Consider the following 206,386-nt stretch of genomic DNA (forward strand, 5'->3'; position numbering starts at 1 on the left):
TCTGTTATTCCGTGTCCTCAGTAATAAAGCACAGAGAATAAAGTCCCCTAAAGAGCAAATGAGATGCCCGCCAGAGGCTTGGAACGGCTGGCATGACAGCCTCTCTGTGAGATATCTTCCTTTAGACCTGAGGGAACTGAGACCCCAGTCTCACAGCTCCAAGAGGACAAGCCCAGGCTCTTTGCTGTCAGACAAAAAGCTTTCCCTGGCTTTACTTCCCGACTTTGTCACAGACCACAGCACATCCTGAGATCTCATGGGTTCAACTGTCACAGGGCTTGGTGGGACTTGCAAAGAGCAGCGACATGCCTGGTAGGAAAAGCTGTGATTCTGATGCAGGTAGTTGTCCTTGGTGGATACCAGGGAAAGAGGCAGCAGCAGTGGGATAGAGACAGTGTCGTGGCTGTTCACCTGGGAGGTCATAGGAGGCACGTCCCTGTCCCTTCAATAGAACTACTGTGGACATTGGGAGGGTTCTGCAGAGTCTGAGACCCTCAAGCCAAAGAAGATGGGGAGAGTTCATGAAGCATGTGGCTACTGTTACTGACTCCATTTATTATCACCCCCAGGCAGGAGAAACACATGGATTCCATCCCAAAGTTCTTTTCCCCTTCTATGTGGAATGAATATGATTCTTTCCCAGTTCCCCATCCTTCAAAAAAGACAGTTAAAACAAGGGATTCCCCCGTTCTGTCTTTATCATTAAAATTGTATTCTAACTTTAAGTCAGATTTTTAACCTAAGCCTGTTTCTTTTCCATGTAGGACTTCTTCTACAATTTCCAGGACTTTTTGTTCTTTAAAGTCAAACACAAATTTTAAAATACCTTTGAGGCAATCAATGAGTAGCAGACTCTTAAGGTTTTTCTTCTTTTCTTTTTTAATCAATTACCCAATATTGTATGGTTGATTCATTTATACTCAATTTGACAAGATTTATTTTAGCAACTTGTCTTTGCTGTGTCTTCCTAAAACATTCTGTTAGATTTCCCTATTTTATTTCACAACTCGTTGGTTTACTTAATATTAAATTCTGTCATGACTGGTGGTACAACAGGAACTACAGGTTTGGGAACAGGTTGAATAAATGTAACTCATTTGGGGAGAGCAGAAGGGGATAGGTGTAGAGGTCCCAGGCCAGAGCCCTCATCTTGGGTCAGCCTCGGAAACTCAATGTGCTTTATACTCAGAAATCTGTTATTTTCTAGACAGAGATTGGCAGGCAGAACTGAATAGTGCCAATTAATTTTCAAACAAGTTGTCCATGCAGATCCCAGTTAGGCCAGCAGGTGGCAGACATGGCTCACAAGCTGCCATCCCCTATAAGGGATTTGGCAGGAGGCTGAGCCTTTTCTGGGATTAGTGGATGAGACCAGACAGTCCTTCATCTTGCAAAACCCACATGAGCTTTCATCTCCTCTACAACTTTGACAGCTTACGATATTTTCCTTTGCAGCTTAAAGCAATTCCTGGATCATGGTGAGAGAACTCAATACCATCACAAAAACACACTGGTGTTCCCAAGCCTCAGTTTTCCCTCTGAATAGGACGAAAGGGGACAATTCCCATCTTACTGAGTTGTGGGGGATAAGTTGCCCCAATCTTTTCTCTTTTTCCTAAATAGAAGGGGAAGGCGGTAATTTACCTTTGGGGGAATCATTAGTCCCCTGGAATGTGGCTGGCCACAGTACTGCTCCCAAACTTAGAAAGTCTCCACGGACCCTTCCAGAGTGCCCAGCAATGCTCTAACCTTGCCCGCGGATGTGCTTTGGCAGGTGTCCTGGTTGTTGAGGCTTCTAGTAAGTTGCAGGGATAGTCAGCTGGCCTACCTCACCACCAGGGGAGTGACCCAGCTCTGGACTCATCCTATAAGCTTGCACTTCACGGTGGTCAACCAATGATGCTTCCTGGGAGCATCGTGATCCTGGCATTTGTCACATGGCTCATTCTAACTGGCCAGGCTAGGCCTGACTCCAGGTAGATGGGTGTTTGGGTGTGAATGAGTTCTCCAGTGGTCAGAAACTGGGGCACTTTGGTGACTACCACTCTCCCCCCAAACCACAGCAGTTTACTGCTTGGGAGTAGAGAGGCCACATGTGAGGCCACTGCGTGAGGAGGAGCAGGTCATGGCAGCACGGACTCTGCTCCTCTTGAGGCTTGTCCCTAGGCTGGGCTGGCTGCGTTCAGATGGGAGAGGGGGCTCTCTTGAGGGATGAAGTCTTGAGATCTCAGAATAAACTAGAGGAGGGTTTGTGGGCATGAAAGGCACAGGGTCGGCACTCGCTTGCAGGGACTCTGGAAGGAAGATGCCACCTGGGCCCCAGCTGAGGTGGGGCAAATACATGCTATGGGGCCCTATACAAAAATCAGCCACCTGGGGTACCACTCCTGTTCTCCAGCTCATAGGCTCTAGCCCTGGAACAAAACTGGAGACCTGCAAAGAAAGTCAGGTGGTAGTGGTGGTGGTGGGGGGGGGCTCAGGGACCTCCCCAGGCAGAAACCAGCTGCAGAGCCCAAGGCAGGGATGGAGGAAAGGGGGCTGGTCTTGAGCACTGGATGCAACTAAAACCCAGATTTGCATAAATCCAGTTCCCCTAACAACAATGTGGAGCCTTCAGGGGGCTCCCAACCCTGCTAGAAAGAGAACTTGGTCAACCCCTGTGGCACAGACATAAAGAAGGGATCAGGTAAGGCATCATGCTTTCAGAGCAAATTTAATAAAGAAGGTCAAGTGTTCCTGGTGGCTGCTGGCTCCTGAGTGTCATCTGTTTGGGTAGCCATGGGGGAATCTTCCTGGGTGAAAGGCTAAATGCTGCTCTTGTGGCAGGCACTGTCCCCTCTGACACCCATGAGGACCCGCACAATAAAAGCAGCATCCAGATCCCACCTGGGGTGTATGGGGTCCCAACAGTCCCCATCGGGGTGTTAGGGTCTTTCTCTCCAGCTGGTTCCAGAGCACCTGGCCCTGCCAACAGCCTGGTCTGAGCGAGAGGGTTCTGGCTCCTCATGTGGCCTGTGCCAGCTCTGCTGAGGGTAGAGTGGAGCAGGTGCCAAGTGAGCTCTTCTGTTCTCTCACTTTGGGGATCTGGCACCTTTGACTCCAACAGTCAAGCTTCCCAGGGTAGAAAAAAACTCCTCCATCTCCTTCTGCAGCAGCTGGTTCCTCCTCTCTGCATCCTCCCGTGCCCGCTCGGAGTTCCTCAGCTTAATTTCCAGCATGGTGTACTTCTTCTTCTCCTGGTCCAGCTCTTCTTCTAACCGTGACAGCTGTTTCCTCAGGTCAGCACTGTTGGCTTCCATGCTTAAAAAGAATCAAGAAAAGATTTCTCAGACTCTGGCTTGCTGGGTTTTACCCAACAGCACCATCTAGAAAGGGGCAGCCCTGGCCAAATCGGGCAAGGTCCTTGGGGGGGGGGGCATCACAAGACCTGGCACTCTGCCAGAGAGCCAACCGGGTCGGTATGAGTATTCATGCCTTCTCAGCACTGAGGGCTGGAGGCCACCATGAGTCCCCACTAAAATAAAAGGACTCTGGCCCATGTAGCCCCATCACTTGTCCCACCGAGGGCTGCCTGCCCTGGCTGAGAGTAGCTCTGGACCCTGTAAGAAGGGAGGGGAGAGCCCCAACTGACCCTTGGTCTTTGTTCCTATGTCCCTCTCCTTCCTGCTGCTCCGACACCACCTAGCACTCCAGCCGTTGACACTTACAGGAAGTTCCTACATGCACTTCGTGTCCCAGCTCAAGTGTCCCCCTGGGTGCTGCTTCCTTAGCGACCCTCCCCGTAGGTCCTGTGGCAGTGCTCCTGGGTGCGCCACAGATCCTCCCAGGTGGTCTACACCACATTCTGCAAAAGTTGGTACCTCCATCTTTTTGGCCAGCTCCTGGTGTCCACCCTGAGATACTCCTGGGACTTGCACACTGGGGCCTGGGGGATATAAGCCCCATAGTGGTGGATGAGCTAAGAGTGCACTGAGCCCCCACATGGTCCTCTGAAATACAGCGGGTGAGCCCGTCCCAAGACACTACAGTCACCAGACAGGGAGGACAGTGCATGCCCAGCACAGCATCTGGAAGATGGCAGATGTGGAAGAAACATCAGTTCCACACCCTCCAAGACAGGGCCCAGGCCTCCATCTGAATCACTGAGCTGAAGTTTGGAAAAAGGAAACCACCCTTCACGGGAGCAAGGACATGCGGTCAGAAAGCAGATCTCACTTGCTTCTCCTGGGTCCCAGCCCCTTCTTTGCTGGCATCTCCACATTCCCTGCTGCCCCAGGGCCAGGGGCCTCCCTTCCTCCTCTCTGCCTGAATGACCCTGTCCAGTCTCTTGATCCTAAGCCCCCTGTCCAGCCTATTTATTGAGCACATCCAACTTTCTGGGCCCAAAACTGAGCTTGTAACCCTACTTTCCACACCACTCCCAGCTCAGCACCCCTCCAGGGAGCACCTTCCTCCAGCTGCTCCACCCAAGCTGTCATGTACTCCTGGAGTTGGTTCTTTTTCTCACTCCCACATTCTATCAACCAGCAAAACTCACTGGCTCTACTTTCAAAATATGCTGGCAATCTGGCTGCTTCTCCCCACCTCAACTGCTGGCCCCTTTGGCCTGTGCCAGCCTCCTGGCCTTTTAAATGGTTTCTGTTCTTCCCTGGGTCCCTGATGACCACTCCTCTGCAGGGTGGTGGCTAGGTAGACATGGGAGAGGGAACAAAGTGCCTTAGACCCTCCATTGCTCCTCATTCATTCTCACTTCTGCTGAACAAGACCAGAGCTTCACCCAGGCTCAAAGGCCCTCACACTATCCCCTCTGCCCAAGGCTGAGGACCTGCCCCAGCCTTCTCCCAGGGTCCCTCTTCCCTCCAAGCTAATTTATTGTGTGCATTCTACCACACCAGACATGGATGGAAATGGATCATGCATGATTTTTCTGCCCTTATCCCCCCTGCAAAAGAATGAGGGCAGGGGTTTTGGTCCGTTTGGGTCACAGCTGTGTTCCCAGGGTCTAGACCAGAATCTGGTACTTCACAGACAACAGTCTCTTCAGGGAATGCTTGAAGGAAGACCTGCATCGGGACGTGCGGAGGGGCTCCAGGTTCCGAGAGAGGTAGGGTGTAAAGCGGATCTCAGATGTGCCCTTCCCACCACACCAGCCGGATGACCTCACAGCCACTCCATGAGGGGGTGCACTCCCCAAAGGCCTGCTGGATGGGCAAGGTGCTGACTGCCCCCTCCTTCCTGTGCTCTCAGACCCTCCTCACTGTAGACCCTCCCTCTGACCAGGACAACATTCCGGGCCACCCTGCCAATGAGGATACCACAAGGTTCTCTGCTGAGGTCCCTCTTCCTCTGGGAACATCATCTTCCTCCAGCCACAGAGCTGCAGAGAACATGGCAGTGGAGGCTCCTGAGCCCCGGGGACCTGCAGCACTGGTCTGAGCTAGCCCACCCAAGTGAGGCACTTCATCCTCAGGACAAATGGGTGGGCCAACATCAGCCAACGCCAGGTGGAGCTAGGACTTGACCCCGGGCAGCCTGAGCCACAGCCCACCACCCAACAACATCGGACTCGCCCCCAGGAACCAAGTCACACTGTGCAGTGACAGGGAAAGGGTCAAGGTGGCTCCATAAGCAAGCAGGCAGGGAGAGGCTGGTTCTGACCTCTGGGCCATGTGGGAAGGTCATCCTTCGCAGTCCCCAGCTCCCACTGTATCACCTTGGAACCAGGGCTTACCTGTGTGGTTTTCCTGTTTTACACCCTGGGTTTTTCTCCTCTGCTCAGCTCCATCCTATTGGTCCTTCAAGTCCTGGCTCAGGCACCACTTCCATGACCTCCCCCGCTCCAATGTCCTTTCCCGTCCCTTCCTGCTATGAACATGGTGTCTGTAGACACCTGGCCCGATGCAGCAGAGCAAAAGGGCCAGTCGCTGTCCTCCCAGGTCCCTGATCCCTCCCAGATCCCAGACTAATGGAAAATGGAGTCCTGAAATGTCACTGAAGGCCGGCAGGGGTGTGAGACCCAGGCTTAAAGGAGGCCTGGGCTGAGCAGCAAGGGCCTGAGATGCTGATGGAAGCCCTGTGGGCTGGCTGTGAGTGAGAACGGCATGGACCTTAGTGGAGTACTCAGCTTTGAGAGGATGCATCTCGGACCCACCTGTGAGTGAACTTGGAAACCACCCGGAGCGGGTGGCACAACAGCTCTGTGACCACGTTGGATGGGAGGGAGGGCTTGGCTCAGTACAGCAATTGAACTCCAGCCCCTAAAGCTCTCCCTCCCCACCAGGCTGGCCACAGTGCAGTGCCAGTGGTTGGCCAGGGCTGACATGCTCACCTACATGTCCGGGGGCACGGATGGAGCACTCACTACATGCCAGACCAGTGAGCTCTGGAGTTTACAGAGATAGAGAATTCAGCCCAGCCCACCCAGGGGTCCCAGGGGCATCCTCCTGGAGAGGCAGGAAGAGCTCCCAGCTCTCAGCCCCGCCTCTCAGCACCCTCTTCCAGAGTGGGCAGCCACAGAGGCTGTGGCCTGGTGCAGCTGGGGCCCTTTACCTTTTCAGACTTGTCTCATACTCAGTCCTCTGCCGGCTCAGCTCTGCTCTGAGCTCAGCCACCAGGCCCTGGAGAGCCTGGCAGTGGCGGGAGTGGTCCTGGGTCGGGCTGTCTGGGTCCTGGGGTTCACCGCTGCTGCCGCCACCCACACCCGCCTCATCCAGACTGTGGCCCAGGTCTAGGGACCTGTGGTCCTCACTGCTGCTGGGGAGCGGCGAGGGCTCAAGGGCCCATTCGGTGTGCAGGGAGCTGCAGGTGGATGAGTCACTAGCCCGGCAGGCCGTGCAGCTGCTGAGGGAGGCTTCCCGGGAGGACAACGTGCTGGTCACGCTGACAGTGCTGGGAAAGAGGCTGGGTGGGGGCACATTGTCATAGGTGGAGAGTCTTTGTGTGGAACCTGAGTTCTTGAGCCGGTCTCCCGATGAGGCCCGGCGGTGACCTCGAAGAGAAGACAACCCGTTCATGAGCCAGTTCCCGCCAGAGGAGATGATGGGCACTTCTAGAGACGAGCTGCCCGCCTTGGGGCTCCCCGACCGGGACCCTGGCTGCCGGAAGGAAGACTTCCAGTTGGGCAGAGTCTGTACCCTCTTCCCAGGGCTGGTGGCTGCAGGGCCACCTTGGCTGCCTAGGCTTGGAGGGGAGGTTCTAGAAAGCATGGCTGCAGCTGGCCCGTCCAAAGATGAGGTCCTGTGTGTGGGCAGACTGGAGCCACCAGGCTCCCCTGGGCTGTCGCTGGGGATCTCCTCAGAGCCCCACCCCACTCTGCACTGTGGGACCCTACAAGGGGAGGCAGGTCCTTCTGGGGCAGGCGTGGTGAAGAGCTGGCTGTGTTTGCGGATGAGGACAGTCATCAGGTGCTGGACTAGGGAAGTACCTGCCAGGGAAAGAGAAGAAAAAGGCTTTGCTGTGACCGTCCCCAGCCAAGCAGGGTACCTGTCCCCTAAGAAGCCTTCACCTGAGGCTGGTGTAAAGGACCATCCCATGCCCTCTGGATCCAGACATGGGCAGAAGAATTGTGCCTAAGAATCTCCTTCCCTGGATGCAGAGCTTGAGCAGGGAGGAAACAGGGACGATTCCCATCAGGGCTGTGGTACGAACAGGAGCAGGCTGAAACTGAAAACCTGAACCTGGCACAGCAGAGCCCTGTTGGCTGTCCTGTGTCTCTTTCCTATGCTGCTGATGCTGGCTGTGCCTGACTGTCCACCCTCTGGGGGCAGAGGACCCTGGCACAGGAATGGAGCTGTCTTACATGCGTGTGGGCATGCACACAGTATCTTCCACACAATCCCATGGGCACACAACAATCTGACCAAGTGCCCTGTGACACAATTCTGGGGACACAGTTCCTATGGTGGTGAGGCTGGTGTCAAAAGTAGGCTTTTGGGAAGGACCATGACAGCTATCCAGCAGCCTAGCTCACTCTTATTACCCACAACCCAACAGAGACCACCCTGGGGAAGTCTGCCAGGAGATAAGGAAGGTCAAAGGCTTAGATGGACCCTTTGACTGAGGTAACTAAAAATCCAGGAAAGAACTACATCAGGAATTCTTTGGTCAGAACACAGAGACTACTCCACAAAGTTACAACTATCTTATATTTGATAAAGGGGCTAAAAGCATGCAATGGAGGAAGGATAGCATCTTCAACAAATGGTGCTGGGAAAACTGGAAATCCATTTGCATCAAAATGAAAGTGAATCCCTTTCTCTCGTCATGCACAAAAGTTAACTCAAAGTGGATAAAGGAGCTTGATATCAAATCAGAAACTCTGCGTCTGATAGAAGAAAAAGTTGGCTCCGATCTACATATTGTGGGGTCGGGCTCCAAATTCCTTAATAGGACACCCATAGCACAAGAGTTAATAACAAGAATCAACAAATGGGACTTACTCAAACTAAAAAGTGTTTTCTCAGCAAGAGAAACGATAAGAGAGGTAAATAGGGAGCCTACATCCTGGGAACAAAGTTTTACCCCTCACACTTCAGATAGAGCCCTAATATCCAGAGTATACAAAGAACTCAAAAAATTAGACAATAAGATAACAAATAACCCAATCAACAAATGGGCCAAGGACCTGAACAGACACTTCTCAGAGGAGGACATACAATCCATCAACAAGTACATGAAAAAATGCTCACCATCTCTAGCAGTCAGAGAAATGCAAATCAAAACCACCCTAAGATACCATCTCACTCCAGTAAAATTGGCAGCCATTACGAAGTCAAACAACAAGTGCTGGCGAGGATGTGGGGAAAAGGGTACACTTGTACATTGCTGGTGGGACTGCAAATTGGTGCGGCCAATTTGGAAAGCAGTATGGAGATTCCTGCGAAAGCTGGGAATGGAACCACCATTTGACCCAGCTATTCCCCTTCTTGGACTATTCCCTAAAGACCTTAAAAGAGTGTACTATAGGGATACTGCTACAATGATGTTCATAGCAGCACAATTCACCATAGCTAGACTGTGGAACCAACCTAGATGCCCTTCAATAGATGAATGGATAAAAAAAATGTGGCATTTATACACAATGGAGTACTATGCAGCACTAAAAATGACAAAATCATGGAATTTGCAGGGAAATGGATGACACTAGAGCAGATTATGCTAAGTGAAGCCAGCCAATCCCTAAAAAACAAATGCCAAATGTCATCTTTGATATAAGGAGAGCAATTAAGAACAGAATAGGGAGGAAGAGCTTGAGAAGAAGATCACCATTAAACAGGGACAAGAGGGGGAAGGGAGAGAGAGAGAGAAGGGAAATTGCATGGTATAGGAAGGAGACCCTCATTGTTATACAAAATTACATATAAGAGGAAGTGAGGGGAAAGGGAAAAAAAACAAGAGAAAAATGAATTACAGTAGATGGGGTAGAGAGAGAAGAGGGAAGGGGAGGGGAGGGGAGGGGGGACAGTAGAGGATAGGAAAGGCAGCAGAATACAACAGACACTAGAATGGCAATATGTAAATCAATGGAAGTGTAACTGATGTGATTCTGCAATCTGTATACGGGGTAAAAATGGGAGTTCATAATCTGCTTGAATCAAATGTATGAAATATGATATGTCAAGAGCTTTGTACTGTTGTGAACAACCAACAATTAAAAAAAAATTAAAAAAAAAAAAGAAAACTAGATGAAGCAGGAATTCAGTAAGGTAGGTGGGTAGGTATTCACCCTTGGGCATTTGTGCAGCCAGGCAGGTGGGAGCGTGGGATTTCCCTGGAGCAGGAGAATCAGGCCAACACAGAGGCCTGAGCAAAGGGCCAAAGAAGAGGCCACACCCTAGGCAGAGGGAGAACCAAGGAGCTTCACTCACCCCCATACTACTACATCTCCCCCAGTCATGCTCAGCAAGGAACTTGGCCTTCTGCTCACCCAGGGCCAGGATGGTGTGGCCCCCACTGGTGTTTGTCACTGTGTGAGTCCTGGCCAGCCTCTGCTATCAGCTAGAACCTCAGGAGAAACCTGTCTGCTGGTGAGGGAGCAGCAGGACTCAGGACTCCAGCACTAACTCTGTCAGTCTTCCTAGGGGCCAGTGAGCACGGGCGTTCATTTCCAGGCCACCCTAGACCTGTGCCCTTTAAATGTGGCTGGCTGACCTCACCGGTTAGCCTCAGTTTCCTCATCTAGAAAATCAGGGGGATCACCATAGCACAGGCTGCTTAGAGGACTGAAAGCAAGTGATGGAGTGCGAAGGAGAGGAAAACGAGGCACACTGAAACCAGACCCACGCTGCCCTTTCCTTCTCTCTACCTCCCCCCGTTTTTTCTCTCTGGACCAGGTCTTACTATGTTGCCTGGGCTGGCCTCCAACCCCTGGGCTCACATGACCTTACAACCTTAGTCTCTCTATGTTGCTTTTCTTTAAAAAAAAAAAAAAATCATATTATTTGTTATCATGGAAGAAAAATTCCCCAGGGGTTTTCAAAGCTCTGACACCCAGGAATCTAGGACAATGACTTCATCATCAAAGTAAAAAAAAAAAAAAAATGTCTGTATTCAAGGGTCACTGACCCCTCCCTCTCCACCACAGTAACTGGGGGCCATTCCCATGACATCCAGTGAAAACTGCTAACAGTCACAGGGTGAAGTTCCTTTTACAGCCAGACCCCAAGGGGGTGGGGTCTAAAGAGGCTCCAGCTAAGTCCCCAGAGATAGAGGCACAGCCATCTCAGGTACCTTCCCCTTGGCCTGGCTCTGTGCTGGTTCTAAAGACCAACCCTGGACAAAGATGAGCACAGACCCACAAGCAACTGGCACCCCAAGAAGCTTCCCTTTTACCTTCCATGATGGTCACTGGATCCTCTATCTGTGGCCGTAGCATGTTAGGTCCAAAAACAGTTGCCAGGTTCTGGACACTCATCTTGTTGATATCTGAATGGGACTGAACTTCATCCAGAAACCTGCAAAGCAAGGAAGAAGCAATTGGTGGAGAAGTGAAATCTGAAGTCCACCCTGCACTGAGATTCTTGGCCCTTTATGCTCTGCTCACCAGCCACACCCACTCCACGTCCAGGCACACCCCCACACCCAGCCAGGCCTCCCGCGGACTTCCATGGTTGCTGGACACAGCTAGCTGCACCTCTAGACCTGGGGCTGGGTGAGAGCTACCCATGCATGCCCCCTGCCAGGGCCTAGGATGACACATGAAGGGTGGTGATCAAACCATCTCACTCCAGTAAGATGGGCAGCCATTACGAAGTCAAACAACAACAAGTGCTGGCGAGGATGTGGGGAAAAGGGTACACTTGTTCATTGTTGGTGGGACTGCAAATTGGTGCAGCCAATTTGTTTTTTAATAGTTTAATTTTATTTTTTATTGGTTGTTCACAACATTACAAAGCTCTTGACATATCATATTTCATACATTACATTGAAGTGGGTTATGAACCCCCAATTTTACCCCAAATGCAGATTGCAGAATCACGTCGGTTACACATCCACAATTTTACATAATGCCCTATTAGTAATTGTTGTATTCTGCTACCTTTCCTATCCCCTACTATCCCCCCTCCCCTCCCCTCCCATCTTCTCTCTCTACCCCATCTACTGTAATTCATTTCTCTCCTTGTTTATTTTCCCATTCCCCTCACAACCTCTTATATGTAATTTTGTATAGCAATGAGGGTCTCCCTTCATTTCCATGCAATTTCCCTTTTCTCTCCCTTTCCCTCCCATCTCATGTCTCTGTTTAATGTTAATCTTTTCTTCCTGCTCTTCCTCCCTGCTCTGTTCATAGTTGCTCTCATTATATCAAAGAAGACATTTGGCATTTGTTTTTTAGGGATTGGCTAGCTACACTAAGCATAATCTGCTCTAGTGCCATCCATTTCCCTGCAAATTCTATGATTTTGTCATTTTTTATTGCTGCATAGTACTCCATTGTGTATAGATGCCACATTTTTTTATCCATTCATCTATTGAAGGGCAAATGGGTTGGTTCCACAGTCTAGCTATTGTGAATTGTGCTGCTATGAGCATCGATGTGGCAGTATCCCTGTAGCATGCTCTTTTAAGGTTTTCAGGGAATAGTCCGAGAAGGGCAATAGCAGAGTCAAATGGTGGTTCCACTCCCAGCTTTCCCAGGAATCTCCATACTGCTTTCCAAATTCGCCGCACCAATTTGCAGTCCCACCAACAGTGTACAAGTGTACCCTTTTCTCCACATCCTCGCCAGCACTTGTTGTTGTTTGACTTCATAATGGCTGCCAATCTTACTGGAGTGAGATGGTATCTTAGGGTGGTTTTGATTTGCATTTCTCTGACTGCTAGAGATGGTGAGCATTTTTTCATGTACTTGTTGATGGATTGTATGTCCTCCTCTGAGAAGTGTCTGTTCAGGTCCTTGGCCCATTTGTTGATTGGGTTATTTGTTATCTTATTGTCTAATTTTTTGAGTTCTTTGTATACTCTGGATATTAGGGCTCTATCTGAAGTGTGAGGAGTAAAACTTTGTTCCCAGGATGTAGGCTCCCTATTTACCTCTCTTATCGTTTCTCTTGCTGAGAAAAAAACTTTTTAGTTTAAGTAAGTCCCATTTGTTGATTCTTGTTATTAACTCTTGTGCTATGGGTGTCCTATTAAGGAATTTGGAGCCCGACCCCACAATATGTAGATCGGAGCCAACTTTTTCTTCTATCAGACGCAGAGTCTCTAATTTGATATCAAGCTCCTTGATCCATTTTGAGTTAACTTTTGTGCATGGCAAGAGAAAGGGATTCAGTTTCATTTTGTTGCATATGGATTTCCAGTTTTCCTAACACCATTTGTTGAAGATGCTATCCTTCCTCCATTGCATGCTTTTAGCCCCTTTATCAAATATAAGAGTTGTAGCTTTGTGGATTAGTCTCTGTGTCCTCTATTCTATACCATTTGTCCACCCGCCTGTTTTGGTACCAGTGCCATGCTGTTTTTGTTACTATTGCTCTGTAGTATAGTTTGAACTCTGGTATCGCTATACCTCCAGATTCACACTTCCTGCTTAGAGTTGCTTTTGCTATTCTGGGTCTTTTATTTTTCCATATGAATTTCATGATTGCTTTATCTATTTCTACAAGAAATGCCGTTGGGATTTTGATTGGCATTGCATTAAACCTATAGAGAACTTTTGGTAATATCGCCATTTTGATAATGTTAGTTCTGCCTATCCATGAACAGGGTATATTTTTCCATCTTCTAAGATCTTCTTCTACTTCTCTCTTTCGGGTTCTCTAGTTTTCATTGTATAAATCTTTCACCTCTTTTGTTAGGTTAATTCCCAAGTATTTTATTTTTTTTTTGAGGATATTGTGAATGGAGTGTTTTTCCTCATTTCCGTTTCAGAAGTTTTGTCGCTGATATACAGAAATGCCTTTGATTTATGCATGTTGATTTTATATCCTGCCACTTTACTGAATTCATTTATTAGTTCTAGTAGTTTCTTTGTAGACCCTTTTGGGTCTTCTAGGTATAGAATCATGTCATCTGCAAATAGTGATAATTTAAGTTCTTCTTTTCCTATTTTTATGCCTTTAATTTCTTTCATCTGTCTAATTGCTCTGGCCAGTGTTTCGAGAACTATATTGAATAGAAGTGGTGATAGAGGGCATCCCTGTCTTGTTCCAGATTTTAGAGGGAATGCCTTTAACTTTTGTCCATTCAGAATGATGCTAGCCTGAGGCTTAGCATAGATAGCTTTTACAATGTCAAGGTAAGTTCCTGTTATCCCTAGTTTTTCTAATGTTTTGAACATAAAGGGATGCTGTACTTTGTCGAATGCTTTCTCTGCGTCTATCAAGATGATCATATGGTTCTTATCTTTAAGTCTATTGATGTGGTGAATAACATTTATTGATTTCCATATATTGAACCATCCTTGCATCCCAGGGATGAATCCTACTTGATCATGGTGCACAATTTTTTTGATGTGTTTTTGTATTCGATTCGCCAGAATTTTATTGAGGAATTTTGCATCTAGGTTCATTAGAGATATTGGTCTGTAGTTTTCTTTCTTTGAGGTGTCTTTGTCTGGTTTTGGAATCAGGGTGATGTTGGCCTCATAGAATGAATTTGGAAGAGCTCCCTCTTTTTCTATTTCCTGAAATAACTTGAAAAGTACTGGTATTAATTCTTCTTTAAAGGTTTTGTAAAACTCCGCTGTATACCCATCCGGTCCTGGGCTTTTCTTGGTTGGTAGTCTTTTGATGGCTTCTTCTATTTCATCCATTGATATTGGTCTGTTCAAATTGTGTGTATCCTCCTGACTCAGTCTGGACAAATCATAGGACTTAAGAAATTTATCGATGTCTTCACTGTCTTCTATTTTATTGGAATATAGGTTTTCAAAATAATTTCTAATTGTCTTCTGTATTTCTGTAGCATCTGTTGTGATATTGCCTTTTTCATCCCGTATGTTAGTAATTTGAGTTCTCTCTCTTCTTCTCTTCGTTAGCATGGCTAAAGGTCTGTCGATCTTATTTATTTTTTCGAAGAATCAACTTTTAGTTTTGTTAATTTTTTCAATAGTTTCTTTTGTTTCAATTTCATTGATTTCCACTCTGATTTTAATTATTTCTTGCCTTCTGCTACATTTGCTGTTGTTTTGCTCTTCCTTTTCTAGGGCTTTGAGATGAAGTGTGAGCTCATTTATTTGTTGGTTTTTTCTTTTTTTGAGGAATGACCACCAGGCGATGAATTTTCCTCTTAAAACTGCTTTCATTGTGTCCCATAGATTCCGATATGTTGTGTCTGTATTTTCATTTATCTCTAAGAATTTTTTGATTTCCTCCTTTATGTCTTCTGTAACCCATTGATCATTCAGTAACATATTGTTCATTTTCCATGTGATGTAGGATTTTTTCTTCCTTCTTTTATCATTGATTTCCAGTTTCATTCCATTATGATCAGATAAAATGCATGGTATTATCTCCACCCCTTTATATTTACTGAGGGTTGCCCTATGGCATAATATATGGTCTATTTTTGAGAAGGATCCATGTGCTGCAGAGAAAAAAGTGTATCCATTTGATGATGGTTGATATATTCTATATATGTCAGTTAAGTCTAGGTTATTGATTGTGATATTGAGTTCTATAGTTTCTTTATTCAACTTTTGTTTGGAGGATCTGTCCAATGGTGAGAGAGGTGTGTTGAAGTCACCCATAATTATTGTGTTGTGGTCTATTTGATTCTTGAACTTGAGGAGAATTTGTTTTATGAATGTCGCAGCACCATTATTTGGTGCATAATTATTGATAATTGTTATGTCTTGTTGGTGAATGGTTCCTTTTAACAGTATATAATGTCCTTCCTTATCCCTTTTGATTAACTTAGTCTTGAAGTCGATTTTATTCGATATGAGGATGGCCACCCCTGCTTGCTTACGAGGACCGTGTGCGTGGTATATTTTTTCCCATCCTTTCACCTTCAGCCTGTGTATGTCTTTTCCAGTCAGATGTGTCTCCTGGAGGCAGCATATTGTTGGATTTGTTTTTTTAATCCATGATACCAGCCTATGTCGCCTTATTGGAGAGTTTAAACCATTAACATTCAGAGTTACTATTGATATATGGTTTGTACTTCCATCCATGTTTGATTATTTATCCTTTTTAAAAAAAACTTAGTTTGTTTCTCCATGATTATCTTTCCCCTCGCCCTCTGTCTTTACCGAGGCACTTCCCACTGATGGTTTTGGTTATTGTTTTTCATTTCTTCCTCGTGTAGTGTTTTGCTCAAAATGCTTTGCAATGCTGGTTTTCTGGCTGCAAATTCTTTTAACTTGTGTTTATCATGAAAGATTTTTAGTTCGTTGTAGTACCTGAAGCTTAATTTTGCTGGATACAGAATTCTTGGTTGGCATCCATTGTCTTTCAGTATTTGAAATACATTGTTCCATGACCTTCTTGCTTTCAGTGTCTGTGATGAAAAATCCGTTGTTAACCTTATTGGTTTACCCCTGAATGTAATCTGTCTCCTTTCTCTTGTAGCTTTTAATATTTTCTCTTTGTTCTGTATATTGGATATCTTCATAACAATGTGTCTTGGCGTTGGTCTACTGTGATTTTGTGTGCTCGGTGTCCTGTATGCATCTTCAATTTGTATATCTGTTTCCTTTTTTATTTCTGGAAAGTTTTCTGTAATTATTTCATTCAGCAGGTTACTCATTCCCTTGGTTTGAATCTCTGTACCTTCTTCTATCCCTATGACTCGTAAGTTTGGTTTTTTTATGTTATCCCATAACTCTTGGATGTTTTTCTCGTGATTTTTTACCAGCCTTTCTGAGTTGGCTAGACTGTTTTCAAGATGATATTTTTTTTCTTCATTATCTGATGTTCTGGCTTCTACTTGCTCCACTCTGTTAGTGATACTCTCAATTGAGTTTTTAATTTGGTTTATCGTTTCCTTCATTTCTAGAATTATTGTTTGATTATTTTTTGTAATCTCTATCTCCTGATAAAGATGCTGAACTTCTTCTTTTATCTGTTTATGTAATTCATTCTCAATGTATTCTTTCGCTGCTTGAATTTGCTGTCTTGTATCCTCTTTAAGGTTCCATTCCATCTGTCTAAGGTGTTCCTTGAGTTCTTTATATGACCATTTTTCTGATGACTCTAGGTCCTCCTGAATATTTAGGCTGTCCTGCATTGTTTGTACTCCTTTTCTTCCTTGCTTTTTGAAGCTGCTCATGTTTCTTCTTGTTCTGTTTGACTGCTGAGTTACTGTTTACTCCTATAAATTTATTTGATGCTGTAGCCGCAGGTTTCAATGAAGTTATCTCCTCCGCCGCAGTCTGATGACGTCAGTTCTCTGCCATGGTGGTGTCTCTTGCAAATGGCGACAGTTCGTTTCCCTTTGCCGGGCGACCAATGCAACGGGTGGGTCCTTACTGTCTCTCCCAAGCCCCGTTTCAAACCTGTGGCCACTACCTATGAAGGCTCGGTTGGCATTTACCTCCGTAGGATCAGAAGGGCTGACCAGTTGTTTCAGCCAGATGGATTAGTGCTGAGTCACAGCTGTTTGTCTGCGGGAAGCAGGCGAATGGGAGCTTGAATTCAGCCGATCCGGGCTCAGTGTGTGTTCTGAGAGGCCCAGACTGTTCGCCCCAGATCCACGTCAGCTCAGCATTGCCTAGTGATCCCTGGCCACAGCTCTTCAAGGTGCTCCAAGACCAAAGCAAAGGATGCAACTCTGCTTTCCCTTAAATAAATGTCTCTTTCTAGGTAAAGAGAGAATGGATTAGAGCTGGTGCAGCCAATTTGGAAAGCAGTATGGAGATTTCTTGGAAAGCTAGGAATGGAACCACCATTTGACCCAGCTATTCCCCTTCTCGGTCTATTCCCTAAAGACCTAATAAGAGCATGCTACAGGGACACTGCTACATCGATGTTCATAGCAGCACAATTCACGATAGCAAGATTGTGGAACCAACCTAGATGCCCTTCAATAGATGAATGGATAAAAAAAATGTGGCATTTATACACAATGGAGTATTACTCTGCATTAAAAAATGACAAAATCATAGAATTTGGAGGGAAATGGATGGCATTAGAGCAGATTATGCTAAGTGAAGCTAGCCAATCCCTAAAAAACAAATGCCAAATGTCTTCTTTGATATAAAGGGAGTAACTAAGGACAGAGTAGGGACGAAGAGCATGAGAAGAAGATTAACATTAAACAGGGATGAGAGGTGCGAGGGAAAGGGAGAGAGAAGGGAAATTGCATGGAAATGGAAGGTGATCCTCACAGTTATACAAAATTACATACAAGAGGAAGTGAGGGGTAAGGAAAGAATAATACAAGTGGAAGAAAAGATTTACAGTAGAAGGGGGAGAGAGAGTAGAGGGGAGGGGAGGGGAGGGGAGGGGGGATAGTAGAGGATAGGAAAGGCAGCAGAATACGACAGACACTAGAATGGCAATGTGTAAATCAATGGAAGTGTAAATGATGTGATTCAGCAATCTGTATACGGTGTAAAAATGGGAGTTCATAACCCACTTGAATCAAACTGTGAAATATGAAATATCAAGAACTATGTAATGTTTTGAACGACCAACAATAAAAAAAGAAAAAATAAATAAAAATTAAAAATAAAAAGTCAGTCTTGGACTTCATTGCACAGGTACTTGGAGTGAGTAGGTAAGGAGTGGGAACATCCATATGTGCTTTAAATGGCTTCCTGGCCAGCAGAGTAGGAGAAAGAGAATGGTAAGGGATGATGGGGGGGGGGGGGGGAGGAGGCACCAGGGGCTGCAATGGATCATGTTAAATGCCATGCATGTATGAGTATGTCTAAACAAACCAGCTATCATGTATAATTTTAATGCATAAAAAAAGCACCAACAAAGGCTTGCCAGGTGATCTTGATGTGCATTACAATTTCCTTACCAGCTTTGTCCACATTTGCTGTTGCAAACCACTCATGTTTCTCTTTTTAAAAATATAATAGTAGATGACTTTTTAAGAATTGTTATATATGTTTTAAATAACATGATATTTTAGTTATATATTCATGTACATTGATTGACAATATAGTTAAAATGCTTTTTGCTCTTACCTTATTTTTTCTTTTATTTAATGTCTTAGATAAACCCTTAAAATAAAACTTTGAATTAAAAAATAAAAAAAAAAAAAGGGTGGTGATCAAGGGGCACATGCTTGAGAGATGGGATGGTGAGAAGTGCCCAGGGCAGAGGGTATGTCTTCCAGAATGATCCACTTGGGACTGATTAAGCTGCCTACTTTCAAGAACTGTCAGCTCTCTGAGCTCGGGTTCTGGGTTCTTTTGTGCTCCTTGCCATACCAACACTTGCCAAAGCTGTGCTGAATGGGTGAGTGACCCAGGCCTCCTCTGCAAAGGACAGCGTGTCTATGGGGGAGCAAGGGATAAACACAGGGCCAGAAGGGGTGGCCTCCCACCCCAATGCCACTTACTTGCAGATATATCTGAGCAGGTTGTAATTGGCCTGGGGAAGGTTGCTCACTTGTTTAGCCAATTCCAGAGTCCCCTTGGGAAAGAAGAAGAAGAACACAGAATTTCAAACACTAGCAGTGAGGTACTTCTCTGACTGGGGGGGAAGGGCTGGACAAGGGTCAGAGAGGTGGGGGGCCCAGCCTCAGATGACCACCTCCATGCCCCTCCATGGAGGGGTGGAGCCAGGCTGTGACTTCTTGGGAAGGCCGATTTCCTTTCTGGGAGCTGGTGTGAGGGGTGAGCCTCTTGCCAGGTCACAGAGGAATGTCTCAGCTCACTTATCAAGACACAAATATTTGACAGATAACAGCCCTCATCTCCAACACAGCCACAGGGAAGGCAAACAGTACTTCCCCTGCCCCAGCTGCCCAGGGTTGCACCTGCAGGGCTGTGAGGGAGGAGGGACCCTCTGTCCTGAGAACTATCTCAAATTCTTTCCAAATGAGACAGGTTATAAATAGGTAAAAGGTCTCTTTTTTACTGAGCCCCAGGGCAGGTCTGGGTGGCCTGAGGCAGGCATGGGAGAAGGCCATAGCATAGAAACACCCACTGCAAGTAGCCAGAGCTGGGCACCCTAGATCAGCATCCCTTTTTAGGAGGGAACCTGTCTCTCCCAGACACTTATGTCGACACATGGGGAGGGCCCTACAAAGACAGCAGGATGTTCCAGCTACCCACTCACACAAACAGCAGTCTTCAGCCCAGGAGCCATGTGCCATTGAAAGCCATGTGTCAAGAATTGGTGTCCTGACCCACCACCCACCAGTCCACCTCCCAGGATGGGTCCCCAGGAGGCACTAACCTCCCCCTCGTCCTTGGTGAGCAGCTGGGCGCAGCTGAGGAAGTCCTCGTACCTGGCGAAGGGGATCACAGGCTCAGGGAGCTCCCGTAGGTAGAGCTTCAGCAGGGAGGCCACCGTGTGCACATCTGTGGTGCTGGGGATGGAAGAGGAAACAGGGGTGAGGCCAGGACCCCAGGGAGCTGCAGGAGTGACACTCATGCCCCACTCCCCAAGAACAGCCTCTGGTCTTAGACGGTCCACGTGTGTGCATGTAGCGGGGCTCCATCCCAGCCAGCTGCCACTGGCCGAGGAAAGGTCCAGGTGCGGACAGGTGTCCAGTGGGGTGAGGACTGAGGCTGTGTGGCTGGAGCTCCAGCCGGGAAACACTCATTATGCCCAGACACCTACTCAGAACTGAGTCACCTGTCTGTGCAGGCTAGCTGGAAGGCTGCCTCCCCTGCACAGGCTGCATCCTGTTTGGGTTCCATGGCATAGCACCTAGATTTCAGCTGGCCTCTACTCCATGCTTGCATTTCAAGCAGTATCTGGGACCCATGGGGCTTATCCAATTTTCTGGCCTAGATTGAAGTCCTAGACCTGCTTGGCCCTCATGAGAGGCTCTCAGGAAAGATGGCTTGAGGCAGGGAGACTGTGGCTGTGCCATAAAGGCAACACCTGGCACTGGCCAAGTCCCATGTGGCCTCACTGAGATAGGCACTGGTGTCCCTTTCAGCTCTGACATTTGGGATTCTAGGGTTTCATATGCCCACATCCCCCAAATCCATACACATGAGGCCCTCTCTCTGCCTCAGGCCTGGCGACTCCTGGTCTGGTCAGGGTCAAACAGCCTCCAAATCCTGCCTGACCTCCCTCTCCAGCCAAGCAAGCTGCTACCCACCCTCTACTGCCTTCTCCAGAGCCACCTTTGCTACTGATGCCCCAGCGTGATTACAGCCCTAGTAGGTGCTGGGTCAAACACAGTGGCCCCTTTCTCTCTGGGCCCTTATGAGTTCAGTGGCAGCAGCTGACTGAGCGGGAGCCTGGGGAGGATGGGGGAGGGCAGGGAGGACCATCGGCGTGTCCTGCAGAGAGCCATGTGTCTAGAGAGAAAAATGGAGGTGAGTCAACCATCGCTCTTCCCCGACTTCCACAGGTGCTAGTGGGTCATTGGAGGCAGTGCAGCCCTTGTACTCTGCCAGCCTTGCCTAAGGCCCCCTCCCCTGGTCCCAGTGCCCTGCAGGCCCTGCTGTGCCCAGGCCCTGGCCGTTCCCCACACCCTGACTTTCGCAGGTCCTCCCTGGTCTTCCTCAGTCCCCCTTTCCTGGCACTGCAGAGGTCCTTCCTTCAATGGCAGCCCCGAGGCTTTTTTCACACTTGCTCCTGAATTCCCCTCCCACACCCACTGTGAATTCAGTCCCCTGCTGATGCCAGCACCCAAGGACATTCCACAGCCCATGGCACAGCGGGCACCCACCAGCCTGTCGGCATACACACAAGCCGCTGGTGGAGGGAGCTGGGTGCAGGGCGGAGCAGACACAGTCACACAGCAGACCTGACCTGGGTCATATCAGCTGCCGAGGTGCAGTGAGGCAGATCAGCCTGGGCCAGGTTCTTTATCTGCAGGTTCTTGGTCATTCCCTTCCTTCCCATGCCAACACCAGCATCCATCAGAACATGGCTGAAGCCTCTTGACTGTTCCCCACATGCCACATTCCCCTGGAATCCATTCACATGCACACACACACATACGCACACACACACACACACCCCAACATGGTGGGACTCACATTTCCCACCCTATAACTTCTGATGGCTTCTGATGGCACTGCCCCACCTCTTCAACCTGGCCCTGTCCTGCAAAGGAAAACAATCCATTCTGCAGCCTGGGCAGGGTTCCTATCTGAGAACTCTCCCACCCCTAAAGCCCATGACCTGTGGGCTTGCCTGTCCCGGTAACTCCGTCATATACCCTATTGGTTCCCTACTGGTTCTCAGGATCAGGGCACGGGTTCCTGAACATATTCGCTTGTTCTGTTTGCCAGACCCCTTAGGAAGTCAGCTGCAGGTGGGCACAGACCTCATGTGTCTGGTTCACTGACCCCTTCCAAGGTGCTTCTCCCACCAGGGAGAGATGCTGAACCATCAGAAAGGGATGCTGCAAGGTTGCACAGGTTCTGGTACAGAGGAGCCCCTCCTCAGCGCCCAGCCACAAAGTGGACAGCAGCAGGACAGCTGCCACAGGCGAAGGCCCAGGAGAGGTGCTGTGGGAGGGACAGGCATGGGGCAGCTTGGGTCACCATGGCTTCCATCCTGGTGAAGGTACTGATGGGGGAGGGGCCCAGGACCAGGAGCTCAGTGGCTATTCTTCTGCAGATGAGCAGGAAGATGAGGAGGGGTTTTCCTGGTGGGGGGACCAGGGCAGAAGCCAACACCCCAGCTGGCAGGCAGGCTATGCAGAGAGCACAGGGAGCTGTAGCCTGGGGAGGGAGCGCTGCCTTGTACCCTCCGTAGGCCTGTGGGCAAGGGGAGGAGCTGGGACCCTCCTGGGCAGGCAGACACAGCTACAAGGCCAGGGCTGCTCAGGGGATACTAGAAAGAAGAGAATGGTTTCAGGTACCCCAGGAAGAATTTCTAAAGGGGGAGGGAATTTATAAATGGCAGCCAGGGTTGTATGGGGGGACACTGCTAAAACAGAAGGGCAGCTGGGAAGCCTCAGAAATCCAGCTGGGACGATGGGCCTCCGGTTACAATCCCAGGAGGAGGAGTAGAAGTGGTCAGAAAGGGAGAAGACAGACAGGGGAGGTCCATTCGGCATACAGGGATGGTCTGCCCGGCCCTGCTAAGAGGCTGGGGTCCTGGGTCTGCAAGACAGGGCTGTGGAGACGGTAGTCTCTGTGGGCATCTGGTAGTCTCTCCAGCAGGGCTTCAAAAGACAGGCCAGGAAGGGAGAAAAGCCCAGCCCAGCCCACCTGGAACCACACCACAGGACAGCACTGTGCCAAGATGGAGGCATGCAGGGTGGGTGACGTGTGGAAGGCCTGTGGCCACGCCAGTAAGCCCATCCCAGTGACGTTTGAGTAGGGGAGTGGGGAGGTCTGATTCGCATTCACAGAGAATCTTTTGGTAAAATCAGGCACTAGCACAGTGCATCTGATCCTCGGGGAGCTTCTAAAATCTGATTCCCAGGCCCCTAACTATGCAGCATTTACTTGAAGCAATCTCCAACCCTGATATCAGCCTGCATAGGACAAAGAGGCCTGGCTGGTGGAGGTCCAAGATGGACCACAAGCTCATTAAGAGTCAGCATTAGTCCAGACCTCTAATCCCAGGAGCTTGGGAGGCTGAAGCAGGAAGGTCATGAGTTCAAGGTCGGACTCAGCAACTTAGTGAGTCCCTAAGCAACTCAGTGACATTCTGTCTCTCTATAAAATATAAAAAGGGCTAGAGATGGGGGCTGGGGTTGTGGCTCTGCAGTAGAGTGCTCGCCTTGCATGTGTGAGGCACTGGGTTTGATCCTTAGCATCACACAAAAATACATAAATAAACAGATAAAGGTATCGTGTCCATCTACAACTAAAATATATATACATACATATGTATATATAAATATGTGAATATATTTATATAAATCTGTTTTAAAATACTCTATAAATATATAAATATATATTTATGTATATATATGAGTACATATATATATGTGTGTGTGTGTGTGTGTACATTTATATAGGCTAGAGATGTAGCTCAGTGGCTAAGTGCCTCTGGATTAAGTGCTCCAGTACCAAAAAAAAAAAAAAAAAAAATAGCCAGCATTGGGATAGAACTTCACAAGGCTCTAGGGGAGGGGACCACTGGCCTTCCCTGGATAGACCACAGACCATCTGTAGGGAACAGTGGTCGGTCCTGGACTCTACATCTAAAGAAAGGAACTGACAGACTTCTGCAGGTGGTGATGGGCCCGGGCAGAAGCTGGAGGGCTGAGGGTGTTCTACCCAGAGAGAAGAAGACCTGGGAAGGTCAGGGCTACCCATGAGTATCCCCAGACCTTTCCTGAAGCAGAGGGGCCAAGTCTTAGGCACAGACCTAAGACGGGGCGGAAGCTCCAGGGAGACCTGGGTTGGCCTGAGGTAAGAACTTTGTTGTGAGAAGGGAGCCCCCAACATCCCTGGGGTAGGCAAGCCACACCTCTCTCATTCTCAGTTTCTGGGCTACAGATGTAGTTGTCTCCACCTAGGAAGTGCACCTAGGATGTGGGTAAGCCCCAGAGATGGGTCGGGATGGGCACAGACGGAGCCGGGTAGTGGAGACTGGCTCCCTTGCCTGAGACTTGAGTGAGCCTGGGGTGGAGCGGCTGTATCACTTGCCACTGACGGAGCCTGGGGTGAATCACCCAGAAGAGGCACAGCCGGCAGCAAGCCTGGAGTCCTGCATGAATCTGTGCCTACACTAGTCTAGCCTGGCAGCCAGCGGAGGCCCTGCTTTGCTTCTGCCTGGGTTTATGACCTGGAAAAGCAGCCCGATGGATATGAGCTGCCCTTGTTTGTGGGGCCCTTGTTTGCATCCATCCCAAAGAGGAGACTCAAGGCTGCTGGAGGAATTCTGTGGCCTATGCTTGCCCCCTGGAGGGCTGGCTGAGCGTACAAATGCCAACAACGGCAACGAGCGCATTGACCGCCCTGTTGCCAGGCTTCCTGGCTCACCCCTGCACAATGGAGCTGATGCCCGAGGAGCAGCCCCTGCAGGACGGCTGGACAAGTGCCTCCAGCTGCACCTCCCGGACCCCCAGTGCTCACCTGTCAAACAGAGGCTTTTCTCCACAGTCGAAGGAATCCTGCAGGTCCCTCACCAGGTTGGCCTGGCCTGGCATGCGGAAGAGCCCTTCCTCAGTGAGCCCACGTTCCCGGATGAAGTCCACACACTGCTCCACCAGTAGTGGGGCCAGGCGGGGGCCATACTTCCGCTCATGGTGGACCGTGTCCTCCAGTCGCTGCCCAAAGATCCCTAGACACAGAGAAGTACTGGTCACACCCGCTGCCCACCACTAAGCAGAGGCAGAGGGGGTGCTCTGGACAGTGGAGGACAGGTGTGGTGCTTTTAGGGCCAGAGGAGGATCCTCCTGACTAAACAAATTAGACACTGGGAGGACACACAAGGAGACTGGGCCCGAGGTTGCTGGGACAAAGAGCAGGACGCAGCAGTGGGAATGTGGCCTAGTCCACGCAGTTCATCCATGCCAGGAGCAAATGGCCCTGAGGAGCTTGTGCGATCCATTTTATTGATTGGTTTTGCAGTCAATCCCAATGGGAAGCCATCCAGTACCCCTCAACAGAACAAGATGAGGGCTCACGGGGGATTCTCACCAGGGCATGGTGAATGAGGACAGCTCAGTGGACCAGACAGAGGGCACACTATGTGAAAACCAGAATCATGACTCAACATCACTAATCATTAGGGAAATGCACATCAAAGCCGCAAGCCACCACCCCACCCACAGCAGGATGGCTCTGGTTAAAGAACAGAAAATAAAAAGTGTTGGTAAAGATGTGAGAAACTGGAGCCTTTGTGCACTGTTGGTGGGAGTGTGAAATGGTGCAGCCACTCTGAAAAGCAGTGTGGTGTTCCTCAAAAAATCTAAAATAGCCAAGGCACCGCCGTGGTGCAGGCCTGTAATCCCAGCTAATTAGGAGGCTGAGGCAGGAGGACCACAAGTTTGAGGCCAGCATGGGCCACTTAAGGAGATCCTGTTTCAAAATTTAAAAAAAAAAATGTGGGCTGGGGATGTGGCTCAAGCGGTAGCACGCTCGCCTGGCATGCGTGCGGCCCGGGTTCGATCCTCAGCACCACATACCAACAAAGATGTTGTGTACGCCGAGAACTAAAAAATAAATATTAAAAATTCTCTCTCTCTCTCTCTCCCTCCCTCTCTCTCCTCTCTCACTCTCTCTTTAAAAAAAAAAAAAATGTTTTTTAAAGGTCTGGGGATACAGCTCAGTGGTAGGGTGCCCTGGGTTCAAACCCCAGCACCCACACACAAACAAAACTATAAACAGAATTACTGTGCCATATATGCCAGCAATTCTTCTGGGTATATACTAGGAAGAACTGAAAGCAGGATCTGAGACTTGCACACCCATGTGAAGAGCAGCACACTTCAGCAAACTGAAATGTGGAAGGAACTCAGGGTTCCCTCAAAGAATGAATGGGTTTTTTAAAAAGGACATATACATACCATGGATCATGGCTTAAAAAGGAAGGAAATTCTGATACGTGCTACAACACAGATGAACCTTGAGAATATTATGCAAAGTAAGCCAGTCACAGGACAGACACCATATGACTCCCCTTAGTAGGGTGCTAGAGTAGTCACACTCACAGAGACTGAGGTGGAAGGGGATGCCAGAGGCCGGGGGTGGGGTATGAGGAGTCAGTGTCTGGTGAGTAGGGTGCTTCAATTGGCAGGATGAAAGGCCTGGAGATGGATGGTGGTGATGGCCGCACGACCCGATGCATGTACCTAATGCCACTACCACCTACTTTTAAAAGGGTTAAGAAGATGCTGAGTTATATGTTAGCTTTAAAGTTCAGCACAATAAAAACAAAAGAAGCCAGCCCAGAGTACACACTGCATGATTTGATTCATAAGAAGTTTAAAACCTGATTGGTGCCGTCAGGCAGCACATGGCTCTGGGCGGGTCAATGGCCAGAGCATTCTGAGGACATTTGGGTTGCGATAATGCTATTTCTGGACCTGGCACTGCTAACCCAGTTGTGTTCACTTTGAGAAAAGTTGTTGTGCTGCACACTACCATGACTTGTATACTTTTCTGTATGCTATAGTTCAACAATATTTGTTTAAAAACACACACACACACACGAAAGAAGATCCAAATACAGGATAAGACAACAAATGAAGGACAGAAGAAGAGTGAGAGAGGAAGAAGGCAGAGGAACTTCTAACAGAAAACCCTCCACAAGTAAACACACAGTGGGGATAAGAGGTTCCTGGTAGCCCAGGCAAAGAGTGGAAGGAGCTGAGATTTGGAAAGGTCTCTACCCTGCCACTGAGCAGCAGGAGAAACAGACTTCTCTCGCTCGGCCCTAAGCGCTATGAAGTCTTTGCAGTTCTTGATATTATTCACATCCACAATGCAGAAACTTTCCCTGTGGGGCAGTTTGGGGGATGTGCCAGGGGCATGATGCCAAAGCACCATTCTGTCCAGGCATATGGCTTCTCAGGAGTTGGGTGGTGAGCCAGCTAGCTGAGGGGTTCAACTGGTCCTCTGACAGCCTACTTCCCTCCACTCTGCAGGGCTGTTATGAAATAAGATACATAGTCCCTGGGTTGGGGATACAGCTTAGTGGTAGAGTGCTTGCCTACAGGCACAAGGCCCTGCATCCCACCCCCAGCACCACACACACACACACACATACACACACACACAGAAAAGATACCTCCATCCCTAATACAGTGTCTGGAACAGAGTAGGACTCAACTGTTGATCCTCAACCTTCTCAATCCAAAGACAAAGCACAAAGAACTGAGGGGAAAAGACTCCTCCTTTCTAGAAAAATGTCCACGTGGGCTGCACCTGGTGGATGCCATCAATGCTTAGAGGGAAGTGTGTGTGTGTGTGTGTGTGTGTGTGTGAACATTTGTGCTTGTGTTCATATATCTGAGCATGTGTGCGCACAGTGTGCATGCGGGCTTGTGTGTGCAAGTGAGTGCACACATGGGAGGAATGTGTGAGTGAGGGGGTGCTTTGAAGTCGCTAGCACACAGTGCTGTGGCGCCAGGAGCTGTTCTGAGCACTGTACACGTGTCAACATCTAAGCTACTGAGCTTGGTGACTTTGGGATTATCACTGTCATCAACATCACCTTGACCAATAGCAAACTGAGAGGCAGAGGGATTTAAGAATGTACCCAAGTTCATTTTGCATATGGCAGGTCAAAGTTTGATCGCAGGGAGTCTGGCTGCAGGTGCGGAGAATGTCACCCACACTGCGTATCTACACCCACCATCCTCCCCGCAGCCCAGTGTTCCTGCCCTCTTTCCTCCTGTGTTTCCTCAGAGCAGATCCCAAGGACATGGGTCATCTGGGCCCCTGGCAGAAGTAGCAGAGGTGGCAATGCTGGCAAGAAGGCAAAGCTGCCACTTCCTGGGACTTGGTGGGTAAGTCCAGCTGCCCCACCCATCTGCCAGTGTGGGGACCAGGACCAGTCCACAGCCTTGGCATAGGGGTGGTCAGTGATGGCTGCCTGGGAAAAGCCAGTTCCAAGAGATCCAGGGCCCACCTTTAATAGCATCCTGGCCTGTCCATCAGCCCTAGAGTGGCCTGGGCTAGCCCTGAGGCCCAGAGCCCCTCCCCCCACTCACCCCACCCAGGGCCCGGTCCTCAGATACACTTGTTTATTTCCTATGATGCTGAAGCATTTTAAAATTATATATTTACAAGAGACTTCACATTCACATTTGAATTCCTAGCTTCTCTCTCAATTTTTTTTTTTTTTTTTTTTTTTATCTTTGGAGCTGGGGATGGAATGCAGGGCCTCACATATCCTAGGCAATTGATCTACCCATGAGCTGCACCCCAACCCCTGCAGTTTCTCTCAAAAAATCCACACATTGGGTGGCACCAGGTGTGTGTTACTAGCAGGCAACACAGGCAGAGCTCAGTGGCACCTTTCGATGGACACACACTTGCCATTTCACTGTTCCTTCGTGCTTCCTACTCAGCCTATGCCACACTCTTATTCTGCACAGCTTCATTGCACCTCTGCTACCCTGAGCCCCCGTGCACAGACTTCCCCTAAGGACCCTGGGGTCAGGATAAGTGGGACAAGGGTGCTGACCCACAGAAGGTAGAAATTTCTGTCATGACCAGAGACATCTGGTAGGTCTCAAATGAACAGGCAGAGAACAGACAGAGGAAATGCCCACAAACAGAGGGCAAGAGGGGTGGGGCTAGCCTGGCAATGCACCTGGGCACCTGCCTCCTGCCTCCCTCCCCACTCACACCCACGTGCCCTTCAGTTCAGTTCTGCCCACTACCTGAGCGTCTTCAATGTCTGTTGTCACAATGCCAGGCACACGCAGCATGACCCCCATTAGCACACCTGGTAGGAGGACATTTCTTTCTACCTGGTCCCCCACCCAGGGTTACTTCCCTCTCCCCACTGCACAAGTTGAGGAGAGCTGGACACAGAAGGGGGACCATCCCCATCCTAACTCCTGGGCTCAGATGACACCAGTGACTGAAGGCCACAGTTGAGCAAGATACACACGGAGGAAAAGAATTCCCAAATTCTCTCTATAGACTCATAAAGCTTGGGTAATTCCATCTAGCCTTTTGGCTTCAGTTAGGCCTTCCTGCTCTTTGTCCTGCTGCAGGATACCTGTCATCCATCTGTCCATCCACTTTTCTAACACTCCTGCACTGGTTCTTGGTCCTGTTCTTGGTGCAATTATCCCTACTTATCTCTGCAAAACCAAGACCCCCCATGGAAGACTGAAACTGTAGACAATGGAAACTCTATGCAGACTGACTATGATAAAGTTTAATTTATAAATTGGGCACATGAAGACGTTAACAATAACTAATAAAATAGAACAATTATGACAACATACGAGAATACAAGTGAAGAGAATGTGGTCTCCTTCCCCTGGCTGGCACATGGGTGCGCGCAGGCTGGCTCTCAGATTATCTATTCTCTCTCTCTCTATCTATCTATGTATTGCACAAGGGCGTGCGAGGGTGCTCTATCTATTCTTTCTCTATCTATATCTACATCTATCTATCTATCTATCTATATATACATAAAATCTTATTGTACTTTAACCTTTTCACTTGAAGGAAGTGAATATCCAAATTATCAGCATCACTACCCTGGCACTTTGGGGCCATTATTAAATAAGGGTCACTTGAATACCAAGACAGTTGATCTGATAACCAAAATGGTTACTAACTAACAGGTAAGTCGGGTATACAGTGTGGATACTCTGGACAAAGGGATGATTCAGGACAGAGAGGAATGATATTGAGATTTCATCATGATACTCTGAACGGTGCATAATGTAAAAAACATGAATTTGTTTATTTCTGGAATTTTCCACTTAATATTTTCAGACTGTAGTTGACTCCAGGTAACTGAGCCTGTGGAAAGTGAAACTGTGGACAAGGAGGGACTATTGTACTAAAGGGATTCGGACCTATCCCAAGGGCTGAAAACAAACCCCACCATGGCCTCCTCTGCTGAAAACACTTTGCTGTCTGCTCCTGTGCTTAGGATAAAGTCTAACTGGGCAGGCAGGAAGGCCCTGCCCCTGCTGGCCTCCACCAACCTCTGGGGTGCAGAACACGGGCCAGCCTAAGTGTTCATACAGCACCCAGTCCTCATACCTCCCCTACCACCCTTGAAAGGCAGCCATCTGAGGAGCCTAGGAGGGAGAGCTCATTTCACCTCAGCCTTCCAAGACACTTCCTTCCCAGCTGCCCCCCTGCTGGACGCATCTTGCACTCAGGCTTCTGGCCAGCACTCCCACCCCCACAGCCCTGCCCACTTCTCCCCTTGCCATGGTCTCTTTGGCTAAGCCTGGCAGGACACAGCCCTGTGACGCTGAACTCCCTCAGCCCTCCTGGCACATTTTGGAAGTGGAGCCTTGCCAAGAACCCATTCCAGTAGGTTTGTAGGCTCCCTGGAAACCCAGCCAGCATGCAGGTTCCTCGAGATCCCAGCCCACACTGTTCACAGACTGCTGGCTCTGCTACTGGGGAGGAAGCTGGCAGAGGCTGCTTCTCCTCCTGATGAACCTGCTGCAGGCTCAGAGCCCGGCAGGCCTCCTCCTCTGACAGCTGCTCCTGGCAGAGCCTAGCCACATGTCCCTCAAGTACTCCTCTCTTCCAGAATCTGAAGTAGGAACAGGAAGCCACAGACCTGGCTGTTTGCTGGCTCACGTCTCCATCCTGGGCAGCCTGGGATGGAGCCATCAACCAATCTCTCTGAGCTCTGGTCTCTGCCACTTTATGGGGTCCAGCAGCCACAGGTGAGCGTACCAAACCGGCAGACAGAAACATGATGGCATCCTCCCTTCCCTCAAAGGCCCACCCCAGGAGGCAGGCACTGGCCAGAGTCCCGCCCCCAGGCCCCAGCAGGAAAGGGAGGCTGCTGGGATTCCCTACTGGAGCTGATCCTAGCTGAGTCAGCACGTTGGCGTGGCTATTCTGCCTGCTTTTGGCTCTTTCTAGCAGAAGAGAAGGCTACAGTCAGGGACAAGGAACAGAGGCAATTTCAGAATTCTCTTCAGAGATTCACAAACTTAAGAAATTCAGTTTCTCTCATGGTTCCAGTGCTTCCTGCTGTTTGGTTCCTTGACACCTGCCTTACTCTTCGCATCCACCCCACCCCCACCCCCAGTCCATCCAGGCAGGGCCGGATGGTTCAATTGACTATCCCTGGTCACTCCCACTGGCCCTGCTCTCCAGAACAGCCTCTGACCTGCCAGCCCTGGGGGTTGTAAACATGAATTCCACCTAGGCCTTGAGGCTGAAAACCCTTCCCTGCGTACCCGAAACCCATCCAAGCCTGGAGAAACAGCTGAAGGCTAACTGATTTTGCCAGTGGGGTGGGGGGAAGCGGGGAAGTGGGCTGTACTGAGCTGATCCGGGTAAGCCCCGGGGCAAAAGGATTCTCTTCTGGGGTGATGGCCTTCCTGAGGCCCAGAAAGGCAGATGGGTGTGCCATACACTTGGAGTCATAGCCTGGAACTCACCTCCTGCTGGGTCCCCTTGGAAGTGGGGGATGGGAAGGGATCTTTTGCAAGCCCCTCCCAGCCTCGGCTTCCCCATCTCTGCACGCAGGTCGCCCACCCTAGAAAGGAGGCTTGAGGGGGAATCCCGAGCTCTGCCTCCACCCTCGGACACGCACTTCCCCCGACCTCCGAGAACGGTCCACGGCCACCAGGCAGTACTCCCACAGCTCCCCGCCGAACCCCACAAGACGCATGCGCGATGCAATCCGGCCCCCTAGACGCCGCTGCCCCCAGGAATCCCGCACCCGGCCCGGCCCCTACCTGGGGCCGCTGGCGCGCAACAGGCGGGCAGACGGCAAGGCGGCCGCGGGCAGGCGCGGCACCGGGAGAAGGCCCGCGCGGCCGGCATCAGGCCCATGGCGCGCCCGGGCGCGGCGGCGCGGCGGCGGCTGGAATGCCCGGCACGCGCGCAGGTAGCGTCTTGCCCGCTCGCCCCGGCCAGCGCCGCCCCGGGCTTCGACCCTGCGGCGAGGGAGGGCGCCCGGTCTGCGAGTGCCTGGTCTGCCACGCCTGGAGTCGGCCGGGCAAGATCTGCAGTTTCTAAACGCTGACCCCTTCTTCCTTGCGCACCGAGTTATTAAGCATCCCGGGAACGCAGTGACTCCCAGTGATCGGTCACTTCCTCTTTGCTCAGGACCTGCTTTGGGAGCACCCACTCAGGCTTCAGCCTGGGAGGCAGGTGGTACAGGTGGAGCAATCGAGGTCCAGAAAGGTTAGGCAACTGGTCTCAGTCACACAGCCAGGAGGGTGATGCCGGCTTCAGTGGGCGGGAGCCCTGGGCACCCGGCTCCTGTCCAGAGGTCAGCACTGTGCCAGAGACAGTGGTTTCGACTTAACCTACTTTTCTTCCTGAGTACCTCTGAGATGTATCAACATCCGCATTTTACAGAAGCAGCAGCTGAGGCTCAGAGAGGCTTGGAGATTTGCCTGAGGTCACACAGCTGATAGGTGACAGATCTTCATTCATACCTCAGTTGTCTTTCTGCAAAGCCTATGTTCCTCTCAAGATAGGATTCTTAGAAGAACCCACAATTTCCAGCTTCCTATTTCCAAAGTGTGAGGACCTGGGAGAGTTTGGAGAGGGTAAAGACCAACGTGGGCACACAGCCTCAGACCTAAACCAGGAGGGAAAGTGGACAGAGAAGCAAGGTTGCGGCTGTGTGACAACAGCCAGAAGAGATGGAGGTACCAGGGGCTGTGGGCAGAATTCTCAAGGGAGGAACTCAGGGGAGCCCTGAGCCTGGAATAGGCTGGGGGCCCATCTTCAAGCTGGGTCATGCTTCTTGCTCATACTTGGTCTAGGATGTCACTGCAGGCAAAATGTAAGGAGTGCTCCAAACCCCAGTCACCAAGGTAAATGTTTTTCTAGTTGTAGATGGACAATATCTTTCCTTATTTATTTATTTTTCAGTAGTGCTGAGGATAGAACCCAGTGCCTCACATGTGCCAGGCAAGTGCTCTACCACTGAGCCATAGCCCCAGCCCCAAAATAAATATTTGTAGGAACAAGAATTAATGCAGCTGGGTGCAGGTGGCACATGCCTCTAACCCTAGCAACTCAGAAGGCTGAGGCAGAAGAATGGCAAGTTCCAGGCAAAAGTTCCTCAGCAAACCTGATGAGACTGTCTCAAAATAAAGTAAAAAGGGCTAAGGGCAGGAGAGAAAGCTCAGCTGTACAGCACCACAACCTAAAAAAGAAAGAAAGGAAGAGAAGAGAGAAAAAAAGAAAGAAGATGCAAAAAAAAAAAATCCGTGAACAAATGATCAAAATGCTAAATGAAGGCAGAATCAGCCCCTTCACATGAACCTTGAAATTGGCTCCCTCACCTGACCCTTATCCCACCCATATAGCCTTTTGTTACAAATTTGGATATTTTGTTTATCATGATGTGGTCAGATGAGTAAAGGGCCCCCCAAGGTGTCTATGTCCTAATTCCTGAAAGTGGCTATGTTATCTTACACAGGAAGAGATTGGCAGATGGGATGAGGTTAACGATGGAGAGGTCATACTGCATCGTCTAGGTGCACTGTAGGGCCTTTCTGAAAAGGAAGAAGGAAATTGAACTACAGAATCAGAGAAGGTGACCACAGAAGCAGAGACCTGAGCTGTGAGGTCACAGGAGCAGTAAGGCTACAGACAAGCAGCACTGAAAGTTACAGAAGGTACAAAGGGCAAGGGACAGATTGTCCCCTGCAGCCCTCAGAACCCAGGCCTACCCTTACCCGGATTTTAGCCTCAGAGGCCTCTGTTCTGACTTCTTTCTTCCACCAAATTTATAAGAAAATAACTTTATGTTGTTTTAAGCTGCTAAATTGGTGGCAAAGAGCAGCAACAAGAACCTAATACAATGTGTTTTTTTTTTTTTTGCATTACTTTTCATTTATAAAAAAATCACAATAAAATATTTATCATGATTATAGGGTTTGTTGAAGCCCCCTTAAATTCTGTGCCCAAAGACAAGGAGGCTCCTAGTCCCAGTCCTGATGCTAAGTGTGGGGGTGGAGGCTAAAGTCCTCCTAAGCCATGGAGGTGGGGGTGGGGTGATGCTCAATTTTCTGTCTTCAGGTCAACAGGAAGGTGGGAAAGGTAGTTCATAGTGCCAGAGGACCTAAGTCAACGAATGTCCTGTCCTGAAAACCCTGGGGGTTCCTCCAGCCCAGGGACCCACTGGATCTAAACAGCCCTGTCCACACTGAAAAGAACTGTCCCAGGGCTCTGTAGAGGTACCTACCTATTCCGGGGACAGGTGGGACCCTCTCATGTGTGTTGAGAGGCTCTAGTGCTAATTTGCTTTCTCCTCTCTGAGCCTCAGTTTCCCCTGCAGCCCAGCCCAGGCTCCCCAGTGGATAGAAGTCTGCAGCTGCCGCCCATCCAGAAGGCGTTCATGGGCACGGCCTGAGGAGCCCCAGGTGAAGCCCTGGCCCTGCCACACCTGGCGCACATGGGGGTTGGTTCTAGGCTGTGGTAGCTGTTGAGGCGGATGCTCAGAGGGTGTCCTGGAATTGATCCCTTAGAGCATGGCTGGGGAGCTCAGGGCCTGAGGGTCTGTCCCCTCGCATGAACAACCTGATGACAAGTGACAACTTCAGCTTGGATGGTCCTCATCTCGGAAGCCTGGTTTGGGGCCCAGGACATCAGGAAAAGTCTCTGCCCTCAGTCTTAATTCCTCCTCCCCCTGCACGGTGGAGGCTGCTGCGCTCTGAGGTCTGCCTGGAAACAGCGTCTCAGGACAGGCTCCAACCAGAGGAGGTTGCGCCTGCTCCCTGCCCTCCAGTGTGCCGCCATGCAGTCACTGAACCCCTCTGTGTGTGAGCCTCTCTGCCCTCTCCAGTGTACATCAAACCCCAGACAAGAGCACCCAGCTCTGGGGCCACGGCTTCCTCCCTCTTCTGGATGTTTCTCTCCTCAGGGATCCAAGCTCACAGGCTCCTGGGGTCCTTGCAGGGGAGAAGCCTTGAGGAACACAGGGAAGGATCTCAGGGGTGCTGTGAACCCATCCCTACACCCAGAAGAGAATAAATCAGCTCTAAGCCTAGACAAGGTCCAAGACCTGTGAGGGCATCTCTTCACCTGGCATGTGAAACCCAAGGGCCTATTAGAACGGACAGTGTACCAGAACCAGGCTCAAGTACTGCTTCTGCTGGTTTAGTGAGGTGATGTCCAGTCTCCGGCCTGCTGGCCTGGCTGGTTGACATTCACAGAAACTGGACACCAGACTATCTTCTTGAGCCTCCAGCAGAGCTAGAATATGGAACAAACAGCACTGGGTGGAAGTGGTCCACTAGGAACTCCACCGTAGCCAACCTGGCCTGGGGCCATTGACCTTTCACTCTGAATTTGATTGTACCTCCAGGGTTTCCACTTGGAGATGTCATTCCAAAAATGATGACCACTATAACAGGGTTGCTTTGTGTCCCTCCAGACTGACCAAGGCTGGAATTTTCCCCATGTCAACTGTCCTGCCATATGGCCTCAGGGAGCTGCATTTGTCCCCTTTCCCGCCTCTGTTGATGTCTGAGGAATCTGAGAGCAACAAAGTTGGCTCCTGGAAGTCAGAGGAAAGTGCCCAGGGGCTCTGTGTGGAAGGACTCTGCACAGCCTGGCTTGGGCAGCGTCCCTCTCAGGATCTCCCAAGGCCTGCTCTCTGGGCTCTCCTCCTCCTCCCCAGCACAGAGCAGCCACTTTGAGCAGGGACACCCTTCCTCATCAAGACCCCTTACCCCAGGATGGCCCTTTACCCCTGGACTGCCCCATTTACCCAGCTCTGTGCTGCCATCTGCAAAGGTTGTGACAGCGGCTCCTGGGCTTTGGTAGGCAAGGCCAGGAGGCCTATCAGTGGGACAGTTGCCACGTCACTAGTTATCAGACGCTCACCCTGGCCCCACAAATTCCTGCGTCCAGCTGCCCACTAAGCGTCTCCATTGGTTCAATGACTCACAGACACCTCAAACTCCAACGTGTCCAAACAAAGCCAGGGTCTTGCTCTCCAACCCTCTCCACGCTGAGTTTCCTTCTTGCTGTCTCCGGGCACTGTCCGTCAGACACCGTGAGTCAGTGTTCGCCTGCCCCCATCTCACACCCACATCCAGGGGATCTTATCAGTCCTACTCTCAAAAAGAGATTTGAAATCTGATCACTTTCACCGCTCACAACCACAGTGAGAACACGCACCTCTTTTGCCTGGATTACTGCAAATATGCGTCCGGCTTCCTCTAGTACCTCTCTGGTCAGCATATCAGATCCTAACATTCCAAAGCTCTCCAATACCCCTCTCCTCATTTTCCTCAAGGGTAGAAACCAAAGTCCTGACAGGGGCCCAGGAGGCCTCTGCCATTTAGTTCCCATCCGGTCCCTCCCTCCCTCCCTCCAGCCTAGCCACCTCTGTGATGGTTCCAGACCACATCAAATATTCTGCTTCTGCCAGGGCTCTGGCCTCTGTCTGGCAGGCTTCCACCAGACGTCCTCCCGAGTCACTCTCTCACTTCTCGCAACACTTTTCGTGAACAATGAGACACCACCTCTTCCCACGAGGATGGCTACTATCAAAAAAAAGAAAACTGGAAGAAACTGGAAGCCTCCTGCACAGCTGGTGGGGACATAAAACGATGCAGCCACTGTGGACAGTGGTAGGGCGGTCCCTCAAAAAACTATCCAGAGCAAAATGAACCCTAATATCATGTGTAATTAAAAAATAAGTAATAAACATTCATTTTAAAAATTCAACAGAAGTAGCAACCCCACTTCTAGGTATAAGAATTAAAAGCAGGGACTAGAAGACATATCTGTACACTCATGTTCATGGCAGCATCATGCCTAGTAGTCAAATGGTAGAAGCAACCCAGGAGACCAACAGACACATGCATAAACAAACTAGTAGATAACATTTAATGGAATGTTATTCAGCCTTAAAAAGGAAGGAAATTCTGACATATGCTACAACATGGATGAACCTTAAGGGCATCAGACTAAAAGAAATAAGCCAGTCATAAAAGGACAAATACTACATGATTCCACTTAAATGTGTAGTCACAGTCACAAGAGACAGAAAGCATAATGACAGTTGTCAAGAGTTGGTAGGAGGAAAGAAGCACCTGGGAGTTACTGTTTTTTTGTTTTTGGTAATTGAGCCCAGGGGTGCTAAACCACTGAGCCACATGCCCAGCCCACATGCCCAGCACCCTCCCCCCTTACATATTTAGAGACAAGTTCCCGCTAAGTTGCTAAGGCTGGCTTCAAACTTGCAATCCACCTGCCTCATCCTCCTAAACTGCTGGGATTACAGGCATGCACCCCACACCCAGCAGGAGTTTTTGTTTAACAGGTACAGAGTTTCAGTTTGGGATGATGAACTGTTCCGGGTTTGGATGGTAGTGATGGCTGCACAGCACTGTAAATGCACTTAACGGCATTGAACTGTACATTTAAACGTTGTTAAAATGGTATGTTTTATGTTGTGAATAATTTACCCCAATAAAAAAATAAAATAGAAGATGCACAACAAGCTAAAAATTTTAAAAGGCCTGAACATCCCTCTCTCATTAGGGCCCATCCTTGCCATTGTTTATTTAGATTTTCCCACAGCATTCACTATCTCCTAACAACAGAGCAGTCCTCAAAATGTGGTTCCCAGACCAGCATCCTCAGCGACACCAGAGAACGTTAGCAACACAGACTCTAGGGTTGCACCCAGGTGAGTCAGCCAGTCAGGGAGTGGGACCAGCAGTTGATTTTTATAAGCCTTTCTCTGGACGATTCTGATGCTAGTTAACCTTGGAGAACCACTGCTCCAACTTGCCATGGGATCTCCTTTCCTTGTTATTATCTCTCTGGGGGAAGAACTGGAACCTTGGTTTTCTTCCCTGCCGTGTGGCCTGCCTCTGTGTGGCAGATGTTCACCAAGTATTTGAGTGAATGACGACTCTTTAGTCCTGAGAGAGGGCTGAGCACTGGGCACCACTTTTTCTCTTAACACTCGTGACATTCCTATAAAGATTAGATTCCCATTTTGTAAGCAAGGACACTGTGCAATCTGGATGCATTTTGTGTTCTTGTCTAATTGCTAGAATTCCCAGTACAATACTGACTGGATCTAGTGAAGGCAAGAGTCCTTGCCTTGTTTCTGATCTTAGAAGAAAAGCAATTCGTCTTCCTCTATGAAGTATGCGCTATCTGTGGGGATTTTGTAGATGCCCTTTATCAGGTTAAACTCCCTTTTATTCTGAGTGTGCTTGCTTTTATCAAATGCTTTTTCTTTAAAAAAATTTTTTTGTAGTTGTAGATGGACAGCATACCTTTATTTTATTTGTTTATTTTTATGTGGTGCTAGGGATTGAACCCCATGCCTCACATGTGCTAGGCAAGCGCTCTGTCTCTGAGCTATAACCCCAGCCCTCAAATGCTTTTTCTGAATCTACTGAGATGTTCATGTGATTTTTCTTTTTTTTTTGGTACCAGAGATTGAACCAGGTTTTTCCTTTTATGTTGAGGCACAGTCTCCCTAAGTTGCTCAGGGGCTCACTAAGTTGCTGGGGCTGTCTTTGAACTTGTGGTCCTCTTGCCTCAGCCTCCCAAGCCACTGGGGTGTTCATGTGATTTTTGACCTTTATTCTACTGATGTATTACGCTAATTGATTTTCAGATTCTTTAAGTCACTCTTCCATTCCTGGGATAAATATCACTTGGTCATGGTGTATAATTGTTTTACAGATTACTGGATTCGGTGTGTATAAGGTCCTTGCTTAGCATCTGGATGGCCATCTTAAGTGACAACCGCCATTTTAAGGAAAAAGTTTTGCTTTCCCACCCAAGGTCCTTTCTGAGAAAGGTTCACCACTCCCTCAAACCAACCCAACCCTTAACAGCCCACATCAGGATCCACCGGCTCTGATTCCTGAGCCTCTTCCATAAAAGTCCCAGAACTCAAGCCTGTTTTGCCTCTCTCTCCTATAGAGAGATGGCCTTTATTTGTCACCTCTGACAAATAAACTCGTGTGTATCTCTGCCAGTCTCCGTCTTTCATTTCTCACTTTCCCACCTCTCGTTCCTCACTTTCCCTTCAGTGTGTTAGTGTTTGGTGGAGGACTTTCCCTCTGAATCCTGAAGACAGATTGGCCCTCCAGCAATGATTCTCTGTTCTGCTGCACTATCCACCTTTGGCAATGCTGTCTTGTATTCCAGATTATAACATACACAAAACCACTCTGTACTGGACTTCCCCTCCAGGTACTGTTCCATTCCTCTTTCCCTTTATAGTAAATGGCTTGAAAGAGTTGGTCATGCTCACACTCCCATTCCCTGTACTGCCAGCACTCCAACAAAGCCACCTGGTGTGATCAAGTCACCAATGAGCAGGCTCAGCCTGGGCCCTCCTCTAGGTGATCTATCAGCAGTACTCATCCAGCCTCAGGGCTTCAGATTCTATCTGTGTGCCAGCAGGCCCCCAAGTTCTCCCTCCCACCTAGTCCTCTCTCCTGATCCCTACACTTAAATGTAACTGCTTATTTGACTTTCAAACTTAACCATCTACTAAGTAGCCCAAACGAAGCCCCAATCTTCCTTCCAAACAACTGTCCTTCCTGTAATCCTGTTCATGGCCAATCCATCTTTCCAGTTGCTTAGATCAAAAGGCTTTAGAATTACCAATGATTTCTCTCATTCAATCTCTACAGACCATACTAGCCTGGCAAAGCTACCAGTTCTACCTTCAAAATAAACCACAATAAACTAGGAATTCATTTATAGTTATCCTGTGGTATCAAGAATTTGTTCCAGGAGCCCCCACAGAGAGCAAAGTCCACAGAAGCTCAAATCCCTTATATAAAAATGGCATAGTGTTTGCATAGAACCACACAATCTTCCCACACACTTTAGATCATTTCTAGATTACTTGTAATGCCTAATAAAATGCAAAAGCTAAATAAATAGTTGTTATACTATATATTTTAGGAAGTAATGACAATAAAAAAGACTGTGTGTGTTCAAGACAGACACATTTTTTCTCTCTCTCTCTCTCTCTCAAATGTTTGCAATCCCCGGTTGAACCTGCAGATCCAGATTCAGCTGTACTTCCTATCACCACCACAGTCCAGGGCACGCTGCCTTCACCTCTCACCTGCATCGTTGGGTATGGAATTCCTAACTGGTCTCCAGGTTCTTCTCTGGCCCTCCCTTCACTTATTCTCAACACAGCAGCCAAAGGGATCTTGTCAGGCTCTGACACTTCTCTGTCCAAAATGCTGGGGTGCAATCACTGTGCCATGAGGACAAGTCCCTTTCCCTCCCTGGCCACCCTCCTCTTCTCACCCCTTCATCCATTCTGCTCCAGTGACCTGGTCCCCTTGCTGCTCTTCAGTACGGACCCCTCTGCCGTGCTGTTATCTCCTTTACTCGGACGGAGGTCATTAAACTCCAACCGCCACCCTCCACTACACTCAGCCCATCTGGTCTACAGACAGATTTGCTTAGTTTTCTTATCACCCATCTCCTCAACTAGAATCTGAGTGCCCAAGAGGACCCGTCTTGCTGCTCACAATATTGCCCCAACACTTAGAACATGTTTTTTTTTTGTTGTTGGTTGTTCAAAACATTACATAGTTCTTGACATATCATATTTCACATTTTGATTCAAGTGGGTTATGAACTCCCATTTTTACCCTGCATACAGATTGCAGAATCACATCAGTTACACTTCCATTGATTTACATATTGCCATACTAGTGTCTGTTGTATTCTGCTGCCTTTCCTATCCTCTACTATCCCCCCTCCCCTCCCCTCCCCTCCCCTCTTCTATCTCTACCCCATCTACTGTAATTCATTTCTCCCCCTTGTATTATTTTTCCCTTTCACCTCACTTCCTCTTGTATGTAATTTTGTATAACCCTAAGGGTCTCCTTCCATTTCCATGCAATTTCCCTTCCCTCTCGCTTTCCCTCCCACCTCTATCCCTATTTAATGTTAATCTTCTTCTCATGCTCTTCATCCCTACTCTGACTTAGAACATGTTTGAGAAAATAAAAGACTGGCTAAATGAGTGAGTGGATGAATGAATGAATGAATGAATGCACCTGAGACCTTCCAAGTAGGCCACCCCAGGGTGAGCCATCAGCAATGACAGCTGCCTGCCTTGTGGGGACGGCCAGGCTTTCCAATCTGTAGCTCACATGCTGCCTACTGGAGTCCCTCAGTGGTGGCTGCGGCGCCCCAGAGCAAACATGTCTGAAAGGGCTTGCTGATTCCCTTATGAAACAGAAGAGAAGGACTGACCCTCTAAGCCTCCTTTCCAGGAGACCCAGGTTAACAACGGCTCTGCCAGGAAACCTTCCCAGGCTGACTGAGCCCACCTGCGAGCATCATGCTTGCCCAGACATGTCTGGCATTTGCGGGCTCCTGGCACTTCTTTGTTTCCTCTGTATTTCTGGTAGAAGGGAGATAAAGTGCTTTTGATGACAGTCCCTGTTTAATGCCACAAATCAGTCCTTCAGCACAAAGCCTGGAGACAAATGGCGGGCCCCAAGGCAGTGGTGAGGCTGGGTTCTACCTGGGATTCTGCCAATGGTCCCCATCCCGAGCAAGTAGAGAGATGGATGTGTGGGTGGGGAACCAGGCCCACTGAGCTGAACCACCAAGCACAGGTAGAACTGTGTGAGGGTGTCCCTCTGATTGCTGCTCGTGGACATGCTGCTGGGGATAACAAGCATGGTCTTTGAGGTCAGAACTGCCACCTGCCCGCTCCCTTACTGGCCATGTCATCTTTAACAAATTACTTAGACTCTTTGTTATTTCTTCTCTATTTTTCTTTTTATCTTTTAACATAGTGAAATATATGCACATCCAGAAAAGTACTTAAAGTATAAATATACAGATTAATATCATTATTGCAAAATGAACACCTGCATAACTCTACCAAAGTCAAGCAATGAATATCCCAGAAACCGTATTCCCCTCCCCCACTCTTAACCTCCTCCCTCCTCCCTACCATCCTGGGTTTTAAGGCTTTAAGGCATTTATTTCTTTGCTTTGTATTTTTGTGATGAATTTTTGCTATAAATTTGATATAACTGGAATAATAAAGCATATTATTTTTCGGTTTATCTGGCTTCCTGAGTTCCACATCATTTTAAAGGATCATGCATGTTGTTAGGTGGAGCAATTCTTTCACATTGTGGAATTTCCCAAGTAGTTATTTATTTCCCATTGGAGTTATTTATTCATAGTACTGTTGCTGGGCATTTGGGTTAGTGTCAGGCTATTAAAGTATGATTGCCATGAACATCTTATGTGTTCTGAGCACATCAGCTATTCCTGAAGCTGTACATACATTTCTATATAGGACATGCCTCCTAGTGGAACTTCTGGGACCCCCGCAGGCAACAGCATCAACTTTACCAGGTATGCCAAACAATTTCCCCAGTAATATATGCAAGACTCTGTACCCCCTCTAACTTCATCACCACTTGGAACTTTCTTTTTCATTTAGTCATTCTGGTGGTGAGCAGATGAACCATGTTGTAGTTTAATTTGCATTTCTCTGATAATCAATGTGGTTGCACACCACTGACCATGACCATGGTCATGACTGCTTTTTTTACAAAGTGCCCATTCAAGCCTCTTTCCATGTTGCTACTGGCTTGTCTGTCTTTGCCTTATTGATTTATAAGAGACTGGGAAGTGAGTCATTTGATGGGTCTATGTGTTGTAAACACCTTCTCTCAGACTATATCTCTTTTTAGTCTCCTAATCTACCTTTTAAAGAATAAACGCTCTTGTTTTATGTAGAATAATTTATCAATCTTTTCCAAACATATTAGTGTTTTGGGTAATTTATTTTTTTTTAACAATCTTTCTCCACCCAAGGTCTTGATGATGTCTTGCCTCCTGGTACTCTAAGGTGCCACCTATCATCAATCAAAGTCACACGGGATTCTGCTTCTAGGCTCTACCTGTTCCACAGGCTCACTTTCAACAACATTGCACCAAAGGAAGCCGTTGGGAGGTTGTGGCAGTGTCTGGGTGGCTTCTGCCTTCCAGATATTAAACTGGAATTATAGGTCAAATTTGCTGCAACCATCAGGGTCAAGGAGGCCACAGCTGACAGTGTGATACTATTTATGAAGTCCAGGAGAATAACTTAGCTTTCAACACCACACTAAGCCTTCTATGTGGGGGGTTTATGATTTAATGAAGGTGGTCAGGCAGGGCGTAACCAGGGATGAGAGAGGAGGGCTGGGGTGACGGGCAAAGGACGGCTTAGCTTATGGGGCTTGCCAGATTTGGAGATGGGCTCTCAGCCCCCAGGGTGAGAGTCTGTTTCCGCCTGGAGTATGCACCTATGAACACTGCAGGGAGAGGGGGGATGCTCCCAGCTTGTGTGTCAGGACCCAACCCAGTCCTGAGACTCCACACATCCAGCAGGGAGTTAGTGTCCTCTTCCACCGGATCCCAGGGGATGGAGGCCCTATCCTGAAAGCTCTTTCCTGACTTTGCACGAATACCAACCTACACAGGCAACAGCCAGATAGCTTTCCTTCTCTTGTACAATATCCAGACCATAGGCATAACTCCATCTCCATCTTCAGAACTTATTTGCAGATGGCCACTATGCACCAACCACCTCCTCCACTCCACCCCAGCATGTCCCCCTTACTTCTTGTCTCATGACTACCTTGACCTACTGTGGTCACTCTCATCTATCTGGTCCAGGGCCCAGACACCTCCCTCACCTCAGGCCCTCCCACTCTCCCTGTCTTCAGCCCCTGAGACACTTGGGCCTGCCCAGCTGACTCCCACCTGGGCCTTGGCATTTGCCATCCTTCTCCTGGTTCTCTCCTCCCTTCCCATGCTTCTTGTTCTCCCAGTCACTTTAGTAAGCCTTCCGGGCCACCCTAGCAACATTCCCTCTGCCCTCTCACTGAGCTTTTTTACTTTGCTTCCTTGCACCTCTTGTTCCTGGACATCACCAGACACATGCATTTGTTTACATCTGTCTTTCAAGGAGAATGGAGGGTGGGGAGGGAGGAGGTATGATCTGCTTTATTTACCACTGAATTCCTAGTGCCTGGAATAGAAGTTAGTACCTTTAGGCACCCAAGAAATGCTTCTGAACAAAGGAAGAAGCAAGTTAGTGGCAATAGGTGCTTTCAGAGCAGGGATAGGGAGTGGGTTTGGGGGAGGGCAGGGTCCCTGTATGGCTTCAGTAAGGCCCAGCGGAGCAGAAGGAAGCAGGACCAATGCATGGGGTATGACCCTGAGCAAGCACGCAGCCCACCTCTGGCCTGTGCACAGACCACTTCATACCCACCCAGCATTCAGGAGGAAACAGAGAGGTCAGTACACAAGGCACGGGACTCTGGTTGGAGGATAGCCTGTCTTTTGAAAAGTGGACCTGCTTTGCACACAGGTGAGAGGTGTGACTCAAAGGCCAGCAGTAGAGGGGCCAGGGTGCAGTCAGATGTGCAGCCAGCAAGTCCCAAGTGAGAGGGAACTTGGGGCTGGGTGGGAGAGGGCAAGATTACCTGCAGGCAAGGGTTCTAGAGGGTGGGCATGCGAGCTACGGGCAGTACCTCCGCCAAGCGGGGCCAAGATGACCCGGCGGATGGCCTGCACCCAATCCTCCATGTCACGCTGGGAGCTGGCCATGAGCAGGAGCGCCTCAGGGTTGGCTGGCACCTTCTCCCGCTCCCCGGCACCACCTGCAAGACAGGGAGACAAGGCTTATGCAGGGTCCGCATGTGGGACGACAGGGTGCCCACCCACTGCATACTCTCCAGTCCTGACACCAACCTACACAGCCCTCCTTCATTTCCTGAGGAGAGCTTTCCAGAGCCTTCTGACTCCAGCCCTGCTTTTGGTTCATTTTCCAACCTATCTCCTTCACACTTCACCCATCTTTCCTTCTGGTTTTCTCTTTTCTCATTTTGTTTTTCTTATCAAAATAGAAATCATAAAAAGCATCTCAGATTGAGGTACAGTGGTACATGTCTGAATCCCCATTACTCAGGAGACTGAGCCAGGAGGATTGAAAAAAAAAAAAGTTAAATCCCCAATATAGGAGGGAAAAAACAACAATGTACACAGGGCACTGTTAGGGGGAAAAATGCAGATTTTCAACCAGTGTCGGAGAAATTCAGTCCCCACAGTAGCCTCATTATGTGTTTTGTGAACATCACCTTTCCTTGCTTTAAATCCACATCACCGCATGGTTTTAACTTCAGCTCTGACCTGACAGCCTCCCCTCCCCATCCTGAAGACAAGACCAGATTCCCTGGTTCTGCCTGTGTTACAGAGGATGGTTATTAAACCAGAAGGGAGCACAGAATTCTCTGTGTCCATCACAGCTTGACACTGGACCCATATCTAAAGGCAAGAGGGCAGGAAACCTGGACCTCTTACAAACTGATCCTCTTGCCCCAGTGGCTCTCCTGGTTCTCAAATTTTCATGTGTAAATTACTTAATCTTTGAGATTATTCTGAACTTTATGGGCAATTTAAGGAACTCTGGGGGAGGGGGGTATGAATTGAACCCAGGGCCTCATACACGCCAGGTAAAAATCCTCTACCACTAATCATACCCCAGCCCAATCTAAAAATTTTTAAGAACAAGTCTGCCTTTATACACCCCACTCTTCATATCCCATAATATGTAATTCAGAATTACCTTCTTAAAGCCCCAATGCGTCAGACGCTAACCAGGACCATCTGCTAGTGAGTGTTAAGTCCCTGACACCCATATTCCCAAGGGAGTATAAAGGCAGTTGGGGAGCATCCTGAGACCCAGGCTGCTCCTCACTGGAGTTTGTGGCCCAGGGTTGGAACCCAGATGGGGAGAAGTGCTTCCTGAGCATAGAACATGTGCGTGTGTGCATGTGCCAACAGCAGAAGTTTTTCATTTTACAAGGTTCAATTTATCTTTTTTTTTTTTTTTTTTTTGATTGGGTGTGCTTGAATTGTATTGTGTTGTATCTGAGAAAAGTTTTGCTTAACCCAAGGACATAAAAATTTTCTCCTAGTTTTTCGTTTAGAAGTTTCATAGTTTTAAGATTTCCATTTAGGCCTAAGAGTTAATTTTTCTACGTGCTATAAATTCATTCTGCTGTATGCAGATGTTTCTGCACATGTTGGAAAGCCTATCTTCTGCTTGCTTGCCAGGTACCTACGTAGGCGACCCTGCTGCCTGCAAATAAAGACAGGTTGAATTTTACAAAGGACTTCTTCCTTCCCAGTTTGGGCACTTTGTATTTCATTCTAATTTCACAGATTAAAGCCTCAAATATAATATTGAACAGAAGTGGTGAAAGCAAGAACCTTCTGATTCCTGATCTTTAGGCATTCAGATTTTCATCATTAAGTATATCCATGATAGGTTTTTTTCAAGGATATATTTTATTAGGTTAAGGAAATTCCTTCTATCTAATTTGCAGAGAATTTTTATCAGAGATAGATGTTGGTTTTGTCAAATGTCTCTTTTGCATCTATTGATGCAGTCAATCATTTAGTACAATCATTTCAATGGGTTTGCAAATGTTAAACCAACCCTGAATACCTGAGATAAATCCCACCACCCTGTTCACATATAGTTGGGTTTAATCTTTTTGAGACTTTTCTTTTCTTTCATGAGGGAAATGGGCCTGTGATTATCTTCTCCTGTAAGGTCTTTGTCTGATTTTGGCATTGGGGTGATCCTGGCCTCACAGAATAACCTATTAAGGCTTTCCCACTTTTCAATTGTTTTTAGAGAGTTTGTATAGAACTTCCATTATTTCTTCTTAAAGTATTTTGTAGAATTTACCAGTGCAGCCATTGGAGGTCTGGAGCTTTCAAAGTGGGGAGGTTTTTTGTTTTGTTTTTTGTTTTTGATCTAGTTAGTGATACATGACAGTAAAATGCATTTTGACACATCACACATAAATGGAGTCTAATTTCTCATTCTTCTGGTTGTACATGATGTAGAATCACACGGGCTGTGTAATCACACATACACAGTGTAATAATGTCAGATTCATTCTACTATACTTCCTACTCCCACACCTCTCCCCTCCCTTCACTCCCCTCTACCTAGTCCAAAATAACTCTATTCTTTCCTAGCCCCCACCTCTTATTGTGAATTAGCATCTGCATATTAGAGAAAACATTCAGCCTTTGGTTTTTTGGGAGTGGCTTATTTCGCTTAGCATGATGTTCTCCAGCTCCATCCATTTACTGGCAAATGCCATAATTTTATTCTTCTTTAAGACTGAGTCATATTCCATTGTGTGTGTGCAGGGGGGTTCACAATAAATTTCTATTTTTTTAATATGTACAAAGTTCTTTATAATATTCCTTTATTACCCTCTTAACATTTGAAGAATCTCTAGTTACAAGACCTCTCACTGATACTGAGGATTGATCATTTATGTCTTCTCTCCTTTTCCCCTGATTAGTCTTACTGACTTTTATCAATCTTAAAAGCTAGCTTTTTTTTTTAAATTTTGTCTATTGTTTTTCTGAGCCTCTAAATGTTGTTGAAGGTTGGATGGTAGATATCTTAGGTTTATAGGCCAGATAGACTTTGTCACAACTTCACTCTGGGGGGAAAAGAAAAAAAACAGCTACAAGCCATATGTAAATACAAGGGCTTTGCTGCATTTGGGTGAAACTTAACTTACAAACACAGGCAGCACCTGCAGTTTGCCAGTCTGTATTCTATTTCACTGATTTCCACTCTGATCTGTAGTATTTTCCTCTGCTTGCCTTGGGTATAACTTGTCCTTTTTCTAAATCTTTATGCATTTCCTGTTACAATTGTCTCCCCTAATTACTGCGTGGTGGGCATCCTCTAAGTATGCTGTGCTTTCATTTTAATTCAGCTCAAATACCTTCTAACTTCCCTTTGGATTTCTTATTTGTTCAAGGGTTATTTGGAAGTGCATTAGTTTCCAAATTTGGGGGGAATTTTCCAGAAATCTCTGTTTCTGTTTTTCTAATTTGATTCCTTATGGTGTTTGGCTTGAATCCTTTTATATCTATTAAAACCCGGTTTTGGCCCAGAATATGGCCTATGTTTGTAGCTGCTCTGTGTGCACTGAGAAGAATTATTCTGCGGGGGCTGGAGAGAGTGATCTATAAATGTCACTTTGGTCTGGTTGGAGAGTTTTGTTCAAGTCTTCAATATTCTTACAATTTTTCTACTTGTTCTATCAATTATGAAAACAGGGTAATTGAAAGCTCCATTTTCTATTTGTCTATTTTTCCTTTTGCCTTTGTCAGTTTTTCTTTATATAGTTTGAAGCTCTGCTATTAGGGGCATAAATATTTAAGACTGTCATGTCCTCTTGGCAAATCCCCTTTACCGTTATGAAATGACCTTCTTATCCCTAGTAACAATCTTTGTCTCATATAAAGTCACTCCAGCTTTCTTTTGATTAACGTCAGTATGATATCTTTTCCCATCTTTTTACTTTTAACTTATTTATGTCTTTATATTGTAAGTGCATTTCTTGTCAGGCTTATGGTTGGCTTTTGCTTTCCTGTCCAATCTGACAAGCTCTATTTATAATGTGATTGTTGCTATGCTGAGGTTTAAGTCTGTCTTCTGTTTTCCATTGGTCCTTCTCTTCTTTACTTTTTTTTTCCTTTTTTTATGATTTCATTATATCTCCTTTGTTGGCTTATCAGTAAAAAAAAAAAATAACTCTTTGTCCTGTTCAGAAGTGAAATTAATACTACCATATCTAAGGGTGTACTCTATGTGTAATACTGGACAATGTACTTAACATATACTGTCACACACAATCCTCATAAACACTTTAGCTTAGGAGTATTACTGAGAAGTTGAACATTTAGCTCACAAGCAAATAAGTGGAGGGGACAGGATGCAAACCCAGGTGTGTTCACCCATAAACTTGTTCTCTATCATCAACGTAAATTTGTGGCAATGAAGAGAAGTGCAAAGAAAATGAAATAAGTTATTAAAACAAACTTGGGGGGGACTGGGGATGTCATTCAGTGCTACAGTGTTTGTCTAGCATGCAAAATTTTCCACTGCATTCCACCCCTAGCACCATGAAAATAAACAAAATAAAACAAGCTTGGGGATTTTCTACAGCATTTGGTTATTTACACCTCCTTTTCTCTGTTACTTAGGAAGGGCTCATGTTAGCTTTAAAGAAAAAGGTTGTAACAGCAAGTATTTCAGAAAGAAAGATGAGGGTCTCTAGTTGCTGTTCCTGGACTTTCCTTTCACCAGTCCACGTGGTCACTAAGTCGCCACCCCACCCACCCCACTACACACAGCTCAGGCCTCAGTACCCTCTTAGACAGTGCTTAGAGCCCACCCTGGGTCGACCTCAGCTCCGCCACATGGAGCGCAGGGACTCAACCTCCCTAAGCATCAGAGTCACGCTGCTGTAGGGAGAAGAAATGGGCTATTTCCTTAGCTTAGCACCTGGGAGCTAGCAAGCACTCCTAAACATTCATTTTTATTATCATCTCAATTTAGTACCATTTGGAGCAGGATCTCTCAGCCTTAACACTACTGACATTTGGGGCTAGCTGGTTCTTTGTGGGGGCTGGGGATTGTTTTGTGCACTGGAGGATGTTTAGCAGCATCCCTAACCTCTACCCATTAGATGCCAGTAGCAGCCTCTCCTCCTTCCCAGGTGTGACAATCACAATTCCCTCCACATAGTGCCAAATGTCTCCTAGAGGGCAAAAATGCCCCACTCAAGAACCATTGACATGGAGCAATCAGATCTACGCTGCCTGTGAGTCTAAATGACCGTCATAATCCTATAGTAGTACGATATTCCACAGGCACACCATGTCATGTCCAAAAATGATCCCTACCTCTTCTGACCAACTAGTTCCTTCTTGTGCTCCCATCTCAGTACCAGGCAACGAGGTGCTGGAGGCAGAGAGCTGGACCCTGGTCTCCTCCCTCCTCATGCACCCTGATTCACCTTGTCCTCTGGTGGGCTCATCCAATCTCAGGCTTTAAAGGCTGTCCCTGAGCTGAAGACATCCAGATTCACTGCTCCCCTGCCCTCCAGACCAGTGTGGAGCCCATCTCCAGACCTGCCAGCACCCTCCTTCCTGGATGAGGTAACTCCATCTTCTAGTTACCCGAGTTGAGACCAGTTATGTCCTCAGCTCCCCTGTCTCTCACATTGCATCCATTTCCATCAGCAAATTCTATCAAAATCAAGTCACTTTTCATCATTCTGCCAGTTTCCAGCCACCATGATGCCTCATCTGGAGGACTGGCACAGACTTGGGGTCCTTCCCTTGCCTCTCATGGTCTTTTTTAATTTTTATTTATTTTTTTTGCTACCAGGGATTGAACCCAGGGGCACCTAACCACTGAGTCACATCCCCAGCCTTCTTTTTATTTTACTTAGAGATAGGGTCTTGCTGAATTACTTAGGGCCTTGCTAAGTTGCTGAAGCTTAGCTTTGAACTCATGATCCTCCTGCCTTGGCCTCCTGAGCCACTGGGATTACAGGCGTGTGCCACTGCACCTGACACCGTCTATTCCCCCCCCCCCAATTAGTGATACATAACAGTAGAATGCATTTTGACACAACATATATAAATGGAGTATAATTTCTCATTCTTCTGGTTGTAGAATGTAGAATGATGTAGAATCACACGGTTGTGTAGTCACATATACACATAGGATAATAATGTCAGATGCATTCTATTGTCCTTCCTACTCCCCCCACAGTCTATTCTTGATAGGGCAGTTACAGTGCCCCCATTAAGACTCAAAACAGCTCCCACACCCCTGCCCAATATTCCCCAGGAGCCCCCATCTCAGCCAAATCCTTGCAATAATCTTCAAGCCTGCTCATCCCCTTGTCCAAGACTCAGCCTCCGGCTGCTTCTCTCTTGGTTTCTTGCCATTCCTGAAACATGCCCAGCTCACCCTTGCTTCATGGGTCTTTCCACTGGGTCTCAGCCTTGCTGTTCTCCCAGACCCTAGAACAGTTTTCTCCCTCATCTCCTTCAGTTCTTTCCTAAAATATCCCCTTCTTGGGGACTCCTTCCTGACCATCCTATTAAACTTCACCACATGTCACCCATCACACCCACACTCCTTTCCAGCTTTCGTTTTTTCCACTGCATTTACTATAATTTATTAAACTATGTACGTTTACCATAAGACGCTTACTTACACTGTTCGTGGCCTACCCTTACTTGTCTGTTCTACATGCAGCTCCAGCACAGTAGCAGAGCCTGGCATGGAAAGGCAAGACTGACAACAGCAGCAGCAAAAGAACCCAGGTGACTGTCACATAGGAAGCTGTCGGGAGCCATGTATGGGCGGCGTGTGTGAGCTGTGCGCATCTTAGCCCTACGAGGGGACAGGTCTGCCACTGCACGCTGATTGGGCTGCCTGGTTTAAGTGCACCTCTCCTCTGGCTCTGCCTGTGATCCCATACAGCACCTGAGGTGGGTGTGACTGGCCAAGATGTCACTGTGCTGACTACAAGACTTGACCAAGCAAGACTCCACCTTTGAAACCTTATCCCCTGTCTTATTTGGTGAAAAACATTCTATTGAAACTCCTTTGTTGGTTGCTCTATAAAAATAAGAGATTCTGGTGCTCGCTCTCTTTACCAGCTGACCCTTAAGGTCGCAGAGCCATCCTACCCTCCATATGGAAATTAATGCTGTGTCTTGTGCTTTTTTACCAGTTTCTTAGTTTAATGTTGCAGCCAGCTCTCTTGAACCCCGGTCACCTCATCAGTGAGAGTCCCCGGTGAGAGGAAGCTCTCAGTGCCAAGCAGGATGCTAGCAAACTGATGAGTGTTAGAAGTTTGAACACTCACAGCGTCTTAAAGGATGCAGTGTTATTAGCTCCATTTCAAAGGAAAGGAAACTGAAGCCTAGTGACATTTAGAAACATGTCCAGGCTATAATTTGAACTGTTGATGTATATTACAGTGAACTAGGAACCCCAGACAGTCTGGCTCCCTCAGTCCACACCATGCTCTCCACTTCTACTTCTGGTTTATTCCAAGCACCCAATCCAGGTGGGAACTCTTTTTCCCAGCTGGGCTTGCTCCCCTCTGAGCTCCTAAACTTAAGAACTCCCTTTTATACAGAGTTCTGCTTTCTATCCAAGCAAGGTATTTTGCAAAGGAGCAAGCGGCTTCAAGATAGAGCAGATCTGCACAGTGGTCCCAGGACAGGAACTTTTTCATATGAAAATTTCTTAATAAGAAAAAGAAAGTAAATAATATGTGTGAAAGCATTCCGTAAACCACTGGAATATGGGACATGTGTTCCATGATGTTCAGATGAAGTAATCAGTCTATACCTGACTTACTGTCCTCTACCAGGGTTTACGGAAAATGTTAAAAAACAAAACAAGAACACTTAAAAGTGGCAGTAGCAACAATGTATGATTTGTTCCAGTGCCTGCTGTCATTCTACTTTCTGCCCAAGAGGGCAGGGAACCCCACAGCAGGATTCCCAGGGGTGAAGGCCAAGTCTCAGGGATACACAATGTATAGACCACTGTGGTCAAATGGAAATATAACATGAACTACATGAGCAATTTAAAATGTTTTAGTAGTTATGTGGAAAAACTAAGAAGAAACAGATATAATTATTTGTTTGTTTGTTTATTAGTACTGGGGATTGAACCCAGGACCTCCCACAGGCTAAGCATGTCCTCTCCCCGTTACACCTCCAGGCCCAGGTATAACTATTTTTAATAGTAAATTCCATTTATCCCAATATTTTCATAATACTATAATTAGCATAAGCATGCAATTAAAATTATTGAGTTTTAAAAATATATCTACACTAAGTCTTCAAAATTGGGTGTATATTTATCATTATAGCACCTCTCCATTTGGACTAGACAAATTTCATGTATAGCCCCACGTGAGACTGGAGGCTACATTCCTGGACAGTTTTTGAGCAGTGTAGACTCGGGTGGTACAGAAAGGTATGCTAGCCTTTGGGGCCATTATTCTTCCTACCATATTCCCAGAGAAGTGTTGGGACTGGGGGAGAGGTACCCTCAAGCATCCTGGGACCTGTGTGTATGACCAGCTCTGGATAAGAACCAGTTGGAGGTGCCCACAGAGAATTCCCAGGGTCGGCTTCCCCAGTCCATCCCTGAGAATGCGCGCCAGGCTGAACCCACCTGCAGGGCTTCCCTCCTTTGATTTCTCTTTATGGCTTGGAGCCAGCAGACACCTCTTGCCTTCAAGGGTTTCTCACTCTCCCCACCCCCCATCCTGGTATTCCCACAGCATGTCTGTGAATCTGATTGCCCACTTACCATGGGGCAGACGCCTAATCTTCTTCAGATGCTTGGCAGGGCTGAAGGGCATGATGCAAGAAGATGCGGGGCGTGGTGAGAGGAGAGAGGCCGGTGTGGCTGGGTCAGGAGGGCAGCCAGACCCACGGGCAGGGGCAGGAGAGGCTCCGATGGGCGAGCTGCAGTCTCCAGTGCATTCTCCTGTGTGTGTGTGGGGTCAGGGCCTTTTGACTCTCCTGGGGACTTCTGCATTGCTCAGTGCCCAAAGGTGGGGAATGTCCAGGGCGGAGTGAGAAAGATCTGCCAGAATCCCCATGGGGCCCTCCTGTGGGTGCATGAACTGCTGGAGGGAAGCAGGAAGAAGGCACCATGGAAATCACATAGCAGGTCACTCTTCAGCCACCGGTGCACTCCCTACCCTGTACTTCCTCCCCTAGAAAGTGGTAAGTGTCCTGGGCTGAGTGGAGAATGTAAAATCAGGCTTCCGTCCATCCCATTTCCCCAGCACAAGGAAGGGCTGAACCATTAGGGCTGCTATCCCTCATAAGGTTGGCAGAGATTAAAGAATATCTCTGGAAGAAGCCAGATAAATGCAAGTGCTGACTGGAATGAGGTCTTGAGCTAGTTACGTAACCTTTCTGTTTCCATTTCCTCACCAATAAAATGAGACCGATCCAGGATCTAGCTCATGGGGTTATGGTGAAGACTGGATGAAGTCCGGGGCTGGGCATGGCACTTGCTCATGGTACATAGGTGTACTCACACCCTCTAAGGGAGGCACTGTCTGCCTGGTATTGCAGACAGGACAGCTAAGGCTCCAGGGAGGTCACCCACTGGGAAGTGGCACATCCAGGATTTGAACTTAACTGTTTTGGATTCATCCCAAGAAATCAGCTGCCACCCTTATGGTGTTTGCCCCACTTCAGGACAAAGGGAAGAGGAGCCAGCTCCCTTGCCCAGGCTGGCCTCCAGCATCATTCTCTCCGCCTGGACAGGGCGTCAGGAGCATGTACCATGGAACAGCTCTGAAGATACTTCCTGAAGGGCTGGGGCAGGAACAGGCACTAAGCTTTGGTCAGCAAGGACACAGCAGGAAGCCAGGCTTGTCTGATACACTCATGTGCCCTCAGAAATCCCAGCTCCCTTGTTCTCCCTCTCAGGCAGACCCTCTTACAGCTAGAATCTGTTCCCTCTCAGGTGCTCCAAAGCGACTCCTCCCCACCTTCTGGCTTCAACTCGAATGTCACTCAGAGAAACCTCCCCGAGAACCTTTGTCCAAGAACTGCCCCCTCCTGCCCAATTACTTTAAGGCTGTGCTTGCCCTCTACAGAAATCATCCTGATTGAAAAACAGCTTGTTTGTTTATATCTGTGGTTGTAGCACATCTCTGTTATAGGGATGTCCTTTTCCTGAAAGCAGACCTTCCCGCTATTCTCCTAGTATCCTCAGGGACTAGTGGAATCCTGAAAAAGAGTAGGGGCTCCATGAATGGCAGCCGTCGTGTAGGGGCACCTGGAGGGCTCTGTGGTAGGACAGGCAATTTTTGTTATTAAAATAGCCAACTTTTATTGAGTACTTACTACCACAAGCTGGGCACCATTCTAAGAATTTGCAGGTTTTAGCTCTCGCTCCTCACAGCAACCCTACATTGTGATACAATTACAACACTCTTGTCCCAGATGAGAAAAAAGACACTAAAGAAGAGGTTGAAGTCCAAGGTCCCATGACTAGTCACTGGCCCTGGTCAGTAAGGGGAAATTCCTTGCTGACTGGTCTCCTAAAGCATTGGCCACTCACACCCACTTTAGGGGGCTTGAGGATCTAACCCCCCAACCCCCAGGCAGTTGGTGGTCCTGGCTCCGTCCTATGGTGAGTGGACTCTAAGGTGGCCCCCAGTGAAAGCTTCCTTCTGGTATTTGCATCCTTGTATAATCACCTCTTTTCGAATGTGGGCTGAACCTAGCAACTTGCTTTTAGTGAATGGAAAATAGCAGAAAATGACAATGTTACTTTGTGGTGAGGTTATAAATAGTCTGTGACTTCTGTCTGGTATGTCCTCTTACTCTCTCGCTCACTGGCTCTGTGGAAGCCACTGCCATGCGGTGGGCTGTCCTGTATGGAGAACCATGTGGCAAGGAACTTGGAGCAGCTAGCAAGGGACCGCAGCACTCAGTTCAACGGCCCTCAAGGAACTGTCTCTTAACAATGGCCACGGGGTGGAGCCTCAAGCTCAGCGGGGCCTTTGGATGAGACCACAGCCACAGCTAACACCTGCATCAGCTTGTGAGAACCATGCCCAGATTCCTGACCATGGGCACTCGAGATGGTGAATGTTTGTGTTTTAAGACGGATTCCCTTGAAGCTAAGAAGGTATCCATCAAGAGAGCCTTCTTCATCAAGAGGAGTGTCCCACATGGGGTGAGGGGTACTTGGTGGTCATCTTGGGATCACATTGGGCCAGCAAGCAGAGCCTACAAGCCAAGGAGGGCAGACAAGGCAGAGGGGAAGCTAAAACCCTTGCTGGTAGTTCACTAACCCAGGATCTGCCACCTCTGGGTCCTAGGGTTATGAGAATATCTCCTTCGTTTTCATCCAATGAGTGGGGGTTTGTGTCCTGCAGTGGACAGCAGGTTGATACAGAGACCCTGAGAGCCACAAGGCAGCCCTTTGCTGTTGCTAGAGCTTTTCCATAGTTTCCAGGGAGAGACAGTCTTGGTGGCTTGTTGGTCAAACTGGTAGACCTGCTTCTGGGTCTTCAGAGGAATCTTGAAAGGCACTTGACAAAATATAACATCCATTGGGATAAAAACTCTACATTAAATGAAACAGGTAGATCCTTCTTCTACAAAGATATGCCAAAATCAACAATGTGTTTCAGTGGAGAGACACTGGCCACGTTCCCAGGGAGGCCAAGGGACAAACCACACAGGTCCACTAATGGCCCCTGCTACTTAACATTTTCCCAGAAGTATTCCCAAGTGTAAACTGGACAAGAAAAAAAAATGTAAGATACACAATCAGGATAGGAGGATGTGGTGGTACTATTATTATTTTTCAGATTATCTGTTTACATGTGTGGAAAAGCTCAGTCAATTAACTAAGAAACCAATACAAGCAATAAAAGAATCCAGTGTTAGGCAGTTGCAAAATCAATACACGGAAATCACAAGCTTTTTGTAAATCAGAGGCAACAGAAATGCATGCCTTGTATGTAATTTGTAAAGTGAGAGAGATGTCAATTCCTAAGCTAGTCCATAAATTTAACATAATAAAATACTGGTAGCATTTCTTTTTTAACCATGTAAGTTGAACTATCTTAAAGTTCACAGGCAAATTGGATTTTTTGGAAAAAAGGATACAATTATGATGTTGAACCAGTTCTACCAATTATGGATTCAGAGAACAGAGCTACACTGATTAAAACAACCTGGTTTTGATGATATGACCCAAGAGAGACTCGAATATATATGGAAGTCTGGGATATGATTCAGGAGTTATTTCAAAAGCAATGAGTACAACATGAGATACTTAATAAATGGGAAGGGGATGGCTGAACCAGAAGAAAATCAAGTTGAATCCTTACGTCAAACCTTACCCAAATAAATAAATAGATAATACGAATTCACAACAGATCAAAGATCTAAAAACCTGGAACCCTGCAGCTGGTTTACAGCTCCCCAGAGGTGGGAGGTGCTGGTAGCTGGAGGTGAGGACTTGGGTAGAGGGGTGAGGAAAGCAGGCAGATTTCTACCCTGTGGGTGTAGGTAGATTATGGTACAATCTCTTTGGGGGATGATTTTATAACTATCAAATTTTAAGATGACTCAGCAATCTAATCCTAGGAGTTTATGGTTTAGATAAACTTTCACATGTGCCTAAGGAGATAGCAAGAATAGACTGGGAACGACTTAACCACCCATAGCTATAGTTTGGGTCTAGAATGTCCCCTAATGGCCTCTGTGTTAAAGGACTGGTCCTCAGCTTGGTGCTACCTCTTAAAGGTGGTAGAACCTTTAACAGGTGGAGTTCAACGGAAGGTCTTAGTTCACTTAGGACATGCCTTGAAGAGGACTCTGGGAAATCCAGCCCCTTCCTATCTCTCCTTGCTTCCATGTGGTAAGCAGATTCCTCTGCACACACTCCTGGCCATAATGTGCTACCAACCTGCCATAGGCTCAAAAGCAACCGGGCCAACCAACCGTAGAATGAAACCTCTAAAACTAAGAAAAATTATGAAGTTTCTCTAAAGCTAAGAAAAAGAAACCTTTCCTCTTTTTGAGTTGATTATCTCAAGTATTTTGTTACAGTAATACAAAGTTGACTAACATATCTGTCCAGGACTAACACAGTCCCTAAGTATCTGCTAGGGATTGATTCCAAAACCACCTCAGATACAAAATCCTCAGATGCTCAGATCTCTTACATAAAATGATATATACAGTATTTGCATAGAACCTATGCACATCCTCCCATGTACTTTAAATAATTTCTAAATTACTTGTAATACCTAAAACAATGTAAATGTTATTTAAATAGTTGTTACACTGTATTGTTTAGGGAATAGTGACAAGAAAAATATCTGCCCGTGTTCTAACAGGCATAATTTATTTTTCTGAATATTTTTAGTCTGCAGCTGGTTGAATCCACAGATGCAGAATCCAATGAAGCGCCGACTGTGCCAGTTAAAGAAATTTTATATGAACCTCCTCTAAATAGAAAGCAGGGAAATTGTATGAAGTGGTATGGAATGATATATTATTATGTGGAAGAAGTAAACTATTGTGAAGGACAGGCTGCCATTTGCATGAGAGTAACCTATATACACAGGTGCCTAGGTATGCATGCTTGATGCCTGTAATAACAAGCAGGACATGGGACCTGGGCTTACCCCAGGAGGAGGGGGTTAGGGCAGAAGCAGATGAAAAGAGACTGACTTCTCACTTAGAGACTCTCTCAAGGGTCCCTACATGGCTTTATGAGGACACATGACTTTCTATAATAAAGATTGTGTTTCTCTTCATCATTTAGAGAGGCAGATGCTGATGTGTCTGGCCCTGGAGAAGTCAGTCCTGCCAGGCCTGGTGGTGCACACCTGGAATTCCAAAAACTCAGGAGGCTGAGGTAGGAGGATCACAAGGTTGAGGCCAGCCTGGGCAACTTGGCAAAATCCTGTCTCAAATTTAAAAAAAAAATAAAAAGGACTGGGGATATAGCTCCATGGTAAAATGCCCCTGGGTGCAATCCCTAGTACCACCAAAAAAGGGAAGAAAAGTTCAGGTCTGCCCTTTGAGAACTTTTATTAAAAAAAAACAAAAAAACTCCAAAGTCCTCCACATGGTTTTCACTCCAAGTTCCCCTTCAGCCAGCCCATCATCGTAGTTGGGTTTCATTTCTTCAAATTGGTGTCTCCCTGGGAATCTTCTTTTTTGGTCCTGGGGATGTTTGGGTTTTCAGGGAATTCATGTGACCGTGCCCCAGGCAGTACCCCCTGGGAGAATTGGGACTGGGCTCCCTCTCCCAGGGTAAATTGCAGAAGTGATGAGGAGTGTGGGGCAGGCTGGGGAATGCCTGGACGGGCCAAAGGCTTTCTTCTCAAGTGCAAGTCAGATCTTCCTCTTCCCTGGTGAGAACCCCATGCCATGACGTCTCCTGTCTTCAGGACATACGCCTGGGATAGCACCTTTGCAGCCCAGTCAGCAACTCCCCCACCTCAAGGGACCCCCCAAGCACGGGCCTTCTGGTCCCCAGTTTACACCATGGACCTCCTCCCTGTCTTTGCACATGCATATGACTTCCACCTGACTACCTGGACTCCTACTCGATCTTCAAAATCCAGCTCCAATATCCCCTTCTCCTTTAACGTCCTCAAAATCCTCCTCTCGTCCACTTCCTGTTTTCTTTACCTCGTTCTCTTTTCCACAGTTACCAACGGAAGGTCGACCATGTGACAGACATTGTGCCATGTGCTGGGAACACAATTTGGATGTACCTTTCAGAAAGATCAACAAGGTCCCGTAGCTGCTGCTGTCCGTGACAACCAGGCCACCACATCACCACCCTGCTACTGCCATGTGCTCTGCTAAGCAACTCGATGAAGCACACACTCTGACCATCCCTCTGTGCTCATGAGAAGCCCAGGTTGCTGGTGGATGTTGAAGGTGCAATTTGCATCTAAATAACTTCCTTGCTCTGTGCCCAGCTGCTGTGGGCCCTCTTGGGTCCCCCCTTCCAGACTTCTTGGGCTCTAAGAGCACCCCTGCATCTCTCCTAACACTTCTCAGAGAGCTGCGCTCCAGGTGGGGGTTCCATCACATTTGTTAAATGAACACCAACTCTGCACCTAATAAAGAGTGGCCGTGAACCCCAGGGAACCCAGGCCTTTCTCCACTTCGGGTTGCTAATGAAGAAGCTTTATGCCCGCTAACATGGCACATCTTAATGGGTTTCCCCAAATCAGAGCCTGAGACAAAGTTGGTGTATGGGAAGCTACTCAGCAGGACTGCAAGAAGGAGGGCACAACAGACACACGGGATCAAGCCCAGTGCCCCTAGCTTGTCCTCAGGCCCGGATGCTGGAGACTCCTTTCTGCCTGAACTGTGCATCAGAAAGGTCATCTTTCAGACAAAGGGGGAGTTAGTATACACTGGTGCCAGTCGTCCACTGGCCAAGGGTTGTTCTGGGAGCTTTACAGTCCCTCTCTGGAGAGCTGGTAGGAGATGACAGACAAATGCCATATCAGACCAGCGGCACGGGCTGGTGCAGGGAGGTTGATTCTTTCAATGAGGCCACAGATATTTCTTGAAACCCTACTGTGTGGTCAGCACTGAGCCTGGCTTACAGGCGTGGGCTGTAGGAAGCACATGGGTAACCAAAACAGGCAAGGTTCCTCTCCTAGAGCTCCTCCTAGGGGGAAAGGGACAGAGGACAGTGAGCAAAGCAAATGAGCTCATTTAGGGCCACTGCTGTGATAGGGTGGAGATGCTCCTTAAGCAGCAGGTCAGGAAAGGCCAGGCTAGGAGGGGTCTCTGAACTGAGCACTAAGGGACAAGACGAGTGGGCTTCATGGCACAGAGGGACAAGACAGGTAGCCAGGGCAGGTAGCCAGGGCAGGACGGGATGATTGCAAACCCCTGAGCCAGGAAGAGTCCTGAGGCCCTTCATGTGGATCAGTGACAGAGGAGGGTGTGAGGGGTAGACAGGAGCTTCCAGCAGGTGTCCAAGGGACAGAGGGCTCAGTACCTATCTTAGACTCAACAGAATTTCCTTATAAACTGAAGGTAGGAAGGACCCAGGTGGTCATTGACAGGAAGTCTAAGAACAATAATCAACCTTGGGGTCTCCAAGTTCTGGGCACACATGAGGCCAAGGTAGGCAGAAGGTCCCCAGCCCCTACTCTTGTCTATAGGAACTATAACTTTTGGACTGGGGTGGGGGGGGGTACCTACTCAGCAATTATAAGCATCAAACTTAAAAAAATGATGGTGATGTTCTTCCACCCACCCCTTTAATTGATCTCCAACCCTGGAAATTGACAAGATTGAAAAACACAGATCTGACCCTAACCCTAACTCCTAACCCCTGACCCTAACTCCTAACCCCTATTCCCTGACCTTAACCTTAACTTCTGACCCTAACCCTAGCCTCTAACCTGTAACCCTAACCTAACCCCATGCTCTGACTTTTCCTGGCTATGGCTCTTTTAGCCCAGTGCCCCCAGCCTGTCCTCAGGCCCAGATGCTGGGCATGAGGCAGGGGCTACCCATAACCCCCCAGGAACACAGGCTAGATTCTCATGGTCAGGGACACCTGGAGGCAGTGTCCAGCCTCCAGCCAGCATCTGTTTCTCCAGGTACTTAAAAGGAGTTTTGGTTTGTCTCCAAGTGGCAGATACAGCCTCTCAGGACAGTGTTTGAAAACAGTCTTAAAGGACATTCTCTGACACTACAATCACACTATCCCTGGTCCTGCCAGGCACTACCCCAGGAAATGGGGACACAAAAGTGACACGGATACCAGCTGGGTTCTTAGTGATCCAGGGGCAGGCAGGTTGGCTGCAGACCAAGAAGCTGCCCACCAAGACAAATTAACAGCCACAATGCCGCCTGCTCCTACCCCAGAGTGCAGGAGATGTGGATGGGGAGGCCCCAAGCTCCACCTTTGCCTCTCTTCCCTGTACTATGAAGATGACAGGAAACTCTTATCCCAAACCCAGAGATTCAGTCCCCACTCCAATTCTGTATCACAAAACCTTCAGGAACTGCTTTTGGTGGTGGTGGTGGGGGGGGGGGGGCGGGGGATCCTGGCTGGCCATTCCCACTTCCTTCCCAAAAAACCAGAAGTGGGCAGCGGGAGTATACCGGGGTTTCTGCCTCTCTGAGAATTGAGTTTGGTTCCCTTCCCCAGCCCAAGGGAGAGAGAGTGTGGGCCGGGAGTGCTGCACAGAGGAGGAGGTTGGCCACCATGGTCAAAGCCTGCAAGAAGTTGCTGGCTGAAAAGCAACTGAGTGCAGAGTGATGTGCCGCACAGCAGAGAAGAGCCCGTGCGACTCCATGGACAGTCCACACTCTTCCTGTCACCCTAGTTCTGTACCCTCTCCAGGTGGGCACATAGACATTTATTGAACTACATTGGGCACAGGAGAAATCCTCTTAATTTGATATGACCACCACGCATCTCTCTGTTGAAACACATGCAAAGTGAAAAGTCCCTTCTACCTCAGGTCCTGGTGTACCAGATCCTTTGCCACAAAGCAGCAACTGGGAGCAGCCTCTCTCATGTTCTTACAGGTCAGTCATCCATATGTGTGGAGGTGCTGGGGACGCTGGGATGACCTCTGAAGTTGGAAAATTCACAGCCTTGAGTGGGGATAAACACGAGCTAAAGAAATCACCCAGAGGCTGGGGATGTGGCTCAAGCGGGAACGTGCTTGCCTGGCATGTGCGGGGCGCCGAGTTCGATTCTCAGCACCACATAAAAATAAAATAAAGATGTTGTGTCCACCGAAAACTAAAAAATAAATATATTTTTTAAAAAAAGAAATCACCCAACTTCCCCTTACTTTGCACTGCCAGGGACAAAGGCCCAACTTAGCCAAGCGTGGTCATCATGCAAGGTCCTCTCCTCACAGCAACTCCAAGTCGGCCTAAGGATCCCTGGTACTCATGGGGAAACAGGCACAGAAAGGCCTTGCCTGAAGTCTGGAGCTGGTGAGTGGCACAGACCTGCTTATCTGGAGGGTGCCTACTTCCCAGGGCCAGTCTGACCCCCACTGCAAGGCTCAAGTGTTGGGGTGGCCACTTGGTGATGCTCTGAGAATCCTAAAACCACCCCTGGGCCGTCTGCCTTTTACCTGGCCTTCAACCGGGCAGAGTGGCACTGCCAGGCAGAGGCCTCTTGTCAAGGACACTTATTTCTGCTATACTTCTATGCAAGCACCCCATTGCTGGGCAGAGAGTAGCCCCATGTCCTGGATAACCAGCTGCTACTGGGGACATGTCAGGGGACTGCCAAGGACAAACAGCCAAACTTTCAAACACACTCAGAACTCACACAAGTCCTAGCTGGCACCGCTGCTGGATGAAGGCTGCTGGGCCCTGACTGCCATTCCTTTCTTGTCATGGAGGGCCCTACCAGCTAGCCCAGACATGCAGCCAGTCCCATTATAGGCTCTTGTCCGCAGGGCACCAGCTAAGCCACCTTTTTTTGAGGGGGAGGGGGGTGTTTGTTCTTCTTTGGAACTCATGGACAGGTACCAATGCAAGGGTGAGACCAGAAATGGGAAGTTATCCAACTCTTTGCACAGATGGGCCAGCACCTGGGGATCTAGCCACACAGTATCCTGCTGGGGCACAGAAGGCCCATCCAAGCAGCTGGTCAGGAAGGGCCTCGAGGGCAAACTCTTTGGACATTGCGGTCCGGTGCATGGCTCATTAGCATCTAAAAGTTCTGAGAGGTCTAACCACAGAGAAAAGACTTAACTCTGCCCAGCTCAGCTCATCCCAAGTACCACAAGCCATTCTGCTAATGGTGACACCTATTAACATCCCAAGAGGAAGCAAGTGCTCATGGGAAAGCTCTACTGTACAGCTGAGGCAGGCGTGAGGGGGACCTGGCAATTTGTCTAATGATGAACTGAGTGTCTGCAATCAGAGGGAGTCAGATCAGGTTAAGCCTCTGACAGACTCAGAGGCTGTCTTCTGTTCTGGGTCCCTGACGACCTGTTACTATAACTGAGCAAGCCCCACGTGGGGCCTGATGTCAGGATTGAGGATGAGGATGAAGGAGAGGCAGGCCAGGTGGGGACGGCCAGGAGAAGAGCCTAACTGTCACTCAGAGAGCTGCAGGTCATCCTGCAGGCACTCAGCTGCCAGTCGGGCTCAGGGCATGCTCCAGGTCAGCATGGGGGCCAAAGTCCAGGCTGAAACCCATGGGCCCTTGGTCACTTGGGAGCACCCAGGGCAGAGAGGGCACCAGCACCCCTTGTCTGTGAGGCAGAGGGGTGCCCTCCGGCAGAGGCCAGAATGGGATGCAGGCACAGCGGAGCTTTGTTCCACCCCTGCCGTCGATGGCTGTGCGGACGCTCTGTGAAAGGCACTGTTGTGGTATTTTAAGAAGAGTCTACAAATAGCGCTCACTCAGAATGGGCCTCAGAGCCAGGCTTATGAATGCTGCATCGCGAGGGCGGCCAGCCTGGGAGCTCCAGCCAGGACAATAGGGCCTCACAGGGGATGCAGGGCAGGATGTTGGGTGACCCTGGCCTTTTCCGGGGCTCTGTGGCCTCATTTCCCCTGAACTTGTCGGGCCCTCCCTGCACAGTCTCATTCTCCACCAGTGGCTTCCCAGGAGCTTATAGGGAGGAGCAGCTACCCAGTCTCTCTGAATACAGGGATGGGGCCTGTGACATCCTTTCAGTGCCTGCCACACCGGATTTCCAGGCTCTGAAGATGTCCTGTAGGTCACGGGGGGGGGGGGGGGGGGGGACACACAGGAAGGAAGGATGTCCTTAGATTTCTGTCAGAAATCACTTCACTAGGTAGCCAGAGAAATTTCAAAGCCCCATTGTTCTGGCCATCAAGGACTATTAACTGGAATCTTTCCAGAAGAGTCCATCCTGGAAGACAGTTGATGAAAGAAAAAAGAACATGGATTTGGGAGTCAGTCAGAGCTAGGTGCAAAGGTAGCTTCTCCAGGGGTATCTGGAGGGCAGGGGGTTATCTGCCTCTCCGGGCCTCTGGTCTGGTCTCTTTACAGTCACGTGGGGAGGGTTGAGCAAGGAGAGGCATGGATTTTGCTGAGTGCAGCACAGTAAGCACCAGCAATTGCTGGCTCTTTCCTCTCAAACAAGAGACCGTTTATTTAAGACACGAGAGCACAGCACACACGAAACGTGTCCAAGTGATGGCTGACAAACACAGCAGACATAAAGGGAACCCCTCTTGACCCCCTGAATCCACAGACATCAAGGCTGTGGAGTCCCCATGCAAATGAGTAAGGCACAGAGAGCCCCTGATGCATCCCAGTGGTGGAGGATGACCAGGCCTGCTTGTCAATCACAGGCCGAACTGAGTCCAGGTTAAGGGGTACCTGCTTCTACATGGCCCGGGTGTGTCATGGAATTGTTAACATTCCCTCCCACTGTTATCCTGGGGGTCCACATGGGGAGCTGACCATGAGCAGCAGAAGTATAGCAGAACCCCCATTCCTCAACCAGCCCTCAGTCTAAGCAACAGTCTGAGCAGACTTGGGGAGACAGAAGAGGAGCTTCTCCAGGCACAGGCTGCACCCCAGGCCCCAGGAGGAACTCAGATGGAGGGCAGCCCTATGTGTGATGAATTCTCAGAGAGGAACCTGGTGGAACTAAGCCACAAAGGAGAAGTAGCTGGTCTGGGCCTGACCTTTGACTCCTTCCAAACTGGATGTGACTCAGGGAGGCCCAATCCTTTCGTTTCAAGTTTCATTAGTAAAAGACCTATGCTGCTTTTCTTTCTTTTTACATTTTTTTTTTTCTGCTAGGGATTGAACTCAGGGGCACTTAACCACTGAGCAACATCCCCAGCCCTTTTTTGTATTTGATTTAGAGACAGGGTCTTATTGAGTTGCTTAGTGCCTCACTAAGTTGCTGAAGCTGGCTTTGAACTTGTGATCTCCTGCCTCAGTGTCCCAAGCTGCTGGGATTACAGGAGTGCACCACCGTGCCCCGCCATACACTGCTTTTCTTGTCACACTTCAGTGTTCTCTACTGCTATCTGTCAAGGGGAATGCCTGCTTTTAAGTAGCACTGACATGGAATAATCACAAGGGTAGACAGCCTGGGCAGGCATTCTAGTGCTGAGTGGCCGTGAGTGGGAAACTATAGCCCTCTGTTTCCTGGCCTCCAAAGCAAGACTAATAATAGAATGTATTTGAGGGTTTCTGTGAGGATTGAATGAATGCCCATATATAAAGTACTCAAGTCTGGGCTTGGCCCATAGTGTTATATGTATTATAAATGCTATCATGTCAAAAAAGCAACAATGACCTCATCAGTTTTTAGAGTCTCGCCCTAAGCTCAAGCTAAACAATAATCATTTCATTACTAAGCATTTTCTGTGTGTCAACACCTTGGTGTACAAATGCCACTTTAACAGAACTTGGTGAGATCGTTGGTATCCCAGTTTCAGACAAAGATATCCCCCTTTGGCTCAAAGAAGTAACCTGTCCCCAAGGATGGATAAATAGTAGTAGCAGAACCAGAATTCAGAACCAGGTCCAACTCCAAGCTCCATGATTTCAACAACATTCACACAACTTCCCTGAGAACAAGCCACGGGGGAACCTGCAACTCACCACTTAGCATCCAGGTAAAGTTTAGGTAAAAGGGATAGACCTCTCTAGAGAAGACTTCAGTGCAGGTTCATATGCTGGAGATACAGCTCGGTGACACAGTGCTTACCTAGCATGCACAGAGCCCTAGGTTCAGTCCCAAGCATTGGAAAAAAAATCACACACCTTGGAAAGAATTAGCTTCTTAAAAAATCCCATCCATAGAGTATAGTCACAATTTGACTTGTGCTGCCACTCAAAAACAAACACAAAAACAAAACAAAAAAACCTTACAGAGCCTTTTCACTATTTGATCTGACTCCTAACTCCTAGCTTACTCTTTGGGAAATCCCTATGGCATTTGTCCGAAAGAATCAGCAGCACTTCTTTAATACAGAACTATGATACCACCTGGGGCAAACAAGAGCCAGCTAAAACTTAAAAGGAAGATCTGGGGAAGGAAACATACACGGGGAACTTTGAAAAGTTCATATACCTGGAACATATACCTGGAAGGCCATGTGCATATCCATGTGCAGGAAAGACCTGAGAGGACCCCAGTGACTTATCTCTGGTACAAGCAGGAAATGAAGACTAAGGCAGAGTTATAACCTACCTAAACACTGAAGGTGTGCCCAAACACACACACACACACACACACACACACACACACACACACACACACACATGCATGCACATACACTCAGCAAAGAGTAGGAAACTTACTGTTTCAAGTCATTTAAAAATATCTATGGCTAGGTGCAGTAGCATATGCCAGTAATCCCAGAACCTCAGGAGATTGAGGCAGAAAAATTGAGGCCACCTTGGCAACTTAGCAAGACCCTATCTGAAAATAAAAACAAAAGGCCTAGGGATATAGCTCAGTGGTAAAGCACCCCTGGGTCTAGCCCAGTACTGCAAAACAAAAGAAGGGAGGGAGAAATGGAAGAAGGAAAAAAGGAAGGAAGGACAGATACACTAGCAATCCCAGCTACTGAGGAGGCTGGGGCAGGAGGATTGCAAGTTTGAGGCCAGCCTGGGCAATATACCAGGACCTCATCTCAAAAAAATAAAATAAAATAAAATAATCTAGGGAAAATCATTAGCTGACCACTAAACTAAGGAGAGATTTCAGACAATAGATTGTACAGACTTACACAATGAAAGTCACTAAATACCTACAACCACTACCACCTGGGGAAGGAAGGTAAAGCTGATTTGCAGAGTTGTCATTCTATTTTCTATAATGTTCAGTTTTCAATAAAAGACAGGGATTAACAGGAAGGCAGGGCCCATACACAGAAAAGAAAATTAGTAAATAGAAACTGTCCTTGGCTTAGCTGTTAGACAAAGAATTCAAATCAGCTATTGTAAATATACTCAAAGAACTAAAGGAAACCATGTGTAAAGAATTAAAGGTAAGCATGACAATGATATCTCACCAATTAGAGAATATCAATAAAGAGACAGAAATTATAAAGAGAACCAAATAGAAATGCTGGAGTTTAAAAGCGCAACTGAAATTAATAATTCACTTAGGGGCCCAATTAGATTTTAGCTGGGAGAAGGAAAAAAAAATCAGTAAACTTGAACATAGGAAATTGAATATCCAGCCTGAAGAAAAGAAAAAGAAACATGGAAATGAGGAACAGAACCTCAAAAATTGATGGCACACCATCAAGTCTACCAATATGCACATGATGTAAGTCCCAGAAGGGAAGAGGAAAGAAAAAGGATATTCAAAGAAACAATGGAGCTGGGCTCAGTGGTGCATGCTTCTCAGGAGGCCGAGGCAGAAGGATTGCAAATTAGAGGCCGGCCTGGGCGACTCAATGAGACCCTGTTTCAAAATGTAAAAAGGGCTGCAGATGAAGTTCAGTGGAAGAAAGTCACTAGGTTCAACCTCCAGTACCACAAAAATAAAAAATAAATGATGATTGAAAACTTCCTAAATTTATTGTAAAATATTATTCAACGAAGAAGCTCAATGGACTCCAAGAATGATTAAATTCAAAGACATAGCATAGTCAGGCTGTCCAAAGAATCTTGAAAAAAGCCAAAGAAAATGATCTGTCACATACAAGGGATTCTCAATAAAACTGACAGATTCCTTACTGGAAACCATGGAAGCCAAAAGGCAGTAGGATGATATTTCAAAATACAGAGTAGGCAGAGCAGAGGTAGGGGGGTGTTGGTGAGAAGGGAGAAAAGAAAGCAACCAAAAATTCTTGTGTGTGTCCTATGGCTTCTGGGATTGAACCAGGGCCTCACACATGCTAGGCACTTTACCACGGAACCACAGTCCCAGCCCGTTTTATTTTGAGACAGATTCTCACTAAATTGCCCAGGTTGGCTTGAGTTTGTGACCCACCTGCTTCAGCCTCCTGAGTAACTGGCATACAGGAATGCAACACCAAACCTAGCTAAATCAAGAATTCTATATCCAGCAAAACTATCTCTCAAAGATGAAAGGAAATGAAGACCTTCCCAGGTTGACAAAGACGAAGGGCATTCAAGTTTTTTATCCTAGTAGATCTATACGACAAATCCTAAAGGGAGTCAGTCCCTCAGGTGAAATCAAACATTAGATGGTCACTCAGATCCACATGAAGAAATGAAAAGCATTTGTATAGTCAGATATAAAAGACAGAATAAATTTATTTTTGTAGCTCTTGCCTTCTATTTATGCAGACAACTACATAAAGCAATACTTATAAAACTGTGGTAATGCATGCAAATGTAATTATTATGACAAATAATTACATTTATAATTATTTATATAATGGCACAAAGGAGGGGGAGGGAATAGCTATATTGGAACAAAATTGCTATATACTACTGTGTTAAGGTAGTATTCATATGTATATTAATTTTTTTGTGCCAGGGACTGAAACCGGGAGTGCCCTACGATCAAGCTATACCCACAGCCCTTTTAATTTTTTATTTGGGGGCAGAGTCTCACTAAGTTGCTGAAGCTGGCCTCAAACTTGGGATCTCCTGCCTCAGCCTCCTGAATCACTGGGATTACAGGTGTATATTAATCTATTACTAATCTATATATTATGTATTATTTTAAATTAAAGGAAGGAGTAATCCCCAGAACAATCACAAAGAAAATATAACTAAACACTATATAGAAACAGTAACAATTAAAGTGGCACATTAAAAAATTTATATTTAATTAAAAAAAAAGGCAGTAATAGAGGAATGGAACAAAAAGAACAGAAGACATAGGAAACAAATAGCAAAACATCTTAAGGTAATGTAATTACCTTATCAGTAATTACATTAAATACAAATGGATCAAATACTCCAAACAAAAGGCAAAGATTGAGAATTCATTTTGAAAATGAGCAAACAATACAGTGTCTACAAAAGAAACATTTAAATTAAAAACCACAAGTAAGCAGAAATGAAATGATGGGAAAAGATGTACTATGTAAACATTATCCAAAAAAAAAAAAAACCCAGAAAAAAACAGACTGTAAGAAAAAAATGTTTCTAGTGACAAAGAGGAACATTTTATAAGGACAAAAATGTTGATGCAGCAACAAGATATAATAATTACAAGTATATATGCCCCTAAGAACAGAGCCCTATAACTCATGAACTAAAAATGAACAGAATTGAAGAAAAATTCAACTATAATTGTTAGAGACATTAATATTCCTCTTTCAATAACACAACTAGGCAGAAAGTCAACAAGGAAACAGAAGACTGAGCAATAAGAGGAACCAATTAGATCTAACATACATATACAGCATGTTCCACCCAATAATAGTGGAATACACATACTTCTCAAGTAAACGTGGAATATATTCCAGAATAGACAATTCACTAAATCATAAGCCTTAAAAAAATTGAAGGACCAACTAAAACAAAGTATGAAAGTATGTTAGTGACAACTGAGGAATGAAATTAAAAATCTATTTTTTATGGAAGCTAAAGAACTCACTCTTAAATCCCCAAAGAATAAATCACAACAGACATTTAAGAAACATGTCTTAAATGATGAGTGAAGAGGAAAACACATCAAAACTTATGGGATGCAGTGAAGGATGATTAGAAGAGACAGCTGTAAATGTCTACAGTATAATATAAATATCATATAAAAGAAGAAACATCTCAACTCAAATAGCCTAGTCTTATACTTTACAAATGGTAGACAAGGAACAAATCAAATCAAATCAAACAAATGAAATGAAAGAGGAAACAAAGAGAGACAAGACCAGGAAAACAGTCAGGAAAATCATCATCAACAACAAAAAGTTGGCTCTTTAAAAAGATCACCAAATTAGACAAACTTTAGCTTGACAGACCAAGAAAAAGAAGACGACTCAAATTACTAACACCAGGAATGGGAACATTATTACCAACCTTACAGAATAAAAAGGGTTAAAAAGAAATAATATGAACAACTGATCATCAACAAATTAGACGATTTAGATGAGATGGACATATTCCTAGAAAGACACAAACTACCAAAACCAACTCAAAAGAAATATAAAATCTAAATAAACCCTCAACAAGTACACAGATTAAATCAATCAATAACACATTTCCCAAAAGAAAAGTTGGCAGATTCTACCAAGCATTTAATAACAAATACCAATTGCTCACAAACTCTTCTAAAATATGAAAAAGGAGGTAATAGTTCCCAATTCCTTCTACGTAGCCAGTTTTCCTCTGATAGCAAACACAAAGCTACCCCAAGAAATCAACATACCAATACCTCTTATAAATACACACATAAAAATCTGCCCCCTGCAAAGAAAGGAAGATTTGGCAAAATATAATGCAAATCAGCTGATAAACAGATAGACAAAATGTAGCATAGTCATACTATAGAATATTATTTTGCCTTTTTAAAAATGAATGAAGTAGCTATACATACATGAACCTTGAAAATATCAGGCTAAATGAAAGAAGTCAGTCACAAAGGGCATATGTCATACTTTCATATGAAAAGTAGTCAGTGGTTGCCTGGGGCTGCAGAGCTAGGGAGATGGGTAAGGGGGAGTTGTCTCAAGAAGGAGAAGTGACTTTTAAGGGGCATGCATTTCTTTTGTGGTAATGAAAATGTTTAAAGTTAGAGTGTGGTGATGCATGCCTGATTCTGTGAATATACTAAAACCCACTGAGTTCTATGCTCTGAATAGATGGATTCTATGGCATGTGAAATATATCTCAATGGCACTATTTCAAAGAGCCCAGTGATAGGTATTTGGGGGAAGAGCCCAGTAAAAATTATAAATTCAGGTAGGATGTACATTAGCCACATAGCTACACAGCCAGGTGGAGTTAGGGGAGATAGGGAGAGCTGCTTCAGGAGTTCAGTTCATCTGAATATACCCTATAATGGTCCTATGATTTCCGAAAGAGGGTCCCCTGGAGGTGCAAGGACTCACAGACTAACGAGATGAGAACGCACGCCTCCAGACCTATTCTGTCCCCCTTCCTTCTTAGTTAAGGGTTCTGAAGCTTTCTGGAAGGTTTTTCAGCTCTAGTAGGCAAGGTAAGGGATGCCAGGCCTTCCAAGGACTGGTTCTTTTGGGGATCATAAGAGCCCACCCTCTCCCCTACGCTAAAAGCCAGCCGTATTGGCCTTGGCGATGTGCAGATTAAACAAACCTGCTGCAAACATGGTCAAAAGAGAGCTGCTGACCCATCCTTGCTGTAACCACCCTCTCCCACCACTTGGATCACTGCTGGGCTCATTGCCAAGCAGGTGGGAGAAAGAACTGGGCCTGCTGACACGCTACTGCTAGGAGCACAGAGCAGTTCTGTGTTTCCTCAAAGAACCATCTGCAGTTCAACCTGCTTGAGACCTTATGGATCAATTAGTCTTGCCTGTTTCTCTTTCCAAATGAAGAAACTGCAGGGCACAGTGGCACACACCTATAATTCCAGCAACTCAGGAGGCTGAGACAGAAAGATTGCAAGTTCAAGGCCAGTCTCAGAAATTTATCAGGGCCCTAAGCAACTAAGCAAGAACCTGTCTCAAAATAAAAAATAAAAAGGGCTGGGGATGTGGCTCAGTGGTTAAGGGCCTTTGGGTTCAATCCCCAGTACCAAAACACACACACACACCAAAAGGAGGAGGAGGAGGAGGAGGAGGAGGAGGAGGAGGAGGAGGAGGAGGAGGAGGAGGAGGAGGAGGAGAAACTGAGGTTCTGAGTGGTAATACAGCTAGTAAAGGGCAGAAATAGGACTCTCATGGGCTTTCTAATATCCTTGAGATGGGTGTGCCTGCTCCTACTTACAGTGGAAATGCACAGACTCAGAGAGGTGAGAAGGGTAACCTGTCTAGGAAATGGAACCAAACCTTCTGTCTGAGGCTGATTCCTGTTTTGAAAAGCCCTCAGGGCTTCTGCCCAGGATGCTTAAATAGGGAAAAAGCAATTAAAAAAAAAAAAAAAAAAACGGTTACTTCTTAGAAATAGAGCGGGATGAGTGCAAACCCCGAGTCATAGACAGGAGGCCTTCCTTAGTCTCCATGCCCTGAACACGCACCCTAGAACCATGAGGCTCTAACACTCCCAAGTCTTGTCCTCAGCCTCACCTCATTCCACGTCAGCTCTCTGCTGAGTTCGAAATCATCAGACACAAGGCGGCCACACCCCCTGGCTTCTGCCAGCCTCCGCAGCAGCCCTGCCTTAAGAGAGCTTCTGGCTCACTAGGCCAGGGGACCGATGTCATAGAACAATGACCTGTGTGCAGTTACGCACTGTGGTAAGTATCTCTAAGGAAAATTACACAATGGCAACTAAGCAAATAACAGGGGGTCAAGGAAGCTTCTGCTGTGACCTGAATGTTGTCCTCCCCAGCAGTTCACATGCTGAAACTTATCCCCATGGGATAGTATGAGGTGGGAGTTTCTGGGGAGCCGTTAAATCATGAGGACTGTACCCTCAGGAATGAGGATAATGTCCTTATAAATGAAGCCAAAGGGATGGTGTTTGTCTCTTCCAACACACAAGGACATATAGAAACTGCCATCCCTGAGGATAGGCCCTCATTGGACACCAAAATCTGCCAGCATCTTCATCTTGGACTTCCCAGCTGCCAACACTGGGGAAAACAGATGTCTGTTGTTTATCAATGATCCAGTTCAAGATATTTTGCTACCCCAAGCAGACAAAGATTGGCCTCCCCAGAAATACTGAGGCCCAGGCCCAGACAAATGTTGGGGTGCCCAAGTCGCCAAGATGACGTGGGCAGAGAAAACCTGTGGGCACTTAGAGGAATAAAAACAGGCCTGGTAGGAGTAGAGGCTGGGAGTCCTGAGAAGCTGGAGACCAGCCTGGGCCACCTGTGAACGGTGTTGAGAGTTGACTGTCAATGTCACTGGAGTCAGTGAACATTTCTCAGCAGGGAGCAGTGAACTCCAGAAGGCAACCTGAATGGGTCACTCTAGCTGCTGCTGCAGAACCAACCCTGAGGGTCCACAGGGGAAGACCTGTCAGGAGGCCACTGCAGCAGTCAGTCAGGGGCAGGATGGTGGTGTCCAAGACCAGCATGCTGACGTGTGTGGGGGTAGATGGGAGGTTTGGGAAGTAGAACTGGCAAGACTTAGGATGCCATTGAAAGAGAAGGAGGAAATGGATGCTCTCATCCAGAGGACAGCCGGGAGGGTCACGGAGTAGATCAAAGAGGCTGGGCTGGGGAAGGGCCTGGATGTTGATGTTTCTACTAGCCAAAGGGCTGAGCTGTGGAGGCCAGCTGAGGAGCATCACCGAGTACAGGTCTCTGGGGGCAGAAGCAGAAGAACCGCTGGGGAAAGAGCAGACAGTACACTTAGCCTGCCGGCTACAGCTACCTGCACGGCCTCAGCCCTGGCACACCTCTGCATTCCTGGAAAGCCCTTCCTGATGGTCTCTGCTGGACTGTGCCTCATCTTATTAGACTCTGCTTGTGAACAATCTGGTCAGGGCATTCTCTGACCCTCAGGCTGGGTGGGATCCTTGTCCCCCAATCCACCCAGAACACTCCAGTTTGCTCTCACTCTGAACTTCTTCCCAGTCCAGATGCCACATCTGCTACCTGGGTCGTTACTTGGCTAGGTTCTGAGCACATTGGGAATAGACCCTGTACCATTCCCAGCTTTTTATCCCCAGCACCTGGTGCAAGGCCTGGTGTGGAGTGGGTGCCCAAAGAATGGCTGCTAAGTGGACGGGCAGAAGATGGACAGCAGCTGCTTAGTGGCAATCTTAGAAGACTGCATAAAAAATGGAATCCTCTCAAGAGAGGGGCTCAGAGGTAGTAGAGGGGTTTATTTAATAGACCAGTCCTATCACCCCCATCCAGTGATGGCCACGCCTCCCTCAGCTTTCTGTCTACCCATCCTGCTCTGGCTCTGCGTCTGGCTGTCAGATGCTCCAACAAGCCCATGCCTGCCAGAGCCTACACTTTGTCCATCAGCAAAGGCACCAGAGGAGCTTATCCCCAGAGCTCACTCTGTTTCAGCAGCCTGAGCTGGACTAAGTGGGCTGGTCTCTTCCAAACAAGCTGCCACTGGGATCAACAGGCTGGACCCTGCCATCAGGTAGGCCCCGTGGCCACCCATGTCTCTGCTCACCCTCTGCTCTCTCTCCAGTGTTCACAAAGCACCAATCAGGTGTCGGTGTGGTGTCAGATCCCAAAGGTCACGAGATGATCACCACCCACAGGAGGCGGCCAACACATACAGCACTGCTGAGAATGAAATGAACTGTCCTGTGGGCCAGGGGCTTGGAGATGGCAGCAGGCGCAGGCCCCCGCTGCCTGGGGCTGGGTCCTTCTCAGCCTAGCTGAAGGTATGGTGAAGGGGATGGTGTGGAGAGGGAAAGAGAGGTCCAGGCTGTGTGGTGGGACGGGCTGGGAGGGAACGAGGGAGACATAATACCCGTCAGACCAAGAAGATGGCCTTTCCTATAGGTAGTGTGGGGCCAAGGCAGGCTGAAGGAAGGGCATAAGGTGACTAGAGCCATGGGTGGACACTGGCTTTCAGGAATGGACTAGAACAGGCAAGAAAGAACCTAGGCCCTCAGGAGTGGAGATGACCAGATGAGGGCATACCCAGTGGCGTGGTGCCCTTGGGGGAAGGATCACAGGAGCCGTCAGCCTTCAGTCATGGAAAGTGAAGAAGGTAGAGGTGAGAACCAGAAAACCTGAAGAAGGGGCAGGTGGGGGCTGATGAGGGGTTCCAGATCTGCAGGCTGGATAGGGACACTACAGAAGAGGACTAAGGGGCTGCTGCTCAAAGGAAGTCACATTTGTCAGGGTCCTGATGGAGACAGAGCTCAGAAGGGAAAAGAATCCCACAGCCCAGAGAAGTGGGGCAGGGAAGAAGATCTTACCAAGGAGAGGTAGGAGAAGCACTGGTCAGGGGCACAGGAGGGGACTGGGGGGCTCTTAGGTGCTCAGAGCACCAGGACTGTTTGTGTGGTCCAGCAAGGCAGAGGGTGTCAGGGGTGAGTGGGGAAGATACAGGGCAGCAGGGCCAGGCAGACTGCTTCTGGAGTGCTCCTGATAGAGGGAAGGGACAATGGGCAAGGTGTGTGAAGCGCAGGAGTCGGGGGACAGACTGGTGTCGTTGTAGTTTTTAATTTTCCAAATAACAACTCAGGCAGGTTTCTGAGCTGACAGGAGAAGCCATAGGGAGCAGAAGGGAATCTAAGGGTATCCAGGAAAGAAGGGGACATGACAGTGGACAAGACCCTGGAGGACAGAGGAAGGCTTCTGACACTAAGACAAACAGGGAGGGTGAGGGGCCCAAAGTGCCAAAGTCACCTGGGGATGAGTCAGCAGCATGGTAGAATGTGCACAGAGACCCACCAGTCTGCTCTCTTGCTTGCCCCAAGTCTTGACCAAAACCTGACTTCTAGTGCCACCTTCTTCTCTCAAGCTTCAACCTTCGGCAACGATGCAAAGTTGAAGAAAATGAAATGTGCCACTGAATGAACCCACTACAGAGCCCTAAATATAGAAGCATCTGGGAACATCCCCAAAGATGATAAAATCAGACTGATGCCTCAGAGTTCAGAGAAAATGTATCAGCCCCCTGCTTTTAGGGGCATGTAATCCTCTGCAAATTAGATCTTGCTCATTGACCTTCCAGCTTCTCTAGGAGCACCAGGAACCCCAGCCTGCTCCACTTGTAACAATCCATCTTGCGTAGCATAGTTGGTGTGATTAATATTGCAGCATATCACTGTGCCCTGAAAAAGGCCTACAGCAGTTCCTCCCCAGGCCCACTGTGCTGGGCTGCACTTGCAAGTGGCTCCTGGATAAACTCCCAGGCTCGATTGTAGCTGTTGTACTGGGGATGGAACCCCAGGGCTTTCTACCACCAAGCTATATTCCCAGCCCTTTTTACTTTTTATCTTGAGATAGGGCTTCACTAAGTTGCTCACGCTAATCTTGAACTTGGTATCCTCCTGCCTCAGCATCCCTAGTAGCTGGGATTGTCGATGTGCCACCACACCCAGCAGGTCCATTGATAGGTTTTAAGGTGTTTTTGCTGCTCTCCTCATGTGATTACAGATTATTTAAGTTCTTCTACTTTACCAAGTACACTTTTACAAAGAAATAGTATGCTAGAATATTCAGTTGTAAAAGTTTCCATTCAGAAACATCCAGGTATAAAATCAGTAAGAACAGTAGTTGCCTTATCTGTGACTAATGGGCTCTTTTTGACCTTTCCTAAAACACACACACACACACACACACACACACTCACTTTAGTCTGGAGAGTCAAAATTCTCCTTATTAAGGTGGCTTGTAATAGCTAAACATACAATGCACATATATACTGATACACAGATCTCAGGAAGGGACATACTGTGTTACTGCTATGACAACAGAGCTTAATGTTTAAAGCAGCAATTCTTTAATTCTTTTATTTTCCTTTTGTGTGCGTGTGTGTGTGTGTGTATGTGTATGTAGTACTGGGAATTGACAAAAGGGTTACTTCATTACTGAGTTACATCCCCAGGTTTTGTTTTGTTTTGTTTTTGAAACAGGGTATTGTTGACAAAATGCCCAGACTAGACTCAAACTTGAAATCCTCCTGCCTCAGCCTCCCAAATCACTGGGATTACAGGCATGCACCACCACAATGGGCTTAAATCATCAATTCTAAAAGTGCATCTAAAGATATGTGTGCCATGAGACTCTGTAAAAAGCAGTTTCTTTGGGCAAAATTCTGGAAACTGGACCTACAATCTATCTGATGCACAGTTGCACCAAGAGAGGCCTGAAGTAAAAAACCTTCCAAACTTTGACAACTCATGATGCCTTTCACTTGAGCAAATAACCCCATCCCCATTTATTGCAGAACTCATTTTGAACAATGAGCCAAACTGTTCCTGCTTAATCAGACTGCCCACATTTATTCACAACACTTGAACATTTGGAGATTTTCACATTAAAAACCCAAACATCAGCCTTGCTTGTACCATGGATGTCCAGCCTTATAGGTTTTCTCCTGCTTGCCAGGGAGTGGCTGACTGTCCACTCTAGAAACCACTGGGCTTCTGTCTCACCCCAAACTTGGCAAGCTTTGCTCTTTTCCATGGGCTGCAGAACCATGTAGGCACTTCAAACTGAGTCCCAACTCCTAGGCTGCTGTGGCTAGCTTTCCTCTTGGGGTGAGTGGGAGGCCAGCTGGGGAACACTCCTAGACCAGGCCTGTTCCTCACCTGGATGGTATAGCCAACCATGGGTCCTGGAGCTTCATAGCCCCAGCAGACAAACTTAGCAGGAGGACATGCCTTTGGTTCCCTTCTGGAGCTTATAGGTACATGCCCTCCCTAACCAAGGCTTTGCAAATCCAACCTTGCTCCTGGGACACAGGCTCGCCCAGGCTTTGCTCCTCCAGTGAAATCCTTGCTGCTCTGGGCTCTAACTTGTCCTCTGAAGGCATCTTTAGCAAGCCCCTGACCCCCCCCTCCCCAGTATTACTGTGGCCCTGGATGCTCTCACAATGAAGACCATACAATGGATTTCAGCTCCACCCTCCAAGCTCGAAGCCCCACAAGAAATTATTACTGTTATTATTATTATTATTTATTATTCTTTTAATCAAATGCTAAGAAAACTGTTGCAGTGGGGTAGTAAGAACCATGCGACTATTCACACTTCCCATTTGGTTTTGGCTGCATGACCACAGATGAACTGTCCTATGTTTTCCCTTGGCCTTAAAAAGTCCTGTCTAAAGTGGGTACTGAGCCGGATATGGTGGTGCAACCTCTAAACCCAACAGCTTGGGAGGCTGAGACAGGAGGATTGCAAATTCAAAGCCAGACTCAGCAAAAGCGAGGCACTCAACTACTCAGTGACACCCTATCTCTAAATAAAATGAAAAATAGGGCTGGAGGTGTAGCTCAGTGGTCAAGTGCCCCTAATTCAAATCCTAGTACAACAACAACAAAAAGAAATTAAAGTGGTTCTATTTTGTTTTTTATAATCATTATACATGTTGTAAGCCACCTCAAACCCTTGGTGGTTTGAACACTTGTGACAACATTATCACCTGTACAACAGCCCTTCAACTGCTTGATACATTCACGTCCCATGCACACATTGGTAATTGAACCCAGGGATGTGCACATACTAAACAAGTCACTATGCCCTTTTGTACCCTATTATTTTATTTTTTTTTAATTTTTAGACAGGGTCTGGCTAAATTGTCCAGGCTGGCCTTGAACTTGCAATCCTCCTGCCTCTGTCTCCCAAGTAGCTGAAATTACAGGTGTGCCACTGTGCCCAGTTCATATCTTTTGTTTATCTGGATCCAGAATACACTATCAAAGGAACAGGATCTGGTGCTTCCTTTAGGATTTACAGGCAAGGATTCCTAGTGGGTCATAGAAGTAAGCTTGGGGAACTCCTGAAACACAGGCTATCCAGCAGGTCAGAGCAACCAATCGGAAATCTGCATGTTTAACTGGGGTGGGGGTGGGGGGCTGGTGAGTGTTAAGGTAAAGCGAGTTTGAGGAGTTACGAAGGGACGCACCACTAAGTTCCCCGTGATCCACAGGGCTCGTTCCAGGAAAGCAAGGGTTAAGTCGGACGCGCTTCTGACTGAGGTCCGGCCTCCCTCAGGCAGCCGCCAACTTCCTAAGGGTGTTTTAGGCTTTGGGTCCTCTCCAAGCCTGCTGCATTCCACAAGCAGTTCTGCTAGCAGGTTCCGCCGCGACTTTTGGAAAACTCTTGAGTCAGGGCCCCTCAGTCCAAGTTTTTTGACAGAGGCGGACGAGGAGAATGAATGGTCCCTCTCCAGGCGGTTAAGCCGCAGAGGCGGTGCCGTTGCTGCCTCCGGGCGCTGGCCGGGCTCTTTCTGCAGCGGATCTGCAGGCGAGCGCTGGAGGCTCCTCCGCCCCAGCCCCAGCCCCAGCCCCAACCCCAAACCTACCGTGGACTTGGCTGACTAGCAGCCCACGCCCTCCTCTCTCCCCTGCCCCTAGGGGGCAGGCGCTTTCCTCCCCTCCTGCCAGGGTCCGACTCTAGTCCCCAGCCAGGAATCGTCCCTGGATGCGCCGCCGCGTCGGGAGTTACGAGGAGACCCCCTCTCCAAAGTTAGGAGTTCCAGAGAGCCACAGGCACACCTGAGCCCTTAACAATGCTGAGGCAGGTGCGGGCTGCCCAGGAGAAGCAATGGACAAGTCCCCGAAGCGGGCCTGGCAACCCCCAGCGGCTGCTGGAGGGAGCCGGGAGCGGCGCTCCAAGACCCGGCGCACGTGCGCGCTGGTTACCTTTGGGCGATCGCAGGTGTCCCCTCCAGTCCTTGCAGCAGCAAAGTCCCATGGCAGCCTCCTGTGGCCCCACCGCTTGGCTCCGCTTCCAGCCGCTCGCCGGCCCCCCCCAGGGCGGCGCGGCCAAGGTCCCGCCCGCGGCAGTGCCCAGTGGGGCGCCCGGGTGCGCGCGGGGCAGTCGCTCCGTAGCTCCTGGCCCTCACGCTTCGTCGCGGCCCCGCGCCGCGGGCATCTCAGCCTCGGGGCAGACCCTGCTAATCAATAGGAGAACGCGCAGATCGCGCCGCCAGCCCGCTTTTATCTTCGCGCGCCGGGGCGGCCCCGAGCCGGCTCCCTGCCCTCGCGGGCGCCCTCCCCACGGCCCGTTACTCTCCCGGGACGCCGAGCCGCGCGCTCACCCAGTGCCGCCAGGGGCCGCTGCAGGAGACCTGGCTCCCAGCTCCCGGGAGCCGACCGATGGCTGGAGGCCACACTGGCCTGACCTATCTGCATAGACCTGCTGGGGGCCACAGTGGCCTGAACTGCCCTTGCTGTTAAAGGGCAGCGCCTCGCCCTCCTCCAGCATCCTCTGAGCAGTCTGTTCTTGGGTGACTTGGGGACGGTGTTCCAGGGTTACCTGGTTTTCATTTTTCCACATCACCTGAACTGTGTGCAAGTAGCAGGAAGAGTGTTTGCACAGGCTACCTAAGAGGTTTGCTGGGCTACCTCTGGACCTAGTGATTGAGTAAACCAATTCCCTTTTGAGACTTTTTCTCACCTAAAAAGTCACTGAGCACAAATTAAAGGTTTTATGGTGTTGATTAAACTCTCTGGGTTCATTTCCCCCATCTATAAGATGGAGAGCACAGTAGAAATTGTTTTATTTGGGTCATTGTGAGGATTAAAAGTTGGTATATATAAAAGAACTTATAGCACAACTGGCATGTTGCTAAATGCTTTGAAACTATGAACTATAGTCATCATCAAATGACAGTGAGGATTTGGGTAAAGGGTGTTTTTATCACGAGGGTGTGTTTGGTGTAATCACTTTGGATGCTGCTTTTTAAAACTAAAAATGCTGAAACCCTGGGACGCTGCAACTCCATTTCTCAGTATGCATCCCACAGAAATGCTTACCCACATGCCCAGGAAAACCCACATAGGACTATTCATTGCAGCTTCACTTGTAATTGTAAAAAAAAAAAACCAAAAAAAAAACAAAAAACTGGAGCCACCAAAATGTTCATCAGTAAAGGAATGATCAAATACACGGACATTTTCATAAAGTAAAGTGTTATATGAAAGGAATAGGCTAAGACTAAACATTTGAGATTTATGGATTTGTAACATTCATGTAAAATACACACAGAGTATTACTGTAGTGTTCATTCTATACCTGACTCTGTTGTAGGCACTTAGGCCTAAAGAAATATGTGGAGAGAAATCAGGAAACCAGGAGTAGTTCCTTCTGGGGAGAAGGTGGGAGACAAGAATGGAATAAAGTGGGTGCCAAAAGACTTTGGCTTTCTTATAATGGTCTCTTTTCATAAAAGAAAGGCATATCCATGCATTATTGTATAAATGGTCCAAAAAGAGGAATTATATTTCCTCATACCTTTATTCTAAATTTTCCCCCCAGTGCTGGGTATTGAACCCAGGACCTTGTACATACTAGGTGATTACTCTGTCACTGAGTCACATCCCCAGCAACATCTTGCATTCCCTGGCAAGGTCCTTAACGTGAGTTTCTTTCTCACCCCTCCAGTCCCTAAGATCTGTTCCTGACCTGGAAGCAAGACTGAGGTGTTGGGGTTGACTGAGACTTTCTCCACTTCTCCCCACCCCCATCCAGAGAGACCAGTCTGGAAGGCAGAGGCTCCCAGGCTGAGAACAGAAGAGTTAAATGAGAAAGGGGTGGAGGGACTCTAATGACTTTAGAGCCAGGCAGAGGTTTTTCCAAGAGTTAAGTCTTCATTCAAAAAGAGATTAACAACAGTGGGGCAGATTTCTGCCTCTCTCTTCTTTAACTCTCCCAGAAAGACGAGGGTGGGTCTTTGGGGAGAGACAGAGTTGTCCCACAGCAGATCCGGAAAGAAAGATGTTTTCACTTCGTGACATGTAGGCGGTGGTTACAAAGTGAGAGTAACCGAGAAAAAACTGGGAGACCTGACTTCTGGTTGCTGCCAAGTCATTTGAAACAGTTTTAGCACCAGGCAAGATCCTTAGTCACAGCGGGCTTAATGAGGCCCCAGGAATTCCAGGCTGGAGCTCCCTGCATTCAGGGAGCGCATCTGCAGGGAGCGAGCCCCCGGGTGATTGTCCAACGGCCAAGTCCTACATTTGGAAAGCAAGATTTAAAAGAAAACATCACAGCAGCCATTGTGGGCCGCCTGTTTATCTTTCTAAGAGGAAGTAGCAAAGCAGGATTGTTCAAATGAGCCTATTATAGAGGGTCAACGTCCTCATTGAACCGTTCAAATATATTTTGGGATACGCGACTTTTCAAAGTGGCTTTAAATATCAACTCCCAGGGCAATTCAACAGACAAATAGGAAAGCAAGAGTTTCTAGTATTTTTTTGCCTTTGGTTTCACAAACTGTAATTCTTATTACACATTGTCATTTTTAAATATAGTTTCTAGCTATGTCTCTTTCTCAGAGGGAAAGGAAAATAATATTCACTATGTGCTTCCCACCATGTGTCAGACAATTCTCAAATGTTATTATCTCAATTAACCACAGAACAGCCCCATGAGGCAGATGCCATTAGATTCAATTTACAGAGGAAGAACCCAAAGTTCATTGACATGGGAAGTGGAAGAGCCAAGAGAGATAGTCAGACAGATGGTGGATATATGGATGCGTGGATAGGTAGATGGATGAATGGATGAATGGATAGATAGGTAAATAGCTATATGGATGGTAGATGGATGAATAGTTGGATAGATGATTAGAGACATTTCTTAAGTTTGGCCCAAAGTCTTGAGATGTACAGTCTTGAGCTGTGCACATACTGGAAAAGTACATAAACATGGAATTTGCTTGAAAAATCAAATTTCCTGAACATAGCTCCACCTCCCCCCCAAATTGATCATGACCCCAGACTATCTTGAACTGAGTTAAAATATTAGGATAATTCAAGGTTGCAAGGCTCCAACTGAGCCCAAGCTGCCCCACTCCAAAAGGGGAAGTGGGAGCCCCTAGGGTATGCAACCTCTTCCACATCACAGAGCACAGGGCAGCTAAGCTAGAACAGGGGTGGTGGGTACCCAGTGAGCACAGTGGGCTTCGGAAGAAGAGAACTAGATGGCAGTTTTGGAGGACAATGTTCTATGAGGCAAGATCTGCCCCTATCTGCCCAGAGCTCCACCTTCTGCTGCTTTATTCTATTTCTTTGGGAGACCTAAAGATGGACAGTGAGCATGTGGGGCTGTTTCTAGGGAGCTTGCTTCTGCTAGGCCCCTGGAGCCTGTGAATCTTGAACCCCTGGTTCCAGATATGTCCCAGACCCTTCAGGGATTTTCTTGGACTCTCAAGACTTGATGTTAATAGCCCCTCTCCAGGAACCTGGACTGCTTGCTTCTCCCAAGAACACCAGATGCAACTTCATGGGACCATCTAAAGGTGTGAGCTCAGCCCTGGCCATCATGGTGTAAGGGTAGAAACAGGAACCATCTTAACTACAGGTGTAGCTTGTGGGTCGGGGTGGGGGCTCTGGTGATTCTCCCTCCCTCCCTTCCTTCCTTCCTTCCTTCCTTCCTTCCTTCCTTTATCCATGCACAAATAGTGACTTGACACAACTGAACACCTGACAAAAACAACCCAGGGGCTGAGCTCCGGAGTGCTGAGGGTATCCTGGGAGCCATGGGTCGGCAACAGAGACGCAATCTGAAGGGGAGTCCAGCACCTTAGAGGATGGTGTAGGAATGGTCCTCCAATGGGCAGCAGTTATCCCATGAAGGAGCATGGTCTTTATCCAGAGGGTAGGTAGGCCACCACAGGCCACCACAGGTCTCTCAGAATGTTTTGTGTACTTTTACCACAGTGTGCAGAAGCCAAGCGGTTTGCATTGAGCTTTCTGGCTGGATATTTAGTTAAACATGTTAACTAGAACCCTTCTCCCCACATCATCCCTTATCAACAGAAAGCAGTCATTATTCAACTTCACAAACTCATTGTTCTGGTTTCTTTGTCTTTCTCTTTTTAACTAAGTATGATTCTAGGGAAGATAACCCTCTTTTTCTGTTTGAAGTAAGGCCCATAAAGCTTTGTGCTAGAAAAAGTTGTGGATCCCTTAAGAACTAATATGCCCTTTTGTTTCTTTTAATGCTTTTTTTTTAGTTGTAGATAGACACAATACCTTTATTTTATTTATTTATTTGTGGTGCTAAGGATCGAACCCAGGGCCCTACACATACTAGGTGAGTGCTCTACCACTGAGCCACAACCCCAGCCACCCTTTTAATGATTTAATTCTCTTTTATCTTTTTGCTTTGGTTTCCAGGAAGCTCAGGGAAAAGTTAAAGTTTGTCTTTGGTAAGTGTAAAGCTCCTAACAGTCTTCACATTTATGTTTGGGTTCCTGATTTTGCCTTTCAACTTTGATTTGCCTTTTCTTGGATTCTTGATTTTTTTTAACACTTACTATTATATTCTAAGAATTCTTATAAGAAGACATTTCAAATCCTTTGAGGAAAAATAGGGGTAAAAGTATACTGTATTTTTGTCTTTTTTGACTTTTAAAAATTTATTTTTAATTGATACATAAAAATTATACATATTAATGGATGCCATATAATGTCTCAATCCATAATATACATTGTACAATGTTTAAATATATCTTCAAAACTATATCATTTCTTCATGGGAAAAATAAATTTACACTGTACAGTAAATCAGTGTTATCTATAGTCACCCCACTGTGCAATAGCTTCTTTCTTTTTTTATAATGCAAACTCGGGGCCTCCTGCATGCTAGGCAAGTGCTATACCACTTAGCTTCATTCCCAGACCTTTTCTTAGATTTTACTTTGGAGACACCCTAGATTGCCCAAGCTGGACTTGAACTTGCAATCCTCCTGCCTCAGTTTCCCACGTAGCTGGAGTTATAGGTGTGTGCCACCATGCCAGGCTCAGAACATCTTTGGGGATGGAACCAAGGGTCTTGCTCATCCTAGGCAAGTACTCGGACATCAAACCCACACCAGAACTTCTTTGCTCCTTTCAGAAGTTAGTAAATTTCTCTCAAGGGGCATATACTAAACATATGTAAGATTTTCAGGGCATACAGTTTCCGTAGCAACATGAGTCTGCCCACACAGTGTGAAATCAGCCATAGCCAATGCATAAATAAATGGGTGTGGCTGTGTTCCAATAAAACTTTATGTACAAAAAACAGGTGGCCGGCCAGATTTGGTCTCCAAATTATAGTTTACAATCTTGTAAAAGAATTTTAGAGCATTGGGGAAATTGTTTCCTCTTAAGTTAAGACGTGCATGGCTTCAAAAAACAAGTGAGTTCCCAACTCCAAGATGATGGGAATTCTGTCCAAGATGTCTAGTCTCCATTTCTGGGTGACAGATCCGGGAAAAGCAGCTGTGAAAGCTGTCTGGGTGGTTTGGCTTTTGAGAGGGGCAGGCATGCCAGGATGGGGTAGGCCCCTGACAGGGCAGGCTGTGAGGTCTGCCCAGGAGAGTTCATTCCCTCACACCTTTGCAATGCCTACTCCTGGGGAGGAAGCACGGGGCAGGGACCGGAGGTGACAGGCCAGCCAGGTTCTCCAGCTCTGGCCGAAGGGCCTACAGCGGGGCAGTGGATGCTGTTCCAGGAAGGAATGTGTCTGCAGCTCCAAATTCCCACAGAGAAAGACAAGGGGAATAGTTGGAGAGAAATTCCTGGGCTACATTTTTCTTGCTGTTCATGTGGCCTAAAGCCATTGAACTTGGTCAGACTGCCCAGAGAGGGATTTTACAAAGCCCATTGTCCTTTTCTGAAGTCTCACCCCCACCCCCACCCCTGCCCCCACCTGCTCTTGCTGCCTTTCTTTCTTTCCTCCCCCACTCCCAGGAAAAATGCATCTTGGGAAAGAGCCGGAGCATGGCCATGGCAGAGAGGGCTTTTGCTGCCTGCTATGGACAGATTCAGCAGCGGCTCCAGATGCAGGCAGGGCATGCCCTGGTGGCTCCAGCAGCATCAGGCCTTTCCACACACTAGAGGGGTGGTCTTAATGTCTGTGAGGGAGTCACCTACTGGCATGCATGCTTAGTAATAAAAGAACACATATTGAGCACTAACTGTATGCCAAGTACTATTCTGAGCATGACATATACATGAACTCATTAATCCCCACAAGAGCCCTATTATAATCCCCATTTCACAGATTAGGAAACTAAAGCATGAAATGGTTAAGTGGCTTACCCATAATCCTACAGCTAGTAAGTGGAAGAGACAGGATTTAAGATGAAGTGTCTGGCTCCAGGGTGACTGTCATCTCTCGTTTTTAGTACATGTTCAGCATTCTGCTTACACACATCTCTGATAGTGTGTTTCAGCAGTTATGACAAAAATTCTTTCTGCAGAACATTTGCGATAGATAGGGCCTGTGCACCTGACAAGACTCCCAGTAACCCCCCACCACAGGAGATGAGACCCCTTACCATGAACTAGGCCCACCTGGTATCTGGTCCATGTGGCTGGTCCCAGTACTGTTATCTGGGGGATAACTCGTGCTCCTAACTGTTGCTGTAGCATCCAGTGTTGCCACAGGAGGGCCCTCAGTTCCTCAGTAAGTCTCTGCAATGTTCCAGCCCCGAGTTTGGTGTTCTACCTACACTACATGTCATCGACACCATAACTCTAAGACTAGTGTTAATCACCTCACTTCACAGATAAGAAAACTGGCACATTAATGAAGTAATTGATGTGTGCTCCTTTAATAAACAACTCCAAATTTCAGTGATTTAATCCTCTAAAGATTATTTCTTGCTCAGGTCACCATGGCTTACAGGTCAGCATGAAGCCAGGAGGGAGAAGGATGCTCTGTGGGGTTGCTAAGGGACCGGGTTCCTTCTAGGGCTTCCTCCTCTAGATCCTCTGTGTTTGCTGTCAGGTGGGGGAACCTCAAGGGGATTTAGGGACTGGTGCTGATGGTGACCAATGGCAGCCTCTATGGTCACTGGTCACTCCTACCCACACTGCATCAACCTGACACCTTAGTCACAGGAGTCAGTCTTACTGCAGGGGAGTAAGGAAATGGAAGCCACCTGCATAAGGAAAAAGAAAGGGGACTTGTGTGTTCAGAGGGTGGGGTACTAAAAATGGCAGTCAGGCCATTTGGTGCCTAAACGTGTGCTTCGAAGCCGTACTGCCTGAAACTGATGCTAAAACTTTCAGAATTGAATTCCAGCTTTCAACATCTTGAAACATCACTTCTTCACTTGAACAGTGAATGGGGCGGAAGGTACTGAGGGCTGTGAGCATGGCTTGTGACTCTGCGAAAGAGTTTGGCACGTAGGGAGTGCCCAGTGCCCCTTTTTCGGTAGCCAGGCAGGCCTAGTGGGTAGAAGGGAGAGGACTGGGAGACTCAGCTCTGAGGAGAGAGGTGGGGAGCAGCATAGTTTGCCAAAGGGTCAGAGCACTGCGCTCGCTGCTGCCACCTAGCTGTGGAAGAACAGAGGCACAGAACAGCCTTCCCAGGTCTGGTCCCAAGGAGCATGTGTCTAGGCCAATTCCATCTCTGCCTGATGCCCAGCAAGCTGCCGAGCAGAAGCTGTCCTGGACTGTGTGTCCAAAGCACAGAGGGTAAGTAGAGCCCCCTGTTCCCTGGGATTTTGCTGTGGAAGCCCCCGCTCCTCCAGGGTATTTCCTGCCTTTTGAGAACATGGGAGCGTTCTGCTCCGTCTAGAAGGGTCTGTGTTAGATACGGCTGTCCGGATGGCATCAAGCAAGTCCCTCTCAAGCTGGCCTTGGTGCTGGTGAGATGCTAGTGGTATGGAGATGGGCTGTCCTCATGGGGAGGGATGGGGCTGTCGAATCTCTCCAGTCCTGACCTCCATGCTGGGGGAGGGTCTACAAAACCCCTGGTGCTCCCTCCTTTACTATTTCCAGGGGTGAGTTGGCCTCAGATGGTTTGGCACTGGATAGCTCCTGAAGACCACTGACCACTTGGCCCCTGGTACTCAGTACCTGATGGGCTCGCAACTCCCAAGAACTATTTCCGTGGCCTCCGCATCCTTTCCACAGCCTCTGCCCATCCAACATACTTCCTGAACACCAAACCCAAGAAACAGTTTCTAGACTGTGGACTCCAACCTAAGGGGAGTTGTGAAACCAATTCTGTGGTTTTTTGATCAGAATTCTTTAAAATTAGGCAGGGGCTGGTGTATATACTGGGCCTGGAAGGAGAGTAAAGTTTATTTCTTGTCCAAAAAGCATGAAAACACTGTGTTGGTATATGTCGTTCCTTCCAGAAAACTTGGGGGCTCTTTCCACAAATCAATCCAAATCTCTCCTCCTTCCCCCGCTGTCCCAGATGATCACACCTCTTCTTTGGCCTAAAGAAGGGCACAATCCTTGCCAAAGCACTCAAAACTAAAAAAAAATTAAAATTAAACTCACCACCTGTAACCAAAAAAAAAATTCTTGTTATACACTAATCCCAGGACACTGTCTGTTTACCAGTCTTGCATTTGCATATCCAAGAGGGCCACTTAAGTGACCCTTCACAAGACAAAGAAGATCAGCTTCTCTCAGTTAAAAAAAAAAAAAAAAAGAATCCTCTGGTCTCCACATTCCTTCAATGCAAACCCTTGCACAGCAGGCTAATTCTTACAGCACTCTGACACTTCTGCAGGACTGCTCTTTGCCTCTCCAACATTCTTCCTTCCACAGTTTTTTTGTGAAGTACCACTTCACGCCAGACATGGGAAACTAGAGAGCCCTGTCCTGGAGCCCCCCCCTTCTCAGTCTGGGCTGTGTACATGCGATGAAGACCCTGGTTCCCACCTCCCTCTCCAGCCTCACTCCCCCTTACCTCCCCCACCTGCCCTCACCCCACGGTTTCCAGCTCTTCAGCTTGGCCCCAAGCCCATCAGGAAAAGCTGGTTCTTCAGGATGCTGGAATTCTCCATCCTTCCTATAATTGGGTAAAGGGGGCACTATGGTTTGAAAGTCTCCCCTACAAAGTTCAGGAGTTGGAAACTTATTCCACAAATTCATGACAAGGTTTTTTGGAGATGAGGGAGGTAGTTACAATTAGATGGGGTCATGAAGGCAAGGCCCCGGGGATGGCATTAGTGGCTTTATAAGAAGAGAAACAGAAACCTGAGCTAGCATGCTTGCTCTGTTTTACCATGTGATATCCTGTGCTATGTTAAGGTGCCACAGGAAGGTCCCTACCAGAGGCTGAGCAGATGTAGTCCCATGCTTTTGGATTCCCAGCCTCCAGAATTATGTGTTAAATAAACTTCTCTTTATAAATTATCCAGTCCATGGCATTTAGTTATAGCAACAGAAAATAGACTAAGACAGGGAGGTTCTCAAGTTTATTGGGCAGCTGCTATGTGTCAGGCACCACACCAAGGATCCTGCCAAGGACCTTCAAATGTCATTATTGTCATCATCTGAAGAGGCTCAGGGAGGTGAAATGGTGAAATGGCCTTCTGAGGTGGTGCACACAATCAGAAAGCAGCAGGTATTCCTGGGCTTCTTGGACTTCTGCATTTCTGTTCTTTCCAACCTGCCACAGGCCCTTAGGAGCAGCACCAGGAAGTCCCAGGGCTGTGCTTCAGGCTGAGCAAATGACACAGCATAGTAGGAGGTGCTGGGAAGAGGGCAGGTGGAGGAAGATGGAGTACCCACTAGGGCTTCTGGGTTTCAGGCCTTGAAAATGTGGATGGGATTCCCAGGTCTACACCTGTGGGCCCTGCTCCTGGCAGGGTTTTTCCCAGCTCCACAAGGGTACCTGGGACTGCTGTAGCAAATTCCCACAAACTAGGCATCTAAAATCAACAGAAACTTACACTCTCAGAGTTCTAGAGGCCAGAAGCCTGGAATCAAGGTGTCAGCAGAGCCATGCTCCCGTTGAAGGCTCTAGGGAAGAATCCTTCCTTCATTCTTCCTAGCTTCTGGTGTTTTCTGACATTCCCTGGCTTGTACACATGTCTCCAATCTCTGCCTCCACCTTCAAATAGGCTTCTTCCCTCTGTGTGTCTCAGTGGGCCCTTTCCTCCTCTTATGAGGACACCAAGCATTGGATTTAGGACCTGCCCTAATCCAGTGACTTCCCCTTAGCTAACTGTCCTGGCAACTGGCAAACACTCTACTTCCAAATAAGGCCCCATTCTTGGGTTCCAATGGATGTGAATTTGGGGGAAACACCATTTAACCCAGAACAACCACCTCCCTCCATTTCCAGCAGTGGCCCCCCAAACTCTGTTGTCTTGTTCTCGAGTCAACAAGAAAGCATCAAGGAGGGCTGCAGAATATTCTGATCTGGTGTTTTCTGGATTGTAGCCTCAATTTCTGACATTCCAGTATTCCAGGAAAATGTGCTTCTATTTATTTTTATTTATTTATTTTTTGTTTTGTTTCAGTGCTGAGGATTGAACCCAGAGCCTCATGCATGCTAGGCAAACACTCTATACTTACCACTGAGTTACCACTCTTACCCTAGCCCTTTCTAAATTTAATTTTGTGATGGGGTCTTACTAAGCTGCGTTGCCCAGGCTGGCCTGGAACTTGTGATCCTCCTGCCTCATCCTCCCAACAAGCTGGCATTACAGGTGGATGCCACTGTGCCCCATGATAATGTGCTTTGAAAAATGCTGAATTATCAGTATTATTTTTGGAGGGGGGGTACCAGGGACTAAACTCAGGGGGCACTCAATCACTGTGCCACATCCCCAGTCCTATTTTGTATTTTATTTAGAGACAGGGTGTCACTGAGTTGCTTAGTGCCTCGCTTCTGCTGAGGCTGGCTTTGAACTCACAATCCTTCTACCTCAGCCTCCTGAGCCATGAAGATTACAGTTGTGCCCAGTGAATTATTAGTATTTTTTGATAAATTCTTTAAATATCAGAATCATTTATATCCAGGGCTACCCTACAGTGGAAGTTTGGATCTAGTAAAGGAAAGCTTATTTAGAAAGTGTTTTTCTGTCCTCCGCAGTCTTGAAGGAGAGTGCTATGGTTTTGAGGTGGTTTGAACAGGTCCACCAAGGGTTCATGTGCTGGAAGGTTGGTCCTCAGTGTGCCAACATTGAAAAGTGGTAGGACCTTTAAGGGGTGGGGCTTAGTACTAGGTCACGGGTCATGGGTCTCAGAAGGAATCAATGTAGTTCTCTTGGGACTCAACTCGTGGAAGTTGTTATAAAAGAGTAAGCCTGGGAGCCCGTTGTGGTGGTGAATGCCCATGATCCCTGTGGGAGGCTGAAGTGAGAGGATCACAAGTTACGGGCCAGCCTCAACAACTTTGTGACATCCTGTCTCAAAATAAAAAATAAACAGGACTAGAAATGTGGCTCAGTGGTAAGCTGAATTACTAGTATTATTTGGGGTCAATCCCCAGTACTAATAAGTGAATAAATAAATGAAAGGACAAATGGTAAGCTTGGACCCTGAATCTCTTTGGTGTCTTGTCTTACCATGTAATTTCTCCCTCTCACATGTTCCTACAATGACATCATCCACTCTGTCATGTGATGCAGCCAAGGGGGCCCTCACCAGAATCCAAGCAGATAGGGCCATCCAATCTTGGACTTAAACCCCCCCCAAACTATGAGCTAAATAAAGCTCTTTTCTTCATGAAGGATCTACCTTTCAGGTATTTTGTTATAGTAACAGAAAATAGACAATGCGCAAGGAAGAGAACAAAGGGGCTTCTCTCATAACATAAATCCTTATTCTGGTTCAAAGATTCTTCAGAGCTGTGACATTTGAACAACAGCTCAGAAATTGCTTGGGCAATTCTTTGGGTTCTCCACTTCTCTATAAAAACACTGGAAATGATTAATACAAATCAAAGCACTTTGAAATGAAATAAGTAAGAAATTGTAGCTCAGGATCAATAAAAATTGGAGAGAACAAAGGGGCTTCTCTCATAACATAAATCCTTATTCTGGTTCAAAGATTCTTCAGAGCTGTGACATTTGAACAACAGCTCAGAAATTGCTTGGGCAATTCTTTGGGTTCTCCACTTCTCTATAAAAACACTGGAAATGATTAATACAAATCAAAACACTTTGAAATGAAATAAGTAAGAAATTGTAGCTCACGATCAATAAAAATTGGAGACCCTGTCAACAACAAGAAAATAGTTTAAAAAATAGTTTCCACAGTAGCAAAAAAGAAATGGGATTATTTGATTATTTCATTTCATCTGCTATTATTTTTTATTGGGAGAGTAATATTTTTAATGTTTTTATTTCATGGGTCTATGTTTCAACTTCCCTGAATTTAAAAATTTTATGTATTCAGAATGGTTTTTAATGGAAAATATTGATATCTCACATTGATATTTTGGAAGTGTATGGAAATAAATACTGGCTTTCTTACATGTTATCTTGCTCTGACACTGCAATATTAATGCCTAACCAATTAACTATCTACAAGTGACTATAAAGTAGTAATTAGTAATTTATAAATATTTAGCAATAATTAATGATGTGCCAGGTACTCTGCTTATTGCTCTATGCAGAGCTACTTTTGTTGCAGTCAATTTACAGATGAGGAGTCTAAAGTTCAGGAGTTATGTGACTTACTCTGGATCCCAGACCTGGGCAGAGGCGGATTGACTGAGCATCTTGCCCTAACCATGACCTTACACGATAAATAATTGGAGATGTCAAATGATTCAGCCAGTATTCAACAACCATCACTTTCTAGCTATTTTTTTTAATTTATTTTCCCACATTTTTATTGGTGCATTATAGTTGTGCATACATGGGGATTGTTGTTACATATTCACACATGTACACAATATAATTTGGCCAATATTACCCCCCAGCACTTCCCCAACTCTCTCCCCTACTCCCAGACCTTTGGTCCCTTTCCTCTACTGATCTCCCTTTGACTTTCATGAAATCTACACCCACCTTTATTTTCCTTTTTTCCTTTCTAGCTTCTGCATATGAGAGAACACATATGCCCCTTGACCTTCTGAGTTTGACTTATTTTGCTTAACACGATGATCTCCAGATTTATCCATTTCCCTGCAAATGACAAATTTCATTTTTTTGTGGCTGAATTAAATTTCATTGTGTATATAAACCACATTTTCTTTATCCATTCAACCATTGATGGACACGTAGGCTGATTAAACAACTTGGCTTTTGTGAAATGTGCCACAATAAACATGAGTATGTATATATCTCTACAGTGTGATGACTTAAATTCTTCAGGATAAATATGCAGGAGCGTTATAGCTGGGTCATATGGTGGTTCCATGTCTAACCTTCATACTGTGTAAAATACAGTGTAAAAGTGTTTTACACTTTTACATACAATGTAAAAGTGTTCTTTTTCTGCCACATCCTTTCTAGCTTTTATTATTATCTGTATTCTTGATGACTGCCATTCTAACTATTGTAAAATAAAAACTCAATGTAGTTTTGATTTGCATATCCCTAATGGCTAATGGCGTCGAACATCTTTTCTTTTGTTTTAATTTTTTTATTAGTTGCTCAAAACATTACAATGATCTTGACATATCATACATTTGATTCAAATGGGGTACGTAAACTTAATCTTATTTTTCCATGTGTACAGATTGCAGGATCCCATTGGTTATATAGCCACGTTTATACATAGGGCCATACTAGTGTCTATTGTATTGTGCTGCCCTTCCTATCCACCCCCTCCTTCCCTCTTTCTACCCAATCTACTGTGACACGTTTTTCTCTTTTTTCTTCCCCCTCACACCATCTCATATGTAATTTTGCATAACAATGCAAAAACAACATGGCATTTGCAGGGAAATGGATGGCATTAGATGGCATTAGAGCAGATTATGCTAAGTGATGCTAGCCAATCCCTAAAAAACAAATGCAGAATGTCTTCTTTGATATAAGGGGGGCAACTCAAAACAGAGTAGGGAGGAAGAGCATGAGAAGAAGATTACCACTAAATAGGGTCGAGAGGTACGTGGGAATGGGAGAGAGAAGGGGAATTGCACGGAAGATGGTAGGAGACCCTCTAGCTATATTTACTTCTGAGTTTTTAACTGATCATACTGGGGTGCACAGATTCAAACCCCCACAGAGATCAGACAGGCAAAAGGAACTGTCAAAGCATGTTGGCAGGGAGAAGGCAATAGGGAACAGTGGGGATTCTGGCCAATTGGAGAATTCTCTTATTCTATCTAAAGGGGGCAGCTGTTAATTAACTCTTTTTTAAAATTTACTTTGTAATTGTAGTTAGACACATTATCTTTATTTTATTTATTTTTATGTGGTGCTGAGGATCGAACCCAGGGCCTCACACGTGCTAGGTGAGTGCTCTACTGCTGAGCCACAACACTAGCTCCTTAATTAACTATTGATAGTTGTTTATATGGAGAAAATAGATCCAAGCTTACCCTACAGAAATTTTTATTTTTATGAGTAAAATCCTTTGTTTTTAAAAATATTTCATGAGCCAAACAAAATATGTCTGTAGGCCAAAATCAGCCCTTAGACAATGAGTCCTGGTTTGCAGCTCAGTTTGCAGCCTGAGAACTAGACTCAGTTTCTTGTCATTGTTTACCTTTCTCTACTATTACCCGTGGCACTCTTCAGGCTTTTGAATTATTTCTTCTTCATTGGTCTCATTTATCAGGCACCTTTTAAAAGTCAGGCAGTAGGTTCCAAGTGTACTAATGCAATTCCCTCCTTCCGGAGCCCACAGACCAGGATCATTTTGCTGCAAACACTGCTTTTCCATCTTTTATATGCACACAAATCACCTGGGACATACTGCCATACAGATTCTGTTTCCGCTGGTCCTACAGTCTTTCTGACCAGCCCTCAGGTGGGGCTGCTGCAGTTCACTCATGGACTAGATTTAAGTAGGAAGAACCTGGACTGAAAAATGTCCTTGTGTCTCAGAATTCCTGAGCTGAAGATTCCTGGTTGGGGACTTCTGTATTTGAGCTTGGTTCCCCAAGGTGGCCTGGGTCACTCAACCCCCACCTGCTAATCCCCTGCCACATTCCTCCCCACATCCTAATTTATCCAGGGATTTAGTCTAGCTGGAATCACTCGTAAAGAATTTTATCTATATCTTTGTTCTGTGTTGGCATCAAACATTCCTCCTCCTGCACATCACCCCTTCCTGTCCAGCACACTACCACTATCTGGGGAGAGACTTTCCTGCACTTCTCTGTGCCTCAGTGTCCACACTACAGAGCACAAGTGTAATGTCTACGCATTACAGTGTCGGGAAATTATTGTAGGCACACTAGCACAGGGTAGGCACTCCCTTCCTTTTCCCTTTCTAAAGAAAAACCCAACCAATCATTCAAAGAATCTCATGTCCTGCAGAAAATATGCCTTTAGGGAACTCATCTTCATTACTGCCCCGATAACATGACCAACGGCACCTGAAGGAATTCACAGGTGGCCTCTCATTCACTTAGTCAACAGACATGTACCCAGACCTGGTGTGTGTCTGGTTGTGCAGGGCCAGCCACATAGAAGGTAGGTAAACTTGTCAACAGCCACCATTGGCTGGTGAGGGACTCACTCAGGTGTTTGCAAAGTCAAGATATTTAGGTAAATTGTCACATAGCATGTTTGCAGATTTTCAAATAATGGGTCAATGTGTTTTCAGGTAAGTCCCTCTAAGAAACAATGGACCCAGCTATCAATTAACAGAATGTACCAAAATGTCCAAAATGTCACAAGATTCAGAAGTATATCTATTATACTTTTAAAGAGATAAGCAACTGGATCCATTGCTTTAAATTTAGAGGCATTTTATCTGAAAAGGCATCTGGAGATTGAAGAAAAGCACATTGAGCATATTAGGTGCAATGGTTTACTAACCTACTCTGCAAAATAAAGTTTATCTTTTCTCAATTTTGCAGATATTCTGCTGTAATAATTGCTAAACTTTATCGACTTCTTCATACAGGCTGGATATTATCCTAAAATATGGGGGCATAGTGTTACAAAAGCACTAGAGAATAAGTACTTAAAACATTAATTTTGAAATAGTTGTAATTTCACGAGAAATTGCAAAGAAATTTACAGTGAGGTTCTGTGTACCATTTAGTTGAACTCCCAGAAGGGTAACATGTTTGGTGACTAAAGCACAATATTGAAGCCAGGACTCTGATCTTGATTCCATCTTCAGAGTCAATGCAATGTCACCAATTCTATATGGATTTGTGCATACGTGTAGCTGCACACAACTTTAGCACATGTGCAGCCTCATGCAACCATCACGCTGTCAAGATACTTAAACCCCTGCAAGGCTCCCTTGCAGGCCCAACCTCTTCATACCCATTCTAACCTAAAATTTAGACACTGTCATTATTCTCATTGTGCATGTGAGAAAATGGGCACAGAGAAATTAGCAACGAACTCAAGGCCTCAGAGCTAGTAACTCCTGGGTCTGGCTTTCAAACCCTTTTATCAGTGATGGATTTATTGGAGACTTACTAGAGGAAGTGGGGATGGAATCTGGAAAGGCTTCCTTGAGCCACCAATCATTAAACTTGGCCTTGAAGGGAAAAACAGAACACTTAGTGGGGAGGGCTGACTATAGAACCCACTGGAGAAGAGCAGAGGGCTGGGAAAGCTGTGCTCCTGCAGGACCAAATCCAGGGGACCACAGCTGCTAGCCTGGGTTTCAGGGAACTCACAGCAATCTTGCCATCTTCTCTCCTTGAGCTTCTCTCCTGGAGGTCCCCGTACATTGCCCAGCAACCTGGCAGTCATCCTGGATTCCACCTCTAACCTCAGGTCCCCCATGGCATCTGGCAAATGATCACTCTGTGCCTCAGTTTCCACACACAGAATCCAGGTGTAATGGGTACTCATTACAGCGTCAGGAAATTATTGTAGACACAATACGGAGTCCTGTCAATATTCAGCATCTGCTGCTCATTAGAGAAGTCCCCTCCAAATGGCTCCCTGCCCCCATTGCCCTACACCCAATCTGGCCTTCTTATTGTCAAGAAGTGTAATCACACAGACATTTCTCTGAAGAAGAAATAGGAATGGCCAACAAATACATGAACAAATGTTTAACATCTCTAAGCAATCAGGGAAACGCAAATCAAAACTACCCTGAGAGTTTAGCTCCAGTTAGAAGGGCAATCATTGAGAATACAATAATGATAAATGCTAGTGAGGATGTGAGGAAAAAGGTACACGTACACATTGTTGGTGGGATTGCAAATTAGTGCACCCACTCTGGAAAGCAGGATGGAGATTCCTTAAAAGATTAGGAATGGAACCGCCACATAATCCAGCTATTCTACTCCTTGGTATTTATCCAAAAGAACTAAAACCAGCATATCATAGTGATACACACACATCAATGGTTACAGCAGCATAAATCACAATAACCAAGGTATGGAACCAGTCCAGGTGCCTGTCAACAGGCGAATGTGTAAAGAAAATGTGGTATCTATACACAATGGACTTTCACTCAGTCATGAAGAAGAATGAAAGCATGTCATTTGCTGGAACATCATGCTAAGTGAAATAAGCCAGACTCAGAAAATCAAGGGTTGAATGTTTCTCTCATCTGTGGAAGCTAGAGCAAAATAAAGAATAAAAGCAGTGTGGGAGACCATGAAAAGAGAAAGGAGATCAGTAAAGTAGAGGCAGGAGATTGAGAGGGAGGGAGGAAGGATGGGAAAAGGAAGGAACTTGGGAATGAAATTCACTAAATTTTTCTATGTACATATATAAATACATCACAGTGAATTTCACTTTTTTGTACGTTTACAAAGCATATTTTTAAAGTATTTATTTAGTTGTAGATGAACACACAGTATCTTTATTTATTTTTAGGTGGTACTGAGGATTGAACCCAGTGCCTTGCGTAAAATGAGGCAAGCACTTTACCACTGAGCTACAGTCTGAGCCCATAAAGCATAAATTTTATAAACAATGAATAAATAGAAGAAAGAACAGTAGATTAGAGGAAGGGGAACTTTGGGGCAGAGGGGAAGAGAAAGTACTGGGGATTGAAGTGGAGCAAATTATATTCCATGATGATGTCAAAGTGAACCCTGCTGTTATGCATAACTCTAATGCACTAATAAAAAAAATTAAAAAAAGAAGTGTGATTACACCTTTCTCTCATTTAGAAAGGTGGCTCCTCATTGCCTAAGCCTGACAACCATGCCCTTGGTGATCTGAGCCCTGCTGACCCTTCCCCCTAATCCTGCCATTCCTCTCTGATGCTTCATGTACAGACCCCTCCCTAGGGCTCAGGGTTAGCCAGGGTAGCTCTTCAGAGCTCTTTTTCAGGCCGGGCAAAAGGCTGAAGTTGCAGGTATGCAAGCCTGGAGTCCAGATCCACGTACCTATCCCACTGCAGGGGAAGACATGTCCTAGAGTTCCCAAATACCATGGCAGTGCCCACCACCTCCAGCAGACCAGGCTGTGAGGTTAGGAATAAGGCAGACGGTCACACAGTGTTGTACTTTCAGGAAGCCAGGTTGGCTCAGGCAGTAGCCTTTGGTGGAAATTAAAAGTGTTTTCTTTCTTCTTTTATTTTTCCAATGATTTAATCTTATTTTTAAAGTAATAATAATAATATTAATTATTATTATTATTATTATTTGAGACAGGGTTTCACTAAGTTGCTTAGGGCCTCACTAAGTTACTGAGGCTGGCCTCAAATTTGCAATCCTCCTGCATCAGCCTCCTGAGTTACTGGAATTATAAGTGTGCACTAGCATGCTTGGCTAAAATTATTATTTTAAGCTATGTTTTTAATAGGCCCAGTAATTGTACATACTTATGGGATGCAGAGTGACCTTTTAATTCTTGTATGTAATGTAAAATGGCTAGATCCAAGTAATTGACATGCCCATCCCTTTGAACATATATTACTTCTTCATGTTGGGAATATTCAAAACCTCTCCTAGTTATTTTGAAATACACAATTAATTGTTGTCAACCATGGTTACCCTACTGTACTAAAGAATGTCAGAAGTTACTCCTCTTATCCAATTTCGCCCTTGTGGCCATTCTCTCTCCACCCGTACCCTACACCCCTCCAAGCCTCTGGCAAACAATATTCCATTCTCTACTTCTTGGAGATCAACTTTTGAGCTTCCACATGTAAGTGAGAACATGCAATACTCGTCTTACTGTGCCTGGCTATTTCACTTAACATCCTGCTCTCTTGTTCCATCCATGTTGTCACAAATGACCAGATTCCATTCTTTCCCTGATTGGCCTTGGTCAGGAGAAATAGCTACAGTTGAATCACCTGGTAGGGACCATGACCTTGACACTTGCAAATATGAGATTCATGTTTCTTTTCCATCAGAGTTAAACCTGTAATGCAACACAGGCATGTTTACTGTAGCTAAGTTTCACGTGTATAATGAAACCATCTTAATTTAGGAGACCAGGTACTCAGAATAGAGCCACTTTAAAAAATTCCCTAACAGATATCCAGGTACAACTACAGCTCTTTTCCATGCCCTCCCAATTTTAAATTAGCTAATTGTGTAGATTGTATCCCTGAACTCTTCCTTAATAGGGCGAGGAACAATGCTTCTTTAGGGTTAAATGTTGGCAGACTGCCTGCCCAGGTGTGCTTGCTGCTGGATTCCTTTGGGGGCACACCCTTCTGTGCCGCAGTCTGGCTGGGCACAAATCATGAGCCACTCAAGCAGGAACAGACTTTATTTCCGAACTCTCCCGAACGCCACCCACGCGGCCCTTCCAGGCACACCACACACCAACCGGAACTCCCTCTACCGGACCTTCACCAACCAATGCTAACTCCCCAGGAATCCCTGGGAGAAATCCAAAGTAGCCGGCAGCTGAGGCAGCAAGAGCCGCCCTATTGCCAGACAGCAAAGGTCTATATACAACTGAATACACAGCTTAACTTCACCATCATCATCTCAATGGCTCGCTGGTGTCACCTCTCAACCACTCCCTTCTGGCAAAATGCCATGCGTCAACCCGACTGGGCTGTGGCCCTCAACGCTTCAGCAGAAGTACAATTTTGCCTTGCTGATCCACTTCCAAGCCCAGGACTCTGGGGAGCCATCTCTGCAGCACATGCTGGAGCTTTGCTCTCAGTAGGAAATACAGAGAATTGAAAGTCACTGGTCCAGATCCTCTCAATTAGTGAATGACAAGGCTTTAATGTGAATCTAGGTCTGTCTGACTCCAAAACCTAGGCTGATTCCTGGAGCTGTTTCTTCTTCCCCCCGTTCCCACCTCTCATTCTGAGGGCTCTGATTGAGTACCACCTGGTCTATGCCAGGGAGCATCCTGTTTGCGTTCCTCCCAGTTGGCCCTGAGCTACTCCATATGGCATCACTAGACACACAGGGCTGCTAAGCACCTGAATGTGGCTAGAAGCGTTATTTCAATTTAACTTCATTTATATTTATATTCAAAAACTGACTTCAATTCAGTTATTGAAAGAGCTTTAAGTATATGCAGAGTAACTTGGAAGTGAGCCTACTTTTTCAACCTCATATGAAATCTCAACACAGAGCAGATGCTTCCAATGAAAATTTGGTGCCTGAATTGAAAAATGCTCTAAGTGCAAAATACTCTTTGGATTTAGAATAAAAACACAAAAAAGTAAAATATTTCATTGGGGTCTGGGGGTGGAACTCAGTGATAGAGCACATGTTAAGCAGGCATGAGTCCCTGGGTTTAATATTTAATTACACATTCACATGATAATATTTGGGATCTAGTGCATTAAATAAATATGTTGTTGAAATTAACACCACTTGTTTTCTTTTATTTTCTTTCTGTTAGGGTGGCTATTTACTAGAAAATCTAGTATGACAAGTGTGGCTTGTATTCTATTTCTATTGATATATATATGATTGCATAACCAAGGTGATTCTGCAACCTGTACACTCAGAAAAATGAAAAAGTATACCCCATCTTATTCAAATATATGATATGTCAAGATTCTTGTACTGTCATGTGTAACTAATTAAAACAAATTAAAAAAATAAAATAAAATAGATAATAAAAAAAAGAACACCTGCACATGAACGTGATTGGGTCCAAGGAATCAGGCTTAGGTTCCTCCTGGAGGGCACCTCTTTCCAGGGACACCAGTGGGAGTTTTTCACATCGGGTCTTGTGTTTAGCTGGGAGAAGTGAGCTTAAGACAAGAGGAGTCCAGATTGCAAGGCTGGGAAGTTAAGCAGACACTCTTGAATCTGCTGATTCTCCTATTCTCAGTGGTGGGAGTCGCTAGAGAACTTCTCAGCTAATTTCATTTCTGGTCATTACCCATGGTCTGGCAGGCCAGCTCAGCAAGGGGCAGCCTAGGGTAAGGCTGAGACGCAGGCTGACTGGTACCAGGTGCTGAGATAGGCCCATATCAACATCCCTCCCATTCAGGCAGCAGCTAATGCAATCAGAGATGCTCTGGACACGTCAGGCGCATGTTATCAGTCTGCTTCTATAAAGTAATCTGTGCATGCTGACTCCCTTTCAAGGTCAGGCTTTAGTGATAGCAGGCAGCAGCCTTCTTATCTGTTTTAATACAGGTTGGATAAGGACAGGCAGCTGCAAGCTCAATGCTGGATGCCAGAGGGTGAGACTGAGAACTCGGCGGGCGGGATTCAACCTTCCAGCACAGAACACTGACCCCAATGTCACTTCTGGATCCTGGACCCCTGAGCAGTCCTGCTGCCTGGCCTTTCCACACGCAGCTCTCCAGTTTCCTGTAATTTCCCTTGTGGCCCTCTAGCCTTCTGGCCAATTTCCCCTTGTCTGGAATTAGTCATAGTTGGCTTCTGCTTCCTGCCCTTGGGGACCCTTAGGAGATATGTCCAGTGATGGAAAAGATGTGACAGCGTAGTCAATTGCTTTTGAGAAAGACTTAGGGCTTCCATCCGAATCCTGCAGTCAACCCATCTGCCTCCCTTTGGCAGCACTGTACTAATTACAGAAGAGGATATTTAGAAATAAGTTGAGATGCTTTATTGATTACTTAATCCAGATTACTTAATCCATGATCATCTCATGGGGACTGTCCTGTCCCAAGGTCTTAGCAACTCTTTTCATCCAGAGTACTAATAGCAGGCCTCTCCACCTCTTGGCCCCCCCTTCCCCTTGCAGGTTTAGAGGAAGGCCTAAACTTGGCCCTGGGCCAGATGCCAGTATTGCCAAGAAACCCAAGAGCCTGGGAGGCCCACAGGATCAAGTCTGCAAACCTCAGACAGCTTTTGAAGGACAGGGAGGGGCAGGGTTTGCCAGGCAACTGCCCTAGTAGAGAAGAATCCCAGGGGGGCAGAACATGCAGAGCCCTTGAGCCCCAGCCCCTTTGTGGGGCCTGGCTCCTTCAAGCGTGACCTGGGAGCCAGCACTGAAGAGGGGCAGGGCTCCAGGATTAGAGCTGTTCAAGTTACAGCTCCGCCATCAACTGGCTGTGGGATCCTAGAAAGTTAGTTGGTCTGTCAGAGTCACAGGAGCCTCACCTGGTAAAAGGGTTAGTAAAGGTTCGTCCTAGAAGTACAGTAAGTATCAATGTGGTGGTGCTCAGTCTTCATCTTTAGAAAGAACTCGATAAGTTCTGTGGCACCTCTGCATATCTTGATCTACAACCTCAGGAACTCAGCAACTATCACATTTATTATGAAATCGTGTGAATTCCACCCCTGAGCCCCACTCTCCCAGGTCCCTATTGGGAAAGTGTGAGGGCTCCCTTTTATTGTGACCAGGCTTAGGTGAGTCCTATAAAAGGATTAGGGGCCATTCTTAGTCCTGGTAGTCATCTGGTACCTTTGTTTGCAGGCACTTGAGACTCTCATTTCTCTGCCTTGTTTGGGTATCTGCCTGGGTCAGGACTTTGGTGCTTGGGGCCAGCTTCCTGGTATTTGTCACCTTCCCAAGTCATTGCCAGAGGCAGGGGTGACTGCTGGGGGGGGGGATGCCTCTCTCCCTTTCCTCTGCACATCATAATTATCTGGGAGAAGGGGAGAGGGAGGCAAATGGATCTGGCTGGAATGAAGGAGAAAGGTGGAGAGATCAAAGCACAAAGCAACATCTCCACACTTTATCCTGCTCTCTTCCACCCCCATGTTAATAATTATGTTCTTAAAATACTGGTTATAGCTTTCTCTGGTCCCCCCTACAGACCTCCTCTCACTCACTCCCTCTCTGAGTTTCTCCTCATTTCCCGTCTGAAGATTTTAAGTTCCCTGGTTTCTATGCCAGGGCCACCTCTCTACCTCTGCCCCACCTCCAGCTCAGCAACCAGTATTTCAAAAACCCTCTGGGTGATTCTGAGGCTTGTGAAGATTTGGGAACTGTAGCCCTATTTCAGTGTCCCCCCCATAGAAGATCACTTTCCATTCTGGCAATGAGTTTAGCCCCCCTCTTGCTTCCAAAACTTACTTTAAATTCAATTAACCATTTACTGAGCTCCTTGGATGCATGCAGTGCCTGTCTTCACCACACTCACACACTGGTGCTTCTGCCTAACTTGCTCATTGAGCACTATGGCGGGACTACTGACTGCTCATTAAACCAAACTTGTTGGCCTCCTGGGCACAGCTGTACTACATTTCCCAGCATCCCTTGGGCTTAAGTAAGGCCAGGTGACTTAGTTCTGTACAGTGGGCTTGAAGGAGATGATTAGCAAGCTTTGGATGTCTGGACCAGTATACCTCCCTGGCATGCTGGCTGCTTAGCTTGGAGATAACCAAGATGCTCTTGTAAGCCACAGTTTTCAAAAGGCAAAGACACAAGATAGGAAGATGCTTGGAGACCAGCTGCCTGCCAAACAGGAACATTCATTATGACTATATGTAAAAGACAAATACATATACTGGTCAAGATCCTGTGATTTGAGGGCTGTCAAGAGAAGTTACCCTACCTAATATGAAGAAGCTAAACTCATTGGAGAATACATATGAAACGATTTTCTTTTTCCAATATTCTCCCTGACATTTTTCCACCTTTGAGTAGCAGCTCACTTGGAACTTTTACCCAAAGTCCAGAGTGTGTCTGTCACTCTTAGTTTATTCAAACAGTTTCATTCAGATTTTTGACACTTGATTCTGTTCACTCAGGTCCATTCAAATCTTTCAGGAATATGAGTGGTGGTGGAGGGTGAGAGGGATTGCTTCTCCAGTCTTTCCCTGGACTAGGAAGGAGGCAGATGGGAAAGACAAACACCTCTTTGCTGACCTGGGCAAGGGTGCAGCCTCTTCCCTGGTTGATGACGTGGGGAGAGGGGTGGGTGGACTAGGCGGCCTACCTGCACGAGGTTCCCACCCAAAGCACTTCTCTAGGCACTGATAGTCTTCACTGTGTTCCAGCCCAAATCCCAACTGACTCCCTGGTGGTATCATCGTCCTCTTTACCCCACACCTGGAGAATTCTTGCAAGTTTGTAGCTCCATCTTATCCTCTCTTCTCCAGGCCAATGGTTCCACTCAGGAACCAAATGCTGAGGGACACCCATGTGCCTGGCCTCCCCTCTGCTTGGGCAATCTGCCAATTTGCTATCGTAGTCCAACTTGATTTTCACAAATCCTGTGCATAACTAACTATATAGGCAAGACACAAAAAGCCAGTCATCCCTTATGTCAGGCTCCTTTAAACTTTATAAGTGATACCCCTGAATGTTCTCATGGTTTCAGGGAGTGGACCCTTACCTCTGCCCAAAGCAATTGTTTCCATCTTTCTGCACTCTTTGTGTATTGACAAAGTGGAGGGTAGAGCCGTGGACCACAGCCATCCGGACAAGAGAGGCAGCCTCACTGGAACTAAAGCCATTTGTAACACTGTTCTTCAGTGCCTTGCTCCATGATTTGAAATCAGGCGCAGACAGGCTGAAAAGTTGGAGATGGGAAGGAGGGCCTGCACTGTGCTGGTAGTGGAATTGGCAGATCCCTCCACTAGATGGCACTAACAGTATAATTTTTCCTTTGTCTCTTTAAAAACCTATTTAAGGGCTGGGGTTGTAGGTCAGTGGTAGAGTTCTTTCCTAGCATGCATGAAGCACTGGGTTCAATCCTCAGCACCGTATAAAAATCAAGATATTGTATCCACCTAAAACTAAAAACTAAATATTAAAAAAAACCTATTTAAAATTTTTTTTAAGAGAGAGAATTTTTTAATATTTATTTTTTAGTTCTCGGTGGACACAACATCTTTGTTTGTATGTGGTGCAGAGGATCGAACCCGGGCCACACGCATGCCAGGCGAGCTCGCTACCGATTAAGCCACATCCCCAGCCTAAATTATTATTATACATATTAATGGGGTTTGTTGGTACATAGTCATACACACACACACACACACACACACACAACATAATTTGGTCAATTTCATTCCAAAATATTGCCTCATGTTTTAAATGATATCTTGGAAAACCATCACTTTATACAGTTGAAAAGTGCAAACAGAACTATGACTTGAAATGTATGTAGTTGGTTTGATGCATATACTTGGAGTTCTTCCATGTTTCCAAGAATTATCAAGATCTTTCTTCTCTTAAAGGGATGGGGCATGCTTGGTGAGGAGTGAGGGACTTTCATGTGCCCCTGCCTGGCCTCTAGTTTCCAGTCTGCCACTGATCCCCCAGCCCTGGACCTGGGCCTGGACTCTGAGCTTTGGCTCTCAGGTTTCTTTCTGTTCCTTTTAGTTCTCCATGCCCAGTGCCCACCACTCAGTCACCTTCAGAATTATCAGAGAGTCCCATGGGTCCCCTAGCTACACGGACTACCCCTTGCCCACGCATCCCATGGTTAATCTCTGTGCACATTTCCTGTACTCAATGCAGGGAGACCCAGGGACAGGACCCCCTCAGCAACACTTCCTGCCCCTACGCCAAAGTAATTCTCTTAGCAACTAAGCTGTTTATCTCGCTGTGAGCTGAGAAGAAAATGTCTCCTGATTTCTTCAGGGCAGAGACTGCCCTGTCCACCTCAGGCCCCCTCCAGGTTGTCGGGGACACTCTCAGTCAGGGATAACTGAGTTGGATCAGTGAGTGGGCTTCTTGAGATTCTTGAGATTGTGGTTGAAGATGGGGTTACTCCATCATCATCATCATCATCATCATCATCAATTTTCAGTACCAACAGAGCCTACAGCTGGAGCCACTGCGACTGTGGCAAAAGAAAGCTCACCATCCTAAGGTCAGGTTGACCAGGGAAGGTCCAGTCCCCCTTATCTGCAAGCTAGCTGTTTGATTTTAGGAGGTTCACTTAACATCCCTGGGTTGCCATACCCTCATCACCATGAAGGGAGGGGAGCTTCCCCAGCTGCAGTCAGAACCAGGCATTAGCCATGGGTGCAGCCTCATTGGTCCCCATTGGACCAGGCTGACAGGAAGCTCCAGAATCCAGAGCCCCTAAAGGTGGGGAGGAGAGTCACTCTAGGGTCCTGGGAAGCACTGCTATTGTGTTTGCTCTAGCTGGATGGGCAGCACTCCACACAGGCAAACTTCCCTCCCTGCCCACCCCTGTCCTGCTGTCCCTAAGCAGCCACAACAAACACCTACATCCACCCTAAGGCCTTCAGGAGTGGCTATGTGTCCAAAGACAGGAGAGTAGAAATAGGCAACTCTGGGCACCTGTGTGAATCTGGTGTTTGTCAAGCTACCATTGTTGTGCTCAGAAAAAAGGGGCTCGGGGCATTCCTTCCTGTAACCAGGTCCCCAGACTGCCCAGCTCAGATAGGGAAGATGACAGATCCTGTAGGAGGCCTCAGGGGGTCAGCTGCCTATGTTGGACTCAAACTCCAGTGTGTAGCTTAAGAAGCCAAATGGCCTGAGTTCAAGGTTGCTACGGCGTCAATGTCCCCACCAAAACTCATGTTGAAACTTAATCCCCATTATGGGGGTTTAGAGATGATTGGGTCCCGAAGGCTCTGCTTTCATAAATGGATGGAGCCATCTTTGGTTGACTGGGTTATCTGAGAGTGGTCTGCTATAAATGCAGGTTTGGCTCTGTTCTCTTGTGTGCACCCCTTTCACTATGTGATGCCCTATGTTGCAGAGAGTCCCCATAGCAAGAAGGACCTCACCATATGTGGCCCTTTGATCTTGAACTTCTCAGTCTCTTAAACTATGAGCTGAATAAACATTTAGTCTTTGTTAATCACCCAGCCTGTAGAATTCAGTTATAGCAACAGAAAACTAAGTCAAAGCCCCAACTCTACTACAATCCAGTTGCATGTCATTGAGAAAGTGGCTTATTCTTTCTAATCCCCACTGTCTGTTTTTATAAAAGTTATCAAAACACCCCTTACCTTAGAGGGGTGTTTTGAATATTGTGGTAGGCAGGAATAATGGCCCACAAAGATATTCATGTCCTGATCCCTGGAAACTTGTGAATAAGTTACCTTATATGAGCTTGGGTTGCTTACGCCTGCTCCTGATGGGCTGCAGCTTGCTGTCCTGAGCCTAGGCTGATCCATCCCCTCAGTAGACAGACAATAGCCAGATCATTCCATCAGAGTGGTTGGGGGGTGCTGTGCTGCTCTGTGACTGTAAACTTGCTGGCTCAGAGAGCCCCAGGAAGGCCACTGCTTACCTGCTACTTCCCAGTCCTCTGCCCAGACTCCTTCACACTCACTCTTCCCATCATGCTAATGGCCTCTTTCCTCAAGCATCTGCAACTGTTGCTGAAGGCCATCTCTGTTTGCAGGTAGTTTGGTCCATGCATGGGGCAGGAGAAGGGTGCAATCTATAGGATGCAGCTCTCAATGGTTGGCTGGTATGTCCCTAGTCTCCCATTCCTTGGGCAAGACACTTCTGAGGCCTGCCTTGCACCATCTCAGGAGTCACTGGACTGAGTGAGGTGCCTAAGTAGCAATCTGCTCCTTAACATACCCCAACTGGCTCCCTCCCTTCCCTGTCCCTTTCCCCATGCTTTCTGGGGCTACCTTCAGAATAAACTGCTCAGATCTTTGTCTTAGGCTCTGTTTCTGATGGAGGCCAAGCTAAATAAAACCCTGCGCAACTGCAAAACCAGAGAGCCTCATCTGCCAGATACTTTTACTTAATTCAGTAACAACCACATTGTAAAACTTGGAGCTTCAAAGAATGGTTTTATAACTCCTAATGGAATAACAGTTCTTTGACCTAAATTATTTACCTTCCTTCCCATACATCCTAGTTCTGTTTTGGGATTCATGATAAGTCTCATTTCAACCTTCTAAATCTATGCTAGCATTTGACTCTGGATTTCCTTACCCTTGGACCTTCACCCTAGGATGACTAGTTTCTTTCTCTGCATTTATCATCAATTTAAAAATACACATATTCCTCTCACCCAAAAGCTAATTATCCAGACACCTTAGTGGATTGTCTAATTCCTTCCCAATGTGCACTGTTCTTTAGACCCACATCTCTGAGTTGTGCTTGGAGAGAGTGCTGAAACTCCTTCAAAGAGCCACAACATGGGGATCTGCGCTTCCCAAGCAGGGGACACGGTGACACCCCCATCAGGGCCAGCCCAGTGCCGCCAGCACAGGGTGCTCAATCCTACCTGGGCTGATCTCAAAGAGGTGTTTTCCCGGGTCCTCAGGGCCAGGAAGAAGTTCAGTCACCTGGGTCCCTTGTAGAGAAATAAATCCCTAAAATGGAGACAAACACAAACACAGGAAGCATGAAATGGCTGGAAATTGTCATCTTGATCCCTGGAGAGAGGAGGATAGAAGTCAAGTCCTTTAGGGTCTAGCAGGGAAATGGGGTGTCAAAGAGAAGCAAGTGCCTCCTCTCCATAACAGGGCGCCAGGCACAGAGGGGGCCCCTGCACAGGGCTCTCAGGTGGAGTAGGGTGGGCACTATTGCCTGCACCCACAGGTGAAGGAGCTCTGCCTACAGGACGGCCTGACAGAAGGCAAGGAAAGGCAAGTGTGAGCTCTCACCATTGCCCCCGCCAGGGGCCCATCTGTAGTCTGTCTAGGCCTGCAGTGGTGTAGGCGTAAGAACATCAGGGAGAGGAAGGCCACCATCTGAGGCTTGGCTCTGAGGTGACAGCATCATAGATCCGGGTGTATCCAGTTCCTCCATGTCCTGGCAGGGTGAAATTTCATTTCTTATCTTGGTTTTATTTATTCACTTAAATTAACTTTAATGATTTATTTTTTGATTCTGGGGATAGAAACTCGAGCCTTGTGTAGGCTAGGCAATGCTCTACCACTGAGCCACATCCACAACCCAACGTCTCATTTCTTTAATTGTAAAATGGGAGTTAGCTACCATGCACAAAGTCCCCAACCTAGATAGTGCCATCTGCCTGGCACACATGAATATAGTTGTCCCTCTGTATCCAGGACTCCCCATGGATCCCTACAACCACAGATGCTCAAGTCCCTTATATAAGATGGTGTAGAATTTGCATATCACATATGCACATCCTCTGATAGACTTTAAATCATCTTGATCACTTAACATACACAATACAATGTAAATGCTATGTAAATAGTTGTTAGACTATATTGTTTAGATAATGATGACAAGGGGAAAAAAAATGTCTGTACATGTTTAGTTCAGACACAATTAGATCCTGAATTTCTCAATCTGTGCTTGGTTCAGTATGTGGAAATGCAATCTGAGATTATGGAGGGCCAACTGTGTATGTTCGAGGAGGCGGGTTCCACCTGGCTTTCTAATGCTGAAATCTGATAGCCAAATTGAAAGATGCCAGGGGTGTAGGGACAGGTTTGAGTTCCTGCCCTGTACTGCTGTGCTGTATGTCCTTAGGTAAACCACCTCATTCCTCTGATGCTAACTTCCTATGTTCTGCACCATGGGACAGTAACTCTCACTTCTCAGGAATGTTCATATGCCAGATTCATGTCCCGTGAGTCCTACCCAGGAGATGAGGGATTCTCAAGACCACCCCTTCCTTTCCCCACCACCCGGCTAGGCAGGGCCTCCTTCACCCTCCTGGTGAGGGCTTTCATCTCTGCTGAGGACTTCCTTCATTTCATTCACATTCACTTTTACTCAACTGTGTAGGGCTGGGCTATGCAGTTTTGGGGTCTCTTCATAGGAAATTCATTTCAAACTCAATCCCTGCAGCCAGCTCCTGAGTTCAAATTCTGGCTCAGCTACCTATAAATTTCTTAGCTTCTCTGTGTCTCAGTTTTCTTACTTACGAAACAAACAGGAGTAAAAACAGTTCTTGTGGGGCTGTGGTGTGCGTTAAATGAATACTCAGAACACTTTAGAGCAGAGCCTGGCACGCAGTGACAATCGTGTGTTTGCTAAATATATCTCTGCTCTTATTGTGTTTGGGCTCCATACCAGGTGGGGGAGCAGCATCCCTGTATATGTACGTGTCCAGGTGAGGGGCACAGTTGTCTGATTTGAGCCAGTCACCCCCAGGCCCCACCCCATGTGTGCTGACAGAGAGCTCCTTTCCTGGGCAAGTACTAATTCATTTAATATGCACAACAGCCACACAAAGTACTATTACAACTCCTGTCTCACAGTTAAGGAAACTGGGACACAGACTGGTTAACCAATTTACCTATAGCTAGGCCAGGCCTTTTCTAGGCAAATCTCGGCTGTAACAGGGTGACTGGAGCCCTCATGAGTCTGCTGGCATCTTGCGCTGCAAGCCCAAGTAGAAATGCCTTTTCTTATTTAAGCAACATAAAGTCAGAATGATGTCTCTACCCACAGATGCTCGCTTTAGAGAAATTACAGTAATAAACCAGAGAACCAGCTGGTAATGATTGTAACTGAATTAACAGTTCCTTTCTTGCTAGGAACCTGGAGCTACTGGGAATAAATTAGGACTGCAGCCTCAGGATACGGGAACATGCTCATTAGAGGGCGTGGGTGAGATCCATCACTGCCTAATGGGATGCGTCTTGGGTATTTGCTGTTTCAGTAACTGAGTCTCTGTAATTCTGGGCATGTTTCTTCTTTCCCATGCCTCAATATCTGTCATCTGTAAAATGGGAGAAACAATATTGACATTGACATTACTTGCTACTCCAGCTAAATGTAAAAAGCAGAAATAACTTCTGTTTATGGAGCTATTTCTGTGTTTCTGGTTCCTGGCCTTAACTATTGAATTTAATCAAGATGCCCCACCCGGGGGGAACTACTATTGCCATCTTCCAGTAGATGAAGATGGGAGACGAAAAGCAATTGCTCCTGTGCTCCACAGCTGGCAAGAGAGAGCTGGGGTGTGATCTGGTGACGGGGTGGGGAGGCTGATACTGGAACCCTATTTCCCCCACTGTGCTTCCCTCATTTCCGACAGCAGGCTGAATTTTCTTGCAAGAAGCCAGGCTGTGACTCTGGGATCTGCCGTTCACCTTGCTCACAGGTGACTCTAAATGTGTCTCCACCATTGCAAGGGTCTCTTGGGACAGGCCTTCAGCTGCACTGATCCCCCACCTTCCACACGTTGAGAGCCAGGCTTTGATTCCAGGGGTTTAGCACTGAGGTGGGGCCAGAGGGCAGGGTAGCAGAGGGAGTGATAAGTGATAAGTCTAAGTGATTTGACGTGTTAAGACTGGGATAACAGGACAATAAGGAGTCAATATAAAGCATCCAACTGAAATACTCAGCCTTGCTTGAGCTTACTTCCCAAATCACCCTAGGGCTTGTTCAATCTGAAATAACTAGCTGGTGTTGCAGTGGTGTTTAGCAACAAAGAAAAAAGCACCATGATTTGTAGTGTTTGCCAACCTCTGGGATATTCACATCCCTCCCCCTCCATGTGTTTTCATGATGTCTTTGAAGGTGGAGCTGGGAAAAGATGTGCTACAGTGTTTGCATTAGAGGTGAGTAAGCTGAGAGCACTGGACATAGTAAACGTAGTCAAACAATTAGGAAGCAAAGTATTCTAGGTACTTCAACCTTTATTTTTAGTATAATTTGTCTAATTGTAGGTTTGTGCACGATTTAATTGCTAATTGTGGAAGTGTTTGACCAGTTAGCGCCTGACCCCACCCTGGGGTTTCTGACTCTATAGGTCTGGAGAAAATAGGAGAATTTGCATTTTTAACCAGTTTTCTGGTTCTGCTACCTCCAGGGAATACACTTTGGAGAACCACTGTTCTAGGGGCCCTGAGAGAAGGCAGTGAAAGGTTGGTGCCTCTTTTATGAACTTATTCCACACCTCAGTTTCCCTCACCTGTAAGATTGGGATAATAATAGTATCCCCCTCCTTAGGTAGTTGGGAGGATGAAATGATTTGTTATCTGCCACAGTGTCCTGGAGAGCAAGGTCTTGGCTAAAATTCTGTGCCTTGACACAGGGGTCACAAGGGTCAGTAACTGCTACCATCCTCTCATACAATGCCCTTCCCCACAGGGATCTTGGCATTTCTTTAAGAAGTCCAAAGTAAGTGTTAGCAATATGTAAGGGCCAGCTGGCCTTCTTACTACAGTGCCAGGTCAGGACTTAAATATCTGCACTCTGAGAAGGGACCAAGCATATGGTTTGTGCTAGATCTGCACAATTTGCTGATGGGACCCTGGATACAGAATGCAAGTGTGTAAACTCCAAGCACCTGATAGGTTCCCATGGAGTCTGGGCCCTTCCCCCTCCCCTTTTGTCTGAGCTGATGCACATTTGCTCTGTTTGGGAATTTGCTCAGCCTGCATATCTAAATTCATCCCTAGAGACTGTAGCTGACTTAATTCATCTTTAGTCCTATACTGATGCAGTCCATTGGTATAAATGACTAATGGACAAAGAACATGCCATTCTGTCTGTATCTAGCAGAGCTCCACTCCCAGGCCGGCTGCTGTCTCCACCATAGATCCCTCCATGACTTTCGTGAATGTACCAATCTGAACTCCCCAAGGAGACTTGTGGGCTTCAGATAGAGCCCCTGACCACAAACTTCACTGGAAGTTTCTTCCAGAAACTTCTCTCAAAGAACTAACCTCTGGCAAATGGATAGGACATGCCCAGCAGAGGGCTTTTGGGAGAGAGTATATTTCATATATAGCAGCAAATTAGAAGCTTCACTCAAAATTCATATTAAACGCAAACTCCAGAAATACTGCAGACCAGAGGAAAGCAGCCTAGAGATTGGCTTCATTCTATCTCATTTGTCTAAACCTCATAATGGGGAACCCAAGGAGTGGCCCAACCTTTAGGGGCTGGTGAAGATGTTCAGAATTGGGGAAGACTACCTGTCAGGTTCTATACGTGTTGTCTGTTGCTACATAACGCATTACTGCAGAATGTAGAGCAGTAAACATTTATTCTTTAATAGGATTTATGTAGTTCAGGAAGGTTAAAATTGATAGGTCAGCAAATGAGATAAAATGAAATACAAAACGTTCAATTCCAAAGAAGGAAAAGCTGGACACAGTGTGCATGCTTGTAATCCCAGCAACTCTGGAGGATGAGGCAGGAGGATTGCAGGTTTGAGAACAGCCTCACCACTTAGTGAGACCCTGTCTCAAAATAAAAAAAAATAAAAAGGGCTGGGGAAGTAGCTCAGTGGTAAAGTGCCCCCTGGGTTAAATCCCCAGTAACCCCCACCCCAGAATAAGTAGAAAATACATTCTTTTCAAATGCACTTGGAATTTTTACTAAGATGTCTATAAAACTCCCAATAAATGTAAAAGAATTCAAATACAACATATATTCTTTGACCACGATGGAATTAAATTAGAACTCAATAATGGAAATATTTCTGGAAAATCACCAAATATTTGGAAACTAATTAATGTACCTCTAAATAGTCCATGGATCAAAGAAGAAATAACAAAGAAACAAAGTACTTTGAAATGATAAAAATGAAAACACATATAAAACATATGTAAGATACCTCTAAAGGAGTAATTATGGCACCAAATGCTTACAGTAGAAAAAAGGCCTCAAATCAAGATCCAGCATCCTTATAGAAATTCAGCAAAGAAAATTAAACCCAAAGTAAGTAAAGAAAAGAAAAATAAAAACCAGAGTGGTTATAAGTAAAAAAATAGAAAAATAATACAGAAAAATGAATGAAAACAATTAATCCAAAACTGGTTCTTTGAGATCAATAAAATTGAAAAGCCTCAAGTCAAATCAGGGAAAAAAAGAGATATCAGAACTGAGAGGTGATGTCACTACAGAGTCTTCAGCTGTTGAAATAATAATAAGATAACAATAAGAACAACATTACAGGGCTGGGGCCAGAGCTCAGTGAGACAGTGTGTGCTTAGCATGCCCAAGCCCTTGGGTCAATCCCCAGGAACACACACACACACACACACACACACACACACACACACATAGAACCATTACACTAATAAATATGTCAACTTAGAAGAAGTAGAAAAACTCCTTGAAAGAAATAAATTATCAAGTTCATTTAAGAATTACCTAAAGAGCCCTATTTCTAGTAAAGAAATTTGTCCCTAAAAACCTTCCTACAAAGCTACTAGAAAGAATTCTAGGCTTAGGTGGCTTAACCAAATATCTAAGAATAACAACAGTACTATACAAACTCTGAGAAAACTGAAGAAAAAGACATTTTCAATTTTATTATGACAGCACTAACTTGATATAAAATCAGCTGAAGACATTACAAGAAAAGGATACTATAGACCAATGTTCCCATGAACATAGATGCAAAAGTTCTCAACAGAGGTTAGTAAATCTAATTCAATAATATATAAAAAGGAAACTACCCAGGAACCAACTGGGACTTATCCCAGGAATTCAAGTTTGATTTAACATTCAAAATCAATCAATGTAATTCATCATATTGATAAACTGAAAAATAGAAAGGCTACAATCATCTCATAAATACAAAAAAGCATTTGACAAAATTCAACATCCATTCCTGACAAAAGTTCTCAAAAAACGAGGGATCTTTATAAACAAGATAAAAGTCATCTTTAAAAAAACTATAATCTGGTATATTTGACTGTGAAAGACTAAAAGCTTTCCCCTAAGACCAGGATCAAGATGACAGTGTTCTCATCATGAGTATTAAAGTACTGGCACACTAACTGGTATAGAAAAAAAATCAGATTCCTATAATTCCAATAATTTGGAGGCTATGGCTGGAGAACTACAAGATTGAGGCCAGCCCAGGCAAATTAGTGAGACTCTATCTTAATAAAATATAAAAATTTCTGATGATCTAGCTCAACAGTACGGTGCCCCTGGGTTTAATACCCAGTTATAGGCATAGAGGTGTAGATAAAACAAGAAAAAGAAACAAAAGTGACCCAGATTGGAAAAGAAAAAATAAACTATATCTTCAGAGAACATAATTGTCTATGTATAAATCTAATGAAAGCTACTAGAACTAATAGATGAGTTGATCAAGGCTGCAAGGTACAAGAAAATGCAGAAAATTAAATCATATTTCTATATATTAGCAATAAACAACTGGAAATTAAAAATTAAAATCATTAATTGCATTAAAATATAAAATATTTAAGGATAAATATGACAAAAGATGTTAAAGATCTGTGCACTAAAATATAAATAATGAAGAAATGATAGAAAATTTAAACAATGTATACTATTTATACATATATAATATATATTTATATAATTTATATATAAATTTATACAAATTTATACTATTGGTCAGAAGACTTACTATTGTTAAGCTGTTAATACTTTACAAATTGATCTATACATTCAGTACAATTTCAATCCAAATACCAGAGGCATTTTTGTAGAAACTGACAGGCTAGTTCTAAAATTCACATAGAAATGTAAAGGACCTAGAATAGCTAGACAACTTTGAAACAGAATAACAAAGTTGGAGATGTAACACTACTTGATTTTAAGGCATTATAAAGCTACAGTAAATAAAACAAGACACTGCCATCAAGATAAACAAATAGATAAACAGAAGAGAATAGAGGATTCAGAAATACACCCATGCATATATGAACAACTGCTTTTTGACAAATGTGTTAAAGCAATTCCATGAAGAAAGAACAGTGTTTTCAACAGTGGTGGAACAAGTACATATTCATGCTCAAATAAATGAAGTCTGATCCATACCTCACATCATACAAAAATATACTAAAAATAATGGTACTCCTGAACATACAATCTAAGACTATGAAAATTCTGGTAGAAAACTTTTATGATTTTGAATTGCACAAAGCTTTCTTGGGAACATCAAAGGCACAACCCAAAAGAGAACTAATTAATGCATTCGATTTATTTAAATTAAATCTGATCTTTCATGGAAAGTGTTAAGAGAATTAAAAGACAAGTTTTATACTGGAAAAATATTTGAAATATATATATATATATATATATATATATATATATATATATACACACACACACACATACACATACATACACACATATATGTTTTATATATATAATATATATTATATATATATATATATATATATTATAAAGGACTTATACCCAAAATTCAAATTTGTACTCTCAAAACTCATTAATAAGGAAATAATTCAATTGAAAAATAGGTTACATATTTGAACAGTTATTTATTATAGAAGATAGATGAATAGAAATAAGCTCATGAAAACGTCTTTAACATCATTAGTCAATAAGTAAATGCAAATTAAAACCACAATGTGATAGCATCACATGTCTATTAAAATTGATAAAATCAAAAAGACCGAGCATATCAGTCATGCCTAGCAGTACTGGGGGGTGGGGAGAACAACTTTTGTTGGTTGTGGAGGACCTAGAATTCTCATACACTGCTGATAGGAATGAAAAATGGCATAGTCACTTTGGAAGACAGTTCATCAGTTTCTTAAAAAGTTAAACATAAACCTACTGTATGATCCATCCATTCCTCTCTTAGATATTTACCCAAGAGACATAGCTTTCCTAAGTCCATACAGAAATTTGTAAATGAATGTTCATAGCACTTTATTTTTAATATCCCCAAACTGGATACAACCCAAATGCCACTAACACATAAATGGATCAACAAACTATGATATATTCATGCAATGGAATGACTATAGTTAGCAATTAGAATAAATGAAACAAAAGTTGTTCTCCCCCCTCCCAGTACTGGAGATTAAACCCAGGGGTGCTTTACCATTAAGATACATCACCATCCCTTTTTATTTTTTATTTTGGGGCAGGGTGTCACTAAGTTGCCCAGGCTGCCCTCAAACCTGTGGTCCTCAGTTCAGCCTCCCGAGTAGATGGGATCACAGATATGCCTCACTACTGCACCAGGATGCATCAGCTATTAATGGATGCTCTAAAATAAACGCATCTCTAAATGGGCATAGTGAGTGAAAGAAGTTAGACAACAAGCCAGAATTTATACTATATGATTCCATTAGTCTAAATTCTAGAAAAGGCAAACTAAGCAGATCAGTAGATACGGGGATTAGAGGTCAGGAAGGGCAAAGTCAGTGCAGGGGAGAGAGAAACTACAAAAAGATACAAGGAAACTTTTGGGAGAGTGGATATATTTGTTATCTTGATTGTGGTGATAGTTTTACAGATGCATACATATGTCAAAATTTATCAAACTATGCATGTTAAATATCTACACTTTACTCTATGTCAGTTATACCTCAATACAGCTTTAAAGGAAGGTTGATATCTGATTCAGTTACCAGAAAAATTTTAGGCATATGTGCTAGTTTCATAAAACCACAAATTTAGTTGCTTGAGACAACCCAAATTCATTTTCTTGCAGTCCTGAAGGTCAGAAGTCTGAAACAGACTTTCCTGGCTATGTCCCTTCAGGAGGCTCTAGGAGAGGCTCAGTTTCCCCACTTTTTCCACCTCTAAGGGACATTTCAAGGCCAGCAGCCATTACATCTTCAAATTGCTCTCTGCCTCTAACTTCTTCTGCCTCCTTTTCCACTATACAAAATTTGTGTGACTACCTTGGGTCCTCCAGGATGATCCAGGATAATTTCTTTATGTGTGGCCACTGGTTAGCAACCTTGACTCCATCTGAAGCCTTGATTCTTCCTTGCTGTGGAACATAACATAGTACTTGTTCCAGTGATAAGGACAGGAACTTCTTTCAGGAGGCCATTATTCTGACAACCATAGTGTATGTGGAAAAATATGGGTATGTGAATCTACTTCAAATGTAAATTGTTTTTTAACCCAGGGCTTGGGGGCTTGGGAGGCAAGCACTCTATCACTGAGCTATGTCAGACCAAGTAGTTTTGATAAAAACTTAAGATCAAGATACATTGTAAGGAGAAGAAATTAGTAGCACAATAATCATGTTCTATGGTCTGGATATTGGTTCTTCACAGGATTAATTTGTTGGAATCTAATACTCAATGTGATAGTATTAACAGGTAGGGATTCTGGGAAGTGATGAAGTTACGAGGGCTCCACCCTCACCAATGGGATTTGGTGCCCTATAAAAGAGGCCTCTTAGGGAGCTCTCTGCCTCTTCTGACTCAGGAAGTCATAGGAAGAAACCATCTATGAAGCAGAAATGGAGACTACACCAGCCAATGAATCTGCTGGAAACTTGATCTTCAAATTTCCAACCTCCAGATCAATATACTTCAGTTATTTATAAATTACCCCAGCTATGGTATTTTCGTAGCAGCTTGAATGGACTGAGATAACATCATAATATTCTCAATTTAAAAGATTTGCTAATATCTAATACTGAAGAAAGAATGCAGGAATCAGCATTCTCATACACTTTTTTAAAAAATATTTTTTAGACATTGATGGACCTTTATTTTATTTGTTTATTTATATGTGGTGCTGAGAATTGAACTCAGTGCCTCATACATGCTAGGTAAGCGATTTACCACTGAGCCACAACCCTAGTCCCTCTCATACACTTTTGATGAAATAGTTATTTTATAAAGCCTTTTTAAAAGTCACTTTGTAGTTTAAAAGTGAAATATCCTTTAAGGTTGAGTTTTAATAATTTGTTCCAAGGCAAGAAAGATAAACACACAAAAATGCATGTGAATTATTGCATTTTTTTTCTAGTAGAAAAAAAATGGACTCATTTGACTGTCAATGAGGGAGTGTTAAATAATTTGTGATATAACCATACCAAAATGAGATAAATATAAAAGGTTTTTAAGATGAGTTGTTAGGTAAAAAATAAAAGTGGCAGAAAAATAATTTTAGTGCAATCCTATTTCAATTTCTGTTATTTCCCTCCCTCAAGAACCCACAAGTTATACACACACACACACACACACACACACACACACACACACACATATATGTCAAAATTTATCAAACTATATATGTATATGTTTTAGTCAGCTTTTTTGCTACTGTGAATAAACGGATCCAAACATAACAACTGTAGAGGAGGAAAAGTTTATTTGAGGGCTCATGGTTTCAGAGGTCTTAGTCCATAGAAGGAAGGCTGGCTCCATTCCTTGGGGCTTGAGGTGAGGCTGAGCACCATGGCAGAAGAATGTGGCAAAGGGAAGCAGCTCACATGGTGATCAGAAAGCAGAGACAGAAACTGCACTTTCCAGATACACAGTATATACCCATAACCACAACTCCAATGCACCACTTCCTCCAGCCATACCCCACCTGCCTCCAGGCACCACCCAGTTAATCCCATCAGAGATTTTTTTTTTTCTGATTGGATTAAGGCTATAACCCAATCATTTCTCCTCCAAACTTTGCATTGTTTCACATGTGAGCTTTTAGGGGACACCACATCTAAACCATAACAATGTAAATATAACCCTCTCTTTGTATCCTTAGGTTATTGATTCCAGAACCCATTGTCCTTCCATGGATACCAAAACCTAAGGATGTTTACCAATCTTATATAAAGTGGCATAGTATTTGCATATAACATGTGTACATCTTCCTGTAGACTCTGGGACTCATTTTAAATTTTATGCATGCTGAGGATCTGAGCCCAGGGCCTCATGCCAGCGATGCGAACACTCTATCACTGATCTGCATCCCCACCCTATCTTCCTGTAGACCTTAAATCATCTCTAGATTTCTTATAATACCTAATGCAATATATAGGCTATATAAATTGTTGTTATATAATATTTTAGAAAATAATAATAAGAAAAAGTCTATATGTGTTGAGTTCACAAGCAGTTTTTGTATTTTTTTTTTCTTATATAGCTTTGATCTGTGATGGTTGAATCTGTAGACACAGAGACTTCAATTATGGAGGGTCAACTGTATTCAGAAATAGCACACAAAGCTTACACTTTTGGAGGAAGGGAATGGTGAGGCAGATTTTATGTTTTGCCCTGTAATGTTTGCATCCAAATAAGAAAACTTAAATAATGTGAAAATTGAAAAAAAAAAAAAAGAAAGGGCAGTCAGATCATTTGTGGAGTGCTGCTGAAGCCTGAATAATGGGCTGTTGGCATCTGTCTACCATCACCCTCTTACTGAATGCTTCACCTTAATGTGTCAGTGGTCATGCAGGTCTGCTCAGCATTCCTGCACCCAGAATGCACATCTGTCATTTCCAAGCAAAGGAGTGTGACCACTGTGCCCTGAAAACATTTAGGGTGGCAGGCCTCTCAAACTTTCCTTGGATTAAAATCAAGTGGCAATTAACTCTTCAAGTCCTCTGATCAGTGTGAGCACAAGCTCCTACCTGCAGGGCACCCTTATCCATGTGGGAAGGCTGCCATGGCCTGTTTTGTGAAGAATTTTCAACATGGGACAGCCCTCAGAATACAGATAGTTCAGAAGTCTCATCCCTTTCCATGGGAAAAGGAGTGAGATTAACAATTGCAACAGCATTGAAGATTTCTACTCAGAAGTCTGTAGTCAGATGTCAGACCCAGAACTTGATTCATGGCGAAGAGACAAACAATGATTCCATTTGAAATCTGAGATGAGATGGGACTGGCATGGAAATATCAGAGGTTTGAGCCTCATGCACGTCTGATTTCAATCCTGCTCCCACTGCTTATTGATGGCAAGCATGGTGACAAGTTTGCTTGTCTGGTCTCAGTTTCCTTCTTTGTTGAATGGGGGTAAGACATTTCCCCAGGGCTCTGAGAATTAAATGGGATTAATTAAGTGAACAAAAGGGCTGAAAGGGAGTTGGGCTATAGCAAGTACCCAGGACATCTAAGAAAGGGTGACACCATGGAGGCCATGTTAGTGCAAGTTTATAACTGGGACAGAGGTCACAGTGGGTCTCCCCAGCAAAACCCTGTGCAACCAGGAAAGAGGGCCTCAGCTGCTTCTTCTGTAATGTGGGAGTATATTGAGGACTTCATGGGCTAATGCCTTAACAACCACAGGTTCTGTGCTTGGCAAGAGTAAGTACTGATTTGTGAATTATACCGTCAAGTTCTTCATTCCTCACTGCTGAGTTTGTGCCTTGTAAATGCTCAGTGCCTGTATGAATGAATACTTATCATAATTATTTCACAACCTATTTTGGTCACTCCATTGTTGATTTAGTCTGTTTTTAGAAATATCCCCAACTTCCATGCAGATTTCAGGACCAGGATGGCCTCAGAATTTGTGATGACAATCGTTGAGGTCCTCCTGCAAGGCCTGGGGTATTTGCAGTTGGCCTGCTGGCCTGAGTTTGAGGATTTGCAATAGTTCTGAGGTCTCTGCAATCTGAAATTCAGCTTTCTCTCTAATCCTATCAAGGGGCGGTTCTCTGGGATGTCTTCATTTTTCACCTTGTTGAGAAGGAGACTGTCTGAAGAAACAACTTCTGAAAAGCTTCTTATGAAGCCACATGATAAGATCCTCCACAGGCAGCATCTTGGAAAATTGCAGACACATTTTAAAAAGCAATCACTCAGGTTCCTTATCTTTTAATAATTCTATTCAGGGCCTCAGATTCATCTTTAAAAGCTTTCACTGTCTGACACCCAACCAGGAACCGAACCTCTCTGTATTTTATATAAATAATACAAGTCAGAATGAAGTTCAGTGCCAAGTGGGGAAGCATCCTCCCCTGGTTCCTTATCACACAAGTCTGTAACCATGAGCCGTTACCTTCCAAAAGGCAGATGTTAAGAAACGCATTGTAAAGGTTAGAGACAAATGAGATCTTGGGTGAGGCACTTTCCCTCCCTAAGGAGTGGAGATGAAACACTTGTCCAGTCTCCTCTTTGCTGAGGACTTTGTCCTGAAGATTGTTCCAACAGATTGCCCACGTGCCATGTGGACTCTAAATGCCCTCAGCGTGCATGGACTGTGCCCGTGGTTTGCAGTTAGCAAAATGGTCCTAGGAACACTCTGCTTCACCACTGTGTCTTGGGGTTACATCTGTTCCCTAGGAAATTTTAGACTATGTGAGCTGTGCCCCAGGATCCATGTGTTGAGAATAACATGGCATTCTTTAGAAAACAGGAAATTTTTTAGGGGATGGTACCAGGGATTGAACTCAGGGGCACTCAACCACTGAGCCACATTCCCAGCCCTATCTTGTATTTTATTCAGAGACAGGGTCTCACTGGGTTGCTTAGCACCTCGCTTTTGCTGAGGCTGGCTTTGAACTTGTGATCCTCCTGCCTCAGCCTCCTGAGCCACTGGTATTACAGGCATGTGCCACCATGCCTGGCCATTAGAAAGCAGGAATTTTAGGGCTGCAGCCCCAGCAACCTTCACCTTCCTGTACCTCCCCAGCCCCTTGGACCATCTCCTGGGACATCCGGTCTAGCCCCTTAGTCCATGAATTTCTACCAGGGAACCATGGGTGGGCTGGGGTTCTGGGGCCTGGGGCAGGCTTGCAGCTAAGCCCAGCTACATCTGGGGCCATGATGGAGCCCTTAAGAACTCTCAGGTCTCAGAGCTAATGGCGTCTTCCAATCCCCCAGGAAGTGCTCTTTCCAGGGTGTGAGGGTCCTGGTTTGCTCTGCAATTAGTTGCATGGCAAGCCAGAATCCTGAGGTAACCCAAACCATGCCTCTTGACTTGTCCTGAGTCATTCCTGGGGTCCTTCCTTCATCCCACGGGCAGTGTGGTTGAGGCTGTACTGGTGGTCCCAGTCCCTCTTCCCTTTAGCCTATCATTAATGTTGGCACTGTAATGTCTTGACCATGTTCACAAGAATAAGATGCCATGTCATGTTGGGAAGAGTCTACACACAGCCCAGTGCTCACTGGTTCTAGTGTTCTGGCCTTGGGTTGGGGGAGCTGAATAGTGTCCCAGAGATGCAGGGAACTAAGGCTGACATGACCAGTGGAGCAGGATGCTAACCTGGGATTTCTTAAATCCTCCAATGTTTATTTTGCCCCAGGAGAAGGGAGGAGACATAAAAGTGCATGTTATTTTATAACAGATTTGGGGCGAGTTGTTAGAGTCACTGAATCTCCATGGACTGCTGTTTCTGAGTGTCCTGTGGTTAGGGCACATGATGCAGTTCCAGACAGTGGGACTAGACAGGACTGACAAGATCACTTTTTGGCCTGCTTCTCTAAAATCTGCCCAAATCTAGCTTCTCTTCCTACTACCACACTGGGTCAACCTGGGAGGCCTCAGAGACAGATGAGGCCCACACTTGACCCACAGCTGATATTGCTCCAAGGACGGATAAACTTTAATTATGTTTAGCAGTAGAATTTTGGAGGACATTTAACATTGTGTATTTTAATTAATCAGATGTTATTTTAAGAAAATAAATATTAATATCTTGAACTGGTCATTGAACTGGTCATCCAACCATAGGCACACACACCCACTCCTCCCCTCAACTTAAACCTGTAGCATTCTTAAACACTGTATTTCTATGCTGGTAAAGCTGTTTAATAATGTTATAGTCCTCTTGTATTCTCTGTTTCACTTTATGTGGTTCTAGTTACTTTGTGCCAACTACAGCCTGATTAAATGGAAAATTCCAGAAATAAACAATTTATTAGTTTTAAATGCATGCCATCCTGAGTAGCTTGTTGAAATTTCAAGCCAACATGCTGTTTTTCATGTGAGATATGAATCATCCTTTTGTCCAGAGTATGCATGCTGTGTGCCCTAGTTACTTAGTTACTTAGTAGCTGTCTTATTAGATTGACTGTTGTGATATGTCAGTGCTATGTTCATGTACCTTTATTTTACTCAATAATGTCCCAAAAGTGCAAACTTGTATTATAGCATGTTGTTTTAATTATTCTATTTTTTATTTATTGTTGTTAATCTCCTATTGTGTCTAATTTATAAATTAAACTTTTATGTTTAGGAAAATACCTGGTATATATAGGGTTTGGTACTATCTGCAGTTTCAGAGCTTCACTGCAGATTTTGGAATGTATGTCTATGGATAAAGGGGAGCTACTATAATGATTTTTCCTTTGCTTCTGACTGGATGTTGGAAAGTAAAAAGTAATAAAAGGCCAGTTCATCTACTTGTGATATGGCATTGGGGATGTGGGCCTATGGGGAAATATCTGGCTCTGATGGCCCAAAGTGCTGAGCAGAGCATGGCAGATGGTCTGGATTCTGGCCTCCAGCTACAATGGTCTACAGTAATCTCATCTGCTTGGCCTTTTGGACTGAACTATTGAAAGAAGTCCAGTAAGGTCATTTAGGTCATTTCCAAGAGGGGTGTGACCACCATGCCTGTCCTATCCAAATGCCCAGCCTGTGAAGGATCTCCCATTGGCAGTCCCAGGAGTCTGAAAATGACCCCCACTTCCTCCTTGGCTCACTGGACCAGATGGTAGGCCTCTGCCTCCCCCCAAACGCTTGCTGTTTCATATGGAGGTGTTTGGAAACTGGGATAAACCTAATCCCTCTGGCCACCGATGGCATTTGGGGCTTTATCGACATCATGGTTGAGGCAGGAACTAGCTAGCCATCAGCAGGCATCTGCTCTGGGCTTCTCTGGAAGGGACTGGCTCTTTACTGGCTACCCATGTCTTTCCAGGATTTTCTTTGATTCAGGAGGCAGGTGGATGTTGGTGCTAATTTCTGCCCCTCATTAATGCTTACCCTGCCCTCTGCTCCTCAGAGCCTGCCTGGAGGATTTAGAACAGGCTCTGCTGTTCCTCCAAAATTGGTAGATTTTGATGGTGCTACCTGGTCTTTGTCCACAAGGTTGCTGGTCCTCACTGCCTAGATCTGTAGCACTGCACCACAGGTCTGTTCTCCCATGCCATTGTCCCTGCCATGTTTGCTGGGCTTCTCAGTGTCTCCAGCCTTCTCACCCTAAAAAGAATAGACTGTCCTGGGGGACAAGCTGCTGGCTCAGGCTGGGAACACCATTGTCAACCAAAGTCAGTCCAAGTCCTGGAACACACTCCCTCAGATGTTTGTTTCTGCTCAGAATATACCTTTGGGATGTGATGCTGAGTCCAACAGCCTTCCTGGAAGTGGGAGGAGCCCTTCCTTGGCTGGGAATGGTTTCATTCTGTTATTTCTGGGAGGCTATGCAGCTAGTGCCAGTTTCTGGCTATATGGTACCTCTGAGAGGGAGGCCACTATGCTGTTTAGTTGAGAACAAGCATAGATACTTTTACATTGACCTGCCCCGGCTATGCCAGGCTGATCTGCTGAGCTGATAGCTGTCAAAGGGCACATGCTGCATTTTGCTGAAGAAGGCACACTTCACCTCCATTTTTACAAAGACCACAGTCCATCCCAGATACATTCCCATCATCCTCAATCCTGGGAAGCCCAGAAGAGGCAGCAAGCCAGCACCAGCTCACCCAAATTACCAAATTACTTCTGTCATACCCCAATAAACTGTAGCTCAGTATTAAACCAATGCAGTGAGAATGCCCAAACTGTATTAAACCAAGGAGTGAGAATGCCCAAACTGTAATGAAAAGTAACTTATATTCGTCCAAACAATGAATAAAATATGTTTCCAATGCTGCCTAAAATGTCATTGGATTCATTTTTCTGCCTAGTAATTGACAAAACTCATAATTTACCAATCAGTCTTCTGGCTATTACTGTAAATTACTAGGTTGAATTGAAAGCTAAAGGATTGATCTACTATAAGTGGGAGATATTTAAGTACTGTAAGCTAATATCCATGCTATGTTAAATTAGCAGTCCCTAGAGGTGTTCATTACATTTATGCCAGCAACCAGAGACACTGCAAAAAAGAAAAACAACAACACAGAAGTCAATTTTAGAAGGTGGGGATCTATTTTTTTAGGCAGTGTCACTCTGGGTACAAATGAATTCTAGGGCAGCCACAATGCTTGTGATTTTGTGATTTATTTACTCATAAGGTGTCAACAGGCTTCTTAGTAACTTGTTTCCTCTCCCTAGAACAGTGGCAGAATACTGCCAAATAATTATTAATCAGAGTTGTCCCGGGACACTGCTGATGTAACTTTCTGAGCCACAAGAGGATGGTATAAGATAAACATCCCTTTTTTGGATGATTACTTCAATCATATTTTTTTATTGACATGTCACATGCATTAAAAAAGTGGTTTTAATTAAATAGCGTTTGAAAATTGTTTTAAAATGAATTGGCTGCTGCTGTCTGTTTACAATTATTAAATAAATTTCTATTTGATTTAAAATAATTTGTTGGAGGAATTTGCATTTTGATCTGTTTAATAATGGGGAGTTATGGTTCTTGAACATCTGCAAAAAATAAAAGGCAACCCTTTAAAAAAAAGCTACAAATTCTCATATTTGACCCTAAATAATTGATACCTCTCTCTCTTTTTATGATTCCACTGAGTAACTCTGCACAAAAGAAACATTTGAAGCTGTCCCTAAGGGCATTTTAAATAAGAAAATATCTATTGCTTAATTTTTCTTCTGTGGTGCTTATGCAAGCATGAAAACCAGCCCCCAATTAACTCAAGGTGATGTCTAACGTGCTGTGAGACACTTGCTCAGCAGCCTGAGTGATCCTGAGTCTGCAAGAGGGCCATGTGATGGAGGCTTTGGCCCCTTTCTTTTATGCTCCTGCTTGCTCCTTCTGAGTACAGCTAGATTGGCTGAAATTTGCTGTGCCAAGATCTGTGGTGGCAGTTAGGGAGGTAATGACTTGCTTGCTCATCCATGGTGTGGACAGAGATGTGCAGATGAAAAATAGGAAGGGGGAAGTGAAGTGAGGCTCTTCATGCTTCTCTGGAGGTCAGAGCCAAATTTATTAAGTCAAATGAGACCCATGGGAGCCATTGGCTACAGGGGCCTATGACATCAAGGTCTGTATCCACCAGCTCTCTTGCTACCAACTGTTATCTCCACAAAGAGCTTTGCCAGGTCCAACATAGAAGCAGGGTTCCAGATGCATCTCCACAAAACACCCACTGAAGACCCTGCTGGGTACCAAGAACAGAAATTCTGGAAAGCTGCCCAGTATGGTCAGACCCCCAGAGTTCACCTGCTTCTTTGACCTTGGTTTTTCCTCATCCAGGAGAGAACACCTGAAAACTACCATGGTTTGGCTAAATCCAGTTCTTCTCCTTCCATTCTTGTCTGCTTTTTGAAGTTTCTCTGGTTCTCTCGGCTATGCAACTGAAAGGGCACTTACAGGTCATCTCTAGCCGACTTCCCACTCATTGATCAACTCTTCTCCAAGCCACTGTGCCCAGCAGCCGACTGCCCCTTGTCCAGCACCAGGGACTGGAGTTCACCTCATCCAGCAGAATACTCCATGAGGACAGAGTGTTCTTCACATGTGGGGGAGTTGGCTCATGTTCCTTCAAGTCTTGTTCACATGAGGATGTAATGTCCTGCCAAGTTTTCACTTCTCCAGTTGATGTGTTCCGTTGTTCTTCCTATGCACAGGAGTTCAGGCCCTCACCATTCCAGCTGCCCTGTTCCTGTCATGCTGAAAATGTGATCCTGGTCTCTAAATAGGACCTGGTCTGACCATGGCAGAGGCCAGTGGGCTTTCCCTTTCCTTGTTCAAATTTCTTTCCTCTCTTAATATAACCTGAGGTCCTCAGTAGCTTATCTGGCCATCAAATTTCACTGTTTACTTCCTGTTGAGCTTTAAACTAATTAAAACTGCTAACTCTGCTTTATTTGACCTGTTTAGATCTCACCATTCTGTGAAATAATGTGATTTTTGGAACCATTTTTTCTTAATAAATTTTCCATGATACTAGCTTGTCAAGGTTATTTGGAATCTCCATGCTGATTTCCACCTTCGCTGTCCCTCCCAGCTCTGTAAATCCACTATGTGTGCCTTTGATTTTCAGCATCATCCAAAACCACACAGAGTAGAATACTGAATAAACGTCAATTCTGGACTTACATTGTTTAGTTTTGGATCCTGACTTGAGCACATACTAGCTTTATGTGATCTCAGCAAGTCATTTAACCTCTCTTTGCCTCAGTTTCCTTATCTGGAAAATGGGCATAAAAATCATTCCTAAGTTGTTCTAGTCATCTACTGCTGCATAATTAACTACCCCAAAATTTAGTGGCTTGAAAAATAATGATCTGTTATTTCTCATGATTCTGTGGCAGGGCTCAGGGGGCAGTTCTGCTCCTCATAATATGGCCCATAGTCACTCACAAAGCTGAGTTCAGCTGGAGTTGAAGGGACTAGAAGGCCCAAGAAGGCCTCAGCTCTCTGTCTGGACAATGTGGGCTCTCTGTTTGCCCCACATTTGCCTTGTCATTCTGGGATCATGGCAGATGCGTCCCATGGCCAAAGCAGAGACAGCCTGACTTCTCAGGAGCTGAACCTGATATGTGCACAGCAATACTTCTGTCTCATCCTGTTGGTCAACTAGTCACAAAGATAACTTGTCATCAACAAGAGGGGACATACATTTCACCAACCTGTTGGCAGAAGAGGCATGGGCACAGGGAAGACAGGAATGGGTGGTGGTCATCCTTGGAGACTATAGACCACATAGCTTGTAAGGTTGGTGTGAGAACTAGAACAAGTTAATCCAGCTAAGCAGTTAGAGCCTGGTGTATAACATGTGGAAAAGCTGGTTTTCATTTAGAGTTAAATTGACTAAGCAAGGCAGAGGCAAGACCAGAGGCATGCTGCCTGCCACTGGACTTCCTTATTTAATGGAGTTGGATGACTTGTGAAAGCTTTATTGGATACAGTGTCACCGAGGGGCGAAGGCCACCACTAGGGTATTTCCTACATGTTTAATCTTATTCTCATGGCAGTTCTATAAGTTAGTGTGGTTATTCTCATCTTATAAGGAGGAAACAGGCTCAGAAAGTAGAATATCTTTTTCTAGTACTACTGTTAAGCAGTGAAGCCAAAGCCCAGAAATCTGCCATTTTTCCTACCATGTGGGACTCAGTAAAATGACTGGCTGAGGTTCAGATACCAGGGTGTCCATGGCAGGCCTGCCACCTGTTGATCTGGTCTCCTAATCAAAAAGCAATCAGGGCCCCTGCAGTGCTGGTCTCAAGGGAACCCTCTATGTTTGGGTAATCCTTGCTTTCTGGTCAATAACCTGCTTTTAGTATTTCATTTTAGAATCTTCATGCTACTTGAAGGGCTTCTGTTTCAGAGACTATGCTAAAGATTATACAAATCTGTCTCGGACAGTTTGGGCAACATTGACAACATCACAAATCACAATGACTTCCATTTGTTTAATGCTTTGTACAGCTGGAGCTCCAGAGCAGCACACCAAAAGCAGGAACAAGAGGGGCTTCAGTGAGCTGCCCAAGTCTACAGCTAGTTGGTGGTATAAATGATAAATTAGCCTTGAACCCAGAAATGCCGATTCCCAATATTATGTTCATTCCATTATACTATGCAAGCTTCCATTCCACCTTTCTGCACATCACTTTCTCTACCTGTACAATGGGAATTAATTGTGTCTACCCTCGTAGGGTTATTGAGACAAAAAAAAAAAAAAAAAGAAAAGAAAAGAAAAGCAATAGTGAATGTTCAGCAATTGAGTTGAGCAAACTGAACAAACTGAACAGTGGTCAAACACTGTGTTAGACACTGAACATAGAGGCAAACAAAAAGGGCAAAATCCTGACCTTGAGGAGCTTATAGTCTACTAGGGGAAGGTGGAAACCTTCAGGCATACATAAAAGCAATAAAATATTTTTCCATTGTCAGTTTAATTATTTCATTCATTCATTCATTCAATTAGCCATGTAAGTATTTGTTTATTTTTTAATGTGGTGCTGAGGATCAAACCCAGGGCCTCACATGTGCGAGACAAGCACCCTACCATGGAGCTACAACCCCAGCCCCTTAATATCTTTATTTTTATTTATTTTTTTTATGTGAGCCATGTAAGTATTAAAAATTACTGGGGTCAATTATGTACCAGACACTGTGCTAAGGGATGGGAAAAGAGAAACGCTAAGACAGTCTAGAACCCTGTCTGGATGAGGTTTACATCTAGAATGGAGAACAGACAGTAAACTAAGAGAGTTACCGAATAACCATGGCAATATCAAAACAGCAATAATAGGAATGACTTCTTGGATGGGTCGAGTAACAACTTACAACTTTTGAAGGATGGACAGGAGGGTTTGTTAATCGACTTGAGCCAAATGGAGTTTATAGCGTCTAGAAGTGAAGGGCATCTGATGGTGGCCTATTCTCTGAGCTGTGAGCACCTGAGACTGTCTTAATGAAAATCCCAGGTAGTGCTGAAATAATGTCCATGTTGGTTCGAATCTCCTAGTCAGTTTCAAGGTTTTGTGGGCAGACATTCAGTGGTACAGCACAGAGCCACTTCCTAGGAGTCTCTCTGAAGATGTGCGTAGCCTTCAGGAGTTGTCATACCTAGGCTTCGGGCCACTCCTCCATTCCCCTCAGCCAAAAAAATTGAAACAAGCAAGCACCCAAGGAACCAGATCACAGCAGCACTTTTTAAAATGTGCACGTTTGATAAATGGCACAAGGTAAGCGGAGGATTGGCTGCATGCTGGAAGGTGGTTCCCTGTGACCTTTAAACTATGGGATCCGACAGCCCCTTCTTCTTCTGAGGTTTCCTCTTAGAGATTTCTGATTGTTCAATATTAATGTTTGCTCTCAACAGTACATATGTTTTCCCATCCATCTTGTCTTCCTTCTCCCAATTCCAAGCTTTTACTCTAAATTAAATCAAACTTTAATCAATCTTCTGTTTCTTCCTCCTGAACCTCCTATCACTTACTCTCCTGTGTGTGGGGGTGAGGTGGGGGGAGGTGGAGGTGGGAAGCAGCAACAAAAAGCCAGCCTGCTCTCAAAGTGATTTTTAAATCGGCTCTCCTGAAACCTACAGCTGCACAGGTCTCACTGGGTGCAGACCCAAGACTTCAAAGCTCCACCTTTTTTTTTTTTTTTTTTTAAAGAGAGAGTGAGAGAGGAGAGAGAGTGAGAGAGAGAATTTTTAATATTTATTTTTTAGTTCTCGGCAGACACAACATCTTTGTTGGTATGTGGTGCTGAGGATCGAACCCGGGCCGCACGCATGCCAGGGGAGCGCGCTACCGCTTGAGCCACATCCCCAGCCCAAAAGCTCCACCTTATAGGCTCTTGCCCTTGCTTCTTCCAAGGCCCCCATCACCTTGCTCCAACACTGCGGGGATTTTCATGGTCTCACAGGATGTTAGGACAACAGCCCTGTCTGAATGACAAGGGCCCCCTATAAGCCCTGCCTATGCTTTTGCAGGATGACTTACCTCTTGGAGCTCTGATGGCTGAGTCTTAGCCCCACAACTTCCACAGAGGCCCTCAGCAGGGTCCTTTGTAAAGACCCAGTTGCTGCGTGTGGCCCCTAGATCCCTGCACACTGGGATTCCCACTTCCTGTTTCCAGCTTCCAGTCCACACTGCAGCTACTTCACAGTCTCTGCCAGAGACACCTGTCCATAGACCTGGCACCGTATCCCTAGGTTCATTTGAAGCAGAGCTTCTGAGCATCTTCATGTGTTCCGGGGCTCTGTGGGCCTGGCTAGAAGGGAGAGCCCTTTGCCTGGTCCGGCTCCATCAATTTTTTATTTATCTGAAGAAAAACTTTCCTGGGCTGTGACTCTGTTGCCTTTCTTCTTTGGTTTCCATTTTTTCTTTTTTTTTCCTTCCAGTTCAAATTTTTAAAATATTTTAAAATACGGACTTAACTAAATATGGTCTCACTGTGAGAAATCTTTATCACCACTTCACCACCCAGGCCCTCCCCACAACCCTACCCTGTGGCTCTGATTTGTCTTTTTGTGGTTTTTTTTTTGTGTGTGTCTTCAAAATCCTCAAAATAAATTATTTAGGTTTTATTTTACTTATTCTTTTTAAAATTAAAGTTATAATGAGACATAATTTAAGGAATCAAATCGTTCTCCATTGTTTGTCTTCAGACAGCAATTTCTTTCTCTTCCACCATTGCTTGAATATGCAACCACTTTCAACTTTCAGGGATTTAAAAAAAATTTTTTTTCTTTTTCTTTCTTTTTTTTTTGAGATTTATTTCTAGGTAATAGCGTTGTTAGTTCTGGATTCAAAGTTTTAGGTATTATCTTTGGAATTGCCAGCATGGAAGCAGGAAAGCATGCTTTCTATCTGTCCTCTCCTTCCCACACCCCACCAACCTGCCTTCCTGAACCTCCTCCGTAATTTTGGTTTTATCAGTTGGCACTCAGTGTTTCTACTCCCACGCTGGGAAATTTATTTGCAGCATTTCTCTTTCCCTTCATTTCTTTCCTCTCCCTTTCTAAAACTCCCTTCTATTCAGACACTGGGTTGTCTGTCCTACTTTTCCTACTTTTCCCTTCTTCTAGAAGAGTGTCACATTTTTTCCAATATTTTATTTTTTCATGGCTGAAATCTCATTCCTCATTTCTAGGGGGATTGTTTGTTGTCTGGCACCATTTTTATTATCTCTGATGATGTTAAACACAACTTTATATAAATATTTTATCCCCCTACATAGTTTCTGTTGGCTCCAACTTGCTTTTGTTCTTCTTCCTGTTTTTACCTCTTTCATATGAGATTCTTTCCTTAAATATCTGGTGGCCCAGAACTTTAACTCCCCAAGAAGCTGACTGTAGGGTGTATGAGGAGGGGGAAGGGAACTGTTTTCATGGTGGGAATATGGAGGGGGTCTTCCTGGGTTATTTCATTGAGCCACCCTTAAAAATTCTAATTTCCTTCCTGCGGGCTAATTCCCATCTGCTGGAGTCTGGGAGTCAAATGTGGGGTGACTACTGGGGACTTAGCAACTGGTCTGCACTTCCAACTTTCACCCAATCCTCGTGTTTTTTGGTATGAGACTCGCATTAGGAATTGGCCCAGTGTCCTTAGTCTGAAAAACTTTTCTTATCCTTCTCAGAACTGAAACTCCATTCTTAGCCTCTGTGGGGGATGGCAGTCACCTCTTGGCACTAGGTGTTCAGAATATCTGAGCTCTAATTGCTTTTTAAACTTTACTTTCTTTTCTTTGCTCCTCTTTGGCTCTTATTTCCAGAGATCTTGGTCCTGCCAATTCCTGGGTCTTTGGGCAGCTCCCCTCTGCAGAGCAAACAGCTGCTGTGCTCTCTCCTCCAGTGCTGGCCTGGAGCTCAGCTCTCTTAGGTTGCTAACCAGCTGCCTCTTGCCCATCTGCTTCCCAGCAATCAGAGGACCCTCCCTCCTCCTGTCTTTCTGTCTAGGTGTGTCACACCTCCAAAAACATCTCTTTCATGCTGTTCCGTGGAGCTTGGGCATGTGGAAGAGGCCAATGTGATATTGATTGATTGATTGGTGTTCTTGTTGTCACAGTTGTTCCATGGATGTACATACATACACATATTCATTTATTCTCCCTCATTTTTAGCATTTTAAAAAGGTAGTTATTTTTCCTTGCCTTCTCTTTGGAGAATTAGGATTTTTGATTTGCTTATTTTATTTTTTTTGTTTCTCTTTCTCTCCTTTTTTTCCCCATTAACAGCCAAATGCTCTTATTCACTCTTTCTCTCTCTCCTTACTTTGTTTTTCCTATTTTTCCTCACCCTTCTTTATAACCATCACTATAAAATCTGTTATACTTAACTGGAAGTTTGAATTTGAGGTTTGATTTTATCATTAACTAGGAAAGAATTATGCAGTGTGTGTGTTTGGTTTCCATGTGTTTAGATCTTGCCATCTTTCTCATGCACACACTCCCTGGGCATCATTTGTTAATAATTTCTTTTTCTTTTTGTGCAATTGTCACTGTGTCTCTATAATTTCATTTTTTGAAAGAAGGCATTTGCTTTGGAAAGGGAGACACACACACACACACACACACACACACAGAGAGAGAGAGAGAGAGAGAGAGAGAGAGAGAAGTGTACACACAAGAGAGAGAGCTGGGGATGCATGCATGTATGAAACCCTGGCACCACAAAGAACAGAAACAAATAAGCAAAAAAACCAACCAAACAAACAAACAAACAAAACCTGAACAACACTCCTCTCCACAAAAGAGAGAAATTAATGAGCATTCTTTGTTTCTTTGAACATTGTTCAAAGATATGTCATTAAGAGCATAAAAAGTTCTTGGCTGCTCTATTTCTCAGTACGTTGCAACCTCTATTATGAGCTGTATTTCTTTGTCCCCTTTGGTTATCATCGTCTTGACTTCTGTTTTGATCTCACTCAATCTTTTTGCTCACATTTATTGACATTGTTTTTCATCATTTCTCCTTTTAGCCTGTTTGTTCCTCTTTCTTTATTAGACCCAATCTCCCACTTTCTGTTTTTAAATAAACAGATAGATCATATTTCACATTTATTATGACAGCTGAAATGTTTGTATCTAGTCTTGCCATCTTATTTATTTTTTGTTTTCTATTTACCTTTCTCTCTCTCTCTCTCTCTCTCTCTCTCTCTTCTCTCTCTCTCTCTCTCTCTTTCCTTTTCTCTCCCATTTGTTGGGTTTGATCAGAAACACACCAATGTGCGTGGTGGGAACATGAAGTGGAGGGAATAATTCTATAAAATGGGCCCACTGTGCTGACCCCCACATGCTTTCACATTTTTAAAAATATTTTTAATTGTAGATGGACACAATACATTTATTTATTTATTTATTATTTTATGTGGTACAGAGGATCAAACCCAGTGCCTCACACATGCTAGGCAAGCACTCTACCACTGAGCCACAACCCAGCCCTATGTGCTTTCACTTTTTCCCCCACTTTTCTATTTTCTTGATATCTGCTCTTCATTATTGTATTAGCTTTGCTTTCTAAGGATTAATTATTTACCTGCATCCCTGCCTGGCTTAAGTCCATAGAATGTGACATTTCTCAGCAAACTACCTGTTATCTGCATGAGAAATGCAGCCCTGAAATACCCATAAGAAGAACACAAGCTACTCTGAATGAGCGGAATTTTGTGATCCTTACACAGACCACATCCCAGAATTTTGGGAGATAAGGATAATTTCCCCTATCATAAAATCTGAAAGAACAGGTTCCAATTAGAACCAGTCAGTGTGGGCCCAAGTGACTTAGAGTTGTCATGGCAGCAGGAACTTGAAAGTCTGATGTCATCCTGCTGTCCATCAAAAGTCAAGAGGTGGACATAGGTAGGACTCTTTGGAAACTTCCCTGGGACCTCCAATAAAACTGGAGGGCAGGAGAAGCATGCCAATTCTTTCCTCTCTGAGATGACTCACTGTCTCCCTTGATAGTGTCCCCTTTCCTCTCTTTCCATACTTTCCAATAAACTTAAGCCGGTTACTCTGAGTGACATGTCTGAAATTTTTCTGGCATGCTTGCAAAAATTGGGGTTTGAAGTGGGGGCATTTATTATTCCTCAGTTTCATGAAAAGCCCAGCTCTGTGAACCTTGATCACATTTAATTCATTTTTTCTGTCTTTTTTAAAGATATTTTTTTATTTTTCAGTTTTCGGTGGACACAACATCTTTATTTTATTCTATGTGGTGCTGAGGATCGAACCCAGGGCCCTGCGCGTGCCAGGCGAGCGCGTTACCACTTGAGCCACATCCCCAGCCTTTTTTTTTTTCTCTTATGTTTTGGAATTTTTACTTTCTATTTCTATTCCAATTCATTTCTACTCAAAGCCAAGAAACCCACAAGTGAAGATTGATAAAACTAAAGTGAGTCCTCAGACAGTAAAAATGAACCAGGTCAATCAACCAGATATATGGTGGGAATTTCCATGGCTTAAGAAAACATTTTGAGCAGAATCCACTAAGGTGAAAAATCCTGGAATACTTCATTTGTGAAACTGCAGGGTCTATCTGCTGGGAACACTTAGGGACATGTTCCAGAAAAAGCTAAGGGATGAGAGTATGCTTTCAGACTCTGCTGCAAAGTCCCTATGCCTAATCTTTCCATCTGAGTTCAAGTAATCTACTTTTCCATCTCTGTGCTCTCTGACCCTTGGCTCCTGAGAAAAGGGACGAGATAAATGTTTGAAGACAGATCTTGGGATGTGGGCTGAGAGTGATGCTTATCATGACTTTTGAGCTCTGGGTAGCATCAAAGGTGGCTGGACAACCCTCTTCCTGGCAGTTACATCAGCTGGTACAGGCTGTCTGGCAGTAGGTGCTGACTGCTAAGGCTCGCTGTCAGTGGGAACAGTGAACAGGACATATTTTTCCAGGAACCAGATATTGAGAATTAGTCTATTACATGTAAGTTCATGCAATTAAATAGAAATTTGTGGGCTTATTGTGCCAGCAGTTTGAGATCATACTGTGTAAGCTAAATGAGTCAAAAGTGACCCATAGTTGCCTCGAGACTGGGAATCTGTGCAGTGGGGCTGTTGTAGGAATCAGGCTTTGATGGGAAGGGGAAGTTAGGGAGTTATAAGGTCCCATGAAGCTTTGGGGGTGCCAGCCAGACCCAGAGAGGCCACAAGAGCCCTGGGATGACACTGGTATCTTTTAGGAGATGCTGACTCCTTTCACAGATATAACATGCTCCCTGGAGGTGAATGCCCTGATTCATCCTGGGTTGGGCTCATGGGCTGGCTGCTTTTACATCCAGGCCAGTGACTGGGGACATCGGTGCCTCCATTTTATTAACTGCTTTCAACAGAAGCCATTAAGGTTTGGAAAAGGTGGAAATCGAGGAAGAAGAATGTCCAGGTGGAGAATTCTGGAAGATGGCGGTGCCTGATGGAGCCAGCTGATGGGGAAGGCATGCTGGGCCACCTCAGGCTCAGGCCATGAAGAATGTGTTGGGAAGCCTGTGGCAAGGGAGTCTCCTTCCATGTGTGGCCTGGATGACCTCAGGGTCATCAGCACCTTGATGAACTCAACATCACCAGGCAGTGCTCCCAGGAGACAGTGCTGTGGATGACAGTGGGAGGGGATGACCCTAGGAGCCCCACACATGCTCTGAAAAATCGGGATCTTGGCAATTTTGATCAGTTATTAGGAGTGACCAGTCATCACCAGGTCAGCCAGGAAAGCCAAGGCATCATTGAAGGGCTAACGCAGCTAGAAGGACATGGTGGTGTATAATCAGAGGCACTGTGCCCTGCCTGGGAAGTGGGGTACCGGAGGGCATGTGAGCTCAGATTTCATTACCCATTGTGCTGGAATTTTCCCTTGGTTAAGTATATGTTATGCAATTTAATTCCTAGCACATCTCTGTTGTCTTATTTACAAATAGTGTCTGTATATACTGTTGTCTTATTTACAAGTAAAACCAAAAGTTAAAAAAAAAAAAAAAGCCACTGTCCCAAGCTAGCATGCTGTATCTACTTCAGAACTAATTAATTTAGATTGATCTGACTTCAGAGTTCCTATCTGCCCCACTAAACTTCTCTGGGTGTTGTTTTTCCTTTCTTTTAAAATCAAGGAGGCTGGCAAGACCAGGGTTTCTTAATCTTATTTAGATCCCCTTAACTTTATTCCTAATTTTAGTTTATGCTTACTCTCATGAATTTTGTCTTACTCATTTTTCATTTGTGGTGTTATTTACATGAAGGTTTTCCTTATGAAGTTTCATTTTTAATTTATTCTTATTGTGGTAAAATCTGCATAACATAAAGTTTACCATGCTAAACTCCCCCGCCCCCTTGGTTGTGCTGGGGATAACCCAGGGCCTTGAGTATGCAAGGCAAGTGCTATTCTCTTGAGCTACACCCTCAGACCCTAAACTAACCATTTTTAAGCTTAGTTTGGTGGCATTAAGTTCATTCACTTTGCTATGCAGCACTTTCTGTTTTTAATGTAGATGTGTTTTGGAAAGGCAAACTTGAGATCACTATAAATAGAAACTAGAATTTCTTCCCATAATCAAAGGTAACCATTAGAATAAATACAGTGAAGGAAGAAAGTCATTAACTTGCAGCTGATTCCTGCTGACACTGAAGATTGTGAGATGAGGCCTGCTCCCTCTCAACCCAGCTCCCATATTCCTTTTAAAAGAAGGGCATCAAGCCATGGGGAAGTGGTAAAAATATGCTCACACCTAATTGACACTTCATCTATGACATACCCCAAATTGAAAGAAGTGTGGAAAATGTGAAAGAGTCATTTCTCACTGTGAACTTGACATTATCTCACGCTGTGCCCAGGTATCTCCTCACACCTTGCCTATCACAGAAAACCCTCTTGGCCCACACCCATAGACCATGGGAACTGCTTAGATGTACACAGGGCTCCTGTCCACCAAGGCTCCATGACGTCTGATTTTGAACAAGGGGATCTGATGGCCTTTTCTGATTTGGATCCCTGATGAGGAGCATCATTTGGGCAAAGTCCTTTAATATCTCTTCCCCATTTTTTTCCAAGAGTTACAGAAACCATCCCTTGATATCCATAGGGAATTGGATCCAGGATGTCCACACTCCCTTACCACTGAATACTAAAGTCCACAGATGATAAAATATCTTATATAAAATGATAATAATATCATGTAACCTAAGCACATCATCCCATATAGTTTAAATCATTCTCTGATTACTTTTAATATGGTACAGAGTGATGCTATGTACATAGTTATATAGTCTTGTTTTCAGAATGATGGCAAAAACATTGTATATGCAATTTTTTTTCTGAATATTTTTGATCCACAGTGGTTGAATCCATGGATGCAGATCCCATGGATACAAAGAACTAGCCATGCCTACCACAAAGATTAGATGCGCATCCTGCAAGCCAATGCCTTGGTGACAGAGCATTTCATTACAATGTTTGCAAGGTCCACCTGTGATAAGGCCATGTGCGGTACTAAAGCTGATTGCTCTGAATGGGTGAATTTATCACAATTTGGGTGGAAAAGCCAACACTTTAAGCACCTGAGGTGGGTCTTACAGGGCTGGTGAGAAAAAGATGGCTGACATAAGACAGAGACAGCAGACACATGGCTTCACGTGAGCCAAGTTCTAGTTTGGAGCTAGGTTGACTGTACCCATTCCCTGGACGGTAGGAGTAACAAAATATGTGCATGTGCATCCTTGGAAGCACTAAGGGGATGAACACAGGAAGAGTCATTTTCTTAAGCTGGACAGGGATGCTCTCTGTCAACATCATGTGGAAGCATTTTCATTATCAAAGCTGTGGGTGCATTTCATTAAGCCAGGAACACGGAGGGTAAGAATAAAACTTGGGTGCTGAGGGCTGGAAGCCTGAAAAGTTCCCTGCCTTTTCCCTCTCCTGGGCAGAGCTTACTGTCCCTCGGAGCCCCAGCGTGCTACCCACAGAAGATAGGACATGACTTCTCACCTGGGGCTTGGTCTCATCTTTGTCTTTGTAATAGAAAAGCTGATTCCCACGCAACACAAACCAGCGCTGTTGCCAGTTTTTCATGATGCTCCTCTGCTTCCTCAGCCAGCCTGCCTTCAGCACAGGGCCCAACCTGCAGGGTCCTGGCGGCCGCCCTGGGCTGCGGCTCTGCTCCCCCATCACCAGGCTCTTGGAGCGTGCTGGAAGTCAAGAATACACACAGTGAGTACAGTGCCTGGTGTGCCTCTGGTCAGTACTCAGCACATCCTGGTATCCCAGCTGATCTTGGACCAAGGTTTGAAACCCAGGACAGTAGGACATGAGCATTGCAGGCCCAATTCCCTGTTGGGTTCCAAGGGCCTACATAGGCTGGAAGACTTCAGCAGCAGCCGCAGCAGCAGCAGCCGCCCAAGGTTATCCACTTGGGATAGGTGGCACAGTCTGCCTGCCTGATTCATTTTTGCTCTGTTCCTGGAAACCTAGATTCTCCATTTCTCCAGGTTTCTTCATCCAAACCTCCATCCATGTATCCACGCATCCATCCATCAATGTATACATGTAACTGTCCACTCATCTATTCATTCCATGACTCATTTCTTTTCATTCAGTCACTATTTATTAAGTGCAGACTCTGTGCCACGATCTGTTATAGTTATGAGGATAAAGTAGTGAAATTTAAAAAAGAGATACAAATCTGGTTTCTCCTGGAGGTTACATTTTAGCCAGGTTTCTGTTACTCAGGGGCAGTGGGAGCTGGCTCCATCCAGACCCTACCCCAGTGTCTGTTTGAAGCCCCCTCTTCTGGAGACATCAGGCTTGAGCACCACTGCCCAGATTCCCCAAAGCCACTCTGCTGCTTCCCTGGAACCATTGTGCAGGGCCTGGATGGTGGGACCTCTCTGTTGAGAGCCACAGCCAAAGGGGCCCCAGCAAACTTCCAGCTGCCAGCAAACTTCAGACTGCCAGCTGATGATTGGCTCACAGCGGCCCCAGCAACATCTAGCTGATTGGCTCCTCCACGGAGCTGCTCATTGGGGGACTTCTTTGGCTCCGCCCACACGACCCAGCCAATCAGCCTCAAGAGCAGGAGGATTGTGGGAGGTGGTGAGGTTTGTGTGTGGGTGAGAGGCTGGTGGGAAGCCGGTGGTGGCAGTTGGGCTCTGAGGGTTTTTTCCTGAGGAGCTGTTTTGTTTGGCGTTTGTAGTTCTAAAAATAAAGTTTGTTTCTTTTGACAAGTGGCTCCTGAATTGTGCCCAGCCAGACTGCGGCACCTCTCTTTCAGCAATTTGTTGTGATTTTGAAGGTGGCTCCTTGACAGAACAAGGGGGGCAATGACTACTGTGTTGCAGCTTTCTGGGTGCCTGCAAACCCTCTTTTCCCCAGCTGACATCACTGACCAGCACTCTGCAGGGCTGGTACTGCCCATGGCAGTGATGAATTCAGATTCTTGTCTCCTCCATCCGCATCTCTCTGTTTGTATACTTCCCCTCCTCTCTCCTTGGTCTTTGGGGGAAACTTTTTTCTCTCCTTGGCCAGAATCAAGCATATTATTGCAGTATTTACTAGGAGAGGACATGCTGGACTTTGGAGGAACAATTCTGAGTCCAAATGTAATCATAACTGCAATTCATAGTTCATGGATCCTAACTTCTGATAGGAACACATGGTCCCTGCAATCCACAGTTTTTGCACTGTGCCTACGATTTTTTTTGTGTGTGTATGTGTGTGTATGTATACACATGTGCATGTGTGTATACACATGTGCATGTGTATATAAGTTCCTCCTGTTATACTAGTGACCACAGTTCCCTAAGTCTGGCCTACCTTCTGCCCACCCTGTCTCACTAGCCTAGATTTTTCTGCCATCCTCCCCCATTAAATCCCTAGGTTTGGCTGCATGGTGAGCTCATACTCAGCCTTCAAAATCCAACTCAGGTGACACCTCTGCCGTGGAATCTTCCTCATGAATCTTTTCCAGGCAGACATTCCCTCCTTTAAAGGACATATCTAGCCTGTGGCTGGGACTCATCTATATGGTTGCCTTTCTGTCCCTTCAGCCTTGAGGGGTGGGCAAACAGGAAATAGGATCTTATCCAATTCTGTATGTGTGGTCCTCATCACTGTGGGGCCAAGGGATGGACATAAGTCATGGTAGTTAAACACAGTATACTTAGAGTTAGCCTTAATGATCTGAATCTCAACATGGTATTAAACATAACATGACAGCCAGCTCTTGTCTTATAGCATATAGCCTGGTGGTTCCCAGTTTTATCTGCAATCTTATAGTGGGGAATACTATCTTGAATCTAGCACATTTGTATGAACAACAACAACAAAAAAATGATGAGACCATCCCATAAACCTTGGCTCTGGAAGGGTTCAGCATCAGGATCACCTCTTGTTTCTGGTATCCAAGTAGCTATGCCAGCTCCATGGGTATCTTTGCACACTGAAGGGGACTGGCAGTCCTTCAGGGGAGTGGGGTTTTTCCAGAGACTAAAGGGAGGGACTCCAGAGGAGTCCAGTGGAGGTTGCTCCTTCCAGGAACTCAGTCTCACCTCTGAAGCCCAGCAGCACCCTGACCAGGGTTGAGCTTCACACGTTCTTGCATTTCAGACTGATCTGCATTTTTGTTCCCAACCTTGCTGCTGGGCCTGTTCCCCATGTTCTTGAGGCAGAATTATCATGCACACCCTCCTAAGTCCTAATAGTTGTTTATGCTCCCTGTATGCAATCTGATGCCCCACCATATGTTACCAAAAGTTTCCAGCATTGCTGAGCATTCACATTCTTTCTGTTAATTATTTAATTAAAGAAACAAAGGGGCCCAGTTGAAGAAATACAGGCTTTGGACAAAGGCTTGTGTTTGGATCACTGCCAGCTCTGTGAACTCTGTGTTTTGGTCTGCAGATCAGCAAATTGGGCCCATTTATGATGACAGTCCCTCACCCAGCAGGGCAAGTTGGAGGAGGGGAGACAGCCCACCCGGCAGAGTGCTTGGCACATCTGAGGGACCCAGTGACTAGTTACTGTAGTGATGATAGTTATGATGATGGAAATCGTGGACATCTCCATTAAGAATTTGTTTCCTGAAGCTGGGCGAAAAGATGGATCTTCTCACAGTCCTGGATAGGCTGCCCTTTCATTTCCAAGTATCATAGCATCTTGCCCAGCATCTCTGCCCTGCAAGCTCAGCGTCCTTGCCAAGGAGGACCCAGAATTGGAAGAAACACTCGGCCTAGGTGAGGCAGGTAGGGATTGTGAGACCCAATAACATCAGGCCTCAGGAGGGGCCTTTCTGCTCCCAGGGCTGCCCCCTCATCTGATCTTATATCCTGTCTCCCTCTGGCAAGGAGTAGAAGCAGGCTGTACCCAACAGACACTTGCTGATCCCCTTCCAGAGCTGGGGACTCTTAAGCCCGGGGCCCATGGAGATGATGCCCATGAGGAGAAGAGGGTTATCATGACCCCAGTATTCTGGTGCGGCCTGGCAGAACATTGAGGAGGACAGGCAGATATGTCCCTAGAGTAACTGAGTTTGCTTGTCTGGGTCTCAATTTTCTCATGTCTCAAATTCTTTTAGTGGGTTAAGAATTGATAGTCACCAGTGCTTGGGCCTTTATCTTTTTAATTGCTTGAGATTTCTAAATTGAGACCTGGTAGGCAGCAATGCCTCTGTGAGTGAGGATTTTCTGGTTATAGGTGAGTGGAGCTGGCTCAGGCTTCCACGGTCTATTCTTGAATTCTTTTTCCTTTTCTTGGGGAATTGGTAGGGTCTACTTAGACCCTTCTGTTCCTCCACAGATGTCTGTACAGCCCCTCTGGAGTCTTTAGTGGGGAATGAACCATGGAACATCTAGGGCCACTTTCCTGGTTCTATTTTTTTTTAAACAGGGCCCAAAGCTGGCACATTCCACCAGAAATGCACGTGCTCTTCCTCCTGTATCACCAGAGCATCCTGCACAGGGCAGGTGCACAGCAGAAACTCAACAAACTCTCCAGGACTCATTAGTGCAGCAGGACTCTCCTGAGTGCCACTGAGACTTCCACCAGAGCCCTGAGTCAGGTCTACAGTACTCTCTGTTTGGCTGTCCCAGGAAGGCTGAACTTTCTGGACATAGAACCATGGACACTGAGCCTGGCAGAGAGCAGGTGCCCAGCAACTTATGCAAGAATGACTGCATGGTTGATGATATGACTGGCCTGCAGGAGACTTCATGTGACAAGACACAGAACAGAAGGAGGTGTTTCTATGCCCTGATTCCCAAACCCTGGGCACCAGCCCTCCTGAGAATTACAGGAAGGAGAGAGAAGGCATCAGGGAGCCGGTTAACTGGGGCAAGGGAACAAGGTGAGGTTATGTAGCTGGGCTCCATGTCAGCAGCTGTGCACTCTCTATTTCAGCACATGTGGGCAGCCCTGGGGGTCCTGCCAGTGGCACCCAAACCCCATGCTCTGCTCTTCCCTGGCCTTCCAGGAGGAGAAGAGAAGCCAGCTCCTCTACCTCACAGTTTGCCAGAGAGGCTCTTGTTTCCACATGGGAGGCCAGACCAGTGCAGGGTTCTCCCCAGGTGATCAATCACATGGATAGTACTTATCAGGCTGACTGAACTTCTCAAAAGGAAAATAATCATGGTTATGATTTATTAATAACCATTGTTCCTGTCCTCAGCACTTCCTTTAATCAATTTATTTGGTTCTGTAAATATTTAAACCAGGCTTAAGTCAAATGGCTTTGACATGCTAAGTAAGTCTCCAGTACTAATTAGAGTTGAGGAGAAATCTGGGGAGCAGGCCCAGGGCAAGCTTTTGTCCCAGGGAGGAGAGGGGTGCCCTTGGCCCTCCTCCAAGTCAAGGCTCATAAGCACAACATTCATTCATTCATTCCACACTGGTAGATGTCTGCTAGATGCAGTGTAGAATTTTAAGTTTATGTTTCCTTGAGGATCCCCTCGTCTGACAGGGGAAATAAGTCACAACCATGCAGGAATGAAAGGTCCAAGGTCATGTGAGACAGGCAAAGGGTTCAGACACTGAAAAGAAGGCACAGATCTCTGCAGAGTCATCCGGAGGTGGGGAACCCATGGAATTCTTGAGGGATGACCAGAATGTGGGCCGACCTCAGGGCAGATCAGACTCTGGTTTTTAGGGAGGAAGGAAGGAGCATGGCATTTGCTATCTCTTGGCACAGTTTGTGTGTTAGGTGGACACTGTCATCTCCTCTTGCTGACAAGCATGTATTGATGGGGGGAGACACGCAACTACCTCTCCTTTCTCAACCCAAATAGTCTGGACAACGCAGAGTTTGTTCCTGCAAATCCCTCCCCTTTGACTCCTGACTTCATTAGTTTCCAAATCTGAAGACTCTTTCTCACTCTCCTTTCTTTTCACTTCCTTTTACTGAATCAATTCAAATATAACCATCTCTTGCCTGGACTACTTCCTGACTCTTACCTCTTAGCTTCCACAGAAGTCTCCTAAAGAGCTATGGAGCTGCCAAGGAAATGCTCTGCATGAATCATTTCATTTAATCTGACAACAAGTGGTAATTCTTCTGTTCACAAATATGTGAGCCAATGTTTGCAGAGGCTGAGATGGTTTGTCAAGGGCCCAGGTGACAGGAGGCAGACTGTTTAGGAATCTCCGTTTGCCTAACTTCAGGCTTACACACTTAACCCCTTCATGAAAGTGCCACAGTTTCTAAAAATGGGTCTAATAATCTGACTGCTTCCTCCAAAACTAGTTGTATTTATTTATTATGCATAGAGAAACTCCACCCCTGGCCCAGCCTGGCAGTCACTGTAAGTTCACAGCTCATCATCTAATGTACCCACACACCTCCACCTGGACCACCTGTCCAAGATAGTGGCTTCCAAGGTGTCTGTGTATTATATGCACATCTTCATACCTGAATTTTGAAGCAACCTGGGTAATGCTGATATAATCATGTGCTGGGCTTGGGTCACATCAGACAACCTCTATTGGAAAGGCCTTTGGTTCCACTACTCTTCAATGTCAGAATCCTACCCTCTGTTCAGGATATGGAGCATACCATCTGGTCCTCCCAGAGGTACTCCACAAAAATTCATCTCTTTCTTTTCACTTCTCCTTTAAGATTGCACGAATAATAGCCTAGTGTATAATATTGTGGTTCATGCATATGTCTGCTTCTCCCTAAGACTATAGCCCCTGGGATAGAGAGTGTTGTGTTCACTTCCGAAAGCCTGAGAGGCATCTGCTTAAAGCAGGGAGGGAGGTGAGTTGGAGGAGGATGGACCAGCAGGGAGCTCCTAGGGGACACCCAACTCCCTACTGGGGAGTGCTGGGGAGCTCTGGATGTGTGTGTGTGTGTGTGTGTGTGTGTGTGTGTGTGTGAGAGAGAGAGAGAGAGAGTCAGAGAGAGACAGAGAGAATGTGCAAGAGTATGTGTGTGTGTGTGTGTGTGCGCGCGTGTGTGTGTGTGTGTGTGTGTGTGTAAGAAAACAAGAGGAAGGGAGAGAGAGAGAATGTATACACTAAATTATGTGAGTGTACCACCGAATTTGTTTTGCATGTGTGTGTCTCTGTGTGTACACACCCATCAGTGTACCAGTATGGTGCAATCCCAAATTCAGAACCCAGGGTCTTGGTTTAGGTGGTCAGTTCCAGAGGGGAGAAGGGAAGGTGGGGCCTGAAGACCCATCAGGAGCCTGAGATCCTCTCAGGAAGTCAGGCTGTTGGCAAACTGAGGAAGCAGATGGGAACAACCCAGGGAGGAGAGTCAGGGGTGGAGGGCAGAGGAAGGCAGGTCTTTGGGGTGTGTAGAGAGCAGGGTGCCACCCATAGAGACATTCAGAAGGAGGGGTTGTTGGGATTGCTGACCAATGGTTTGTAGGAGAGAGAGAGAGAGAGAGAGAGAGAGAGAGAGAGAGAGAGAGAGTGTGTTGTGTCAAGGAGGAGGAGTAGACAAGTGCAACTGGAGTACATTGTGCTTTCCTCATCTTTTCAACATCCAGGAGGACATTCCTGGAGGAAGTCAGATGTGACCCATGGGAGGGGAGCATGCTGGACAGAGGCAGCTACAGACCAGGGCCCACAAGTAGGAGGGAGGTGCTCCGTAAGTGTTGAATGAGAATTATTATGATAGTATTATAGTTATTGTTCCTTGTGAGCTTAGACACTCCATGTCATGCACAAGCCTAAATGAAATGATTTTATTTATTCCTGACAGCAAATGCTATGACTTCCGGTCTGTGAGAGCTGAGACAGTTGCCTGAGGCCACTGGCACGGGGTCTGTTTAGGAATCAGAGCCTGCCTAACTTCAGGGTGAGCTACTTAACCCTTCCGAGTCTACGGCCTGCATGACATCTCCCAGGAAGCCTGTGGAGGGAGTAAGAAACAGGGGCCTGAGGGGAGAATTCTGAGAACTAGGAGGAGTGAAGACAGTAAGGGGCAGAGAAGCTTTTGAGAGACACTGGCAGAGGCAGCCAGAGAGACAGGAGAACCACCAGGGAAAGAATGGAGTGGAAAACCCAGAGAGGGCTGGAAGAAAAGGCTACAGCTTATGAGAGGAAGAGAGAGAATTCCGGCCTGGCTTCTCAGGCAGAGAAGTGCAGCAAGAGCTGTCTTACAGCCCATCCAGGAGAGTGCTCTGGGAGAGTGAGGGCAGCAAGAAAGCATGGAAAATTCTTTCTAGAATGTTCCTTGCAAGGAGGGGAGAGGGAGGCATCTGAAGGGAAACATATTTTGTGTTTAAACATATTTGACTGGTGAAGGTTGAGGTTATGTGTGTGTGAGGTGGGTGGGGAGAGAAGTCAGAGAGGAAGCCCTTCCCACAGGGAGCATTCTGGCCAGTGCCAGGAGGCGGAGCCTGAGGTCAGCCACTGTTTACCTGTGTGTTGGGGGGGGGGGCTTGCCTGGAGCAGCAAAAAGCCGTCCTGTGTGTGACAGGAAGCAGGGAGGCACAGATGGCTGTGGGTGGGGTACTGTACTATGCTAGGGCACCTGCCGGAGATAGGAGATCACTTGTGCACCCAGGTTCATCTTGTACTCGGTCCTGACTATACCTATACCAGGCTGCTGTCTTAACCAGGATACGCTGGTGACTCCAGACACTGCCATGGGCCAGATGAGAAAGGACCTGGGGCTGTGAGTATTGGTAGAGTTGTTCCCATTGTGTTAGCTCTGGCCTGGCCTCCCTGGGACAGCTGGAGGTAGAGGGAGGGGTATGCTTGAGATGGGAAGGACTGGGGTTGGGGGAGTGAGTAACCGAAAGGATGGATGTGCACAAGCGGCTGTGACTACCAGAGCTGGGGACAGGCAGAAGTCACGAGTCATTTCTTTATCCCCCAGAATAACCCTGATTTCGCAGATTTTAGAATTGAGACTTGAAGAGAAAAGCATCTTTCTCAGCGTCACACAACATTGCTCTGATGTGGCCAAACTTGGACTACTCCTGGTCATTAGGAACACTATAATTCTTCCAAAGCAGAAGGGATCCTGGGCCACCCCTCAGTGCTCTGAGCAGACTCCAGCAAGATGCGCATCTTTCCTTAGCCAGGGATGCCCAGAATGAAAACACAGGTCAACTCAAACTCAAGAGGTCAAGACCCTGGTTCAGACAAACAATTCAAGTACTGAAGTTGTGTGTCTCCTCAGAGGAGTACACAGAGCTGTGCATGTCCAGGTATTGGTAATGCAGCAGGGGGTGCATGGCCAGCAGATGAATCACAGATACAGGCCTTCTCCCCAGGAAGGAGGTAGGGATCTTGCATTTCTCAGAGTTGAAGAAATTAAAGAAGTGAATAGGTGCTGAACAGAAGAGAACCTACCAATGACCAACAGATGTACAGGGATGCTGAGCTCCAACAATCAGCAGGGAAATGCAAATTACAGGCATTGTAAGATGCAACACTGGGTATCCTTTACAGGTAAAGTTTGGAAAGTTTGACAACATCATGTATTGGTGAGGCTGTGAGACATTGCAAGTCACTAGATAGAGGACACTGGAGCTGTACTTAGGATTAAAATCACACATCTTTGTTTCCCCCCCACCCCACCCCCCACCAGGGATTGAACCCAGGGGCGCTCTACCACTGAGCTACATCCTCAGCCCTTTTTATTTTTTATTTTGAGACAGGGTCTCGCTAAGTTGCTTAGAGCCTTGCTGGGGCTGGCCTGGAACTTTCGATCCTCCTGCCACAGCCTCCTGGGTGGCTGGGATCACCCCCAGCTAAAAATCACATATCCTTTACAACTCAGTAGTTCTGCTTCTCTCCTGTCCCTACCCTCCCACCCCAGAGAGAACCCCAAGTGCAGGGCCAGTGGCATATAAGGATGCCCACGGATAGCTAAAAATGCAGAAGATTCAAATGCCCATCAGAAGGAAAATGGCCAGATAACGGTATATTCAACCATACAGACATTGAAAACAATAAGAAAATACATGAGCTAATAGGGAGAGCTCCCCCTTTATCTGACTCCTCAAAATAAGAGCTTTCACTTCCCGATTCTGATTCCTGCCCTATTCTCTTTTTAACACCCTCCAATCAGGTTCCCTTACCTCTGCCCACCCAAACTACTATAATCATGGTCCCCAATGACCCTCATGTTGCTCAATTCAAGGGACAGGTCAGTCCTTTGGTTCCTCCACTTCCCTACAGCACTTGACAAGTTGACTCCTCCCTGTCCTGGGACCATTTTCTACCCTGAGTTCCAACATGGCCCTTCCTCTCCCAGCACCCCCACCTTTTCCAGTTTCCCAGCTCTGTTGCATCTTTCCAACCTCTTAATTGCCCAGGGCTGGTCCCACATCTATCTACACTGTCTCATCGATTTAATCATCAGTGATGTGTGCAAGGCCCTATGTAGCTCAACCTTGAACTGGAGACCATGTGTCACACTGTCCACCTGCCACCTCTGATGTCACAAGTTCAAAGCTGAACTCTTGGTCTCCTCCTGCCCCAGAACCTGCTCCTTGCATGGCCTCCCCCATCCTGGTCAGTGGGTTTTTAAAGATGGGAGTTAGATCAAGTTGTTCCTTATGAATACCCTGCAGGATTTCCAGTAAGCTGGCTCAGAGTGAAAGCAGAGCCACCATTGTGGTCCACTGGGGTCCTGGACATCCAGCCTTGTGACCTCTCAGCCCTCCTCTGGCCTCTCTTCCTCTGGCCTTTGCAGTTCCTCGGCTTGTGTGGCCAGTGTGGACTCTCTGCTGTGTCCTCGCCTGAGATGCTGTTTTCCACTCAAATGCCATTTTCCCAATGACTCGTTTCCTTTGTGGTCAAATCTCAAAAAAAGTAACCCTCCTATCTCCCCTTTTATGCTTTACATTAACATTTACAGTCATACCTGGATGGGTTCCAGGATCCCCTGCAGGTACACAAATCCCTGAATGCTCAAGTCCTTTATATAAAATATCAAGTCCCTTGTAAATTTCATAAATTTCAATCATCTCTAGATTACTTGTAATACCTAACAGAATGTAAATGCTACATAAACAGTTGTTATACTGCTTCATTTAGGAAATAATAACATGAGCAAAAGTCTGTACCTGTTGAATATAGATGTAATTATTTTTAAATGCTTTTAATCTGCAGTTAGTTGAATCTGAGGATGTAGAACCTACAAATAGGGAAGGTTGGGTTATTTAAATTCTATTATAGAAGAAAACAAGTTGTAGAATGACACACAGAATATAAAATTATGTAAAGTAGAAGAGAAACACCTACCCTAAACAAAGGGCATTGCAATGGATTTTCTGCAGATGCAGGTATTTGTATGAGAGTAAGGTCTGCCAAATAATGTACCCCATCTCTAACAGAAGTTATGGTCATGAAGGGAAGGATGGAGCTGTAATAATGTGCATTTCATAAAGGGATGGAATTTGTGTTGATTATGTAAATTATGATGAAAGATTTTAAGTGAAAGTGTGGTTTTTTTTTTTTTTTTGAGCTGGATCCCCTAAGGAAATCTAAAATAACCATGAAAAGATTGCTAATGTGATAAGTGATTATGAGTCCTTATTGATGATAAGCACTAGAGGGACCCTGGACCACAACATGGAGCAAGAAAGATAGTCTCTGAGTCTCTGCCTGCGGGAAGCTCCTGGTTAGGAGGAGAGACTACTTTCAAACACAGCACACGGTGAACAGACAGGTTCTGGTGAAAAACTTGGGCCTGGCCTTTTTGTGGTCCTTCCAGGACCATGATCGGGGGCTGTGAGTGAGCATGATGGGCCTCTCTGTAGGTGAGCCTCTCTGGGCCAGTCTGGGGAGGTGCATGCGTGTTGATTCTTCACACTGCAGTTACAGGAACCTCCAAATGCTACTGATATTAGAAATGGCTCCAAAGACACATCTAATAGTGGATCCTGCCAGAGCACAGCTGGAATTCTCCAGGTTCCTTTTCAGGTTATATGCCCCACACCTCTCACTGTGATTTACTTTAGACTCCTCTCAGCGGGTATCTCAGGATGGTTGACCTATTTAGGAAAACTGTCCATGGACTACTGGAGTCTGTCCACACTGGAAGAGTGGGAATGCCTAGGAATTTATGTCATCTCTGCTGGCAGCCCTTGGTCAAAGCAGAGTCAGGAGTGGAAGGACCAGGATGGTTTAGGCTGAGACCTCCTTTGATTGGTCTTTGCATTGGACTTAGGCTTGGGTCTCTTGTCTCTGTCCTGCTCCCTAACCCCTCTACTGGGGAACCCTTCAGACACTTCTTGAATACATTACTGCAAGTGAATCCTCAATTCAGGGTCTACTTTGGAGGCCCCACCAAACACATTCGACTGTGTCCAGGATTTTTTAAATAGACTTTAGGTGGCCTTGGCCTTTTGGCACCTGCTGGGCATATCCTTTCTGGACCATGCCTGCCGGGGCTGGGTGCCCTGAAGCAGGTCTGCAGGGGTGTTTGTCCATCTGCAGCTTTTGCAAGTGCAGACCTGAGAGCATGGAGAAGTAGCTGCAGGAGAGCTGAAACACAATTGATTTATAAAAGTCAATGGGATTTTAAAGCGGGCTGGGGAAATAGCAAGATGGATCTCAGAGTTGAATTGATTTAAAGGGTAAGTATTGAGGCTGAAAGATTGATTGAGAAGAGAGGGGTGAGGTAATGAAAGGGGCACTCTGGAGGGGCCCGACAGGATGGTTTCATAAAGTTAATGCGATTTGCAGCCAAGGTCGAGGGGGCTCTGACGGGGTCCCATGCTGTCCTGGGAATACTGCTTGAGCATTAGATGATTTATTACACGATGGCTCCTGAGTGCCCCTACTGAGTTTTTTTTTTTTTTTTTAACTTGTTACTTAGCATTCTTCCTCGGCTCTCTTTGGCCATCCGTTCTTCCCTAGGTCCCTCAACTAAAGGGTCTAGAAAACCAACCAGGCCCTCCTAAGAGGTCTCTCTTCAATGCCTGGAGAACTTGAAGTATATGGTCTATCATTACCCACAACAATGAAAATATTAAATTTTAAAAGAGTGGTAAGGTAGCCTAGAAAGTTCGGAAATTTTTCATAATGATTATTTTAATGACTTAAAAATCAATATAAAAGATCCCATTCTTTAAAGTTATTATCTATCTATCTATTTATTTATTTGGCTTTCTTGGGTCTGCCTCTTGGCTCAGCCAGACTGATTTTTGGCAAGGGGTTGGGGGAGGCTGGGCAACACTCAGACTGCTTATTCTTCATTTCTGTGCAGAATGAACTTTCAGCTTCAACGGTATCTGGCATTCATTTATCCAGTGCTTGAGTTTATGGGATCTCCTATGTGTTCACCTACAGGAGCCACTAGGAGATGGTGCCGCTGCAGCAGAGCTGAAGAAGGAGCACACAACCACACACCAGGTCCTGCTGTCACCCTGCCACATACACAGGAAGAGGGAAGCATGGAAGCAGCAGCAAGGAGATCAGACTGGGATGATAGAGCTACTGAAGGAGGCAGGGAGGCCAGAGCTAAGGCTGAGGCTGAGGCTGAGGCTAAAATAAAGTAAGCCATGCCCTGCACCCTAGGGGGTAAGAAAATGTGTCTAGCAGGGCAACAGGAAGACATGGAGGATGAGAGGGTGAGGGTCTACCTCTGTTCCCAGGCTTAACCTTAACTTTGAAACAACTATTCCCTGAGTCACTGCCAGACTCGTGACAATCCTTCCTCTGAAGAAGAGCATCTTGTGAGGGCTCCTCTGACTTCTGACACAGGCTGAAATCCTGGCCATCATCCCATGCTGGGGTTCCTTTTGCTAGGACTTCTTAGAAGAGGTCATGTCCCTTTGCCAGGGTAGAAACAAGGTTCACCACATCCTTATCTGTTAGTAACATGGGCCTGAGATTAACACATTGTGGAAGGTGTCTGGGAGCTGACACTCAGCTTCACCTCCCTGTCACCCACGAACTACAGTCTCTCCAGGCCAACCAGCAGTCCTGTGGGCCATTCGTGCTCTACTTCTGCCCCCGCCTGCCTTTCTCCTTCCTTGGACCCCCTCGCCCAGCATGCCGGCCTGCATGGTAGGAACACCCCTCTGGAAGCTCCTCAGAGCAGTGACTGACTTCCATTCCTTATGCTGTCTGGGGTCCTTGCCTATCTCTCTGATTGGACATGGGCTTCTCTGTGCCAAACTGATATTTATGAGCTTCCTAGGGGCAGAGAGGGTACCTTCCTCAGATTTGAATTCCTAAAATGTAGCAAAGAGAGTCTCAGAGAATGCTTGTGAATGAGTGAATGAATGGGAGAAGAAATAGAACCCTCAAGCTCAAAGATGGAAAGATCCAATCCAAGAGACCCCAAGCCTTGTAATGGGTCTTCTTGGTGTGGGAGACATCTGCCACTAGGATTTCTCCTGCCCATGGCCCATTTCCACACCAGGTTAAAATGAAGGGCATGAGATCCACCAATTCTGTGCCTAAAATCAGAGGCACACCAACAGGAAGACTATAAATATGGAACTATAGTTTTGTAACATTTCCTAGCTTGGCAGAGGGGAGAGGGCATGTACGACAGGGAGGGAGCACAGAATTGGGAGCCCTGAGATCCATGTGCTTCTTGAAGTCCTATCTTTCCACTTAAAAGGGAGCAAAATATGAATCCTGCTGACTTCCTATACTGTGGTAAGGATAAAATGAATGGACAGCTTGAAAGTGCTTTGTAAATGGAGGAGCACAGCATGAATGGGTGATGGCACTGTTTCTTACTACTGCAGGCCAAGCCCCACGGAAGCCTCTATATCCTCTTCTGGACCTTGTCTGGGAGCCACTGGCCCAGGACCCTGCAATGCTTGCTGCTTGCACTCCTGTTCAGAGTAGCAGCCCATTCACCAGAAGCCTGGAATTGGTGAATTGATTTAATTCAATATCAATTATAAATCTCCTTTTCTGCCTGCCTACAAGCCATTAGCTTAGATCAATACCTTCTCCACCCTTGGCTAAGTAATCACTGAGACTGTGGATGATTTCAGCAGTCGGAGCAGGGGCCTAAGCAGCCTCACTTGGAGAGTCCAAAGCAGCCTCCTGGTCCAGGCCTGATCCAGTTTGGGTCTTTCCACCTTCAAATGTCAAGGTCATGGGCAATGCTGCTGTTGCCTGGGGCCTCAAGGCTGGCCTGGAGGGCCTTCATTCCAATGTCTGGCAGGGCCCGTGCCCTGATTGTCTACTAAAGTTATAGACATTGGGTATCTTTCATGAGGAGCTAGTTCTGCCTGTCAGCTGGTTCAAGGCATCTGGGAAGAAAGCAGGAGGCAGGAGGGAAGGGTCTTGAGCTTGCAGTGTCCCTCTCCTGGACACAATGGCCTTCTTCTAGCACTTGGGCCTCAGGAAGCAGCAGATAGACTGGGGATGGATAAGAGTATATGTTCTCAATCTATGTTTTTAAAACACTCTGAGAATTACCAACCATGCAGGGCTAAAGGGAGGTGGTCAGCTGATGCCTACAGTGCTGAGCCCAGACATAGAGGAACCTAGCTGGCCATGGCCCCTGACTCTTAGCAGATCTATTTTGTCTCCCTCATGCTCTCTGCAGAAAGCAGATGGGAAATGCCACTGATGCCATTGATCCTATAAGCATCTACCTAGGTCCTGTCTCCCTGCCCTCGGGGCCACTCCCTGCAGACTGCTGACCACACCACAGCCTGCATCATTGCCTAATGCTCCAGTCAGTCATATTACTCTGTTGTTTAAAACCCTGCCTGAGGTGGGCATGGTAATGGTGCATGCCTGTAATCCTCTCTACTCAGGAAGCTGCGATGGGATGATTGCAAGTTCAAGGCCAACCTGGGTAACTTGGTGAGAATTTGTCTCAAAATAAAATAAAAAGGTCTAGGGATATATAGAGTCCTTGCCTAGCATAGGCAAGATCTTGGGTTCAACCTCCAGTACTGAAAAAAAAAAAAAGAAAGAAATCCTGCCAATCTGTGGGAGAGGTCCACTCCCCCAACCCCCTCCCCCATGCCATGGCCTCCTACTGACTTCCTGCATTGCAGTCAGTCCAGGTGCTCACAGATTACCCTAGATTGTGCTGCTGGGCCTTGCCACATAAGGCTTTCTCTGCCTTGGGTGCCTCTCCTCCTTTCTACATCAAGGCTGGGCTCCTAAATCTGTAAAGTGCGCAGGAGGTGTCAAGAATCTTTGGAGTTGAATCTCAGCACTCCCACTTCCTGGCTGGGTATTTTTTCCCAGCTGGCAAGTTCTATAACCTCTCTGGAACTCAGTTTCCTTATCTGGAAAATGAGACAGCAGTGGTCTCTTTGTCAATGGGAGTCTTCTGAGGATGAAAGATGACACATGTGCCCCTACATGGAAGATGTAATAGGACTTCAGCACGTAAATTCCACCACCAAAACACAGACACATGACATGCTGATGTGGGAGCCAGACTAACAAGCACACTTTCAAAGAAGTAGGTGAAAGCTAGTCATGCAGTCCTGGGATGGATGTGGAAATACCAGCCTAATCTTGTTTATTGAGAACTGAATCAACTCTAGGACATCTCATTATCCAGAAGTGCCCAGAGGGGACATAGGGCCTGCTAGGCAGAGATAGCGAAAGGCCTAGCTCCCAGAAAGTACAAGTAAAGTCACTTCATGAGATATGCTTGCTCTACCCGTGGTTACATAAGTTCAACAAGCATTAGCAATGGGTGCTATTGTTATTATATGTGCCTGACACCTAGTGCCAGACAGGAAGTGAGGGCACATGGGTCTGCACATTTGAGCTAAGTCACCCCCCCACCATGAAATAGGGAAGCAAAATAAAATAGCAGCCAAATTTGAGATTCCTCAGCATCATGGGTCAATGGGGTCTGGCCCTTCTGAAGTTGCCACACACCTTCACACCATGGCCAACACTGCTGCCAGTCCCGAGAAAGGGCCACTTCCACAAGATGCCCACCCCCAACCCATGTCACATCCTGACCTCCCTTCCCTTGCCACCAGCTGTACTGCCTTTCAGCTGGACATATCTGATATGACTAGGACAGAGTCGGTGGTCTGACCCCACTCTTCCTTTGGCCCCTGTGCCTGTACTCATGATGGTGGCATCATGAATACTGCCCTTGGAAGGTGCTGGTGAAGGTTACACACAGGGTTGAATTAAAATGAGTTGTTTGCATGTAAACAGAAAACCCAGCACACGTCTAGTACATTCTAAGCACTGAACAGAGATTTTCTCACTTTCTTTCCTTCCTTAAAGAGGAAAGTAGACAAGACTGTTTGCAAACTTAATATATTATTAATAGTGAAAGAGTCATACTGAGATAGGTGGGCTCTCAGGGAAAGAGAAAAAGAGAGCCTTCTGAAGAGACCTGGGTCTATGAACATGAACAGTCAGGTTTGTCTCTTCAGTTAGATGAACAAAACCTCCAGTGTATGTTGGCCCTGATCAATTAGAACAAAAACATAATCAATTTAAGTGTCACCAGATTGAAAAAACCTATACAATGTGCCCACAACTGATTTATGGCTAGACTGCTTAACTAAGAAGAAACATTCAGAACCCCAATATCAAATGATTGACTTGAGATTTGATTTTCACAAAAGCTTATTTGGGAACCTGCACTTTTCTTCCCAGGAAAATCTTTTTTTTTTTTTTTTAAAGAGAGAGTGAGAGAGGAGAGAGAGAGAGAGAGAGAGAATTTTTAATATTTATTTTTTAGTTCTCGGCGGACACAACATCTTTGTTGGTATGTGGTGCTGAGGATCGAACCCGGGCCGCACGCATGCCAGGCGAGCGCGCTACCGCTTGAGCCACATCCCCAGCCCCCCAGGAAAATCTTATCTGTAGTCAGAAGCTCTCCCCCAGGTGCGTCATTATTAAGTACAGTTAAGGTTAGTTAAACCCAAGCACTATCATAGCATGACCACCTGGCTGATAACTGAGAAGGCTACTAAGTGACCAAGAAGTAGGCAGCATACACAGTAGGAATATGCTGGACAAAGGGATGATTCACATCCTGGGTACGACAGAGTGAGATGTCATGAGATTGTATCATGATACACTATTTAAAACTTACAGTTTCATTATTTCTGGAATTTAATATTTTTGAACCATGATTGTGGGTAACTGAAACCATAGATAAAGGTGGACTGCATATGTAAATTATGCCTCAAGTAAAACCAGTAAGAATAAATTTAAGAAATGAACAATGAAAAAAGTATTTTAAAAAATCGATTTTCAAGCTGGGCTTGGTGACCGATGCCTGTAATGCTGGTGGCTCAGGGGGCTGAGGCAGGAGGGTCCTGAATCCAAGGCCAACCTCAGCAACTTAGTGAGACCCTAAGCAACTTAGTAAGGCCCTGTCTCTAAATAAAAATACAAAAATGGGCTTGGGACGTGGCTCAGCAGTTAATCTCCAGTAGATTGAATCCCCAGTATCAAAAAAAAAATATTCAATGTAATTTGAGGCCACTGTCATTCAAAGGTCACCAAACTGGGAATTTCTATCTCCTTCCATCAGGTTCCACCAGACTTGTTTTGGACCCTTTGCTACTCTTAAGGCCTCTGCAATTTCATTGCATTTCTGAGAAAACTTCCATAAGAGACTGTCAGCAGAGAATGTGTTCTCCATGTGGGGTAGAGGGCCTGGCTGGATGTCCAGACTTGGGCACCTCTACTCTCAGGGCAGGTAGCAGTTATATGCTGTGGTGCTAGGGCCTGGCCTAGATGTAAGAAGACCACTGGGTGAGTGTCCTATGAACTTCCTTCTTCACAGGCTTCTGTTCATGAAGCCTCCAGTGCCTATCTGAGGTCTGGTCCAGACCCTGATTCTACTCCTGCATAAATGGCTCTTATAAGACTCCATCCTTGGCATAACTCCCTGACCCCTCTTCTGCCCTTGATCCCCTCTCTGAATCTCAGGCAAAGCCAGATGTTTTATCACCTAATTACATGATTATCTCTTTGTGGTTCCACCTCGGGGCCATGAACATGATCTCCTCTAGGGAGGACCTGCCTGGGTAGGGGCACAATGGCACCATGGGCATATCCTGGGAAACCACATCATTCATGACTGAGCAGCCAGCGGGGTCTTGTGAATTCTGTGGTTGCCCCTTAAGAACAGAAATCTTCAGGGTGCAGAGCTGTCACCTGGTACAGTCAGGGACCTTCAGGCTAGCATTCCTTATGATCCTTGGGGACAAACCCAGTAGCCTCCAGTCCTTTATCTCTATTCTCCATCCCCAGAGGCAGCCAGTTTCAACCTTTGTAAGCCATTCCAGCAACAGCGATGTTTTCTTCTGTATGTATAGATAAGTGGCTCCATAATGGAGCTTAAAAATTCCTATCACCTAGTGACGTCCTAAACATCCTGAGATTGTGGCACAACACACTGTTCTTTTTTCTTTTTTTTTTTTTTTGGTGATGCCCATGTAGACAATTTTGCTGCCAGCTAAACAACACATAGCATTATGTATAAGTCATGATACTAGAAAAGTATAACTAAGTTTCTGGTTTACATATTTAATACACTAACGTTTTATCATTATTTTAGAGTATACTTCTACTTCTTTAAAAAATAAAAATTTAAAAAAAAAAAAAAAGAATCTCAGGTCCCTCAGGAGAATCCCAGAAGAAGGTATTGTTCTCATAGAAGGTGGTGGCTCCATGTGTGCTATTGCCCCTGAAGACCTTGTAGTGGGACAAGATGAAGAGTGGAAGATGGTGATGATGGTGATCCTGACCTTGTATACACCAAGGCTCGTGTACCTTGGTTTTTTTTTTAAACAGAAAATTATAAGGAGAAAAAAATAGAAAAGAAGTTTATAGAATAAGGAAATAAAGAAAATATTGGGGGTTGGGGATTTAGCTCAGTGGCAGAGTGCTTGCCTAGAACATGCAAAGCTCTGAATTCAGTCCTCAGCCCTGAAAAAAAAAAAAAAAGAAGGAAAGAAAGAAAATATTTCATATAGATGTGAATTGTACTGTTTTAAGCTAAGTATCATTATAAAAGAATCAAGTTAAAAGAATTTTTTTAAAAAATATAAAATAAAAAACATTACAGTAAGCTAAGGTTAATTTATTATTAAAAAATGTTTTTTAGGGCTGGGGATGTGGCTCAAGTGGTAGCGCGCTCGCCTGGCATGCGTGCGGCCCAGGTTCAATCCTCAGCACCACATACCAACAAAGATGTTGTGTCTGCCGAAAACTAAGAAAAAAATAAATATTAAAAATTCTCTCTCTCTCTCTCTCTACCGCTCTATCTCTCGCTCTCTCTTTAAAAAAATGTTTTTTAAATAAAACCTAGTGTACAGTGTTTGTTATGTCTACAGGAGTAACCTAGGCCTTCATAGTCCCTCAGTACTCACTCCCTGGCTTGCTCAGAGCAACTTCCAGGACTAAAAGTTCCGTTTACGCCAAGTGCCCCTATAGGTGTACCCCTGTTTATCTTTTATGATGCATTTTTATTATATACCTTTCTATGTCTAGACACACAAATATACCTAGTAATGTGCCATCATTGCTTGTTGCAGTATTTACTGCAGTACAAAGCTGTACCGGTTTGTAACCTGGGAGCCACAGGCTGTACCATATAGCCTCAGTGTACTAGACTTGTGAAAGCACACTTTATGACACCAAAATCATGGTGAAATCATCTCATGACACACTTCTTGAGTTGTATCCCTGTCATTATGATTTGATGATTTTTTTGTAGTTTATCTCCACATTTTAAATAGTATACATTTATTTCCAATTCTTGATTTTTTTTCCTTTTAAGTGTTATCTATTGACTTCTTACTATGGAAGAGAATTTTTGTTTCTTTCACTCTCCTAGTGCCACCACACACAAACACCCATCCCATTCTCTCCATAAATACTTACATTATAATTTTTGTTAGATCAATATATAGAATTTCTATTATTATTACTCTGTAATTGCTAGTCTTATTTGAGTTATGTGGTATACCATAGTAATTTTTCCTTTCATGTATTTCACGTATGGTGCTAGGGCCTGGCCTAGATGTAAGAAGACCACTGGGTGAGTGTCCTGTGAACTTCCTTCTTCACAGCCTTCTGTTCATGAAGCCTCCAGTGCCTATCTGATGTCTTGGCTTGCTTTTACATTTTTTTAAATCATTGGAGTGAATATCTTTTTTAAAATTTTAATTTGTTATATATGGCAGCAGAATGCATTACAATTCATATTACACATATACAGCACAATTTTTTGTATCTCCGGTTGTACTATTTGTGTCTTCATACATGTACTTAGGGTAATGATGTCCATCTCATTCCACCATATTTCCTACTCCCATGCCCCCTCCCTTCCTCTCCCACCCCTTTGCGCTATCTAGAGTTCATCCCCAATCCCCATCCCCACCTTGCCAACCACATTATGAATTGGCATCCTTAAATCAGAAAAAAACACTTAGCATTTGATTTTTCGGGATTGGTTAACTTCACTTAGCATTATATTCTCCAACTCCATCCATTTACCTGCAAATGCCATGATTTTATTCTCTTTTATTGCTGCATAAATATTCCATTGTGTATATATGCCACATTTTTTGTATCCATTCATCTACTGAAGGACATCTAGGCTAGGAAAACTGGAAATTCATACGAAACAAAATGAAATTCAACCCCTATCTCTCACCATGCACAAAATTCAAGTCGAAGTGGATCAAGATCTAAGAAGTATACCAGAGACACTGTTTCTATTAGAAGAAAAAGTAGGCCCAACTCTCCATCATGTCAGATTAGGCTCCAACTTCCTTAAAAAGACTCTCTATGGTGCAAGAATTAAAATCAAGAATCAATAAATGGGATGGATTCAAACTAAAAAGCTTCTTCTCAGCAAAAGAAACAATCAGTGAGGTGAATAGAGAACCTACAATTTGGGAACAAATTTTTACCACACGCACATCAGATAGAGCACTAATCTCTAGGATATATAAAGCACTCAAAATCTTAACAACAACAACAAAAAACCCAAATAACCCAATCAATAAGTGGGCCAAGGAATTGAACAGACACTTCTCAGAAGACGATATACAATCAATCAACAAATATATGAAAAAATGTTCATTATCTCTAGCAATTAGAGAAATGAAAATCAAAACTACTCTAAGATATCATCTCACTCCATTCAGAATGGCAGCTATTATGAAGACAAACAGCAATAAGTGTTGGTGAGGATGTGGGGAAAAGGCACACTCATACATTGCTGTGGGACTGCAAATTGGTACAGCCAATATGGAAAGCAGTATGGAGATTCCTTGGAAATCTGGGAATGGAACCATCATTTGACCCAGCTATCCCTCTCCCCTGATCTATACCCAAAGGACTTAAAAACAGCACACTACAGGGACACAGCCACATCAATGTTTATAGCAGCACAATTCACAATAGCTAAACTGTGGAACCAACCTAGATTGCTTTTACATTTGCTTAGATTTTTGCTAGGTATGAGTTTCTCAACATTAAACATTCCATCAATAGTCTATATCTAATGTGTTCAGAGGCCATAGGTACCTTCTTAGAAATATCATTGCATTTTCTCATTCCAAACTCCATAGTTTCCCCGGAGAACTGCAGGGCTGCTTAAAGTGGTCTTTAGATAGCACTGAGTTCCTGAGTGCCTTGAACATTGAGGATACACAAAAACTGTTGGATTGCTTCTTTAGGAAAAATCACAAGAACAAGGCCATGGTTAGTACTTCATCCCACCCATGAGCTCTCTTTCCTCGGCTCACAGTATTGAGCAGGCTCTGTAGACCCATCCAGGCCCCTGAGTGTTGACTCCTCCTATAGGAGATGGCCAAAGCTGCCGTAGCTTTGCTCTTTGCTCATTGCTCATAAGTCTAACAATTTCCTTCAAAAGGAGCCTCCTAAACAGCAACAGCAATTTTGTCTTGCAACATTTCAAACAAAGGCAGAAATCCAAAGGAAAATTTTACAGATTGATGACATAAAACTCGAAAATTTGACCTCCCCCCAAAATGCCCTAATATTAAAGTAAAGGGCAAACAACAGATTAGGGAACTATTTGCACCATAAAAGTCAGTTGAGGGAGGAGGATGGATTTTCCTAATGACCTAGACCAGGTTAAAGCTTTCCCCATGATTCAACTATTCACTCATTTATTTGATCAATAATATGTGTTGGGTGTCCACTGAGTGCCTGGCATGGGGGATATAATGATGTTCAAACCCAGAAATGGTCACTGCTCTCATGGAACTCACAGTCCAGTGCTGGTGACAGATATAACCCCTCCACACCCCCATACCCCCCAAAAAAATCACTCTTGGGAGTGAACAGCTACAATCAGAAGGAAATACCATAGAGGAAAGGAGAGCATGGGCAGAGGACCAGAGTAGGTGTGTGGAGGCTGCCCTGGTGGGTGACACTTGAGCTGACAGCTGAGGGTGAGTAGGAGTTAATGAGTGTGTATGAGTGTTCCAGGAACTCCAGAGGGAAAGGGGGTGAGCAAAACCCCCGAGGCAGCCATGTGGCTAGGGCTTAGGGAGTGAGAGGATGCTGGAGGTTTGGTAGGAGGGCATCCCTGAAGGCCACAGGAAGTTTTGAATTTTGACCCTGAGAGCAATGGGGAAGCCATTGAAGGATTCCAAGATGGAGCTGGGGGAGGAGGCTGGAGGTGAGTGCATGACTGGATTTACGTTTGACAAGGTGACTGGGGCTTCTACTTGGAGAATGGATGTGGTGGTGCAATGGGGCATGGTCCAGGTTAGAGAGATGATGGTTAGGGAGGATTTCACAGAAGAATGAGTGAAATTGGCAGAATCAGGAGGTCTTTGGAGTCTCCCTCACACCTGTGCAACAGGATAGAGCCACAACAATGAACCTTGATGCTGGGCAGTGCTAAGAGGCACCCAGGAGGCTTCAATTAAGATTGGAGGAATAAACAAAACTATGTCTGTTGAACTTTAGAGAGGGACCGATAACAGCATGCTAGGGTGGCATCGGGGTCAATTATTTTGGGGATCTGACTAAGCCTAGGGAGATAGGGATGTACCAGACCCACTTCTTGCCTTTAGAAGGATCTGGTCTAAAGGTCACCAAAACCAGGTTCCCTGCAGGTTATGGGAGCAGAAGAGGGAGCATGAAAGCTCTAGGGCAGCAAGTTGAGAATGCAGTAATGGCAGTAGGTCAGGATTGGGCACCAAGTTCCCTCCTTACCCTGCAAAATTGTCCATATCACTCCCAGGAGAGAGGGTCCTTATATTTTTATTTTCTATCTTGAAAAATAAGTAGCTATTCCGACTATGTCCCAAAGAGTTGTAATTTGCTCCACTGTATATCTAATGATTTTTATGGAAGTTTAATAACTTTATCCTACTTTCCTGCGAAAATTGGTGGGACAGAGTGAGCAACCTCTTCTATTCTTACTCTGGGAATACAGCAGTGGGTAGGAATATGGGTCAGTAGAGGACAAACCTGCTGGTGACAGGGCATCAGGAAAGGTTCCCAGTGACATACAGAACCAGGTGGGAGCTAAGCAGGGCAGGGCCAGTGCCACCAGGTGCCACTCAGCCTCGTTCAACCAGGCCATATCTATGTGGATCTAAGGCAAATCTGAACCACTTACAGTATAATATTCAGTTTGAGCCGGGTTGAATTAATATGTGCTGATTTGACACTGTCTGATTTGAATTGTGTGATGCGCATAAAACTAAGGCATGCTATTTTGATTATAGGTTTGTTTCGAGCCATTTCAAACTTGTTTGGGAACTTTCCTGTTTTTTTTTTTGTTTGTTTTTTAAATGATGTGTGTGTGTGTGTGTGTGTGCGCGTGTGTGCGTGTGTTGACATCTGCCTCTAAGTTCTTGGAAGGTGAACTCAGCCAGGGCAGGATAGTTGACCAGACTTAGTTCATACTATGGTTTGAACAGTGTTCATCCCCACCAAACCCCATGCTGAGGCCCAATTCTTCAAGGGGAGGGTGTTGAGAGTCAGTGGGACCTTTAAGAGGTAATTAGCTCATGGGGTCTCCTCCTTGTGAAGGGATGAATGTAGTTTCCAAGCAAGTGGGTTAGTGATTGAGAGAGTGGGTTCATTAGGGCAAGAGCAGGTTGTGAAGTGAGTTTCTCTCACACACATGCTCCTTCCACACATTCCTGCTACCGTCTTCTGCTTTCTGCTACAAGGCCCTTTACCAGAAGCTGAACAGATGCTGGTGCCAAGCTTTTATACTTTGAGAACCGTGAGATAAATAAACCTCTTTTCTTTAAAATTATACAGTCTCAGATGTCCTGGTGCAGCAACAGAAAACAGAGTCAGATAGTTTTATATGCAGATAACCAACGGTAAGGCTTTTCCTGAGAGGTTCTCAGTCCTGATATCTTTCCCTCTGCTGGGAAGAGACAAAGATGACTTTTTAGGGTGATGGTAGCTTTCTTCCTCTCAAAGATGGTCTGGATGGGGACCTACCAGGAAGTTAAGAGTCAATGTGACTAGGGAAGGGTCTCTGGGAACCCTGGTATCAACATTCCACGCAGGGTAACCTTTCAGTCAGACCCCAGAGCTCCTGAGCCCACTGACTGCATCTGATCTCATTAGGTCTCCTAAAAACCCTAGTCTTTTTCATACAACTTAGCAAATCTGTGTAACAATAAGGTATGGAAGTGGGTCTATACTAGGTATGTTTGAGAATAATCTAGACAAAACAGTGACTGGATACCAGGGCTGGGGTTTGCATAACTATGACTTGCTGTGTCAATAACACATCCCTGTCCAGTTCCTAAAAAGTTTGGATAGGGATGAATTTTGATAGAATTTCTTAGTTCTGTCAGAGCCAATTTCTTTAAGGCACATGTACATATAATTTTTGGTCCTTATTTCTCCAGAAATGTCCTCAGGGAAAGTTATTCCATAACAAGCCATAAGTCTAATCTGGTTCCTGACAGGCTCTGGCCTTATGCTGTGCATGATGCCTCTTCCTGCCTCCACTCCAGCCTCCCTGGTCTTGTGCACCCATATCCCCAAACCAGGGGTGTCTGCACCTCCTGCTCCCCACCTGGAATTGGCCTCCTCCCACTATTTCTGCTACCCTTCACCTGCCTAGTCGGTCCCTGTCATCCACAGTTCAAAAACCACTTTTGAAGTCTTCTGACTTTTTAAATACATGATCTTAGAATGCCTCTGGTCATAGTTTATGACCATACATCTTTGTGGGCAAGGGATTATTTTATTAAGGCCTGAAAAATAGCACTATAAACAATCTTGTCTCATATCTAGCCAGATAACATCATTCAGAGATGATACTGTTTCTCAAACTTGGTACTACTGGCATGTGGGTTCAGAAAATTCTTTGTTGTGGGGTTTGTTCTATACATTGTAGGATATTTAGTAGAACCCTTGGTTTCTACCCATTGGATGCCAGTAGCACTCCTCAAAATAGCCAAAAATGTCTCTAGACATGGCCAAATGTTCCTTGGGAAGGGTGGCAAAGCTGCTTCAGGTTGAGGACCACTGACTTAAATGTTTATAAGAAGTTTGGGATTTCACATGTAGATCCCTTTGCTAAAGTCTCTTTGCAGACCAGCACCAACCAATGGAAAAATAAAAGGTATAATGTGGGAGCCATGTACATAATTATAAGTGTTCTAGTAGCTGCATTAAAAGAGTAAAAAAGAAAGGTGAAATTAATTTTAATAATATATTTTATTTAACCCAATACATTAAAAATATTGCCATTTCAGCATATAATCAATACAAAATAACTATTAATGAGATATTTTACTTTCAGTTTTCTTGTACTAAATCACCAAAATCTGTTGTTTTTTCCTCAATTTTGATTAATCACATGTCAAGGTGGTTTCTGCTTAGGAGTTGTGGGACAGAACTAGGCTTGCTCAGAGGGGTCTGGCCTGCTTCACCCCTTGGGTCATTAGCAGACTGTGCCACCACCCCTTAGCAAAGCCAGGCAAGGTCCTCCTTTGCTCATTTGGCTCACAGGTTACAGTTCATTCCAATGCAACCCATGGAGAGACCCACTCTCTGGAAGAATGGGTCCACCCAGTAAAGTCACCTAAGTACTTGTGGTGTGCTAATCAGATGTGGTGTTCCCTGTGAGTGCACACGAGGTGAAAGGGTCTCTGCTGCACACATCTAGTGAGATGAACACTGCTTCCAAGCCCAGCCCCTCCCCAGATGTCCCACCCACCCATCTCCAAAGACCATTTTCTATCCTTACTGCTTATAAGGGAAGCTTCCACAGACATTGGTTACCCCAAAAGATATATTTTCTCAAAAGACAGATGTTCTCATCTAAATGATACTTGATCTGGCCAAGAAGTTGATGTCCAGGGAGATGCGCTCTGTACCCTACCCAGTGGCTGAGTCCCCAGGCCACTCTGCTAGGACATATGCTGGCTAGCCCCAGTCCTGGACTTTCCAGACTCCCATCTCTTGCTTATCTCAATATGCTTTCTGTTCATTCCCTTTCTTATCTAAGGACCCTGCAGCTTCCTGAGCAAAAAGATCTGCCTGTCCCCTGCTTGCCTGAAGAACTGCTTTTTATAGGCTCCACAGAGCATCCTCTCAGGCGGCTGGAGAAAGATCCTTGCTTGAACCCAACTTTCTGTAGAAGCAAGGGCATTGCCCTCCCTGGTAAGAACCATTTCTGTCTTTGCTACAAGGCAAATCATGGGCATTTCCCTTTTAGAAAAGAAGCAAAGTTCTCCCAAAGTTGCAGCCACCTGTTCACCTGGAGCAAAAGAGGGATTTTGTAAAACACGGAATGTGGGGTGAAATTTGCTCACCCACTCCGGCACTAAGATAGCCCCCGCCCTTGCAATCTCAGGTCCGAGCCCCACACAGCCCGGAATCCGGCTAGAAACTGCAATCAGTGAACAAGGATGCTCAACGTGCAGCGGCAGTCGCCGAAGAACGCCGGTCCCAACGGATACCCAGCAGTGTTTGCGCACTTTTGCCAAGAGGCACATGTGGTGCACGGAGAAACTCAGAAGGCTGGACTTACCCCTTCTACTCTGCCTGATCTTTGGGCTCAGCATGTTCCTGCAGTCGCTTGGCTAGACTCTCTGGGTTGATCATACTGTCGTCCACTTCCCTGTCCTCTTCTTGTCGTCCTTCATGCCTCTCTTGCTTGGGCAGCGTGGCCCCTGGCGTCGCCCGCGAGGCTCCCTCGGCTCCCTCTCCTGGCTCCGGAAGGTCGGCTTGCCTTGTACTACATAAACCTCGATGCATTATTTATCCATCCCAGAATTAATTCCCATCCAAGCGGACCATTAAGGACACGGTAATCTTTGGTGATCAATCACTGGGCCAGGGCGGGGCCGGCCTCTCAGTCCCTCTGCTCCGCGGGGCGCACCAGGCGCTGTCCATTCCGAGCTGAGCTGTGTGCGGAGGGGGCGGCGCCTTGGAGAAGGTGGCGGGGGTCTGGGGACGGGGAGGCGGGGCCAGTGGAGCCGAGTGGAGAAGTCTCAGCCCGCCTCCGAGTGGTTCCAAGACTGAGACACTAGTGCCGCCCGCTAGAGGCCACCAAGAGGCCAGAGGAAACATGGGAATGTGGCTACCCCAGCCCACATGCCCTGTTAAGGCCTGGGTTAAGACAATGCTATTGGTGAAGGAGTGGCCCAGATCCTTCCTGGCCCTGTCTAATGGGACTAGTTTATGAGCTCACTGTTCTAAATGTTGAAAGACAGGTGTGTTTTAGAAGCAGCCAGCAGCCTGGCAATGTTCAGATCCTCTAGGGGACCCGAACAGCAGGAAAACGCCAGTTAGGAATGTTAACTATTTATGACTCCTTAGTAAGATGACAGGAGGAAGACTGCTGTGAAGCACTGAGTTCAGGATCTCTCAAATGGTAGGATCTGCAAAGCTATTCACTGAGTTTAATAGTGATTTTCTGCTCATTAGCCACGTTTTTATTTAATATTTGCATAATTCTAAAGGACATATATTGGACTTTTGGGATGTCCAGCATCAAAATCCTAAAAATCCCTCCTCAAACACAATCATAATAAGAGCTGTCACTTATTAGACACCTACCGTGTGTCAGGCATGGGGTTGGTGCTTTATGTTCAGCTTATCATTTAATTCTCTAACTCCCCAGACAGGTGTTATGATTAAGTTTTTTTCAGATAAGGAAAACAAAGCATAACAATGTAAATTTCTTGGCCAAGGTCACGTATTTCCTAGTGACAGGGCTGGCATCGGAACCCAAAACTGTCTCTACAGCTCCTACTTTTCTATAATGCCAATCTTTCTAAACACCCCAGTTTTCACTATTGCGAGTTAACTGTTTGTGGCTTGAGACCGTTCAGTGAATTTGTTGGACAGTAACCCCCTACCCTGACAGTTGTCCCTGTATCCTCTTAAACATGTGAATTTGTGGCTGGGTTATAATCTCCCTTGAATGTTCTCCCTCCAGCTTTCTCCCTTTGTGTACCCCATGTCCACTGATCCACAAATACCCCATGGACGCTTAATTAACTCCAGTAGCTGGAAGGAAAGAGGGACCCATGGGGAGATCATCACAGCAGCCACACTAGGGATGAGAGAGTATGAAGTAGGGGATAAACCTCCTTACTCTCCCCTCCTCCCCTCCTCTCCTTATTCCAGACTCACCAGGATGTGGTAAGCCACATGGCCAGGGAGAAAGCAGAGTCCACAGAGACAAAGCTGTCTTACTCAGCATCGAGTCACTTTTCCTGGCCCTCATCTACTCATCAGAGGGGAGAATAGGTATTTTCACGACTTTTCATGGTAGTACCCATGTGTCGACTCCTCCCTGACCCATCTCTTGCCACTCAACCATGTTCCTGAGCAACTTCTGTTCCCTGTGCTTCATTAGTTTTGCACATGCAGCTCTACTCCCATGTGCCTCAGTGTCATTACACACATAGCCCCTGCTTCTATGCATCCCTGTGCCTTTGCAGGTAGAGTAAGTGCCCTGTCTCAGGAATGCCCTCCCCCACATTGATTCACCTACTTATTTGTCATGCTTTGGACACTTCCCCTGTGAAACTCTCCTGATTACACTAGCTGAAGGATCCACTAAGCACTTCCCCTGGACCGTTTTTTGTATCCCTTAGACTGCCCTTCTTGCTCTCCAAGGCCTGAGCCCCAGGCTGCCTCAGGCCAGAAGCCCTGTAAGAAATATTGTCTTGAGCTGGGGATGATGGCAAACACCCGTAATCTCAGCAGTTCCTGAGTCTGAGGCAGGGGGATAGCAAATTAGAGGCCAGCTTCAGCAACTTAGTGAAATCCTTAGGAACTTAGAACCTGTATCATTAAAAAAAAAAAAAAGGACTGGGGTAGAACACCCCTAGGTTTAATCACCAATACAAAAAACAAAAATGGCTTGATGAGTAAATCCAAAAAACATCATTGAATGAGACTCCTTTTCCTTTAGAATAAGGTACAAGCCAGGTCAGGCTAGGACAGAGGCCACCCAAGAGAAGTGGGGAGGATATAGAACTGGAGAAGTCTCATGTTGACACTAAGGTCACAGGACAAGTCCCGTGGCCTATGTCTTGAGCAATCAGGAAGCCATCTGTGAGTAATGCAGCCTGGCCTGTATTCTCCAAGTTAGAGACAAGAAAATGCCCTGGGATATAGATGGGGTCCACTCACACTTGTTTTGGTTAAGAAACCACCTCTGGGCATTTTTCCTGCACAGCTGTTTCCTCTGATGACATGAAGTCACTGCTTTTACTCGCCTGCTTTCCTGGGGATCAGAGCTGGAGCAGGACAAAAACCACAGACTCTGGGCTCAAACCCAGAACTTGAGCTGGGAAATGAGCAGGAGCCAATCCCAATTCTGCACCAGAGAAAGGTGGGGCCTGGGGGTGGTGGGAAAATGGATCTGCCCTCGACCATGCTCCCCGTAGGTCCAGATGAAGGACTCATAGGGTAGAGCCAAAAGGGTCCTTAGAGCCCTCTCCAGGCTAAAGTTTACAAATTCAGCTCAGGAGGCCCCTGGGAGCCTCCACATCCCTCTGAGGTTGCTGGAGAGAGAGTGAGGGTGAGCACAAGAACAGGGCAAAGGGATCTGTGGAACATGAGGACTCCGTGCGTGTACTTTTCTTTGAAAAAAGAGCCCCATTCCCCTCACTTAAAAGGAGGGAGATATATTGGTCTATTTAACAACAGAAGAGAGAGTCTCCCTGCATTCTGGTCCTGCCCCTCTCCAGCTGTGGTCCTGGGTCTAACTTCACTGATTTCCTCCCTTCAATCATTCAGCATTTTCTGAGGGCTGCTCTGGGGCAGGTGCAGAAGGGTGAGCAGAGGGTGCTGAGAGGGCAGAACTCTCCAGAATGCATCCACTGAAACACACGCCTGTTGGTAGAATGGGCACCCACCAACACTGACTGGCTCAGAGCCAGTATGCTTTCAGAACAGTGGCTCCTGCCTTGGCTGCACACTGGGGAGCATGGACAACTAACGCCTGCAGCTCTGATCTAACTACTGTGGCATGTACAGTGGTCACTGGGATTTATCAAATCTCCCCGGCCATCCCATGTGCAGCTAGGGTGGAGCTGAGAAACACTGTTTTAGAAAACAGCTGCATGTCTCTGGGCCTGGGGCCACCAGAGGTAGCCTTTGCCTGCTGTTTTTCTGAAGGAAACTTCTCATGAAGAGGCACATCTGCCAATCAGTCACTCAATCAGAAAGAAGAGGGCCATTATCCCCAAACCCCAATGGGCAACAGCTCTGTTCCATGCACAGACACAGGTGCTATAGTGTAGTCTGTGCACTGCACAAAGGTGTACAGCAGAGGAAGGTGACAGGCTAGGCTTGGGTTGTACAGACAAAGCTAAGTGTTCTAGCATGGGGTTGGGGGCACAACCAGGAAGGGAGTTTTTCTTTAATTTGCACAAAGATGCCATAGAGATAGCAGAGTCCTGCTTTCCTGTTCCAGAAGCTGAGAGTTAAGCACCTCTGGAGGCTGAGGGGGAAACAGTGCTACCTTGGCTCTGCAATGCCTGTTTAGTGGTCACCAGCTCCAGTGGCCCCTGCCTGCCTACCTAGAGTGCTCTCTGTGCCCTCTTCTAGGAAGTTGCTGTTCCAGTTCCCTAGCATGTCACTCAAGGTCTTTACCCGCAGCTCCCACCCTCATTCTCTGGTTTCTCTTGTTGCTGCCCATCTCGGTGGTGTGCTGGAGCAGCCAGCCAGTATCAGTTGGCAAAAGAGTTGATGGTTAATTTTTCAGGAATTTTGCAAGCCAGTGCATTAAAGAGGGCAGCCTTAGAAATTAAATGATATGAACTTACAATTAAATAAACAGTATTTCAAATAAATACTCATCACTCCCTAATCATTTTATTATATCTTATTATGCTTAAGGTTATTTACATCTATCCTATACAGTATGGAGAATACTACATATTGAGTGGCTACCATGCCTTTCTTCCCAACTCCATGTTCAATGACATCATGCTGGTAGTTTGAAATCAATTGTGGTGGGAGTTGTGTGCACCAAGGAAGTCAAACAGTGCTATAAATCAGAGCTGAAGAATTTGTTTCTTTCAGAGAGCCTGTTGTTAGGCACTTGTAAGCATACCTCTGGCCTCTGCCTACCACATTTATTCTGGTACCTGAGTCACTGTGAAGTGCCACTCTGGGCAGAGATTGCCAGCGCTCCACTTGAATCTGTTCTGCCCTTCTTCCTGGGAACACTCAGATGCTCTACATTTCCAGCTTCCTTGCAGTTAAGTGTGACTGTATTCTGGCCATTGTTCAAGATTAGAAATGATGAGGCCACTTTGAGTCCTGGCCCAGGGCATTCTGATCCCTGATGCCTCTGCAAGTTAATTTCCCCTTTTTCTGGTTTACTGAGATGGGGCCACCTAGGCAGTCCCATGTAGATGGGTAGATATCACACAGTTGGCTCTGAATGAGTGGAGTCAAGTTCTCACTGTCAACCTGGAAGCAACTAGGATGGTTATAAGAGGAAGAAATTTAATTCCACTGTATCAATCTTCCCACCAAAAATACATGCCACCTGCCCTTCCTTGCCTAATGAGTCTTGTATGTGTGGCACTGGAGATTGAACCCAGGAGTGCTCTTGCTCTGCCACTGAACTAAATCCCTAGTTGTTGTTGTTATTATTATTTTGAGGCAGGGTATTGCTAAATTGCCCAAATGGAACTCAAACTTGGAATCCTCTTGTCTCAACAACCCAGTAGCTGGGATAACAGGCATGCACCACTGAGCCCAGTTTACCTGCAAAGCTTTGACACATCCCTCCAGACCTTGTTCCAGGGTCACTTCCTTGCCCACTGTTTCAACATTAAAACTGGTCATCTTTCTACCTTCCTTTTCATGCCGGCCCAAGTCCCCTGGGACCTTCTATAAGTCTGGACACCAGATTTAGGGAATTATGAGCTCCTACTGTCCCTGCACTCATAATCCAAATAACAACTATTCATAACAATTGCATTATGTTGGATTTAAAATATGCTTTCTAGATTTAAAAAAAATTAATTACTTTTTTTTTTTAGTACTAGGGGTTGAACCCAGGGGTGCTCCACTCTGAACTATATTCCCAGCCCTTTTAAAATTTTACTTTGATACAGGGTCTTACTAAATTGCTAAGGCTGGCTTTGAACTTGTGACTTCCAATTGCTAGGATTACAGGTGTGCATCACCCTGCCTGTTTCTTTCTAGACTTTTAAATTGCAAAATTTTATACAATTCATCAAATATGAACTTTTGGGCCACTTTGGTGGCCTTGCTTTCTCATATTACTAGCATGCCCTTGGTCGATCTCACCACTGGACATGGGGACTTCAGGCTGCCCTCCTGCAGTGCAGCGCTCTCTCTCTCTCTCTCTCTCTCTCTCTCTCTCTCTCTCTCTCTCTCTCTCTCTCTCTTTCAGCATACTGCCTGGCTGCAGTCCTGTTGCCTTGTGTGGAACATCTATCTCCACCTTGGGTCAGATGTTTAGCTTGGATTTTTTTTTTTTTTTTTTTTTTTTTTTGGTACTAGGGATTGAACCTAGGGTTTGGCCACTGAGCTACATTGTCACCCTTATTTATTTTATTATTTTTTTAAAAAATTTTGAGATAGGATTTTGCAAAGTTGCTTAGGGCTAGCCTCAAACTTGGTATCCTCCTTCCTCAGCCTCCTGAGTCACTGGGATTACAGGTAGGTGCTACCATGTTCAGCTTCAACTTAGCTTTTCATTGCAGTTTTGTCCATTCCCTACAGTCCGTGCCTTTCATAGGCCAGATCCCCAGAAGGGGTCTAGAGCCCTGGAACCCCATTTTTCTGGGGTCTTTAGCATCCTGGGACCCTGAGCAGAAGGATTAAGATGCAGAATTCAAAATCGAGCATTGGAAAACCACCAGATACACCAGACCAGGGCAAGAAGGATCAGCCCAGGTCACAGAAGCTTTGCATGAAAAGCCCCTTAGTTGTGGCCTATATCCATGGGCATATTTCTATAGTCTTGCAGCTCTGGACTTGAGGAGAGTTGGATTAGGGCCACCAAGTTGGCTTAGCTTTTGTTCCAGCCTTCACTGTAGTGCTCGTCACACACGAAATTTAACTGGGGTTGTGGCTCAGTGGTAGAGTGCTTGCCTTGCATGTGTGAGACACTGGGTTCGATATAAAAATAAAGAAATAAAATAAAGGTATTGTATTCCTCTAAAATTAAAAAAAATATTTAAAAAATTTAACTTTGCAGCAGTTAAGGGTCATCATGGTGTCTGGGGCAAAGTACGCAGAATGAATGAATAAGTGGTGTCCCAGCTGGGCTTCTATAACAAATGCTGAGATGAGTTTTATTTGGGTTTAACACCTTCTAGGAAAGAGGAGAGATAGTGGAACCTAGATGGGGGTGTCAGAACCCCCTGAAAATCTGACAGCATGTCTACAAGCCCATGTGGGGGCTCTGAGCAGTAGATTCCCTGAAAAAGCCTGGTAGAGTTGGTCAGGCCCTGTACCCTGAACTCGTGCAGTTGTGGATTGGGCCTCTGTGAGGAGAGCCTGACTTTGGCTATCACTGCCTTGTGCAGTTATTGGCTGGGGGAACCCAAGAAGAACACAAAGTCAAAGTTGGCTGGGAGGGCTGAGGCTCACCCCAAAAAGCGCAGCAGCTAGCAGCTGGCAGTTGACCCCACTTGCAGCTAGGCAATGAATTCTTGAAGGGGGCTCTGTGTCTACCGCCCTTGGTTTCTATAGAGTTCACGGGCTTCATTTTTAAGTCTCTGAGTTCAGAACAAATACTGTTCACTTAGAAATCTTTGCTGGACTTGGATCACTTTCTGAGTTCCTCGTTGCATTGAGCAGCTTTCAGACTAAATTTTGTTCAGCTGCAGAGTCTTCCTGTGGATTTCTCAGAAAGAGGATCTTCTATCCGTGTGTGTGGAACTGACAGTAGCACAGCGTCTGTCCCTGAGTGAGTGTGGGTGTCCTGCAGGGCACCTATTGACCAGACCATACCTTGGTCCAAGGCGGATCCTGGCAGCCTATGACTAAGAAGAAAGAAGGAACCATGACCACCCACAATAGGGCAGTTGTGTTTCTGGGTCCTGGAAACACCATGCCCTGAGATTCTAAGACATCACACTTCTTGGCAGCAGGGCAGGGCAGGGTAAGTATAGGGTTACTGCCAGTATGGACTGAGGGATCACCAACGACAGCACCTGCCCTCACCAGGGTCTAACAAGGAGATGGTCCTGAAATTTAGACAAAGAGTCAGATTTTAGAAAAAGATGAGTCACCATTTTGGTCAGTTTTGCACTATTGAAAAACAAGCCTTCTCCCTTGTGAAAACACCTGCTTGCAGGGGCAAGGCAGGAATGGAAACAGATGGGAAGAACAGAACTTTCCCAGGCGCCTTCCCTCTCCATTCACACTTCTCCCCACAGTCGAATTCCTCCCTGCCCATCTCATCCACTGCTCTGCGCACCTCTACCTGCTTTTCTATTCATTTCCTTACCTTTTGCACCTTTAGTCTTCCTTTAATGGCTCCTTTCTCCAAGGTGGCAAAGTCGGTCAAGTTTCCGTGTGCTTAGGATTTCACCCACCCTCCTCCTCATTTGGTTTGGTGGAATGGAGTCTGGCTTTTGGCAGCACAATATCTAGACCCTCCCTGATCTGGAGGAATTCCCCATCTCCCTCTTTGGAAGCCATAAGGAGAAGATCTGCTCTGTTCCCAGCAGGCAGTTAGACGGGGCCATGTGATTGAGAGTGAGCTGACCAGATGCCCCTGCCTGGGTTTTGAATCTCCTGGACAGAGCCGACTTCACAGCTAGCAACAGGGACAATGAAGATGGTGCCCTCCAGTGCAGGGAGGTGTCCTGCCCATTCTGCCTGCTAAAAGATGACCTTTGTGCTTCTGACTTTTAGGTCCTCTGTAGTCACTGCCATTTCTCTTCATTTTGCAAGCCTGGTTCTCCAGATCCCAAAAGATATTGTAAACTTCCAATAAATTCCCTTTTCTGACTTTAGTTGGTTTGGTTTGCCTTTCTGTGATTTACAGTGTTAAGAATTCAAACTGAGCCTTATACCATGGCTCTGCGTGTTTTTACAGTCCTCCCCTCTCTGTTTCCTGTCTTCAGAATTGGCACAGATGGTGCAGTCTCCTACTTTTCCTTTTTCACACTGATATCATTTCCTTCCCTATTTCCCCAATTATGCCATCAACCTAATGGTTGCATGTCTCAGAGTAGAAGCCACGGTCCATCCTTCCAGACCTCACTCCCATCTCTCTGGCCTGTCTTCCTGTTTTCTTTGGTCAGGGCTGATCATATTCTCAGCTCACCCAGAGGTTGCTGCTGGTCAAAGTCCTCCTACCTCTGACCCATGCTTTTTTTCCTTTTATTTGATCCTTACCTGTTTCAAAATCCACCTCCTGCACGGCTGTGTATTCTTGTGTGTATTTCTCCTGTACACATATTGCCCTACTTCAGTGTGTCCTCAGTGATTTACTTTCAGAGGTCCCCTGTCCATCACATATGGGTTCTCAATGGACATTATCATGATGTGGTCTGACTAAAACTGTTTTCTTGTAGGTCACCAATGAGCAGCTCCTTGACTAATCCCATGACCCTCAATATTCATCTATCCCATTGGCAAAATGGACAATGGGCTGTAAAGTCTAGTAGGAAGATGGTAAGTTCATCAACTTGGTTCTGAACTCCTCAAAGTCAGCAGAATCCTGCATGGATCGTACCCACTCATTGCCTCAGTTGTTTCTGTTTTCTGGAGTATTAGTTAAGCCAAATGGGAGGCAATTTAAGCCAAACCAAGTGACCATTTCTTGCTAGTCTTTAGATATACACCAGCCTCATGGTAACATGACCCCATGGTCTCGTCTTGCCCACTGAGGGACAGGTAAGTGGAGATATTGAGAAAAGAGTTGACAATAAGATTATTTTATTCAAAGGAGTGTCTTGGCTGGAGATCTAACTTTGGTAGATTACTAAGATTGTAAAAGAAGAAGAGGAGGAGGAGGAGGAGGAGGAGGAGAAGGAGGAGGAGGAGGAGGAGGAGGGAGAGGAGGAAAGAAAGAAAGAAAGAAAAAGAGAGAAGCCAAGACCAAGCTCTAAGAAACTTCAACTCTAGGGATTGTTAGGAGGAAGAAGAGGCTTTACTGCAGAGCACTAACTAAATACACATAGAGGTGAACGAAACTCCTGGAGAGTGTGGTGTCAGGGGAATCGATAATTAGAAAATCCAGTTAAGCCTGAGTAAGAACAGCAAGCTTTGTGACCCAGTTCTATTCCAACTCTCCAATTCAACCTAAGCCTTGTAAAACCAGCCCTGGGGCCAGTATCATTACCGTAGGGAGTGAAAGATCTAATCAAAGGCTATTCTAACCTGGAGCTCTCTGATGCCAAGCAGGGAGTAGGGAATGTTCTTCAAAAACATTCAAAGGAAAATGTTTTGGTCACTGCTACCTTGGGCAATGGATAACAGTAGGGACAAAAATTAGACTAACAAAGTTTTGGAGAAAAGTCTGGGGAATGAGATGCTTTGGGGAGTAAGAATTTAGAAAAGCTCCAACATACCCATGCACTTGTCAGGTCTGTGTGCACGCTCAGTAAAGACCTGAGGAGGCCCTGAGCTGTCACCTCTGGCTGATATTCAGGTTCTTCTCAAGAAGGAAGTAAAGAGTAAGGCAGAGTTGCAGACTGCAGGGCTGAGTCTTAAAGGCATGCTCCAACGCACCCAGCAGAAAATAGGAAATTCTTGCCTCTAAGTGTTTAAAGAAATCTCTGTTCATTTACTATCTGACCTTTAAGCTAATGGAACGGAGATGTCAGTGGCCACAAATGACAAACAATATTTGCTTTACAAAATTATTTAAGAAAAGCCATCAAACAAACAATAGAAACTAAACAAACATCAATGACAAATCCTAGAAAGAAGAGAAAATCTGGTTTCCAGATGGACACAGTATGGTGGTGTTTTGGTCAAAGTTCAGGGTAATGTCTTATTATGGATGTTGACTTCAACATTGAACTTCCTCAGAAATGCCTTTGTCCATGGGCAGAAGGCTCCCTCCTTTGTACTTTATATATTTTGTTCATTATTTCTGTAAGAGAACTAATATCCCCTCTTTTCCCACTTACAGCCACTGGGCTCATTCATCTTCCCATCTCAGGCTCCAGCTCACACTCCAGCATGGCTCCCAGGCTGGGCAAGGTGACTCTCTGGGGCACTGTTTGGAGGCTGGAAATCCAGGAGGAGGAATGGGATGGTTTAGGCAGGAGGAGATTAAAGTCCCAACTAAAGCAAGATGGAAATTATTTCCATGGCCAGGCAAGCAGTCACGTGGCATTCTGTGGGCAGTGGTGATCATAAAAGTGCCAGATCTGAGAGTGACTCCCGGCTCCACTTACCCTGATCTGAGTGCCCTTGAGCAAGCCCCTTAACATCTGAGCCTGCTTCCATTCAATGGAGATGATCATTTCTGCTTTGCCGATCCTGATGCTAAGACAGGAAGGCTGCACATAGGAAAACTCTATGAACCGCCATACACACCGTATGAGGACATGCATAAGAGTATATATCAACAATTCTGAAGCTCCTGATGATTAAGAACCAACTGTACTCTATCCATTGACAACCCAATAAACTCTGGGAGGACCCATACGGATTCATTCTTTCCCAAGACTTTGACCAAAAAAAAAAGCTGTATTTTCATAGCTTAAGTGAAATCTATGTCCTTACTGATCAAGGGTAATACAGATAGTCACATAGTCATCTGTGTTTTGTTTTGACTTGTGAATTTTTGCCTTTACATTGATATAAAAGTGGTACATACTCAATAGAAACCATATTTTGAATTTTTATATGTTCCCAGCTAGTGGTATGCTGCAGGATACTCTGGCAATGCTGAGCAGAAGCAGTGAACTGCACCTCTCAGTTAACCCTGTGGTCACAAGTGGAAGCAACAGATACTCTACAGCGTGCTCTTTGATAAGCCAGGGTGTTGGTATGTTACGCGTACTCAGTGTGTATATATATATATATATTTTTTTTTTTTTTTTTTTAAACATCCGAGCCGGGACCCCAGTTCAGACAGTGAAATCACACTGTCTGGGAGAGATGCCCAAACATCCGTATTTTTTTTTAATATTTATTTTTTTAGTTTTCGGCGGACACAACATCTTTGTTTGTATGTGGTACTGAGGATCGAACCTGGGCCGCATGCATGCCAGGTGAGCGCGCTACTGCTTGAGCCATATCCCCAGCCCTCTAAGTATATTTTTGATCTATGGTATTTTTGACTCATCATGGGTTTATTGGGGTGTGACTCCATTGTAAGTCAAGGAGCTGTATGTATAATTGGAACACATTAGTTTGCTCATTAGCTTTTCAGTTTGTTTTGATCTCTTTGGCATATGCATCTTGTGTTCTGGTTGATAATTTCATGCCTTTCCAAACATCACTTCTCTGTTTATAGATTTGCATAACTCATCAAGCAGTGTTTAAGCATGAATGCAATGGGGGGAGGGTGCAAAAAGAAGGAGGTGACTTCAGAGGAGGTGAGACCAGGGACACACTCATGTGCCCCCTCACCCCTTAACAGGCAGCATCACGGTTGAGAATATGCTAAGTCCCAGTGCCTGGGGCTCCAGCTCCCATCAACTCTCTGCAGACTCTAATGTTCTTCTTAGCTTCTACTCTGACTTTTCTTTCTTGGTTTCTAGCCATTGTATGATGGGAGGAGTGTGGCATCATGGGCAGAACGTGGGCTTTGGAATCAGTCCTGGAATCAAAATCTGGCACCATCATATACTGGCTAAGTGGAGTGGACACATCATCCCATCTCTTGGTGCCATCTCATTTATCTCAACTGAAAATAGGGTCAGTAATAATCCCCTCCCAGGGTTGTTTGGAAATTAAATGAGATCAACAAGTTAAGGCATGTAGCATGATGCTTGATGCATATTTAGTCCTCCATAAAATATAGGAATGTGCTTCCTTTAAACTGACTGTTGACGAGATTCCTGGAGAAGCAATAAACCTGCTCTTGAGAGCCTCTGATATAGTGAGAGAGGGGAGGCAGACATGGGGGTGGGAGCTCTGCCAATGGGGCTCCTCATGACCCACTGGACTGATGCAGCTCCTGCTCCTTCCCATAGTCAATACTTATTCTTCAGATAACATACACTGGTTAATAATAAAGTCTAACCAATATGTCATCCCCTTCTTTAAAAGGATGAAAACCTCTGTCCCTGGTGGCTAGTAGCAAAGAGTGCCTCAGCAGCCCATGTCAGTGATCTCCAGCTGGCTGACCTGGTCTGCTCACTGCTGGGGATCGTCTGGTCCTGACTTGTTCTCTGGCAATGAACATGGTATTTCCCTGCAGCCTTCAACAAGCCTTCTGTGGACAGCCCTGATGGTCTCTGGGAGGGGGCTTATAAGAAGTGTCTACTGTTCTCAGCTGACCCCAGCTAGTCAGCCAGCATTGCTCAGAGCCACCTGGGGTCTTAAGTGGTAGCATCTTTGCTTTTAGCTGTGTGTCTTAATTCTCCCACTGGGCTCCTCAAGAAAACATGTCATCCCTTGTATAGTTTTGTGTCTCTAGGGACCTCAATAACTATGTGTTAAGTGATCAACTGCACCAGATCAAGGAAACTTGCAATGGTGCCTTGGTTGAAGGTTGGGATTGGGAGTAGCTGTGGAAAGGGTTTACCACTTCTCTGTAGACAGAACACATGCACAGAATGACAGAGAGCCCACCAGGCCCCTGGGTGGTCCAGGTCAGGATACCGCCCTCCCTCAGAAACCTTGGGAATAAGGAGTCACCCGTGTTCTAAAGAAACCTGGGCCCATTACCAAGTGCCTGTTAGGAAGAGTCCATGTCCTATGTCCAGGTCAGACTTGGAGTTGACACAGAAAGTGCCACAGTGAGAGTGTTCCCAGGAGCATATCCCCAAAGAGGAACTCAGCACAGAGTGTCCCTGTGACTCATTTGCTATCACACTTCTCAAGGGGAAGTCAAATTGATCACAAAATACCACTTCCTGAAATTACTAGTGGTTAGAGTGGGTTTTCCCCCTCCATGTGAATCAAAATTCCTCACTCTTGGTGTGTGTATGTAAATTTTTCAGTTATTTGTCTTGAATCTGCCCTTGTGGTCACACTTTTCTTCCAGCACCATCTCAGCCTCTGATGAGCACAGACAGACCCTGTCCTTGCCTCTGTTTCCTCTTCTTTAAAATTAGGATATGATCAGCGACAAAACTTCTGAAACGGAAATGAGGAAAAACACTCCATTCACAATATCCTCAAAAAAAAAAAATAAAATAAAATACTTGGGAATCAACCTAACAAAAGAGGTGAAAGATTTATACAATGAAAACTTCAGAACCCTAAAGAGAGAAGTGGAAGAAGATCTTAGAAGATGGAAAAATATACCCTGTTCATGGATAGGCAGAACTAACATCATCAAAATGGCGATATTACCAAAAGTTCTCTATAGGTTTAATGCAATGCCAATCAAAATCCCAATGGCATTTCTTGTAGAAATAGATAAAGCAATCATGAAATTCATATGGAAAAATAAAAGACCCAGAATAGCAAAAGCAATTCTAAGCAGGAAGTGTGAATCAGGCGGTATAGCGATACCAGATTTCAAACTATACTACAGAGCAATAGTAACAAAAACAGCATGGTACTGGTACCAAAACAGGCGGGTGGACCAATGGTATAGAATAGAGGACACAGAGACTAAGCCACAAAATTACAACTTTCTTATATTTGATAAAGGGGCTAAAAGCATGCAATGGAGGAAGGATAGCATCTTCAACAAATGGTGTTGGGAAAACTGGAAATCCATATGCAACAAAATGAAACTGAATCCCTTTCTCTCGCCATGCACAAAAGTCAACTCAAAGTGGATCAAGGAGCTTGATATCAAATCAGAGACTCTGCGTCTGATAGAAGAAAAAGTTGGCTCTGATCTACATATTGTGGGTTCGGGCTCCAAATTCCTTAATAGGACACCCATAGCACAAGAGTTAATAACAAGAATCAACAAATGGGACTTACTCAAACTAAAAAGTTTTTTCTCAGCAAGAGAAACAATAAGAGAGGTAAACAGGGAGCCTACATCCTGGGAACAAATTTTTACTCCTCACACTTCAGATAGAGCCCTAATATCCAGAGTATACAAAGAACTCAAAAAATTAGACAATAAGATAACAAATAACCCAATCAACAAATGGGCCAAGGACCTGAACAGACACTTCTCAGAGGAGGATATACAATCAATCAACAAGTACATGAAAAAATGCTCACCATCTCTAGCAGTCAGAGAAATGCAAATCAAAACCACCCTAAGATACCATCTCACTCCAGTAAGATTGGCAGCCACTATAAAGTCAAACAACAACAAGTGCTGGCGAGGATGTGGAGAAAAGGGTACACTTGTACATTGCTGATGGGACTGCAAATTGGTGCGGCCAATTTGGAAAGCAGTTTGGAGATTCCTGGGAAAGCTGGGAATGGAACCACCATTTGACCCTGCTATTGCCCTTCTCAGACTATTCCCTGAAGACCTTAAAAGAGCATGCTACAGGGATACTGCCACATCGATGTTCATAGCAGCACAATTCACAATAGCTAGACTGTGGAACCAACCCAGATGCCCTTCAATAGATGAATGGATAAAAAAAATGTGGCATTTATACACCATGGAATATTACGAAGCACTAAAAAATGACAAAATCATGGAATTTGCAGGGAAATGGATGGCACTAGAGCAGATTATGCTTAGTGAAGCTAGCCAATCCCTAAAAAACAAATACCAAATGTCTTCTTTGATATAATGAGAGCAACTATGAACAGAGCAGGGAGGAAGAGCAGGAAGAAAAGATTAACTTTAAACAGAGACATGAGATGGGAGGGAAAGGGAGAGAAAAGGGAAATTGCATGGAAATGAAGGGAGACCCTCATTGCTATACAAAATTACATATAAGAGGTTGTGAGGGGAATGGGAAAATAAACAAGGAGAGAAATGAATTACAGTAGATGGGGTAGAGAGAGAAGATGGGAGGGTAGGGGAGGGGGGATAGTAGGGGATAGGAAAGGTAGCAGAATACAACAATTACTAATAGGGCATTATGTAAAATTGTGGATGTGTAACCGACGTGATTCTGCAATCTGCATTTGGGGTAAAATTGGAGGTTCATAACCCACTTCAATGTAATGTATGAAATATGATATGTCAAGAGCTTTGTAATGTTGTGAACAACCAATAAAAAAAAATAAAAATAAATAAAATTAGGATATGAATGTCATCTGGTAAGAACTGCTCAAATGAGAGAATTTAGGAGCATTATTTTCCAGAGAAATGAAGGTATTCAACACCTGGTCTCCAAATTTGAGGCCTCGTTTTAACATGTAAGCTCCATCCAGCCTGAATCGTTTCCCCTCAGTGGATCTGTTTTCTCTTTCAAGGGAAGGCAAGGTTTGCCCTGGATAGCTCCCATAGCACCTTCCACATCCGAGAGCACACGACTGGGCCAATAGAAAGACAGCTATTTTCAGCCAATTTTTAGATCCTGTTACTGAGAAAGAAGCACAGGTCAAAGGGCAGGTTGGTAAGGGTGAAGTGGCTCTAAGGCATTCTAACCCTAACAGGAGGTTCTGTTCCATATAATGTTTGTGAGTCTCTAGAGGGTGACCCCTAAGCTACAGAGTGAAGAGTAGGTGGCATACCTCTAAAAGGGACATGGTGATGTTCTGTGACTATTATACACCTCTGGCATTTAGAAAGAGTCACTGCAGGCAGGCCTGGGGCATCATGGAGGGTACTTAGATGTTGGAGCCCAGGGGACCTGAGTTCAGATCCTTCACCTGCCTATGGTAGTTTTGGGAACTTGGCCTAGTCACTTGTCCTCTCTAAGCCTCAGCTTCCTCATATGCAAAATAGGGGCAAGACCTACCTCACAGGACTGTGAGGTCATAGAGGAAGTCCTTGATATAGAGCTACTTTCCCTGAGACGTCCCTTAACAGCATGGAGGAAGTCATTATTATATCATATTCATGGAGCCAGGGAACTCTTATAGGTACTTTGCTCAAACAATACTCAGAGTTAAATATGATCAGGACCCCTTGTTTAGCTGAGAGACTTGGTGCAGCTGAAGGAATCGGGAGGGCCAGGACTTGAATTTGGGTCTGTCTCTAAGATTTCATCCTAATCATAACACATTATGCCAAATTGCAATTCATGAACTGGCTTCAAAAATGCCCTTGATATTCCCAATGTGCTCAAGTTAAGGACCATGCCTTCCTGTGCTGTTATTTTGTTTCTCTGTGAAGCCTTTCCTAACTTTCTTTCAGTTTAAGGATGCCTGGTTCTAGCAGGAATTAGACCAGATGGTGCTCAGGTTACTCCCTGTGCCAAGGATAGGCCTCCCTGCAGTGCTCATGCTCACATCTGCTCTGCCAGGCATTCCTTCTGGCCTGGGCCTGGCGTGGGGGAGGGAAGATCCCTTGATGCCTCAACTTCCATCCTCCAAAGGGATGGCCTCTACTTCACACTCATCCTCACCCACCCACCCTGGGCCCTAGCAAAGGAGAGATTTCATACTATGGCAACACTCATTGTCACCTAGAAAGTTCTTCCCCAAATGCTTAGCTCACACCAGGAAATCAAGCCCAACAGATCTTGGCAAATGAGCCTCTAATTCTTTTTTATTTTTTAAATGTATTTTTAGTTGTTGATGGACTTTACTATATTCATTTGTTTATATGCAGTGCTGAGAATCGAACCCAGTGCCTCTCACATGCTGTGCAAGTGCTTTACCACTGAGCCACAACCCCAGCCCTAATGAACCTCTAATTCTTAAAAGCAGTCATGCCCCTTCTTTACTAGATTGATTGCAAAAAACCTTCCAAATTGCTGACCTCTCTCTGCATCTGTGAGCCCCATTTTCTCCCTAGCCAACAGCCAGCAACCACTGCAATTGTGAGAAAGGCCATCCTCACCACCAACTCCCAGCAGACATGCAGCTGTGTGCTCAGGGGGCCCTGACTCACAGGACCAGAAGCCAGGAAAACTGCTCGCTATTCAAGGCAATGAGTTTTTATGCTCGTTTTCAATACTGCAATTGCTAACTTTATCTCACTCTTAAATAGGAACTAGTTATAACAAAGACTCACAGAAAGAGACTTTTTTGGGGTTCTTTCTTGTGTCCTATTCCAGCTCTGGAACTTGGGATGGAGACTGCATAGGATGTTGGCAAAAAACAGGCTGGGTTTGAATTCTGATGCCCCAGAGTTCCCCCTGCCCCTTGCTGAAGGTGGTACCCATGGTCTTGGGCATGCTCAGCAAGCACTTGACCCCTGAGCTACATCCCCATTCCTATACCCAGCATCTTAACCTTTTCTGAGTCTCAGTTGTCTCATTAAGGTTCATGATTATCTATCCCCCTGGGGTCACTGTGAAGACCTGTGTGCAAAATAGATGGAGCTTTTAGTTGGTCCTGGAATCTAGCAGGTTTTCATTCAAGGGTGGCTGCCAAGAAGTGTGGCATTGACATTTATTAAGTGTTTGCCTTCAGAGTTGAAGCCCTGGCTGCTATTCCAAACCCAAGGTAACATCATCAGGAGTTCCTGGAAGGTAGAATAGTCAATCCCTTCTTCTCTATGTGTAATTGTTAATAACTAAGGCTACATAAAGCCTAATGTGAAGAACTATGGCGGATACCACAAAGGAGAGACACAGTCCCCCTATTTCTAGGCACCTGGAAGGTGGGAGGTAATAATGGGGGAAATCGCTTTTTATCCTTTCTAACTGGTTCCCCACATCCAAGCTCCTAAAGCCCCTGGAACTTCCTGACCCGTGGGGTGAGGGGAGCATGTTTTGTTATTCACAGCAGCTCTTTTCAAAGGCACCTGAGTTGTTAATGAGATGCCTCTTGAGAAGATGGGGGCTGGTTGCCTAGGGAACCAACTGGGGGACTGGAGGGTTGGAACTTTCAGCCCAACCTCCTTTGGAGGAGAGGGACTAGAGATGGAATTTAATTACCAATTACCAATGATTGGATCAACCATGCCTATATAACGAAGCCTCCAGAACAAACCCTACACACCTGGGTTCAGGAAGCTTCCAGGTGGATGGACCCATCACATATGATGGTGGTATGCCCAGGAGGACGTGGGAGCTCTGCAGCTCTTCCCCAGGATCTTGCTTTGTGCATTTCTTCCATCGGACTGCTCCTGATTTGTATCCTTTGTAATTAAATAGTAGATGTAGAGAGTTTTCTTGAGTTTTGTGAATCATTCTAGTGAATTATTAAAACTGAGGATGGATGGTGGGAACCCCTGAACACACATGTAGTCAAGGGTAGAAATGTGGACGGCCAGGGCACCCATCTGCCACAGACAGCAGAAGTTGGAGGAGTTTGTGGGCTTAAGACCTTGCTTAACCAGCAAGGTCTATGCTAACTCTGGGCAGTTGGTATCTGAACTGAATTGAATTTTTTGGTTGTCAATTGTTATTGGAGAATCCAAGAGAGCGAGACAGGTGTCTAAGGGGTGGCTGTCCTCCCTCCAGGTACAACCTTTCGAGGACAGGGCCTGTCTCATTCCATTTTGGGCTGGTGCCCATGACAGGGTTTGGAGAGAGCAGGTGCTCAGAGGGGAGCAGGAATGCAGGACCACACAGGGCAGAGCCCAAGGGAGCAGTGGCAACTCCATCCACAGCATGCTCCCTGCTTTTCTTAGCACATGGAAAATTTTGAATTTAGTCTCTGCTGATATTTTGAAGGGTTTATGAGAGATCCTAATCCAATAAATTTGGACACAATTTGTCACCCTCATGGGTGTAGCTGGGCACTTTGGGCTGGCTGAGGAGGCCCACAAGAGCCTCATTCGGACCACCTGAGGCTCTGATTAACAAGTCATATGGTCTGACTATGAGGCTGCATCAGCCTGGAAGAAGGGGCACAATACGTCCTTTGCAAAAGGAACTGCCTGGACTTGGGGCCCTGGCCCTGCATATGAGTTGCCTGAAGAATCAGCCCCAGAGGAAGGAGTGCCTGCACTGTTCTGGAGTCAGAGAAAGGTGGTCAGCAGCCAGAGCTGGCAGCACTGGGACGAACATCTGGACTTTCCCTGTTCCTTGCAGTGGTCAAGCAAATCAGTCTTGGGAGTCCTGGGGTAGCTGATGGGCACCTCTCTGCTCAGAATAGCCTTGCCTTCTGTGCTGAACTCACAGAACCAGCCCTGACATACTTATGAGTGCATTGTGTTGTGGGGGCAGCATTTACTCTTAGTGAATGTCACCAACATCACATTAGCAGTTACATTTGCTGAATACCCACCATGAGCCAGATGCCACTATTCTGGGTCACCATGTAGCAGCCCAAAGAGGTTTTGTCAATTTCTGTTTGTAGAAAAAAGTAGGGTTCAGAGGGGGTGTGTAACATGTTCAAGGTCACTGGCTAAGAGCTGGCAACTCAACCCCAGCCTGTCAGGTTGAGTAAACACCAGGTGGTCCCCTTCTGTGTGGATATGGAGGACCGGCACAGGTGTCCACCATATGCACCTGGAGCTGATTGTGTGCTTTTTGGCTCCACACTTCCACCCCAGAGACCCCAAACTAATCTACAGCCCCAGAAATATACTTTTGGAGCATTTGATTCTTCTCAGTGACCTCTGTTAGCAAATTTAGAGGATAAGGACTTTCTGAAAGCAGTAGAAACATGAACTTGGGAATTTAGGTTAAAGCATATTCATAACCAACAGGATTTCATCACAAAATGGGTCCTAACCCCCTTCCCATTCTCTGTGTGGTCCACTGGAATCATCTTCTTTGGTGCAGGTAGTAGCATGGGGAGGGGCAATGGTGACATGTGTCCCAGTAAAGGAACATAGCCCACCTTTCCATCTATCAACCCTGGCACTTTGAGCTTAAAGAAGCCTGCTCGAGGCAGCTGTGGCCTGATGGTGGCAGGGTCCCTGACCCATGAGTCTGCTCCAGAAAGTATATTTTGCAGAGAAAGGTGCATTCACTGCATTGTTTGTAACAGTAAAAATCTAGAGATGACCTGAAGTGGGCTTTGCTTTTTCCACCCAGATGGCTCAGGACTGAGGGGTCTAGCACCCAGCTGCTGATGCATGGTCCTAAGCCACCTTCTCCACTGGGAATTTCCTCAATTAAGGTGTGCTCTCTTCCTGGAGGAGCCACAACCAACAGCTGGTCATTGGGGGGAATACAAGCCTGGCTTTCTTGTTCTGACTAAGGACAATGTTAAAGCCCTCCCCAGCCTCAGAGCTAAGTATGGAGTGGACTGAGGCTTCTAGAAACCTATATGGGGGCTGGGGATGTGGCTCAAGCGGTAGCGCGCTCGCCTGGCATGCGTGCGGCCCGGGTTCGATCCTCAGCACCACATACAAAGATGTTGTGTCCGCCGAAAACTAAAAAATAAATATTAAAAAAAAACTCTCTCTCTTTCTCTCTCTCTCCTCTCTCACTCTCTCTTTAAAAAAAAAAAAAAAAAGAAAGAAACCTATATGGCAATGCAACTAACTCCTCCCTCTGCTGGGTCCTGCTTCCTGCCCTCTCCACGGGGCCAATGCTGATGATCTTCCTCTGGGCTCATCTCCATCTCAGCCTCTGCTTCTCAGGGTATCACCCTCCAACACACCCTAAGGCTGATCAGCAGGATGCTGCTGACCCATTGTGGGTAAAGTCACAGGGCGGATGCTACAAAGCTTGTGGAGCTGGAGGTTAAACTGTGCATGTTACCATTTCACTAATGTTCTTAACTGAAGGAAAGGTGCACACGTGTGTTAGTTTTCTGGACATAACAATAGCTATTTCTGGAGAGTGGGAATAGGGCGTGGAGTCACTTGCTTTCTGCTTTCCAGTTTTCTATGCTGTCTGGATTCTTTTCATGAACATGCAATGATAATCAGTAAGGCTGCATGCCCGACTCCTAGTGTTGTGTCCCTGTTTCCAGGGTCCTCATCATTCTACTTTTTAAAAAAATATTTTTAATTATAGGTGGACACAATACCTTTAATTAATTTATTTATTTTATGTGGTGTTGAGGATCAAACCCAGTGCTTCACACATATGAGGCAAGTGCTCCACCACTGAGCCACAACCCCAGCACTTGACTTTGTTTTTAAAAAATTCCCAAAGGCCACAGTTCAAAGGCCAGAGATTAACAGTAGGATTCTATTGTTTATATGGAAGGGAAGATCTGTTTATTCAGTATTTACCCCTATGCCCTTCAGTTCACTGATTTTTTTTTTTCTTTTCAGTAGTGGGGATGGAAACCAGGGTCTGACTCACACTAGGCAATTGCTCTGCTATGGAGCTATAGCCCCAGAACTTTTCATTTTATTTTGAGACAGAGCCTCACGAAATTGCTGAGGCTGGCCTTGACTTGTGATCCTCCTGCCTCATTCTCCTGAGTAGCTGGGACTAAAAGCATGCCCCACCACACCTGGCAGGGACCTTGTCTTTACTAAACACTGGGCTTAACTGGTCTTCAGGATGGGCTGATCTAGGGCAGATCTCTGAAAGTCCATTCAATGGACATCCATGTTCCACGTTCCTCCCTACCTTTCCACACCACCAGGATGCTGTCTCCTCTGCCCTGGTTTCTACAGTGACTGGCTGGTGATATCGCCTGCCAGCCAGCTAACTGAGGAGAGAAGCCAGTTTGTACCACTAACTCAGTCATACTATGGGTGGCCAGAGGGGCACATTCAATTTCTGGGGTGGATCTGATGGCTCTGACCAAGGGATGTGGTCAAGGTCCCTAAAGGCAGAGGTAGAGAGGGTTCAGCTCAGATATGGGCTGATTTCCTTCTTGTGGCTCGATAGCTGTGTGCCTTGGGAAGTCAATGAACTTCCTGATTCTCTGTCTCCTTATCCTGCCACCAGAGAGACCCTCTCCGCCCCCACAGAGCTGGGCTGGTATTAAAGGAAGCCACACAGGAGGCAAGCTGCAGAGGTGGAGGGCCATGGACCTCACTGTGGTTTCCTATTTCACAGCTGTTCTCAGGGTTGTCATTTCTTCCAGATGGGCAGGATCAGAAATCATCCCAGGAAGCTGGTCTCCAAGGAAAGCTGCTGACTCAGCCCTTATTTGATTCAGCTGCTGGTGGTGGGCATGTGTGGGCTTTGCTTGGCTTCCTGGCGGGCATCAGGACACACACAGAGGGAAGACCAGTGCATCTGGCAGACATCTGCTTAGACACTTGCCCACAGCTCTGCCCAGCTTTGGGCACAAACTCTTAACTCTCTCTCAGGACCAGCAGCTCAGAGCTCAGGAAAGCAAGAGGACTGAACTGCGTCCCCCCAAAACTCATAAGATAAAATCCTAATCCCCAGTGCCTCAGAATGTGACTGTATAGGAGAGGGGCCTTCAAAGAGGTAATTAAATTAAATGACGTTATTAGGGTGGGCCATAATCTAATGCTGTCATCATGAGAAGAGGAGATCAGGACAGACAGACAGACACACACACAGATGATTATGTGAAGACACAGGGAGAAGCTAAGGAGAGCGAGCCCAGGAAAAACCAAACCCACTGAGACCTTGATCTTGAACTTTGAGCCACTAGAATTATGAGGAAGAGAATTTCTGTTGTTTATGCCACCCCGCCCCCCGCCCCCGGGCTGGTGTGCTCTATTATGGCAGCCTGGGGACACAAGCAGCTGCTCTCCCTCCTGCTTACTATGAGCAAGGGACTTCTAGCACCTGTGGGGGCTCCTTCACCAAGCAGCAGGCGAAATGAGCCACTTCACCTTGTTTCTGGAACCTTCTGTCTCCTCTTCTCCATCCCCTCCTGTGCACTGGGGTGGGTTTTTTCCTGGACCCCCCATTCTGTATCACTCAGGTTGGTCTAGCTCTCACGCTCCCTTACCCTGCACCAGGGAAAACACCTGGGGGGTAGAGGCCACAGCTTGTGGCACAGCTTTGGGTATCTGTGTCATTTGCCTTGGACAGCTGACTTCAGCCTCAGCTCACTTCTTTCTCCAGTCTCTCAGCCTCGGGCTCTCTCTGAAACCGAAAGACCCTACTGATCCCCAAGCAAAGGAACGCAGCCCAGAAGTGCCGGCCAGCTGTCCATAGCCCTGGGTCAGCCTTCGGCAGAGGGTGAAAGGGAACAGGGTGTTCCTTCTGGGACGTCCTGGGAGGCAGGCCACTGCTTTCCAGAGCCCCTGTGGAGTGAGCCTGTTGATGTGGCAATAGCCTTGACACTGGTTTCCTTTCTTCCATGTCTCACTTTCCAGCCCCCTCAGTCCTGCTTCCTGGCATCACCGTCCAAATAAACCACTGTGTCCAAGCTCTTGTCCTAAGTCTGCTTTTGGGGGAGCCCAAGCTTATACACAGTGTCACCACAACCTGGTTGGGGGTAGGAGGGAGCCAGGCTCAGCAAGGTTGAGCTTCAGAGTCCTTCCCTGTAAGAGGGGAACATGACCGTCTCACAGGCTGGCTCCAAGGGTTCAGGGGCAGCGCTCTGCTGGAGTGAGTTGTTCACTGGAAAAAGTGACCTCAGTACTATTATTTATTACTGCTTTTAGTCTGGTAGTGGCATCAGGTCCTGTCTCTCTTCCTTTTTTGATTAGAAAGAAGAAGAAAGAGCAGGGGCTTCCTGATAATGGCTGGGATGTTGGCTCAATTCTGAGAACTCCTCTGCAGGAAGGCTGGAGTGGGTGGACAGGTCAGTCAGAACAGCTGCCTCCATACACATTTTGCTGCTATCCCTGCCAGGGTAGCCTGCAAGAAGCTGATCCTCCAGAAGCCAACCATGCATTTGGATGAATGCTTCTAAAAGACCACTGTCCCAGGCACCCACAGTTCTGAGACTGTAGATGGAGACAGGTCCCAACACAATGTGTAGGGATGGGGGTTAGTGGGTAAGAAGGAGCCAAGAATGGTTGCTGTGTGAAGCCAAGTAGCAGGCCTCACTCTTCACTTACAGTGCTGTTGTTCAGAGCAGACCGACAGGGGCACAGGCTGAGAGGGGACCTGAGAGTGTGGGCAGGTGTGGATGTATGCATGGTGGCTGGGGCTGGGTGGTAGATAAGATGGAAGGATGGATGGGTGGATGGGTAGAGTGTGGATGGATGGGTGGTGCTGGGACCAATGTGATGGGATGACGAGGTGACAGAGTCTACTGGAAGGGTGGCTGTGGAAGGGCTCATCTATCCCTTCCCTGTTCCCTCTCCCAACAACGGTTTCTCTCCCCTCTCGGCTGCCCAAGCCAGGAGGCCAGAACTTGACCTGCCTCCTTCCTTCATACCCTTCCACAGTGTCCAGTCACCAAGTCCTGTGTGTTCTACCTTCTTAGACTCTTTTCTGTCTCCACTACCACTGTTTTGACCCAGCTTCTCACAAGCTCTCTCCTGGACTATTTAAATGGACTTCTGCTCCATGGGTCTCCCTGATCTGACCTTTTCTACTTTTGCCCACTTAATGCCCCTGGTAGAGCTCTTCCATTAGGAACTTGGAGTGACTGACAATCTACCTGCCTTGGGTTTCTCTAACAGAAACCAGAGGAAAGTTTGTGACATAGCTTTGTGGCACAACATGGTTAGGCTGAATGAGACTTTCCAGGACTTCTTTTCTTGTATGTTTCCTGTTAGACTGGCCCACAGGAAGCTTCTTGGGAGATCTGAGAGACAGAAGGGAAGCAGCGTACATACACGTTGTCACTGATCAGCGGATTCACTTCACCAGCATGAAGCAACAGCTGGACCTGCCATTGCTCCACCTTCCTGTGAATCCCATTGAAGCTTCTCTGACTCCTGGGCCAGGGATGTGTGTGTGAGTTTGTGTGTGTGTGTGTGTGTGTGTGTGTGTGTGTGTGTGTTTGTGTGTGTACGTACTTGGCTTTAATTAATTAATTAATTTTGGTACTGGGGGTTGAACTCAGGGGCACTCAACCACTGAGCCACATCCCCAGCCCTATTTGTATTTTTTAATTTAGAGACAGGGTCTCACTGAGTTGTTAAGTATCTCACTATCGCTGGGGCTGGTTTCGAACTCCTCCTGCCTCAGCCTCCCTAGCCGCTGGGATTACAGATGTGTGCCACCGCCCCTGATGTGTGCTTAATTAGCTTTATGATGAAGGGCCCTGACTTCTATAGGATGACCCTGTGTCTCCTAAACCATCTTGTTAGCTTACTGGAGACTGTCCTCAGTGGCTCCCTTGTCCAGCACAGTCAAGCATTGTCCATTCTTCCCTCGTTATCTCTTGAGCTTGCTCTGTATTCTTACTGACTCAGGATCTCAGCAAGGTCACCTTGCCATTAGTCCACCCTCCATGCTATTCATTGTTTCATTCATTCACTCAAGAGTTATTAAACGTAGACAACACATCAGGCATAACTCGATTGTGCAAACACTGTGAAAACAGCCCTAACTTCCCCCCTTTCCCTTATTCTGAGTGCTGCTTGTGTAGGGACCAATAGGGAGATAGCAATAACACTGCAGAGTGAGGCCTATATCCTAGCAGGAGAAGGGACACAGGGAAACTTGAAATAAAAAAGTAAGAGGCAACTGCACACCTGTAATACCAGTGACTTCGGAGCTGAGGCAGGAGGATCACATGTTCAAGGCCAGCCTCAGCCAATTAGCAAAGTTCTAAGCAAGTTAGTAAGATCCTATTTCTAAACAAAAAACAAAAAGGGCTAAAGATGTGGCTCAGTGGTTAAGACCCCTGAGTTCAATCCCCAGGACCAAAAAGAAAACAGCAACAACAAACAAAAACATAGTAGGAAGAACTTCCTGATATGACTAAATGATGATGTAACAGAAAATTCTCTCCTCAAAAACACAACTATGAAGCTGGACAAAACTGACAAACACCTCACATGGACTGCGGAAGCAAGCAGGAGTTTCCATCCTCATATCAAATAAAGTAGACTTCAAGCTAGGGATAAAGATGGACATTACATACTGTTCAAGGGAACCATACACCAACAAGACACAACAGTCATAAATATATATGCCCCAAACAATGGTGCAGCTATGTTCATCAAACAAACTCTTCTCAAGTTCAAGAGTCAAATTGACCACAACAATAATCTTGGGTGACTTTAACACACTTCTCTCACCACTGGATAGATCTTCCAAACAAAAGTTAAGTAAAGAAACTATAGAGCTCAATAACACAATCAATAACCTAGACTTAACTGACATATATAGAATATTTCAACCTGCATCAAGCAGATACACTTTCTTCTCAGCAGCACATGGATCCTTCTCTAAAATAGACCATATACTATGCCACAAAGCAACTCTTAGCAAATACAAAAAAGTAGAGATACTACCATGCATTTTATCAGATCATAATGGAATGAAATTGGAAATCAATGACAAAATAAAAAATAAAAATTTCTCCAACACCTGGAGATTGAACAACATGCTACTGAATGAACAATGGGTCACAGAAGACATCAAGGAGAAGATTAAAAAGTTCCTAGAAGTAAATGAGAACATAGACACAACATATCAAAATCTCTGGGACATTATGAGAGCAGTACTAAGAGGAAAGTTCATTGCATGGAGTTCATTCCTTAAAAGAAGGAAAAGTCAACAAATAAATGACTTCACACTACATCTCAAAGCCCTATAAAAAGAATAAACCAGCAACAAAAACAGTAGAAGGCAAGAAATAATTAAAATTAGAGCTAAAATCAATGAAATCGAAACAAAAGAAACAATTGAAAAAAATTGACAAAACAAAAAGTTGTTTCTTTGAAAAAATAAATAAAATTGACAGACCCTTAGCTATGCTAACAAAGAGAAGGAGAGAGAGAACTCAGATTACCAGCATACGTGATGAAAAAGGTAATATCACATCAGACACTGCATAAATATAGAGGATAATCAGAAATTATTTTGAAATCTTATACTCCAATAAAATAGAAGACATTGAAGGCAAATTTCTTAAGTCATTAAATTTTCCCATATCAAGTCAGGAAGATATATACAATTTAAACAGACCAATATCAAGTGAGGAAATAGAAGAAGCCATCAGAAGCCTACAAACCAAGAAAAGCCCAGGACCAGATGGATACACAGCCAAGTTCTACAAGACCTTCAAAGAAGAACTAATACCAATACTCTTCAATTTATTTCAGGAAATAGAAAAAGAGGCAGCACTTCCAAACTCATTCTATGAGGCCAATATCACCCTGATCCCAAAACCAGGCAAAGACACATCAAAGAAAGAAAACTTCAGACCAATATCTCTAATGAACATAGATGCAAAAATTCTCAATAAAATTCTGGCAAATTGAATTCAAAAACATATCAAAAAGATATTGCACCATGATCAAGTGGGATTCATCCCAGGGATGCAAGGTTGGTTCAACATACGGAAATCAATAAATGTAACTCATCACATCAATAGACTTAAAAATAAGAATCATGATCATTTTAATAGACGTGGAAAAAGCATTTGACAAAATACAGCACCCCTTTATGTTCAAATCACTAGAAAATCTAGGGATAACAGGAACATATCTCAACATTGTAAAGGGTATCTATGCTAAGCCTCAGGCCAACATCATTCTAAAAGGAAAAAATTGAAGGAATTCCCTCTAAAAACTGGAACAAGACAGGGATGCCCTCTTTCACCACTTCTATTCAACATGGTCCTTGAAAAACTGGCCAGAACAATTAGACGAAAGAAATCAAAGGGATATGTATAGGAAAAGAAGAACTTAAATTAGCACTATTTGCTGACAATATGATTCTATACCTAGAAGACCCAAAAAATTTCACCAGAAAACTTCTAGAATTAGTAAATGAATCCAGCAAAGTAGCAGGATATAAAATCAACACCCATAAATCAAAGGCATTTCTGTATATCAGTGACAAAGCCTCTGAGAAGGAAATGAGGAAAACTATCCCATTCACAATAACCTAAAAAAAAAAAGATACTTGGGAATCAACTTAATGAAATAGGTGAAAGATCTATACAATGAAAACTATAGGACCCTAAAGAAAGAAATCAAAGAAGACCTTAGAAGATGGAAAGATCTACCTTGCTCTTGGATAGCCAGAATTAATATTATCAAAATGACTGTACTACCAAAAGCACTATACAGATTTTTTTTAAGAGAGAGAAGAGAGAAGAGAGAGAGAGAGAGAGAGAGAGAGAGAGAGAGAGAGAGAATTTTTTAATATTTATTTTTTTTCAGTTTTCGGTGGACACAACATCTTTATTTTATTTTTATGTGGTGCAGAGGATCGAACTCAGCACCCCATGCATGCCAGGCAAGTGCATTACCGCTTGAGCCACATCCCCAGCCCCACTATACAGATTTAATGCAATTCCAATCAAAATCCCATTGGCATTCCTCCTAGAAATAGAAAAAGCAATCATGAAATTCGTCTGGAAAAATAAGAGACCCAGAATAGTTAAAGCAATAGCAGGAAGAGTGAAGCAGGTGGCATCGCTATACCAGACCTTAAACTATACTACAGAGCAATAGCATGGTATTGGCACCAAAACAGACTGGTAGACCAATGGTACAGAATAGAGGGCACTAACCCACAAAATTACAATTATCTTATATTAGACAAAGGTGCCAAAAACATGCACTGGAGAAAAGATAGCATTTTCAACAAATGGTGCTAGAAAAACTGGAAATCCATATGCAACAAAATGAAATTAAACCTCTGTCTCTCACCATGCACAAAACTTAACTCAAAATGGATCAAGGACCTAAGAATTAAACCATCTAATAGAAGAAAATGTAGGCCCTAATCATCATCATGTGAGATTAGGTTCCAACTTCCTTAATAAGACTCCTATAGTTCAAGAATTAAAACCAAGAATCAATAAATGGGATGGACTCAAACTAAAAAGTTTTTTTCTCAGCAAAAGAAATAATCTGTGAGTTGAACAGAAAGCCTACATCCTGGGAGCAAATCTTTACCCCTCATAGATCAGAAAGAGCACTAATCTCTAGGATATATAAAGAACTCAAAAAGCTAAGCACTGAAAAAAACAAATAACCCAATCAACAAATGGACTAAGGACTTGAACAGACACTTCTCAGAAGAGGATATACAATCAATCAACAAGTATATTAAAAAGTGCTCATCATCTCTAGCAATCAGAGAAATGTGAATCAAAACTACTCTAAGATATCATCTCACTCCAGTCAGAATGGCAGCTATTATGAAGACAAACAATAAGTGTTGGAGAGGATGTGGGGAAAATGTACACTCATACACTGCTGGTGGGACTGCAAATTGGTGCAGCCATTATGGAAAGCATCTGGGAATGGAACCACCATTTGACCCAGATATCCCTCTCCTTAGTCTATACCCAAAAGGACTTAAAAACAGCATACTACAGGGACACAGCTATATCAATGTTTATAACAGCACAATTCACAATAGCTAAACTGTGGAGCCAACCTAGATGCCCTTCAGTGGATGAATGGATTAAAAAAATGTGTCATATATACACAATGGAATTTTACTCAGCAATAAAAGAGAATAAAATCATGGCATTTGCAGGTAAATGGATGGTGTTGGAGAAGATAATGCTAAGTGAAGTTAGCCAATCCCAAAAAAACAAATGCTGAATGTTTTCTCTGATATAAGGAGTCTGACTCATAGTGGGGTAGGGAAGGGGAACATGGGAGGAATAGATGAATTCTAGATTGGGAAAAGGGGAGGGAGGGAAAGGGAGGAGGCAGGGGATTAGCAAGGGCAGTGGAATGTGATGGACATCATTATCCACAGTTCATGTATGAAGACACAAATTGAGTGTCAACATACTTTCTATACAAACAGAGATATGAAAAATTGTGGTTTATATGTGTAATAAGAATTGTAGTGCAAAAAAAACAAGTACATATATAAAGACATGAATTGGTGTGAACATACTCTATATACAAAGATATGAAAAATTGTGCTCTATATGTGTAATAAGAATTATAACACATTCTGCTGTCATGTATTAAAAAAAAATTTTTAAACAACCTGACAAACACCACCATTTTTGTATGCTGAAAATCGACCTCATGTGTGAAACAGAAACATGCTTCTGCTGGAAAAACTGCTAAACTTGGGTAAAGCCAGTACAAGTCTTGCTTGGGGCTACTCCCACCTCACTACCCTCCCTGTTCAGTCTTCCCAAGGATTCTGCCCCGGTGGGGCACATCAAGGGAATCGGCTGCCATTTGGAATGGCCCATTTAGCTATGAGTGATGGGCAATGCCCATACTCAACGGCATCGTCCGTATCACTGACCATCTTGGCAGTGGGCAGATGGGGAGGACCAGGGCTGCGTCAGTCTGGTTGCCATCGTGGTTGGGGCATATGTAGTCCAGCTTGGTCTGTGTGCATGTGGAAACCAGAGGGGGCCTGGAGTGCCCACCGATTCTTGCCAACTCTTAAGTCTGTGGATATTTGCAGAGTAGAAAGAAAGAATGGAGCCAACCTTACACCAATCTGAATGTTGAGATAATTTCCCTGTCCACACACTGTCAGAGAATGGGAGCCTCATTGCCTCCAGGTTTGAACAAAATATCTGTCCATTCACTGGTGGCTACTAAATTACACAGAGACAGGGGTGACCTTAGAAAGCCAAGTTTAAAAGCAAAAACAAGAATAAAAAGCAAATAAAACAGAGACACTGTGGCTGCATGCTATGAGGGAGGCACATTTCACAAATTCAGCCCAGGTAAGTTACCAAATAAATAATGCAACATTACTCATGTGGAAAAATCATAATCCAGAGTTTCTACAATACACAAACTGATTGAGAGCAAAAGAACTGAAAAAAAGATAAGCCATCTGAAAATGATGATAGGAATTGGGAATTGACCATATTAATATATAATGAAATAATGGACAAAAAATAAAATAGGCATTTACCAAGGAAGATATATAAATGACTAATAAACACAGAAAAAGATGTTCAACATCATTAATTGTTATACCAATGCAAATCAAATTCCCAGTAACATATCACTTTACATCTAGTAGGATGGCTACAATAAAAAAAGATAATAGAAAGTGTTGGCAATGATGTGGAGAAATTGGATCTTCATATAACGCTGATGGGAATAGAAAATACAGACTTTGGAAAATATTTTGACAGTTTCTTAAAAATTAAACAAATTAAACAAACTTACCATATAATCCAAGAAGAGAAATTAAAACATTTATTCACAGAAATACAACACACACACACACACACACACACACATAAATGTCCATAGCAGCATCATTCAATATAACTCCAACTAAAAACAACTCAAAAGTCCATCAGCTGATGTGTGGATAATAATGTACATCTATATAGTGGCATGTTATTCAGCTCAAGAGGAACACACCACTCATATGCACAGGAACATGAACGAATATCAAAAACCTTATGCTGTTTTATAGACAGGGAATCACATGGTATATGATTCCATGTCTAAAATATCTAGAAAAGGCAAATTTACAGAAACAGAATGCGAATTGGTGGATTTGGGAGTGGGGATTAACTGCAGATGGGCAGAAGAGAACTTTGTGGGCAACTTCTAGAAAGGTCCTGAAATTGGATTATGGTGATGGTTGTTACTACTCTGTAGAGTCACTAAAAATCATTCATGTAGAATGGGTAGATTTTATCATATGTAACATATACCAATAAAGATGTTAAAATACATAAACAGAATATAGTAATAACTCCTATGGCTTGTCTCTTGAATGTCCCCCAAAGATTCATGAGTTAAAGGCTTGGTCCACCAGGCAACTACTGGGAAGTGGTAGAGCCTCTAAGAGTCAGGAGGTTTTTAGGCCTGTGGGGATGTGACCTTGATCCTTGTGGACTTTGGTCCTTTCCTCTTCTCCTTAGCATTCTGGCTATGAGGTATCTTTGCTCTACCACATGCTCCAGCCATGACGGGCTGCCTTGTCACAGGCCCAAAGCAGCACAGTCATTTGATCACTGAAGCCTAAACTGTGAGCCCAAATAAGCCTTTTCTCTTTGTAGACTAATTATCTCAAGTGCTTCATAATAGCAGTGGAAAACTAGTGAATATAATAACAAGTGCCATGTAGACAAATAAAGCGGAAAAGGAACACAGGAACGTTGGGACCGAGATACAATTAGTGTGATGACCGGTGTGGCCACTGGCATGGTCATTAGTATTCCAGTTCTCCCCTTCTAGGCACGTGGTAGGACTACATTTCCTGAGCCCCTGAATACTTCAGGCAGTGGCTAGTGTGGACCACAGTTGATGTCATCTCCAGGATGAGGACTTATTTACAAATGTGAGACCTTCAAGAGCTTGCTCTCTTGACTCTCCTACCTGGAGACTGGCAACTCTGAGATCATCGTTGCTCTGTCAGCTTGGGTCTTTGAGACACTGTGATGGGCAGGATCCATCCTGTCACCGGATCCAGGTGACCTGTAATGTGGTGACTGTGTAACCTCTCCCACTCTGACTCAAGCAGTAAGGGGAAGACTCAGCAGTAGGGGATGCTTGGGTGGATGTCTCAAGGAGGTGACTTTGTGAGCTAGGCAGTCATCTGGGGAAATGGTCCAGAGGGCAGGCACAGTGCATGTGAAGCCCTGGTACCTCTGAACAACAGCGAAGAGGATGATGAGATGGGAAAGGGTGGGCAGGACGGAGGAGAGGCTAGCAGACAAACTGTAAAAGATGTGGGACTCCATGGGGATGTGTGGAACACGTGATGGAGCTGACCAGACTCAGGTTGGCAGAGCCTCCCTCTAGCTACAGTATTAAGAGGAGAATGAAGGGCCAAGGGGGAAGCAGGGTGACCAAGGAAGAGGCCTGTGTAAGAATCCAGGTGAGCACTGATCTCTCACCTTCTGCCCTGTCATTCTTCCTGGAAACCATTCTGATCAGATCAGTCCTATTCTTAGAACCTTCAATAGCTCCCCATTGCCCATGAGAAAGGCCCAAGTGTCTTAATATGACACCCACCTCCCGTCCCTCTTTTATTCTCCACTTCAGTTCCCTTCTCTCCAATTCTCCTGTTCCTCCAGGGCACAGTCCAGCCTCCCTGCCTCCTTATATCACTGCCGTCTGTGGAAGAGTCAGGAGAGAGTATCCTCTAGGGAAAAGCTGAGGGCAGCAAAGGCACAGAGGCAGGGGGAGGACGCTGTGGTGCACCCCACTCCACACTGCCCTCTGGCTTTAGCCCTGAAGTTGACTAGTGGGCCAGGGCGTTGGGGACCCATAGGGATGACAGGATTCAGAGAGACCTTCTCTTTATGCACGCTCTGGCTTTGGGTTAGGCAGAGTCCACTGTCTTTCTTATTATGATGATAAGTGGCTCCTTATGGGAGGGGTAAAGGATGTCTGGCAGTAGCAGCTACAGGAAGAAGCCACCAGTCCTGGGAGTGGACCAGACAGACCAGGGAGCAGAAATTGGCAAAGCTGGTGAGAAAAAGAGGCTGCAGTGGGTGTGACCTGGCAGAGCAATTCCACAGGGAAGCCAAGGGCCTCCCAGTGATGGGGCCCAGGGCAGTGCCTGTTGCTGGGTGAGGGTTTAGCACAGGGATCACCAAGACTGGCTTCTGGCTTCCTGTTAGAGGGGAAGTTCTGGCAGATGCTTGACTTGGTGAAACTTTGGGCAAAATGTAAGGTGCAACAGCACCACTCAACCCTTAAGAACTTCCCATTTGCCCCGAGTTTCTGGAAATGTCTGTTGAAAGCAAAGTCAAGTTCCTCAAGAATTACCCACAGCTGGGAGAGAGAAGAGGCCTAGACAATCAGGCAACTAACAACCGGGAGGAGAAGCCACCTCCTCCTGTGCTCTCATGAAATGGCACGGTCTGTTTTACAAAGCTACCAAAGTGTTTGAGGTCGGACAATCCTTTAAAATTTAATCCAGTCAAAGGAATGAAATATTGATACATGCAACTACATGGATGAATCTTGAGAACATTGTGGTAGGTGAGAAAAGCCGGAGGTAAAAGGAGGTGTGTGACTGTTTATAAGACATTCAAAATAGGTAAATCCACACAGACAGAAGACAGACTGGTGGCTCCTGGGGGCTGGGGTGAGGAACCTGAGGTATGAAATGTTTGCAATCTTGGTGGAGTAACAGTTGCACAAGGTGAATATATGAATTGCTACTGAATTTTACACTCTGTCAATGGTTGATTTTATGTTATGAGAATTTCACTTCAGTACAAACACTAATTCAATCCAATTCATTAAATTCATGTATCTCATGCAATATTCCCTTTATTCCTTTCTCAAAGGATTGGTATCTGCACTGCAAGAAGCTGATCTCACCTTCTCCCCTAGCCCCTAATTTCACCCGTGGAAAGTAAGATCCAGGGATATTAATGGGAGACAGGTTCTCAGCTCAAGTCCAGCCCAGAGTCAGAGCCAGGCTCCTGGCCTCCAGCCCACCTCGTTCTCATCTCTGTGGATAGAGAGCCTTCTTCCCTAGCCCCATAAATATCCACTCCAACCACAGCAAAGGAGGCTGTGTGGAGTCGGAGCCCTCCCTGGGCTCCATCTGCTGCTTCCTGACCCTGACTACATATAACATCCATCGGGGACTTAAAAAATATGCCACTGACGGCCTTTCTCCTGCCAGCATCTGGAGTTTCACTCTTCATCGTCCCAAGGGTGCTCAGGCCGTCACCTCATGCAAGACCTACCCAACCCGCTCCTTCCTGCCTGTGACCCAGCCAGCACCTGCACAACTGACCGGAAGAAGATCTGCATGACCCAGCATCTGTGTGGCACCAAGCCACCACCTGCCTGTGACCAGACAGCAGTCCTGCCTCATCAGGTGCTGTACTGGGGGCTACTAAGCCATCCTCACCCTTTCTAAACTAGTTAACCACCAGCCTGCATGTTCTCAAGCAGGGATCTGACTGCACCATGTAGTCCTTACAGGTACTGAATGTCATCAGAGTCCGGAGCCACCAGAGCCCAACACCCCCGACAATCATAGTTGTGTTGAAGCCTCTGTTTTCAGGCACATACAGAGCAGCTGCCCTGGTTCAGGGGCAAATCCTGGGCCAGCAGCTGGTGCCCGGAGCTGAAAGAGGGCAGGACCCTGCCCACCAATGCTGTTTTGTCCTCTCAGCCCACAAGACCAACATGGCACCTTTGGGGGCCACGGTGAGCCCATCCCCTAAGGAAGAAGTCAAGAGCAAAGGTAACCATCCCTCCCCACAGAGGATAATAAAATTCTTACTGAAATATCTGGCTGCGAAGGTTTTTCTTTTGCTGGAAGCTGTCGGCAGCATAACGAAGCTGGCAATCTGTGCAAATTTCTTCTATATCCTTTTTATAAAGCGCCAACCACATCCTCAAGCAGACAAGCTAATTCCTGTTTTCCAGTAACAGATCTTCATCTATAGAAAAGAAATATATTTAGAATGCCCTTTATCTGGTGTTTTCTTGGATTTCAAACAAGACGTTCGCTGTTAGGAATTAGTCCCTTAGAAGAACATATACCCTGGGTTCTCAGAGCAGTCTTGGAGAAGTTACAGAGCCTCTGGGTATCAGTTCCTCCGCTCTGTAAAATGGGACCTATAATGACAACCACCTCTCAGAGTGAACTGATGTTCAAGGAGGAAATAGGGGCTTTGTAAACCACAAAGTCCTCAGTGCACATCAGCTGGTACATTTGATTTGTTTTCAATGAGCTGACCTGGATTTAAGGGGAGCTGTGTTTCCAGAGAGCCTTGAAAATGAGTTCATCAACAACATTGCAATTTTGCATGTGATTTCAGTTTACATGTACGACCTTCCACGGGGGCAGGCGTTTGTCCTGTTCTAGGGGAGAGCAAGGACTTGTACCCATGCTCAGATTCAGGGAGAAAGCCCAGGAAGAGAGAGCCAGGGTCAGACCCTCACCCCAGCACATCCGCTGGTAAATGTGCATCTTCTCCATTCCATTCTGCAAATCTAATGTCCTTGTACCATAAATTACTATTGTGGACAACTGAAAAGAAAAGTCTCAATTATGAAGCAGTCAAATGAGATCCAGGCAGCCATCAACATCACTAACACAGTGGTCCTGGCCACCTGAGGCAGAGCAGGCTTTAAGGCGGTGGGTACAATGTTGCCCTTTTAAATACATACAGGCATGTTTCTATCAGTAGAAGAGCAATTCCAGGAAGGACTCCCACCAGAACATTCTTCCTGTCACCCACCTGTCTCTGGGCTGCTGCCTCTGCTCGCTGAGCTTATATCACATTTGTGCTTATAAAACCAATCGCTTTTATGAAAGACCACACAAGCCTAGCCAGTCCTCAGGGTAGTTTCCAGCCCTAGGCTGGGGGGAAGCAGAGATTTGTCTTTCACCACTCCTAGGAAGGGTAAAGCCTGGGGCTGCCGGCTGCTGGGCCACGCTCAGTGGACTGTGTGGGGGCAGAGTCCTCTTGGCCATGCCTTGGGGATCTCAGGGCAGCTCCTGCAGTCAGCATCCTCCAGGGAAACATTGGGAAAGAACAGAGAAAGGGGCCAGTCTGTGCCTCTGGGGACTGATGTGGGGCAGCTGAGAGCAGAAGGAGCCAGTGGTCAGGTGCTAGATCTACAGGGCCCCAAACCTGAGATGCCAGCATATCCTCGGGCCCAAGAGAGCAGTGGTTTGGCTTGCACCGGTCAGAGTGCCAGCTGAGAAAGGAGTCCCAAGGAAGAGAGGCAGAAATGGAGCCAGGGGCAAGAAACCAGAGGAAGGAGCATTAGCCTGAGAATCCCAGAGCTGGGGCGGACCTTGGGGATCCTAATGAACCCAGAGGGACTTATCTCTATATGCTCTAAGCACTTGGGGCTGGGAGGACAGTAGGGAAGACTAGGGAGTGAGAAGAAGCCCACCCCATGACCTGGTGTAGTAGGAGTTTTAAAATTAAAACTCTAGCTCCAACGTCAGTTTTTTTTCCTTTTCGAATTGTGTGAATTTGGACATGAGCCAGATGAAGCAAATAAAAATACAGGATGCCCAGTTGTTCTGTAGTATAAGCATGTTTTAAACAGTGCATGGACTATAATTGGTTCAGGAATGTGTTGGTTAGTAGCCCAAACTAAGTCCATGAGGAAAGAGGAGATATTTGAAAGAATAGGGAGAGGCAGCTTCTTGGCTCTTCTGAGGAACATACTGAAAGGTAGGCTCTTTACTTCCTGTGCTAGACAGACTAGAAGAAATAGCAGCTAAAAAGATATTCACCATTGACCTGAAACACTACTCGGATTTAACTAGGTGCCTTGAGTTTTATCTGGTGACCTTTATGCTTTCTGAGTCAAAAGTGGATAGTATTACTATCAGGAAAGAATCTTTCAGTTGTGGTAAACAAAAAAAAAGCTGGTTAAAATTGATTTCAGTAATAAGAGGGATTTATTGATTCCTTTAGCAGGAAACGCCTAATAATTTGAGCTTCAGGCGTGGCTGGATCTAGCAGTTTGACAGTATCAACAATATCTGGGTTTCTGGGTTTCTTTGCAGTTCTCCTGTTCGTTTTTGGAGTGTCTGCTTCATTTTCAAACAAAGTCCCCTTATTTTTAAGAAATGCTGGAAACTGCTTCAGGAGCTGATATTTCTTCTGTCCTATTCAGCAGGAAGAAAAAGCCTATTTTTTAGTATCTCTCTCAGACATGCTGGGAAGCTGCCCCTCCCTTCTCTTCCAAATGTCTCCTTTTCCCTGATGGTTTTGGTTTGGGCTACAAACCGACCCATCTCTGAACCAATGCAAACCAGTGAGATGTGTTGATTGGCCAAAGCCAACCTGGCCTCATCCTTGGAGCTGAGTGGGGCTGACTTCCCATCAGGCTCTTGGGCTGGCATTAGAAAAGAGAGGGAGGCCAGAATAGGTCAGAATAGGTGCCCGGAAGCTGTGACCAAGGGGAGAGGAGAAGGGCTTAAAAAATACAGTCCACAGCAGGCTTGGTGACCTCAGAGGCAGAGGGGGACAAAAGAACTGTGCTCCCATTGCCCACGCCAGCCTTCCCCCACTCATTCTGCAGCAGGTTCAAGAGCAGGTTGTACCCCAATTAAGCCCAGCACCCAGCTCCCAGCCTGCTGAGCATCACTAGGAAGGGCAGTCACTGGAGGCTGAGCTGGAGGGACATCTTGGGATGACTCAGCCGAGAAGAGCCACGCTGGCACTGGCCACACAGCAAACAGGATCACTGCAGGGGCAGGCAGTAGAGATGCCTGGTCCTCCTGAACTCAGGCCAGTACTCCTGTACCCTGTATCACCCCACCCACGGCAGAACTAATGAGAGCTGGCACTTATTTCGCATTGACTGACTACTAAATACATTAACCTTGGGACTGACAACTCCCTAAAGTGGGTATTACAATGGAATTGTGGGGAACCCCAAGGCACAGTTTAACATTGCTGAGGTGGGGGAATTGAAATCCCATCTTTCAAGAACAGACATGCACACAGCCCTGATGTCCCAGGCTGGCCTGGCCAAGTGCGTTCCCTTTGGTTCCTCATTCATCCCCTGCAGGGCTCTCTGCTGCATGCATGTGAGAGAATAGGGTAATACACTTCTCACCCTGGTCCCCACAGCATCCGGGTCCTGACAGCAGGGATGACCAGGTGTCCAGGAAAGCAGCTGGGTGGTGCTAGGCAATGCTGGACCGGGGTCTGCTCACCTGGAACTGGGAAGCCAGGCGTCTCCGCCTCTGCTTGGAACCTGTCTGGGATCCTTCCTTGCCTGGAGGGAGCTCTTGGTCTCCTGGCGCCCTCTTCTCATCCCACAGAGCTGGGGATTTGGCCCTGCCCCATGCCACCATGTGATGAAGGAGCCGGCAGGAACAGGGGGGTGCAGCCCAAACTGAACATCATCAAGCAGGAACCAGGTTCCCTGGCTCCTCGGTGCCTCTGGGGATGATGCGTTGATGACAGTCTTTGGCCTGTTAAGAGGCTGCAGCAGCCTGGGCGGCTCAGGAAATGTTCCCTGGCAAAGCTAACCTCTGCCGGTAAGGGCCGGGCCGGGCCCGCGGCCGAGGCAAGGCTAGGTCTACCCGGTGCAGAGCGCCCCCTGGTGTCCATAGGAAAGTCCTGCCGCCCACGCTCCTGGACCCGGACCTTGCTCACAGCGCGACCCCAGTACTCACCCCTCCCAGCCTCACTTTCCCAAGGGCTGCGCACTACTGGCAGGATGAGTGGGATTCCTGGGGCCTTTCTATACGGACTCTTTTCACTGG

The 206,386-nt window shown here is 45.7% G+C and overlaps 1 protein-coding gene across 12 annotated transcripts; it reads right to left on the reverse strand.

Annotated features, from left to right (window-relative positions):
* Window positions 1-2,448: 2,448 nt before the first annotated feature.
* Window positions 2,449-206,087, reverse strand: ARHGAP22 (Rho GTPase activating protein 22). Of its 12 annotated transcripts, none has more exons than XM_081267672.1 (11): window positions 205,832-206,087; window positions 202,421-202,580; window positions 139,383-139,582; window positions 108,506-108,593; window positions 44,596-44,772; window positions 24,569-24,776; window positions 19,800-19,932; window positions 18,958-19,031; window positions 10,831-10,952; window positions 6,550-7,423; window positions 2,453-3,300 (listed from the first exon to the last, which is right to left on the reverse strand). In XM_081267672.1, exons 2-11 carry the CDS (start codon window positions 202,470-202,472, stop codon window positions 3,072-3,074), a joined length of 2,157 nt encoding a protein of 718 aa, XP_081123798.1. In that variant the 5' UTR covers window positions 202,473-202,580; window positions 205,832-206,087; the 3' UTR covers window positions 2,453-3,071. The 12 variants fall into 12 exon arrangements, with proteins under 12 accessions (XP_081123804.1, XP_081123805.1, XP_081123802.1 ...); XM_081267668.1 differs by lacking the exon at window positions 205,832-206,087 and adding an exon at window positions 202,684-202,769; XM_081267674.1 differs by lacking the exon at window positions 205,832-206,087 and adding an exon at window positions 202,684-202,769 and having other exon boundaries at window positions 2,456-3,300; window positions 44,644-44,772.
* Between the last annotated feature and the right edge of the window lie 299 nt (window positions 206,088-206,386).

Source organism: Spermophilus citellus (assembly GCF_964194105.1).
Source record: "Spermophilus citellus genome assembly, chromosome: 15".
Lineage (NCBI taxonomy): Eukaryota > Metazoa > Chordata > Mammalia > Rodentia > Sciuridae > Spermophilus > Spermophilus citellus.

Coding starts and splice junctions, on each gene's coding strand:
- ARHGAP22 (XM_081267669.1), bottom strand. CDS start 202,472: ATGCTGCCGACAGCTTCCAGCAAAAGAAAAACCTTCGCAGCCAGATAT. Junction 19,933..24,568: donor GAAAAGCCTCTGTTTGACAG/GTGAGCACTGGG, acceptor TTCCATCCCCAG/CACCACAGATGTGCACACGG. Junction 7,424..10,830: donor TCCAGTGACCATCATGGAAG/GTAAAAGGGAAG, acceptor TTTCCCTGGCAG/GTACTTCCCTAGTCCAGCAC.